General features: G+C 43.1%; 1 pseudogene; it reads left to right on the forward strand.

Moving 5' to 3' along the window:
• The first annotated feature begins 285,904 nt into the window (after positions 1-285,904).
• LOC126413633 (5S ribosomal RNA) lies at positions 285,905-286,022 on the forward strand (annotated as a pseudogene).
• Positions 286,023-288,358: the final 2,336 nt, after the last annotated feature.

A 288,358-nucleotide genomic window follows, 5' to 3' on the forward strand; every position in this document is an offset into this window, starting at 1 on the left:
GTCGGCGAAGTTTCATTCAAGAACGCATCCAAGTGAGAGTTTTGGATGCACCACATCGTTCGCTCATTAATGACAGGAACTCGTTTTACTATGTTCATCGACAGGTAAGCTATAACCGACCGGTTGAGTGTGGTGGCCATTGAAACCTGAGAAGGAATTTTGGCTCACGCTGCAATAGGCTGGAAAAGGCTACCAACTACGGTGCTATGTGACCAATACTTATTGGTGATTATTAACTAAGGCCAATAATTGTAAGAGACATGAAAACCATTTATTTGTTTACTATGACACACAGATACGTAAAGGCTACTATTTCATTATTAAGGATGGTGATGCTTGTGCTGTGAAAAGAGAAGATTGAGACATCTGTGGTGGTAGGACTAGTGGAACTCATTACACAGAAATGACCTTGTCAGCACATCCACATTAGTTAATGTCTAACAAATAAATTCGCCAAACAGCCGTACAAATTGAGAAGTTATTTTATTTTACCACCAGTTTCGGCAATTCATTATTCCATCTTCAGGCCCCATATGAACTGCGAAAACTGATAGCGAAAATAAAATAATATAACTTCTCAATTTGCACAGCTATTTGGCGAATTTCTGTGTTATATATTTGACCAGCCGCTGTCCCAAGCCCAAACCGGATGAACAGGTTATTAGTTGGTACTAGTTTTACAGTAATACATAGGGTAATTGGCGACATTAATTGCAAGTTAGTGCCAGGTATCGTCTTGTTTATGATCATTCTGTGACTGGGGAAGTTATATTTTCATATTCGGGAAGCTGCCTCCAATGTGTGGAATTTTCACAGACACCTGCTTAGGGCAGAGAAATTATATGACGTTATAGAATGGCTAATTCAGAATTCAAAATGAAACGATAATCTAGTTATCATGGATTCCCGAAAGGCAGCAGTACGGAAAGTAATGGAAGAGTTACGGGACAATATGGTCTTGGTACTGTGAATGAGACAGGGAAAAACTTGAAAGAGGAGGAGGTATACTTGGAAAAGGCCGGGAGACACGAGAAGTTTCCTGCTGGATTACATCATGGATAAAGCTTTCTAAATGAGATTCTGGATTATAACAAGTGCCCAGGAGCAGATATGGACTCCGGCCACAGTTTACTAACGATGAAGAGCAGGATGGCTTTTAAGAAACTCGTCCCAAAGAATCAACGTACAAAGAAGTGGGATACTGAAGTATGTGGTAAGATGAATGTGTTTCAAGTTCTTTGGGTCTGTAGATACTGCAATAGTAAATACCACTGTAGGCAGATCAGTTGGAGTGGATATCTGTGAAAAGAGCAGTCACAGATGTTGGACTGACAAAAATAGATACAAGAAAGGTAAAAGCGGAGAAACTTTGGGTAACGAAAGAACTAATCTGTCTGACAAAACAAATGAAGCACCTAAAATATGTGATCGGATGTGAATGTAGCTTCTTACATGTTCGTACCATTGGCAGGTATATATATTTGTGATTAGAAGTTGCAATAGTCAATTGCCATCAGAGAGCATTTGTGTCGTGTTATACGTGTTTAGTGTTGAACTGGGCCTGATGGGGCTTATAAATGGCATGAAGAACGTGAGATATTGAGTGATCGTTATGAAGGACACCGAGATGCATCGTACTCCTGTGAGATATCTTTATCAGTAGCTTATGCAGTTTGAAAGGGGCTTCATTGTGGGTCTCCATTTGGCCAGCTGGTCGAATTGCGCAGTCTCTAGATTTGTGAGGCATCCCGATGATGATGATGATGATGATGATGATGATGATGTTTGGTTCGTGGGGCGCTCGACTGCATGGTCATCAGCACCAGTACAAAGTACCCAATGTTACACAGTCCAATTTTTCCACAGTCCACTCTAGCCACTGTCACAGATGATGATTATGATGATGAAATGATGAGGACAACACGAACACCCAGCCCATGGGAAGAGAAAATCCCCAACCCAGCGAGGCATTCCGATATTATATTGATCAGATATTGGGCGGTAATGGGACGTGAGAGCAGACATACTCGCCTACAAGTTTCCGGTCGATTCTCTCGTGCACCACGCTCGTCGCTACCGATTCATATCTGCGCTTGCTATACTAGAACAACTAATCGAATTGTTCAACATTCTGTGCCATCCCACACCTCTGGTCGGAGACCAGCAGCAGCCGAACTAGGGTAGGACTATTCCATGAGTAGGCTGAAATTAATACCACAACGCAAACGGCTGTGTTTGGAGTGGTACCTTGACCATAAGGCATGGACTGGTGATGAATGGCGTCACATTATGTTCAGCGATGGATCGCAGTTCTCCAGTACCCCAGATGACTATCGTCAGTGGGTATGTCTGCGACCTGGGGAGAGATCGGATTCTTCCAGTGTTTTCGGGAGACACTCCTGGCGTCATGGGGTGAGGAGCCATCGGATATAACTTCAGGTCATGGGTGTTGGTGACTGAGGCAGCACTGACAGCACAACAGCGGATCACGATTATTCTTTATCCTCATGTGTTACACCTCATGCGACGGTATCGTGATGCCGTTTTACAACAGATGCTCGTCCACAAATTACACTTGTGACTATGAACTGTCTGCGTGATGATGCGTACTCCTATGGTGTGAGGCACAGAAATGTACAAGGAAACACAGGAATGAAATAAATAGTATGTGCACGCCAGCTGAGACAGACAGGCTGCAAGAAACTTGTAAACAAATCGAAAAAGAAGGACTGATTCAAAATATAGAAGAATTAAAACAAACTTCAGTTAAATTTAAGAAGGGGTATCAAAATGAAGAGTGCTATCGGGATTCCACTATTAAACGCAGACGAGACAGCGGATGGGTAGAAAGAGTACACTGAAGACTTCTGCGACCTGGAGGACGAGTTTAATGACGTGATAGGTGAGATACGTGTCGATAAGGAAAAATGTAGGAGATCTGCTATTAGATTCAAAAAGATCTCGACGGGGGGGGGAGAGGGGGCATGCGATCAAATCAAGTGGAAGGAACAGAGCACACTTCTTCAGAATTCCAAAAATCCCTGGGGGAAGTGACAAGACTGCAGACTTTCGGAAAACTAACATCACACTATTCCGAAGATAGCAGGGCCAGATAAGCATGAGAACTATGGACAGTCAACTCAACTGTTTACACGCTCAAGTTGCTAACAGGAATAATACATAGAAGAATGGAAAGGAAAACTGAAGACCTGTTAGATGATGATTTTGGACTTAGGATATGTAAAGGCACCAGAGAAGTAGTTGCACCTGATATTGGAACCAAGACTTAAGGAAAATCAAGATGTGTTTATAGGACTTGTCGACCTAGAGAAAGCGTTCCTGGTTGTTAAACGGTGCAAGACGTTCAAGGTTCTCAGTAAGCTATAGGAAGAGACAGGTTATATGCAATATGTTCAATAATTATAACGGATATATCTGAACAGCATTACCAGTTATTATTCTAATTCTTTTAGCATTACCCTCATTACGTGTACTATATTTACTTATTGATTTCCCCATCAGAAGAATGTATTATTTTTTTATTCTTTTGTTTAAGAGTTCATTACTTACTTTCGGTCATCTGATACTTCAAGATGCACTAATCATTTAGTTATTATGGACTGACACCCTAATACTATATTTTCACTACCACCTCAGAAGACGTTAGATAATCATTTGATGAATAAATTCACTGAAGTTCTTTCAATTACAATTGGTATAAATCTATGATTTGCTCCACAAGTTCTGAGCATTGACCAAATAATAATCCAGGTCGATTTATCGCAAATTTTCTTTGTCTCGGTCTCCAGGTGTGGCATCAGATTTCTGTTTGTTATAGATTTTATGGTGAGACACTGTTAATGAAGGCGGATTTGATAGTAATTAATTTAGTTAATTCAACTGATATTGTCTCCAAGGTTTGTACACATCGTCCACTCCTCTCGTTATTGATTTTTCAGATAGCTTCAATTTAGATGAGGTATGTCACAACATAATAGGGCCTTCTTTGGATTTAATGCCAATGAATTGTTATATTCCTGGAAAATAACATAAAAACTCTTATAACAATTTTTGTAGTGTAAACTACCATTACACTTTATTATTATACATGGATTACATTTTCAGCACTCATAACAAAATTAAATCCTAAAAATGAAAATTCTTTCTTCCTATAACAGTAGTAATTTCAACGGTAGGAGTCTTTTCAACGTCATCCTTAATTTCGCTATACTAAGAACTTAATTACACTAATAACCTGCAAAGTTATAGTTAAAAGAATAATCTTTTAGGTGATTTATGTCTTTTATGCCTTTTCTTTCAAATAACTTTGTTAGTCTTTTCCTTTACCTTTACAGTTAGGTTATTATTCATCAAAGTCTTTTGATTATAATTGGGGGCAGTAATTACATGATCAGAGTTTTTATACGTTATTTATTTATTTCTTTGATTATATTCATGACTGATATGATTCTAATTTTAAGATTTATATTTTAACGTTTACTTTTTGAATATTTACTGTAGTAGTATTATTTTCTTTACTCCTAAACAGCTTATTATTAGAGTGTAACACTGAAGATGTTAAGGAAAAATTTTTATTTTTAGTTAATAATGATAATAAATGTGGAAATATTATTTTTACAGTGAAAAATGTTAGAAATGCTAGTAGAATTTAACTGCTAATATAAATAGTTAGCAGATTTCAAATTGACTTTACATTTCCTTAATTGGAAATTAATATTCGTATATTATTAACAGTAATACGATAGTAATAGCAGCTGCAGCTGCTACAACAGGAAGCTTTCGTATGGCATCATATTCTGGGGTAATTCATCGTTGAGTAGAAAAGTATTCATTGCTCAAAAACGTGTAATCAGAATAATTGCTGAAGCCCACCCACGGTCATCCTGCAGACATCTATTTAAGGATCTAGGGATCCTCACGGTAACCTCACAGTATATATATATATTCACTTATGAAATTTGTTGTTAATAATCCAGCCAAGTTTAAAAGTAATAGCAGTGTGCATAGCTATAACACCAGGAGAAAGGATGATCTTCACTATGCAGGGTTAAATCTGACTTTGGCACAGAAAGGGGTAAATTATGCTGCCACAAAAGTCTTTGGTCACCTACCAAACAGCATCAAAAGCCTGACAGATAGCCAACTAACATTTAAAAATAAATTAAAAGAATTTCTAGATGACAACTCCTTCTACTCATTGGCTGAATTTTTAGATATAAATGAAGGGGGGGCAAAAAAAAAAAACTAAAACAACTTAAACATTAGTGTCATGCAATATTTTGTGTAATGTAATATCTTGTACAGACATCTTTTATTAACCTGACACGTTCCACATCATTACGAAGTGTCGTATTCATGATCTATGGAACAAGTATTAATCTAATCTAATCTAGAAGAAGAAGAACAGGAGGAGCTGTAACAGCAACAGATCAAACATGCAATGATGTCTATATAAAGTTGTGTGTGATTCAGCGCTCTGTTATTTTTTGATGTAACGTCTATGTCGCTGCAAGCATCCGCTGGATTTGAAAATCTGTGTAGTTGTCACTACATGTTTGTTATAAACTAGCGTCCCAGCCCGGCTTCGTACGGTAACATTATCTACGGTCAGGCGACTTGTGTGGCCTAAAGTATTTTGTTTGCAGGTTACAGCTTAGAGTTATGAATAAAGTCGAAAGAGAACAACGTTAATTATCATCAGTTTCGTATAAAATATTCGATATAAACAGCGAACTGCTGGAAAGTTGTCTGCAGGCATGAATGTTGCGTGTCCGATATAGGAGAGACATCTCATGACAGTGATGGGAGTCCATCATTATGTAATTCACACGTTTACAAGTAATGTAAATACTGTATGTGAATCATGAGCGTGTGAGTGAGCCAATTTGTATCAGAGGCTGGCCGAGGTAGCATTAATAAAAGCAAAAAAAAAAAGAAAAAAAATAAGAAAAAAGAAAACACTTGCTCTACATGTTTAACTCGTGAAACTCCGCAAGTACGGCACCGCGTTGTCGAGAATCATTGTCGCAGTTCTCTGTCGTGGACTCGTTATGACAGATTTCTTCACCGTTCGATGCAAAGAATCGCGTCCACATCTAGGTTTGATTCGGGGAAGGCAGAAAGCTGAAAGCTGAATCATCTGCCGTATGTAAACGAAGCAAGGTTACTGAAGTTGCTGCAGAAAATTTTCGGAAAACGTTTCACTTGTAGCGTAGAAAATGAATCACTACGTATTTTAAATTCGCATGTTTCTTCACTATCCGATTATTATTCAAACGATTGCAGGGAAGCTATTGGTTAAAAGTATTTGATAAGTTCAAATCGCGAGTCTCACATCACAGCCTGATGATGAGGTGGTTATCTTCCCGTTATTGGTCACATGTATTACATAAAAGTTCAGTAACTCACTGCCTGTTATTCGAAGAACTTGCAGTGAAATGATGATGCAAATTGTGATTGCTGATCTGAGGGAAGTAGAAATTGGCAGCCTGAAGTTGTCGACATATTTCGAACTCCGCATCATTTAGGGGCGAACTCTAGGTAAAAAGGTAGACGGAATAAAGTGGCGTAGCCAGAATTCGATGCCACAACCTTTGGATTTCCAGCCACACAGTCTACCACCAGCCCACGCCAGCAGAAGCTAATCAAATCCTGGTTGCTGCTTATCAGGACACTGCTGCTCTCTCGGGTTATGGCGGCTGTACACTTCGTGACAATGGCACAATGCTGCCGCAGCACCTCATGATAATAGTGGCATGCCCTATCGAAAACGTGATCGAAGTCCACTAACACAAAGGCTCTGTGTGCGCGACAGGTCTTCACCAGCGCGATGACATCTAGATAATCAGTGATCGCTATCTATATGCTGCTGTTACTGCCGTCTCCTCTGCAGAGACGCAGGATTTTCTGAATGCGGCCAGCGAGAAGTCTCGTAAACATCTTGAAATCGCTCTGCTGTCAGACGGCGTGGGGACCGATATATGGTTGCCGTCGACGAAGACAGGTACAATCTACACTGCAAGATACATCGGTTCTTGTTACACTGTAGCCCATCGAGGCATCATAACACCACGAAATGTGCAATAAAACTCTGTCAGGAGACCATCTGCGCCTGGCGATTTGTTGGGCTCCCCTTTGCTGAGGTCATCAGTACTTCCTCCATCGCTATGGGTTCGTGAGGGTCACCCACGCGTTTCCATAAAGGGTCCGAGGCAGCAAGCGGAGGATTTCATTCATTGGCGAATCATCCTGGTCGTCTGCAGCGTAAGACCACCGATAGTGATCCAAGACAGCGTCAGCGACATCCTCTTCGATCGAGAGGCGCCCACCATCCGGTATATCAGGCATAGGCATCAAGTCTCTTCAATATCTGCAACGTTAACGGATAATGTGATGCATGACTGGCGGTCCAACCCCAACTCGGTATTGTCTACGCGCTAGCACAATTGTGGTTTCGAGACGACGTCATGTAACTGTCGCGATCTTTGATTCCAATTTACGGACCTCAACCTGATGTCCTGGTGGCGGCAGTTGGGCAGATATCTCCCGCCGTTGCATGAAATAATATTCCATTATGCCTTTGCCAACACGTACTGTCCCGACCATTCATCAGACGCCGCAGAGCCGGTATTGAGCAATCGCGCCACATCTCGATCGTGGAAGGAAACGTCGGATGCAGCCTCTCACAGTTCCTCCATTTCTCTGCTAACCTCAGCCGATACTCTAGATCGTCGTGGAGCGCTACATTCATCATCCATGTGCCCCCGTACCGCCACGTCATCTGTCGTGGAAGGTTGATGGTGCAGAGGTAGGCATCATGATCCATAAAGGCAGCGGGCCATGTCCAAGCATCACGCGTCACTGCTGTAAGTCCCTGAGAGGAATAGTCTCATTCAAGACAAGTCGCCTAAAGCCCAGTAACGTATGTATATTTTTGTTGTCGTGGATAATCCACCAAGTGCCGCTCAGGCGAAGTTGCAGTTCCCCTGAAGTGTGGTATTTCATCCTCTAGTGACAGAACACAATTGAAATAGCCAATAGTATAATATGACTAACTGTAGCGTCCCCCTAATAAAGGTACGACATACTCCGCTTAAAATCTCGAGCAGTCTCTCCTTTTATTCCTGTCAGAGGGGGCACACACATTCACAATCCTGAAGCCCTGATGCGTTACAACAAGTCCTCGTGCTGATGATCGGTAGGTCACACCGTCGAGCAAGATGCCTTCCTTCACAAGAATGGCAGTACCATTGCCATTATCCGTGCAATGAGCCTTTTAACTTCCTATCCATAAGTAGATGGGAACTGGTTGAGGCACACTTTTTGGAGGAATGCGACATCGGGATCTGCCGCCAACTAGTCACGAAACATCTCAGCTTGACCTCAGAACTGATGGTATTGAGGTTGATGGTGCCGATCAGGAAGATCAGGCACGGGGCACTACGGGACCTAACTTCTGAAGTCATCAGTCCCCTAGGACTTAGAACTACTTAAACCTAACTAACCAAAGACATCAAACACATCCATGCCAGAGGCATATCGTCAGGGACAAGTTCTCACCACCCATCTGTGGTTGCCACTCTCCTTCGAACTACAAAATCGATGCCATGGGTTGCTCTGAGAATGCAGAATCTAGTCTGTAGTGCTCTGCCGCCGCATCACTAGCTGCTCAGTGTCGCCTTAAGGCACGCTTCTGGCCATATTCGATTATCAGGAGAAACAGTTTGAAGCGCCCCCATGTATGTCAGCGGGAGCACCGCTAGTTTGGGCGACATCTTCTCCTCCTCTGTCGGCAGATCTATGATCTGCCGTTGCATTCAGCTTGATTTGAGATGTCCGTCTTGCTCTCGTCCCGAAAAGGTCTTTACACTGTAAGTATCAAAAAAGCCTTCAGTCACCACTTTTCGTGTTTTATTTCTTCTCTTGAATGAGGTGTAATGCATATTGCACATAATCCAAGAAAAACGTTTTTAGCGTTTTAGCACCAGCAAAATTTCTTTTCTTCGTTGTTTTCGTACATGTGACTTCATTCAAGAGGCACATTTGCGCACACATGTTTGTAAACACTTGACTGATGTTTTTGTACATGCATCATGTATTTAATAAAACACGAAAAGCTATAACTGAAGGCCTTTCTTAATTCACACCTCTTGTATACTGAATAAATTCGCTTTTTAAGCTGCAAAATATCGATAAAATTGAAAAGGTCTTTGGATGAACGTCATAAATTACGATGGCACAGCATCCGCCAAAGTTCAAAAAGGCAGGACGTGTTTAGTAGGGTCTATATTCATCTAGAGCACACCATTCGGAACTGTTACGTGGTAAAGTGTGGCCCTTTTTCCGCCGTATGGCTTATCACAGCGCCATAGGGTATCAACGCTGCGATTACTATCTCTGCTGGACCTCAAACGGCAACTCGAACACTCGGACCCTCCTCTGACATAGATCTACATGTTCTACTTTCGCAGGAACATGGAGAGGTGAATCCCGACTAGTTTGTGATAATGGATGTGAACGACATCTCGTAAAAACTGTTCAATTTCCAATGTTTTCGGTCGCGCACACGCAGTCGTATAATGTAGACTTCCTTTGCGAATATGTTATGGTGTGTCGTAGCAAGTGAGCTGCAAGGAGACGGCTGTGAATCACAATACCGCGCGCGCGCTAATGCGGCAGGGACGGAAACAGAACGCTCGACCCTTTGGCCTGTCGAAGGGAGACTTACGTACGCCAGGTGTCAACGCCATTGTTTTCGGAACTGAACTTTAATTCATCATTATTCAGACAGTTTGAACGAAATATTTATAAATTATATACAAAAAACTTCTTTCTGAATCGTTGTATTTATTAGCCAAAACAGGATCAAAATTCCTAAAGCAGTTTCTGAGAATAGCTTGCATATACAGACGGATATGAGGAAGTGAGTTCAATTTACTTGTACAGAGAGAATGGAAAGGCTGTGTTCGTGAAGTGTGCCATCATCTATTTGTCTCCATTCGTCTGCTGTGTCTGCGTGCCATAGCGTCGAGCAGGCATTTGTATCTACTGTTACTATGAGCATGTTTATAGCCTACTGTGCAATATGTCTGTCTATAGTTCTGTGTTGTGTGAGTGTTCAGCAAAGCGGAGGCAATCTCCTACGTAACCCTACCACTTACAATCTCTGTTGTAACGATGTGTTCTGCGCACGACTGTGCACTGTGCCTGACTATAAATTTGCCATTTAAGTTGGTGATGGGGCTTTAGGGCTACGTCACAGACTGGTGTCTAAGGTAGGCTCAGCACAGTTAATTCGTCCATCACGTGCATAGGTCTTTTGAAGGCATACCACGTTCGTATTTACCTCCTTCACTAACCTAGTGAGCTCCCTATTCACCAAGGTTGTGTGAGTGTTGAGCAAAGACGGAGACAATCACCCACGTAACCCTACCATTTACAATCTCTATTGTAACGACGTGTTCTGTGCAGAACTGTACACTGCGCCTGACTATAAAAATGCCATTTAAGTTGGTGATGGGGCTTTAGGGCTACGTCACAGACTGGTGTCTGAAGTAGGCTCAGCACATTTTATTCGTCCATCACGAGCGTAGGTCTTTTGAAGGCATACCACGTGCGTATTTACCTCGTTCACTATCCCAGTGAGCTCCCTATTCACCAAGGTACACCGTTCACCTGCAGAGTCGTAATTACGGATACTTAATGTAAATATGGCTATGCACCGCAGATATTTAGAGGTGGAATTACAGCCTTCCGTGCGCCCTCACGTGTTCGCTGGATATTTTGTCGAGATTGAATACGTATAACAAATAACAGATCACGTAGAGAGCAAGAGATACTGTGAGATGAAGTTGACACAAGAGATGAATTCGTGGCGGGCCGTATGAAATCAATCAGAAGGCTGACGAGACAAAAAATAATAATAAAAGGGAAAAACAAGCTCATTACCCTCAGGTTGAGCAAAGGTCCCTTCCTCTGGCTACCGGAAATTGGCCACGTCGTCAGTAACGAAGAGGACGGGAACAGGGGAGCGGCAACGAAATGATACGCTACAATCCTTTAAGCAAATACTTCCTTTAGGATAGAGGTGAAATTAGCTGAGAATCTCGGGCTCTCTTAGTCGAGCAGAGAAGCAAACGAAACGGGGTAAGTGTCCTCCGCGCTGTTAATTAGAATCTGCTGTGACGTCGGGCAAAGGAAACAGGGAGCGGACGAGCGGGAGCCCATAGTTACAAATTGGAGCTGTCCGGACGGTCACAGGAAGTGCGCTCTGGAAAAGAGGCCCGGGACGGATATTCGGCCTGTCGTTGTCGCGTCACATCTGACGTTATCGGCTGCCGCCTCTTAGGCGCCGCAGTAAATTGTCCAGAGAGCAGCGCGGGTCTGCGCTCTGTGGCGCCGTTTAATTAGGCGCTGCTGAGCGCATCCTGTGTCCTGCGAGGACCGGGGTCCACCGCCTCGAGTGGGACGCGTCGAGAGGGCGCCCGCCGCCCGTGTGATCAATGGTCGACCGCCTGCAAACAGCTCGCTGATTGGCCCACCACACACACACACACACACACACACACACACACACACACACACTACTCGCGATCGACCGGGAAATCACCTCAGACACGTCGGCCACCGACCACGTTTGTTTGTGTGTCACCCGCTCCTTGGTAGAAAAACTTATTCCGGCAGACAAATTCACAGTGATGTAAACGTAGGCTTCCGCGACCGTTGTCACAGTCAATAAAATTCTTCTGGGCTTGAGGCCGCATCGTCAAGTATACAGGACGCCTTCTTCAGGGTGTACTGCCAGTACACCCATAGGACGGCGTCTTGGAACAGTCGCCGAAACATCGGAATTTTATACTGATAATGCGGCCTCAACCCCAGAAGAATTTCATTGACTGAAATTCACAGGGAAATAATGAAATGTTCCGTATCACATGTATCAACTTTTCATTGGTTTCCAAAGATTCAGCTTTTGGAATGCAATCCAAACAAGCTCACATAAGATGTTAGGCAAAGGCAAATGATTGGGGTCGAAGTCGATTTTCAAAATAACACATTCAGCCACAATGTAATTTCGAATTCCTTTACAGTACCACATGTAGCTCTCCTGCGGTAGTCTTGGCGTTTTCTATTCATCATCGGAACGATTAATTCGTTTCTTACGTTTACAAGAAGTGCAATAAATGTATTCGCAATTGCGAATATGATCAGGCACCAACTCCACAATCTTCTGGTGACAGCAAAAATGTGTGCCACAGAGGGACTCTAACCAGGATTTCACGCTTTGCGTCCCGCCGATCTACGTACACCTCCAGGACGGCTCCACACTACCATATGTCACCTAGTGTCGGATGGCGAATTGATTAACGCACCGCACCTGCCTAGTAAGGAGGAGATCCCTAGTTCGAATCCTGGTTCGGTACACATTTTCGCTCGTTGCCACTGATTCCACGTAATTTCCCGATCGAGCCGACGTCAGTTATCCATTTCCGCCTTTATCCATTGCAGCTTCAATTTACATGTAAATACTTTATTGCCCAGTCCATCGTAAAGGCACAGAAACTGCAGTACATTACTTTGTGTTTTCCTTTTTGGCTAAAAAACAAAAAGAAATATAAAAATAGAACTGCCTGTAAATTGAGCAGAGAGGTTTTATACGAATTTTCGTAGCACATTATAGCCAAATGAAGAGTTGGAAATGGTCAAAAGGACCACTGAGAGGTCTAGTTCTACAGAAAAAATATTTATTGACTTGAAATTAAAAGAAAATTCAGTGCTATGAGGGAAAATTCCATTATCAGTAGCAACTTGAGAACTACCTCTCTGATGCCCTTAAACGAGGCTGATTTTCAATACAGTCCTAAATTCACTATTCGTTTTAAAGGCCTAGCCATAAATGATTTTTCTGAAACTTTTCTAGAGACAGTGCGTTTTTTCGCTAGACTTTGAGGAAGATTTGTGGCATTTTCCGGAAAAAGGGTTCATAGGTCTATGTGCCACTTTTTCAGGGAAGAGTTCAGAATTACTCAGCGGGCTATATAGAATACTCTACCAAGGTTTTGTTTCGTTATCTCAATGCTAGATGTCAAGGCAGAGATTTCATGAAGCGTGTATATGCCACACTTCTCATTTTTTTAAAAAATTCAGAAGTATTTTGTTCTGAAATACAATGCTGATGGTTCAGTACTAGGCACACTAAAATACAAAGGCCCGTATACATCATTCCGACTTTGGAAACAGAAATACAGTAACGGAGCACTGAAAAACGTAAGGATATCAACAGGGGCCTTTAGTCCCTTGTGGCCAGAAAAGGAAATGATGGCAGGAATTTATTTAAGTACACAGATGATGAAAGCAGTCACCAGCGACGAGACGTTATCAGAAAATAGCCATCCATGCAGGACAGGAAGAAGAAGAAGAAGAAGAAGAGAAACAAAACGTTGTTCAATAACTAGACACTATTCCATAGGAACGGTCTTTGTACTGTATGGACCACAGGACATTACGGAGGTATATTATTTATATTGTTGTACTTTATCAATCTGCTTCCTGTTCTTCTATTTACGTAACGTTGTGAGGGTTACCTGATCGCAGGCATTATTAAGAATAATTTTACAGTTACGATTTAATGTGATCCGAATGTTAAAATATCATTTGATCCTTAAAAATGTACTTGTATATGTGAATCAGGTTTACGAACAGTCCTATCTCAAATAATCATTTTGTCATATGAGCGTTTCTTTCCGAACATGCCTCAATTACCAAATTCTTTAATTAAATTAACAGTCTAATGAGTAAAGAGTATGTACAGTGATGAGCCAAAACATTTCGATCACCTACTAAATATCCTGTTTGTCCGTCTCGGGAACGTAACAAAATGGCTCTGAGCACTATGGGACTCAACTGCTGTGGTCATTAGTCCCCTAGAACTTAGAACTACTTAAACCTAACCAACCTAAGGACATCACACACACCCATACCCGAGGCAGGACTCGAACCTGCGACCGCAGCAGCAGTGCGGCTCCGGACTGGAGCGCCCAGAACCGCACGGCCACCACGGCCGGCTGGGAACGTAACAGTTTACTGATTCTGCACATCAGGGATCCATCAGTTTGTTGATAGGTTTTTGGAGGTATGTGGCATTAGATGTGTCTACCCACGGGTCATGTAATTCCCATAAATAACACGCCGCTGATTTGCGCACATGTCGATGAAGCCCGATAGCGACCCAGGTGGGTTCAATAGCATTTACATCAGACGAATTTTTTCGACAAGACATCAAAGTGAGATCACTATAATGCTCTTCTAGCGACTGTAGCACGGTTCTGGCACTGAGATACAGATAATTAAACTGCTGAAAGATGACATTGCCGTCAGGGAAAAGATCAAGAGTGAAGGAATGCAGGTGGTTCGCAGCTGTTAACGTGTCTTCGATTACTACCATAGTTATGAAGCAAGCGCAGGAGAATGTCTCCCATAGCGTAATACTGCTCCCACCAGCCTGCAACCTTTCCCACCGGCCGTTCACCTCGATGACTGCGTTTGTGTAGACGAACAGCGACCTATGGTACTGCAATCGTAATTGACGATGTCGTTCAGTCAACATATGAATACGTGGGGGTGGTCTGCTGCGGAGCTCCATGTCCAGCAATGTACGATGAACAATGTGCTCCGAAACAGTTGTGCGTGCACCAGCTTTGTGCTCCTTCGGCAGAGATGGCGCCACCATCTACCCTATTTTATAGTGCAGAGAAGCCTTCGGACCCCAAGTTCTGTGAAGACTCGTGGACCTCCAACTATTTATCACCTAGTGGTAGCTTCACTGTCCTGCTACCTCTATATGTAAATGCTCACAACAGAAGCAGGTGAACATTCGACCAGCTTCTTCGTTTTCGATTTACTCGTTCACGGGCTGTTCACAATAATAAACTATGTTTTGTTCGATGAGGTTTCGGAATTGAAGCCGGATCATGTTGACTTCTTGCTACAATATTTCGGCTGGAAAGCGTCCAGCCACTTTCAGACACTCACCTGAAGTTGACTGAACGATTGCCAGCCGAAATATTGTGCAAAGAAGTCAACACGATCCGGGTGCGATCACGAAACCTCATCGAACGTTCAGTACGCCGCACTTCTAGATTCACAACCTATCCTTTGTTGATCTCAATGGCTTTCCCCATCTGCAGCCCATATTTCCACTAGGGTGATGCCCCATCCGAATCTTCTCCGTTTACATGCTTTTGTTATTGCTTCGTGTGCCCGTATCGCCACGAGACGGCATCCAGCGTCGCGGTGGGTAGTGGTCATAGTGTTTTGGCTTGTCAGCGTATTTAGAATCAACGAAAGAAAGACGAAAGTAATGATAAGTATCAAAAGACAATAGTGGCTAGACATAGGTTGTACAGAGCCCGCTGAGGTGACGGCAGCCCGTGCCGCGGCTGAGAGCTTCCCTAGAAGGGCGCGACGTGCCATGCCACGCCCTGACGTGCTGAGTGCCGACAGCGGCCGCTGCTGAGCCTGCGGCTTACGAGAGGCCCTCAGCGGTCGGCGCTGCTCCCGCATCCGCCCTTCCCCACCCGGCAAACTAAGCACCCACTGCTGCCTACATAATGCCGCTCAGCAGTTCCTGATCCCGTGGCAGCAATTACCCTGTCACCTCTTTGTCGAAGTGTCTGCGATATCTAATCTGTATGGCCCACCCCTGTCCCAATATCCTATTTTTTTAAAGAAAAAAAAGACGTTGATGTGTCATTACTATTCGCAACTTGTGCTTTATAGTTCGTACTCTGGGTATATTTCTCAACCAATCTGTTATCAACCTACCCGCAAAAAATTAAAAATTAAGAATGGGTATATAATTTTAATAAATACTGTGTTTATACTGGTTGCTGGTGAGGAGGAATGTTAGTTATTAGTATTTTATTAATGATCTCATTCATAAGCAGCCATATCACAGTCGCTCAGAGAAAGTTATAATTAAGCTTTACTTGTTTAATCAGAATCGGTCGATGACTCTCCTTGTCCGCAGTCTCGATGATTCGAAGCGACCTGCAATCCTGCGTAAATAAAATGTCTTGGTTTTCTTGCGTTGCATAGTCAGTCGAGTAACCTCAGATCAAGCGGAATGTTTGCTTTGATAGAGTTTAATTATCCGATGAAATAATGGAGCTCTATGATCTAATAATTGCAGGTTCGTTTCCAATTCATCGGAAGTTCCCTTCGGATTCCCAACGAAACGACACCTCCGTGCAAATTTCCAATTAGAGAATACATATATAATTAAATTCCCTACACACCTTTGATGTAAATGCTCAGTATATATTTTCTTGAGTAGCATACAATATAATAATCTCGACAGCAAAATTACAATTATTCAATGCGGCTATTCGGCACGGAGAAGATCCTAGAAGTCCCCTCAACACACCAGAGAGAATATTACAAAGAGTAATTATGCGCTCACGGAATAGTAACAGTACTGTACTACTTTGCGCATCGATTCTGCGAGCATATACATGATCAAGTAGGAAACGTAATTCACTCATAGAATTGTGAAGGGATAATTAGTAGAATATAAATAGATATTACAGGTAGTAAATTGACTGCCACAGTGTTCGTATCGCATATGGGAATACGTGAGGACTGAAGCGATGAATCAAAGTTTGTACCAAGGGCGGGATATCATACCTGGGTCTCCTGATCACTCGGCAGATGCACTAACCGCCTACGCTAACTTGTCACAGTATAACGTTCTTTAAAACATCTTCTTTATAATGTAATCCATTGAATAAATGCCTGAACTAAAAATGCATACAAAGCTGGAGTTATTATGTAGCGTGTTGTATGTGGTGTTCTTACGCTGTGTTATGTTAGCAAAAAAGTTTGTACGAACTTATTGGAGAATGCAACTCCCAATACCAATAAATAAATACAGTCACTGCAAAATACATTCAGCCCCTCTGGCCCTGTTCACATAACAAATAAATAAATTTGTCTTACCACTAAAGCAGCAACGGTGGATCGCAGTATATTCTGGCCCCTCATGAACAAGAATAAAATATTCTAGCTTCAGGCCAGCGATGTGCAGTCCTGGCCGCAATACTTTGAAGTATACATGAAATTATTTTGCTGATAAATGAAAACATTTAAGAAAAAAATCAATGCCTTTGTAAAACATTTGACCTGGAAAATAAGGCGGTAGTGATTTGGATGAATTAGTGACACTGAATTTTTCAACAGTGAAATTTATGCGAACTTAAGTTTAGCTTTCCAAAATATCTGACAATTGAAATTGCATTACTCACAAAAATTACATCCTTTTTACTAATTGAGTCACAAACAATGAGATTCATGCAGCAAGTATTATCTAACCTGACTAAAATAGCATAAAGACAAATCATCAAATCACGTATACCTGTGTTAGCAAATCTTCGAAACATCGCAAAAGGAAAATATGTAACCATCCTGTACAACAAATTTTCTTATGTACATTCTGGGGTTACTCAACAATTGCCAATTATCAGCAAACTCATCTACACTAATGCGCTGGGAAAACGAATGTCATAAATACTTAAAATCTTTACCTTGCTTGCAAGAAGACTTCTGCTGTGTGTACTCGTAAATTCCTACATTATAATCTGACACTTGGTGGCTTCACAGAGCACACCACAGAACTGCCTACTTCATCCTCTTTCGCTCACGGACAGCTACCCACCGCTGTGCGCCAAGGGCACTCTTACTCCAACACCACAATCTCAGACCAGGAGCAGTATCTGCGGTCGAGCGCAATCGGCAATCCGCTTTAAGAGGCTCATCAGAGACAAACACCGTTTACAAAATAATAGTTTCATTTTAGTTTACATCAGTATCATTACAATATTCGGGCGCCACGTGTACGTGTATCCCAGTAGACTCCTTTCAACAATGGTTTTGCCAGGGCGGCGCACTGGTCAGCGAATCTGCCTAGCGAGCAGAAGACCCAAACTCAAATCCTAGAATTCATACAAATTTTCATTCATCGCTTCACTCTGCATATATACGTCATAGATGTTTGAACTTGAAAAGGTCTATGGAACCATATAGTTTCATATGACTGAAGTACCTGTACCTTTGTTTCAGGCGGTAGCCCCCGTTTCGCTAGATGCTGAGGTTCCATTCCATTACAGTACAGTCGGAGAGCATCTGCAATGTTGTTCGAGGTTAGGGGGAATACCAAGTGGGCTGAAGCGTGAATAGGAATTTGGACTGAGGAAGGAGGCAAACTAGGATAGTCCGTGAACTTGTGAAAAGCCACTGTGCAAGCGTGGCGTAGTGATTAGCGCATCTGCACGGTGATCAGGAGACCTGTGATCGAATCCTAACCTTGATGCAAATTTTTATTAGTCGCTTCAGTCTGCATATATACATTTAGATAGTTGAAAAGGTTTTTGTAACCATAAAGCTTTATTTGATAAGCGAGAAGAGCTTGCCCCACCGATATGGCCGAGCAGTTCTAGGCGCTTCAGTCAGGAACCGCGAGACGGTTACGGTCGCAGGTTCGAATCCTGCCTCGGGCATGGTTGTGTGTGATGTCCTTAGGTTAGGTTTAAGTAGTTCTAAGTTCTAGGGGACTGATGACCACAGCAGTTAAGTCCCATAGTGCTCAGAGCCACAGACTGCAGCCTCCAATGACCTTAGAACGTATAGAAAGGGCACTGACCTATAAATGCACAAGTTTAACTCGAGAACAGTTCGGAGAGAGAATACTGAACTACGAAAAGTAGGTTTCGGCAACAAAAAGGAGGGTGGCGCTAATGCTCTCCCATAGTATCGCGAAACAATCACGATCGGCAAACAATCACGATCGGCAAACGACCAAAATGGCTCTTGAATTAAAGCGTATTTACTGAAGTGTACCCGAACTGTACCGCAGCACGGCGGAGTGTACTTACAGAAAAGACGAGATGGTCCTTCCAAGAAAATGCTGCAGAGTAGTGCTTTTGTTTGCGGCCTTGTGCGGCCGCCCATGCGCTCTTCGCAGCATGTGGCTTTCTTGGAGGGGGCCGTAACCCGATGTGTTCTAACAGTTTCAGTTAACAAACAAGTACAGTAATTAAAAATCAGCTTGACAGAGTCACTGCGATTGAAAGATGGGCTAGGGATATCTTCGCTTCGTGACCTTTCCGTGGGAAAATTAATCTGAGTCCTCACCGCATTAGGCAATCGAACTCGTTCCTATTTGCTGGGATTCTAAATTGATTAAGAAACTGAAGGTCGACAGGGGTTAAAACCCACATTAAAAGAGATTGTAGCTAAAATATTCATTTATTAAAAACAAAGTACTTTCACAGTTCTGAGAATAGCCTTCAAGGAAGAACGGATGCAGACCACTAACATTTAATAGGGTACAAGCATTGTTAATGAATCACTGAAGAAGTAGTGGTGGAAAACGTGCTGCTGCTCTACTACAACCACGATCAATATTTGGTGTCCCGTGGGCCTGGTTCACGTACTTCTTTAAGCTCGCTGGCCGCGTCGTCAAGTGACGCGACAGCAGTGCTCCTAGCGCATAAAGTCAAAACTATAGCGTCTGTGAAGTTAATATTTACCAGGTTAAGCTCCGATATGAATGGCCCCCCTTTCACAAACACACCATGCTAGCAAATTATGCCTCAAAACACGAGTTTTTGAGGGTACATTCATTTTATTTGCATCCCATCTCCAGACGTTTACGTTTACTTATGCGTTGTGAACACTGTTTCTTTACGTATTACGTTACGTAGTAGCTGTAACAAAAACTTCCACTGCAAAATTCTGCAACGCCGTTAGTAAAGAATCAATGTTCACGACGCGTAAATAAATACAAACATACGAAGACAGGATACCAGGCATCTTGAAATGTCATCACAGAAATATAAACACCTATAAAAGTAACTGGTTGCAGCTAATTCATACTAATATCATAAATGCGAAATTATCTCTGTCAAAGCTTTCACGACTAAATCGCTGAACCGCTTTTAATTTTAATTTAGTATATTGCGACATCTTAAACGCTAAGGAAGAACACAAGCTACTTTAGAAAGTGTGTAGTACGAGATATTTGTTGATACTAAGCTTATAACGCGAAATTGGACCAATAACTACTCTTTGGGAAAGCTCTTTACTCTTTGACACTTGAACTTCTTCATACTTGTGAAAATACTTTTGTTGTTTGATATGTTCTACGTAATACGAGTCAACGTAATGAATACAATGCTTACATAATCCTAAACGTGTTTAATCCATACCCCCAAACTTCCATCAGTCACAAGCAATTCGTATTTTAGCCACTGAATGCCAAGTGTCTCATACATATTCTGAGACGCTTGAACCTTCACAACAACGGCGTCATTGAAATGCTGTACGACCTATAGATATACATTGTGCCGTTACATGTAGAACTTGGAAGGCTTTACGTACACCTGTATTTGATTATGATATGCGAGAACAGCCGCGGGTAGCGGACAGGCACTTGAGGGCAGCTGATATTATTGCACGTATGGATATTATAAAATTTGCACTGCTCCGAATTACAAAACATTTTTTTGTTTAACGCAATTTAATTATTTTAGAGAGAATACATTTTATTTTTGTAAGGTCACCGTCACTCATCATCACAAAGATGCTTCTATGCGTCAGCAGCTTGTGGTTGGGTTTGCTGATCCTCAACACGAGTCCCGGGTTCGATTCCTCTGGTGTCAAATAAAATGACTTACAGCAAATGTCCAAACATGCCAAGTAGGGTTTTCCAAAGCCATACGCACATTTCGCTTTATGGGCAGGCAACTGCAGCTGCGTGTAACAGCAAGGACACATGGTCATACAATTCTCAAAGTGTTTCATCCATAATTTTGTACCGATAACATTAAATGCCGAAGTATCTCTGTCGATTAAGTTTTGACAACTAAACTGCTGAACCGATTACTATGAAATTTGGTATGGAGAGACTATGAACCCAGAAGAAGAACATAAGCTACTGAAGAAACTAAAAATTCGTCCCCTAAGAAGGCTGCTATGGTCTTGCCGCCACGTCACGCTTTGCGGCAGTTGGATGTGGTGGGGTGGGGTTTGAAGGGGGGGGAGGGGGTAAGGGCGGCGCACCACGAGCTGTGTTTATTCGGACAGACAGACGGGCGAGGGTACAACAGAGCTACAGATACGCGAGTGCAGCAGCAGGTAACAGCTAGTTCATTATAAATTACCTTCCATTTCAACATTTGTAATGTTCTAATAAGTCCACAATAGACAAGAATTATTTACTAATGTACTAATAAACATCCGAAAATATTTCAAGGACGGACCTCTCTCTCTCTCTCTCTCTCTCTCTCTCTCTCTCTCTCTCTCTCTCTCTCTCTCTCTTCGTCCCTCTCTCCCAAGGATTTCTTTCGTAGGCTGCCTGTAAACCAATGGCGGATATTCGATTCGGCCCGCGGAATGCCGGTTGTTCACGCGTACTCTAGAAGCTAAACCTATACACTGGAAATGGCACTATAAAAGTCACATATATCACGGTTCGGAGAGTCATAGCACTCATAAGACTCAGGACGAAGCTACAAGGGGAATTGTCGCGATGCCTCTTTACCAAACGATGTTGTAGAAAGCGGCTTCCAAAAGGCTGTTACAATGCTCCTACACGGAATAGTTGATCATAGCGCATGAAAGCGGTTGCGCTTCATCGCGGACATAACGCGGCTTTATCCGAAGTAATGAAATCCAAAACTGTAACGAAACTGTAGGCGTCACGTGCCTGGAGCCGAATTCGATAACCGTTGACGTTTTCCAAACATCTTAGTGCATCTGCTGATGTCCGAACAGAAGAAATGCTTATTTCTAACAAGTTGCAGCTGAAAGGTAATCAACACGTAATATTTCTGCTAAAGCCCTTAACTTTTCAAAAAAACGTATCAGCTGTAATATGTACTGACTGAAAGACGTACTTTCAAAGGAATATTCAGACTTGTTATGTCCAAACCCGTCTTGATTTCTTTCCAGAAATAGTTAATCTCGGTTAAAACAAAGATTCTAAATTTCAGCTGCCGAAGTGAATTGGCAGTTACCTAAACATCACGAAAACGCCTGGATGTTTGTATAGCATTGCTGTGGAGAGCGTTGTGCGCATGATCGAGGGAGTGTGGACGTCTAGTTGCAGTCGTAGCGTTCATTGAAGACGAAAATTTCTTCAAGATTTAGTTAAAACTGGAAGCTAATATACTTTTCTTGGGGGCTCTTTAATTTCCATTAGGTAGAAATACATTTTTCTGAATCTAGAGTTCATTATCACATTCAGTCTAGCGCCGCAGCCGATCGGAACCCTGCGAATGTTTGCCAACTGAAGCCATCAATAGAAAACACGCGTGAGAATGATACGACGTAGACAGATTAAATGCAGTGGTGAGATGGATGAACGAAAGTCGAAAGAAACCCTAAGTTTAAGTGATCTTCCAAAAAAATTTCGCCTTGACTGTTCTGAACGTGAATTGCCTAAGTGGAAAAACTAGGTTTCAAAACGACGTAACAGTTGACCGGGTATAGCAGCGATGTCGTCAGTTTGGTTTTTCATTTTTTTTTCCTGAACCGATACAAACAATTAGTGTCAGCAATACAATCTTGTACGACTCAGCTTTAGATATTTCTGCCTATATAGGAGCAATAGGATTTACATCATGTCATTGTTGAGTTAGTCGCATGAAAATACAGACATCAAAAAAGTTTTGCATCACCTCGGTTCCTAGAGTTACGGGACCTGTACAGAAAATTGGAACAGAGATCAACATAAACATCATTTCCGTCCTTTTCATTGCTCATGAAAACCACACATTCCATATTGTACCAAAGTACAGCGAGACCTTCAGAGGTGGTGCTCCAGATTGCTATACACAGCGGTACCTCTAATACCCAGTAGCACGTCATCTTGCATTGATGCATGCCTGTATTCGTCATGGCATACTATACCCAAGTTCATTAAGGAACTGTTGGTCCAGTTTGTCTCACTCCTCAACAGCACTTCGGCGTAGATCCCTCAGAGTGGTTGGTAGGTCATGTCGTCCATAAACAGCCCTTGTCTATCCCAGGCACGTTCGATACGGTTCTTATCTGGAGAACATGTTGTTTACTCTAGTCGAGAGACGTCGTTTTCCTGAAGGACGTCATTCACAAGATGTGCGCGATGGGGACGCGAATTGTCGTCAATGCAGATGAATGCCTCGCCAGTATGCTGCCGATATGTTTTACTGTCGGTCGGAGGATGGCATTCACGTATCGTACAGCCGTTACGGCGCCTTTCATGACCATCAGCGGCGTACGGCGGCCCCACACAATGCTACCCCGAAACAGCAGGGAACCTCTACCTTGCTACACTCGCTGGACAGTGTGTCTAAGGCGTTCAGCCTCACCGGGTTGTCATTCTACCATCTTGACAATATTTTGAAGTTGCTATCGCTAGTACACCAGCAGCTTTCCTTTCCTTGGGTTCAGAATTTGATTGAGTATGCATTCGCACACTTCAAAATATACCGATATCTGGCTGAATTCTTTCCTAATTCTGGCCCTATTGTGTGTCTGTCTGAGACTGTAGACAATGAGGCACATGTTGATGCCGTGTTTCTTGACTTCAGGGAGACGTTTGACACCATCCAGCAGTGCCGTTTAGTGAGAAAAAATATACGAGTTTATCGAGTATCGGACCAGATTTGCGACTGGATACGAGACTTCCTTACAGATAGAACTCCACACGTCGCTCTTAAAGGCAAACAGTCAACAGATGTAAACATAATTGCCGGAGTACCCTAAGTGAGTCTTGACTGTTTACACTGTATGTAAAAGATCTAGTAGAAAACACCGGAAGGTCTATAAGGCTGTGCGCAGTTGATACTGTTGTCTGTAAGAAAGTAGCAAGAACAGAGGCCGTATCAAATTGCAGAATGAGCTGCAGAGGATTGACAAATGGTGCAGGCTCTGGTAACTGATCCTATATATGTAATAGGGTGCGAATACTAGGAAAAGAAATCCATTACCATACAGTTACACTACTGATCACACATTGCTAGAACAGTATATCTAGGAGCAACTATCTAGAGCGACCTAATGTGAAAAAACTATGTAATACAAATAGTATGAAATGCAGATGTTAGACACATTCATAGGAACAAGCTTAAGAACATGTAACTCATCCTCGAAAAAAGTGGCTTATCAGGCGCTTGTTCGACAGATTCCTGAGTATTATTCATCAATGTGGGAAACTTACTGTGTAGGACTGATAGAAAGAGAGAGAAAATCCAACGAAAAGCATTCACAAGACCGTCACAAGATCGTTTAATCCGCGTAAGAGCGTTACCACAGAGATGCTCAACAAACTACACTGGCAGACGCTACAAGGGAGGCGTGTGCATCACGAGGAGGTTTACTATTGAAATTTCTAGTGACCGCTTTCCGGGAGGAGTTGGACTACATATTACTTCCTCCCAGCCGTCCACGGTGGCCGAGCGATTCTAGGCGCTTCAGTCCTTAACCGTGCACCTGCTACGGTCGCAGGTTTCAATCCTGCCTCGGGCATGGATGTGTGTGATGTCCATAAGTTAGCTAGGTTTAAGAAGTTTCTAAGTCTAGGGGACTGATGACCTCAGATGTTAAGTTCCATAGTGCTTAGAGCCATTTGAACCATTTGAACCCAAACGTTTATTCTCAGAAATTTCTTCCTCAAGTTAAGGTAATGTCTAATACTAGTAGACTTCTCTTGGCCGGGAACGCCCTTTCTGCTAAAGCTAAATCTGCTTTTTATGTCCTCCTTGCTCCACCCATGATGAGTCGTTTTGCTGTCAAGCTAGCAGAGTCCGCCGGCCGTCGGTGGCCGTGCGGTTCTAGGCGCTCCAGTTCGGAGCCGCGCTGCTGCTACGGCCGCAGGTTCGAATCCTGCCTCAGGCATGGATGTGTGTGATGTCCTTAGGTTAGTTAGGTTTAAGTAGTTCTAGGGGACTGATGACCACAGCAGTTGAGTCCCATAGTGCTCAGAGCCATTTGAACCATTGTTTTAGCAGAGTCCCTTGACTTCGCCTACTTCGCGATCTCCAGTTCTGATGTTAAGTTCGCTGCTGTTCTCATTTCAGCTACTTCTCCTTACTTTCGTTTTCCTTCGATTTACTCTCAAACTTTATTCTGCATTCATTATACCTTTCATTCCATTCAACAGCTCCTTTAATTCTTCTTCGTTTTACTTCCGGACAGCAATGTCATCAGCTAATCTTATCGATATCATTTCAGCCTGAATTTTAATCCAACTCTTGAATCCTTCTTTTACTTCCGTCAATATTTCTTCGATGTACAGATTGAACAGTAGGGACGATAGTCTAAATCCCTGTCTTACATCCTTTCTAATCGTAACACTTCGTTCTTCCTGTTCCTGTATTATTGTTCCGTCTTGGTACTTGTACATGCTGCGTACCACAAGCCTTCCCCTATAGCTTACTCCTATTTTTCTCAGAATTTCGTGCATCTTGCACTATTTCACACTGTCAAATGCCTTTACAAGATCGATCATTCAAATGAACGTGCCTTAAATTTGCTCCATTTTCTGCCCTCTGGTGTATTTAGCTTTTCGCCATCTAACACATCCTCAGTTTCCTTTTCCATTCTTCTTTATATTATTCATGCCAGCAACTTGGATGCATGAGCTATTAAGCTGATTGTGCGAAAATTCTTGCATTTGTTGGCTCTTGCTGTCTGAGTAATTCTGCGGATTATATTTTTCCGAAATTATGATGATATATCGTCAGTCTCATACGTGAACAGTCATTTTATTCCAACATCCCCAAATGATTTTAAAAATTCCGATAGAGTGTCCTCTACCCCCTGTGCCTAATTTGTTCTTAAATCTTCATAATCTCTTAAATTTTGATTCTCATACTGGATCTCTTTCCTACTGACCCCTGTTTCTTCATCTATCGCGTCGTCAGACAAGCGTTTGCCCTCTCAAAAGCATTCAATGTACTTTATCTATCTATCCGTCCTCTCCTCTTCATTTAGCAGTGGAATTCTCATATCTCTCTTAATGTGACAGTCTTTTCTTATAACATCACTGCAGATTGTTTTGGCTTCCTTATAGTCTTAGTCACTCCTTCCGACAATCATTTCTTTTTCGATTTCTTCACACCTTTTCTGCAGCCATTTTACCTTAGCTTCACTGCATATCGTATTTATTTCATGCCTAAGTGACTTTGTATTTCTGTCCTGAATTTCACGGACCTTTTTTTTACTTCCTTCTTTTGTCGATCAGCTGAATTATTTCTTCAGTTACCCATCGTTTCTTCTCAGTTACCTTCCTGGCACCTACATTTTTCTTTCAGTTTCCTATGATTGCCCTTTGTAGAAATGTCCATTCCTCATCAGCTAAATTGCTACTGAGCTATTCATTATCGCATTATCAATAGCATCAGATAACTTCAAGCTTATCTTTTCACTCCTTAGTAATACCGTATCCCACTTCTTTGTGCATTATTTCTTTCTAATTAGCCCATTAAACCTCAGCCTTCCTCTTCATCATTAGTAAATTGTCTTCAGAGTCTATATGTGTACCTGTGTACGTCTACAATCCAATATCTGGATTAGGAATCTCCGCCTGACCATGATGTAATGTAACTGGAATCTGCCTACAGAATGAATAAAGAAGATTTTTCTTTTTTTAATCTTGATCCATTTTATTGCTAATTGTAATGTTCTCAGTGTCCTCTTGGTCAACGTAGAAATGACGTATATGGTATTTGAGAAGACCCCATGCCCCTTTATTTCTGAGTACTTCGTATAATTTTAAGCATAGGCAGAGACACATGTCTCTCTGAAATTCTCTTCCCTATTGCATAATGCCTGGAATGATGGCAGTTTGATCTCTGATCCCTCTTCCTTTACAAATCCAGCTTCTTGTTCTGGCAGCTCTCGGTGTATATCCTACCGAAATTATTTTGTAAGATTTTAATCATAACTTTACTAGCATGCCAGACAACAACGATTGTTCGATGATTTGAATGCTGTTTATAAATTCCTCTCTTTGGAATCTGGATAAATTTTGAACTTTTGTAATCTTTTGACCACTGTTAGTTTCTCCAAATTCACTGAAATTTTGAATTCAACACGTTCACTGCATTGCTTCCAACAACTTTCAATACTTCTGCAGGAATTCCATCATGTCCATCAGCCCTGTTTTCAGCCATATTTTCTATGGTCCATTTGATTTCACTTACTAGAAATCTGGTTCTTATGCTAAGATCACACCAGCTGCATCATCGCCAGTACGCAATACTTCCTTACATGGATATTCTTCATATTACACATCTTCCCTTAATATCCTCTGCTTCTGTTAGATCTTTAACATTTTTATTTTTCACCTTTCAGATCTTCACTTGGAACTTCTCTTTGGTGTGCCTACATTTTCATGTAAAGATCCCTTGTCTTCCCCATTCCCTATTCTGTTATTCATTGTTGATTTAAGAAGATATCCTTGTCTCTTCTAGTTGATTTCCGACACTCTACATTTAATTCAAACGTCGCTGATCTATCAGATTTAACTTTTGCATTCTATCGTTCTTCTGCAATTTGTTATAATACTGTCTTGCTACCGTCTGAATTATTGCATCCCTTTCATGTCCTTTTGCTCTTGTAACTGCAATCTGGTTTCAGTGCAAGTTGTAAATAACCTTTCTATCCCTGTATCTTAAGCCTCTGAGGTTCAGAATTTCAAAGAGTGTAATCCGGTCAACATTGTCCAAAGATTTTTCTTAGTCTACAAATGCTAGAGGGAAGTGTCCAAACTAGACTCACCTTCACCGAAAGCAGACAACTGGTCTTTTGGCTGTACACTGCACTCTGGTAGGAGAAAGTGTAAATGGTATTTTAGGTAGAGTGCACGAGTTGCCCGCTTAACTCGTAAGTTATCAGCTCGTCAGTGTATGTCTTAACAGTGGACTGAATTTTTTTGTTATTTCTCTAGATATTGCCAGGTAAGCTTTTCAATCAGCATGTGTTCTTAAATAGTAGGGTTCAAGTTTAATGTCTGAGATTAAACGGTTTCATTTTAGAAACTTGGTTAAAGATTTATAGGGTTAAGAAAATGTAGGATACAGTCACATAAACTGGACGCCCTTCATCGCTTCATGATTAGTCTGCCTGCAGTAGCAGACACTCATTTTCCTCGAACGCTCTTACAGATTCCAATAAAATAACTGGAAAGGTTGGTTAAAGAAGGCGGAGCCACTGACGGAATTCACAAAAAGTAGATGGGTTGGAAAAAGGTCAAAAAAGAGTTTAATATTTCAAAGGCAACACTTGCGAGGTTGTAAATAGCCTTCACGGGTTTGCCGCCGGATTACGTTGTGCAAATTCCACAACATGTCCGTCATCTTCAGGTAGTTGAAACTCGCTGGTGGCTAGGTACGACTGACGGTATCCGCACCTCGACGCCCCGTCGTACCTAGTCGCAAGCAAGGTTGAACATGAGGATGTCGGACAATTGCTCAGAGGAAATATTGTGGAATTTCCACAACGTGATCCGGTGGTAAACCCGTGAAGACTATTTACAACATATCCGCCAGGAAAACTTGAAGAGTCACACGTATGAGGTTGTTCAACAGGAAGAATGGCACACCTCAGTAAACAACGAAAAAAGAGGCAGAACCGCAGTTCTGTAAATATATTGAAGAAGAGCTGCTGTAGTACTGTCTTGCTACGCTAGATTCTTTCTTTGGGTTTACTCGTAATGATAAGAATGGCAAAACTACTGGCAGAGATAAGTAACATTGAACTCTCCTTCAAAGACAAATTTACTCGGAGAAAAGTAGGCTGGTCTTTTTCTCAAACGCCACAAAACCAAATTGTCAGAAAGTAAGTCTACAGGACCATTCTGTAGCAATGCTCTTGGGTTCACAAAAGAAAGTACACAAATGCTACAACTTTCTGGAAGATGCCATCATATTACACGTACTTTGAAACTAAGTTATGTGTTGTCTGATTTAATACTAGTTTCTTCTTCTTCTTCTTCTCCTTCTTTCTCTTTCTTCTATGGAGTCTTAGGCCTTCGTGACCTGGTCCGGTTTCATACACTTTATTCCCACCATTTGTTTGGTCTTCCCGCACTTCTCCTACACACCTGTTTGCATACGCTTGTTGATTTTGGGATTCTTCTTTCACTCATACGTTGTAGATGTTCCTTACAGTTCTCTATATAGGGTGGTCCATTGATAGTGACCGGCCCAAATATCTCACGAAATAAGCATCAAACGAAAAATCTACAAAGAACGAAACTCGTCTAGCTTGAAGGGGGAAACCAGATGACGCTATGGTTGGCCCGCTAGATGGCGCTGACATAGGTCAAACGGATAACAACTGCGTTTTTTTAAAATAAGAACTCACAATTTTTATTACATATTCATGTAGTACGTAAAGAAATATGAATGTTTTAGTTGGACCACTTATTTCGCTTTGTGAGAGATGGCGCTGTAATAGTCACAAACGTCTAAGTAAGTGGTATCACGTAACACTCCACCATTGCGGACGGTATTTGCTTCGTGATACATTACCCGTGTTAAAATGGACCATTTACCAATTGCGGGAAAGGTCGACATCATGTTGATGTATGGCTATTGTGATCAAAATGCCCAACGGGAGTGTGCTATGTATGCTGCTCGGTATCCTGGACATCATCCAAGAGTCCGGACCGTTCGCCGGATAGTTACGTTGTTTGAGGAAACAGGAAGTGTTCAGCCACATGTGAAACGTCAACCACGAGCTGCAACAAATGATGATGCCCTAGTAGGTATTTTAGCTGCTGTCGCGGCTAATCCGCACATGAGTATCAGACAAACTGCGCGAGAATCGGGAATCTCAAAAACGTCGGTGTTTAGAATGCTACAGCTACATCGATTGCACCCGTACCATATGTCTATGCACCAGCAGTAGCATGATGACGACTTTGAACGTCGTGTACAGTGCTGCCACTGGGCACAAGAGAAATTACGGGACCATGACAGATCTTTTGCACGCGTTCTATTTAGCGACGAAGCGTGATTCACCAACAGCGGTATGCTTGTGACTATTACAGCGTCATCTATCACAAAGCGAAAAAAGTGGTCCAACTAAAACATTCATATTTCTTTACGTGCTACTCGAATATGTTATAAAAAAAATGGGGGTTCCTGTTTCAAAAAACGCAGTTGATATCCGTTTGACCTATGGCAGCGCCATCTAGCGGGCCAACCATAGCGCCATCTGCTTTCTCCCTTCAAGCTAGACAAGTTTCGTTCTTTGTAGTTTTTTCGTTTGACGCTTATTTCGTGAGATATTTGGCTCGGTCACGATCAGTGGACTACCCTGTATAATTGCACGGAAAGTAAGGTCCGATCGCTTACAAAATAGAAACCACAGTTAAAATCGAAAATGTTTTATTTGCAACAGCTACTTACACGTTCCAGATACTTCTCTACATAGTAGCCGCTCGACCATAGATATCTGTCGTATCGTTGTACCGACTTTCCAATACCCTCGTTATACACGGCAGCCGTATGTGTTTTCCGCCAATCCTCTACGCTGGTCTACAGCTCACTGTCGGTGCCAAACTGTTGCCTTCATTGTCAGCGGTTCATGTGAGCAGAGATGAACCTCAGGGGTAGCCGAATGGCATTGTGAGTGATCAAACACTTCCCATCGGAAACGGTGCAGGAGTATGTTCATTGCCTCTGCAGAATGCGGCTGAGAACTGTCATTAAGAACGAAACGCAGACAGTTGTGCTACGTGGGCTTCGTGACATCATGCGGAATATCTCTCCAGGCTCTCATACCTATCCGGAGACACTATTTATGTAGGCAACTTGACGGGCTCACTGTGCGCTCAGAAATGAAAGAGCGAGCTGACGCGAACGACGGACGTACTAGAGAAACTGCCCAACACATCTGTGCAAAGCTTCATCGGATCCTCACTGTGTTTTCCATTTCTAGCCAAATCGAAACTTACTTTTCAAACAGTCCTCATGAATTATCATTTATGTTATGCACTTGCCAACTTTCTCCAACCTCTTCATTCATCAACCTATCTCGTCTAGAATATCCTTTTACGGACATTAGAATACTGTTTTCTAATTTTATGTAGTGTTACTACGATTACTTTCACAAAGGGTCGGATTCTGGCAACCACTCGTTAAACTCTCTAATTGAACGTTTTTGGAAATATTCTTTTTCATTACAAATTTTTATTGTATTTGCCAAGAGTGAGGGCCAATGATGCATAACATTATAAAGTAAAAGTTACATGCTTTCAAAACAATTTTTTCGCTAAAAACATTCTTCTCTGGCCTGATTCTAAGTCATTTTGGCATAATATTTGCGCGGTCCATATGGTGCCATCTCCAGGTGAGTACGCTGTCGCACAAACTTGCCGCAACTAAATTCAGTTCCGGCAACTTCGTGTAACGGCGTACTCACTTGGAAATGGTAGACAGGCCGATCGTGGAAATTTTTTGTGAAGATCTACATCTACATCTACACGGCTACTCTGCAAGTCACACTTAAGTGCCTGGCAGAGGGTTCATCGAACCATTTTCATACTACTTCTCTGCCATTCCACTCTCAAATGGCTCGTGGGAGAAAGGAACACCTAAATCTTTCCGATGGAGCTCTGATTTCTCTTATTTTATTATGACGATCATTTCTCCCTACGTAGATGGGTGTCAACAAAATATTTTCGCATTCGGAAGAGATAGTTGGTGATTGAAATTTCGTAAATAGATCTCGCCGCAAAGAAAACCGCCTTTGTTTCAGTGACTGCCACCCCAACTCGCGTATCATATTAGTGACACTCTCACCCCTATTGCGCGATAACACGAAACGAGCTGCCCTTCTTTGCGCTTTTTCGATGCCCTCCGTCAATCCTACCTTGTAAGGATCCAATACCGAGCAGCAACATTCCAGCAGAGGACGGACAAGTGTAATGTAGGCTGTCTCTTTAGTGGGTTTGTCGCTTCTTCTAAGTGTCCTGCCGACAAAGCGCATTCTTTGTTTTGCCTTCCCCACAATATTATCTATGTTGTCCTTTCATTTTAAGATGCTCGCTAATGGTAATTCCTAGGTATTAAGTCGAATTGACAGCCCTTAGATCTGTGCGATTTATCGTATAGCCAAAATTTATGGGATTTCTTTCAGTACCAAAGTGCATGACCTCACACTTTCTTCGTTTAGTGCCGATTGCCACTTTTCCCACCATACAGAAATTCTCTATAGGTCATTTTGTAATTGGAATTGATCGCCTGATGGTTTTACTAGACGGTAAATTACAGCATCATCTGTAAACAATCGAAGAGGGTTGCTCAGATTATCGCCTAGATAATATATGTAAACGCCGGCCGGTGTGGCCGAGCGGTTCTAGGCGCTTCAGTCTGGAACCGCTTGACCACTACAGTCGCAGGTTCGAATCCTGTTTCGGGCATGGGTGTGTGTGATGTCCTTAGGTTACTTAGATTTAACTAGTTCTAAGTTCCGGGGGACTGATGACTTTAGAAGTTAAGTCCCATAGTGCTCAGAGCCATTTGAACCATTTATGTAAATTAGGAACGGCAGATGGCCTATGACACTACCTTGCGGAACGCCATATATCACTTCTGTTCTACTCGATGATTTACCGTCTATCATTATGAACTGTGACCTCTCTGAGAGGAAATCACGAATCCAGTCACACAACTGAGACGATACTCCATGTGCACGCCATTTGATTAATAGTCGCTTGTGAGGAACGGTACCAAAAGCCTTCTGGAAATCTAGGAATAAGGAATCGATCTGAGATCTCTTGTCGACAGCACTCATTACTTCATGGTAATAAAGAGCTAGCTGTGTTGCACAGGAACGACATTTTCTGAATCCGTGTTGGTTATGTATCAATAAGCCATTTCCTTCAAGGTGATTCATAATGTTTGAGTACAGTATATGCTCCAACATCCTATTGCAAATTGAGTCAGTGATGTGGTTCTGTAATTCTATGAGTTACTCTCTATAACAGACCTTACGTCAAGTGAGCGGTTGTATATGGTTCAAATGGCTCTCAGCACTATGGGACTTAACTTCTAAGGTCATCAGTCGCCTAGAACTTAGAACTAGTTAAATCTAAGTAACCTAGTGACATCACACACATCCATGTCCGAGGCAGGATTCGAACCTGCGACCGTAGCGGTCGCTCGGTTCCATACTGTAGCGCCTAGAACCGCTCGGCCACAGAATCTCTTTGGGTTTTCTACCGTATTTTGAGACAATGTTTCATTATGGAAACTATTAAAAGCATCTCGCATTGACGTCTGCACTACATTTCGAGCTTCCGTGAAACTTAGCCAGTCTTAGGGATTTTGCATTCTTCTGAATGTGGGATGCTTTTTTCCTTGTTTCTGCAGCAGTGTTCTGACGTGTTTTATGTACCATAGAACTTAGAACTACTTAAACCTAACAAAGCTAAGGACATCACACACATCCATTCCCGAGGCAGGATTTGAACCTGCGACCGTATCGCGTAAATAATAAATAAGTCAAGTTTCAGGAAGAAAGGAAGGAAGATGAGGGTTTAACGCCCCTTCGACATCAATGTCATTAGAGACGGCCCGTTGTAAGCGTTTTCCTCTAAAGGTAGGTATAGTTTTCTTCACTTTAACTTCTTAGATGAGACTTAGGGTCAGAACGGCGGCGTGTGTTCTTACATTACTCTGGAGCCTAAACTCATCCAACTGGAGGTCGGGTTGTACCAGTTTCTCTTCTGTAAATAATCTGTGTCAATATGCCGCAACAACGATCTATGAAACTGATATTTCGATAATATTCGTATCTGCCAGTATCTCCCATTTTTGCAATAAGAAATAATTACTCATAAACTATGTACGTTGGCGTACATTTCACGGAGAGCAGAAGGGATGGTGCCAAGTGCAGAACGAGGTCAGAGTAGCGCGTACGTTCACCGGCGGACGGTCGGCGATACGTTAATGGCGGAGTGTGGACGGGCGCAACAGCACCGCCGCGGTCACTCCGCCTGCCGGAGCACGCTTCCGCCCCCGCGCAGCATGGCATACCGCAGCCCAGCCGCAACCGAGAGCGTCGCCGACCGCAGGCGCAGCCGCCGCCATTAACCGAAGGTGCCGTCTGCCGAAACGGCTTAATTAATTGAGTGTCTGCGTGCCCGTAATGGAGTTTTGCGTGCCGGCCAGCGGATTCCGACGCCGACCGCCACACGGCGTAGCGCCGGTTGGCGAACTGCAGCGGCGACAAACATTACGCCGGCCTCCGAAATGCGAGGAAGGGTCTGCCAGTGTCGTAGGACGGCGCACGCGCAATAAAGCTCCCCGGCTCGTCTCCGCATAGCAGCCGGCCTGAGGCTCCGTAAACGTGCGAGTGCCCGCCTATTTTCGCAAGTTGCCGACTAACGGTGTGGTCGACGCAACACTGTGTGCGTAGCTGCGGACGCTCACAATTCCAGAGAGAGTATATATAGCGAGCCACACTAGGTTCCACTGCAGACCCAGATGGCCGGTCCCACAGGCGTTTCCTGGCTGAGGTATACTCCACCCCGGGGAGAGGCGAATGACGGACGTTATTCCGTCGCCTACAGCGATAACAGTAAGAGGGCAGCGTCGTTCCGGCAATAACTTGGCCGCCCGTGTTGGGTTTATAGCATGCCTGGGGAGAAGTCGTGCTGTATGTCTAGAGAGCCACTACGGCCGTCATCGTTTCCATTCAGAAATACCGCCACTTCCATACTGAAAGCTAAGGGAACAGTAGTTTCAATGTTGTGGCTGTCCGCCTTGTCGCTTTCTGATGTTAAAATATACAGGAGCGAAAAGAGAACAACCACAGTTTTCTATTTCTCGTTAAGTGCAGCCGGCCGGGGTGGCCGAGCGGCTCTAGGCGCTGCAGTCTGGAACTGCGCGACCGCTACGGTCGCAGGTTGGAATCCTGCCTCGGGCATGGATGTGTGTGATGTCCTTAGGTTAGTTAGGTTTGAGTAGTTCTAAGTTCTAGGGGACTTATGACCTCAGATGTTAAGTCCCATAGCGCTCAGAGCCGTTAAGTTCTTCCGGGGACCAGACCGTGGTATATAGTAGAGTTACGAACCAACGTTTCGGCCACAATTACAGATGATGTCCATCAGGACACGGTGGCACCAAAAAGTATTGCCACAGACACCTTTTCGCATTAATGCAGAATGTATAAATACGAGGATCAGTATATCTATACCATTACACATTCAATTAATTGAGGGTTTTCTCCTCCTCAAAAAAGTATTGGCACATTGTACGATGTTTGTTTTTGTGCTTGACACGACAGCGCCGCGCGTACCACACTTGTGCAATCTGAGTTGAAAAATACTTCAGTCACTTTCCTGTCGGCCTGTGTACGGGCATTCGCTTTTCACTATGAGTCAGAAGGGAAGGTGCATTCCGGGTCGTTCCTCAAGAAGGCAATTGGAACAGACATCATCATAAACATCATTTCCGCGCTTTTTATTGCTCATGAAACCACATACTGCATGTTGTACCACCATACACCGAGACCCTTACTGCTCTTTATCATCTGCGATCCACATCTGTACCTGCCTCCGTGTAGGCCTTAAAAACCAGTGTCAGATTGCTGAATGCCTGTCTGACCGTGATGTATGTAATCCATCTGAAATCTTTGCATGTCCACAGGAATTTTCCAAGTATACTCTAACATTCTGCGTGGTGTCTGTTGTTCTAAGTCGTGTCTCCCTACCACTTTCGCGCAACGACGCTCTGAGCGTGTTTTTTAGGGAATTGACTAGTTTGAACCTGGTACCTGTTGCTGGTAAGGAGACGCCAGACCACACATGACATGTAGAGTTCAGAAGAGTTCAGTGAGACTAGCGATGATACAACCAAATACTTAATGATTTCAGCGTCAGCTCCACTGCACTCCCTGTAAAAGAATCTTAATACTAACTAAATTTAGTTCAAGGGGTTCAAGACTTTCCTGTTTTTAGTTAGCTGGTAAAATAACGTGGAAAAAGCAGTTAAGTTTACCATTGGAAATTTTATTCTACTCACAAAACATTGTTTATAAATTGCACTATTGATAAAAGGAAATGTTTTAATACAGAATGATAAAAACCAACTGTGTTCAACAAAAATGTGAACGAATATTTCCTGAATGGGTTTCCAAGTTCTACAATGGATCGAAGGATGACCTATGCCATATCACATCTATAATCTAGGTTTAAATTAAGTTTCAAAAAAGAGAAAACTATCAAAATGGTCTAGTGATCCTCAATTATTTTTAATTACTTATCTAACTTGTCGTAATTTACAGTGGCTGATGTGGCTTCTCAATAATTATATATCAGAAAAATCATCGCGTTTCAGATTTTAACTTACGTAGCAAATGTGACGATCGACACTAGTATTACGCAAAAAGTGGATGTAACAGATGAGACTTCCGCAGTTCTGAGTGAAGCCTTATGCGCTCAAAAATGCGGCATCGCGTGCCTTCATTACCTTGTCGGTGTTTAGGCAGCGTCAGGGCGGCGCAGCTACTCACATCTCGCCGTCTCGGAAACAACTCTCTCTCTAACTTCTCCTTACTACAATTTACCGAAGTTGGTTTAAAAAAAAAACATCTGGCTGTGTTTTCTTCTGACCAATCAGGGTCTCAATGTTAAGCTCCACCTACAAAAATTCTGTCTGTCCAATGAGAAACGTCATACTTTTCGTGGTGGGGCAATGTTTTTAACGTTTGCAACGTAACGGAGACACGAAAGTGTCTCACGCTAAAACTTGCAGCTGGTGTGGCCCTTTTAGTGTTATTGTAAGATCTATACTGTTTTTCTGGAAGGCTCTAGCTTTTAACATGGGCTGGGGGGTGGTCCTGTCGGTTAGCTGGCGACGTGGGTGTCCGTCCCTTATCGTAGGGCCTTCTAGTTTAACACGGTTCTGCTCTCGGCTTCTTCTCGTTTCTCACCTCGGAACTGCGTCTGTCTCACGGTGGGAAGGTTTGACATGCATTTAGGTAGTCTTGTCTTATGTAAGCGTAGGCTTCCGCGGCCGTTGTCTTCTTCAATAAAATTCTTCAGGGTATCAGACCGCACCGTCACAATTTAAAGTGCGCCAACGTTTCGGCCAGCGTTGCAGCTAGCCTTCATCAGGGCCTTACGTTAACTGCTAAATGAATACACTTGGTTCCTTAAATAGCTGCACGAGAAAACCGTGTCGTTACTTGATTGGCTGTAAAAGGAGGAGGAGGAGGGGTGAAAGGAATGCTTTATTGGTGTTTCCTTTATTATCTGTCATTGGCTGAAATAGCTGTTTTCTATTGGTCTTTATATTAATCCACCCCATTGGAGGAGACGGACGAATAGCGAACAGGTGATGGCTGTGACGTCACACTGTTTCCATGCTGTCCAGAAGCCGGCTGCGGCGTGCCATTGCTTTGTGTACTCGCGACCACTACTGCGGCTCTCCGCGTGTCTGCTTGGGCCGCCACGGCTCTGCCGCCGCTCCGTAGCCCTGCTATTGCAGGCAGCCAAGACCTCGGAAGCTTGTACCCGTCCTCTCTATTCATGTTGGCGGGTCTTTTGGCTATTTCTATCGCCTCTCTAATCTTTCTTTTGAAAGTGAGAGGCTGTTTCGCCAGGACACGTGCTTCTTGAAAAAATATTGGTTTCCCGCACTCGTCTCGGTGTTCCCACACTGCTGACTTAGTGTGTTGTTTCAGGCGGATATATCTTTCATGTTCCGAAAGCCTTGTGCTAATCGGACGTCCCGTCTCACCTATGTAGACTAGTCCACACGCACAACCAATTTCATACACGCCAGCTGTGTGTAGTTTGTCAACTGCATCCTTGGTTGAACCGAGCATGTCTGATATTTTGTTTCTGCTTCGGAAAATTGGTTTGATGTCGGCTTTTCGTAGAATTTTGGTACACAAAACCGACTTCCCCTTAAGGCCCATAGTAAACAGTATAAATTCGCCGACCTACTACCTAGCGCAAGAACTGGCACCTAGGCTCCGACACCTAGTGCATCAAACCGAGTCCTACGTTAAGGATTCCACTCACTTCGTGTCTCTCCTAAAGAAAATGCGTGTTACGGACCAAGATCTGATGGTTAGTTTCGACGTCAAATCCCTATTCACGAATGTCCCAGTGTTGGTTCAAATGGCTCTGAGCACTATGGGACTCAACTGCTGAGGTCATTAATCCCCTAGAACTTAGAACTAGTTAAACCTAACTAACCTAAGGACATCACAAACATCCATGCCCGAGGCAGGATTCGAACCTGCGACCGTAGCGGTCTTACGGTTCCAGACTGCAGCGCCTTTAACCGCACGGCCACTTCGGCCGGCATGTCCCAGTGTCAGACACTGTGAACATCCTAGAAGAACGCGTGGCACCTGATATATGTGAGCTTGTGCGCCACTGTCTGACGAACACCTATTTCAAGTGGAGAGGTCAATTTTATGAACAAACTGACGGTGTAGCTATGCTCACCCCTATCGCCTATCGCAGCAGAAATTTTCATGGAGGCATTTGAGGAAACAGCCCTCCAGTCCGCACCATTACGTCCAAATTGTTGGCTTCGCTATGTCGATGATACTTTCGTCATCTGGCCCCACGGAGAAGAGGAGTTACAGAACTTCCACAAGCACCTTAACCAACAGCATAGGAAAATTCAGTTTACAATGGAAACAGAGAAGAATGGGGTGCTGCCTTTTCTCGACGTGGAAGTTTATCGAAAACCTGATGGTAAACTTGGCCACAAAGTGTACAGGAAACCAACCAATACGGACAGGTACCTTCACGCCTCCTCCCACCATCACCCCACGCAGAAGAAGTCCGCCCTGCAGACGCTAACGAAGAGAGCGTACAGGATAAGCGACGAAAAACATCTGAAGACAGAACTTGAACGCCTCAGGTCCATCTTCGGAACTAATGGCTATGGGAAGCAGATGATAGACAGCACCATGTCGACAAGGGAGAAGACTAATAGGGAAGAGGAGAAGGAGGCACAGAGCATTGCTGTGTTACCATATGTACAAGGGGTCACCGAACGTATTGGCGAAATTCTACGAAAAGCCGACATCAAACCAATTTTCCGAAGCAGAAACAAAATATCAGACATGCTCGGTTCTACCAAGGATGCAGTTGACAAACTACACACAGCTGGCGTGTATGAAATTGGTTGTGCGTGTGGACTAGTCTACATAGGTGAGACGGGACGTCCGATTAGCACGAGGCTTTCGGAACATGAAAGATATATCCGCCTGAAACAACACACTAAGTCAGCAGTGGCGGAACACCGAGACGAGTGCGGGAAACCAATATTTTTTCAAGAAGCCCGTGTCCTGGCGAAACAGCCTCTCACTTTCAAAAGAAAGATTAGAGAGGCGATAGAAATAGCCAAAAGTCCCGCCAACATGAATAGAGAGGACGGGTACAAGCTTCCGAGGTCTTGGCTGCCTGCAATAGCAGGGCTACGGAGCGGCGGCAGAGCCGTGGCGGCCCATGCAGACACGCGGAGAGCCGCAGTAGTGGTCGCGAGTACACAAAGCAATGGCACGCCGCAGCCGGCTTCTGGACAGCATGGAAACAGTGTGACGTCACAGCCATCACCTGTTCGCTATTCGTCCGTCTCCTCCAATGGGGTGGATTAATATAAAGACCAATAGAAAACAGCTATTTCAGCCAATGACAGATAATAAAGGAAACACCAATAAAGCATACCTTTCACCCCTCCTCTTCCTCCTTTTACAGCCAATCAAGTAACGACACGGTTTTCTCGTGCAGCTATTTAAGGAACCAAGTGTGTTCATTTAGCAGTTAACGTAAGGCCCTGATGAAGGCTAGCTACAACGCTGGCCGAAACGTTGGCGCATTTTAAATTATGACGATGCGGTCTGATACCCTGAAGAATTTTATTGAAGAATTCTTGTCTTAGTCTGTGGTATTCCATTTGCTCACTCGTTACTCGTATTACTTTGGTTAATTTAATGTCACGATTTATTCGGAGCTTATCATGTCAGGGTTTTCATGGAAGGTGTTGGATTTTCCTGACACCTTACAATACGTCCTCTTCTTGATATTTTTGAACAGTGTCTTCATTATTATCAGCGTAACTTTATTGCAGAACGCAGTTAGTCTTTCATATATTATTCTTACAGTGAAAATGTAATGTTTTATTTAAACTATATAAATTTTAGAAATGTTAACGAGGCCCAAATTCTCCTATAGCTTTGTCTTCTATTCTTGTACTATCACGGCATTCCAACCACTACTGAGTATTAAATTTTCATTTCTCTTTACATTGTGAATTTTTTTAGTATCTTCTTATAGACACTTTATTTCTTTACCTTCTTTATGTGACATCTGTGTAGGCGCTGGTTTACCTTTGATTCCGATGAGAATAATCTTATCATTGAACTACTAAAAGTAACTGACTCTCTGCCGTATCTTCCCTTTCATGAGGAATCCTACTGCCGTTACACCATTTCTGCTGCTGGAGATTTTATATTATAATCATCAAATAAAAAAAAAATCCGTATTCTCTTTCCATGTCATTTCACTGACTATTCATTTTTATCTAGACTGATTCTCTGCATTTCCCTTTCCAGATATACTAGCTTATACTTATCAGCATCTTAATTAAACACACGTGCCGTGCTGGAGAGAGAGAGAGAGAGAGAGAGAGAGAGAGAGAGAGCGTCCTTGCCAACGACGTTGTTCCGACTGCGATCTGAACGTGGGTGCCTGCCAAATGACAAACTCTTTTTCGCAGTTTGTGATAAGCTCTAATGTTCACGCATCAGTCTATCATTCCTAGGCGTGCCACGTTGTCCAACTCTTGGTCTATTGGGAAGCCACCCCGCGTAACGGACTTTGTCCAGCCACGAGTTGAACGCATAGGTTTTCCGTAGCGTGTCTAAAGCGATTTGTGGTCGGAGCCTGCTATGCTGACTTAAGGGATACTGAATGTGCCATGACAGCGTGTGTTTGGAAAAATCTCGCAGAACGCGATTTCCAGTAGAGCACTAAAAAAAGGCATTGCATGGAACAAGCAGGTGGTAATCAACCAAACACATACCAACACAATCCCTGTTGCACCTAGTAAAAAATGATAAATTAAAAAAGTACTATAAGTAACACACACACACACGGCCCGCCCGGTTATCCAAGCCGTCTAACGAACCAGTTTCCGAGGTGGGAAGCAGCGCCTGGTCGCCGGCACGAATCCGCCCGGCGGACTTGTGTCGAGGTCCGGTGAACAGGCCATTCTGTGGATGGTTTTTAGGCGGTTTTCCATCTGCCTCGGCGAATGCGGGCTGGTTCCCCTTATTCCACCATAGCTACACTATGTCAGCGATTGCTGCGCAAACAAGTTCTCCACGTACGCGTACATCACCATTACTCTACCAAGCAAACATAGGGGTTACACTCTTCTGGTGTGAGACGTTCCCTGGGGGAGTTACCCGGGGACCGAACCGCACAATAACCCCGCCCCTCCGTCGTTTCTAGGTCCCCAGTTAACATACAACATACAACAAAACTCTCTCTCTCTCTCTCTCTCTCTCTCTCTCTCTCTCTCTCTCTCTCTCTCACACACACACACACACACACACACACACACACACACACACACACACACACACACTCTACAGTAGGCAGTAAACTTCAACAATTGGCAACAATATCAAAAACATACAAGAAAGAAGTGAGTAGCGTTTTCCATTCCTGACTAAATGAAATTTCGTTTCGAAATGAGCAGAACAGTTAAAAAGCCGGAACAAGTTCTAGTGTCGAGCAGTATCTGCGAAATTAGTGAGCAGAAATTTTAAGTCGCAGAAAATTAGGAAGTGTCAAAACTGAAACTTCCTGGCAGATTAAAACTGTGTGCCGGGACGAGACTCGACTCGGGACCTTTACCTTTCGCGGGCAAGTGCAAAATCTCATTCTGGAAACATCCCCTAGGCTGTGGCTAAGCCATGTCTTCGCAATATCCTTTTCTTTAAGGCGTGCTAGTCCTGCAAGGTTCGCAGCAGAGCTTCTGTAAAGTTTGGAAGGTAAGAGACGAGCTACTGGCGGAAATAAAGCTGTGAGGACGGGGCGTGAGTCGTGCTCGGGTAGGTCAGTTGGTAGAGCACTTGTTCGCGAAAGGCAAAGTTCCCTAGTTCGAGTCTCAGTCCGGCACACAGTTTTAATCTGCCAGGAAGTTTCATATCAGTGCACACTCCGCTGCAGAGTGAAAATCTGATTCTGGAGTGTTAAAACTGTTTTAACAGCAACTCACAATGTCCATTATTTAAAATGAAGTATCGTAAACACAAATATCGATATACTTCAGGCCACTGAAGATGCCTCGAAAATAACAACAGCGAGATGCGTAAAGTACGAATAATTCGTTTCATTTAGTTGTAATTAGATAGATACAAAATTCGTAGGACCTCTTGGTGCCTGCGAATTGTTATAGTCTGTTGCTTGGGCACCTCGTAGGGGCCAATCAGATGGACCGGATATTTTAATGTTTGTATCATAACAGATAAGAAAAGTCCTAAGTGATAGAAAAGTCCTAAGTGATAGATAACGTTATTATGCCAATTGGGGGAAGCACGAAGTGATCGCAAGGGCTTTCTGATGCCCTCAGCACGGTGTACCGAAAAGTTATTTCTCGTATCATGAACGAGAATTTCGGCTCTGTTCGAAAGGACGAGATTCCAATATGGTTCCTACCAAATAGTGGAACATTTGGCTGGTTGGAGGTATTTGTTAACGAAAGTCACAAGTCTTGATGAGGACTAACTGAAGCCAATGAATTAAGTTTGCTTCTGCGGAAAGTTGGCATATTTGTGTGTTTTGACCTATTGACATTTTGTGTCTAGGTGGAGACTGTCAGCACAAGTTATTCGAAAATACACTCCTGGAAATTGAAATAAGAACACCGTGAATTCATTGTCCCAGGAAGAGGAAACTTTATTGACACATTCCTGGGGTCAGATACATCACATGATCACACTGACAGAACCACAGGCACATAGACACAGGCAACAGAGCATGCACAATGTCGGCACTAGTACAGTGTATATCCACCTTTCGCAGCAATGCAGGCTGCTATTCTCCCATGGAGACGATCGTAGAGATGCTGGATGTAGTCCTGTGGAACGGCTTGCCATGCCATTTCCACCTGGCGCCTCAGTTGGACCAGCGTTTGTGCTGGACGTGCAGACCGCGTGAGACGACGCTTCATCCAGTCCCAAACATGCTCAATGGGGGACAGATCCGGAGATCTTGCTGGCCAGGGTAGTTGATTTACACCTTCTAGAGCACGTTGGGTGGCACGGGATACATTCGGACGTGCATTGTCCTGTTGGAACAGCAAGTTCCCTTGCCGGTCTAGGAATGGTAGAACGATGGGTTTGATGACGGTTTGGATGTACCGTGCACTATTCAGTGTCTCCTCGACGATCACCAGTGGTGTACGGCCAGTGTAGGAGATCGCTCCCCACACCATGATGCCGGGTGTTGGCCCTGTGTGCCTCGGTCGTATGCAGTCCTGATTGTGGCGCTCACCTGCACGGTGCCAAACACGCATACGACCATCATTGGCACCAAGGCAGAAGCGACTCTCATCGCTGAAGACGACACGTCTCCATTCGTCCCTCCATTCACGCCTGTCGCGACACCACTGGAGGCGGGCTGCACGATGTTGGGGCGTGAGCGGAAGACGGCCTAACGGTGTTCGGGACCGTAGCCCAGCTTCATGGAGACGGTTGCGAATGGTCCTCGCCGATACCCCAGGAGCAACAGTGTCCCTAATTTGCTGGGAAGTGGCGGTGGGGTCCCCTACGGCACTGCATAGGATCCTACGGTCTTGGCGTGCATCCGTGCGTCGCTGCGGTCCGGTCCCAGGTCGACGGGCACGTGCACCTTCCGCCGACCACTGGCGACAACATCGATGTACTGTGGAGACCTCACGCCCCACGTGTTGAGCAATTCGGCGGTACGTCCAACCGGCCTCCCGCATGCCCACTATACGCCCTCGCTCAAAGTCCGTCAACTGCACATACGGTTCACGTCCACGCTGTCGCGGCATGCTACCAGTGTTAAAGACTGCGATGGAGCTCCGTATGCCACGGCAAACTGGCTGACACTGACGGCGGCGGTGTACAAATGCTGCGCAGCTAGCGCCATTCGACGGCCAACACCGCGGTTCCTGGTGTGTCCGCTGTGCCGTGCGTGTGATCATTGCTTGTACAGCCCTCTCGCAGTGTCCGGAGCAAGTATGGTGGGTCTGACACACCGGTGTCAATGTGTTCTTTTTTCCATTTCCAGGAGTGTATATGGAACCTGGATATTTAGCGATAGTTCCGTGGTCGAATCTCGGAATTTTTCTGATTGCACTTACATTTATATTAGGTATAATGCACTGAAAATTTTAACCGTGTCGCACTGGACGAAGTGAAACTGGAGACCCATAGGACAGCACTATTTAATCAAACGTATTCTGACACCTACCAGTGGAAATTATTAATACGGGGTGTGTCCACCCTTCGATTTTGTTACGGCTTGTGCTCTGCTGGGGGCACGTTGAATGAGATCTCTAAATGTCTCTGGATAATTGGTGGTGCATTCTTCCTCTAGAGCTGAAACTAGAGAAGAAAGCGATGTTAAGCCCTAGGTCTGGAGCGATGTCGACGTTGTAACTCGCCCAAAAAGGTTCTCCATCGAGAGTTTAGGTCCGTACTTTGGAAATGCCACTTCATTTCAGAAATGTTACTGCCCACAAACCATTGCTTCACAAATGCTGCTTTCCGACAGGGTACTTTTACAACATATTCCTCAGGCGGGCAGGAATGTGGGTACCTTTAATAAACTGCTGTCTCTCTGTAACTCCAACACACAGTGCAACGTCTTCAGTGGCACTACTACATTACTGGACATTAAAATTGCTACACCACGAAGATGACGTGCTAAGGACGCAAAATTTAACCGGCAGGAAGAAGATGCTGTGATACACAAATGATTAGCTTTTCAGAGCTTTCACACAAGGTTGGCGCCGATGGTGACACTATCAACGTGCTGACAAAAGGGAAGTTTCCAACCGATTCCTCATACACAAACAGCAGTTGACCATCGTTGCCTGGTGAAACGTTGTTGTGATGCCTCGGGTAAGGAGCAAAAATGCGTACTATCACGTTTCCGACATTGATAATGGTCGGATTTTAGCCTATTGCGACTGTGCTTTATCGCATCGCGACATTGCAGCTCACGTTGGTCGAGATCCAGTGACTGTTAGCAGAATATGGAATCAGTGGGTTCAGGAGGGTAATACGGAACACCGTGCTGGATCCCAACGGCCTCGTTTCACTAGCAGTCGAGATGACAGACATCTTATTCGCATGTCTGTAACGGATCGTGCAGCCACGTCTCGATCCCTGAGTCTACAAATGGGGATGTTTGCAAGACAACAACCATCTGCACCAACAGTTCGACGACGTTTGCAGCAGCATGGACTATCAGCTCGGAGACCATGGCTGCGTTTACCCTTGACGCTGCCTCACAGACAGGAGCGCCTGCGATGGTGTACTCAACGACGAACCTGGATGCACGAATGGCAAAACGTCATTTTTTCGGATGAATCCAGGTAGTGCTTACAGCATCTTGATGGTCGCATCCGTGTTTGGCGACATCGTTGTGAACGCACATTGCAAGCGTGTATTCGTCATCGGCATACTGGCATATCACCCGGCGTGATGGTACGGGGTGCCATTGGTTACACGTCTCCGTCACCCCTTGTTCACATTGAGCACACTTTGAACAGTGGACGTTACATTTAACATGTGTTACGACCCGTGGCTCTACCCTTCATTCGATCCCTGCGAAACCCTACATTTCAGCATGATAATGCACGACCGCATGTTGCAGGTCCTGTACGGGCCTTTCTGGATACAGAAAATGTTCGACTGCTGCCCTGGCCAGCACATTCTCCAGATCTCTCACCAATTGAAAACGTCTGGGCAATGGTGGCCGAGCAACTGGCTCTCGTCACAATACGCCAGTCACTACTCTTGATTGACTGTGGTATCGTGTTGAAGCTGCATGGGCAGCTGTACCTGTACACGCCATCCAAGCTCTGTTTGACTCAATGCCCAGGCGTATCAAGGCCGTTATCACTGCCAGAGGTGGTTGTTCTGGGTACTGATTCCTGAGGATCTATGCACCCAAATTGTTTGAAAATGTAGTCACATGTCAGTTCTAGTATAATATATTTGTCCAATGGATACCCGTTTATCATCTGCATTTCTTATTGGTGTAGCAATTTTAATGGCCAGTAGTGTATGCAAGACTGAACTCAACGGATTTTAAAGCAAGTGACGATAAAATGTGGCCCTCTGTTGTGAACTGAAGACGACACATTGTATTTCTTACTGCAGGACATATTATCTCCCACAGAAGTAAGTAAAATAATAAGAGATGATCTCGGGATGGTATGAACTTCAATAATACATAGAATTAAAAATCAGGACATATTTATTCATAAAAGCATGAGTTAAATGGAATATGGGTCAACATACTTAATCGATTATAATCTGCCACCTGTTCCTAAAGTAAGCTGTTTAGATTTAGCGGTATACAGTCTCTGTAACAGTGCTCAAAACCCGGGATCTTGGTGATTGCTGTTAGACAACTGTAGGGCATTTAGCACCCCATGTTGTAATTGGTGTCCCATAATACTATTTCTCAAGTGTAGCAGTTCAGGTAATTCTCTACAGCCGCGCAATTTCACTCGGTTTCCGGTCGAGGGGGTGGTGAGGGGGGGGGGGGGGGATTTCTCCAAAACAGGGTGTGAGACTTGGCGTGACACCACGACTTCTCGAAAGACAAGGAAACGCTTCACCACTTATCTCAATGGTGCACACTTAGCGGCGTTCCTGCTGCTAAACTATCTTTGACGGAATAAACTGTGAATGCAACAATGTGTAGCTGACTAGCGTTGCCACCAGCTGTTGCAGGATGTACCAGAAAACTGTGTGTTGTATAACAGCAAACAACTAGCGAGGGTACCATCCAGAACTACTGTTTCTCTGTGGAACGTACAAGCTGTCATCACCATGTGTAACTCCATTCGCACAACTCACACTGTGTGAGTTGTGCGTAATTTATTTTTTGACTGGTTCTCAAATACAGCGTGTTTCCGTAAGAGCGTGGAAAAATGTAATAGGACAAAGAGAATGATCCACTGAACAATTTGAGATAGTTAACCTGGGGTCGGAGGAGCGAAGGAGATATGGAAGTAAACTCGCGTACAGCTTTGTCGAGCATTACTGTTTTCCAGCTTATTTACAACTAACAAGTGTACACGTTTACGCGTATTGTGCTGTTTATTTACACGTCCATTCTTTATTTCCTGCAAGGAAAGAAGAACGACGAGCCTGATTGCTAGTAAGTCATATGCAGGTTCTGTTTACTTAACTTGTCCAGAAGGTGGCTCTGTTGTATCATATTCACATTGTCGCCTTGGCTACTCGTGAGAGGATATGGATACAACGTGACCGTGCACCGCTTCACTCCAGGTTGGATGTCCGCAAGCATCTCAATGCTCTGTTTCCTGGTCGCTGAATTGGAAACGGAGGTCCTATTCCATGGCCTGCGAGGTCACCTAACTTGAATCCAGTTGATTATTTCCTGTGGGGATATCTAAAGACACCAGTGGAACGGAGATGGAATTAGTTCCCATGTGCTTGTGATGTGATTTGAAACACACCAGGGTGCGTCAAAATCTTGTACGCCGATGTCACGCTTGCGTTAACGTTGATGGCCGTCAGTTTTAACAGAGCTTGTAAAATACAGTACAAATGGTACATTCATTGTGTTAGTAATAGTATTTGCCGTTAACTGTAGCTAATGTAAATAAAAAAGTACACAGTAGTGTAATTTTATTCCGATTATTTCCTTAAGCTGCCTTCTCTGACCACAGGTTCCGTAGCTCAAATTCGTCAATCTAACGTCCTCTACGTCCTGCTAAATTTTTTCACGCACTTACGGAAACACCTCGTATAAAGTTACGTAGTAAGATTCATCATTCTTGTATACTTTCAGTGAAGTGCACTAAAAAAAAGTAAATGCTATTGACATTATTTAACTACTGTAATAACTGAGTACGATGTAGCAAAGTTAACTACAAATTACATTGGAAACTGGTGTGCTTGAGTGTGAGATGGTTGAGAAGAAATTGAACTGGCCGTTGAGTTGTAGCAAACACCGCGTCTGGAGCAGTTCTGCAAAATTGTCGCTGCCGACTATCCTCTGCAGAAAATTACAGTATTCAATGGCGCTAGCATCGTAATTCGGCAAGATTGACACTAGAGTGGTCATTGATTTAAATTGTGAAGCCCTTTGTTCCTTGTGACAACATTAGGTAATTTTGCTATCAAACAGACCAGACTGGATTGCTGTACGTGTTAGACCGCCACTTCCGGGATTTGGGAGATGCGCCAGCCCTGGATCGAAACGAATACGCTCGGTGTACCACCCAGACTGGATGCGGTTTTTAGGCGGTTTCCCACATCCAACTAACTGAATACCAAGCTGGTATCATTGCACGTCTGACTCACAACATTCGCACAAACGTTTAGAAAACGCTATACTCGACATATTCGTCCCGAGAGAATCAGCAACTGCACTGACATTCAGACAACTCTCATATATTCTTCAGTCTCAGTTATACATTTTCAATAACATGTCGTGCTTCGATCTCTCTGCAACATCCTCAGATTAAAAAAAAATGTAATGTCTGTTATTATGATAAGCACTGTAGTGATCAAGATAATTTCAGAGCTACGGTTGCCACAGTAAGTTTGGTTGTATTAGGAGTGTTCGCTCAAAGCTAGTGAGCAATGATTCAGGCACTCTAAATTCGGTAATCGCAGTGAATATTTGCTTCAACCAGCACAATACAAACTTACGATCGACTTGTACACGCAGTATGTTACAGCATTTATGCCACTGCTGTTATCAACTGGTTTTCCAATTAAGTCTAACCAATTCAACGAGCGACTGTATTATTTCATAATACAGTTCACTTCAACCTACTAAATTACACAACAAATGTATTGTTTCCGTGAAGATCAGTAAAACTATTAACTCATTAATAAATCCATATCAAACCTGCTATAGTCAGTTTCAGGAATGAGTTGTGTTCGTTCCTTAATTTCGATTCGGCAGTATTCGGAAATGGCAACCTAACTTTTGAGAGCCTAAGATATGCAGTCACATGTTTAAGTGCATTAACGAATCGGTGTGTGGGGAAGTACAACGTGCCATACGGAGAGGCATGGGCCAATAGACCGTCGCATAGACACAGATCAGCTGTAGAGATGAGTCCGTGGTGCACGTTGAAACACGTCTGTGGCAGAGCACCAGTACGTCAATAATCACCTGAGCCAGTCGTTAACGTCTCGAACAGAAGGGTGTTGCATCTAACCTCTTGCGTAGGATTAAGTGAAATGAAATGTACCCGTGAAACGTATTGTCTCTCAGGTGCGAGACCCTGTAAGGGAATTGTACCTCCAACATGACAGTACACCAAACGTAGTTCTCGAAATTCCACAGTATGAACTTAGGAACAGATCCCTTCCCTTTCTTCACGCCATATCCCACAATATAATTACCTGGCTCGCTCATGAGAATACAGCCATGTTGTCAGGCCTCGAAGTGCCGCAGTTCATCCGACAGTGAGCCATGCACTCGGATTCGTACAGTACACGTCATTAAAATTGGAATACGATGACTGATAGCAAATGACATTTTACTTATTGTGTGTGTATTGCACAGTAGGAGAAATACATGATTAAATTTGTATGTGATTTGGGGGTATACAGTGTGCAAAATTCAATACAGAGAACTGCTAACTCGGACAAAAAATGGTTCAAATGTCTCTGAGCACTATGGGAGTTAACTTCTGATGTCATCAGTCCCCTATAACTTAGAACTACTTAAACCTAACTAACCTAAGGACATCAAGCACATCCATGCCCGAGGCAGGATTCGAACCTGCGACCGTAGTGGTCGCGCGATTCCAGACTGTAGCGCCTACAACCGCTTGGCCACTCTGGCCGGCTAACTCGGACAGCAGTAATGATTCTGACACAACTGGCTTTTGAGTCGAGCTGATTCTAAATGACACATGTGATTACGTCATGTATTCAGTGTTGCTTTGTTGTTTCCGATGGTGAGTGCTGAGTGGGGCTGTTGATAAAATATCGATATTTCCGTATTTCCCTAATAAAATATCGACTTACATCGGCAATATATTCTTCATGGTATACTGACAGGTCGATATCAAAATGGCAATATCGAGGGCCGATATTTTTAATTTATATTATTTTTTCATAATTTTCGGTAAATATTTGAAGTAGTTCTTTTGAAATTGCAGTAGAACGTAATTTTAAATCATCTGTGTTTCGGTAGTTACTTGATCTAGGTTTGTTTTCAGTTTGGAAATTGTTACTTCGTCGTGTTGTCGATGGCTGGAGTTTTAGTACTTGCTTCGCATATGTGATCAGTTTTGGATAAAACGAGGAACATCACTCATAGGTCGTTGCATAAACAGTGATGACAAAATGACGACAACGGTTACTCCAGCTGCTAGTCTGCTTCAAGAGTATGTCAAGTGCCTTTTTTGCGGGTAAGTATCTGTGTGTGTTTTGTTAGTAATTTTACGTTCTTGTGTGTTGTTGACAGTCTATATTTATGTGTCGACTGATTGATTGGTGAGTACACTTTTATGTTTCCTTTTTGTATTGTTAGAAGTATTGTGTGTGTGTGTGTGTGTGTGTGTGTGTGTGTGTGTGTGTGTGTGTGTGTGTGTGTGTGTGTGTGTTTAACTTACGTGCAAGAGTGTTCAAATGGTTCAAATGGCTCTGAGCACTATGGGACTTAACATCTATGGTCATCAGTCCCCTAGAACTTAGAACTACTTAAACCTAACTAACCTAAGGACACCACACACATCCATGCCCGAGGCAGGATTCGAACCTGCGACCGTAGCAGTCGCGCGGTTCCGGACTGAGCACCTAGAACCGCGAGATCACCGCGGCCGGCTGCAAGAGTGTGTTTTGTTGTATACTGAATCTGATGTTAGTAGAATCTTATGTGATGTGTATGTGTGAAGTCCTAAGGGACCAAACTGCTGAGGTCATCGGTCCCCAGACTTATACACAACTTAATCTAATTTACGCTAGGAACAACATACGCACTCATGTCCGGAAGAGGACTCGAACCTCCGGCGGGAGGGGCTGTGCAGTCCGTGCAAGGCGCTTAAGACCGTGCGGACTCCCGCGCTGCACATTTGTGAATTTGTGGGTTGTGTTATTAGTTACAGTTAGAAACGGTAGAGATTCATTGCTAATGGGGACTGAAGACCTCAGTAGTTAAGTCCCATAGTGCCAGAGCCATTTGAATCATTGCTATTGTGGAGCTCATTCTTGCTATTTCGTGTGGGGTTAGTGCTTTGACACCAGTTAGAATGGGAAATTTCGGTTTCTTGGCATTGGTGATTGATTCTAGCTGTCTTCATAAAGTGAAGTTTTCTATGATAGTGCAGTGAGTTTTTATTTGGGTCTCTAGTTCATATTAGAAATAGTGTTTATTTTCTTCGTCCCTGTCCGAAACCCCTAATTCGCATCTCTTTCCTGTTATTGATTGGCGACTCCATGGAGTGTTCTGTGCACCACGACCAAATAGTGGATACAATTGGAAGGAGAATCACCATTGGCCGTATTTAACCAAAAAAATAAAAAAATGGCCAATGCTGATTCTCCTTCCAATGCTTTCCTGTTGGTTTCATATTCTACTTCGAGGGACGGAAGGAAGATTAGTTTCGCATGACATCGAGAGCGATATAACACAGACAGAGCAAAAGCTCGCATTACGAAAGGTTGAGGACAGAAATCAGGGCCATTTTGAAAGGAGCCGTCCGGCATTTGTCCGGGGAAATTTAGGGAAATAATGGAAAGCCTAAACCTGGAAGAGCAGACAGGGAATTGAACCATCATCCTCCCGAATGCGAGCCCATGTGGTAACAGCTGCACCACCCCGCTCCAATTATCAAGATTGTATTTTTTATAATGGCATTGCCTTAGTCTGTTCATGTCTTGAGTGTGTAATGTCAAGATCGTCATATTGCGTAAGGACGAAATGGCGATGTCCGGGTCAAAGCTGACGGGCGGTATCTGATGTTTCGGAATTGTAGATATGATGCACGATAAGGTGCAATTACAAGCTACTAACTCAAGCCAGTAAACATTGTTCCTAATTAAATAGCTCATGAGTATGTTCTTTACACTGAAGTACGCTCAGTACTAGGAAGCTATTACGCCCAAAAGCGCAAACTTCTGTTTTTGTGTGTGTGTGTGTGTGTGTGTGTGTGTGTGTGTGTGTGTGTGTGTGTGTGAAAAGAGTGGGAGGGAGGGAGTGAGAGGGGCGGGGTGAGGGAGAGAAAGAGAGAGAGAGAGAGAGAGAGAGAGAGAGAGAGAGAGAGAGAGAGAGAGATGGGGTTAGGGGGCAAGGGGTAGGAGAGCACGGACTGGTTTCTGTTCCGGGCCAATTCCGAAGTGCAATTTTACAGCGGTGCGGCGCTGCTCTCTGGAGCACAAACTGGTGCTACTACTTGCCCGTACGACCGAGCGCCGAAACATTTGGCGTGCGGTGCTGCGGACGTCAAAGGCGTAACACTAAAGTTGATAGCTGCTTCCCGCAATAACAGCGCGCCGTATACGGAGCTTAGAAATTGCTGTGTGATGGGGTCTTGAAAAGGCTTCAGGATACCATTCCGGCTTTCCGTTTACCTAGTAACATACAATGTTGGTATAGTTTCACGAGCAATTGCGCGTTCTATTATTAGGGCGACCAGCTCCATCTTGGTTTGCAATAGAATTGTCAGACAGAGCAGCATGACCGAGTACATTAAGTACGAGATGAGTGGTGTGAACGGCAAGCTGTAATGAGCACTGAAAAACACTGAACATGCACTCACTGATAGAGAGAAATACTTCATAACGTGGAAGAAATGACGAACACCGACACTCCACAGCCAATCTACGATCATAAACACAATACACCGATGATAGGAAGGAGGAGATTAGTGTTTAACGCCTCGTCGACATGGAGGTCATTATAGACAGAGCACAAGCTCGGATTAGGGGAGGATGGAGAAGGAATGCGGTCGTGCCCTTTCGGAGGAACAATCCCGGCATTTGGCTTAAGCGATGTAGGGAAATCACCGAAAACCTAAATCAGGATGGCCGGACGCGGGGATTGAACCGTCGTCCTCACGAACGTGAGCTCAGTAGCTAGTCGCTTTGCTACCCCACCCGGTACCAACCAATGATTGGAGTTATTAATTTCGGGAAAGCTCCAACGTACAACTTGGCCAAATTCCTCCAAAAGATAATCATAAAAGACTGTAAAACAGAAAACAACAAAACAGTGAAAAACACAGGAGACCTAACGGAACACATGCGGAACATACAGATACCACACACAGAATAAATGATTTCATTTGACATAAAAAACATGTATATCTCCAACCCCATCACAGAAATAAAGGAAATCATAGAAAGAATGTTACATCCAACAGCAATAACACTAAGATGCATTAACAGAAATCTCAAGTACGCTGAGATTGATAACCGAACAAAGCTACCTCCAGTCAGGGGATAAACATTAATTACGAAGTTATGGACTGCCCATACCTCAGACAATATTTTATATCAATTATTTACAAAATCAGGTGTTTGAAAAGATGGCCACTGATGAAAGATTTGAAATCAAAAACTGGTACAGATGCGTGGATGACACGATTTGTATGGTACCGATATATGAACCAAATGAAAAACTAGATAAACTCCACAACAAAATCAACAAAGCACATCAGAACATAAAATTCACACTTGGAGAAGCAGATAAAATAAATTTTCTTGACATAACAATAATAAAAGAATATGGCAAACATTCAGCCGAGAATCGAACCCAGGCCCGCTGCATGGCAGTCAGATGTGCTGACCACTCAGCTAAGGAGCTGGACTATAGTAGGAGCAACAGGCATGACACACGCAGTACACGGATTCAAACAAAAAAGTAAGATCACGCGGCAAAACACCCACACATTTCCAGAATGTAGGAAAACTCATATGCCCCAAACCGAAAAACGCACATAGCAATCTTCCACAATGACAACAGCACGCAGAAAAGAAGCAGACAATACACTATGAGTTAACACACACAAATTACCACACATAGTGGCAAATATACTAGCGAAACTGGGCTTTCTAATAGCGTGTAAAACTGTGCAAACCCTACGATCAAATTTAAGTCAAATAAATACCAAAAGAGGCAAATTCCAGGAATCAGGAATATACATAATTGAATGTCAAAGGCGTTAAGCAGCATACACAGGAATGGCATGCAGGAATTATCAAATTTGGTACAAAGAACATATCAGTTGTTGGAAGCATGAAACATTCCACATTTGCAGAGCATTTAAAACGCAATAACCATCATCCTACAAACATGGAACAAGATATGAAAATAATCAGAATATTCAACCTTGACAAATAAATTATATAAATGGAGAAATACACCACGTCCAGAAAGCCACTGTTAAGAGCAAACACTGCTGAGCGTACACACACCAATATAGACTCCCTACTAAACTTAATGAAGGAAATGATAACATAGAAGTATTCCACTTATACATGCAGCCACATAAGAACAAACACACACACTTTATATATATATATATATATATATATATATCACAAAAGCACATTCAGCAGTTGGCGATAATATCCAACAATTAGCAACGTCAACCAAAACATGACATCAAAACAAGTGGTTAGATCCAAGTGCTGCAAAGTCTGAAAACAAAATTTCAAATGGGAATTATAAGAACAGTGTTAACAAAGATAGGACAAACAATCAACATGTAGAACAACTTCCAAGAAATCTGTAATTTGAATTTCAAATTATTACTGCATCATAAAAAAGCAAATTGAACTGTTTATAACCTTTATATAAACGACCTAAACGTAAACTAAATACACACATCAAACAAATTTGACATGACCCCGGTTCCCAGAAATCCTGAAGATAGACGTTGACTGTGGATATTGTATCACAGACACAGCTCCTTTTACTCTTCAGAGATGTCACTAAACCCGCCCAAAGATGTAAACAACCAAGCATGGGCAGCACCTATTACACGGAAGTGGTCCGGCAGCCGAACTGTTCCAGTCATTCCACCAGGAAGGAGGTACACGGCTCGTGTTGTCTGTAGTTCAGCCATGCCTAGACAGTCAATACATCGGTTCGATAGCGTCCGCATTGTTACTTTGCGCGGGGAAGGGATCTAAACAAGGGAAGTGTTCAGGCGTCTCTGAGTCAACCAAAGCGATGTTGTTCGGACATGGAAGAAATACACAAAGACAGGAACTGTCGATGACATGCCTCACTCCGGCCACCCAAGAGCTACGACTGCAGTGCATGAACGCTACCTACGGATTATGGTTCAGAGGAACCCTGACAGCAACGCCACGATGTTGAATAATGCTTTTCGTGCAGCCTCAGGACATCTTGTTACGTCTAACACTGTGCGCAATAGGCTGCATGATGCGCAACATCACTCCCGACGTCCATGGCGAGATCCATCTTTTCAACTACACCATGCAGCGTGGTACAGGTGGGCCCATCAACATGCCGAATGGACCGATTATGATTGGCATCACACTCTCTTCACTGATGAGTGTCGCATATGCCTTCAACCAGATAATCGTCAGAGACGTCTTTGGAGGCAGCCCGGTCAGACTGAACGCCTTAGACACGCTGTCCAGCGATGCAGCAATACGGAGGATCCCTGCTATTTTGGGATGGCATTATGTGGAGCCGACGCACGTAACTTCTGTAGCATACGTCAATGCCATCCTCCGAGCGATAGTGCAAACATATCGGCAGCATATTGGCGAGGCATTCGTCTTCATGGACGACAATCCGCGTCCCCATCGTGCACATCTTGTAAACGACTTCCTTCAGGATAGCGAAATCGCTCGACTAGAGTGGCCAGCATGTTCTCCAGACATGAACCTTATCAAACATGCCTGCAATAGATTGAAAAGGGCAGTTGATGGACGACGCAACCAACTAACTAACCACTCTGAGGGATCTACACCGAATCGCCGATGAGAAGTGAGGCAAACTGGACCTACAGTGCATTGATGAAATTGTGGATAGTATGCCACGACGAATACAGGCATGCATCAATGCAAGATGATGTGCTAATGGGTATTAGAAATACCGGTATATACAGCAATCTGGGCCACCACATCTGAAGGTCTCGCTGTATGGTGGTACAACATGCAATGATGTTTATGTTGACGTCTATTTCAATTTTCTGCCAGGTTCCAGAATTCTCGGAACCGAGGTGATTCAAAACATTTTTGGTGTGTGTAGTATAAACAAAAATATGTACACATTCCGTTAAAAGCGTATCTTCGAAAGATACGTTGGGAAATTGGGACAAGACATTGATGTTTTAATGAAAAGCAAAACAAGTACAATTCATTGACAACCAGTTCTATGATGTGTAACGTGTAAATAAAATAGTCACGAAGACATGAAATACAAATTTATGTCTCTTTAAACTGTGACCGAAAATGGCATTCACAATAAGGCTGCATCAGTTGTATGGAACATTACTTTTCGTAGTTAGCTGTACCATGTTCTTCGCTTCATGAATTAAAATAAATGTAAAATTCATTCCATTGTCATTTCTTGTCAGCGCAACAGGCTTAGGAAATTTACTTGTCATGAAAAGCATTAATTTGCCATAGCGAAGCGATACGTCACCATAGAACCAACATTAGCGGTCGTAGCATAGATTCATTGATAACTATTTTTCCTTTCCAAGGTTCCTTTTTTACGATTCATCTTCCCTTTTCCCTTGCCCCCTACCATTTCCAGCCAGCACTAACAGATCGGTGAACAGGCCTGTGCTAGGGTACTCTTTACACTCATATCTTTTGTGAACGTTAAAGCGTGATCATGTGATACAAGATTTGTCAAAGAACCTAGACAGAGTACTACAGGCCTTATAAATCCAAGCCAAGCGGTGTGTTACGCCAGAGCTATTCAAGAAGCAATTGGAGTCATGTTGTTTATTTCAAAATCATACCACTACACTGTCTTAAAACAACGTATGACCAAGTAAACTTTGGCTGTAACTCAAATGCGTCAGTTTGACGGGTTATAACATACACCTGAAAATTTCTACATAGCCGGAAGTATACGCTAGCGAAGAATGAAAGGAAAGAATATTTCAATCATATTTACTTCATTAAGATCGGTAAATCATTCTTATTTAGAAAATTAATTTTTGGTGTGGATCCTCTATGAAGTGAACTGTTATTTTCAGCCGGCCGGGGTGGCCGAGCGGTTCTAGGCGCTACAGCCTGGAACCGCGCGACCGCTGCGGTCGCAGGTTCGAATCCTGCCTCGGGCATGGATGTGTGTGATGTCCTTAGGTTATTTAGGTTTAAGTAGTTCTAAGTTCTAGAGGACTGATGACCACAGCAGTTAAGTATCATAGTGCTCAGAGCTATTTGAACCTTTTTTGTTATTTTCAAAGCCTTTATATTTTCCAGCATACGTATTATTCATGTATAGTGTGCAGCCTATTTCGTTCTATGTGTCTAACTACGGACGTAACTCTATGTGTGACCGACCAAAGAAGGCGATTACCTTACATTTTTTTTTTTTCCTACAGACCACATGTTTGTCTGGTGTGAAGAAAAGGCACCTCTTCCTGAATGAGCATTCTTGCTTCTGTATTAGTTAATTTTAGAGCTTACTAAGTCTCCGAAGCGAAAATGGGGCACTTCGTTGTTGTAAACACACGTCTACACACTAAACATACGAGGCAGTCGCCCACATCGAGTTGAGGTATATCAATGTATTGTTTCTGCTCTTTCGGACAGGGAGGGTAGTGGTACGTTCCTATGGGACCAAACTGCTGAGGTCATTGTTGCCTAGGGTTACACATTATTCAATCTAACTTAAACTAACTTATTGCTAAGGACAACACACGCAACCATGAACCATGCCCGCGGGAGGACTCTAACCTCCGACGGCGGTGAGTACGGGGGAGGGAAAGCCTCGCCATCCATGACAAGGCACATTAGACCACGCGGCTATGAAATTAGCTGCATCGCAATTTTACACACAACCGGCGGCGACGAGTGAAAACGTATGAAGGCTGGGATCTCCCTCTTACCAGGACATTGTATTAACCACGGCGCCAGCCGGGTAGGGGTTAGCACACTGGACTCGCATTCGGAAGGACGACGGTTCAATCCCGCGTCCGACGATCTGATTTAGGTTTGCTGTGATTTCCCTAAATCGCTCCCTTTGAAAGGGCACGGCCGACTTCCTTCCCCATCCTTCCATAGTCCTATGAGACCGATAACCTCGCTGTTTGGTCTCTTCCTCCGAACAACCAACCAACCAGCCAGGTACAGTGTTTATCGCAAATGCCCAGACTATCTCGGCGCGCTCCCCGCCGACCCACACTCCCACCCATTGCCACCTACCCACAGTCCGAACCTATGTCCTCCATGTTCGATAATTTTAGATTACCGAAGGTTATTGAACGATATTGTGCATCCACACTGAAGGTACAGCATTCATGTCCGAAAGAACAGAGACCACGCATTCATATAACTGATTCGCCTCGATGGGCAATAAATCCACCACCTTTAATTCGGACGCGTCATTCGACCTCCTGTGGGAGCCTAAAATTAGCGAATATGCAGAACATGTAGGGGATTGCGGATGGTGTCGCTGGGTGGGAACGCCGGTCGTCTGGGGAGCGTGCAAGGATAGTCCGTGCATTTGCGACGAACATTGCCTGCGAATGGCACTGCGGTTGACGCAGCTACCTAGTAAGCAGTAGATCCGGGGTTCAGTCCTCCTCTCCATTTCTTTCTTCCCCTCCACCTTCAATTTACGTAAGTTACAGGTGTGCCGGTTGTCGGCATATGCGATTAACATGGGACGATAACAATCCTCGGCGTACTCATTAAATTCGATTATTAACATAACTCTTCAGGTTGGTAATTATGCTGCATCCGTCTCCCTCGAGGCGCCGTGGTCTATACAGGACCAAATTCTACGTCCGTGGGTTGTCGGTTGTGGTCGAATTTCCCAGCGCTGTACGTTTGACTTCCATGTAACACTGTAGGTTATCTTAGTTAACGAGTTTGTTAATCAGACTCTCACTATGTCAACCCGCTCCACAATCAGACTCTCAGTGTGTTAACGGGCTTCTAAATCAGTCTCTCACAATGTTAACCAGCTTGTTGCTTAACCTAACCAATTCCAGAAACCTCAAAAATCTTCCCGATGAATAAATCACACATTAGCCTGTAATCTACAAAAAGCACAAGAAAATCTTCGTTTAGTCGTCAAACTTCCTGAATAAGCTATCTCATAAAACATAGCTGTTTATAGGGTATAAAGTGTCCCTTCCGAAAATCTCTCCGGCTTTCACCCAAAATTTCCTCGGTGAAGGGATGACTTATCAAGAACAAAGTAAGATTTTCCAGCAATCATTTAAAAGAGAATTTCCGTGATAGTTACTGAAGTCACTGTGTGGTTCGTTAGTGCCAAATTCTTATTTTCTTGGATCTACCGACTAACACATATCCACTCATTTAACCTATGGAATTACTTATGAGGCTTTTTCCTTCAACATATGAGATCTACTGGCGTATAATCTGGTTCTTCTGTATTACCTGAAATACAAAAGACTCATTACGTTTTCCAGAATTTAGCAACAATATTTAAACATTATTTCTATCTCGGATTTGTATTATTTTTCAATTATTACCCTTAAGTTTAGTAACCATTCCTGAAGAAATCCAATTTTAGTCAGATTTCTTGATTCTGGTATCACGAAAATTCTCGTTAACTTTCTTGGTTTAGTCTGCAATTACATTTCACTTCATACCTCTGAAGATCGTTCCCGTTATTTTGCTATGAATAAAAACCATTTTCTTATATTACTTTGCTTCTCTTCTTTGTATCTGAATGTCTAAACAGTCATTTCCTACTTCCTTCATTTCGCATCATGCTTTAACTGCACCCAGTATTTCAGTCGAGTTCCGTGTCAGAGTACTCTACATATTTTGTTTTCATTCCCGGCATCTACTACTTAGTTGCCTTCAAAGGTATTCTATCTTTAAAATATCTCTTAATTCTTCAGCGCAGTCTCATATTAACTTTTTCCGATTGTTTCTGGCTCTGCATTTCCAAATAATTTTTATTTCACGCAAATAATATTTTGTCTGTGTTCGATGGCGATGTTAATGCAGATAATTAGGAAAAACAATAAGGTGCTCTGCTTGACAAGGTTAAGTTGATTGAATATTTAGGCGTAACGATGCAAAAAGATGTGAAATGGAAGCGCTTTTAAGGAAGGTAGAAGAGAACGGTCGACTTCGGTTTAGGGGGAGAATTTTAGGAAAGTTTAGCTTTTCTACAAAGGACAACGGATAGAGAAACCTTGTACGACCCATTAAATATCACCGAGTGTTTGGTAACCCCGCCAGGTCGAATTGCAGCAAGACATCGAGCCAATTCTCGGGCGAAATGCTAGATTTGTTACCGACAGGTTCGATCAAGACGCGGGTGTTACGCAGAGGCTTCGTGAACTCGAAGGCAGAACGATTCTACTGTCACCAACGTACATTTCGCGCGAGGACCACGAAGATGAGAGAAATTAAAGCCCATACGGATGCATGCAGACAATCGTTCTTCCTTTGCTCCATTTTGAATTAGATTAAGAAAGAAGATGACTAGAACATGTGAATGACACCATCCGCCGTACACCATACGGCGGCTCGCGGTGTATGTATGTACGTAAATGTCGAGTCTGGAAGGAGGTGATTGTTCTCCGCAGTTTATTTTCTGTATGTTGAAATTCTGCGAGTTTCAGCCCATGATTCGGTTCCAGTTGCCTCTGAAGTCCTTTGATGGTGTTTCCTGACTTTCGCGTCAAATCCCTTACAACTATCGGCAGTCCTAGTAGTCTTAACACAGCTCCGACGAAAACCGGTCGGCAGCCTTTGAAGCTGGCGCGGTGCTCCGCCTGTAATTAGCAAACTTGAGGCTGCTGCCTGGGAGGAGAGACTGCTTTTGATGGTGGAGTCTGTGTTTTTAGTCCGCGTCACACAGCAGTCTGCCGCACCGCGTGCTTGGATACCTAGGTAGGCAATCATTACAGCGGCCCCAAGGGCACCCAAAACCACGTCTACGACTGATGTAAAGGCGCACTGCAAAGCCTCAGTTTCCAGCGCACGTGTTTCGTGCGGATACGAATGGATTGTTTCGGCTACTATTCGATTCGGCTTTACAGCTGGTGCTGCAGCTGTCAAATTTTATTAGTTGTTTGTCTATTCGTCGAACAAAGGTAGAAAAAGAACATCCTGCTCTTATCTCTATTCGTCAGCTGATATGCGTTCCTGAAAAGTGTTAAAATAATCTCGGCTTAGTATTCGACAGATCTGAGGTGTCACAGAGAGATACCTGTTATTCTCTGTAAGTAAGAACGAATCATGGAACAGCGATCGTCTCTGGTGACTAGAAACCAATATTGCAAAGTAATCGAAACAGTTTTCTATAATATAACCGTCTTTTAAAAGACACAAGCTAGCAGTAAGACTAAAGCCACTCTAGACGCCTCTCCCAGTAGGGTATACTTACGACATTAATTGTTAAATATTAAACAATACCGGTTTTGAAAGGTAGAATACGTCCTAGTACGGTTACAACCTCTCTGTTCCACTCACCTGTCCTAAGCCACTCTCTCTCATTCCTTACGACGTTAGAAAGTAGCCACCACACAGTTCATGAGAATGTCAAGCTGTCACGCCAGAGCTTATTGTGATACAGCAGACTGCTAAAGAGATGTGTCTCTCATCCTGAAACTTACCTATACATTTGCAGTTTCCAATGAATATGGTACACGCTCAGAAATGAAATCTTACGCCACACGGAATATGCTTCCTTAACCTGATTTACCACCGCAGTGTTCTCCAGTGGCATTTGTTAGCTATAGTAACTTTAAACATGTTATACATGTATACAGTGAATCGCCAAAGAAACTCGAAGGCATGCGTATGCAAATACAGAGGTATGTAAACAGGCAGAGAAACAACAAGTGTCTGGCACAGTTGTTAGATCGGTTATTGTTTCTAAAATGGTAGGTTATCAAGATTTAAGTAAGTTTCAACTGGCGTAAAGATGATGTCCTTCAAAAATTATTTAGCAAATCTGGGATGCCTTGCTACATTCTGTTCAGAAGAGACTTCCACCCAGTTCGTACTTTTACGGATTTATGGACAGCCATGCAGGATCCATGGTGTCACTTCCCTCCAGCACTACTTCAGACATTAGTCGAGTCTATGCCATGTCGTGTTGCGGCACTTCTGCGCGCTCACAGGACCCCTATACGCTGTTAGGCAGGTGTATCAGTTTCTTTGGCTTTTCAGTGTAAATATCTTCTTGAAGTTGTAAACAGTATTCTAACGGATTTTCCTTTCTTCATATACAAATAAATCTCCTCGGTTAGCATTGCTTATTGTGAAAATTCCTGCTTTCAATATTATGCGAACGCTGCCCGTCTTTCACTGTGTCTATTAAAAAGCGCATTTGCTCCATTATACACATGTTGACCATGTTCTTTCATCTGTACTACATTGAACTGCGATGGAGTAGCCAGTGACAGGCCGTAGCCTTATTTTTTATTGATCCGTGTTCACTCACATTTTCACGAAATCTAAAATTCACTCCTGAACGGAGGGCACCGGTATTTTTACACAACATCAAATATTCCAGAACATACTTGTATCAAATGAATGAGAAGCCCACCCAGGCCTCTAAAAAAAAAAAAGGGAGTGATAGAAAAATTTTCAGAAAGCGAACCACAGATCTTCCCTGTCACTGCCCCCATCACCATACTCTACACCTTGATAGAATACTACTGCAGTTTGTGTCTTCTATCTTTCCAAAGCTTTTAACCGCTGATAGATCATCTGATAGTTAATTATAACAATTCGCAGCAACAGCGACGTGTTTTTTGATAAATATTCAGTGCTACGATGCCCCCAAACGGCGTAAATTCATCGTGCAAAAATATAACATGAAAAGTACCATATACAATAAGCCTTTAACCACCGACATTTCGTGTCCTGTTATTTTATTAAAACAAATCATTTTAAAAGCCGTGTTTCTTGAAGACATTGTCAGTCTGCTGATGCTAAGTCCTTATTCAAAGCACGTTGGTTATAACATAGGAACCACCAGACACGTATAACGTAATCAAATATGGTGTCACCTTTGTTCCGACTGTGTTTTAGAAAACCTTCTAGAGTGTCATTGGTCACGCTACTCTCCACACTGCAAAAATCTGACCTGTCAGATTCTATATTTAAAGTGTGGAATGGCCGGAAACGTGAAAATCTATTCCTGACGTCACAGAATTCGTTGAGCAGCACTTCCCCTTTCCGTTCTCTTTGATGTCCCGTGCGAGAACGGCTGTAGTGGGACTTTAGAAAGATGATCCGAACTACACGGGAGCTGGGGTATTGCTTGTATCAGCAACCATAGGGGACAGAGGGCCTTTTCTTAAATGCGAGCATACTGTGGCACTGAAAATGCTTTTACTACGTAAACTATTCAGGGTGTTTCTAGAGAAGTACTAAGAAATTTTATGGTCAATATTCTGCCGTATTAGGTTATGAGGGAAGTTCCTCTATGAGGCAGGACAAATCAAGAGAGTTATCATTCCTAGAGGGACTCGCTACGGTCGCAGGTTCGAATCCTGCCTCGGGCATGGATGTGTGTGATGTCCTTAGGTTAGTTAGGTTTAATTAGTTCTAAGTTCTAGGCGACTGATGAACTCAGAAGTTAAGTCGCATAGTGCTCAGAGCCAGCCTAGAGGGACTGAACCAATTGCAACAAAATGCCAGTAACCACTGTGCCCGTTGCGAGCAGGGTTACTTAGAGAAGTAGAAGTAAAGTTTGACTATTGGAGAACAATTAAAACTTAACACCAAAGACGTGGTGATATTTTTTTTAAATTTTTATTTTAATTTATTAGTGCCTTAATATTTCCAGGTCGATTACAATATGTAAGTAGCCTGAAACAGGAGAAGGGTGTGTCAAAATATTTGTCTGGTATGGGGTGAGTTTGGGAGAAATTCCAGAAATGATGATGATTTCATTAGTCAGCACTGTTGGCGTCCCTGTCATCGTCCCTGTTGCTATCCTAGTCAGTCATATACCATCTACTGCTTCCAGACTTCTCCATCCTCTTTTAGATCGTCATTTATCGCTAATAAACCAACTCAGAATGACCATTGCAGCAGTCAAATGAAAACTGAACACCCCCCCCCCCCCCCCACACACACACACAACGGAACCATGGGATGGATCCATTCAAAAGGAATCAACACATACGCTAAGACGTTTATCCCAATGGCAGACGAAACTGTCATTCCCGTTTCGTATAAAACGGTCAGCCGCTGACGGATCCACAACCGCACCCACTCTTGCACTTCTACGTCTGACTGAAACCGACGTCCATGGGTGTCTTTCTTCAAGTCCTCAAACATGTGAAAATCGCATGGTGAAAGATCCGATCTGCACGAAGAATATTGCAGTGCTTCTCAAGAATCCCTACGCTAGTATGACAACTGGACGAACACACTAGACCATTCTGCCAACAACAACAGTCATAACCCAACAACTGCATGGACCTGCGATGTGGCACTTGTCATGTGTCTGGACTCTGGCCAAAACTTTTAGGCTGGAGGTTTTAGTGTATTGCAAAGTGGCTGGCTCCTCCCTTTTTTCCTTGCGGTCAGCCAGCCACTTCCATCTGCTATATTGTTTTAGCTCCCTCTACCACTTTCTTCCTGTGTTGTCCATGTTTTACTGCTGACGACATGCTTCGTCTCACGCTTCGGTGTGGGTAGGCACATATTTCTCCAAGCTTGTTACCTGTGTTCTACGTTCTGTTTTATCTTACGGTTCTGAGTCTTTTCTTGACACCCGTGTCAATCTGTTACTGAGCGGGCGCTGAAGACCTTGCCGTCGTGCGCCCATACAACCCTCTCCATCCATCCATCCATCCATCCATCCATCCATCCATCCATCCATCCATCCATCCATATGCCGTTTCCTACCACAGCGGTGAAAGTATCGAAACTTATCAATAGTGAGATTAGCTGTCTCGTGGACTGTGTCCGGTTTTCATTTGACTATCTCTTATAATTAACGGTATTAAGACTACTTTCACCCACTGCGTCGTTCATTCAGACATTCAGTAGAACTAACTATTTTCTTTGGCCTGGGTAATTTTCTCTACCTAATTAGATGTTTGAACGTCGCTACGTCTTTTGATAGCATTGATTGGTAACATCACTTAAAAATGGCGTGTTGGTAGAAGATAAGGGCAATACTGATTACACTTTTGGACTGCTGATAACATTCTGTGAATGGCACATACCATCATCTTGTGAAATGGTGATCCTGTCATTGAAATATGTGTGAAAAATGACAGTCCATAATCACGCATGGAAACATGGTAACAGCTTTGTAATTCCGTCTATGCTGGTTGTAACTAATTAATTAATTTGAATATCTCACTCAATGAACACGGTTATTTCATAAACCTTGTTTAATACAGAGCGATTGCAGCATTGTCAATAATCAGACTATTAAATACCATGCCACATGCATTCGTTTTATTCTCTCGTTAATTTCATCAACGATAACTGAATGCAAGTACAGTACAACAAGAGAACAAATATTCATCACAGTATTTATTTCTACTCGCGCTAAAGTCATTAATTATTCATCGCACGCGATTTATTGGAGCAAGGGGTTCTATGTCTCTTAAACGACAACCGGTCTGGAAGAACATTAGTGCACTATTTAGGATTAAAGGCAGATTTATAATTTCTAAATGACGCCTATAATTAGTTAGCAACAGGATATGCCTCGTTGGTACAAAATACCATTCAAACTATATTTCACGAGAGGCTTACTTTGTGGCTCATTATTAGACTGTGAAAGGTACTGGACGATTAGTCTGACAAGCGGTGCTTGTAATCCGCTGAAAATAATCATTCACGGGCAAACAGAAACAAAGTTAAAGTAATGAACGATGTTCAGCGTGGTTTCAAAACGGGAAAAGTGCAACAGAATCAATTCTGTCATTTTATATAGTAATAGAAGGCTGATTTAAGAAACATAAGAATATTATCCTGGCATTTGTTCATCTCCAGATACCCTTCTACAGTGCACGGTGGAATAAGATGTTCTCTGTCCTTAGAAGATTAGGGCTAGCGTACTGCGACAAACGAGTAACCTACATCATCTACGAAATCCAAGTGTGAGGAACAAATGTGGAAATTCAAGATAGACAAGTTCGTGTTAGGAAGGATGAAAGGCAAGATTGCAGTATTATCATTGTTATTCGACTTTTACACTGGGAAAGCGGTGAAGGATATCCAACAAAATGGCTCTGAGCACTATGGGACTTAACATCTGAGGTCATCAGTCCCCTAAACTTAGCACTACTTAAACCTAACTAACCTAAGGACATCACACACATCCATACCTCAGGCAGGATTCGATCCTACGACCGTAGCAGCAGCGCGGTTCCGCACTGAAGTGCATAGAACCGCTCGCCCACAACGGCCGGCTATATCCAACAAAATTTCAGAGGATGAATAAATGTAGAAGGTATAAGGAAACAGACAACTATGATAAGATTCGTAAGTGACACAGTCACGCTGTCAGGATGTAAGAATGAGTTAGGCATGGTGGATGGAATCCACACAGTACACAACATGAAATATGGCTTAATCAAGGCAGTGACGACGATGGAGAAAGAATAATGGTTTGTTTAATATCACACCGGTAAACGACACACTAGTGGAAGGAAGCATGACCACACAGAATGGCCGAAACAACGAAGATATCACAGCAGACTGCCAAAGCACAGCAGAGTTTTCTTCTGTAAAAGAACCCATAAGGTATCAGGTATCGCCTTGGGGAAAGAGAAGTTTCTGAAAGTATACTCTTGGAGCGCTGCAGTTGGGGAGGGGACCAAACAGCAATGTCATCGGTTTCATCGGATGGATAAGGAAATCGACCGTGCCCTTTCAAAGGAACCATCAAGGCATTTGCCTGAAGCGATTTTGGGAAATAACGGATAACCCAAATCAGGATGGCCGGACTAGGGTTAGAACCGTCGTCCATCCGAATGCGAGTCCAGTGTGCTAGGCACTGCACCACCTCGCTCAGTCTGGAGGAGACAGTGAAAGCATTTGAAAAGTGGTCCCATTGATGAATGATAAAAATGAAATAGAATCATAAATAACAAAATTAAGAAGAAAGAATAGTGAGGAAAGAAATACTTTATCCAAGAAAAGTCAAGTTTCTGAAACTAATGGTACGGCATCAACGTATAGGTAACATGATTCTGCAGAGAAAGGTAGAAGGGAAAAAACAGTGGCGGCAAGGGAAAAGTCTGAAGAAACAGAAATTCAAACGAGGTGTTGGATATAGCAATGGAGCTCTTCGTCCAGGTCCAAGATATGTCGACGGCCTCCGTGTGATCCTCCGCCGTGCGTCTTCGTGTGGGTACGGTATGAAGAAGTATGTGGTCTGTATACCACTCTCCCGACCGTTTTGCCAACGGTGAAGACCTTGGAGCCGCTACTTCGCAATCAAGTAGCTCCTCAATTGGCATCACGAGACCGAGTGCACCCCGTGCCAGTATGTTCACCGAGGAAAATTACTTAACAGTAATGGAAATCGAGCCCTGGTCTCCAGCGTGGCAGACATTTACCAGGATCACTCAGCTACTTAAGTCGACTGCAGTGATGACGGTTTGCTTTATTTCCCATTTATTTGGTCCAGAAAATTTTTTAACATGGTCGGAAATATACAAGTAGATTTTTGGTATTGTGTTAAGGGACACAATTTTGTTGTTGTACTTGCTGCTGTTGTGGTGTTCATTTCGAAGACTGATTTGATGCACCTCTTCACACTAATCTGTTCTATGCAATCTTTCTGACTCCAACCTCCACACATTTGAACCAGCTTACTGTATCAATCGTCGTCGTTGTTGTCGTGGTGCCGGCAGGGGTGGCCGAGCGGTTCTAGGCGCTACATCTTTCCACCAATAAATACCAAAGTGATGACTTCCTGGTGGTTCATAATGTGCCCTATCAGCCGATCCCTTCCGTTAGTGAAACTATGCTACATACTTTCATCCCCAATCCTGTTCATCGCCACCTCATTAGTTATGCGAACTACGCGCTATATCTTCAGCACTCTCCGTATCGCAACATTTCTAACGCTCGTATTCTCTTTTTGTGTCAAAAGCTTATCATATACGTTTCACTATACAATTTTTACCCCACAATCGTCCCTCATTTACAAAATTAACTATTCCTTGACCATTCAGAATGTATTCTAAAATCTAATCTGTATGGCTACACTGCAAATCACACTTAACTGTCTGGCAGAGTGTTCATCGAACAGCCTTCACAATACATCTCTATTATTCCACCCTCGAAAAAAGCTCGGAAAAAACTAACACCTGTATCTTCCCGTGCAAGGTCTGATTTCCCTTATTATGATGATCTTTTCTCCGTATGTAGGTCAGCGTCAAAAAAATATTTTCTCTTTCGGAGGAGAAAGCTGGTGATAGAAACTCCGTGAGAAGATACCGCCACAAGGATAAACACCTTTGTTTTTATGGTTTCTATCCCAAATCCTGTATCATTCCCGTGACAATCTCTCCCTATCTATAATATAAAACGTGCTGCCTTCTTTTTAAGTTCTCTATATACTCCGTTAATCCTATCTGTTAAAGGTCCCACACCGCGCAGCAGTACTCCAAAAGAAGATGGACAAGGCAGTCTCTTTAGTAGATCTTTTGTATCTTCTACGTGTTCTGCCAGTAAAAAGCAGTCCTTGGTTTGCATTCCCCACATCATCTTCTGTTAGTTATTTCCAATTTAAGTTGTTCGTAATTGTAATTTCTAGGGTTTTAGTTGAATTTAGAGCCTTTAGATTTGACTGATTTATCGCGTAACCCAATTTTATGCGACTTCTTTCAGCGTTCATACAGTTTTCATTATTTAGGGTCACTTGCTAATTTTCACATCATACAGATCACTTATCTGAATCGTTTTGCAATTGGGTTCATCTTCTGATGACTTTTCCGGACTATAGAAGAAAGAATCATCTGCAAACAACCTAAGACGATTGTTCGGATTGTCTCCTAAATCGTTTACACAGATAAAGAATAACAGAGGGCCTATAACCCTACCTGTGGGGTAAAAATCACTTCTGATTTATTCGATGGCTTTCTGCCAACCAGTACGAACTGTGAATTCTCTGACAATAAATGACTAATACAGTCGCATAACTATAACGGTATTCCCTACTCTCGCAGTATGAATACAAGCCCCTTGTGACGTACGGAGTTAAAAGTTTTCTGGGAATCTAGAAATATGAAATAAATCTGAAATCCATTGTCGATAGCACTCAACAGTTCAAAAAAATTGTTCAAGTGGCTTTGAGCACTATGCGACTTAACTTCTGAGGTCATCGGTCACCTAGAACTTAGAACTAATTAAACCTAACTAACCTAAGGACATCACACACGTCCATGCCCGAGGCAGGATTCGTACCTGCGACCGTAGCGGTCGCACGGTTCCAGACTGGAGCGCCTAGAGTTGCACGGCCACTCCGGCCGGCCACTCAACAGTTCGTGTGAATAAACAGCTAGTGATGTTTTCTAAATCCATGTTGACTATCAGTCAATAGAACGTCCTCTTCGAGATAATTCTGTCGATCAAACCCTCCTTTTAGTCAAGTTGTGCCACACATTTTCTCTCCCATTACATCGATTCAGTACTTCATTAGTTATTCAATCCACCAACTTAATCTTTAGATTTCAACTACTGTACCTAATTTCAGAAGCTCCTCTTCCTATTTAAACTACTTCTATCTTCTACGATTCACTTCCATAGAAGACTACATTGCAGACTAATATCTTCAGAGGATGCTTCCCACGACTTAAATTTTTCTCGCCATCAGATAGCAATTACTGCTCTTTGTAGTCTAGTAACTAGAACCAAGCAAAACTGTTTGCACCGTGCACCTATTAGTCGACAACAATATTACTGAACCTGGGAGAGAGGATGCTTCGGTCGGCTTATCGGGACTGAGCGCGTAATCGGGACCGATAGTATATGCACAAGTGACCTGAAAGCATTAACATTTTTCTTAGTCAACACTGTATTTTTTTAGTGTTTCCGATAACGACCTTGTGCAACAATATCGTGGTTGAGCAGTAGGACGTAAACGCGCGGCGCCATTACCGGCTCTGTAGAGGGAAGAGCCCTTGGGCGCGCCGGCTCCTCCTGCCTGCATCCCGCCCCACAGCCAGCCAGCGGCGCCTGCGCCTGATAAATGAGCCGCCCCGCTGTGTTTCCGCCGGTCTGCCACTTGTTTTCCACGACTCGCGCCGTTTATAGCCTGTCACCTTCCGCTATGTGTTTCCCTAAAAGCTCCCGCCCGAAATTCGCTACCATCCAGTTCCTCCCCATTCCACGTGATCAGATTAATTCGTCTTCGTTTCTACTACACTCAAGTGTATTAAGTTTCAAGTGACTTTAGCTTATTCACTTTAACTCCTGGCAGTTGAGTAAATTTATCTTCTTTTATCCTGTATCAACATGTTTCATCAGCAAATTAGTACCTGTAATTTTCTCTTTCGGTATAACTTACTGAGAAGGTGATATCTTATGCAGTAGTTAGACGGTTTGTAAAATTTTCGCTTCCTGTAACACAACAACAAGCAAAAAGATTTTCACGAAGCACAGTCACGTTTCGTATCGTCTCAGAGCTGTCGCCGTAACTTTTGTGCACAAAGGCATCATTTCTTACCGAACACGTTGAAATTACCACTTGAAGCATGTATGTATCCAGAATGAATTTTCAGTCTGCAGCGGAGTGTGTGCTAATATGAAACATCCTGGCACATTATCACGTGTATGATTAGTTCGCGTGAAAGACTCATTCTGACATTTTTTCTTCCAGTGGTTCGAGGATTATCCAGAAAGTAAATTCCGGCCTGTCACAAAATATGGCACAATTAAAATTAAACATGAAATTTCCTGGCAGATTAAAACTGTGCGCCGGACCGAGATTCGAACTCAGGACCTTTGCCTTTCGCAGGCAGGTGCTCTACCAACTGAGCTACCCAAGCATGACTCACGCCCTGCCCTCACAGCTTTAATTCCGCCAGTACCTCGTCTCCTATCTTCCAAACTTCACAGAAGCTCTCCTGCGACGTTGCAGAACTAGCACTCCTGAAAGAAAGGATATTGGGGAGACATGGCTTAGCCACAGCCTGGGGGATGTTTCTAGAATGAAGGACGGGGCGTGAGTCGTGCTTGGGTAGCTCAGTTGGTAGAGTACCTGCCCCCGAAAGGCAAAGGTCCCGAGTTCCAGTCTCGGTCCGGCACACAGTTTTAATCTGCCAAGAAGTTTCATATCAGCGCACACTCCGCTGTAGAGTGAAAGTTTAATTCTAAAATTAAAGATGTTTTATTTTGAAACATTCAGCTACACCATCCAGCTACTTCTTTACCTAGTCGCCGCTCCGACATAAACTAAGGTCGTAGTGTTGTACCAACTTTCCAACAGAGCCGCGTATGCTTTCCACAATTTCTCTATGCTAGTCTGCAGCTCGTTTTCTGGGCCAAAATGTTGTCTTCACGCCAGCGATTCATGTGAGCATATATGAAAATCAGAGAGAGCCACGCATGGGCTGTTCGGTGGGTGATCAAACACTTCACATCGTAAACGCTGCTGGGGCGTTTTCATTGTCTCTGCACTACGCAGCCGAGAATGTTTGGCATGAAGAAGGAAATACCTAGCGGCTACGTTATGTGGCGTTGCATGAAATCAGGCGAAGTCTCCTGACAGGAACACTTACTTGGCAGGAGACACTATTTAGCTACGCATCTTTACGTGTTCACTGTGTGCTAAGAGCTGAAATGAGCGACTTGGTGCGGACTACGGCCATACTAGAGACACTGCGCGACACACCTGCGAAAAGCTTCATCGGATTTTCAATGTGGTTTCCAATTCGCGACCGATCGTGTGTTACTCTCTAGGCACCCTTCGTATTATAAAAACATGATTTCTTCATCGTTTATTCCGAGTGTCAGACATATGACGAGATCTACTCAAAGTCACGTACTTAAAGATAGTCGTCGTAATCTATGTCGAGAAATAACGACAGAGGCAATTTTCATTCTGCCAGTCAATTCAGCAATATTTTTAAACCAGCAGTCTTTTCACTGGTTGGATGTGGCCTGCCACGAATTTCTCTCCTGTCCTAGCCTTTTCAGCTGAGAGTGGCGACTGCACCCTAGTCCCTCAGTTATTGGTGGATTTATTTAAATCTCTGTCTTCCTCTACAGTTTTTGCCCTCTAAAGTTCCTTCTAGTACCGTAGAACCCACTTCATGATATCTTACCACATGTGCTGTCATCCTGTTCCTTCTTCTTGTCGGTGTTTTCCATATCATTCTTTCGTCGTCGATTCTGTGGAGAACCACTTCCTTCCTTACCTTACTAGTCCCTCCAATTTTCAACATTCTTCGACAGTACTTCTCTGATGTTTCGTTTCCTTTCCGTCCCGGTTTCCCCACACTCCATGTTCCACTACCATAGAGTGCTGTATCCCATATGTACATTCTCAGAAATTTCTTCCTCAAATTAAGGCTTATGTAGACTTCTCTTGGCCAGGAATGCACATTTTGGCATTGCTAGTCCACTTTTTACGTCCTGCTTACTCCGTCCATCAAGAGTAATTTGGCTGCCTAGATAGGAGAATAATTTGACTTCACCTACTTCGTGAGCACCAATCCTGTTGTTAAGTTTTTCGCTATTCAAATTTCTGTTACTACTTACGACTTTTTTTTCGATTTACTCTGAATCCATATTCTGCACACACTAGACTGTTCACTCCTTTCAACAGCTCATGTCATTCTTCTTCACTTTCACTACGAATATCAAAGTTTATCATCGAATTTTATCATTGATAACATTTTAAAATGAATTATAATCAGACTTTTGAACCTTTCTTTTTATTACCATCATTCCTTATTTGATGTGTAGATAGAACACTATTGGCGAAAAACTACATCTTTGTCTTCCATCCTTTTAAAGCAGAACACTTCGTTCTTGGTCTTCCACTCTTGTTGTTCCCGCTTGTACATTTTGTATATTAACCGTTCCTCTTTATCCCTTTCCCTATTTTTCTCAGATTTTCGAATATTTTACATTGTGGAATGCTTTTCCAAAATCTTATGAACGTCTCTTGATTACGCTACGGTCTTGCTTCCATTATCAACCGCAACGTGAGAATTGACTATCTGGTGCCTCTACCTTTCCTACACCCAAATGATCGTCGTTTAAATCATTGTCAATAATCTTTTCCATAATTTTGTGTACTATTTTTGTCTGCAACTTGAATTCATGAGCTGTTGAGGTGATTGTAGGGTAATCCTAGCACTTGCCAGCTCTTACATTCTTCGGAATTTTGTAGATGGTATTTTTCTGAAAGTCAGACGGTATATCGACAGACGTATACAGTCTTCACACCAAAAAGAATAATCTTTTTGTTGCCACTTCCCCCAATGAATTTAAGAATTGTAATGGAATGTTAGTATCCCTTCCATCATGTGTGATCTTAAGTCTCCGAAAGCTCTTCTGAATTATGATTCTAATGCTGGATCCCGTATCTCTTCTATATCTACTCCTGTTTCTCTACTATCACGTCATCAGACAAGTCTTCCCCCTCACTGAGGCCTTCACTGTACTCTTTCCACCTATAAGATCTATCCTCTGAATCTAACAGTAGAATTCACATAGCGCTCTTCATATTTCCACCCTTGCCTTTACTTTCACCAAAGCATGTCTTGACATTTCCATATGCTTTCTATGTGGAAGGACAACGTTCTACGAGACGGCGCGTGGAACCTCAGAAGCTTGAACGTCGTAGGGAAGCTAGACAATTTGAAAAGAGAAATGCAAAGGCTCAATCTAGGTATGGAAAATGCAGAGGCTCAATCTGGATATAGTGGGAGTGAGTGAAGTGAAATGGAAAGAATACAAGGATTTCTGGTTAGATGAATATAGGGTAATACCAACAACAGCAGAAAATGGTAACAGGAGTAGGATTCGTTATGCATAGATAGGTAGGGCAATGAGTGCGTTATTGTGAACAGTTCAGTGATAGGGTTGTTCTTATCAGAATCGACATCAAACCATCACCGACAACGATAGTTAAGGAATACACGCCGACGTTCTAAATTGAAGATGAAAAGAGAGAAGAAGTGTATGAGGGTATTGAAAGGGTCATACAGTACATAAAGGGAGACGAAATCTAACAGCCATTGGAGAATAGAACGCAGTTGTAGAGGTAGGAGTAGAAGAAAAGGTTATAGGAGAATATGGACTTGGGACGACGAATGAGAGAGGAGAAAAATTAATTGAGAAGTGTAGCAAATTGCAGCTAGTGATAGCGAATGCTCTGTTGAAGAATCATAAGAGGACGAGGTATACTTGGAAAAGGCCGGGGGATACGGGAAGATTTCAGTTAGATAACGCCATGGTTAGACAGAGGTTCCGAAATCAGATACTGGATTGTAAAGCGTACCCAGGAGCAGATATGGATTCAGATCCTAATGTAGTAGTGATTAAGAGTAGGCTGAAGTTTAAGTGATTGGTCAAGAAGAATCAATAGGCTAGGAATTTGGTATGGAAAAACTAAGGGGTGACCAGATACGCTTGAAGTTCTCTAAGTCTGTAGATACAGAAATAAGGAATAGCACAGTAGGTAGTACAGTTGACTGAAAAGGGCAGCCACAGAAGTTGGAAAGAAAAACGTGGGTAACAGAAGAAATACTTCAGTTAATCGATGAAAGAAGGAAGTACAAAACTGTTCCGGGAAATTCAGGAATACAGAAATGTAAGTCGCTGAGGAATGGATTAAATATGAAGTGCAGGGAAGATGAAACGGCTGCATGAAAAATGTGAAGGAATCGAAAAATAAATGATTGTTGGAAGGACAGACTCAACATACATGACAGTCAAAACAACCTTCGCTGACATTAACAGGATTAATAGGATTAATAGGATTTGTCGACCTGGAAAAAGCGTATGACAGTGTAAAATGTTGCAAGATGTTCGAAATTCTTTGTAAAATAGCGGTAAGCAATAGGGAGAGACGGGTAACCCACAAAATGTACAAAAGTCAAGAGGGAATAATAGGAATGGATGGCTAAGAATGAAGTGCTCAGATTAAAAAGGGTATAAGATAAAGATGTAGTCTTTTGGCCCTAATGTTCAATTTGTGTATTGAAGAAGCAATGATGGAAATAAAAGAGAAGTTTGGGAGTAAAATTAAAATTCCATGTGAAAGGATTTCAATGATAAGAGTCGCTGATGAGATTGCTATCCCGCGTGAAAGTGAAGAAGAATTACATGATCTGCTGAATGAAATGAACAATCTAATGAACTGAGAGCAAATCGAAGAAAGGCGAGAGTAATGAGAAATAGCAGAAATGAGGGCAGTGAGAAACTTAACATCAGGATTAATGGTCACGAATTAGATGAAATTAAGGATTTCTGCTATCTAGGCAGCAAAATAACCAATGACGGACGGAGCAAGGATGACTTCAAAAGCATAGCACTGGAGAAAAGCGCTTTCCTGCTCAAGTGAAGTCTACAAGAATCAAACATACGCCTTATTTTGAGGAAGAAACTTCTGAGAATCAACGTCTCGAGTACAGCAATGTATGGTAGTTAAACATGGACTGTGGGAAAACCGCAACAGAAGAGAGTCGAAGCATTTGAAAATTGGTGTTACAGATGAATGTTAAAAATTAGGTGGATTGATGTAAGGAATGAGGAGGTTCTGCGAAGAATCGGAGAGGAAAAGAATATGTTAAAACACTGAGAAGGATAAGGGACAGGATGATAGGACATCTACTAAGATATCAGGGAATGACTTCTGTGGTACTAGAGGGACCTGTAGAGGGCAGAAACTGTAGAGAAAGACAGAGATTGGAATACATACAGCAAATAATTGAGGTCGTAGGTTGCAAATGCTACCCTGAGATTAAAAGTTGAACAGTATTGGAATTCATGGCGGGCCGCACCAAACAAGTCAGAAGACCGACGAGTAAAAAAATAAGACAAAAGGAAAAAAAATGCTAAGTCTGTCCTTCTGACATTCGTTTCTTTTTCGATTGCTTCACATTTTACATGCAGCTTCCCTGCATTTCGTATTTATTTCATTCCTAAGTGACTTGTATTTCTGTGTTCCTGAATTTCCCTGAACATTTTCGTACTTCCTACTTTCATTGATCTGCTGAACATTTTTTTCTGTTACCCATGGTCCCTTCGCAGTTACCTCATTTGTACCTACGTTTGTTTCGGACTTCTGTGACTGCTCGTTTTGGAGATGTCCATTCTTCTTCACGTGAAGTAAGGCGCCCTACTGGGCTATTCCTTATCGCAGTATCTATAGCCTCAGAGAAATTCAAGAGCATCTCTTCATTCCTTACTACAGCCGAATCCACTTCCGTGCGTATTGATTGTTCGTGACTATTCTCTTAAGTTTCACCCTACTCTTTATCAGTACTATATCGTGATCTGAGTCTATATCTTCTGCTAGTTACGCCTTACAATCCAGAATCTAATTTTGGAATCTCTGCCTGCCCATGATGAAATGTAACTGAAATACTCTTGTATCTGCCGGTTTCTTTCAACTATACCACCTTCTCTTGTGATTCTTGAACAGAATATTCGCTGTTACTGGCTGAACGTTTTTTCAGAATTCAATTACACTTCCTCCTCTCTCATTCCTAGTATCCAGCCACTAATGTCCCGTAACCCTTTATTCTGCTCCTTCCGCTACAACCGCATTCCAGTCCTCCATGTCCATTATATTTTCATCACTCTTTACGTACTGAAATACCCGTTCAGTGTCCTCATATACTTTCTCTACTCACTTCATCTTCGGCTTGTGACTTCGGGACGTATTCCTGAAATAACTTTATCGGTGTTGGTTTGCTGCCGATTCTGATGAGAACAACCCTGTTCATAGTAACTGACTCTCTACTCTACCTCCCTTTTCATAACGAATCCTTCTCCCATTTCACCAATTCTCTGCTGTTGTTGATATCATCCTATAATCATCTGAAAATCTTGTCTTCTTTCCACTTCACTTCGGTGACTCCACAATATCTAGGCTGAGCCCCGGAATTTTCGTTTTCATATTTTCTAGCTTCCCTACCACGTTCAAACATTCCAATTAATTAACTTTACATAACTGGAATTTACAGCCATTTAATTTTTTCGTTTTGTTTTTGACAGACATTCTGGCCCACGACTCGTAGAACTTTATCCTTTCGTTGGTTATTCATTCGTTTTCTCATGGTCAGATCCTCCTTGTCGGCCCCCTCCCGGAGATCCGAATGGGGGACTACCTCAGAATCTTTTGCCAATGGGGAGATAATCATGACACTTTTTAATTGCAGGCTACGTTTCCTGTGCACACACATTATCTGCCTTTAGTGCAGTTGTTTCCATTGATTTCTGCATTCTCATGCCGTTGATCATTGCTTATTCTCCCAGTTTTATGTGCAGTTTTCCACCCCAGTGGCAAGTTATGTCCTGAACCTCTGACCGTTCTTCCGCCGCTTTGATAAGGCCATTGCCTGAATGAGGGTGACTTCTTATGCCGAATGTTTTCCGCAGCAATTACTGATGACTTTTATTCAAAATTTAAGCAGTGGCGGGCTTCCAACCCGGAACCGAAGACGATTTGCTTACTAATCATTACGAACCTAAGACGCTACAATTTTGTATCGCCTTATAAAGCGCCTGCCCACTTTGTGGCTGACTCGTTTCATGTAGATCATTTACGGTCATCACTTAAATTTGATTTTGCCAGTAGTACGACGTAGGAATCAGAAATAGATTCGATCTATGATCTAGATGGTATTCTCAGGCCGCCCTCTTAATACGGCACTGTAAGAGCAATATTGATTTTATTAATCTAATAAAAATTACGCCATGTAGCTATGTCAGGTTTTTCATGTCATATCTTTATATCCTTCCTGGAGAATAGGAGCCCTGGAGTGCCAAGAACAGCACACAAGACAGGGTTATGGTGATGGTGCGGTGCCTTGCTTTTTTGTCTTCTACGTGTGAAAATTTCTGGACAAAATGGAAATGAACGTTTGGCGTCATTGGTCGGGAGGGCCCTTACGGGGCAGGTCCGGCCGCCTTGGTGCAGGTCTTATTGCATTCGACGCCACATTGGGCAACCTGCACCAAGGATGGGGATGAGTGATGATGAAGCCAACACAACGCCCAGTCCCTGAGCGGAGAAAATCTCCGACACAGCCGGGAATCGAACCCGGGCCCGTAGGACGACAATCCGTCACGCTGACCACTCGGCTATCGGGGCGGACTCTGGACAAAATGAACATCGGTCTCTCCGTACACGACTTTAAAGACGATTGTGCGGTGTCTTACGTTCGATTTTACTACACTGGCGGCTGAAAGCATTATTAGAAGAATTGCAAGTTATTGTCGGCTGAAGGCCATTAACAGTGTTCCAAACAATTAACGGCTGAGGGCCGGAATTACAAGTGAGGACGGTAATAACATGTTAAAACATTAGTGTAAATTTTAAACAATTATGATAACTTGTCGAAACAAGACGGAGTGATCCACAGACAGACCGGCTCGACCTGAGGAAGGTGGCTACAGCTGTGTAAGCGGTGAGACAGGCAGCCAAGAGCTGTACTCACGTAACAGGATGGCAACTCTCACTAGCGGTAGCTCAAGCGCCGACCGACCGACTAGTCAATCGGCATAACATCCGATCACCGGTATAACGATGGAATATTTATAGGCAACGGCGAAGAGACGGACAGCACCATGTCTTCAGAACCACACCCAAGGCCGAAGGAAACACTAGAACCAAGGTAGACCTCCCAAAAACATATGCACAGTATAATTCAAGATGCTGTCGAACTACACGCCGTGTCGGACAGCATCAACAAGACGCGGATCCGGGAAAACAATTCGACCAACAACTCATAATACTAAAACTAGTCACTGTGAAACAACAGGGACGCATTATAAGTCGGCACAAAAACAGAGAAGCCAGAAGCGGTCGGAAGAGAAATTGCAAGTCGTCCGCTGCGACGACCGACCGAACGACCAACCAACGGTCGTCTCCACTCAAGTCAGGCAAGGGAAAGATCCCATTATAAATCGTCGACTGACAACTTATTGCCATGAGGTCCCTTCGACGAGCGGACGAACACACATAGGTGACAGTTGCACTACTCGAATATCACGGTCCATTCAACTACAACTCGCTGAATCCGGTCCTTGACGTGGCCGTGCACTCTCGCAACCACATCCTTCCGTCGGGCAGTCCATGTGTGTCGCCAGCGGTCGGGCGAGTACTGGTAGTCCGGACCTCACTGCTGCTCCGTCCCAGTCCACTCGCTCGACACATGACGACCCGGAAATACTCGAGGCAGCTCCAAAGATGGTACCACAGTAAGCGCTATCGATAACCGCTGGTGGTGCTACTCGCGGATAGGCAAGGCAAGCAAACTTGGTGGCGCCAGTGAACACACTAAGAAAACGAGACACCACTCTCACTATAACAAGATGCCAAGCTATGAACGGCATCAACGCGAACCACAGACGGCTCAGGCACATTTTAAACATTTAAAGAGCGCTGTTCTATGGTTTTGTTGGCCTAACTAGCTAATTCAAATTTTCACTAGAGAGAAGAGATTCGAAAGGGTGGCCTCCGCTCGCTGATAGGATAAGTACCGGTCGCGAGCTATACTTGGCTGTTTTCTCAGGCGCGTCAGATGAGATTGCGGATTCGAAGCGGTAACTTTCTCTGATTTGATAGGATGCCAACAGCCACAGTTTTTGATTGGTTGATAGGGCAGACTCGTCTGCTGGACAGTGCATTGGTGTACTTGGGTAAATCCTGCTTCGCTCCCGTGTTATAATGTGGATTCGGGCCAGGCATCAGCTGAATTTTAAGTTCGCCGTGGTAACGTTTGATCTCGCCTTGCACCGATTCTCTTGATTTTCTTATTTATTTAATTTCCTTTCGTGGTTGGCGAGTGGGTTTTTACTACAAATGGTTCAAATGGCTCTGAGCACTATGGGACTCAACTGCTGAGGTCATTAGTCCCCTAGAACTTAGAACTAGTTAAACCTAACTAACCTAAGGACATCACACACAGCCATGCCCGAGGCAGGATTCGAACCTGCGACCGTAGCGGTCTTGCGGTTCCAGACTGCAGCGCCTTTAACCGCACGGCCACGTTTTTACTACAATGAATTCTTCACTTCCATATCTTGCTCATCACAATGCGTACGACCAGATCCTTGCATGTCTGGTTGGTACACGTCCTTGTACCAAGGGACCATCAAGAAGTTTCCATTTGGTGGATATGCTGCAGCGTATATGCAAAGTACACGACTTGTATGCGGGTATATAGCCGGCCGCGGTGGTCTCGCGGTTAAGGCGCTCAGTCCGGAACCGTGCGACTGCTACGGTCGCAGGTTCGAATCCTGCCTCGGGCATGGATGTGTGTGATGTCCTTAGGTTAGTTAGGTTTAAGTAGTTCTAAGTTCTAGGGGACTGATGACCACAGAAGTTAAGTCCCATAGTGCTCAGAGCCATTTGAACCATTTGCGGGTATATAAGCACCGAAAAGAGACGAAGGATTAGTGTGGCATCCGTGTCCTTCCGACGTGCTTACTGTAAATTCGTAAACGTGAAACAAGGCGACGCTACCACCAAATACATCCGAACAGGACCAGCTTGCAGTTATTCTTTTCTACACCGATCGACATCCATTGGAGAGTGAAGAATGTGTTGGTGGCAGCATTTCTGTCAAAAACCATCGCTGATTCATGGTAACTCACGTCCCCATAATGCCAACGTTGTAACGCAGGAGCTATACCAACTGAACTGGGAGACACTCGAGCGCTCGCCTTACAGTCCTGATCCCTCCCCATGAGATTATAACGCCTTCCGTCTCTTAAAAACTGCTTTAGACGTTCGTGGATTCTTGTCGGACGAGGATGTGCAGCAGGCAATTACGGGGCCTTTCACGCAGGAGGACATGGTGTTTTATCATACGGGTACCGTCAAACTGGTGCATCGGTGGGATGATTGCCTCAGTGCTCACGGCGATTATGCCTGATTAGTAAAGCGATTCTGGACTCTACGTGCGTCGAACGGAAATTTTTTCGTATTTGTCATATTGGCACAGGTAGATTCCACCATGACCCTAGGTGGTAATATTTTTTAGCTCCGCCTTCCTTTATTTAATTTAAACAACTGGTAATAAGATTAGAATATAATGATCCCATATGTAGACATCGGGCGAGTATCATAAGAGATGTTAGAGTACTTGAAAGAATGCAAGCTCTTTTCTTACTCTCATTCCTTGCGATAACACCTGCTTTCTGCAATGTAGCCATAAATTCTTATACAAGAGGCTGCCAGAGAGGTCAGTACGGCCCCCTGCAGTACCCGCTCATTGTCACTACTTTCTGGAGGCAAGGAGCGCATCAACAAAGGCTGCGATCATCATCATCATACAAATGGTTTTAGTGCTGCCTTACACCAGTGCACCAATCTTATGGGATGTTCAGTTGATGCCCAGCTCAAAGTCTGTGGTAGACCGGCTGTAGTGTTGCCTGAAACAGTAGCCTATTTTTGTTTCCATCAGAATATTAGCGAATTTTTATTGTGTTGCGCTTACTGACAGAGGGAAGCATATCTTCTACATGACTTTGTAAGTGCTCTGATCTCTATTATGTCTAGGTGATCTCTACCGGAAACATACAATGTTGACAGCAGAATGGTCGCACAGCCTTGCTCGAGTCGAACATTACCAGTATTTCCATACTTGTGGCAAATTTTGATTAACTTTTCATTCTGGTGCGAGTTCATTTTCCGTAACACTACTACAGACGAAGAATTACTTAAATAACATTACTACATTTTCACAGGTCGAAATCTCAACATAGCACAGTCATCTTTAGGGCTTAGAAAAAGATCGAATTTTGGTATGAGGAGCATGGGAGCATCGTAGCGACAGATCGTGCAGACAGGTGCTTGTAGTGGGATGGTTGCAGAATAAGCTGTGATGGGCTTAGAACAGCAGTACGGCAACGAAAGTAAGCGAAGTCCACGGCAGGACTATACAAGATAAGATTGTCGATTTTTTTCAATCACCTCAGGCGAACAGCGAGATGACAAACGCTGAAATACGGGCAGATGTTACAGGTAGATCGTCATCCTATTGAGATCTGGGTGGCGATCTCGAGCTGCCGTTCATCGATTGGCATTGATAAGACCAAAGACAACAGTGACTGTGCGGCGTACAGTAACAGTCAACTCATAGATTTCGAGGCAATTTGTGGCACTCAGGTCGACGTTAACGTGTCCATAACCGAAGTAACATAATACTTGGATCCTTTTACCGACATCCCAACTCAGATGATACAATTACTGAAAGGCTTAAAGAAAACTTGAATCTAACATCAAATACGTACCCGACTCATATAATTACAGTTGGTGGTGACTTCAATTTACCCTCAATATGTTGGCTAAAATACATGTTTAAATCTGGAGGAACGCTTGAAACATCCCAAATTTTGCTAAACTCATTCTCTGAACATTATTTCGAGCAGTTAGTTCATGTGCAGACTCTAATAGCAAACGGTTGTGAAAACGCACTTGATCTCTTAGCAACAAATAATTTTGGGATCAAAACGGATACAGGGAGTAGTCAACACAGGATTGTCGTAGCGAGATAAAATACCGTAACTCACAAATCTGCCAAAAATAAATGAAAAATATACTTATTCAAAAAAGGGGATAAAACTTCGCTTGACGCCTTCCTGAAAGACACTCCTTCCAAATTAACAATGTAAGTGAACAACAGATGTAGCTTGAAGTCAAAGAAATATTGTCGACAACAATTGAGACATTTATACCAAATAAAGTGACAAAGGACGGAGCTGATCCCGCATGGTAAACAAAATAGGTCAGAACACTACTGCAGAAACAACGAAAAGAACCTGCTAACTTTAAACCAAAGCAGAACACCACGACTGGCGATCTTTTACAGAAGCTCCAAATGTTGCGTGGGCTTCAATGCGAGTTACTTATAATAGTCTCCACAACAAAACTTTGTCTTGAAACCTGGCAGACAATTCAAAGAGATTCTTGTCGTATGTAAAGTACTCGTATGCTAGGTACAAGACACAAACAGTGCCTTTTCTGCGTGATAGCAATGGAAATGCTATCGATGACAGTGCTGCTAAAGCAGAGTTACTAGACACAGCGTTCTTAAACTGCTTCACCATAGAAGTCGAAGTAAATATTCCAGGTTTCGAACCAAGAAGAGCTGCCAACATGAGTAAATAGAAGTAGATATCCTCGGACTAGTGAAGCAACTTAAATCGCTTAACAAACGTAAATCTTATGGTCCAGACTGTTTACCAATTAGCTCCCTTTCAGAGAATGCTAATGCATTAGCTCCATACTTAACAATAACATACAACCGCTCTCTCGACGAAAGATCCCCAGCCAGAGACACTAATAAGATAACACTAGAGTCCCTTTAAAGCTCGAATTACAGATGTCTTGAGGAATGTGTGGGTCCGTGATTGGCCAGACCAATCCCCTGATCTGTCAGCCAGAGTGTGACAGAGATGCAGCCTCCCACAAGCAATCTTGATATACTGATGAAGAGCGTTTCAGCCACACCATAAAAATCCTCGCGATCACATTTAGAAGCTTTTTTCCATTCCACAACGTATATAAGAGCTGAAACACCCTGAAATAACAGACTTTGGAATTGAGTAGATTTTTAGAAGTCTTCCCTTGGGAGCACAAAAGGTGAGCGCAACAGGTCAGTACGCATCAGCCATCCTGAATGACAAGAATGCTGATGTTAAGTTCAGCACAGTCACAAGACGGCTTAATTGCTGCACCCCGTAAGAGCTGGATGTTCAAAGTACAATACAGCAGAGTAGCACCACAGAGAGAGTAGAACCCCGTCATTGTGTTGATCGAGCAATGAGAAGAAACAAGTTGTAAGTTTATGTAAGGGTGATTACTCAGGGCATTGACTCTGAGGAATACATCCACCACTGTTTCTGCAATGTGAAGTTAAGACACCATTCAACTACCTACAGCCAAACTGTCCAGAAAGCTGACCAGTCAGGTCAACTGATGTCATCGACACTTTGCACCGGTACCACACACAAGATAGTTAAAGTACGAGTAGCTTGATCTACCTATGCTGAGGTTATGTAGGTGGGACCTGTGTCGCTCTATCCTCTGCTCATCCAGTGCATTCAAGCCCTGGTGGAACAGCAGGTCCTGCCAGGAGGAGATTGCCACTGTAAGCCACAGTGCTACCGTCTCGGTGAAGCCTGATGAGGAGCTGTGGACATCCATGATCAGGCCTTCATCAAAATTTGTCGATGTGTTCACCACATAATGTGTACTAACGATAAATCTTTCCATTCGAAAGTGATGTTCATCCGCCGACTTAGGTGGCCGAGCGGTTCTAGGTGCTACAGTCTGGACCCGCGCGGCAGCTACGGTCGCAGGTTCGAATCCTGCCTCGGGCATGGATGTGTGTGATGTCCTTATGTTAGTTAGGTTTGAGTAGTTCTAAGTTCTAGGGGACTGATGACCTCAGTAGTTAAGTCCCATAGTGCTCAGAGCATTCATGCAGGAAACAACATAGTAAGCGAGGAAACCGGTAGTGCTGTTGAACCCTATCCGACAAATCGTTTGTGTAATTCATTTGTAGATAAGGCAGCGTGCGGAGACTTAAGATGTTGCAGCACTCTCAGCCGAAGAGCTCACTCCCTCGGACTAGGCCACCCCTCGGCGTCAGTCACCTGGAGAAAAGAGCAGCCGGTCGGCTGGAGTGGGCGCTAAATATTTCATATCGGCCGGAGAGGGACGGTGGTCTTCAGGAGGCGACGCATTGCCGCGGGGGCGATAAAATCTCATCAGCGCCAGAGCAGAGCAGGCCGCACCGGACGCCTCGCCGGCCCCTTGCATTTATATGCGCTGCTTAAGGCGTCCGCAACGTTGCTATCTAAATGCAAGGAGCGGCCGTCTTCTGCTGGCAGCGGCGCGTGGCCCGAAATTACCCACAATCCACCTCGAGCCCTGCCTATTGTGCGACCACCTCTCGCACGTCCGGCTGAACATTAATGGGACAAGTGCATGGGCCATAATAGCAACTACTTACTGAAGAGACTGACAACAATCGCCATCGTTAAAACGATTAAGCTATCACAGTTCCTCCTCCTTTGCAGAAAACCTTGTAGTCTGGGCATCTTCGTTATAACAATGTCAGATGTCACTCATTCACGTAATTGATACGCCTCGGTGGACTATGACTTGCGACCGAACCGCCGAATCTTTCCATCAGTAAATGGGGTATGTTCTCAACTGACTCGGTTGTTTTAACCCCCTCCACTGACGGAATGACCCGCTTCCTACTTCCGTATGTATAAAGCCAATACGAACTTGTAGCTGTCACGCCTTTGCGCTTACTGCTACGTATTTTAACCGTAAATAGCCCGGTCTTAATGGTAAGAGGTAGTAGTGAATTCACGTTATTAATCTTTGAATACAGCATAGCTGCCACAAGCACAGCTCACTTTTACTCCACTCCTACCCTCGCCATTGCACCACATTAACTAGGTGCTACATGGACCTTGCTAAATTCACTTGCGTATACATTTTTGACCGTTACTCGCCAGTACATCCGAAAGAGCTGTGATGATTGAACGGGTTCGATGATTGAACGGGTTCACACGGTAACACTGCCTACCTGACCCACTTAACTTGGTAGTGAGCTTATGTATCCAATCACCACTGCTAGCAGCAGTGGATAATCTATCAGCACGACGAGAGCAGCAGACTTACCGTCGAATCCTCCTGAAAATACTTATAACTACGGTCGCCAGCTCTGAAGGAGCAAAAGAATAAATCAATTTTTTGGCTCGTTTCAAAGTGAAACGGCTTGAGTTGAATTTAAACTTAATTCTGAATATTACTATTTCTGATCATTCTAGGTGATTCTACAAAGCAAATACTCTCTCAATTTCTGTGAGATGGCTAGGTAATTACTACCAAGACAATTTATGCAACTTAGGTTAACAAAATCCTATCCTTCAACTTATTTAATGATTTTTGATATTACTCTTTGGAAAATTGATATAGAATTAGTTAAGTGACTTTACTTGAAAAGTTACTCAGAAAAATTTAAGTAACTACAAATAGGCGACTCATTCTGGTGTGACCATTGCTCTTTTCAACATTCTTATACGCTAAAGTATTCTACAACCAAAAGAATTGTAAATGAAAGAGGCGATGTTGGCCTCAGTCTGATTTCACTATACTATGTTTGAGGTTACTGCACTTTACAATGAACAACATGCGTCGTAATTTTACTCATCACTATATTCTGTCCTCTGCACTTGCATAAAAGAAAACTGGTATTCTCCTTTTATATGTATATAAAGTTCGACTTAACAATTGCAAGCAGTCTTGCCTTGGGTAGACGTGTCGGTGCTGGTGTTGAGATGCATGTGGCTAACGCAGCTCTTCACGCCTCATGCCCTCAATGGCGGCTGGAACTACGAGCTGTAGCACTCGTATAAGCTACTGCACGTTCGCCATAAAATCTGGGCGCAGGAACTCTTACAATCAGCCCCAGTGGCATAGAGACGGCTTCGACAACCATTCATCGCGTTCTACTCCACAAACGGCGTCGATATTCGCCTCTTCGCTGTTGCACAATCACTTTTGCGTGAGCACAGTTACGCACGTCCGATCACGTCAACACTCCCCAGGCCATTTCATTGTTCAGTCCCCGTGTCTCCAGCTACCTCTAGCTACGCTCGTATCACCAAGAGTGGGGGCGTTCCCCTACCACCTTTTCACCGAAATCATTTAGTATTTAAGAATATTTATATTTATTACCCTGGAGTTCATACCAGTCATAATTTACTACTAGCGCTTTATAACATTAAATCATACAGTAATAACTTATAATTACCAAGAGAAAGAATACATTAGACTCCGAGAGCTTAGTGCATTGTCTGACAGGTAGCGCTAATTCCCAGTTTCGCCAATAGATGGCATCAGGGTGCACTCCATGGCAGTCTCACACCAGCTCGCCCGTTTCCGACGCGCGGGCTCCAAATTACTGTCAGCCCACCATCATTTCAGTTCCGTTACAGACTCCACAATCATTAGTGCAGATAGCATAGACTGATAACATCATCCAAATTTGCTAGTTGGTTTCAGATAAGAAGAATACTGATCACACCTTAGGACTGCTGATAACATTCCATTATCTTGTGAACTGATGATCCTATCACTGAAGCATGTATGAAGAATGACATTTCAGTAGCACACATGCAAACATGGTAACAACTTTGTAACTCGCCTATGCTAGTTATGACTAATTAATTTATTTATTTGAATATCTCAGTCCATGAACACTTATTTTATAGGCCTTGTTTAGGGCAGAACAATATCTGGAAAGCTCTGAGTTTGTGCCATGCTATGTTACTTGACACCTATGGAACGAAAGGGAAGGAACTGATGATATCAGTTGCATAGGGACTTTATACGGAGTCAGTGGCGACGGGTGAGGATGTACACCAGACAGGCACTCAAAACCGGATCTTATGCATACTACGTAAAAAAACAGAACCTGTCTTCAATAGTCATCCGTTGGCTTGTTTTTCGAGCCACTCTAGCTGGGGCCATCGTCTCGTGAATATCTTTGTTCTTCGGAACATGGTCCGTTGTAACTTCAGATTGCTAGAACGTGAATGGAGATGTTGTAATCAACGCTTTTACACTATGTTAGTAATTAATAATGTTTCTACCGGACACTGCGTTTTGTTTACGATTAAATACGCTTATAATGCTTGATCTTACGATTGTCACTTGTACTTAGTCAGAGTCAGACCACGTACCATTAGCTAGTCGTTTCGCTTAAGATTGTTTTTTCTCTCGCGCCTAACAAGCTGATACATTCAGGTTCACGGCGTGCTAATTTATCCCAGAATGTAGCATGAATGAGTTTGCTCGGGTATAACAGATTTTGTGAATCATCACTCTTAGGCGCCTTTGCTGCTTCCTAGTACCCTAACTTTCATATTTAAACACCCGCAGCGAACTTTCAGCATACATTCCCATCAGCTTATCGAGTTTTTTACTATTACATGTCCGTGAGGTCGAACTTTTCATTTGTGTAGTATCGACCATCACAATCAGTTGAATCTGTGAGACAAGATTAGGAATCCTTTCTATTAGCGAGATCTAAACAAATCAAGTAAGACGAACGCCTGTGTCGATGGTAATAATTTCATGTAATTAATTTTATAGAAATTACTGTATGTTTTGCGAGTTGGATGTAACCTCTTGGCATTTTGTTATTTTCTTCCTCTAGTCGTATGTTGCTGGATGTTCGTAGTACAGCGAACCCCTATCTGTAGGTTTGTCTCCATCCGTCACGTTTTATCAAAATAATTGTATTTTTAATAGATGTGAATGACTAGGTTTTCCATCCTTAGCGATGCCCCATAATCAAAGCAATCTTCTTGTAATGGGGTAGCAAACAGTAGTTTCCCGCTGTAATCCCGTTTGTGTGCAGTTCAGAATTATTCATACCCACACAATTCCCAAACGATATATCCTAAACCCTCCCGAGAGGTATTTGCTGTTGATTGGATTATTGAGCTGTGTTAATCTTTTCTCTACCATGTGGAATAAATACTTGGCTGAGATGTAACCACTGTTGTCTATGTTTTAATAGAGTTCCATTGTAATAAACGCCCATGCTTGTCAATGGGATCTCTGGTTGGTATAATTCCCCATCACGCTCCACTTTCCTTTGCAATATCTTTTGTTCAATAATCAGAGCAGACTCCCCGTCATATACATTTCCAAGGGATCGATCCACAAAGAATCGATCGCCAAGGTGTAGTCATAGAGAGACTACAGCGATTTTCAGCAGCACGTCAAAATGTATGGTAATGTATTTCACCTGGGCTTGATTTGTAAATTTTAACATGGTTTCTTAAATTTCATATACCGTGAGTGACTACAAGATTGATAATTCTGAGTGACCCATCAAAATCCGTTTCGTTTGATAAATGAGTGATACTGCGAAGAATGACAATCAATGTTACGAAAGCATAGGTGCTCCTGCTCATCTTAGCAACCCTGTATTTAAATAAATCGTTTGAATTAGGTAGGAATCTCTTATTTGGGGATACCTACCAAAATGACGAAGCTCTTTGACTAGGAGAGTGCATAGATGGAGGATTGGTTGTAGGAAGCGTGAGAGTGAAGTATATACGGTTTCCTGACGGCAAGGTGGCTTTTGGTGGCGGTGGTGGTGGTGGTAGTGGTAGTGGTAGTGGTGGTAGTGGTGTCGGCAGTGGAATCCGGAAAGTTGCTTAGTGAAATGGTGAAGGCTCTAAGCCGAAAAGTAAAGAAATCAGAATAATAATAACTAGGGAAAGGCCAAAAGATTGATACTGGAACAAAAATAGCCCGGAATAACAATAGATGGACAATAACCAGAACATGTTTGCAAAATTTGAGTACTTGGGAAATATAATAATAGAGGATCTACAATATGATACAGAAATAAGTGAACAGCGATAGCAAAGGAAGCAGTCAACTAAAAGAGGAAGTTTCTGCGCAGGCCACTGAACTAAAAACTGAGAAAAAGACTGTCCAAATGATACACACGGAGTGTACTTTTACATTGAGCAGAGACCATGACGTTGTGAAAAGGCGAGGAGAGAAGGCTGGAGAAAATGGAGACGTGGCGATGAAGGAAACTAGAAGGTATGAGTTTGGATGGCGGGGGGGGGGGGGGGGGGGGGCAATGAGGAGGTGTTGATTGTAGTTGGAGAGAGCAGATATCTTCTGGACACCGTAAGAAAAAGAAACAAAAATTGGCAAGGGACACCTTGAGATGTCAGTGCATACCCCACGAAGAAATTTAAGGGACGGTAAAGGTTAAGAGAGGAATAAGATGATACCAAGAAATGGTCAGTTGCAGAGGGGAAATGTCAACTACGACGGAACTATAGAGGAAAGCACAAGAGAAGGTGACGCAGGATCGTTCCTGGTCCTGCGGATGCCAGAACAGCAACTGATTATTCGAATATTCCTAAACCTAAGGTTGGTGGGTCGCACTATCGTCTCATATATGATACCTCTACAGTGACATCTTCCTGATTTGGTAGTACATCGCACTTCATTTATGGCATTCATAAATTAATCGGTCCATGACTTCAGTTTTGCTCCCAGACCGCACCACATTACAGAAGCTTCTAATAAAGTCGCTTTATCTTTTTATCATGGTCTGAAGTACCGAGCAGGATAGCGCAGCGGTGCAGTGTTTGGCACATTGGACTCGCATTCGGGGGAAATGACGGCTCGAACCTGCATCTGGTAACTGTCATTTAGGTTTTCCACGACTCCCAAAACACACTTAAGGCAAATGCCGGGACGGTTCCTTCGAAAGGGCACGGGCGCTTTCTATCTCAATCCTTTCCTAATCCGAGTTTGTGTTCCGTCTCTAACGACCTCGTTGTCAACGGGATGTTAAACACTAATCTCTTCCTCCTCCTACGATCAGTAGTTTGATGGGTGTTTACAAAGCTATTAGCATAATTCTACTGTTATCAAATATTTCTTTGGTGTTAGCAATTCCTGATGTTACTGCTCTCATGCATCTTTCCTCAAACCAGAAACTTCAGTGGAAGTATCGTAGTTCTAATCTTTTATATCCTACCCTTTATATCATTAAATCATCACACAAACAAACGTTTAGGGAAACCAGTTTCTTGCGTTCACTATAACCAAGAGAAACCTTCTGAAACTCTTGGTCGAACCACGCAACAGAACAGTTTTTAATTTATGTCTAGGGCGGTGTGTGTGTGTGTGTGTGTGTGTGTGTGTGTGTGTGTGTGTGTGTGTGTGTGTCGGCCATGTTTGGTAAATACCGGTTCTTGGAAATTAAGTCAGCCATAAGCATCAAAACGTGTGTTCATTGTTCAGTAATGGTTAAGGAGATATGCAGGTACATTGTCGTCTCAGGTGAATGTCCCAAACCTTCAGCCTGACTTTCCTATCTTTAATTAAGTGTCAGTTATTTGGAAATATACCTGAATTTTCTCTATTTCTGGAATAGAAATTATGTGAACTGTCAGTTTAATGTGAAGACGTTTTAATCGTAATCCAACAAGAGAAGAATGGGTCATTTGCTTAAAGGATATGAACCTACTCAGGAAGTTAAAAGAGCTCCTTCCTATTTGAGATACAGTAAAATGCATGTTGCATAAAATTTTATTATTATCTTCTTTTTAAATCCATCTCATGGGGTGGCCGAGCGGCTGTAGGCGCTACAGTCTGGAACCGCGCGACGCGGTTCAAATCCTGCCTCGGGCATGGATGTGTGTGATGTCCTTAGGTTAGTTAGGTTTAAGTAGTTCTAAGTCTAGGGGACTGATGACCTCAGATGTTAAGTCCCATAGCGCTTGGAGCCATTTGAACCATCTCATGGGAAAACCGAGGATAGAAAATCGTAAGCCAAATAGGAAGCAACAGGCGATTTGAAATTAGATAGGGGAGGTATCATAGAACGTTTGTCAAGACAGCAGGGAATAATTTCCATGTCACTAGAGGGTGCCATAGAGGGTAAAAACCGTAGGGCAAGACGTAGGATGCAAGTGCTAATCTGAGATGAAGATGTTCGCCTAACAAAGGGATTCATGGTGGGCTTCATCAAGCCAATCACAAGATTGCCGACTCTACAGAACAAGTGGACTGATGTAAAATCGATAAAGTATTTCGAATTCTTGTACTATATCGCATGAGTTTATTGTGAGGTTCTTATCCTAATTTTACTCAGAAAAATGTTTATTTTTGTGACAGAAAAAGTCTCGAACTTGAAAAAAAATCACTATTTTATAATGTCTATTCTAACGTTTTTAAACGTGCATGGTCCAACATGCATTTTCGAAAAGACAAAGGAGATCAATAAGGCTTTAATTATAGCTGCCTCTTTCCTGTATCAGAGGGTTATTACTGTGAGATGGGAGATACGATGATAAATAGAACGGACAATTAACGGGCCACAATAAACTTTGCGCCAGCCACGGGAGGAGAACAGAAGCAGAACGTAATTAAAGACAGGTTTACGAACGTAATTAAAATGTTTTAAAGGGCATAAACTGCCAGTGAAAACTTAAATAACACTGCGTGTTACTTTTATCTCTTCAGTTTTGCATATCAACGGAATAACCTCCCATCTAATTTCTGTGGAATAAAAGATGCGCTGCTAGAGATTTCCTGATTAACAGTAACATACGTAAAAACAGAATGCAAATGGAATTTTTTGTCCCACGAACGTTAGAATATCTTTTGTCTTCCAGGAATCAAGAAAAATCAAATACTAACATTTAGTGATTATCACGATGACACCTGCCGGTACAAGGGCATATTAAAAACTGAAACACGCATTATTAATATTAGACAATAATATTCATTTCAAATTTTGTTTCAAAACGGTTTGCGGCTTTCTAGGTCGCCATAAGACAACTTAAGACTAAATAGACCATTCACTCAACAACAGGAAGAGCTTCTAGCTGTAGAAAGGCTGTTATTTCCGAATATATGTGATAGTTGAAAATTCTCATGTTTGAATCAGAAACTGGTACAAAGCTAGGGATATTGTTCAATGACGTACTGTTTTAGACTGTAAAGATAAGAGTCTCAAAGCAGAAATCCAATATTTGGCAGGCCTAAACATATTGTGCTTTACACGTTATGCAGGTATAACTTAAGATCTGTACACGCGAAATATGTACAAACTGATAAACTGTCACAAGCATACTGAAATACATAGAAAGAAGATGACTACCAATAAACCTTACACTGTTTTCAAAGAATAAACGTATACGAATATAAAGGGCAAAATAGCACACAAATTGTGTGCGGGCCTAGACTGCTATGGTACACAGCAGAGTGGAGGAAGTCGAGGACGCAATACTGGGAATGGGATACAGTTACGTAATCTAAATCAAGTAAACTGCTTTTGTACACATGGAAAGACGACGTCGATTTTGATCCGACGATGGCGTAAGCCACCTGAGGGATAGCAGATGTACTGATAACGGCGTTGTAGTGGTATGGATACCAGAGCGCAATCTGTGTCCATCCTTTACTAGGGAATGCTCACAGTAGAAAACTCAAATGTGGTACGAACGTGTGAAGCGAGCAGGTAACCTTGCCAAGGAGACATACTCGTGCTTCCTACAGCCAACTGAGTGGAACTGAAAGGAGTCGTATTGTGTGGCCTTCCAAGTGGGGGGGATGGTCCTTTCAGAGGATTGCGACAGAAGTTGGACGTGATGCGTCAGTTGTGAATCAATGCTGGTACCAGTGGTCACTTGAACATTCTCGTACCCACTGACGAGGTTCTGGATGTCCACGCGGAACGCGCCTGCCTGGATCGTCGTATTGTGGATCGTCGAATTTTAAAGGCAGCAGTCACAGATTGTGCAGCTTCAACAGCATAGATAGGAGGACTTGTGAGCTCAGACGTGTCAAGACGAATTGTTGCTAACCGGCCATTAGCAGTGGAATCACCGGCACGCACACTTCTAGCCCGTCTTTCACTCAAGCCACCCATCGACGTGCCTGGCTCCACTGGATCCGTCAGAGGATCACTTGAAAGATCGAATGGCGCGCCATCGCCTTCAGCGCTGAAACTAGATTCCGCCTGCGTGCAAGTGATGTTAGTTTGCACGTACGAAGCTACAACTCTCGTTCACCTTTGGTGTTTCCAGATGGGTCGCTAACCTAACTCTGTATGTGCAGAACGTTGTTATACCTGTTCTTTCGCCGTTGTTGCAAAATGATAGTGTTGTTCTAGCAGGATAATGCTCTCCCACACACCGCCAGTGAAACTCAACTTGCTCTGCAAGAGGTGTAGCAACTTCCCTGGCCAGCACAATCTCCAGGCTTCTCTCCACTAGAGCACGTGTGTGATAGGCTACGACGAGAAGTGACGTACGATTCATCAACCAATGAGTCTTACAGAACTACGTGAGCAAGTCGAGCAGACGTGGCATAACAATTCCAGGAGAATATTCGCCATCTATAAGATCATCTGGACGTCAGAGTCAGCATCTGCATTGCCGTCTGTGGAGCCTGCACCACGTACTAATATTTATGTTTCAGCATGAATACATACCTCTTACCAAGGAACCGCGTGTGTTATTGATCTGAAAAGGTAAACATTTCATATACTCCATATGCACTGTTGCAACAATAAATCTTTAGTAAATTGGAAACATCTGAACGGGTGTACTATTTTTTTCCCCGCAGCGTGTATTGTATTACTGTGAGGACATTGTTATGTGGCTGCTGCTACTGTAGCAAGAGTGAATTATGAAAAAGTATTTTACTATTAAGGATTAAGTCAGGAGGTCATCAGTCCCCTAGAACTTAGAACTACTTAAACCTAACTAACATAAGGGCATCACACACATCCATGCCCGAGGCAGGATTCGAACCTGCGACCGTAGTGGTCACGCGGTTCCAGACTGAAGCGCCTAGAACCGCTCGGCCACTCCGGCCGGCGAATGCATTAGGACACAGCATACTCAGTATATATGGAATTTTTCATTTGTAGTCCCCATTCTCGTTCAGTCAGTCTAGTTGCTGTAGCCTTAACCGGCTGATCTACATATAATTTCTCTACCCTGTTCCTGTGTTACGGGATTCTAGTAATTATTAAGTTGAAGGCTTCGACTATGATCTTAACTGTTGTACGAGCGTTGTCTATCTCACTCGTTTCTATCTTTTTCATTCTCTGAGGATATTTGAAGATTGGTAACTGGTCTTTTATTGTTGGCTGTTTGTTGATAAAATGCAAAAAAATGAACAATTCTCATTTACCGTTTTCATCGATTTAATAATTTCTTTGGTATTTTTAAAAATTAAAAATTTCGTATAAAAGTTTATCATTGAATGGTGTGCTGGTTTTTCACATAGCCCACAATGCGCAGAATTTCTTTGAATTATTCGCTGGCACACTTTGCCAAATGAGGGTGGTAGTTTTCGACTTACGAGAAGACCTTTCTGTTATTCTTCATGTTTATGGGACGTCAACATCAGATCTCAAATATTGATCACGTAAAGCCATTCGACGCAATTCTCAAAAATTTTCGAGAAAATTGAACGTTTTCCGTGGAAGTTAAGTTCACGAAAACTAAAGAGATTTTTCACGACGGGCTGCGTTGCCTATTCGGTAGCGTTGTAGAATGGTAATCTGGTAATCTGGTGACCGACAGATCACTAATTCGATTCTCGGTACGGTGTGTATTTTCTTCGTTTTATTTTCTCATTAAATTCCTTTTTTAAATTTTTTTTAATCATCAGTTTTCTTACTGGTTTCATGCAGCCTGTCAAGAATTCATCCACTGTGCCAACTTTTTATCTCAGAGTAGCAATTTCAACCAACGTCCTCAATTATTTGCTGGATGTATTCCAACTCTGTCTTGCTCTACAGTTTTTACGCTCCACAGCGCCCTCTAGCGCCATGGAAGTTATTCGCCGTTGTCTTAACAGATGTCTTATCATCCTGTTCCTTCTTCTTGTCAGTGTTTTCTATACATTCCTTTCAACGCCCATTATGCGAAGAACCTCATCGTTCCCCACTTTACTGTTCCATCTAATTTTTAACATCCTTCTGCAGCACCACATCTCAAATGCATGTATTCTTTCCCGGTTTTCTCACAGTCCATAGAATGCTCTGCTCTAAACGTACATTCTCAGAAATTTCTTCTTCAAATTAAGACCTATGTTTGATACAAGAGACATCTCTTAGCCAGGAATGTCCTTTTCATCAGTGGTAATCTGTTTTTATGTCCTCCTTGCTCGATCCATCATTTGTTATTTTGCTGCCTATGTTTTTCGTCTATTTAGTGATCCCAATTCCGGTATTGTGTTCCTCTCTGTTCTCGTTTCTGCCACTTCTCATTGGTTTCGTCCTTCCCCGATTTACTCTCAATCCGTATTCTGCACTCATTAGAGTGTTGATTCCATTGAACACTACTGAACACCAAACACCGCGGTCATCAGTCCCACCGGTTTAGGGAACGATGGGGAAGGAATTTGGCCGTGCCCTTCCAAAGAAATCATCCTGGCATTTGACTGAAGCTATTTAGGGAAATTAAGCAAAACATAAATCAGGATGTCGGGACGCGGGTTTGCATCGTTATCCTCCCGAATGCGAGTTCAGTGTGATAACCAGTGCGCCGCCTCGCTCGGTTCCTTTTTAGACTTATTATACATCATTTAAACATAAAACTCTTTTAACATAAAACTCTTTTAACATAAAACTCTTTTAACATAAAACTCTTTTAACATAAAACTCTTTTAACATAAAACTCTTTTAACATAAAACTCTTTTAACATAAAACTCTTTTAACATAAAACTCTTTTAACATAAAACTCTTTTAACATAAAACTCTTTTAACATAAAACTCTTTTAACATAAAACTCTTTTAACATAAAACTCTTTTAACATAAAACTCTTTTAACATAAAACTCTTTTAACATAAAACTCTTTTAACATAAAACTCTTTTAACATAAAACTCTTTTAACATAAAACTCTTTTAACATAAAACTCTTTTAACATAAAACTCTTTTAACATAAAACTCTTTTAACATAAAACTCTTTTAACATAAAACTCTTTTAACATAAAACTCTTTTAACATAAAACTCTTTTAACATAAAACTCTTTTAACATAAAACTCTTTTAACATAAAACTCTTTTAACATAAAACTCTTTTAACATAAAACTCTTTTAACATAAAACTCTTTTAACATAAAACTCTTTTAACATAAAACTCTTTTAACATAAAACTCTTTTAACATAAAACTCTTTTAACATAAAACTCTTTTAACATAAAACTCTTTTAACATAAAACTCTTTTAACATAAAACTCTTTTAACATAAAACTCTTTTAACATAAAACTCTTTTAACATAAAACTCTTTTAACATAAAACTCTTTTAACATAAAACTCTTTTAACATAAAACTCTTTTAACATAAAACTCTTTTAACATAAAACTCTTTTAACATAAAACTCTTTTAACATAAAACTCTTTTAACATAAAACTCTTTTAACATAAAACTCTTTTAACATAAAACTCTTTTAACATAAAACTCTTTTAACATAAAACTCTTTTAACATAAAACTCTTAACATAAAACTCTTTTAACATAAAACTCATTTAAATATAAAACTCATTTAAACATAAAACTCATTTAAACATAAAACTCATTTAAGCATAAAACTCATTTAAGCATAAAACTCATTTAAGCATAAAACTCATTTAAACATAAAACTCATTTAAACATAAAACTCATTTAAACATAAAACTCATTTAAACATAAAACTCATTTAAACATAAAACTCATTTAAACATAAAACTCATTTAAACATAAAACTCATTTAAACATAAAACTCATTTAAACATAAAACTCATTTAAACATAAAACTCATTTAAACATAAAACTCATTTAATATATGGTAATCAAGGCATTTCTAACATCATTATAATTAAAAATGTACGTCTTCTATCTTCTAATTACGTAAAGCACGCAAAATTCCAGTTTTCTTCACAACTATAAATTATTAATTATTGCTGTTTCATAAAAGATTATTAATAACTTCTTAAATTTAAGTAGCATGATGACTAAGGTTTTATAGAATATCTGTAATTTAGAATTTATACTTTCATTGTGTGCAATATGTAATTAGAAACAAGAAGAAGCGCAGTTTTAAAAAAGATGATGATTAGACATAGGTTATTTAGCGTATATTTTTGATTAATTTAACATTTAAGTGATTTAGGTATTCGAACTGAACGAAAAAAGTAAAACTAAACATAATAACATATCAAGATTCGAACCATCGATCTACTACTTCTCAAACGCTATCAAGCGTGCCCCGCAACCTGTCGTGAAACTCGCATTAACTTTGGTGAATTATATCTCAAAATTCGATTTTCAAGAGAATTTTTGAGAGTTGCGCCGAACGGCTTCAAGAAATTGATACTGCAGTTCTGAACTTTGCGTACCATACACATAACAAATTACATTAAAGTTCTTTGTTGTTGCACAATTATTTTTGTCTTTTAAGCCCTTATCGAGTGTTTACTTGTATAAAAAACACATTACATGCTCGCCAAGAAAAGGTAATATTATGGCGTGAGTGGAACTTAACGGAAAACTAACCAATTAGAACGAGGTAGAGCAAGGAACCATACGAATGGAAAAGCAACATCTTCACTTGAAGTGCTTCGTTAGTTTCAGTTTAGATAGTGCTTTGTTCCTAGTGATATAGCGGTCTGTACACTGACGACGGGATAAATATGCTAAATTTAAGATATCTGCGGCCGTATATGTATTATTCGTATACCTAAACAGCAGGTAATAAACGTAATAAAATATATAGGTGTATATACAAACATTTGGAAGTCTGACTCAGGATATAAATGATTTTTTCCACAATTATTGAGTGTTTCTAAGCTAGAGTATAACAAATTTCATTGAGAGAGAATATCACCTATCCACAAAATGACACGGATTCATATCACAAACGCATCGCTTGTGAGAAACTCACCTTGCTTTTTTCTCGCCGGATATCCTGCGAACTGTGAATGGAAGGCAACAGGTTTGTACCGTAATGCTACCTGTCCGGAAAGCGTTTGACGCAGTGCCACATTGCAGACTGTTAGCGAAGATCAGAAAATAGGGAATCGATTCGCAGATATGTCACTTGCTGAATACGTTTTAAGTAGCAAAATTCAGTACGTTATAATAGAGGGCTAGGGTTGGTCGGACAAATAGGTTGGGTTAGAAGTGCCCCAACGAAGCGTTATATTACCAGTCTTGTTCTATAGAGACATAAAGATCTGGCGGACAGCCAGAACAGCAACCTGCGACAGTTTGCTGAATGTTGTAGTGAACGGGACAGCGTTTTGTTTAAGCGACTGTAGAAAGATACAGGATGACCCGCGCAGAACTCCTATTTAGCGTCGTGAGTGGTAGCTTGCACTAAATGTGCAAAACTAGGGGAGGTGACGTGCCAGCCTCGGTGTAGTGGGAAAATTTTCGGACAGTTTGCGTAGTATAAAGGAGTAAGATCACAGGGAAATAGTGGCACTCATTGTTGAGAATTGCTCGAGTGTCTGCAATCCCAAACAGATCGGATTAAAGGAAGACATCGAAGTAACTGAGAGGCATGCTGCTCGATTTGTTACCGGTGGGTTCGATAATGTTACGAGTATTGCAGAAATGCTCCTTGAACTCAAATAGGAAGGAATCCCTTGAGGATAGAAGACGTTCTTTTCGCGAATCACGATCGAGAAAGCTTAAAGATTCGGCATTTGCGACAGACCGCAGTACGAACCTACTGCCATCAGCAGACATCTCGCGTGAGGACTGGGAAGGCAAGGCAAGAAAAAACTAGGCTATCCCCCTTCACTTTTGAGTGGAGCAAGAAACGGAATGATTAAAAATCATACAGGGTATCTTCCGCCATAGACCGTACAGTGGCTTGTGGAGCTCGTGTGTATTTACGTGTGCTATTATAGGAGAGGAAATAAAAAGAAGGCGAACCTCTGTAAATACTGCAACTGAATAACAAGTCTGAAGTCATTAGTACAGTTTCCACGCTGATAATACGTCAGGATATATTTGTGCTACGCATGTTTGTATGTACTGTACCCGTTATTTAATAAATAAACCATCAGATGTGCCAGTGCGTGACATAAATATTTAATCAGTCCTGATATCGGCACGTGTGTGTGTGTGTGTGTGTGTGTGTGTGTGTGTGTGTGTGTGTGTACACGCTAATGTGTACCCCTCCGCCATCCCGTGCCGCCTCCTGTACGCTAATGGGGTGGTCGCCCTGCCAGCTGCCGGCTGCAAGCTTAATAGAACATTTATGAGATGCTAATAGAAGTTTGATTTGAATTGGTAACGATAAGTATCCGAGTCATCCGCACGCGGCCGTGCAAATCGAGTTTGTTAAACGGTGCGTTAATTGGCAGCGGAACGGTGCGTAATCGTCCCTACACGGACGTCAGCGGACAGCGCGCCGCGCCAACAACATGTCGCTATCGATGCGGCCCTAGTCGAAGCTTCGATTACGTTGTCACGCACAGGCGTTTCTGACGTGAAACCTACAAACTGCGTGGTTGCCTGCAGATTACACACACACACACACACACACACACACACACACACACACAGCCCTCACATACGAGTAATTAATCGGTTTCAAACCTAGCCCGAAATAGATGACCATTTACTATCTCTGAGATGCAGCTTACCTAACGAATTAGATGTCCGTATCGGGAATCCGGTTTGACTCCATCTGTTTTTCGACACATGAAAATTTTTGCCGAACCGGAACTCGAACCCGGTTCCCCTTTATTTTACACATATTTTCCGTTTAGAAAATGTTAAAAGGGAAATGCTAAGGCCAAATCTAGATGTAGTGGAGGTCAGTGCAGTGAAATGAAGACAAAGATTTCTGGCCAGATGAGTACAGAGTAGTGATGAACCTCTGCAGAAAATTATGAGAGTATAATTCATTATGAACAGGAAACTAGGGTAGAAAGTGAGTTACTGTGAACAGTTCAGTGAGAGGGTTGTTCTCATCAGAATCAAAGCGATCCAACAACGAACACAGTAGTTAAGGATTATGTGTCGACATTGCAAGCGGAGGATGAAGAGATAGAGAAAGTGTATGAAAATATTGAACGAGTAATTCAGTATGTACAAGGCGATGAAAATCTAACAGTCGTGGGGGATTGGAAAGCAGTTACACGGGAAATAATACAAGAAAGGATTGCGGGACTATATGGGCTTGGCAACAGGAAATGTGAGAGGAGAAAGAATAATTGAGTTCTGCAATAAAATTCAATTAGCAATAGTGAATACTCTGCTCAAGAATCACGATAGAGGGGGGGGGGGGGGGGTGATATACTTGGAAAAGGCTGAGAGACACGGGAATATTCCAGTTACTTTATTTCATGGTCAGGCAGATGCTACGAAACCAGATATTACATTGTAAGGTGTGCCCAGGAGCAGATACAGACACAGATCGCAATTTAGCAATGCAGAAGAGTAGGCAGATATTTAAGAGGCTAGTCAAGAAGAAAAAGTGCGCCAAGAAATACACTGGAAGTTTTCCCAGGCTATAGACACTACGGTAATGAATAGCTCTGTAAACGGTTAAAGAGAAGTAGAGATTCCCAAAAACGACAGTCACAGAAGTTTGAAAGAACGGGTAACAGAAGAAATATTTCATTTCATGGAAGAAGAAGGAATGTCTGTTGGAATTCAGGATTATAGAAATACAAGTCACGAATTAAATAGGAAGTGTAAGTAAGCTACGGCGCAATGGCTGCACAGAAAATTTGAAGAAACTGGAGTGGAAATGATTGTCGTCACGATGAATTCAGCATACAGGAAAGTCAAAACAACCATCCGTGAGATTAAAAGCAAGGGCGGTAACATTAAGGGCGAAATGGGAATTACACTAATAAAAGCAAAAAAGAGAGCGGATAGGTTGAAAGAATACATTGAAAACTCCACAAGAAGGAAGATTTGTCTTTATGATCGAGAGAGAAACAGGAATCGAAAAAAGAGGTAGGAGACCAAGTATCAAGCTCAGAATTTAAAAGAGCTTTGACGACTTAAGATCAAACAAAGCAGAAGTGATACATAACAATCCATCCGAATTATTAACGTCGTTGGGGAAAATGGCAACAAAACTATTCACGGTATTGTGTAGAATGTATGAGTTTGGAGGTGTACCAACAGACTTTCGGAAAAATATCATCCACACATTTCAAAAGACTGCAACAGCCGACGAATGTGAGCTTAACGGCTCACTTGTCCAGTTTTCTGACGATAATAATAGATAGAAGAACGGAAAAGAAAATTGAGAATCTGTTAGATGACGATCTGTTTGGCTTTCGGAAAGGTAAAGGCACCAGTTCTGACGTTGCGATTTTGCGATTAATGATGGAACCAAGACTGAAGAAAAATTGATAATGGAAACAAGACTGAAGAAAAATCAAAACAGGTTCATTTGCTTTTTCAGTCTCGAAAAAATCATTCGACAATTTAAAATGGTGCAATTCTGAGAAAAATAGGGGTGAGCTGCAGAGAAAGAGGGATAATATACAACACGTACAAGAATCAAGAGGAAGACTAATAACGAAATGCACGGATTAAAATGGCTGTTAAACACAGAAATAGACTTTCACCTCTGTTGTTCAACCTATAAATCTACGAAGCAATGATGGATTTAATGGAAAAGTTCAAGAATGGGATTAAAATGAAGTGTTAAAGGTTATCAAGGATAAGATTCGCTGTTAACATTGTGAAGAATTACAGGATCTGCTGAATGGAATGAAGACCAATGAACAGAATGTGGATTGAGAGTAAATCTAAGAAATACGGAAGTAATGAGAAGTAGCAGAAATAAGAACAGCGAAAACCTTTAACATCAGAACTGGTGATCACGAAGTAAATGAAATGCTACCTAGGCAGCAAAATAATCCATGATGGACGAAGCAAGGAGGACATAAAATGCAGACAAGCAGTAGAAAAAAGAGCATTCCTGGCCAAGGTCTTAATTGGACAAAGGAATTTATGAGCACTGCACTGCATGGTAGTGAGACGTGGATTGTGTGGAAAACCATTACAGAAGAAAATCTGAGCATTCGAGATGTGTTGCTACAGAAAAATGTAGAAAATTAGGTGGACTGATAAGCTAAGGAACGTGGAGGTTCTCCACAGAGTCGGCGATGGAAGAAATATTTGTAAAACACTAAGAAGAAGAAGAGGAAGAAGAAGAAGAAGAAGAAGAGAAATGGTAGAACATATATTAATACATCATCCGTGATGTATTAATAGAGGGAGCTGGAGAGGGTAGAAACTGTAGAGGAAGACGGAACTGGAATACATGCAGCAAATAGCTAAGGTCGCAGGTTTGAACTACTGCCCTGCGACGAACAGGTTGGCACAGGGGAGGAATTCATGACAGGCCACATCGAACCAGTCAGAAGACTCATGACTCAAAAAAAATAAAAGCCCACCTGACACGGATTGTTGAGTAGTATGCATGTGTCCACCAAGGTAGAAGCTGCCTTCTGAGATGACTTGAGGACTTCAGGATGACTAATTTGGTGGTTTGGTGGGTTGTATACGTGACATGCTCCACTAATTCCTGCACACTAGGCTGAACAATGTCCAGTTACCTCTGATGATGATCCACCTAGGCGGCGTCCTTTCGCGGACGCGAAGTGGGGCCGAGGCAGTTCCAGGTAAGTTTTATAGTCTGGCGATAATTTATGGATTTGTAGTTTTAGCTTGACGATGTCCCCTACGGACAAACGGTAGTTACTGTTATTCTGAAGAAGGTTGGGTTATCCCGAATGAAACGTAGGAAAATTCTAGGTAACGGTGCAACTGAGACTGTTGATTATTAAAATTAATATTTATACAATTGCAGACAGGGCCGCGAAATGTTGAAGATATTTAACCCCTCCATCTGATAGGTGGATCCAGAGTGGCAAGCGGTCACTGGAATAAATGTCATCAGGGACCTTCCAGTGATCAGAATCTGCAAGGGCTGCGATGTACAAAGAGAGTTCTACGGCTGAGGGTGGCCCAATTCCTTTGCTGAAATGAGTCAAGTGCTCTTGTTTAGGATGTAGAATTCCTGAGACAGCACGAGGCTCTCTAAAACTCGATACCGGGAAAAGTTAAGTGTGAACCTCATAACACATGACGTCTGAATACGATAAATGGTCAGTGAGGTTAGTTCATAAGATTTGTGAGAGCCTCAGCATTTATCGCTTCCTGTGGTGGTAAATACGAAGAGCAGTACAATGATGCTTCGACCCACTTGAAGTTCAATGTCAGCTGCTTGCAGGTTAGTAACCAAGGATAGAGCAGTGTTAGTGACAAACACAGCTACCATTCGCTTGGCCATTTCCCCAGTAATGTCCTTGCGGTGGAGGACATAGCCCTGCAGCTCATGAGAGTCTGTACGTTTGAACAAAGGGGATATTCCTGGGCTAGGAATTTCAGTTCTTCCAATGCTTGCTGACCACACTGATATTCCACTATAGTAGGGAGCTATTTAACGGTGAGGTATTTTTATTTACGGTGAAAATTTTAAGTAAGTGTAATTCATACAGAAAGGAGACCACATGCAGAAAAATTATGCGACCCCTTCTTGAATACTGAAGGTTCGATGTCTTGCATTAAACTTTTTCTGATGAGGTCGCTATTGCTGCTGAATTGTTACTGATAGGTTTTATCAACACGCGAGTGTTACGGCAATGCTCTGTGGAGGAAAGAACCTCGGAGGAACATCGGTGGAAAGAACACTACCGAGCAAATTTATAGAAGTAGCGTTCGTGACAGACTGCACTACAGTTCAACCATACCGACATTTGCGTGAATATCGAAGGTTAGAGAAATCAGGACTCATATGGAAGAAGATAGGCAGTCAATTTTCAAAGACTCCATTTGCAAGTGTAACAAGAATGACGATAAGCAGTGGTAAAAGGCATCCTTCGCAATGCAGTATATGGTAGTCTGCGGAGTACGTGTGTATATGTACTTGATATCAAATTCGTTTGACCCAGATACCTCTGACTTCGCCAACAGACGGCAACCAGCGGTGTACGTAAAACCGGTTACCTTGGAAACACAGAATTGCTGGGTGTCGGTTCCGCCCTAGCGGTGTAGCGATATAAAATGGTGAGCGCCGAGGCGAGAACAACGCAGGAGTGCCATGGCGGGATGCCAGATCCCGGCTCTGCCGTCATGCCCAATTCACTGCCGTTCCGCACGGCTGCGCGATCCGCTGATATCCGCACCAGCTTACAGGGCTTCCCGCTAGGGGCGCTGCAGGCAGGGCAGAGCCGCCTAGAGCCCGCCCTTCAACATTACTTCCATTTCTCGCTCAGTTCGACTCCACTAAGACAGTCGGTGTGCACCAACGCTGAGGAAGATGACATCAAATGTAAAGAGGTACGGTATCTCAAACAGAATGACCTCTTCCATTACAATCTACACTCCTGGAAATTGAAATAAGAACACCGTGAATTCATTGTCCCAGGAAGGGGAAACTTTATTGACACATTCCTGGGGTCAGATACATCACATGATCACACTGACAGAACCACAGGCACATAGACACAGGCAACAGAGCATGCACAATGTCGGCACTAGTACAGTGTATATCCACCTTTCGCAGCAATGCAGGCTGCTATTCTCCCATGGAGACGATCGTAGAGATGCTGGATGTAGTCCTGTGGAACGGCTTGCCATGCCATTTCCACCTGGCGCCTCAGTTGGACCAGCGTTCGTGCTGGACATGCAGACCGCGTGAGACGACGCTTCATCCAGTCACAAACATGCTCAATGGGGGACAGATCCGGAGATCTTGCTGGCCAGGGTAGTTGACGTACACCTTCTAGAGCACGTTGGGTGGCACGGGATACATGCGGACGTGCATTGTCCTGTTGGAACAGCAAGTTCCCTTGCCGGTCTAGGAATGGTAGAACGATGGGTTCGATGACGGTTTGGATGTAGCGTGCAGTATTCAGTGTCCCCTCGACGATCACCAGTGGTGTACGGCCAGTGTAGGAGATCGCTCCCCACACCATGTTGCCGGGTGTTGGCCCTGTGTGCCTCGGTCGTATGCAGTCCTGATTGTGGCGCTCACCTGCTCGGCGCCAAACACGCATACGACCATCATTGGCACCAAGGCAGAAGCGACTCTCATCGCTGAAGACGACACGTCTCCATTCGTCCCTCCATTCACGCCTGTCGCGACACCACTGGAGGCGGGCTGCACGATGTTGGGGCGTGAGCGGAAGACGGCCTAACGGTGTGCGGGACCGTAGCGCAGCTTCATGGAGACGGTTGCGAATGGTCCTCGCCGATACCCCAGGAGCAACAGTGTCCCAAATTTGCTGGGAAGTGGCGGTGCGGTCCCCTACGGCACTGCGTAGGATCCTACGGTCTTGGCGTGCATCCGTGCGTCGCTGCGGTCCGGTCCCAGGTCGACGGGCACGTGCACCTTCCGCCGACCACTGGCGACAACATCGATGTACTGTGGAGACCTCACGCCCCACGTGTTGAGCAATTCGGCGGTACGTCCACCCGGCCTCCAGCATGCCCACTATACGCCCTCGCTCAAAGTCCGTCAACTGCACATACGGTTCACGTCCACGCTGTCGCGGCATACTACCAGTGTTAAAGACTGAGATGGAGCTCCGTATGCCACGGCAAACTGGCTGACACTGACGGCGGCGGTGCACAAATGCTGCGCAGCCAGCGCCATTCGACGGCCAACACCGCGGTTCCTGGTGTGTCCGCTGTGCCGTGCGTGTGATCATTGCTTGTACAGCCCTCTCGCAGTGTCCGGAGCAAGTATGGTGGGTCTGACACACCGGTGTCAATGTGTTCTTTTTTCCATTTCCAGGAGTGTATATAAATTCCGAAAATATACATCATGTGTAGTCCAGCTCTCGTTTTTCCCCACATGATATCAAGCCATGGAACAAGGCCGTCACTTAGGTACAGTAACAATCTTGAACGCTTGGTGCCATGCTGCTTTAAGATAGTTATTAAAGCCCATCTTCTATACGCCACGAAATGCACTAGAAATCTTTATTTACCAAAACTGATTTTCGAGTCTATAACTCATCGTAGGTGGCATATTATTTACCTCTTTGGCAGTGATAAGCGTGTCAACTAATCGATAGAACTGTCACTGCCTAAGATTCGATAGCAGTAACACACATGACAACCTATGTATATCCTACCGTATTAACTGACACGAATCTCACTGTTATAGAGGTACATAATATACTACTGAAAGAAACCAAAAACGAGTTTCGTAAACATGTCTAGAGCAGCTTAAGATGTATAGAAAATCTCCTTAAATAGGTAGGTGTAACATTTCTCGATTTCCCAGAAGTATCTGTGATTGCACACGGGTATCAAGCCAAGTTTGTGGCAGTACTGAGTATATGAATTAGCGCGGATTGAGGATCATAGCTAGATGTAGAAGTAACGTTGGGTGTGTCCCAATGAAGTATTTTGGGACTCTTGCAGTTCATGTCGCATATTACTGTCATTCAGAAGACATCAGTAGTAACGTCAGACTTTTCGCAGATAATTTCGTTATGTTGTTGTTGTTGTTGTTGTTGTGGTCTTCAGTCCTGAGACTGGTTTGATGCAGCTCTCCATGCTACTCTATCCTGTGCAAGCCTCTTCATCTCCCAGTACCTACTGCAACCTACATCCTTCAGAATCTGCTTAGCGTATTCATTTCGTTTAATACAATATAATATCGTCGGAGAGAAGATGCACATACGTCCACTTAGTTCTTCATGAGATTTGAAAGTTGTGCAAACATTAGCAACTTGCTTTAAATGGTCAGAATTGCAAATTATCTTGTCCACAAGATGAATAAATCATCGGTCACAGAGATGGTCATCCCATGTAGCCTACCTGATTCTAACAATTTGTAGTGGTATCAAATGAAAAGATCAAACAGGCTCTAGCGTTCTCGCTTCCCGCGCCCGGGTTCCCGGGTTCGATTCCCGGCGGGGTCAGGGATTTTCTCTGCCTCGTGATGACTGGGTGTTGTGTGATGTACTTCGGTTAGATAGGTTTAAGTAGTTCTACGTTCTGGGGGACTGATGACCATAGATGTTAAGTCCCATAGTGCTCAAAGCCATTTGAGCCATTTCAAACAGGCTCTGCCAAAGGTAAAGAAGCTGACAGATCTCCAATGACGGGTAGAATATTCGGGAAATGCAGTAAGTCTATAGAGGAGAATGCCTGAAAGAAGAACGCTTTTGTGATCCATCTTAAAATATTGCTAAAATATGTGGGACCCCATCAAATAGGATTAACAGCGTACATTTAACGTATATGAAGAATGGCAGCACGAATTGTCACAGGTTTGTTTGCCTCGTCGTGGAGCTGCAGAAAGAACTAAACTGGCGGACACTTGAAGATGGGACGCAAGCTATTCCGTGAAAGCCTACACAGCATGTACCGCACACATAGGGATCGTGAAGGCGAGACTACACTAATTACAGCGCCCACGGAAGCAATCATTCTTCCACGCCCCATACGTGAATGGAATGAATGAAAACCGTAATAAAAGGTACAACGAAATGTATCCCATGCTATACACTTCACAATAGTTTACAGAATATGTAGACGTACTTCAATCACATCGTCTTGGGATAAGCAAAATGAGAGACGACTAGAGAATCGTGTTTTCAACAATTACATTGTCTGAAAGTAGGACAGTTTCCTTGTGTAATTCCAAAATGTTTTGTGGCTAAAACGCAGCATAAGTAGCTATGTTTTTAGTAGTTTCGACTTATACTTTTTTTTATACGTACAGTTATTTCTACTTCGGTAACGAACATGTGTGTCGCTTCTGTTCTTTTTCCCCTTTATTTTATTGCTTAAATTTACGGTTCCAAAATAACCATATTTGTCAAACTACCCCGTAAAATGTTACACAACTTGTCAAATACCTTTGTTTAGCATGTATTTCAATATTGATATTTAAGCCGCAAAACCACTGTTACTCGTTAATACTGTCATATTATTCCTCTTTTGTTTCATTCGTCAACCAAACCTTTTGATCAATATTTTACATGCATGATACTTGACAATCAAATGTAAGTTTAAAAAGCCATTTGTTAAACATCTATATGTGTTGTTAGATATTACGTCATCAGTTTATTTACCGTTTAAGTGGCTAAATGGCCGTTAGATACCGAAGGCCATATAAAACAATAACAATACCACAGTCTACGGCATATTTCTGGTAGGTTCCCATATACAGGACAAGCACACGTAGAAAACTGTTCCTTTACGATACAGTTGTTTGCAAGGAAATATCGTCATTTACCCGTACAGGCATCTTCCGATAGCTCATTGGGCGACAGCTGTTGCTATGCGGGGTAGCCAAATAAAAACCAGGCAGGTGGGAATAAAGTTTTTGTATGTCCCTCCTTCTGAATGAAGGTTTGTGTGACTTCAGCCGTTGACTTATGTAATAAACTGAAACATCTGTAGCCATCAAGGTTATTTATTATATAGCAACACGTTTCGGTGACTCAATACACCGTCTACAGGTCTTAGCTGACGCTGAGACGGTGAACTCTAATCCTATACATGACCCCATCAGTGACCAATATGTATCAACTGTCTTCCGTAGACTACTGCAGCAGCAATGTTGTGTCTGCAACAATCAACTACCAAATACGAACTAATTGATACTCAGTAACTCAAGACCATAAATACTCATGACCGCCACTGAACAACGTTTATTTTAATACATTACATTCAATTCACTTGCGAGTAGTAGCCCCACAGTTAAGGAAATAAGATAAAAACAGTTTTGACAATAGCAGTTCCTTCGCAAATCATATACGTATGGACTAAAACTTGCAATGCATCAGATATGAAGAAAACGAACTCGCATTCAAGCTTTCCTTATATATGTGAGCGCTCAACTTAATATTTCGAAAGTGAGTTAATTTCATGAAAATTTAAAATTACAGTTCATTATATAACACTGTAGTCATTGAAAAGCGGTATTGAAGCTCTCAAATCATATTTATTAAGTTTCTTTTTAGTATTATTAGTTCGCGGCAGTTTGTTTTAAACAGGCATTTCAGTTCACTTCAGGGCTTTGCAAAACGTAACGTTTCACCTGGCTTACTAACACTCATCTAAAGATAAAATTTCGCTATACTGAACAGTTATCACCTGCGAATGAGAAATTTCTTGTGTGCTTTTGCCGACTACAGACTACATTATACGTCCATTGGTTCCATTGTTAATCACAAAATACGCAATGAAATCTTGTTTCCATATTCGTTTGCACATAGTAAACACAGAAAATAGGAGATGTATAGTTCCTAATAGTCTTCCGACAATCTTTCATTTCGTGTTATCAGAATTTACAATGAAAACATCATTCTCTCGTGGCAGTAACCATTATTAATGACCGCTTTAAATAAATTTGAAAATATTGAATACTGTCTTATAACTAAGACAGGAAACATGTAATTGTGTGCCTACACTTTGCTTACTCCGCAACGCTTGTTACTGTGGAAAAGTGCATATTCTAGCTTAATTTGTTTAATTGCAAAATTGTTTGGTGCTTGTAAACAACGTTTATTTTAATCAGTTACATTGAATTCACTTACCAGTAGTAGCTCCACAATTAAGGGAATAAGATAAAAACAGTTTTGACAATAGCAGTTCATTAGCAAATCATATACGTATGGACTAAAACTTGCAGTGCATCAGATATGAAGAAAACGAACTCGCATTCAAGCTTTCTTTATATATGTGAGCGCTCAACTTAATATTTCAAAAGTGAGTTAACTTCATGAAAATTTAAAATTACAGTTCATTATATAACACTGTAGTCGTTGAAAAGCGGTATTGAAGCTCTCAGTTCATATTTATTTAGTTTCTTTTTAGTATTATTAGTTCGAGACAATTTGTTTTACACAGGCATTTCAGTATTTATTGCATCGTAGCATGACGCTCACGGGATGTAATACAAACATGTATAGTAGTTCATTTGCCACTTCGGTTGAGGAGCCTCGCGGTATAACCGCACGGTTTAGGGCGCCTTGCCACGGTTCGCGCGGCTCGCGCGGCTCCCCCCCGTCGGAGGTTCGAGTCGTCCCTCGGGCATGGGTATGTGTATGTTGTCCTTAGCGTAACTTAGTTTAAGTTAGATTAAGTAGTGTGTAAGCCCAGGGACTGATGACCTCATCAGTTTGGTCCCGTAGGAACTTACCACAAATTTTCAGTTTTGATTGAGGTGGTAGCAACTTACGTTCTCACGGCATATGGAGTGTGAATTCGCAGATCAGTAGCACAGGGCGTTGCATGGTACCAGGTTCGACTCGTGCAGAAACACCGATATTAGTACGTGGTGTAGCCGCCACAGGTGGCAATGCAGGCACTATCTCTGGTATCCACTTGATGGTACTGATGACAAATACTTTCCTGGTATACATTATGCCATGCCTGCTCGAATTGTTCGTGTAGTTATGTAAGAGTCGTTGGTTGGAGAGCCGCACCAGTCACTTCACGTCCTATCATATGATACACATGGTCGAGAGGAGACAAGCACGGAGATAGCGCTGGCCAGGAAAGTTGATGCAAGTCTTGCAGAGTACGCTGAGTTTCGCGGAGAGTGTGTGAGCGAGCATTATCCTGTTGGAACAACACATCCCCTTCCTGTTGTAAGAATGGCAAAACAACGGGGTTAAGAAGCTGCGTGTACTAAGCTGTTAGCTACCCATCCAGAAACACCAAAGGTGAGTGAGAGAATTGAAGCTTTTCGCACCCCAGACCACATGGCCTGGACGAATGCACTCTACAAGACAGTGCTCATCAGGCCTGCGCCGTACGCGCATAAGACCATCATTAGCGTGCGGGCAGAAATTGCTTCCATCGCCGAAGACCATGGTGCGCCATTCCCTCCTGCAGGTGATCCTCTGACGCACCGGTCGAGCCTTGCTTACCGGTGCTGTGGCGTGAGTGGAAGACGGTTAGAGGTGTGCCTGAAAGCCCCACTGCTAGTAACAAAAATGGTTCAAATGGCTCTGAGCACTATGGGACTCAACATCTGAGGTCTCAGTCCCCTAAAACTTAGAACTACTTAAACCTAACTAACCTAAGGACATCACACACATCCATACCCTAGGCAGGATTCGAACTTGCGACCGTAGCAGTCACGCGGTTCCGGAACGAAATGCTTAGAAGCGCGCGGCCACCGCGGCCGGCTGCTAATAACAGGTTCGCAACAGTCCGTGTTCACACATCTGGGCTCACAATCCCTATTATATCTGCTGCTGTAGCTGCACGAACTGCCTCGGCTGCCCATACAATGCAACGATCCTGGCGGGCGTCTGTGCTGCGTGGATATCCGGACCCGCGTCTACGGATGTAAGAGTGTTCACGTGACTACTGATACCAGCATCGATGCACTCATGACACGCACGTCCAACCTGTGCGGCAATTCTTCTGAAGGCACACTCCGCCACTCCGGACGCCATAATTTCACCCCTTTCAAACTCGCTCAGTTTCTAAGTGGCATGGTTGCCTGCCTGATTCACACTGAGTTCTCTGGCTCTGAGCGTTCTCTATTAAAGGGTAGACAAGATGGTGCTGAGGTTTCTAGGCCACTACGCTATTAGTTGGCAGACGACGCTGAAGCCAGTATCAAAACAACAAATACCCCCAGGTAGCATAACTTTTTGTCGGATCAAAATCGACGTCGTCTTTACTAGTGTACCAATTTTTTCCCAGCAGTGTATTACTGTTTATGTAGTTTGCTCCATTTTTGACGCAAAAAGATATTCTAAGCGGCGATGGACTCGGCTTATCGACATGTTTAGGTTGGTGTCTGAAAATAATGTAGAGTTAATGGGTCGTGTGACCTTAAACATCCAAGACTTCTACATAGACAGTGAATATTCTCGCCATGACGCCACTTCCATCGCATGGATGTGGATGTGATTTACTTTAGCAGCAGATAAATCCACAGAATGTTCAGTGTCCCTAATGCCTTGCTGCTTAATTGAAAGCCGTGCTTAAGCTCCTCCCCTCTGGCGGAACCGTCACTAGTGACGGGCGCACATGTTGAAGGAAAAGCACGTCCACAGCAGCCATTACCTTACTATCCGGAGAATTCCCTCAGAACTCATTATGGGTTTTCAGGAAAGTCAGTTTACGGTGGCAATACAAAACAGTGCAATCCACGATCGTACGATGTTTGCTTGTTCGGACAAAGTCTTTTAATAAGACTCAACAGGAACAAGTCTTCTCGAGGATTGATCACACAACATCCGCTTCGGGTAGTTACAGCCCGAACAGCAGACCCCTAGGTAGGCTCCATGTTGGTGAAGGTTTTCTGACAAGTGCTGAAGCACTAAGGAAAGTAGTAAGACTCTCTAACAGAGCTTAACGTTTACCGTCCTGGTAAAAAATTTTTACAGCCACATGTTTTGCCACGGTATAGATTGACTGAAGAGATGAGAACGTTTGGAAAGATATATTGGAAAGTGACTGGTAATAAACTAATTATATCCAATATTCTTCTAAGAATAGAGTTACTAGCGATACAGATGCGAATAAAACATAAATTGAGGAACAGGGATTAATGGAGAAATCTAAGACTGCCTTTAGTACTAAGTTTCACAGTTTTCATTACAAAGTTTTCAATCTACTGATATAAGGTGGAAATTATGTAATAGACATTTGAACTGATATTTAATAAACACTCTAAATTAAGGATTCCGGAGATGTTTAACTTTGTTGGCATTGCAAGTGTGATTACGAATATTGTCCTCATAGTGCTTCTAAGCTACTGGAAAGAGTTTTGGTATTGAGAGGCACCACACAATAATATTTCGCCTTCGTACCGTATTTGGCTGATGTACGAATGGCACAGGATTATCTGACGCATCGTCAGCAAAATCTGAAAGAAGAAAACAATGACGTAAATGATTCAGTACCGTGCCCTCCATCCCTGGAGATTAATTTTGTAATGCATCGGCCTAGGATGCAGATGGGGATGTGTCTGCAATAATTGTCAGAACGTCTATTTCATCCGCCGCTGTCACTTGGAAATACCGAACTGCAAGCCCCTTGCGATGTATGCAACCCTGCGATACATGCATGCTCCCTATAATTCGTTCGCCTTCCCGGGATTTCGCGAAGGATGGTCCTCAGGCCTGCAGCTAAAACCTCTAGATCTTACCAACTACAGCCTAGGTAAAACGCTTTTATGTTGCAAGTTTCATGGGATGAATCGTCAGAATATGAACTGTGCGTTAACCGAAAAAAAAAGACAAAGGTATGAGATGTAGCAGAAATGAGAATAGCGACAGCGTAACATCAAAAGTGGTGATAAGGAAGTAAACGAAATTAAAGAATTCTGCTACCTTGAAAGCAAAACAATCTATGACGGACGAATCCAGGAGGTCATCATAGGCAGACTAGCAGATGTAAATAGGGCGCTATTGGCCAAGAGAAGTCTATTAGTATCAAAAATAAGCATTAATTTCAGGAACAAATGTACGTTTGAAGCACGGCGTTGTATAGTAGCGAATTATGGACAGAGGGACAACCAAAACAGAAGAGAACCGAAGCTTTTGAGATGTGGTGCTAGAGAAGAATTATGGAAATTAGATGGACTGGTAAGGAAAGGAATAAGGAGATTATTCGGAGAATCGGCGAGGAAAGGAACATAATATGGAAAATTCCGACAAGAAGAAGGGTCAGAATGACAGGACATGTGTCATGGAAACGACATTCATAGTACTGGATGAAGCTATAGAGGACAAAAATTTTAATTTACCTCCTTGTTTTCAATGTCCAGATGGCAATGTGCATCACGTAGCGGCTTTATAATTCACGTATCCGATGTTCTGAAGATGTCAATATAAAGTTACAGAAACTAGTTATCAGGATATGTATCAACTGTGATCTTGGCAATGCAACTTCTATTTTAGAAGCTTTTTTTACATTGGCAGAAATTGGACTGCAACTGATTTTCACACAACTGGTTTAAACAAATGAGATAGATGACAAAAAAATAATTTTTTGTTTAATATACTGAAACCCAATGCTGTAACTGTTTGGAAAATAACTAAATTACCTATGTTCATAACTCCACAGGAAGAATAACGTTTGTAGCCATGAAAAATATCATAGTACCACCTTGAGCTCCTGGCCCAATTCTTTAATTACGCAACCAATGCGGGTTGACTGAAGGTTCATAAAAGTATTCACAACATGATGTTATGTTCAAATGGCTCTGAGCACTATGGGACTTAACAGCTGAGGTCATCAGTCCCCTAGAACTTAGAACTACTTAAACCTAACTAACCTAAGGACATCACACACATCCTTGCCCGAGGCAGGATTCGAACCTGCAACCGTAGCGGTCCCGCGGTTGCAGACTGAAGCGCCTAGAACCACTCGGCCACACCGGCCGGCTCATGTTAACTGAAATATAAAAATTTGGTCGTCAAAAGGTGAAACAAAGTAGTCACTGTTGTCATATTGTAATATAAATTACATCGTCAACTTATATTACGACCTGACAACAGTGACTAATCCACGGTTTCATAACTTGACGATAACGACTTTATGCGTCGCCTAACATGGAACTCTGAATACGTTTATGAACCTGATGATTGTCAGTTGACCGAAAGTGGTTATGTAAATAAAGAATTTTACCAGCAGCTCAAGGTGGTAATGTGACATTTTTCAAGTATATAGGAGGTGTGAGGCAGCCCCCCCCCTCCCCATGCCCCCCCTCCCCCAATACGTAAGACACGAAGTTTGTTAGGTTTACCATTCTAAATAAATGTTCGTTTCACTTATTATTTTTTTAAGTTTGACTGAGAAACACTTAATCTGAAACTGCCTATGTATGTTGAAATATTTACGCAGAGATGAAGAGGCTTCCACTGGATAGACTAACGTGGACACCTGTGTCGAACAAGCCATCAGGGGTTGCAGACCACAATAACACTGGCGTAATTGATGTGTCACTAGAAAAATATATCTCCACTATACTGTGGCGTTAATTACTGTATGCTCATGACGATGACATGTCACTAGAATAAACAATACAATATCTGCATTCGTCGTTCTTTGAGTTACATCATTCGTTCAGGCTTCTTTGTTACTAGAAGCGACTTTATTGAATACCCCGGGCTTTTTGATCAACACGGACAATGAAAGGGTAAAGCAGTGCCTACGCAAATGCAATGAACAAAGCCGAGAGTGGCAGTGAGGCGCGCCTCTCCGGTCGCTGGACGGTAATACACGGCCTGCATTACGCTGCACGCCGTTGCGCCGACGGGACGCAGTTATCTACATAACGGCAGCCATGTGAAGTGACACACTGATTAGAAAACTCGGCTCGCGTTTCAGAGAGCTGACCCATTGTGTGATCCCGGTGGTTTCTGGTGTCACTTAACAAGGACGGCTTTGAATCTTCATGACAGATTGAAGCTTTGTGACTGCGCGGAGCTCAAACCCTGATATCAGCCTTCGGCGGACTGTTTTCGTGTGCCTCATGCTTCGGTTTGCTGTATTTGCTGTTTTAACCCCAATTTATGACGAGCTTTAGTTCTGTGGAACAGGTACAAATCATTATCAATCATCTGTAGCATAAACAAACCCAAGTGAAAGTAACAAAAGTCAAAAACCGGGAAAGATGAGTTATTAACGCCAGAATATGACACAGGTACATTTTTCTGATCTCATAGCAAATCCTATTCTGTTACTGTGGACTTCAGCTTATCGATTTCTTTGATGCATACGTCCATTCTACTCTGTTCTGTGCTAGCTTCCTCCTCTGTGCGTAACCAGCATCTACTTGCTGTAGTTACACCTTGGTTTCCGTATGTAATTCCTCCTCCCCCCACCCCTCTATCCCTACTTCCCTCCATAACCAAATTAAATATGCCGTCAAGCCTGATAATGTTTCCTACTAACATTTAGGCGACTTGCCCGTGGAAAAAGACCAAAAATTTCAGAAAAATTATTTCTGATCTATAGCAAGTAAAGTATAGTTTATGGACATTTTCATTTTCCGTTTGCTCGAAAATTTAGTTTGAACGTAATGTTTCATAGTAGCCACGCCCCTCTGCCATTTTAAAGCACATTCTTTTCCTTACTTTTTTCAGCTATTAGAAATGCGTCGTAAACTCCCGTGTATTGTAGAAGGCTCTGGCTACCGGAACCTAAGTACAGGGCCTATCTAGAAGATTGTGGCTTAGCTGGAACCTGAGATCTTATGACACATTTGTTTATTTCTTGCTATTGGAATTTAAAACACATGTGCAGCGTAGTTACTTCTACGATATTCTATTTCTATGCGTGCGTCTTCTGTGTTAGCACTGCTGAGAATAAAGAAATTTTACACCAAACGCAGGTTTTTAGGCAACCAGCTAAAACCAACATCGGATAATACACATCATGTCGTTCAATAATAACCTACAAAAATTGGCTGCACAGACAATCAATACATTCACAATCATTCCCCTCTGTTATGGAAGCGATTAAGCCTAACGAAAGGGATCTTGCAAATACAAATCTTCTTAGGAGATACCTCGGTGGTCTCTCACACAATGCCAACGAAAGCTTCTCTACGGTTCATGTTCCGAAAAAATTAAATATACAGACTGGAAGGAATATGGTTTCAGCTCTAACTTTTATTGATTGGCAGCGAGCAACCAAAGTGGAGGGTGCTCCAGAATCTGCTACCAAGGAGGCGAAGATAAATAAAAGAATGAAGAGAAATGGTATGGAGGATAAAGAAACAGATGACCAACGGGAAGACATATCTGAATGTTTAAAACTGTATACTGGTCAGTTAATACGTATGTGAATCATCTTTTCCACTTTACTGGAAATCTGAATTTTTATAAATTCAGGTATACTTTTCTCCTAGATAACTCACCAAAATCGCGGATATAATTATGATATCCTTCTCTACTTCCGTTTTCTACCATTTTCAGAAAATTCTAAAATATGACGATGATGTGTGTGACTGCTTGTATAAATTTTTAAATATATTTCCTGTAGTAAAACAAATTTTGTATATTTTTCACAGATCAGAAACTGATGGCCTAACACACTTCCCTGGATGTTGTCTGTCGCTTGAGTGTTTTCCTAAGCTGTGCAGTCAGTGGTACTAAAGGAAATCGTACCTCAGTTGAACAGTATTCCACTTCTTAGCCTTTCTTAAATCTTTTTTTCAATGTCACAGTATAATAAATATCTAACAGATTTTCTCAGATATCCTTTGAATAATAACCTTAAATGTTTGAAGAAATTTTGAACTATCTCTGTTTTATGGATCAGTAATACTGTGCGGAGGAACCGAATGCCAAAAACGCGTCCTGTTCAGAGATGGGTCCTGTTTAGTCACGATTTGATATTAATTTCATACCTCACTAATCCGACTCAGTATATTTTCATTCGTTATCCAACTAACCCATCTACGTAAGATAGTTTTTTATGTTTATATAGTAGGAGTGAGGTACTGGTAAAAATGACTACGAGGATGATGAAGTTTGGTTTGTGGGGGCGCTCAACTGCGTGGTCCTCAGCGCCCGTACAAATTCCCATTCTGCACACGGTCCGATCTAGCCACTTTCACGAATGATAATTGAATGATGAGGACAGCGCAAGCATCCAATCTATGGGCACAGAAAATTTCCAACCCGACCGCGAATCGAACCCGGGACCCTGTGATCCAGAGGTAGCAACACTAGATACTAAACCACGAACTGCGGACGGCAAAAATAAAGCTGTAATGGCGGGTCGTGAGACAAATGGCTGGTTAACAATAGATAATAACACTGTCCAGTCCGGCACACAGTTTTAACCACCCAGTGCGTTTCGCGACAGTGTACGCTCCACGACAGAGACACCATTCACTAGGCCAGGCTGTTCCAGATTGCTCGCCCATGTAGTAGCAGCCAAGTGCACTTGGTCACGGGTATGCAGGGGTGGACAAGTCGCTGACGCACATCTTGCTGTAGTGCCTCATTGTATGGTTCAAATGGCTATAGGCGCTACGGGATTTAACATCTGAGGTCTTCATTCCCCGAAACTTAGAACTACGTAAGCTTTAGAAACCTAAGGACATCAGCCATAGTAGTATTAAAAAGTAACTGACGAAAATAGTCTGCGGGATATCTCACCCTCAAGAAGGAGCAGGTTAGGACATTAGCTAAGACAACCTGAAATAGTGTAGTACGATTGCGAAGTAAACTAGTGTGACCAAGCGGACACGGGGAAGGGGAGGGGGAGGGGGAGGGGGAGGGGGAGGGGGAGGGGGAGGGGGAGGGGGATGGGGGCGCAAAGCAGCTCGTGCATACTCAGAAATTATGCCATAACGCCATGTGGCGTATAGCCTACAGTGCCCTCTCCTACACTCTAGCTAGACCAATGAGTGGTGGGCAGGGGTTCACTTTGTCCATGGATCAGCTTCGCAACAGCTTGCTATAAGCTGTGCAGTATCCTTTCTCTCTGGATTGCTTGTCCGGCATAGTGTGTACGGAAACTGGAAAACTTAAAATATTTATGACAGATGTGTTACATGGACTGCCCGACATCAGGCCAAATGTCTCACCAGATCATCATACTTGGTCGGAGAAACTATTTTCTAGGTATCTTTAAGTGCTCATTGTGCGTTCAGAACTGAAAATGGCGACGTGACACGATCGACGGGCATACTGTACAACTGCCCAGCACAACTGTGCAAAGCCTCATTGGCTTTTACTGTGGCCCAATTGGACCTTATTTTCTGAATAGCCCTCGTCTCACGAGTATATGTCGTGAACTCAAATGCGAATCCCTGGATGGAAAACGACATTTTTTTCGGGAACGCTAGGAAAAAATTAGAGAACCGAATATGAAACTGACTGCAGACTCATTCTATTCCCTCCAAAATACATTTCGCCTAAAGACCACAAACTTAAGAGAAATAACGGCTCGTAAATTTAAATATAGACTGTTGTTTTTTGCCTCTCTCTATGTGCGAATGGGAGAAGAAGTGAACTTACTGGTAGTGGTAGAAGTCAATCTGCGCCGTGTTCCATAAGATGACTAGCGGAGTGTGTATGTAGATGTAGGTGTAAACATTTCATTTCATTCCCTGTAGACAATATAATGTTCTGCATTTTCTTACTAAGGTGCAGATTGCATCGTGATTAATACTATTTGCATTTTAAACATCACTATCAAATTGTTCTCGGTAGCCTTCACTAAGCTTCCAGTTTAACTGTTTTATTATAGAAGAGGCGTTCAGTAAACAGTACAGATTTCGAAACTGCAGCGTAATCTTCTTTGTGAAGTTAGCGCAATTGCGTCACTCTGTTTAGAACTATGCTACGTTTTCCTTGATATTTGCTTTGTTCCTCACTGTGACAGAAATCAATAACACTGGAATTATACAGTTACTGTATTTCAAAGCGCTGATTTATACACCATTTCGCACAAACCAGAGTATTTATTAAGTCAGTACTGCAACAACCTCTTGGACGGCTCAGTCTGCTCAGATTTTCCAGGCTTTGAGAATATTTATTGCAAGAATATTTCTTCGTTGTAGTTGTACACATTACGAAATGAAATTACTGGAGGAAGCAAGAACTACTTATGGTTCTTATCTAACTTTTCTGCGGTCTAGGCTAGTTACGCTGATTCGTCCCTCGTAGGTACTGGGTTAGAGTCCCAGTAACTACCTCTGGTACTCCAAGACGCCAGGAATAAATTCACAAAATCAGGAGAAGGAATAGTGAAGCTCATAGCGTTATAATAACACCGAACGGGGTGGCACAGTAAATTGGAAATTTGTGGTAAGGTCTTATGGGACCAAACTGCTGAGGTCATCGGTCCTTAAGCTTACGCACTATTTAATCTAACTTTCGCTAGGGACAACACACACACACACGCACACACACACACACACACACACACACACACACACACACACACACACACACACATGCCCGAGGTTGGACTCGATCCACCGACGGGGAGAGCCACGTGGACCACGATAAGACGCCTTAGACCGCGCGGCTACCCCTCGTGGGGTGGCACAGTAAACTAGGTTCCAAGAAAGGTCGTGTCTTTGAGATAAGATACTATTAAAAACAGGCAAACCACCTTCAATTGCTACTTATTTGACACTCCTGCCCATCGAGTGGTTTCTAGAGCATTGTTTTATTTTTCGGAAGGGAAGATTAAATCCAAAGAGAATTCGTTACAATGTCCTTCCTCCATCTTCACAAAATTATTAATTTTCGTACTCCGAATGAAATTTCAACAATTGTTAAGCCAGGAACTGGTCAGGCAGTCAATTGGTTCAAAGGCATTTCTCACGCTTCGTTTTCAACATACAGGAAATTAAACTCATATTTTAAAGCCAAATTAATATTAAATTAATTTCAGGTAGTTTCTGTCCAAATGGTACTGCTGCAATATGTCAAAAAAACTTTAATACAATCTCTTCCATTTCAAATGTTGTTGCAAAAAGCATATGTCTTCTAAAATTCAATTTGTACATTGAGCCAGCACTGAAGGAAACCAAGAAGAAATCTGGAATATAAGTTAAAGGTCAGAAAGAAGAAATTAAATCTTTGAGGTTTGGCGATGACATAATTCAGTAATGTATACCAAAGGGCTTGGAAGATCAGTTGAATGCCAGGACAGACAAATTGTCCGGACAATCCGTGTTATAACGGGACGAATCGCTAGTCTAATACACATTTAGGGTTAGGAAGTATTTTGTGGTGGAACTTGTCTAGATCTTCGCCTAGTACTAACGTGAAACGTAAACAGTCCAGACAAGAAGAGAATGTGAGCTTTTGAAATGCGATTCTGCAGCAGACTGTTAAAGATAAGGTGCATTGATCCGATTAATGAGGAGGTACTTAAGGTACTTACCGAAAATGGGGAGAAAAGACGATTGTTGCATACATTGACTGAAAGAAGAGGTAAAAGAGCGCGCGTGTGTGTGTGTGTGTGTGTGTGTGTGTGTGTGTGTGTGTGTGTGTGTGTGTGAGAGAGAGAGAGAGTGAGAGAGAGAGAGAGAGAGAGAGAGATGGGGAGAGAGAGAGGGGGGGGGGATGGGTTGGGGGGGGGGGGTCAATAAAGGGGACGAAGACTCAATTACAATGATGTTAAGTATAAGGAGTGATTAAAAAGTTTCCGTTTGAGGGCTTTGCTGTAGCGTATACGCAAGGTGCGACCCCGATGGGTGTACATAAGCACTGACGTGTAAGCAATGTGTCTTTCCGGAGTGTGTGCGATAAATGCGGAAATGTAAAGCTATGTCGACGTTATTATCAAATGTTTCCAAAGAGAACAAGTGTGCTGTTACAATTTTCTTGGCTAACGAAGGACAAACGCCGACAGACATTCACAGAAGAATGAAGAATGTGTATGGGGAAGCATATCAGACTAAAACAGCAGTTGTGGAATGCTGCGCAAAGTTCCGTGCTAGTCGCGATTCGTCACAGGACACCACTCGACCTGGGAGGCCAGCCAACTCAAGTGAGAAGCACTGGAGCACCCATCCTACCGTTCTAATCTCTCCCCATTCGATTACCAAGCCGTCAGTCTGGAGAAGTTCTTGAAGGGCTGAAGATTCCAATCGGACGAGAATGTGTGGTAAGCAGTTACGAATTTCTTCATGCAGTAGGAAACGATGTTTTACTAACGCGTTACTTCAACCAGTAATGTCGATAGGATGATTGTCTCAAAGCTCACGGCTAAGTGTTTTGGCTGGCATACCGATTCTGACCTGTACGACATTCGCTCCTTATTACGCGCCTGTACGTTATTTCTTTCCTTTTGTTGAGGTTGCTGATGATCTTGAGCGATATAAAAACGCTACGAAAAACAGATCGTGTGTGTCTCGAAGCAAACTTCACAGCAGCAAGATGTTAGGAAAATACGTCTGGAAGGATTCATAAATAGTGGGCGGTCCAATGGCGAGTGGTAGGAGCGACGATATTTCCTGGTCCCCGCGCGGCCTGCGGCATTAGGCAGCCGCGCGCGAGCTCGCCTCATCGGCTGGGCGGCCCGCAGATTCAATTTCTCGGCCAAGACAAACAGCCGGGCTAGCGGCTGCGGCCACATAAATCTGTCCGCCGCCAGGGGCAGCGTCGGCTCAGGCCACGGGGCGCCGCCTCTACTTGTTGGACTGCGTCGCCAGACCGGGGACAATAATACAGGGCCACACTGCTGTCAACACAATGGAGGGCTGCGTCCATGTCTACGGCACGATATTAGAAACTACTAATGTTGGCCCTTCTACATTCAAGGCCCTGAATTCATATGTTGTGTGATTTATCTTAAGCGTCCTGCAGTACTTTTACGAGAGGGTCTGAGCTGTCGCGTTGTCTGTCAATCAAATCGCCGTTGCTCCACTTACACACAGCCAGATGGGAGCCTTCGCTTCCCACCGCGCGCGTGTTGCGCCACATACCCAGCGAACTTTGCTAAGTTCTGGCACACAGTGGTACATGAGCAGCCCTGTTGGTTCTACGTATTTTCAGGAGAGATTTAACAGCATATACGTGGTTATTCAATAATTAAAGAGACAAATTGGTCTGGGGAAAATACTGTTAGTAGGGCAAGTTTGGTACTTTTATGGCTTTAAGTTGAAATCACTAAGATGAACCCTGATCAGCTGATGTAGCAACATTGTTTTGTTTATAACCTAAAAAATACATTTCAAGATGGCGAGTCCGCTTGAAACGTGCATCTTAGTTGAACAACGTTCTGTTATTCGTTTTTTACTTGCTGAAGGCGAGAAACCAGTGAATATGTACTTAGAATGTCTAAAGTTGACGGTGGAGGTTGTATGAATCGTGCAAATTTTTACAAGTGGCTAGAGCCCTTCAAAAATGGTCGTGACTCAGTGACTGAGGAACACCGTTCTGGCCGACCAGTTGCAGTTTCAACTCTCTCACTTGGAAGTCGAATTGATGACATTAATTGTGCCGATCGCCGTGTTCCTGTGGAAATGATAGTTGATAAGGTTCAAATTAGTACTGGTACAGTTCATAAAATTATCTATAACAAGCTGAAGTACGGCAAAACATGTGCAAGGCGGGTCCCAAAGGAGTTGACGCGGCTGCACAACGATACAAGTTTGAGAGTGTGCACAAAGCTCAGTTGGTAGGGCACTTGCCCGCGAAAGGCAAAGGTCCCGAGTTCGAGTCTCGGTCCGACACACAGTTTTAATCTGCCAGGAAGTTTCAGCTAAAGGAATGTTATGAAAGAGAAGGTGAGCACTTCCTCAACAAAATTTTAACGTGTGATGAAACTTGGGTTCACTATTATGAGCCAGAATAAAAAGACAAAGCACGAAAAGGAAGAACACAAACTCACCTGTCAAGAAAAAATTCAAAACCCAAACATCAGCAGCAAAAGTCATGTTGACAGTGGTTTGGGATGCTGAAGGTCCAGTTTTCTGTGATTATCTCTAAGGGCAACGTGTAATGAACAGCCAATACTGCTTGGATTTGCTTTTAAACAAGATGAGAGAGAGACGTTGTGGATCTCAGAGGAGAGGCGTGATTCTTCAGCGAGACCACGTACGTTCTCACATTGCTCAAATAACCGGTGAAACCATCGCCAAATGGACTGGGAAGTACTGCCTCGTCCCCCTTACAGTCCTGATTTAGAAACTAGCGATTTCTATTTGTTTTGTGCACTGGAGGAGGCATTACGTGGGAAGAGGTTCCAGGACAACGAGGTCGTGAAAAAGTTTGTGTGAAATTAGTTCAATCATTAAGATAAAGAGTTCTTTACTGCCGGAATAAAAAAGCTTGTAGCCCACTGGAACAAGCGCATAAATGTTCAAGAGGATTACGTTGAAAACTAGAAAAGGTATTGTTTTGTAAAAATAAACGCTTTTTTCTACAGACCAATTCGTCTCTTTAATTATTGAATGAGTCTCCCATATGGTCAGTCTGAAAAGCTTGTAAGGGCGTTGCAGGGTAGATTCTGCTGAGAAATAATTATAAATAAGGACATTCACTACGTACTGCCGTCTCAGAGTTAATTAGCGTTAAGGTTAGCCAACCAGACTTGTGCGCACACAAATTCAAGCGCCCGCCAGATACGAATAATGTCAGTTGTTCTCACAACGTGTATGATAGCGCACAAAACTGCTCAGCCTTTGGCTCTGGATCAATCCTTACTATTGAAGCATACCTAATTTTTGTATCGCTCTGTTGTTCGATTTTAAGAGATCAAACAAAGAACACGTTTGGCGAAACCACCCCTGGTGCGCCGCTTCAATTTGAGCGCCACCGGACCTGAATGGCTAACTATAATGCTCGAAAACGACCCAGCGTATCGAATTTTTTTTCTAATAATTATTTCTCATTGCAACCTAACCTTGCAGCACGTGTAAAAGCGTTTCAGACTCTGACCTCCCTTTATATACCGGGTGATCAAAAAGTCAGTATAAACTTGAAAACTTAATAAACCACGGAATAATGTAGACAGAGAGGTAAAATTTGACCCACATGCTTGGAATGACATGGGGTTTTATTAGCGAAAAAGAAAACACAAAGTATTGGTAGACGCATGAAAGATCTCTTGCGCGCGTCGTTTGGTGATGATCGTGTGCTCAGCCGCCACTTTCATCATGCTTGGCCTCCCAGGTCCCCAGACCTCAGTCCATACGATTATTGACTTTCGGGTTACCTGAAGTCGCAAGGGTATCGTGATCGACCGATATCTCTAGGGATGCTGAAAGAAAACATCCGACGCCAATGCCTCACCGTAACTCCAGACATGCTTTACAGTGCTGTTCACAACATTATTCCTCGACTACAGCTATTGTTGAGGAATGATAGTGGACATATTGAGCATTTCCTGTAAAGAACATCATCTTTGCTTTGTCTTACTTTGTTATGCTAATTATTGCTATTCTGATCAGATGAAGCGCCATCTGTCGGACATTTTTTGAACGTTTGTATTTTTTTGGTTCTAATAAAACCCCACGTCATTCCAAGCATGTGTGTCAATTTGTACCTCTCTATCTACATTATTCCGTGATTTATTCAGTTTTTCAAATTTATACTGACTTTTTGATCACCCGGTACTTAGAAAAATGCATGACACAGTCCCGTCTTACAAAATTATTTGTTTACCACAGGTTTTGGTCATTGGCTATCCTCACAATGACAACAGTGGTAACATCACTTGATATACATTCTTCAAGCAAGAAGGATAACATGGTCATAGTCAAAACATGATATAATTTGATTTAAGTCTCTAGTACCAAAGCAATGGCTCGATCAAAACAAGCAAAATAGTCCGAAATGTTTTTTCTCCCCACTGGACAACGTTATTACTAGCGTACAATATACAGCGGGTTTCAAGAGGAACAGTAAATGTTTTAGGAAGTGATGGTAAACACCAGTTAAAAAAAAATAAACTTCCAAATGGCATGTGTCCAATTTTTATTATTTACAGGGATATGGCTGTGCAATTGAAACAGCAACCACAACAGCAGCCTCAACTTGTGGCTGGTTGCTGTTTCAGTTGTAAGCCTTGTAATATTACTGTCGCGGTTCTCAACATGTCTGTTTTCGACAAAACAGCAATATAGTTGATGGAACGTAACACAAACGAGCACTCAAATGTGATAACGCAAAGCCAAATGGTTTAATTCAATGTTAATTTTCGTAAATTTCACTTTCGACTTCAGTACACTTTCGAGTTCTCTTGAGAACAACACATACAACTCTTCTGAGCTTGTCTTGACATTCTTTTACGATGGTGTCACTATTAATAATCCCTATGATCAATTTTTCTCTTGTGTTAAGTTTTTCACTGTAAACCCTCCTTTCAAATAACCTTTCATCTATGGCCGGCCGTTGTGGCAGAGCGGTTCTAGGCGCTTTAGTTCGGAACCGCGCTGCTGCTACGGTCGCAGGTTCGAATTCTGCCTCTAGCATGGACGTGTTTGAAGTCCTTAGGTTAGTTAGGTTTAAGTAGTTCTAAGTCTAGGGGACTGATGACCTCAGATGTTAAGTCCCAAAGTGCTCAGAGCCATTTGCAATCATCTGTAAAGTGTGGAGATCTTGTAGACAAGAAACGTGACCATTTTTTCCAACCCATTTTGCGAGGTTATATGTGTCACCTGACAATCATTTCTTGTACCCAAAGAGCCCTCTTTCAGTAACGCTACAAGCTAGTTTCAAGAAAGTGTACATAACACAGAAAGGGGCATTGTAAGGTGACAGGGTTATACAATAGTCTCTATAAACTGTTTCTCTATCACACAACATTATGCGTTTCAAGAGAAGGGTTCTCCAGAATGTGTTTCCACAAAGGCGTGGGGGCTTTCGTCGGACCACCGCTTTTCCTCTTTTTTTTTCAGTCATCCGTCTCTTGACTGGTTTGAAGCAGTCTGACACGAATTCCTCTCCTGCCATCCTTTCCATCTCAGAGTATCATTTGCAACCTACTTCCTCAATGATTTGCTAGATGAATTCCAACAGTAAATAGTTTTTATGGGATTACTCGCCAATTTTCAATTAGACAACGACGAACTTCCTGTCTTCTACCTTCACCTGCTTGATGTTAGATGCACTGTAAATGGTAAGGATGGAGGCAACACACACGTATTGTCTGCCATATTTCTGTATGTCGGACATCAATATGTTTCCACCAAATGAATAACGTCTTCTGCTTCTTGAACACTCTGTTCGTTTGCATGTTTACATGAAATATTATTGCTGGGTTCTGTATCAGTCTCGTGTAGTTCAGTGAAACGCTAGTAGATACTTCTGAGTCTGGCAAAATTCCGTTAAGGAAAACTTCTACAGTATTCCCTAAAACCAGCAACAGCTTTTCCATTACTAAACACGTACACAAATAGCATATCAGCATACTCAGCACTATTAATTCCGTGCGACGTTCTTGAACGATACAGTAGAATTGGCCAACAAATCGCCACAAATAGAGTAAAAAAATAAATTACGTTAACTTAAGCACAAGCTGAACTTCAAAACAAAAACGTCTATTTATAGACCGAAGGCAGCTGGAGTAAAATACACGAAGTCAAAACTACCTCTTTAACTAGTTTTATCTCTGTGATCAATAAAAAAAAGCAAATATTATATGGGGTGCATTATTGGAATATATACTAGCACCTGCTGAAATATTCACTATTCCTCCTGAAACAACTAGCAATGGAGATTCTTGGTATCCGGCTGTCCCTGGAGGAAACAGTGACCGCATTCAACGTAGTGTGTTTCATGGCGGAAGTGAAAAGAGGACAGTATTGTGGGACTGATCCACAACTGACTATGAAAACAAGTAAAATATACTGGAGCTAGGAATAAAATGGTAATTACATAACGTGGATGTTGACGGCTTTCTGCCACAAGAAAAGAAAATCGTAGGTACCTGCAAAAATTATTCGTCATTAGTAATCTATCTACCATCCAATCGAGTTTAACTAACACAGCCTATGACAATTCTTTCCGTGCTTAGTGATAACAACAAATAACATTTTTTCTTCCTTGATCTGTACTATGTTTCAGGTGTTTATTGGAGAATATCGCCATTCACACTCTGCAGTGCTGTTAACAAACTTGCATGCAAAATTACTGAGTATAGTCCTCGCCGGACTCTATCTGCAGTCTATAACCGAACCATATTCTGTTTCTTAAAGTCATCAAGAGTACACGAGTGGGCCTTCGGCTCCGAAAGCCCACATTGATGATGTTTCGTTGAATGGTTCGCACGCTGACACTTTTCGATAGCCCAACACTGAAGTCTGCAGTAGTGTGCGGAAGAGTTGCAATTCTGTCACGTTGAAGGATTCTCTTCAGTCGTCGTTGGTCCCGTTCTTGTCTGATCTTTTTCCGGCAGCAGCGATGTCGAAGATTTGATGTTTTACTGGATTCCTAATGTTCACGGTACCTCGGAGATGCTGTGTCCCATCGCTGTGAGCCGACTATAATGCCACGTTAAAACTCATTTAAGTCTTGTTAACCTTTCATTGTAGCAGCAGTAACCGATCTAACAGCTGCGCCAGACACTTGTTGTCTTCTATAGGCGTTGCGAACCGCAGCGCCGTGTTTTAATAAGCATGCATATACCAGTTTCTTTGGCGCTTCATTGTATATTGTTAAAAAAACATAACTAGCGTTTTATAAGTAATAGAAATTAGTTGATCACGCAACTTCTGCGCTTTAATATAATCGGAACACTAACTTTTGATGCAAGTGCAGTTTACCAACGTAAAAGAATCTATAGAATTTTTCTTGTTATTTTGTACTCAGCACAACATTCATCATGATCAAAGGCAAAAATTTCCTCTCATTACTGATAAGTGTGAAAAGTGTTTATAACGAACACAAGCCCAACGAAGTATTGAAGCGATATTTGTTTTTTGTTTTTTTTGCTTATTTTTATTTTACCTTTTTTAAGCAAATTGCGCTTTCTAGTACTATATAATAAATGTAACCTTTTATTTTCATGACAACATTCCTCTGTTTCACATTAGAAATCAACAATTTTCCAATGAAACCGGAATTGAACATTAATAGTTTCAATTTTGGTGTTTATTTTTAAGTAACAGATAGAAGGGCGACTATGTAGAGCAAAAATGTTCCGTAGGTTACGAGACCCTTTATACATCCTCACTCCGTTTCTGGACGGTTCACCCCTGTCGGTTTCTGGGTGAACCTAGTAAGAGACTGACCACATATGCAAACAAAGCGATCGCTATTAGTTAACACCCGATAAGTAAGCAACACATCCAACGTAAAGGTAACGCGGTTACGATCTTCACTGATCTTAGCTGCTAGGAAAACTACCGTAATCTACACAGACTTCCTGAAGTCTACTGTTGCTTACGGTAGTTTTGTAACTCTATTCGAAACTGAGCCTGCCTTTCATGTGGTGGTAATATCTGCACTCTAAAGACTACGGACAGAGAGATGACTGAACGGCTCGGTGAAATGAACGTTGCAATACCTGGAGAGTAAAGCTTACGCAACTATTTACTTTTAATTAACTTTACATCTTGCTGATCATTTTTTAATAGGGAGCTGTACGCGATTGGCCTTTTCCCGAAATCTGGCTTTGACTGGATGACACACACTAGAGTGAAAACAGTAATTACTGGAAAAACAACAACTTCGCTAACGGGTACCGCGTTCGCCCATTTATCTTCGTTTACATTACAGACTGTGCTTATTCGGAATCGCTTGTATTATGGGAAGCCGAAGCAACACAGAATGAAACATTTTAATGTGAGATTATTATTTTATGCACTTGCGAAGCGTACAAATAGAGTCGGAAAAAAAGAGAAAAGAAATGATCGTTTACAAATATGGAAACACAAAATTGAATGACTTTTGGGAGCTGGGGGATAGAGAAACTGGGAGAAAAAAGTGCTGCTGTTAGCACACGAGAGAGAGCAATGAGCATTTGCAGCGTGATGTCCGCACGCAGAGCAGCTGGGTTTTGCAGACGAGCTGCCTAGTTGCCGGTGGGGCCATTCCGGCTTCCGGCCGTACCGGGCCCCTCGCACATAGTTGCAGCGACCGCACGCGCGTAATACAATAATATTAACAGCTGGCGGCCTGCGACCGACACGGGGGGAAACGAGCTTCCACATTGTTTGGCCGCATATGGAGCGTATCATGCATTCTGTGCCCGCATGAAAGCCCGCCCCCGTTGTGAATATGGAACGACCTGCCAGACAGGAGCCGCGTTTCTAGTTTAGTTTTGTTAGTCCGCTTCGATAAAGCTCTTCCCCTCCGTGTTTTACCCTGTTTGTTCTGGCTGGTTATCATTCGGCGCTGCTCATGTACACACGAGCGGCATTACAACGTAGCGTGATCTGAGATGGTGGCTGCGTCGTAAAAGCTGGAAATGTTGCCGCTAAAAAACCGTAACGACCGAAACGAATTTCGCGGAAGTGGCGAAAAATATCGAGTACGTTAATTTGTGTAGCAACATGCTCAAGAGCTGGCGATAACACTTCAGAACTAATTAGAATAAAGACAATGAAGCACTTGCGGCTAATACTTGAGTAAACAACGAATGGGAAATTTTCCGTATCAACTTTATATATGATGCGAGGCTGGCCAAAATATGACAAACAGATGATGATGATGATGATAATTATAGAGGTTTTCCCAGATTTTTGTGGGTCCATACCCAACAGTAGTTAAAAAAGTCACAAATGATCATCAAGGTTGCTATTTTTGTAAAAAATTAGGTCTCTATTGTAACACGAACAACTTCACTCGCAGCGTACACTTGAAACTTAACGTCTGATAGGAATCCCCAAAATACTGCAAAAGACGTAGAGTGGCCATAACATTTTCGTACGTCGACTGTCTCTTACCTGAGACAATGTTTAAAATAGCACCCACAGCGAGCGTTGGCTCTCACTACTTGGACCTCCACGAGGAAGTTGCCACCCTTTTCCGCGACGGATACATCCAGTCCCCGTGCCACGGGGGACAACATTTCAGGAGCCGTGTTGCAGCAGTATACCGTAGTGCTCAACCCTGAGAATCTTTAGGACGATTATCGCTTTTCAACGAGTAAACCTTGTTGATCATTCATCGTCTACTTTGGTTAGTAAATATTATGATGATAGCTCCAAAGCACGACTGCAATTGAACCTTGGTGCCACCCTTGCCACTGTTCGGCCACCGCCAAAAGTTCTGCAGCTGCTTTACGTTTGACAGAACTCCTCTTTCGGTAGCCTTCATTTCTCGTATATTCCAGTTCTATGCGACTTTCTCGAGTTGGATGAGCCGTACTGTCGGTCAAATTACCTTGATCAGTTTAGAAACACTTTTTCGGTGCCAACTCACCGGTTGATTAATTTGCAATAGCAGTTGTATTCCTGGGAGAACAAGAGAGCGGATTTTGAAAGAGACGCTACACGAACTGTAATATTTACAGCAGTAAGGGATTTTAAAGAAACGACAAGTCAATTTAGAAACATATGTTGTTCTTATCGCATTCGAAAAAGCTTTTGACTCCGTCGTTAGAAACTAGACTACGACCAATAATGGAAAAATGAATCTTATACAGTCAACAACTTGTATGAAGAATCCAAAAGAATCATAAACAAAGGCAGTTCAAAAACAGAACGGTAATAATATATCAAGGCATCAGGCAGAAATAGCGTGTCAGCGACAATCTTTACATATATACTGAGGTCCGCATAAAAAAATGGAATATGAATTAAAAACATTGAAATACATGGAGGTACACAACTCCAAGGAAGCCAAAATCTGAACTCTATGCTATATGCAGAAGATGTAACCTTAATACAGGATAAGAAATCAAACTTCCAACATTCGGTATGTACATTACATGAAGTAGGAAGACAATTCTACAGAATGAAAAACCCACCGCAACTGAAATTTGGCCCACTATGAAGGACAACCACTCCGATCAAAATTTGTTATTGAAGAGAAGACACTGATCAGTCGTTAAGTCCGGTTAAACCTTAACATTTGTCAGTTAGGTATATTACTTTATTATTTCTTTCCGATACGTTAGTTATACATTAATTTTGTCTTATGTATATCGAAGCCTGCTTTCACACTTTATTAATGTCATTGTTGTACTTAATCCTTTTATGTGCTATGAATTGCAGAAAAATTTCTCCTCGACATATGAAGTGTCCTGTCTTTTACGAACCCTGGCAGGTGGCGCAGTGGTAACCGACTGGACTCGAGTAGAAGAGGACGGCGGTTCCCTGATTCGCTAAACTGATTCAAACAAATGAGGTGATGGTTCCTCTGTAAAACATATGGCCTGTTACCTTCCCCAACCTTCCACATCCCAGACTCTTATGACAACGTCGTCGACAGGGATGTTCCTTTAGCGCCTTTCAAAAGATTTGTGATCTGTGGACCGATAAACTCATTTGCTTTCTATTTTTCGAGGTGAGCATGGGTAAATTTTGATGTCAATAATAGAATGAAAACCATTTTCCTTTAATGCCTTTACAAACGTATTCAATGTGTTGCCGCGAGTGAGACGTTACATGGCTCTGTCGGCAGTTCTTCCAGAACCTGTTTCGTTTCATGGGTTAATAACTAACGTTTCGACCAACGTTTATCCGAGTAGCACCGCTGTCCCTCTCACTTAGCGATAAAACAGCACTTTTACATGAACTGCAGTCCTACAGGTGTGACAAAAACTCTAAAATTTCCACAAACTTCTCACTGGATGATTTTTAATCAAGCAGCCTGCAACATAAAATACGCTGTTTTTCAGTGCTGAGAAACCGAATAGACTGCCATTTTTGTTCTACTTATTTACTTCGGACTTGCTTTCGACTTACTGGGTCTTCGTCAGGCAAAAAAATGACTAGCGTTTGCAATCTATAATAGTGTGGATGAAATCGAAAATAAGAGACGAAGATAGTAACGCACACAGAATCTTGGTTTATGACATTAGGTGAGGAAATAAATGGGTTGCTCATTGCTCTTGTTCTGCCTAAAACATGTTAAATTGCATTGTTGTAGTTTACAAGATGGACAGTATCAAACACAGGTCACATCGAAAATAACAATATTAACATATATGAGTTCAATGAACGTAGTACTAAAGGCTGTAAGAAAAAATCAGAAGTATAATAAAAATTCCGTTGTGGTAACAGTCTGTAGAGATGAATGTAATAACCGAGAATGATGTCTGGAAATGTGGCTGGTTGAGTGGACCATGTGACTTTTCTGCTGTGTCGTTACTTAAAACCAAGTGCGGTTTTTAAGCTAAATGCGTATGTACTTGAAGTGGTTCTAACTCCTTAAGTTTTTTCACTCTGTCGGCTACAGGTAGCACCGGTGGTTTAACTTCGTCTCTGTAACCGTCTCTCAAAAAATGACAAGTCTGTCACATATGGTCTAGGTGCTATAGTCCATCCTGATTGACCAGTATACAATTGGTAACAGTCAATGGAAAGGGTTTTGCGAACACCACAATTGCTTAATAAATCTGTTTTATCCTCACTGACGATAGATTTGGTGCCTGTTCCACACGAGGGCATGCCGAAAAATAATGCTCCGATTGTTTTATTCTGTTCTCAATGTTGGTTGAGGTATTACATTTTGAGCCGTGGCGACATTGAATTAGTAGACTGTTCTGTCTGGCGCCACTGGCTCAGGTGTTGTATCGACTATACCTCTTGCGGCCCCAATGCCAATATCTATTAGGAAGAGTTGGTATATGTGGGTTGCGTCCTTACAAGGCCTTTGCTTGCCGATATATATGCGGGGTTCGCCAAAAGGGAGGCACGAGGTTTGGGGATTGGCAGTAGCGTCGCGACAGGAGGTGGTCAAGAGGTCCGATCGGTCGAAGCCACAAGTTGCGCACGGAGGGTCTGCGCAGAGCGAAGATACGAATACTTCACCGGGGTCAGCGTTGACTACAAACAGCAGGCCGACATCCCGTCGGTTGGTTGGCAACATTCGTGTCGGCCGACCGCTCGTGGCCTTGCTGCCCTCTTCTACCTGGCTTTCATCGCCACCACCCAGTATCCGCTGCGACGCACCGTGGATCCATGGAATTGTTTGCTGATAAAGGGGAGTAACATTCTGTAACCGTCGTAGTGATTCTTGTCATTGTCTATCTGCCCCCCTTATTATTTTCTGGTTTGTACCCGACCTTAAGAGTTTTTCTCGGTCGGCTCTTAGGTCGTAAATATAGGCCGTAGTATTGTACTAAGACACAACTTGTCGTTCGAAAATTTGTCCCGCTATTACATTGCCTTTCCTTTCTGGTTTGTATCCGATCATTAATGTTGCGACGAATCAACTCCTGGTCGTTAATACAGCCGGAACAATTGTACTAAGGCACAGGCTGACGTGAAACGAAAGAGGGATCTTGTGGTTAGATTTAGATGCTAACCGGTTCAATTGTTTGATTGATCTTTTCAGTCATTAGTTATAATCTGAACAACTTGTTGTACTAAGCTGTCCGTTACTGTGTTTGAAAGACCGGGTCATTATTGGTGTATTTTAGCTGGATCTTGTCGTTCCGTCGAGAGAGTTCTCTTATAATAAGTGTTCACAAGTAATGTTTCAAGACGTTCCTTCAGAGCGGTCTTGATAACTGACAATCAGTTTAACTTTGAAAATATTAACAGCCAAGTGTCACCAGAGCTTTAGTCAAAATAAGATTGTCAAAAGGGGCGGTCTGGGATCCAATCGCACCTTGGTTGCCGATGGAAATTAAGAAGTTGGTTGCTTTGAAGTAAGCCTTATCATTGTCATATTGTTTCCTGATCTGCTTATCTTTTAAGCACGGGTGCGCATCTTAACCCCTAATCTTTCGACATACACCTTTCAAATTAAAAGTTACGTCATCTGTTTTGAGTAACTGAATCACTCTTGTCATCAATGGTGCTTAAATAGTTTATATGTGTTGCAGAAGGGCATTTAATACGAGAGCTGTGTCCAGCGCGTTATTAAACACCGCTGTTTGACCCGATAACGGGAGGGCTGCAAATCCGGCCGTCTTGTAATTGTTGTCATATTGTTTGCTGTTTTGATTTCATTTGTAAAAGTTAATTCATCTTAAGGTTTAAGGTCAAAATTATTATTTTTTTTTTTTTTTTTGCATATTGTAGTGTTGGCAGAAGAGACAACACCGTGTTGCTAGAGGAGGCCGAAATGCACGCTTTTAAGTTCACGCAGATTGGCGTGAGGTCTGGAACAAGGTAAAGTAATTATCCTATAAAGAAAAGAACGTAGTTCTTGGAATACTTAACTTTAATCCATAATTGGAGAACATCGCTCTTGTTTGTACATGCTTCACACGATAAATATCAAATGCTATGGCGCCTTGATAGGTCGTAGCAAATGACGTAGCTGAAGGCTATGCTAACTATCGTCTCGCCAAATGAGAGCGTATTTGTCAGTGAACCATTGCTATTAACGTTGGCTGTAGAACTGGGGCGAGTGCTAGTCTCTCTAGACCTGCCGTGTGGTGGCGCTCGGTATGCAATCACTGACAGTGGCGACACGCGGGTCCGACGTATACTAACGGACCGCGGCCGATTTAAAGGCTACCACCTAGCAAGTGTGGTGTCTGGCGGTGACACCACACATATTATTCATTTTGCGAAAAGAACAAAAAAGTTATCGTTATATATTGTTAAATAAACAGGTTATGTGAAAAGAAAGTTACATTGGTGGGTCCTTCCTTCTACGTTTTCCTTAATTCCAGTAAGTACCACGTCTCACATGTCATGTGTATCACTCGGTAGGCTTTCCCCCTTCAAAGTCGTAAGTTGCAATCTTCTGCCGCTAGGAGACTCCGAACTGCAGCGCGTAACATGGCTGTGAGTTACGTAACTATGCCAGTGTTCGAGAAACAGAGTGCTATAACCGATTTTCTAATCGCAGAACAGTTCGTCCATACAGGAAACACTTGCTCCTTCAGCATGACAGTGCAAAACCACACACAAGCGTTGCGATATCTGCAACAATTCCACGTCTTGGGTAAATTGAGCGCCTGCCGGTGTGGCCGTGCGGTTCTAGGCGCTTCAGTCTGGAACCGCGTGACCGCTACGGTCGCAGGTTCGAATCCTGCCTCGGGTATGGATGTGTGTGATGTCCTTAGGTTAGTTAGGTTTAAGTAGTTCTAAGTTCTAGGGGACTGATGACCTCAGATGTTGAGTCCCATAGTGCTCAGAGCCATTTGAACCATTTTTTTGGTACAATTGTCATCGATCATTCTGTGCACTGTCCCGACATGGCCCCATCCGGTTTTCATCGCTTCGTGATGAAGCGGTGTGAACAGGCGTGAGGTTGTGGCTCTACCAACAAAGTTAAACATTCTATTGCAAGACCATCAACAAAATGGTCGCTCGTTGGGAGTAATGTGTTTGACGCAACTGAGACATAAAACGTTAATAAAGTTTGTTTTCTTTAAAAAAATTCCGCGGCATTACTTTTCAGCACGCCCTCGTGAAATGAAATCCCGGAGTTGCGAGATCTGAGAGCTTTGTCTAATTGATTGGTTGTCTTTCCAGTTTCCTGGCGAAGAGTTAGTAGGTCGAAAACCGGTTCTAAGTAAATTAGCAGAAAAATAACACAATTTGTATATTTCTCAAATACGGTAAATACGAGACTGTTTTACGGAGAAGTGACGGAAGAATACATAAATATGCTTATTTTATGGAATCCATAAAAATTCTCTATTTACGGACTTTTTCTTTGCTTCTTTCATTCACTTCTACGAACCAGAGCTTCCGATGTTCCGAATATCTTCGAAAGTCGCTCAAAACTTTTACAGGACAGGCGACCCCACTCAGAGTCGCAAGCTACCAGCGGCACAGGACCTGAAAGGCTGCTACATCCCGTCTCAGCACACGAGAAGTCGCTTTGTGTGAGCGTTCCTGACTCGTCCCCTAGGCGTATCCAAACACTCAATGAAGTGTAATTCCAATCTCGAGGTAAGACCGTTCCCCACATCAACGCAGGATACAGCGAGGCCCATTTCAGTGGATTGCTGGGGCGTAGGGGCGCCTACGACCCATGAATGAATCGCGTGCGGCCGTTCCCCGCTCTCGTATCGCCACTGAGCGAGCACTTGCGCCGTGTAATGGCCGCCCCGGCTGTATAACGGGCAGCCGGATCCCCGATTTTACTGTCACAGAGCAAAATTGAGGCCCTACCGGAACGAATTTTCATTTACTCTTTTCCTAGCGAAATCGATCGCCAAAACGACGCGATCGCTTCCTTATTAGTATTGCTTTCCGTGTTTTAGCTGCCGGCTCTAAAAATCACTTTGCAAGAGGAGCACTCGACGGACAATCAATCGCAAGCGCTTTTTGAAAAGTGCTGGATTTGTCACGAGGAAACGTAATGGCGTGTTGCTTGTGCTAATCCAGAACAGTAATGGTGTCTCTTCCTTTTCTGTACTTCCCGAATCAAACAGACGCTGCATCGGCAAGCTATAAGGTTTAACTGTCTTGTCTCCGTTTTCCTTGCTTAATACCAAGAGACGTGATTCGACGGTGAGACTTATGATCTATAGGAGTGATAACGTAGTATTTCTCCTATGATCTTGAATATCCGTTGCATTCAACAATGAGGAGATAAATTTAAATATGGGACTCAGTACATTGCGTCGTCGATACTTGATGGGAAAACCATCACCTTCTTCTTCTGTTGCCGGCCGCGGTGGCCGTGCGGTTCTAGGCGCTTCAGTCTGGAACCGCGTGACAGCTTCGGTCGCAGGGTCGAATCCCGCCTCGGGCATGGATATGTGTGATGTCCTTAGGTTAGTTAGGTTTAAGTAGTTCTACGTTCTAGGGGACTGATGACCACAGATGTTAAGTCCCATAGTGCTCAGAGCCATTTGAACCATTTTTTCTTCAGTTCTTCAGTTCTTCAAGTTCAGTTGGAGGCTATTTATTCCCAGTTCACTACCTCTTACCCACTTTCCTCTTCCATTTACAAATGGCGCTTAGAATGTGCGAGTGTGGGTAAAGTTCCTTATCACAGTTAACGTATCTGATTTTCTCGTCGTGGTGATTTCGCGAGCCGTATGTGGAAGGGATGGAAAAGAAAATTGAGGATATGTTAGATGACGATCAGTTTGACTTTAGGGAAGGTAAAGGCACCAGAAAGACAATGCTGACTTTGAAGAGGAGGAGGAGGATATCAATGTTTCATGTCCCGTCGATAACGAGTTTATGAGAAACTGAGCACAAGTTCGTGTTAGGGAAGGATGGAGAAGGAAAGCGGCCTTACCATTTCAAGGGAACCATACCGGCATTTGCCTTAAGCTCTTTAGGGAAATCACGGAAATCTAAACCAGGATGGCTGGACGCGCATTTCAACCATCGTCCTCCAGAACGTGAGTCCAGCGTGTTAATAATTGCGCTAAGCCGCTCTATAGTTCTGACTTTCAGCTCGATAATGAAACCGAGACTGAAGAAAAATCAAGGTATGCTCACATCGTTTGTAGATCTAGAAAAAGCGTCTAGCAATGTGAAATGGTGCAAGACGTTCCAAATTCTGAGATAAACAGGAGTAAGCCTTAGGGAAAGACGGGTGACATACAGCATGTACAAGAATTAAGAGAGAAAACTAAGACTGGACGCCAAAGAACTCGGATTTAAAAGGATGTAAGAACGGGTGCAGCTTTTCGCCCGTACTGTTCAAACTATACATCGAAAAGGCAATGACGGAAATAAAACAAAAGTTTAATAGTGGGATTAAAATTCAGGGTACGTAAATACTACTGATGAGATTCGCTGATGACACTGCTATTTTCAGTGGAAATGAACAGGATTAGATCGGCTGTAGGGAAATTAAAACTGCCAGAGAGGCAGTTCTGACTGACTTATGAACAATTAAGACGCTTACATAGAATTTTTTGACCTACATAAAGTGTTGGATAAAGTCAGCCAACGAGACATGTACGAAATTCTACAAAAGCACATGTACGCTTTAGGAAAAGACAAGTTATGTATAATATGTGCTAGAGTAAAGAAGAAACTGTGAGAACGGGAAACCAAGAGAAAATTATTTCGATTAAAATGGGCGTAAACGAGGTACGTAACCTTTCCCCTCTATTGCTCTACCTGTTCATCAAAGAAATTATAAAGAAAATAAAGGAAGGGTGGAGAAACAGTTTGAATTATAACTTTCAGTGACGACCTTGCTATCCGCTCAAGTGAGAAATAATTGAAAATTGCAGGGCGTGTTGAACGGAACGAACTGACTACTCAGCATGGACAAATTGCAACTACTCTACCTCCGGTGATAATGTGTTCCACTGCTACTAAGTTGAACTGTTTTCTTGTGTTCAGTAAAAACTGGGAATTATTCATTTCCACTTTCTTATGCGATTGTTATTCCCTTATAGTTATCATTCCTAATTTTTTTTAGTAAAATTGAAATGTACTACTCTTTCTTTTAAGTAAACATTACCTTAAAATATTTGTTCCCTTATGAAATCCGTGTATAAAGAACTTTTGAACTACTAGTGTTACTTTATTTTGCATAGATGTTAACCTGGATTATCGGCCACTGTACATAACCAAAAAATCTTCTTCTCGTGTCACACTTCGGTCTCATAGGAAGATTAATGTATGATTTAATATTCTATTTCTCGACAAATTATATCAGTGTAACTTATTTTCTATTATTTAGTAGAATAAACGACATGTCTCAATTGAACGAAATTTATAGTCATGGAAAGTAACTTATGAGAAATTGAATCGTTGACATCATAAAGAGGTAGCCTTCGTTACCCGATGAGGAACTGTTAGTACAGGAGAATTTGAGGAGACGGTAATGGATTGTCTCCAAGTTTGTAGAGTTCTGTAGTATCGCTGTCGGCCTCAAAATCGATTGTTTTTGAGAGCGCAAAAGTGACTGGGAAAGTGATCTCGAGCTTTAATTGTGAGTTGCACTAGTACTGTCAGATGCGTGGCCTAGAGGACACCAACAAAAACAGACAAAAATTTAACAAAAGTGATCGTGCATTCTTCTCGTGCATTGTCCATCTGTCAGTGATTCGTCAGTCTGTAAGTTGTTAGGAACAAGTGTAACTGCTGTATTCAAGAGTCGTGCCATTTAGGCAACTGTCAACCGTGCAACGATGGTTACGGAAAAAAGATTATAATTCGATTAGCACTCTGTTTGAGAGATGTATCACAAATTACGTGTACTAGTTAGAATCCGCGAGTGGAAGATGGTTTTGTTCGTGTATCATGTGGCGAGATTAGCAGTCAGCTAGTAGCGAAACTGTTACGTGTGGACTCAGGAACCAGATCGCAAGCATAATTAGTGTGGGGCAATTCAAAGAACTGTGCCAGACCCCAACAGTAGGTCTGAATCTGAGGGCAGCGCTACTTACTTGGTACTGTGACTGAACAGCACAACAATATGTTGCAAGGTATGTCAACAAGACTATTGTGGAAGAAGCGTTAGCCGTGCGGTTCTGGCGCTGCAGTCCGGAACCGCGGGAGTGCTACGGTCGCAGGTTCGCATCCTGCCTCGGGCATGGGTGCATGTGATGTCCTTAGGTTAGTTAGGTTTAAGTAGTTCTAAGTTATAGGGGACTTATGACCTAAGATGTTGAGTCCCATAGTGCTCAGAGCCATTTTTTGAAGAAGCATTAACTGCAGTTTGTGACTATTGCATTATTAAGAACAGAGATTCCAGGTCAGTCAGAGATTATGTGGAAGCTAACGCAATAGGTGCATGTCTACTGAATGATCTAGCAGTACTCACAGACTGTGATATATGCAACGATCATTTTCAATTGATGTCCAAAATACTTCTTAGAACTATATGAACAAAATTTAAGAAACAAACAAATGAAGGATATTAATAAAGAATGGCAGAGAATAAAGAAATGTATGAAAATAACAGTGGATGAGGCACTGGGCAAACCGTCTGGAGGTGAAGAAAAGGTTTCAGAATATGAGACGACAAAACAGAAAAGGCCCTCAGAGATAAGCAAATAACGTATGGAACGTACGTACAGCTAAAAACTCAGTAAGCTAGACAGCGATTGCAAAATCTCTAACAAGTTGGGCACACAGTGCTGGAAAAAATTCTTGAGTCATGTGGATCACTAAGTACACGGGAGACAAGACTTTTCCAATATCATATAAATACTTCAAACAAACCAGAAAGAGAGAAAATTCACAAATAGACTTGGTAACATATTAAGAATGGATTGAACATTATAAATGTATTTGGTGTAACCCTTAAGCGGACATTTCTTCCAATACTGAAGACAGGACCTGAGATTTAGTTAAAAATACTGGTTTTCTTCCCTTAGGAAAGTTGGCAGCGTTAATAAAAACGCAAAAGAACCAGGACCAGGTGGCATGACTTTTACTCAACTCCGCCTTCATCGCCTATTACACACGTGCTGAGTTACAATGAAGTTCCTGATACGTGGTTAATGGAAAATGTTCCTTCTGTATTTAAGAACTGGGAAAGAAATAAACCCACAAACAGCAGAAGTATAACTATATTTCATTCACCATGTAAACAGTACACTGTTATATTAAATAACCGATTAAAGCCAATAGCAGAATCATTCCTCCAAGAAGAGCAGAATGGTCTTCGAAAAGGGAGAGCTTATACTGATAATTTTCTTGTATTTACTATGAAACAGCTAAAAAAAATAATAAAAGAAAGCACTCCGTCTTCAGGCCACGACTGGCCTACCGGGACCATCCGACCGCCGTCTCATTCTCATGGAGGATGCCGATAGGAGGGGCGTGGAGTCTGCACACCGTCCTCCCGGTCGTTGTGATGGTATTCTTGACCGAAGCCGCTACTATTCGGTCGAGTGGCTCCTCAATTGGCATCACGAGGCTGAGTGCACCCCGAAAAATGGCAACAGCGCATGGCGGCCTAGATGGTCACCCATCCAAGTGCCGACCACGCCCGACAGCGCTTAACTTCGGTGATCTACGGGAACCGGTGTATCCACTGCGGCATGGCCGTTATGAAACAGCTAACAGAGAAAAAAAAGGAAATACAATTTGCCCATCTATATGGCGTCTGTAGATCTAGAGGTGGCCTTTTGTAATGTGGGCAGGCATGGATTGCGGAATATATTGACTAAACGGGGCTACCCTCAACGCATAATAATTTGTTTGCAAAGTGACATCTGCTTCAGCCACATCTTAACTATTTAAAATGGAGGAAGTATAGTTCTTAACCAGGAAGTTAGACAAGGGTGAGTGTTAACACCTACGTCTTTTAATATTTATATGAACGATATCTGACACGGATGGAAGAAACAGGTACCACTAGGAATTAAGTTCGGAAGGAGCTCTTTAAATGCGTTATCATACACCTATGACACAGTGGCTACGCAAAACACGGAAGATAATCTTCAAAAGAAAATGGTTCAAGCACTATGGGACTTAGCATCTGAGGTCATCAGTCCCCTAGAAATTAGAACTACTTCAGCCTAACTAACCTAAGGAGATCAGACACATCCATGCTGGAGTCAGGATTCGAATCTGCGACCGTAGCAGCCGCGTGGTTCCGGACTGATGTGCCTAGAACCACTCGACCACAGTGGTCGGCTAATCTTCAAAGATCTATTTGTTTGCTACATAAGTTATATGAAGAATATTACATTAAAAAAATTACCTCAAAAACAGTAGGTATGACATCCCAGGGAAAACATTCAATAAGAGCAAAGAATATTTTGGATGAGAGATTTATAGAAAAGGTTCAACATTTCACTTAGGTTGTAATATATTGCATGATTAAGACACTTTGGCTAACTCGTGATCACCAGTTTTGAGGTTTTCTGAGAAAAACAGGAGTAAGTTGTAGGAAAAGGCCAAGAGGGAAACAATATTGGAAGACCAAGAGCGATGGGCTCTGACTAAAAAGGGTGCAAGACCAATTCTGCTATTGGCTTTCCCATCTCTGCTGTCTCTGATTTCTTTCGTCTTTCTTCGGTGTACTCGCAGTCTGCACTCGTCCATTCCAGTCAACGGCTTCCGTAATTGTTCTTTATCTTCACTCAGCATAGCAATTCTATCAGCGAATCTCATCATTGATATCCTTTCACCCTGATTTTTAAACAAACTCTTGAAGCGTTCTTCTATTTCTATCATTGCCTCTTAGAAGTATAGACTGAACGGTAGAGGTGTTCAATCACAGCCCTTCGTTCTTGGTCTTCCAAACTTATCGTTCTCTCTTGGTCTTTCCCTATAGCTTACTGCTATTTTTATCAGAATTCCGAACATCTTGCACCATTTTACAATGCTGAACGCTTTTTGCACGCCAACAAATCCTACGAAAGTGTCTTCATTGTTCTTCAGCCTTGCTTCTCTTATCAAGCGCAACGTCAGGACTGGCCTTCTGGTGCCGTTGCCTAAGGGCAAACTGCTCATCAGATCCTAAATTTCCTTTTCATTATTCTGTGTACTATTCTTGGCAATAGTATTGCATATACACTGATCAGCTGAATATTATGTCCACTTTTGCGCCGGCCGGAGTGGCCGAGCGGTTCAAGGCGCTTCAGTCTGGAACCGCACGACCGCTACAATCGCAGGTTCGAATCCTGCCTCGGGCATGGATATGTGTGATCTCCTTAGGTTTGTTAGGTTTAAGCAGTTCTAAGTTCTAGGGAACTGATGACCTAAGCTGTTAAGTCCCGTGGTGCTCAGAGCCATTTGAACCAATCCACTTCTGCACGGGTAACAGCGGCGACGCGTCGAGGCGTGGAAGCATTGGGGCCTCTTTAAGTCGTCGGAGGGAGTTAACAGCACATCTTCACGCACAAGTCACCTAATTCCCGTAAATACCAGGGAGAGGGAGGATAAGGTCTGATTGCACATTCAGTCACATACCTGATGTGTTCGATCGGGTTCAGGTCTGGTGAAATGGGGGGAGGGGGGCACCACATCGATTGGAACTCACCACTGTGTTCCTAGAACCAATCCATCATATTCCGGCCTTGTGTCATGGCATATTATCTTGTTGAAAAATGTCACAGCCGTCGGGAAACGTGGTCTCCAATCAGTGAACAATACGCCTTGGCCTTCATGGTGCGTTGCACGAGATCCACTGGACACATGCATGCCCACATGAATGTTCCCCAGAGCAGAATTAAGCCGCCGCCAATTTGGCTCCGCCCCTCAGTACAGGTGTCAAGGAGCTGTTCAACTGGAAGACGACGGATTCCCGTTAGCGCATCGGTATGATGAAGAAGGTATCGGGATTTATCAGACCATCAAAGCTCTGCGACTGTGCCAAAGACCAGTCGCGGTGGTCACACTCATTTCAGTCTTAGTTGCCGATGTCGACCTGTTAACACTGGCTCATGCGTGGATCCTCGTCTTTGGAGGCCCGTCGTTGGGAATGTTCCGTGCACTATGTGTTCAGATAAACTTGTACTCTGCCCAGCATTAAATTATGATATTAGTTCTGCCACAGTTCGCCACACGTCCTGTTTTACCACTCAGCCCAGCCTACGACGTTCAGCATCTAATAGGGGTGGCTGCCCTACCCCATGACGCCTGGACATGGATTCATCACTGTTTCACCATGTGTAGAAGGCACTAAGCATAGTACTCCTCGGACACCCAACAAGTCGTACAGTTTCCGAAATGGTCGTCCAGAGCCTCCAGGATATTACAATCTGTCCTCGGACAACCTCTGACAAATCATACACCTTTCCCATTCTACACATGGACATCACCCTCACTGATACTACATGCACATTGCATGTGTCTGACTAGCAGACATCCCTCAACATGTGACACTGTTATTGCCTGCACGGGTTTACATGAATAGTAGTTCGGTGAAAAAAAAAAAAAAAAGAGAGAGAGAGAGAGAAAGAAAGGCAGCGTCTTCGATTAAAAATCAAAATTTCCTCTGCCGCAGATTCGAAACCCGCCACCACTTAAATTTTTGTTAATAATCTGAACTGGCGATCTAAGACTTCTGGCATAACAAGTCGCTCTCATACTGTCAACGACGTTGTCAAAAAGGGATGAGCAATGGCCAGACGTTCACGGCACTCTTTTGTCCTTGGAATGGGTAACTGCCTCTAAAAACGGAAGAATCAGCAATGATCAACCGAACGAGGATGAAGAAGGCAACAGAAACCAAAGCATTAAAGACACATAATGTGTATCCATGGAACATGTGGCCTGTAACTGAAGAAGAGTCATGATGATCTCTCTATTCTCAAAAGATTCCGAAATAGTCCCCCATTCGGATCTCTAGGAGGTAACTGCTAAGGGGAGGTGGAGGGGGGGGGGGGGGAGGAAGGGGCGGGGAGTGACCATGAATAACCAACCAAAGGATAACGTTCTACGAGTCATGGCGAAGAAAGTCTGAAGCTTGAATGTGGAAGGGAAGAGATAAAATCTGAGAAGGGATATACAAAGGCTCACTCTAGGTATACTAGCGGTGAGTGAAGTGAAATGTTGAAAGAAGGTAAGGATTTATTATCACATGAGTGTAGGGTAATATCAAAAATAGCAGAAAATGGTATAGGAGGAGTAGGATTCGTTACGAATAGGAATGCAGGACAGAGACTTCGTTACTGCGAACAGTCCAGTGATAGGGTTGTTCTTATTAGAATCCACAGCAAACCAACATCGATAATGGTAGTGCAAGTATACAGGGCGATGTCACAAGCTGAAGATGAAGAGATAGAGAAAGTGTATGAGTATATTGAAAGAGTAATACAGTATGTAAAGGGGGATGAAAATCTAATAGTAGTGGGGGACTGGAATGCAGTTGTAGGGGAAGGAGTAAAAGGAATGGTTATAGGAGAATATGGGCTTGGGACAAGGAATGAGGGAGAAGAAAGACTAATTGAGTTCTGTAATAAATTTCAGCTAGTAATAGTGAAAACCCTGTTCAAGAAACACAAGAAAAGACGGTATACCTGTAAAATGCCCGGTTGTACGGGAATATTTAAGTTACGTTACATAATGGTCAGACAGAGATTCCGAAATCAGATACTAGATTGTAAGATGTACCCAGGAGCAGATATAGACTCAGATCACAATATAGTACTGATGAAGAGTAGGCTGAAGTTTAAGACATTAGTCAGGAAGAATCAATACTCAGAGAAGTGGGATACGGAAGTACTAAGGAATGAAGAGATACGCTTGAAGTTCTCTAAGTCCACAGATTCAGCAGTAAGGAATACCTCAGTAGGCAGTACAGTTGAAGAGGAATGGACATCTCTAAAAAGGGCCATTACAGAAGTTGGGAAAGAAAACTTAAATACAGAGAAGGTAACTGCTAAGAAAACATGGGTAAAAAAAAATATTTCAGTTGATTGATGAAAGGAGGAAGTACAAAAACATTCCGGGAAACTCAGGAATACAGAAATAAAAGTCGCTGAGAAATGAAATAAATAAGAAATCAGGGAAGCTAGGATGAAATTGCTGCAGGAAAAATGCGAAGACATCGAAAACGAAATAATTGTCAGAAGGACAGACTCAGCATAAAGAAAAGTCAAAACAACCTTCGCTGACATTAAAAGCAAGGATGGTAACATTAAGAGTGCAACGGGAATCACACAGATAAATGGAGAGGGGAGAGCGGATAGGTGAAAGAGTACATTGAAGGCCTCTAAGAGGGGGAAGATTTGTCTGATGTGATAGAAGAAGAAACAGGTTTCGATTTAGAAGAGTATAAGGGATAACGGATCCAGTATTACAACCAGAATTTAATAGAGCTTTGGACGACTTAAAATCAAATAAAAGAGAAATGATAGGTAACATTCCAACAGAATTTCTAAAATTATTGGGGAAGTGGCAACAAAACGACTGTTCCAGCTGGTGTGTACAATGTATGAGTCTTCCGGCCGGTGTGGCCGAGCGGTTCTAGGCACTGCAGTCCGGAACCGCGGGACTGCTACGGTCGCAGGTTCGAATCCTGCCTCAGGCATGGATGTGTGTGATGTCCTTAGGTTAGTTAGGTTTACGTAGTTCTAAGTTCTAGGGGACTGATGACCTAAGATGTTACGTCCCATAGTGCTCAGAGCCATTTGAACCATTTTTTTTTTTATTGTTGTTGCAAAAGACATGCCCACAACATTGCAGGTGGGGGCGAGTGTTGGTGTGCAAATAAGTAGAACACAGAGAATCGCCCGATCGTTGGACATGCCTGAGAGCACAGTGCATAAAATATCCTACATTGTCACCCACACAAAATCTCCCAAGTTCAGAAGTTGCTCCTTGCTGATCTGCCTTTAAGACAGACGTTCGCTCAGAAATTTCTTGGTTGCATGGAAGTTGACAATGAGTGGCCATGGAATATTCTGTGGATACATGAGGAACATTTCCAAGGAAATGTCAATACGCAGAATATGGACATCGGAAAATCCGCACACACATGCAACAGTACCACTTCGTTCTGCAAAGGCGACTATGTGGTGCGGGTTGACAGTACCGTATTTTTTGGAGGAGATGAGTCCAGCGGGTCCTGGTACCTATAAAGTCACTGGTAAACGCTACGAGCGTCTTCTGCTCACCGACGTCTTTCAATCCCTACAACAGCACGAATGTGTCGGTAGGACCATTTTTATGCAATATGGTGCTCCTCTGCGAACTGCAAAGCCAGTGAAGCGGCCGCTGCGGAGGCATTTCGGAAATTCCAGAGTTACCAACCGTTATTTCCCGGTAGCCTTGCAGTCCAGATAACCTTATGTAATCCGTCAGACTTCTGGCAGTGTGGTTATCCGAAATATGTTTTATTTTGTACTGGAACAATGAACGTAGCTGAACGCACACACTGAGCAACGCATTTTAAACGTGATCCCCGAGACCCTTTTATCTGTTGTGGAAAACACTGTTTCTTGATTTGATCTCGTGGCAGGAAACGGTGGGCAGCATATTGAACATGTCTTGTGCCAGTCTCACGACAGTTAGAAAGCGATGTCATTTCGTTTTTTATGAGGATTTTGGCCTCACGAGAGTAAAAAACCGATTTTTCCTATGCGATTTGGTACAACCTTGTCGTAGTGGATGGGCTTGTCTAAGTGTGCCACAACAGTTGACAGCCGAACTTGTGTAGTCATGCACTTTGAACAGTACAGACATTCTAAGGAGCATCTCGAACCATAGCCGTCGTATTGCAGTTCACGTGTCATTTATAGCCGACACCATTTACGTTAAGACGCTTATAGCGGTACATATTGCTAAAATCTTCGTTAACTTCTTTTTTGTTCCATGATGTTTCCCCCTGCGTCAATAATATCCTGTTCACATTTGACGACACTCTGAGCTGTGGTTCGGATCCCTTGTACGTCTATAAGCAAGGTCTCCATTAAGTTATTCATCATTGCGAAAAATCTCTAGTACTGAATATGCAGAGGACTAACACGATGTTTCATTGTTACAGTCTGATCTCTCTGGAGGTGACACTGAGAACTTTGTGAATACTCGTCACATGAGCTATAAGCACTCCGTCTTCAGGCCACAAGTGGCCCATCGGGACCATGTGACCGCCGCGTCATCCTCAGTTGAGGATGCGGATAGGAGGGGCGTGTGGTCAGCACACGCTCTCCCGGTCGTTATGGTGGTTTTATTTGACCGCAGCCGCTAGTATTCGGTCGAGTAGCTCCTCAATTGGCATCATGAGGCTGAGTGCACCCCAAAAAATGGCAACAGCGCATAGCGGCTGGATGGTCACCCATCCAAGTGCCGGCCACACCCGACAGCGCTTAACTTCGGTGATCTCGCGGGAACCGGTGTATCCACTGCGGTAAGAACGTTGCCCACATGAGCTATGGTGATAAGATATTTGGTTATAGCCAGGCTTACCCATGTTTTCCGTCGCTTCACTAGGCAGTAGAGCAGGAAAGGGAATGACCGATGTGGCAGAAGGTACTCTTCGTCATGCACTGCTCTGTGACTTCGAAACTATGTTTGTAGAAGCGGAAGTTACAAGTACGCTAATAACCAGAATCTAACAGTCAAATTACTTTTCAAATCTCCAACAGTCTTTTCCAAAAAAAGAGTTTACACAGAATGGTACTGGGAGATTTCTTTGCACGCAAAACGTCGAGGGCAGTCGTTCCCCTCGTCCCTGGGCACCACGAGGCTGCGGAGATTTTAATCCACTGAGTGAGAAAATCACCACCCGCCGCTCCTCGGCAGGTCCCTTTCTCTCACTCCCTGCGCCGCCTAGTCCTCGCAGGTCACCGCTGACGAGGCGCGAAGCCCGATAACGAGCTAATCCGGCGCATAATTCCCCTTCTATTATTTCAACAGGCCGGCGAACATTCTTCTACATCTTTCTTGCGCCTCTCCGGCTGTCGCCTGGAAGCCCGGGGTGAGGCCAGGCGGGGATAAAAATGGGTCGCCGGGATGAGGGGGGGCCCAGATTTGCCGCCCCATCGATCGACAGCGGCACCAGCTCCGGCCCCAGCACCGGCACCGGCCAGCTCAGCCAATTTCGCGCCCATCGGTGCGTCGGTGGGCGGCGGGGGCGGTGACAGCGGGGTGGTGGTGGAGGCGGCGCCCTGTCCCCACCTCGGCCGGGCCGCTCGCTGACTCTCAAAGGCGCCACAATCCATATTCAGCAGGGCGCGGACTCGGCCAGTGGCCCCAACGCCAGCGCCAGCGCCAGCCATACGCCGCCTTTTGGGGAGGGCGGCCGGCGCTGCTTCTGACTGCGCAGACCGTGGGGCGCCGCCCAGCTGGCGCCCACACTGGGAGGCCCGACTGCGGCGACCGCGCTACGACACGCAGAGCAACGCCACGAGCCATCTGACGCGCAGAGAGCGCCTGGCACGCCTGGATTTGTACAGAAAGCGCCTCTGTCGACGGGACTAGCTGATGCGGCGACTGGGACGGAATGTGTTTGGATGATTGTTCAAATAACTTCCGGGAATTCAGCCAGGTAACACTCTCAGCAACCGCCGATATTTCGGCGGGAGAACACCCCGCCATTTTCAAGGCGAACTGCAATGGACAGGCGGCGTACATGTAAATTTAATACCTCGGTTCTCGGACAGAAGCAGGAAAGATAACACACACACACACACACACACACACACACACACACACACACACACACACACTGAACACTAGTGCCACCAAAGATGACCAAAGTCAAAGCTATCCATAGTGAGACTATGAATTCGCAGGTGAGGTAGCATTGACTCTGTCCCTCTGTTTTTTGACAAGGGAGAGAGTCGCCGGATTCCAAACAGAGTTTAAACAGAAACCTCCATCCCTGTTTACGAGGTTGCTCGCTAATTTAATCTCAACTGCCTCCCTAATAACACTGTCCCAATAGCTGGACGTGCATGCCAATATCTCGGTGTTATTATATAACATGGGGTGACCAGTATCCAAGCAATTTTCGGCAATAGCAGATCTATTTGGCTGCTGTAATCGTGTGTGCCGTTTGTGCTCAGTACATCGGTCCTCCACGGTCCTGATAGTTTGACCAATATATGCCATGCCGCAGCTACAAGGAATACGATATACACCCGCCTTACGCAGTCCAAGATCATCCGTAACGGAACTCAAAACTGCTCTAATTTTAGATGGAGGTCGGAAAACACATTTCACTTCGTATTTCCGTAAAATACGACCGATCTTGTTGGACGTGTTTCCTACGTAAGGCAAAAAGGCAGTAGACTTAGGTGTTGACTCAGAATTATCAATCACCCGATGTACAGTTGATCGATAGCGCAACGCACGTTCAATCGGTCTATCACTATAACCATTTTGACGAAATGTAACTTCAAGATGGGACAGCTCAGCTGGCAAAGTCTCAGCGTCAGAAACGACATGTGCCCTGTGTACCAAGGTACGAAGTACCCCTTCAAGCTGAGCCGGATTGTGACAACTATTATCCTGTAAGTACAAGACGGTGCGAGTACGTTTCCTGTAGACTGCATGTCCCAATGATTCATCATCCTTCCTCCTAACCAACACGTCAAGAAAGGGAAGGCAACCATCATCTTCCACCTCCATTGTAAAACGATTGTTCGGGTGGATCGAGTTCAGATGTTCTAGAAAGACATTCAAATTCTCCCTATCATGAGGCCGAACAACGAAGGTATCGTCAACGTATATAAAGAAACAGGCGGGTTTCAAAGGCGCCGACTCCAATGCACGTTCCTCGAAGTCTTCCATAAACAAATTTGCGATCACAGGAGACAACGGACTACCCATCGCAACTCCATCTGTCTGCTCGTAATATTGGTCATTAAATAAAAAGTAAGTGGATGTCAACACATGCCTAAAGAGATTAGTTAATTCAGCACCAAACCTGGCCTCAATTAACCGCAACGAATCAGACAGAGGAACACGAGTGAAGAGAGAGACCACATCGAAACTCACTAAAAAAAATGGCTGTGAGCACTATGGGACTTAACATCTGAGGTCATCAGTCCCCTAGAACTTAGAACTACTTACACCTAACTAACCTAAGGACAACACACACATCCAGGACCGAGGGTCGCGCGGTTCCAGACTGAAGCGCCTAGAACCGCTTGGCTACACCGGCCGGCGAAACTCACTAAAATATCAGTCATTCAACCTCAGTCCCTCCAAACGACGTAAAACAGGGATGGAGGTTTCTGTTTAAACTCAGTTTGGAATCCGACTCTCCCTTGTCAAAAAAGAGAGAGACAGAGTCAATGCTACCTCACCTGCGAATTCATAGTCTCACTATCGATAGCTCTGACTTTGATCATCTTTGGTGGCACTAGTGTTCAGCGTGTGTGTGTTATCTTTCCTGCTTCTGTCCGAGAACCGAGGTATTAAATTTGCATGTACGCCGCCTGTCCGTTGCAGTTTGCCATGAAAATGGCGGGGTGTTCTCCCGCCGAAATATCGGCGGTCGCTGAAAGTGTTACCTGCCTGAATTCCCGGAAGTTATTTGGAAGTTGTATACGCCAGGAGAAACTCAGGTGAATGATTGTTGTTTTTCTCTTTCTTTTCCTTTATTCAACCTACTTTACATAACATGTATCTAACTACACAAAAGGAACACGATGACTCACTGAAAAGTAGTACCTCCGAATTTTTTATCCTGCTCTCAGTATTGGTTGAGATATTACATCTAATACACATTGTGTGTGTGTGTGTGTGTGTGTGTGTGTGTGTGTGTGTGTGTGTGTGTACAGGTTGAAAAATATTTAAACCGACAAACTCTGGGAGGTTGTAGGGGACATAAAAACAAATATTTTTCCCTAAAGTCATTTTTTCCTATGAGGATTATTTACACCGGTGGAGGCCGTATTACGCTTTTCAGTTGTTAGAGGTCGTATTATGATCTTCAGTTGTAGGCAACTGCTGTCCACCAGTGTAGTAGTGCATTGGCTCTGTTTACTAGTGGAACGATACACCTAGAGTGAGTACACTGATATGGTTGGTCCGTACTACGTAGCGCACCACGACGGACGAGCTGCACAGCGGGTTTATCAACAACAGTATCCTAATCGCATCATACGACCTTTGCTGCTGTGTACCAACGTCTGCGTGACACCGGGTCATTTAGCAGATTACCTGGACAGAGACGGCGTCGCACGGTAAGAACGCTGCAATTTGAGGAAGCTGCCTTGCAACATGTGGAGCGGGAGCCTTCAATCAGCATTCGTAAAATTGCACGTAACATGGGGACGAATCAGACGAATTTAAGAACAGTCCTTCGAGAGGAATTATTACGTCCATTTCACTTACAGCGTGCCCACAACCTGGAACTCGTTGATTATCCACCCAGAGCACAGTTTTCGCAGTGGTACCTGGAACAGCGTGAAATGCATCCTACATTTCCATCCTCTGTGTTGTTTACCGATTAAGCAACGTTCGGGCGTGATGGAGTCTTCAACATTCACAATTCGCATGTTTGGAGTGGGAGGTCACAGTTACTAGCGCTCATCAAGTGCGGTTCTTCGTTAATGTGTGGGTCGGTGTTGCTGGGGACTGTTTAATTGGGCCGTATCTGCTACCTAGGCCATTAAATGGCAGGTTCAAAAATGGTTCAAGTGGCTCTGAGCACTATGGGACTCAACATCTGAGGTCATCAGTCCCCTAGAACTTAGAACTACTTAAACCTAACTAACCTAAGGACATCACACACATCCATGCCCGAGGCAGGATTCGAACCTGCGACCGTAGCGGTCGCGCGGGTTCAGACTGTAGCGCCTAGAACCGCTCGGTCACTCCGGCCGGCCTAAATGGCAGGCACTATTACAATTTTCTCGCCAGAGCATTGCCAGAATTTCTGGAAGACTTCCCGCTCCCTGCAAGACAACGCAGGTGGTTCCAACATGACGAGGCGCGGCAAATTTCAGACGTCGTGTGCTTCGATTGCTGGACCGGCGGTTCCCAGAAACGTGGATTGGACGAGGTGGTCCTGTACCATGGCCTGCTCGATCCCGAGATATGTCCTCTTTGGACATTTTTGTGTAGGTAGAGATGCGCAACCTTGTTTCTGCAACTCCTGTTGTATCAGAAGAGAATCTGGTTGCCCGGATAGTAGCTGCAGCAGGAACAATTCAGAATACTTCTGCGGTTTTTGCCCGTGTCAGACAGAACATGATCCGACGGTGTAACTTTTGTTTACGTTTCAATGGAGGCATTTTTGAAAATCTACTGTAACTCAAACTGGGTTGTGTTAATCTGTTGTCTCTTGGTAATAGAAAAATGTAAAAGTGTTTATTGGTTTAATTGATTTGCCGCCAGAGAAATCTTCCTCTACTGGTTTAAATACTCCTCATAGGAAAAAAGGACATTAGGGAAAAATATTTGTTTTGATGTGCCCTACAACCTCCCAGAGTTTGTCGGTTTAAATACTTTTCACCCTGTGTTGTGTGTTTGGAGGCTAAGGGCGGTCACCGACGGGTTTATCAGTCTCCTTATACAAATTAAAAGAAACGAATGTGGGATAGTATTGAATGTAGGTGCCACCTTTTATGCAAAAACACAGTTTCTTCTTCTTACACGAAAATGCTGAAATCGAGCAATAGTCTGTACCACAAACTAGCATACAGAAGACAATAGCTGAAGGCAAACAAGCTTTAGATGAAAACACATTATTTAAGCACATTAAAGGAGGTTTACAGAAAAGACAAAACAGACAGCTAAAGGACCTTACACACACACACACACACACACACACACACACACACACACACACAGACGCGCGCACCATGTGCGCGCGCGCGCGCGTGTGTGTGTGTGTGTGTGTGTGTGTGTGTGTGTGTGTGTGTGTGTGTGTGTGTGAGAGAGAGAGAGAGAGAGAGAGAGAGAGAGAGAGAGAGAGAGAGAGAGAGAGAGGGAGAGGGAGACGGGAGGGAGACAAAATTCAAGTTCAGCTCTAGACTCACTCAGAAAAAGATGCTGATGGGTGGGGGGGGGGGGGGGGGGGGCACACAACAACATATTGCTCAGCGTGTTTTTGACAAGTGAAAAGGCGTTTGTAAATCCGAAATTACACGAAGTACATCAATACGTGTGTGCAGTGCCCTCAGAACGCAAAAGAAGAAGGGTCAGTCACAGCAAAACGTGAGTAATTACAATTACACTCCCAAACATTTTGCCACACCAAGATCACATTTTTTTAAAAAATAATGAAGAGATCTGCTAACTCGGCGATGAAATTTACATTTACACAGTTTGGTTTGCAGGTGGCAGGCCATCAGTGAAGGACACCATATAGATCATCGTGCAAAACCATGTAATCTAAAATCACGGTAGGAACGAAAACTGTCTTTAGGCCTCGCTGTGTTACATCAATTACAACATAAAATATGTTCACATTTTAAGTTTTCAAGAAACAAAACCCACTGATGATGGCACAGAGGTACGAAACATGTTTGCGTTAGAAGAAAAAAAAATGCGTGGAACCTATATCCAATAATTTTAACTGTAAACTCGGAAAAAACTGAGCTGCAGATCCAAAAGGTTAATGTAAACAAAATTACTAAAATTGTCGTGACACATTCACTCACTCCCACATCGCTCGCATTGACCCACACAGTCATTATCTCACACGCTTTAAGACAGAGGAGAAGGGGGAAGGGTGTTATACGAGGGATTAAAACAGAAGTAAGACGACAGAGGAGCTAAAACAAAGGCACTGGGAACGTTACTGGCAGACTACTTACGGAAAAAAAACCTGGATGAGGCAGACACCCAGTTAACACGTTAACAGTGTCTCCCTAAAATTTTAGGAAACAGGTTGGACAAATTACAAAACGTTAAAACTTATACCTCATTCGTTTGAACGTTGCTTCAAATAGAGGGCAGGTCTGCTGGCAAATCAGCCACTCTGTCTGGTTTGATAGTAACACACGTCTAATAAAAGGTGGCCCACAGTAGTATGTACAACACAAGCACAGCACATTGCAGTGTCCTCTCACCGGAGCAAGAAGCCATTCGTCAAAGGAAAATTTTGAAAATTTGTGGAAGTCCTATAGGGCCAAACTGCTGTCATCGGTCCCTAAGCTTACACACTACATAATCTAACTTAAACTAACTTACGCTAAGGACAACACACACACACACACACACACACACACACACACACACACACACACACACACTCTGGGAGGACTCGAACCTCCGATGGGGGGAGCCGCGTGAACCGTGAGAAGGCGCCTCAGACCGAACGGCTACCCCGCGTGGCGTTCGTCATAGGGCTGTTGCTTATGCGAAGACTAGTAACGAGAATCTCGTCCCGTCTGCGAGGCTCGGAAGAGGTACACCATGACCGCTTTGTAGGCTGTATTAGACGGAGCTTATTGTCTGTCACTTCTAGCGACTCAGTTTCCCATCGACACCTGACTCTGTACCTCAACAGCGACAGGATAGCATACATGGGTATGATACACTGAATTAACTGAGAATAGCGCTATGCCTCCTTGGCTGCTACATCCGCCCTTTCGCTGCCCGCAACAAACATGCTGGTATACAGCAGAAAGTTACCTCCTCCCTCAGTATTTAGAAGTTAAGAGTGTCCTGGATATTCTAGACTAGACTGGGCTGGATACAAGCAGTGCCTGAAGGACACGCAGGGAGTCGGAACAGACGAGGAATTTAGTAGGTATCGTACATGTCCTCCCCACCAGCGCCCTCTAGATCTCGGATAATTCGGCGTCGAATACACGAACTCTGGAGGCACCCAGTCTTTAGGAAGCCGTCCGGGAAAACAGCAGAGGAACTAATGGAATCTCCCTGTTAAGACCCATCCATGAATGCAACTCCATCACGCATACTACCACATCGAATTTCCCACTCTGCTGACGCAGTTTGCAAAGATCTGCCGCCAGAGGGCTCCAAACTGTACCGTTTAACATGGCGGAGTGTAATGTAAATATGTCGATGTGTGAGAAACAGCGTACAGCAATCGAGTTTCTAACCGCGGAGAATCAGTAATGTACCAAGTTGGCTTACTCGTCATCGGAGCAAAGGTACACTATGTGATCAAAAGTATCCGGACACCCCCAAAAACTTACGTTTTACATGCTAGGTGCATTGTGCTGCCAGGTACTCCGCATCAGCGATTTCAGTAGTCATTAGACATAGTGAGAGAGCAAAATGGGGCGCTCCGTGGAACTCGTGGGCTTCGAACGTGGTCAGGTTATTGCGTGCCACTTGTGTCAAACGTCTATACGCGAGATTTCCACACTCCTAAACATCCCTAGGTCCACTGTTTCCGATGTGATAGTGAAGTGGAAACGTGAAGGGATACGTGCAGCACAAAAGCGTACAGGCCGACCTCGTCTGTTGATTGACATAGACCGCCGACAGTTGAAGAGATCGTAATGTGTAATAGGCAGACATCTATCCAGAGCATCGCACAGGAATTCAAAATAGCATCAGGATCCACTGAAAGTACTATGACAGGTAGGAGGTGAGAAAACTTTGATTTCATGGTCGAGCGGCTGCTTATTAGCCACACATCACGCCGGTAAATGCCAAACGAAACCTCACTTGGTATTAAGGAGCGTAAACATTGGTCGATTGAACAGTGGAAAAACGTTGTGTGGAGTGACGAATCACGGTACAAAATGTGGCGATCCGATGGCAGGGTGTGGGTATGGTGAATGCCCGGTGAACGTCATCTGCCAGCGTGTGTAGTGCCAACAGTAAAATTCGAAGGCGGTGATGTTATGGTGTGGTCGTGTTTTTCATGGAAAGTGCTTGCAACCCTTGTTCTTTAGCGTGGCACTATCACAGCACAGGCCTACACTGATGTTTAAAGCACCTTCTTGCCTTCGCCGGCCGGGGTGTCCGTGCTGTTCTAGTCGCTACAGTCTGGAACCGTGAGACGGCTACGTTCGCAGGTTCGAATCCTGCCTCGGGAATGGATGTGTGTGATGTCCTTAGGTTAGTTAGGTTTAAGTAGTTCTAAGTTCTAGGGGATTGATGACCTCAGAAGTTATGTCCCATAGTGCTCAGAGCCATTTTAGAACCTTCACGCTTCCCACTGTTTAAGAGCAATTCGGGGATGGCGACTGTATCTTTCAACACGATCGATCACATGTTCATAAAGCACAGCCTGTAATGGAGTGGTTACACGATGATAACATCCCTGTAATGGGCTGGTCTGCATAGAGTCCTGACCTGAATCCTACAGAACACCTTTAGGATGTTTTGGAACGCATACTTCCTGCCAGGCCTCACCGACCGACATCGATACCTCTCCTCAGTGCAGCACTCCGTGAAGAATGGGCTGCCATTCCCCAAGAAACCTTCCAGCACCTGATTGAACGTATGCCTGCGAGAGTGGAAGCTGTCATCAGGGCTAAGAGTGGGCGTGCATCATATTGAATTCCAGCATTATCGATGGAGAGCACCACGAACTTGTAAGTAATTTTCAGCCAGATGTCCGGATACTTTTGGTCACTTACTGTAACGAGCGGACTACCGCGCAAGGCAACCGACGAGACTCATCGGAATCAAGTTGATGAACTAATTAGAGAAAGTTGTTGGATAACATAGACACAGCTCTCAGCTCTCAGGTATGTGTACCGTATCACGTAAGTGTGTACAAGTTATCACTGCAGAACTGTGATACAGAAAACTGTGTGCGTGACGGTTGCATCGAATGCTTATTCCTAACATGAACAGAGGAGACTGTACAACTGCCAAGAATTTCTTTTTCATTTTGAGCCTGAAGGTGATGGGTTCCTTCACAGTGTTGTAACAGGTGTGAAAGCTAGGTACACTAAAAGGACAATGGCAAAATCATGCTCACCGTGATCAGGGATGTACAAGGTGTAGTGCATTTGGAATTCATTCCTAAAGGCACCACCATAAAATCTGAAAGGTATTGGCGAAAATCTCAGAAAACTAAAAGCCCAAATTTGAAGAGTTCGTCGATACATGGATCACCTCCTCCTTCAGCATGACAATACCAGATCACACACAAGCGCTGTAACATCTGCAACAATCCGAAGCCTTGGTTACACTGTTACCGATCATTCTCCATACAGCCCCGACTTGGTCCATTCGAGTTTCATCTGTATCCAGAACTTAAAGAGCACCTCTTCGAGGACTTCAGTGACGAAGCTGTGCAAGTAGAGGTTAGGTTGTGGCTCCTTCAACAAACATTCTACAGTTATTGTCTCTAGTCGGTAGAAAAGTGTTCCTCACCAGGGTGACTACATTGACAAATAAATATTCAGACATGAAGAATAAAGCTGTAGAATTTTAATAAAATTTGAAAGTTAATAAGGTTTCTTTTATTTAGAAAGCGTTAATAGTTTTCACATAAAATATTCGGAGTCATTACTTTTCAGCATACCATCGTACAGCATATTCTATATAAGTATCCATGTGTTTCTCTCGTATAAGTACTGTACCCAAATAAATTAAAATTAATTTAAAGTTAGAGGGACAAGGAGATGTAGACAGTTACAAATAGAGAAGTTTGTTGATGTGATGATTTCTGGCGCTGCCCGGACGACATCCCGTGGAGCGGGCCAGTGTTACCGGTTGCATGTTCAGCAGGTGTAGGCGTTGGACAAGGTTGATAGCGACGGCACATTCAGAGGACACCACAGATGATGGAACTACGAGGCCTGTTCAGAAAGTAAGCTCCGATTGATTGCCAAATTGAAACCACAGTGAACATCAGAAATGTTTTACTTCTAACAATTAGCTACACCTTTCAGCTACTTCTCTACGTAGTCGCCGTTCTGACTTAGACGTTTGTCATAGCGTTGTACCAACTTTTCAATAGCCTCATCATAGAAGGCAGCCGCCAGTGCTTTCCACCAATTCTCCACGCTGGCCTACACCTCGTTGTCTGTGTCAAAATGTTGTCTTCAAAGACAGCAGTTCATGTGACCAGAGATGAAACTCAGGGGGAGACAATTGCGGACTGTATTGTGGGTAACCTAACATTTCCATTTGAAAACGATGCAGGAGCATCTTCATTGCCCCTGCAGAATGCGGCTGAGAATTGTCTTGAAGAAACAGCACGACAGTTATGTAATGTTAGCTGCATAGCTTCAGGCGAAATTTCTCACCAGGCCCTCGTACTTGGCGGCAGACACTATTTTCTAGACATCTTTACGCACTCACTGCGAGCTCAGAAATGAGAAGAGCGACGTGATGCTAACTGGGGTTATACTAGAGACACTACCCAACACATCTGTGCAAAGCTTTATCGGATTTTCATAGTCGTTTCCATTTCGCCCCTCGTACATTGCCACGCCTTCCAGAGACGCCCATCAACAACGGAGGATATCACGATAAGCGGAGAGTCAATGAGTATTCAACACGTCATCACGGCCTACCATTCAGCGTGTCGAGTGTACTGCGTGAAAACTGTCTGGTCTTTTGCCGGCCGCTGTGGCCAAGCGTTTCTAGGCACTGCGCTGCTGCTACGGTTGCAGGTTCGAATCCTACCTCGGGCATGGATGTGTGCTGTCCTTAGGTTTGTTAGGTTTAAACAGTTCTAAGTCTAGGGGACTGATGACCTCAGATGTTAAGTTCCATAGTGCTCAGAGCCTTTTTTTTTTTTTTTTTTTTTTTTTTTGGTCTGGTCTTTACAGTCAGTCTATGGGCAGCCCACAACGAGTACAGCAAGTTACGGAAGTCTACAATTACAGTTCACGCCAAAAAAAGCCTGCGAACCACTTCCTGTGGCAGTCATCAGTGTAATTTTAGACTTGTAAGAGGAACTATCTGACTTGACTGCACTGCATTGCATTGCCAAGTTGCGGACTTGGTTATTAATAGCTATCGGTCCCACAAAGTTATTTGTGTTCAGTTATAATACAGTCCTCTGTTCCGTTTGAGTTTTCAAATGAGTAACGTTATGTTGCTTGGAAAATTTATTTGTGTAGTTGTCTCCGACACTAAACTGCTGCAGTCGTTTTGACGTGACGTGCTACTGACTGGACAGATAGCCATGTCACAACTGTTGGAGAAGCTGATACGATGTGCGTGAAGTACAGACAGTTGCATTAGTAGATACTGAAGGTGTGTGTTCACTTGAGACAGCTCAGAGTATTGACTCTCAATAGTCACTCTCAGTACAGTGCCCATTTGAAGGTTATCCTCAGCGAGATTTACTTTCGAGAGAGTATCGTGCGACCTCGCTAGAGGAAGAATTCATTCTAATGCCTTCCAGACTGTATCCACTTGAGAGTTTTTGGAGTCACCAGCGGAGATTTCTCCTGATGAGCTCGGCCAAGAGACACGTTGCCTCTGCTTTGATAATATCTTACTGTTTGTAGAAAAACAAGAAACTACCCCTTAGAAAAATTATAAATGACTGCGCTGGTAAAGCCGGCCGCGGTGGCCGAGCGGTTGTAGGCGCTTCAGTCTAGGGGACTGATGATCTCAAAAGTTAAGTCCCATAGTGCTCAGAGCCATTTGAACCATTTCTCTTTTTTTTTGTGCTGGTAAACTTCTTCGTTATTGATTTTCCCAGCAGAGTCATTCATAATTTTTCTAAGAGGACGTTTCAGAGTAAAACAATACTGTAGCTTAAACCGTGAACAAACTGGAGAAGTGAATTAGGAGCTACCCTTATGTTCATTCGGTAACAAGAGATTGAGATTGCAGAGCAGTTCCGTCCACTTTACACTTCAACATTGTCTTCACACTCCCATGTTCTCGGGAGTCCCTTCTGAAGCGCCGGTACTTGTGACTTCTCGTAGTCTTCCAGGCTGTGAACTTTTTTCATTCTCAAATTGATGATCACTGTAATGGATAAGTACAGACGAATTAAGTGGATCTTGTATTTTTAAAGCGGTTTTATAGATTGCGAACAACGAATGATGTGTCATACCTGACCATGGTGGGGACACAGTAATTTTTCTGATTCACAAATAAGAAACGTGAGAGATAAAACTCAGGCATTTAATCTACCACGCGCGAAGTTTCTTGGCAGTACTGACACATCGCTTTCGACGGCGAACTCAGAAGAAAGTACAACATCCTGAAGAACTGTGTTTAGTGGCACTAGTGTATAATACGGGCATACTGAGTGGTTGTAGCGTTAGTGATTCATTTGACACAGTCATAGGCGATCAGGGGGACTCAGGACGGCTGTCTTTTTTATTTTTTTAAAAATGAGTACAACCATGCCCGACCGTTGAGTATGTACTACTGTTGAACGACTTCAGCCTTTGGACGGGACCGCACTGTGGGACTGCGGGAAGCTGGATGGACGTAACGATGGACTGCATGTGTCCGGTACAATGTATCGGTGAAGTTTTCAGCTCTTGTCTGTGTAACATTCCCACATCCGTAGACCAGGTTCTGGATGTCCGCTTGGCACAGGCGCACGTCAAAATCTAAGCACTGTGCGAGCAGCGATGCGCGACACAAATCATCCTGGGACTAAATCCAGGGACTTCTTGTCTCTTCTATGTCATTAGGGGCCACTGGGAGTTTGCTGTGTTGTGCGTCGTAGCATGCCTAGATTTACTTCAAGAGAACGTCTAGCGGGTGCTAAAACACACACAAAATATTATTTAACCTTACCGAATGGATGCAGCTCATGTCCTCTTGAATAACAAGATATTTATGTTACTGTCGCAGAGCACAAAACAATATGTCTCGTTGCAAGTTTTAGAGACAGAATACGTGTGCCCTAGGTAGAAGCTAATATATAGAGCCAGACGTAGAAATATGTCTCGTCATGTTACTCGATAATGAGAGAAAGGATACGAGATATAATGTTGTAAATGTTACACAGTTACAATATTATAAAGACTTACTATCTACTAAGATAGGAGGAAAAGGTAACATTCCACTGGAATTTCTGAGATCAGTGGGGGAAGTGGCAACAGAACAACTATTCACGTAGATGTGCGAATGTATGAGATTGGCGATATACCACCACATTTTTGGAAAACCATCATCCACATAATTCCTAAGATTACAAGAGCTGACAAGTGCGAAAATCATGGCATAAATAGCCTAATAGCTCTTGCATCAAAATTACCGACAAGAGTAATAAACAGAAGAATTGAAAATTGCGGATATGTTAGATGACGATTAGTACGGATTTAGGACAGCACCAGAGAGGCAGTTTTGAGGCTGCGGTTGACGACGGAAGCAAGAGTGAAGAAAAATCAACACACGTTTGTAGGATTTGTCGACCTGGAAGAAGGGGTCCGACAATGTAAAATGGTGAAAAATGTTTTAAATTCTGTGAAGAAATAGGGGTGAACTATAGGGAAAGAATATGTACAAGAATCAAGAGGGAACAATAAGACTGGAAGACGAATAACGATGTGGTCTGATTAAGAATGGTGTAAGGCAGAGATTTAGACTTTTGCCACTACTTTTGAATGTATGCATAGAAAAGGAATTACAGTAACGGTCAAGAGAGGGATTAAAATTCAAGGTGAAAGATGGCATTTCTATTGCGAGTGAAAGTGAAAAAGAATTATAGGATCTTTTGAACGGAACATATTACTGTAGTCGCACCTGTAGTTGTCATAAAACAATTATATTGTGAGGAAACAATACATGTTTTATGGCAACTACAGGTGAGACTACAGTAACTTGCTGCGTACACCTGCCGGCCGCTGTGGCCGAGCGGTTCTAGGCGCTTCAGTTCGGAATCGCGCTGCTGCTACGGACGCTGGTTCGAATCCTGCCTCGGGCATGGATGTGTGTGATGCCCTTAGGTTAGTAGTTTTAAGTCTAGGGGCTAATGACCTCAAAAATATAATGATTAGAGCGATTTGAACCATTTCTGCGTACACCTGTTTATTTTTGAAGCTCGCTAACAATACTATAATTCTCATGTTATGAAAATGGGCACTAGGTGCTTGAAACGGGTCAAGAAATAAAATTTCTTCTGTGCAACTGACTGCTGAATATTTTCAGCAACTACTCTCACAGTTTGCTCAGTATGAATAAAGTAATTTATGAAATGGCCAACACATTGCATCACGCGACTGAAAAGAGAAGGAAAGGAGGAGAATGAGGGTACAGAAAATATTGTATTAAGAATTTCGACGCAGCGAGTGAACTGTCGATAGTGGTGTATGTGTGACAGTAGCGCCTCCTCGACACAGACGCCGATGTCGCGCCAGTGTCCCTTCAGTGAAACAGAAGTCTGAGGCAGAGCCAACACCGGAGTGCGGCTCGACAGCTGAAAAATTCCGCAGCGAGCGGCCGCATTTGTCAGCGCGCTGCCGGAAGACAAACGAGCCGTGCGAGGGGGTGGCCGCCCCCAACCAGGGAGCAAAAGACCCAGGCGGAAGCGGGAGCGGCTTCTCCAACACTGCCCCTGGCCCAGCAGGCAGCGCGCGAACTGCCTGCGTCTCACACTGTCCAGCGTTCACATGGCTGTTCCGCCGTACATCTACATACATACTCTGCAAGCCACTGCACAGTTCTACACCTACATCCGCACCCTGCAACCATTGTGGCGTGAATGGCAGAGGTCACATTTTTCCAGTTATTAGTTCTTCTTGGTCTGCAAACAAACAAGTAACAGGTGTAGCTCTGGTAAACTTACGTTCTGCATATGACACTGTCAGCCATAGAATGTTCAAGAAAAAAGCTTAAACAAGGGGATGATCTGGCACTCAGGTCACCGATTTTTATCAAGTTTTGCACGGACTTCCTTGGTTGAAAATAAAGTGACACGTGTTTCGCATTTTTGATAGACACTCCCAAGCTTTTGAAAAAATGGATAGGGTTAAAAGTGATGACGGAAAATTAGATTTTCAGTGCTATAGATGGAAATGTAGCCTAAAAACAATTTTTTATTACTATAATATGGCGTCCAAAGTTAACAATAATTGAGTTATTAAGGTTTTTGTGTTTTCATGCTGTAGCTTGGGAACACGTCATTCAACGTGTCTAACAGAGTGGAGTCAGCGGTTTGGTCTATGTGCGAATCTTGGTTGTGACTTTTTTCATTCGATATTCTTTTCAGTTTATCTGATAATCGGAAACTTTTTCTTGCCTTTCTTTCAAGTAAAATCCCGGAGACGTGATTAATAGTCAAATTAGTATATCTTTTAATGTACTGATCGCTATTTTCATCTTCCAGAATGAGATTTTCACATTGCAGTGGAGTGTGCGCTGATAATAAATAAACTGGCCCGCGAAAGGCAAAGGTCGCGAGTTCGAGTCTCGGTCCGGCACACAGTTTCAATCTGCCAAGAAGTTTCATATTTTCATCTTGATACGTATGACAAAAATACACCTAAAGTATGTCATTAAGTAACCCTAACAGATCGTCTATTCGTCAGCGTTCTCGCAAACAGCGGGGTGAGACGTATCATAGAAACAGGAAAAACATAATTATTTCTCGCACCATGCGCAACACACGAACGAAATGTCGCTGCATTGACATATTTCTCGATAGATTGTTTGTGGATAACATATCTCATTCACATTACTAAAAGCAGGTCTGTCAGATATCAATTTGGATGCGTACCAGGAGTATAAAAGCATATCTTGAAGCACAGTCGTGGACAGCTGGTTATAGACCAACGCATTAATTTTGATAGCATCCGCCCTATCTTGTCATTCTCTGCTCTTCTGTGAAGTCGTGCGATGGAATTCTGTAGCTATCGGAAAAGTAAACGTCACACGGTTGACAAAGAGTGGTACGTTTCGATGGTATCACTTTCACGTTGCATGTCGGCTGAGCATCATCATCTACGAAAGTCCTATCTCGTATCCCTCCCGAGGTTTTGTGTCAAAGATGGTAAAAGAAAGATATTCCCAGTATCATAATATTATCGGAGACATTGAAAAAATGTCGAATGGAAAAAAAAGCCACGACCAAGAATCGAACATGGACCAGCAGTTTGGAAGCCTAATGCCCTGACCGCATTTTTTTTCCTTCAATGGGAATGCCCTCCCTAAGAAAAGAAAAACCCGTGGCACATTCGGGAGCCACATTAAACTCAGTGCAAAAACGAGAGAGAGATAAGCGAGTAAATTGTACTTCATGCAGAAATGCGTCATCCGCAAAAGAATCTTAGGTAACCCGACGCAGCAAAGCGAGCAGCAGGTCGGATTCCACCCCATTAACATTCAAAAAAAGGAAGCCTGCATACTTTAACAACGAAGAACGAAATTCGAGCTGCTGACCAACTGAATTACGTCATTGGTGTGTGTCAGGATCTATTGGTGCCTCTAGAACCTGAACTGGCGGTGGCCTGTAAAAAGAAAAATTTTTTTACAGGACACCACCAGATCAGGTTGGACACGTCGTTTACAGCGACTGCGAGGAAATACGGCATCGGCAGTAGGGGACGTAGGTGGTTCTAGAACATTAACCAGAGTACGTGACAAACAAGGACCTTATAGAGGCCCACTCCGAAGGATGGGATCCTTTCAGTTCAGATCGACACACAAGAGAGGGGCTAGGCAACACAACATCTGTCTCGACAGGTGTGATTTCGTGGCCACCAATCGCCTCTACTGCAATAACAGCAATTGGTCGCACCGACGTCACCTGAATGGGTGACTTTAAGATATCAGGTAATTTTAGGGGCGTCTCAATTTTCTGCTGTTGAGTCACTGGGAAAACAGAAGGCTCAATGACGTCTCCACCATTGGGAGGTTCCGGAGTAGTTACCCCAACGAAGGGAGGAATACTAGGAGAAACACAAGAGGGCTCAGCAGCTGCTTCCGCACCATAGACACCATCACAAATGCAGGACTCAGCTATATAAGGTACACCAACCGGCAAATTTCCTTCAGAGACGGGTAGGTGAGGAGTAGATGTATACGAAGACTTATCACCCTGCGTGCGACGTCTCTACGCTGCACGACGGACACTGACGGCTGGGCAACAATAGTTTCAGGACCCATGATGCGAAGGTAGAGGTGGAAAGTCGGGAGCACCAAGTAGCGGATCCCTCTGTGGTTCCAGTGCACCCGAGGAAGACGTGGCACCAACCTCGTGAGCTGGGAAAACGATATCAGCTAACATATTTCTTGGACGTTGTTGAAATGATAACTTCAATACAAGGTGGTTACCTTCATTGCAGACAAGCATGTTGCCACTTGCTCACTATGGGTTATGTGAACGGAGTAGCCACAGACCTGTAGCTGGGAAGGAATGTTACGTTTGACTACCATCTGCACTGAACGGATTGCGCTATAACATAACAACCAGTGTTGAATGCACCAGAGTTAGTGTAGTACACCCCTCGTATCACCATACGGGATCAACACTTCCTGAAGTGAAATGTCGTTAGCTTCCGGCGGGACACTGCACACTCGGACATTAATATAATACAGTGGATCGGGGATTGAAAAAAGCGGGAACATAAGTGTATGGTATCCAGTGCGGACTATTTTCAAGAGGGTAACATTTATGTAGTCGTAAAAAATAGAAAAACGCGCTACAGCGTTATTTTCTGAAGACACTTAGAATATTTCTTTGCTGTGTTTTCTAGAAATCTTTCTCATTTCTTACCTTATCGGCCCATTCAACTATCAGAATCCTTCTGTAACATTACATTTTTGGGTTTCCCAACGGTCCTTTACTTACTTCAATGTTTTGATCAAAATGCGCAATCTCCGAAGTTTCTACCTCAAATGAAGATTTATTCGTGTAGTCGATTTTTATATTAGAGAGGAATGTCCACTTTGTATGTGCTACTCTGCTTCTTATAGCGCCCTTGCTTCGTCCGCCATGCGTTTATCATACCAGTATTTGATAAATTTCATTTATTTGCAGCTTACGAGATGCGACGGAAATCAGAATGCGGGGTACACTTGAAGAGCTCCAAATCTACCGTGAAACACTGATGGGTTTATAGATGTTGTATGAACGCGTGATGTCTGTTCCTTCCGGACACAATCATATAACTGATCCACATTATGGGCAATGCATCCACCTTCTTCAGTGTGGATGTACAAGAACTTCTCATACTACGGTTCTAGGCGCTACAGTTTGGAACCGCACGGCCGCTACGGTGGCAGGTTCGAATCCTGCGCCTCGGGCATGGATGTGTGTGGTGTCCTTAGGTTAGTTAGGTTTAAGTAGTTCTAGGATCTAGGGGACTGATGACCTCAGAAGTTAAGTCCCATAGTGCTGAGGGCCATTTTTTTCTCAAACTAGAGAGCAAGGAGGAAATGGACAGGCACTCAGTGGCAATGAGGGTCGGCCGTGAGGCGTGTCGAGATAGTCCGAGCAATAGCGCCGACACCGTGTATCCCGGATGGCACAGAGGTCGCCGCGTCTGTCTACTAACAAGGGAACCTCCGCATAGCAACCCCCTCAGATTTAGTTATAAGTTGGCACAATGGATAGACCTTGAAAACTGAACACAGATCAATAGAGAAAACAAGAAGAAGTTGTGTGGAACTATGAAAAAAAAAGCAAAATATACCAACTGAGTAGTCCATGCGCAACATCTACATCTACATCTACATTTATACTCCGCAAGCCACCCAACGGTGTGTGGCGGAGGGCACTTTATGTGCCACTGTCATTACCTCCCTTTCCTGTTCCAGTCGCGTATGGTTCGCGGGAAGAACGACTGTCTGAAAGCCTCCGTGCGCGCTCTAATCTCTCTAATTTTACATTCGTGATCTCCTCGGGAGGTATAAGCAGGGGGAAGCAATATATTCGATATCTCATCCAGAAACGCACCCTCTCGAAATCTGGCGAGCAAGCTACACCGCGATGCAGAGCGCCTCTCTTGCAGAGTCTGCCACTTGAGTTTGTTAAACATCTCCGTAACGCTATCACGGTTACCAAATAACCCTGTGACGAAACGCGCCGCTCTTCTTTGGATCTTCTCTATCTCCTCCGTCAACCCGATCTGGTACGGATCCCACACTGATGAGCAATACTCAAGTATAGGTCGAACGAGTGTTTTGTAAGCCACTTCCTTTGTTGATGGACTACAATTTGTAAGCACTCTCCCAATGAATCTCAACCTGGTACCCGCCTTACCAACAATTAATTTTATATGATCATTCCACTTCAAATCGTTCCGCACGCATACTCCCAGATATTTTACAGAAGTAACTGCTACCAGTGTTTGTTCCGCTATCACATAATCATACAATAAAGGATGCTTCTTTCTATGTATTTGCAATACATTACATTTGTCTATGTTAAGGGTCAGTTGCCACTCCCTGCACCAAGTGCCTATCCGCTGCAGATCTTCCTGCATTTCGCTACAATTTTCTAATGCTGCAACTTCTCTGTATACTGCAGCATCATCCGCGAAAAGCCGCATGGGACTTCCGACAATATCTACTAGGTCATTTATATATATTGTGAAAAGCAATGGTCCCCTGTGGCACGCCAGAGGTAACTTTAACGTCTGTAGACATCTCTCCATTGAGAACAACATGCTGTGTTCTGTTTGCTAAAAACTCTTCAATCCAGCCACACAGCTCGTCTGATATTCCATAGGCTCTTACTTTGTTTATCAGGCAACAGTGCGGAACTGTATCGAACGCCTTCCGGAAGTCAAGAAAAATAGCATCTACCTGGGAGCCTGTATCTAATATTTTCTGGGTTTCATGAACAAATAAAGCGAGTTGGGTCTCACACGATCGCTGTTTCCGGAATCCATGTTGATTCCTACATAGTAGATTCTGGATTTCCAAAAACGACATGATACTCGAGCAGAAAACATGTTCTGAAATTCTACAACAGATCTACGTCAGAGATATAGGTCTATAGTTTTGCGCATCTGCTCGACGACCCTTCTTGAAGACTGGGACTATCTGTGCTCTTTTCCAATCATTTGGAACCCTCCGTTCCTCTAGAGACTTGCGGTACACGGCTGTTAGAAGGGGGGCAAGTTCTTTCGCGTACTCTGTGTAGAATCGAATTGGTATCCCGTCAGGTCCAGTGGACTTTCCTCTGTTGAGCGATTCCAGTTGCTTTTCTGTTCCTTGGACACTTATTTCGATGTCAGCCATTTTTTCGTTTGTGCGAGGATTTAGAGAAGGAACTGCAGTGCGGTCTTCCTCTGTGAAACAGCTTTGGAAAAAGGTGTTTAGTATTTCAGCTTTACGCGTGTCATCCTCTGTTTCAATGCCATCATCATCCCGGAGTGTCTGGATATGTTGTTTCGAGCCACTTACTGATTTAACGTAAGACCAGAACTTCCTAGGATTTTCTGTCAAGTCGGTACATAGAATTTTACTTTCGAATTCACTGAACGCTTCACGCATAGCCCTCCTTACGCTAACTTTGACATCGTTTAGCTTCTGTTTGTCTGAGAGGTTTCGGCTGCGTTTAAACTTAGAGTGAAGCTCTCTTTGCTTTCGCAGTAGTTTCCTAACTTTGTTGTTGTACCACGGTGGGTTTTCCCCGTCCCTCACAGTTTTACTCGGCACGTACCTGTCTAAAACGCATTTTACGATTGCCTTGAACTTTTTCCATAAACACTCAACATTGTCAGTGTCGGAACAGAAATTTTCGTTTTGATCTGTTAGGTAGTCTGAAATCTGCCTTCTATTACTCTTGCTAAACAGATAAACCTTCCTCCCTTTTTTTATATTCCTACTAACTTCCATATTCAGGGATGCTGCAACGGCCTTATGATCACTGATTCCCTGTTCTGCACTTACAGAGTCGAAAAGTTCGGGTCTGTTTGTTATCAGTAGGTCTAAGATGTTAGCTCCACGAGTCGGTTCTCTGTTTAATTGCTCGAGGTAATTTTCGGATAGTGCACTCAGTATAATGTCACTCGATGCTCTGTCCCTACCACCCGTCCTAAACATCTGAGTGTCCCAGTCTATATCTGGTAAATTGAAATCTCCACCTAAGACTATAACATGCTGAGAAAATTTATGTGAAATGTATTCCAAATTTTCTCTCAGTTGTTCTGTCACTAATGCTGCTGAGTCGGGAGGTCGGTAAAAGGAGCCAATTATTAACCTAGCTCGGTTGTTGAGTGTAACCTCCACCCATAATAATTCACAGGAACTATCCACTTCTATTTCACTACAGGATAAACTACTACTAACAGCGACGAACACTCCACTACCGGTTGCATGCAATCTATCCTTTCTAAACACCGTCTGTACCTTTGTAAAAATTTCGGCAGAATTTATCTCTGGCTTCAACCAGCTTTCTGTACCTATAACGATTTCGGCTTCGGTGCTTTCTATCAGCGCTTGAAGTTCCGGTACTTTACCAACGCAGCTTCGACAGTTTACAATTACAATGCCGATTGCTGCTTGGTCCCCACATGTCCTGACTTTTCCCTGCACCCGTTAAGGCTGTTGCCATTTCTGTACTTGCCCAAGGCCATCTAACCCAAAAAACAGCCCAGCCCACGCCACACAACCCCTGCTACCCGTGTAGCCGCTTGTTGCGTGTAGTGGACTCCTGACCTATCCAGCGGAACCCGAAACCCCACCACCCTACGGCGCAAGTCGAGGAATCTGCAGCCCACACGGTCGCAGAACTGTCTCAGGCTCTGATTGAGACCCTCCACTCGGCTCTGTACCAAAGGTCCGCAGTCAGTCCTTTCGACGATGCTGCAGATGGTGAGCTCTGCTTTCATCCCGCTAGCGAGACTGGCAGTCTTCACCAAATCAGATAGCCGCCGGAAGCCAGAGAGGATTTCCTCGGATCCATAGCGACACACATCATAGGCAACATTAAGGAAAATATTAGAACAGGAGCGTCGTGATTCCGTGGTTAGCGTGCGTAGCTGCATAACGAGAGGTCCTTGGTTCAAGTCTTCCCTCGAGTAAGGATTTTACTTTCTTTATTTTCGGAAAGTTACGATCTGTCCGTTCGTTCATTGACGTCTCTGTTCACTGTAAGAAGTTAAGTGTCTGTGTTTTGCGACCGCACCGCTAAACCGTGCGTTTAGTAGACGAAAGGACGTGCCTCTCCAATGGGAGTCGAAAACATTTGATCGCGAGGTCATAGGTCAACCAATTCCTCCACAGGAAAGCACGTCTGATATATTCTATACGACAATGGTGACGGCATGTGCGTCACATGACAGGAATATGTTGTCGACCCACCTAACTTGTACAGTTGGCGAATGGGTAAAAAGATTCTTCTACCTTGCCCGATTTAGGTTTTCTTGTTTAGGTGTAGCGTCCCCATACTACGGCGCAGTTACCTCACATCGGACGGACGGATAATAATTGCCTGAAAATAAAAAATTAAAACTTTTCACTCGAGGAAAGGATTGAACCAAGGACCTCTCGCTCCGCAGCTACGCACGCTAACCACGGGACCACGGCGTTTCTGAGCTCAGATTTTCCTTAATGTAGCATATCTGGCTCATGGACTACTCAGTTTGTATATTTTGCTTTTTTTTTCATAGTTGCACATAACTTCTTCCTGTTTTCTCGATTGATCTGTGTTCAGTTTTTCAAGGCCTATCCACTGTGCCAACTTATAACTAAATCTGAGGGGGTGCGATGGGGAGGTTCCCTTGTAAGCAGGAGATCCAGGACCCAAATCGTGTTCCGATACAAGTTTTCACTCGTCGCCACTGATTTTGCATAGTGTCTCGATGCATCTGACATCACTAATCCCTTCCCTTTCTTTCTCCACCTCCCCCCTTCTGCCCCCTCTTTGCTGACTCTTTTTACGTTAGGATACCATGGTGTCCCACGGTCCTCGCAGAGCAGTTCGTTTGGTCTGTACCCGAAATTACTTTCGTTACCTTATTGAACTGCGAGTTCCTAAAGCAAGTACAAAATGGTTCAAAGTGCTCTGAGCACAATGAGACTTAACATCTGAGGTCATCGTTCCCCTACAACTTAGAACTACTTAAACCTAACTAACATAAGGACATCACACACGTCCACGCCCGAGGCAGGATACGAACCCGCGACCGGAGCGGTCACGTGGTTCCAAACTGAAGCGCCTAGAACCGCTCGGTCACTACGGCCCGCGAAAGCAAGTACAAATGCATATAACACTGCATGTCCGCTGTATTTGTAACAAAAACATTTGCATTACATTCTCGATGTGTATCCACGTGGACTTTTACTATAAGATTTGAACTCTAGCACACTTCCGCGGGCGCAGGAGGACATTATGAAACGGCGAGATTACCGAATAAAATCCTACAGGTTTTTAACTCGACAAAACGAATGATATTCTGCAAGTTTCGACAGCTGTCAGCGACATTGTCGTCAGTGGGCGAATGGCTGACAGCGTGGATTTCTTTATATTAGTCTATAAAAGAACGAAATGCCAATCCTGGCAACAATAGTTTAACACCTGAAAAAATTACAGTGGCAGGCGTCTTGAGTTCGTTAATGTAATTTCATTTGGAACAACTTGAAAACAGAAATAGACCAGCAGATACCGAAAACATATAACGTGAAAACGGAACATCTGTGTTTTATCGTATAATATGATACTTAAAAAATCACAATTATTTCTGTAGAGTAACTTTTCTAACTTTCGGCTGTTAAGGCTGGGAGAACGGTTGTTAAGAAGGACGATGCAATCTTCCATCGTACTCTCACTCACAAATTTTCATTGTCGTCATTCCCTTGTACACATTTTGGTGGGTCTTATTCGCAACTGTAAATACATTTGGAATATATGCTCGTCAGGTTTGGCAGTCATACTTTCATCTGTAAGTATATCGAAAGACTGTTGCAGCTGTAAAACGTGGGAGCAAAAGGGTGGCGTAGATGTTTCACAGCGCCTATTGTTGAAGTAATAAATGTTGGAATGCATGCTCGTCACGTCTGGCACAGTGATATTTCCATCATTAAGTGTAGAGGAAAGGTGCCTATTATGCGATAGTTCCCTAATATGAGACACCCCAACTGTGCTCATGTTAGGGATTGCACTCTGGTGGAGAGTTTCTCAAACACGTCTATTGCGTGCCAGACGACGACACAGCGAGTGGGACGCCGTAGGTGAGCCGGACACAGTACGTAGAGGTTGATACAAAATTTCATGTGTTTGGAGTTTTTGCGACATCGGTGTTGAGACAATATTTCAGCTTAAAGGTGAGTGGATATTAATGTACTCTTTTATTGTTGTTATTTGTAATGGTATTACCTGTAATTATTGACAATTAGGTTCATTTTCCAATGAACGTTGCTAGCAAGTGCGTGATTCTTTGTTTAAGATGGCGAAATTCCTAATATGCGATAGTATGGGGATCCAAATACGCGACAGTGTCGGATATTACGATACCTATCGCATATTGGGGGAACTCATCCTCTCACGATTTTTTATATGTAAATTACGCAATACTATCGTGAGATAACAATATTTCATCATTTTTGTAGTAAAATTTTGGCAACTGCATTTGTTTAATTCGATTAAATTATCATCAACAGTGTGGTGTCACCGCCAGACAACACACTTGCTAGGTGGTAGCCTTTAAATCGGCCGCGGTCCGGTAGTATACGTCGGACCCGCGTGTCGCCACTGTCAGTGATTGCAGACCGAGCGCCACCACACGGCAGGTCTAGAGAGACTCACTAGCACTCGCCCCAGTTGTACAGACGACTTTGCTAGCGATGCTACACTGACAAATACGCTCTCATTTGCTGAGACGATAGTTAGCATAGCCTTCAGCTACGTCATTTGCTACGACCTAGCAAAGCGCCATTACCAGTTTATATAGAGATTATTATTGATGTATCAACAAGAGCAATGTTCTCCAACTATGGATTAAAGTTAAGTATTACATCAACTACGTACTTTATTTGCTACTATTAATTCCCTTAACTGTTAGAGACCTCACGCCAGTCTGCGTGAGCTAAACGCGTGCCTTTCGGCTACCTCCGAGTGGCTTGGCTGTCTTGCCAAGTCACTACAAACAGGAATTACTTTGACTAGTCTTATGATCAGAAATTGGAATGTTTTCTGGAACTTGATGGACGGCAGCTTGTCATCCAAGTGGGCCGGCCGGTGTGGCCGTGCGGGTCTAGGCGCTTCAGCCTGGAACCACGTGACCGCTACGGTCGCAGGTTCGAATCCTGCCTCGGGCATGGATGTGTGTGGTGTCCTTAGGTTAGTTAGGTTTAATTAGTTCTAAGTTCTAGACGACTGATGACCTCAAAAGTTAAGTCGCATAGTGCTCAGAACCATTTGAAGCATCATCCAAGTGGCTGGATACAAACTCACAATTTTACTCAGTGGTTTGGTCATTTTCGAACCGCGGTATTGACCGTCTAGGCATGTTTGAACTACAAACAACATGAGCTGTGTTCCTCCTTCCTGGTGGGATGACTGTAAGTGATCGGCTGTCGGACCCCCTGCGTGTTCAAATGGTTCAAATGGCGCTGAGCACTATGGGACTTGACTGCTGAGGTCATCAGTCCCCTAGAACGTAGAACTACTTAAAGCTAACTAACCTAAGGACATCACACACATCCATGCCCGAGGCAGGATTCGAACCTGCGACCGTAGCGGTCGCGCGGTTGCAGACTGTAGCGCCTAGAACCGCTCGGCCACTCCGGCTGCCCCCCCCCCCCCCCCTGCGTGTAAGAGGCGCTGCTCTTGCATGGGTGTTTACATCTTTGAGCGGATTTAGTGAGATTTCTGAACAGGCAAAGGGACTGTGTCTGTGATAAAATATCCACAGTCAACGTCTATCTTCAGGAATTATGGGAACCGGGGTGACGCAAAACTTTTTTTATGTGTGTAATAAAACCGGTTTGTGCTAGAATCGACGTAAGCTTCAGTCCAGCACATAGCCTTTTTATGGTCTCAAAATGTTGGGAAAGTAAAATAGCTCTTCAGGTTCATCTGATTCGGCGTGTTCCTCAGTATAGCATACAGCAATGTTACGATTTTTAGTATGTTGTTAAAGGAAGATTTTAAGGTCAGTAAGGATACCTTATTCAATCTAGAATCATACCCTAATTTCCTTTTATTTTGCTATCTTCAATCATAATCTGAAGATGTTTCACGAAAGAGAAACATGTTGTTAATAAAGAAATAAGTTGCAACAAAGCTTGTTTTTAATCCAAGAAACTACCAAAACTTTGCGGCACTATTGATAGGAAGGATAAAAAATTTCATTAAACTATTGATAGCTAAAGTCTTGAAATAGCTTAATCGAGAATACGATATTGCAGGGACTGTGTTATTTTGATTACGATGAAAAGTTCGTTTGGACATGCATGCATGTCCAAAGGAACAGGCACTGCAGTGACTACAGCCGTTGTGAAATACATTAAATTTGTTCGCAGAAGCGAATAAGGATAACCGTCAGCTCTAGAATAGAATGACGACAGTGGAAATGTGTGTCGGACGGGACTCGAAAACGTATTTCCCGCCTTTCGCGGGCGGCCGCCTTACAATTGGGCTATGCGTGTACGACTCACGTCCATACCAAACTTCCATATGTCGTCAACCATACGCTTACAACCTGTGTTCGTTCATCCATTATGTATATTCGCGTACAGGTTACAAGTTGTACTTTAAATTCGCTTGCCCGGTATCTGCAGATAAGTACACTGCTGCAGTGCATCCATGAATTTCCAAGGAGCTTTGCATCGTAGTCAGAATAAGACAAGCATGGATAGCCAAATGATTTGGCAATGTTAGTGTTAAGGATGGCCGGCTGCCCTTCCTGCCACCACCCTGTAACCTCCAGGACGGAAGAAGTGTACCCCAACTGTCTGCGTCTAGTGTAAATCGTGAAATAGTGCGGATGTTTTTCAAATGTCTGCGACGTGTGTAACTGAGGCGAAACGTGGGGACCAGGCCGGTATTCACCTAGCGGGATGTGGAAAACCGCCTAAAAACCACATCCAGGCTGGCTGGCACACCGGCCCTCGTCATTAATCCGCCGGGCGTATTCGAGCCGGGGCAGGCGCGCCTACCCGAGTCCAGGAGGCAGCGCGTTAGCGCGCTCGGCTACCCTGGCGGGTCACATTAACCCTAGTCTAATATCCCTGAAGGTTCGTAACATCTTCACGGTTTCGCTCTCTACAATCTGCTTTAAACACTCAACAGAGTGGGCTCTTTAGAATACAGTAATTAAATAAATAATTTTGCTACATTGTTTCTGAAGAGGTCGTGAAAACAGATAACTAACTACACCGCAGTCTTTCTTGACGCGCTCCACATGCGAATGGAACGGGAGTAGACTGTAATAGGTTCTAGGTTGAGTTATAAGATAAGGAATGTGGTTGTTCTCATCAGAATTGGCGAAGAAAGGAATATATGGAAAAACACTGACAATAAGAAGGGACAGGATGATAGCACATCTGTTAGGACAACAAGCACTGACTTCCATGGTACTAGAGAGAGCTGTAAAGAGTAAAATCTGTAGGGGGAGAGAGTGATTTTAACACAACAAACAACTGAGGGTGTAGGGTGGAAGTGCTATTCTGAAATGAAAAAGTTAGCACAAGAGAGCAATTCTTGGTGGGCCACATCAGATCAGTCAAACATACAAAATAAAAAAAATTCTGCAGTATGTACAATAAACCCGTTCTTAATCTTTTCATGGATTTTACAAAAGCATATGATTCAGTATTGCAATCAGAATTGTACAGAATTCTTTTGGAACTTTGAATACCAAAGAAGTATGTTGGACTTATAGAAGCGAGTTTGAAAAACACAAAAGGTAGAGTACGCGTGGGGACTTTGGAGTCAGAAGAATACGTGTCTCCACAACGAACTTGCGACATCAGACTAGTCTGTTTGCCCGTTAGCCCGCATCTCGTGGTCGTGCGGTAGCGTTCTCGCTTCCCACGCCCGGGTTCCCGGGTTCGATTCCCGGCGGGGTCAGGGATTTTCTCTGCCTCGTGATGGCTGGGTGTTGTGTGCTGTCCTTACGTTAGTTAGGATTAAGTAGTTCTAAGTTCTAGGGGACTGATGACCATAGATGTTAAGTCCCATAGTGCTCAGAGACATTTGAACCATTTTTTTTGTTTGCCCGTTACACTTTGCGAACGCTCGGCAATTTTGTAATTGGAAAGGTACCCACTAAAGGTCCTAACTTTGTCATGTGCTGTCGAGTGCTCGCATGCTTTTAAACGCACAGTCTAGAGCTGTACTGGTCTGAAATAGCTAGGCCTACTCACTCCCCACTGGACACGACTGCTGGCACTCGTAAGTTCTGTAGTGTCACGTACTGTGACGTACGTGTCACAGCCTGTCTTTCTCGTGGGCCTCGGCACGTTGGCTATCACGGAACCTTCGATGCAAGGCTTCAGTTCTTCACGGGCTGCGGTCGTGCTGTTCAGTCACGCCTTTGCGCGCTTCAGTACGCCATCAAGTGATATGTGGTGCTTAAATCAAAAAGTGACGATATTCAGTTACCTAACGTTGTTCTGTGACTTTTAATGGTAACTCTACGCAGTGCCTCTTAAAAAAAATTACAGTAACGCCGCACAAGTGTTCTGGACGTAGTGCTATCCATGCTATGTCCGGACGGGTCGCTAGTAGACATCTAGAAAAATATACGTCATTTTCATTAACAGGCAAAAAGTTTTCGCCTTGCCCCCGTTATCTTCTAAATGAAAGATTAATTGGACTTTGCTCTGGTCTCGCTGTTGCACGGATGAGGGAACTAAGCCTGTGACCTATAATGCGCGCACGGCCTGATGTACGCCACGCACAGCTAGCTAGCGCCGCTAAAAAGCTGGCGCCAGCCCCGGTGGCCGCGTGGCAGCCCGCCAGCGGCGCAGCGTGTTGCGGGCCCCGGCCGCTCTGAGGGACGGCGCCAAAGTGTCGCAGTACTTCGCGCAGAAACTCATTAGTGGCCCACGGAAAAGACCCGTTATGTTGTCACGACGGCGTTATTTAACAGCTTCGCTCGCTCCCCCTTCTTTCTAAATTGGCTTTTGCACCCATATGGGAGGCTGGATACACACTGCAGAGTTGTTTGCTTTCGATGACAGCGACAAGGCCACAGCCAGTAACTGGGAAGTATGCAGTACTGCACACTTCACAGAATTCCTAGGGGGTACGCAGATATCTTCACTGGGTCACCACGTCGACGCTTGTCTGGGAAGAAAGACTTTATTCTTCGATCTAAAATAGCAATTATCGGAATCCTAATCGATATCTTGCAAGATATCTTAAGCATTATGGGTACATTTAACCAGATTGCGTGCTTCTAGATTTGGAAAAACGTTTCTACGAACTACCTCATAAATGACAAGCTGATGACAATGAATTACTTTCCAAGATACATGATAAAGGCGTCTCTCCTAACAGTCGTAACAAGCATTTTCTCTGGTATTCCGCCAGATATATGCAAAGTTATTTTTGCAGAGTCTAGCTGGCGTTATCCCAAACAAATGTTGCTCATCACGTTTTTCATGCGACGCCCAGCGTCGGTTTATTTGCCGTTACAAAGAAATTGATTTTTAAAGTAGCATTTTACGTGCCCCTTCGGCAGAGCTGTCCAAAGTTAGTCTAATCCGATGTTCATTTCACCTACGTGTATTAAAACAGCAGCGACAGCACCACCCTGGCCCACGCTGACTGCCATCGTAATGCAGAAGGGCGCTGCTCAGCCGTTACTGGAGCACTGAATATTCTTCGTATTTTACTGTTCCTGTCAATACATATCGTTAATATGATACCGTCGAATGGTGTTAACATGTCAATGGCACGTTAGATGGATACGCCGTATTCGCGGATATTTACAGTTTGCACGATATACGAGAGAGAATTGTCAGAGAATGTGCTTCGATAGGTGTCGAAGTAATAAGGAACACCACTCAATCCATGATAAAAAGGTTGCAGCACTGCATTGATACCAATGGTCATCACTTCGAACACCTTCTCTAAATGGACGTTAGTGTTACCTTCGTGACCTTCGTCGACCATCAAATACCTTACTGTTACACATCATTGGATTCGTCTAGACAGTGCTATCAGAAAAAAAGTACCAAACTATAGTATCCCATTTAAAAACACAAAGTCTCTGAAGCGACCCCACCTAGCAGCAAAAAAACCAACATCATATTATGTCGTTGTCCTGTGCAACTTTTGTCCCACAAACTTTTCAGCTCTTATCATACTTTCGGAGTTATTCTAGGTGGCAATAGTTAGTAACTCACACTATATACATAGTAGCGGAAATTAGTAGTTGAAATCTCACCGTTAACAAGAATCTCGTGATATCTATGAAGAAGTTAACAGTGTCACAGCATTACCCACTCAGATCTGAGCAAAATATCAACCGGATGCAAGCACTGGAAACTACCTTTTAATGTTGCGCGCTTCACGAAATGTAGCAACTAAACAGCCTTTGACTACAGAACTTAAGTTAAATCCAGATAGTCATGTCAAACAAACCGCTAAAAATAACTGTCTGTAGGGGGAACTCATATTCTAATTCAGGTAAGGCCTTCCGCTTACGACAGAGGAAAGCATTTTCGCCTTGGTCCCTGTCCGCGGGAAAGTTAATTATAATTTACGTACTCAGATTCTACCACATTAAGTCACTGAATCGTTCCCAACTGCCTCGATTCTGATTTGGTTAATTAAGAAACGAGAAGATGGACATGGGTTGCAACATACAATGAACAAAGGCTGTCAGTAAAACATCCAAACATTTAGACCTGGAACTACCACACTGACGAGAACAGCCTCCACAAAACACTAAGCAAAATACTGACACATTAAAAGGAAACATGCAGTGTTAATCTCCATATTCTTTAAAAACGGATGTGTGTATATATGTTGCAGAGTGGTGGAAATTAGTGTAAAGGCTCGTGCTTGTTTGTGGAAAACATATTTATTTATGCATTTGCAATTTCACGCATTTTTCCCGTACAATTTACAACAAAACAAAATAAAATAAATTTTCATTTCACCATTAGAATTAGGTCGGGTACATTAAAACTGAAAAAATGCGGTCCTTCGGGTAGGAAGAGGCGAAGTTGGTATAAAGGCAGGTCCGCTTGATGATGTGCATACTGGTGAATACCAACGGTTACTGAAAACTACCTTGAGCAGTTAAACTGAGAACCGACTCGTGGCGATAACATATTAGACCTTCTGCTGACAAACAGACCCGAACTATTTGAAAATGTTAACGCAGAACAGGGAATCAGCGATCATAAAGCGGTTACTGCATCGATGATTTCAGCCGTAAATAGAAATATTAAACAAGGTAGGAAGATTTTTCTGTTTAGCAAAAGTGACAAAAAGCTGATTTCAGAGTACCTGACGGCTAAACACAAAAGCTTTGTCTCAAGTACAGATAGTGTTGAGGATCAGTGGACAAAGTTCAAAACCATCGTACAATATGCGTTAGATGAGTATGTGCCAAGCAAGATCGTAAGAGATGGAAAAGAGCCACCGTGTACAACAACCGAGTTAGAAAACTGCTGCGGAAGCAAAGGGAACTTCACAGCAAACATAAACATAGCCAAAACCTTGCAGACAAACAAAAATTACGCGAAGCGAAATGTAGTGTGAGGAGGGCTATGCGAGAGGTGTTCAATGAATTCGAAAGTGAAGTTCTATGTACTGACTTGGCAGAAAATCCTAAGAAATTTTGGTCTTATGTCAAAGCGGTAGGAGGATCAAAACAAAATGTCCAGACACTCTGTGACCAAAATAGTACTGAAACAGAGGGTGACAGACTAAAGGTCGAAATACTAAAAGTCTTTTTCCAAAGCTGTTTCACAGAGGAAGACTGCACTGTAGTTCCTTGGGTTGTTTGGGGAAGGAGACGAGACAGCGAGGTCATCGGTCTCATCAGATTAGGGAAGGACGGGAAGGAAACCGGCCGTGCCCTTTGAAAGGAACCATCCCGGCATTTGCCTGGAGCGATTTAGGGAAATCACGGAAAACCTAAATCAGGATGACCGGACGCGGGATTGAACCGTCGTCCTCCCGAATGAGGGTCCAGTGTCTAACCACTGCGCCACCCCGCTAGGTAGTGTAGTTCCTTCTCTAGATTGTCGCACAGATGACGAAATGGTAGGTATCGAAATAGACGACAGAGGGATAGAGAAACAATTAAAATCGCTCAAAAGAGGAAAGGCCGCTGGAGATGATGGGATACCAGTTCGATTTTACACATACTCGAAGGAACTTGCCCCCCTATTTGCAGCGGTGTACCGTAGGCCTCTAGAAGAGCGTAGCGTTCCAAAGGATTGGAAAAGGGCACAGGTCATCCCCGTTTTCAAGAAGGGACGTCGAACAGATGTGCAGAACTATAGACCTATATCTCTAACGTCGATCAGTTGTAGAATTTTGGAACGCGTATTATGTTCGAGTGTAATGTCTTTTCTGGTGACTAGAAATCTACTCTGTAGGAATCAGCATGGGATTCGAAAAAGACGATCGTGTGAAAACCAGCTCGCGATATTCGTCCACGAGACTCAGAGGGCCACAGCAACGGGTTCCCAGGTAGATGCCATGTTGCTTGACTTCCGCAAGGCGTTCGATACAGTTCCCCATAGTCGTTTAATGAACAAAGTAAGAGCATATGGATTATCAGACCAATTGTGTGATTGGATTGAAGAGTTCCTAGATAACAGAACGCAGCATGTCACTCTCAATAGAGAGATGTCTTCTGAAATTATAGTGATTTCAGGTGTGCCGCAGGGGAGTGTCGTAGGACCGTTGCTATTCACAATATACATAAATGACCTTGTGGATGACATCGGAAATTCACTGAGGCTTTTTTCGGACGGTGCTGTGGAATATCGAGAGGTTCTAACAATGGAAAATTGTACTGCAATGCAGGAGGATATGCAGCGAATTGACGCATGGTGCAGGAAATGGCAATTGAATCTCAATGTAGACAGGTGTAATGTGCTGCGAATACATAGAAAAAAAGGTCCCTTATCATTTAGCTACAATATAGCAGATCAGCAACTGGAAGCAGTTAATTCCATAAATTATCTGGGAGTACGCATTAGAAGTGATTTGAAATGGAATGATCATATAAAGTTGATCGTCGGTAAAGCAGATGCCAGACTGAGATTCATTGGAAGAATCCTAAGGAAATGCAACCCGAAAACAAAGGAAGTAGGTTACAGTACGCTTGTTCGCCCACTGCTCGAATACTGCTCTGCAGTGTGGGATCCGAACCAGATAGGGTTGATAGAACAGATAGAGAAGATCGAACGGAGAGCAGCGCGTTTCGTTACAGGATCATTTAGTAATCGCGAAAGCGTTACGGAGATGATAAACTCCAGTGGAAGACTGCAGGAGAGACGCTCTGTAGCTCGGTACGGGCTTTTGTTGAAGTTTCGAGAACATACCTTCACCGAGGAGTCAAGCAGAATATTGCTCCCTCCTACGTATATCTCGCGAAGAGACCATGAGGATAAAGTCAGAGAGACTAGAGCCCACACAGAGGCATAGCGACAATCCTCCTTTCCACGAACAATACGAGACTGGAATAGAAGGGAGAACCGATAGAGGTACTCAATGTAACCTCCGCCACACACCGTCAGATGGCTTGCGGAGTATGGATGTAGATACAGTTCAGAGGTGCGTCTGTTATCGTCGTACGGCAGTTATTGTGGTAATGCTGCCTGGAAACCCTTTGTCGGGCAACGGGCAGGCAAATGCTCAGTCGTACAAAAAAATGGGCCTGTCTAATCACCAGATTGCTGAGACATTAGGGCGTTCTAGTTGTGTTGTTGACAATTTTGTCAGTTATCCTGCACAGTATGGCAAAAGTGGCAAATATGGCTGGGTCTGAAGCAGCACTGATTCGGAGCCCGACGCTTTATCGGTATAGATGGGCTTCCAACAATGATGCTATGATGACTGGCAAGTTTTAATGGACCTCTTCCTTCCTAAAATGCCACAGTCTATAAGTTACATCGTATTCACGTCCTACTCCTTTGCCCACATGGTAAATTTGGGATCTACAGGAGTTTCATTTTTAGACAAAGGTCGTTAACAAGTACGAACAGTGTTGTACGAAGATGGCTTCATTATTGTCTTCACGGTACATATTGGTTAATACTAGGAGTGATTCCGCTGACAGATTCCCGTGGTTTTCTTTATGTTAAGATGAGACACTATGGTATTCTGTGGTAACATGCGGCATTTTGTCTTTTAGAGAAAATGAGTTACTTTAGTTTATGCACATCACTATGAAATGAGTCTTCTCACATTTAACAACACTTCTACAGAAATATAAAATGAAAATTATTGTATTTCACCAAATTTACAATAAAGCGTCTTCCGCCATATATATATATATATATATATATATATATATATATATATATATATATATATCACAACCTTACCCAACCGACGCTAGTGATAAAAGACCCCGAACCTCCTGTTCCAAAGACCCATTCCTAACGACCAGACCAAGGATAAGTGTCTTCGAGGTTTTAAACTCGAAGCCAAGGACAATATTTACACAAAATATTACATGTAAAGAAATTATAGAAATAAATAATTTTACGTTTCTCACAATTACCAATTTGTTTCGGGCCGTTAATTTAAACACGGAGGAATGCACAGAAAAGGCTAGCTAATGTTTTCTGCATACTTCAAGGTTACGCTAAATGTTATATTCAATGTGCTTTGGAAACTATTATATGCGACTCAAAGTCAAAAGCTGTAGACACCATTTCCACGTAAACAAGGTTAAAGTGTATAAAGATAAATATACGGAATCTGACAGTGTTCAAATCGGAAGTTGGAGTATCGGTTACTTCCAAACTATTTACAGTATCGAGTGTCACTATACTAGTTTAGGGTTCAAGGTGACGTTCTGTTATAAAGTGTTCTTTCTTTGGTGTCTAAATTTAACTGAGACTGACATCATGTAAATTATTGGAACATCATTATATCGTTCGGATTTGCTTAATTCCATAGTTGTGATCCTTATTTTAGTTATTTCAATGCTTTTGGGATTTGGGACTGATTGCTTATTAGAGTGAATTCTGGGTTACCATGTTTAGCTCGTTACCTTGCCAAGTGCAAGCGTTAGCTCCTGTGCATGTGTGAACAGCATCTCACCTTGTGCTGTGGGTGAAGCAATTACTTCTGCCATATAATTTAAACTTCATTTGGACATGATCTCTGGAGGCAGCACCTCTTTTATACTATATGTCCCAGTACCTAGATGGCTAGTCATGTGTGTACTATGTGTAACTGAAGCAGTTAATGCTTCATGAAGCTTTTTCTTTTTTCTACATTGTTGTTCACTATGATTATGATTAGTTTTTCCCATGTGTATAGGTGCTTGTGAAATAGATGTACAGTAACCGAATTTCATCTGCTATTTTTTGGTAGATAGATATCGTCCGTCACTCTTTGATTATGGATTAACAAGGACCATCTTCTATACTGTATGTGAAGGACGTCATCTTTTGACAATTTCATTTTACTGTGCAAATCTTTTCACAGATAACAGGAAGCGTTTCAGTTGCCTTACCCTACCCAAACAGTTCTCTCTTATGCAGTCCCCCCTCCCCATTAACAGGTACGTGTCAGTATCGCTCCCCCCCCCCCCCCTCTCTCTCTCTCTCTCTCTCTCTCTCTCTCTCTCTCTCTCTCTCTCTCTCTCTCTCTCTCTCTCTCTCTCTATCTATCTATCTCTCTCTCTCTCTCTCTCTCTTTCCGGTTAGAACGCCATGAATGAAACAAACAGCCACTCACTTTGCTTCTGGTGCGATGAACTGCTCTGCTGAGCTTCCCCGTGACTCTGGATTCAGGTATTAGAATGGCTTATCCCACTCCGCACTGTGCTTAACCTAATCTTTGCAGCAGTGTTATATGACAGAAAGTTATTTATCGCCTTCTATTTAATTTTCCATACAGACAATAGCTTATCATGAAGGGCTTTGTTCGTTCCAAAGGACAAGCACGCGTATCTGTAACTCATTGTGCTGAAAATTTCATGAGTTATTTAGCCAGTAATTCACAATCCTATCTACTTGCAATTTTTAAGACAGTTAGTCTGAAGAAATTATCGTTATTTTCACCCCACTAACAGATATGCTGGAAATTGCAGCTTTTAACCATTGGACGTGATGACGAAGTTTGAACTAAATTCACTCTGAACTAACGAAACGTGAAAAGTAAGCGCTTTCCGTGACCTATCGTTTTCAGTTACGATATTTTCTCTATGATGTTTCACTTTGAGCTCCATCTTAATTTGTGGACCACCTCACATCCTCCTCGGTTAATACACATCTGCTAGTACAGTAATTCTTCTTGTAGTAGGCGAAATTATCTGTTGAACGGCTATGTAATGTATAAAGAATGTCTGTGTTTCCCATTTATAGATTTTAACGTGCTTTTTCTATCACGAAACTGGATCTGAGAATTACCTGTTTCCTCTCTGTTTATGCCTTGATAGTTTGATTATGAATACAAATACCATCTGTAGCGCCCCAATGTGCTTGTTTACCCGAAAATTTGCGCGTAGTCCACATTATCATTATACAATTCTAGTAATCCCACTGTCTTGAATACGAGGGTAGCCCAATGACAGTAGTATCAGTGAGTCTACTGTGAATTGTGCAGTGCATTACAGAGCCTTCCCTAAAATAAGCTGACACTATTTGAGGAAATTCTGCTGGCATAAGCTGTCACTAGCACAACAGTCGGCAAAGATGAAGCGGAGATCGATTAGCAGGCGCTGGATCAAGTGCGCCCATCACGAGAGAGGCCAGAGACACACGCACAAGCAACAAGACGCCAACGACCTCTCGACAGCTGCCGCTGACTGGAGGGCTCACTCAATCACTGACTCACTCATAGTCCAGTTTGGCGTCTGTCAGTTAGTTGCAGTGCGGGCTCAGTTCATGCCACACGCTACGACAGTACATAGCGGTGAGATTAGTGCCTATAGCGGGCCTAGCAGTGAGGCTAAAGTTTGTAAGAGTACTATTACTGATAAGCTTCTACCACAACACATGGAATATTTCAGTTAAGTAAAAACTTACAGTTTGAGTGGTGGCATGCTTTTAAGACGCACACAGTGACTTGGCCACTCTCATATTTATATCTTACTCTGAGTAATTCAGTTTGGGGAAGTATGGCCGAATATTGTCATTACAAGGCTAGTATTGAGAACTCAGAAGATTTGAATATTTTCCTCTCTAACTGCAGGTGCTGAAAAATTGCTATTGCTTCACACGCGGACTTCCCATGCAGCGTCTCTCATCACCCGGGTGGTCTGGTGACAGACGGGTTCTGCTGATCTTCAAACGGTTATGCCGATAGGTGTGAGGGAGTGGAGTGGATGATGTCCAGACGCCGACATTGTCACAAGAGCGGGGGGCGACACGCGACACACCCACAGGGGCCTGAATGAGCGTCTGGGGCTAGATTCCTTTACCTCGCAGAAACTTAGTAAAAACACTTTCTGACGAGCTACCAGCGAGGCGTCTGAATGACTTGTGTTCCCAGGCAATCTTGGCGGGCAAATTTCGGCGTTTTGTGCAAAATCATAACTGTGATTGGCTTGCTCAGGGGATAGCTCCGTGACGTAGCAAACTTGGTGCAGAAATTGGCGCCAAATATCTCCATTGGTGGAATAGTAGTGCTTCGGCAACAGAGTGGAATTTTCCGCCGGTTTTCGGTTTGCTGATTGGCACGTTTAACCACGGCCATTGTCGTGGGGGCGGGAATGTTCTGTACAGGTGCTCCTGACTCGAGTCGGCTCTCGCCTTTCGGTCGGAACCGAGCGAGGTGGCGCAGTGGTTAGCACACTGGACTCGCATTCGGGAGGACGACGGTTCAATCCCGTCTCCGGCCATCCTGATTTAGGTTTTCCGTGATTTCCCTAAATCGCTTCAGGCAAATGCCGGGATGGTTCCTTTGAAAGGGCACGGCCGATTTCCTTCCCCATCATTCCCTCGCCCGAGCTTGCGCCCCATCTCTAATGACCTCGTTGTCGACGGGACGTTAAACACTAATCTCCTCCTCCTCCTTTCGGTCGGAGTAAGTTTCAAGACTGAGCTCTCGCAGCTCTGGACAGTCTGCCTCCCGTTGGCTGTCTAATATACTTTCATTTCATTGTAACTGTTTGACGAAGTTTCTGAAGTTTCGACTTCAACGTAACTTTCCGAGTACAGTGGCAATTGAGCGTTCTGCGTACAAGCGGCCTATGTTGTCCGTCTTGAGCAGTTTTGACTAAAGTTGACTGTATCGGAGTTACTGTGTGACTTCGCTTGTTAAAATCAATCACTGTAGCGTCAGTGATTGTGTAGCGAGCCGTCTTCGTCTCCCTCAGAGGCGCATTTGTGTTGCTAGGAAGTCTTTAGTCTGGAACAACCAGACCAGGATAATTTGTTTCGGGCTATAGTCGCGACATTATCACCACCACGACGGGACGTCGAAGCAACCAGCCATCGCCTCCAGTATGCCAGATCGTGTCCTTGCAGTTAAGAAGACAGCTTGGTAATGTATGTTCGCAGCACTGGCAGATTAGGGAATTTAGCTATGTGAATTTCAGAGCTCAACATAAAGCGCCTGTTCCCGTCTTTTCTAAAGTGGTTTAGTATTGGGTGTTCATTGTCTGAGTTCTCACTACTGTAGCAGCAATTAATGTTGGGTTGGATGGGTGTTTCTCTTAAGATTTGAGGTGCAAGGAATTGGCTCCACATACCGCTTGGTGATAAATATCACAATCTAGTTTACGGACAACTTCACCTTCACAGCATTTATTTGAGTATCCAATTTGACGTATTTAAATGTTTCATGTGTTTTGTTTATTAATTTGAGTTTAGTCATAATAAATCAAATTGTTATTTTGGACAGAACTTTCATTCCGTTGATCGGTAGAGCAACCCTTTCATTTCTTACTATCTTAATGAAACTTTCCTTTATCAAATTAATTTCTATCAAATTAAATTATTGCAGGTGCCAAACTCTTTTCTACTCCACTGGCAGGATCGATTACAGTCAGCTCGTGTTTCTTCTTACTCCATGTGCAACAGCAAAAGTCGGAGGTCGGAGTTAGAAAAGGCGGCGGGGGGGGGGGGGGGGGGGGGGGGGGGCTTAGACATCATTTCCATATGAAGATTCTAGAAGAATTTAGTGATAAATACACTGCTAGCCCCGGAACCTGGCAATTTCATGTAAATAAAGTACCGTGTTAATCCACGTGTGCATATGTGTGGATACTAGCCACCCATAATAACGTCCTCTACCTTGCGGTACAAAACTGTACAATGGTGACGAGGATTCTACGGAATGATTTACTTCTTTTCTTGATTTCACTGCAGATTTCCAGTCCACATCCATTCCCACATATTAACCCCATATCATCGACCAGACTTGAACTTGTGTGTCCTGAAAAAGGGGATGAAGTAATCTTATTAAAATGAACCCCAGGCCGGTCTGTGCGACGTCACCTTCCACTACGCTGATGTTTTATTACGTTCAAGTTATCCGCTGGGCTAAGAATAATTGAGAATACCTTTATCAGGCTTTTCAGTCTTGTAATGTCAGATGATCAAAACAAGTTAAGTAGTTAGTGAACATGATGTAAGTAGAGGAAGAACTAATGAATTTAGTCCCACCAAAAATTAAGAGGATTATAATGAATAAGAGGTTTTTATAACACATCTCCCTCTTATCTGAAATTCCTACCTATTGTTTTCTTTATCACTAGAAAAAAGACGCTAAATGCTGTCTCCTTTTACTCTTACAGTATGGTAATGTGCCACACGTGTATATATAGCTCATTATGTTTAGTATTTCAATAGCCGCTAAGCAAAAAAGTCATCTGTCGCGTTTGTCGTCATTTTCAACCCAGTTACTTGCTGCTATGACGTGCGTGCCCGAAATAGTTGCTCGCACCAGATTAAAGACGTGACACTTTACCGTAGGCATCTTTACGCCTCTCGGTCCGGCAAAATTGTGATGAGAGTCTAGGTGGTAGAAGCCTGAAGCCGAATGCGATAACGGTCGGTGTCTTCCGAGAGTACAGCCTCAGGCTTCCGAACAAGGAGAACGAGTCTGGAACCATCACGTAGGAGAGTTCTGTGACCTCGGTGTGACCAGCACTCAGTAAACCGCTGTCCTCAGGAAACAGATCTCCTGCCAACGCCTGCAACCGCCAATCTCTACTTGCTAGAACATAAAGCAGATACTACGTTCGTTCCTCAGAGATTTTCCGTCCTGCGTAGGCGCTAGCCGACGCAGAGTCTTTTCTTTATCAAGCCGACTCTTGTAAGAAGAATGTGCTGTCAAAATTTTCAGTGGATAGTAACGGTTGTAGTCATTTTGGACAAAATCGTGTCATAGATTTCGAAGTTCTCTTTTACAGCACGTCAGATAATGACTATGTTACTCCCTTATGGTGATCCTCCACTGTTAAGAACGTTACTGTATACTGTAGCAGCTACTGAGTATGACCCTAGTCAGTCATCAAAGAGAGTGTGTTTCCCGGCCGGTGTGGCGCTTCAGTCTGGAACCGTGCGACCACTACGATCGCAGGTTCGAATCCTGCCTCGGGCATGGATGTGTGTGATGTCCTTAGGTTAGTTAGGTTTAAGTAGTTATAAGTTCTAGAGGACTGATGACTACAGATGTTAAGTCCCATAGTGCTCAGAGCCATTTGAACTATTTGAGAGAGTATGTTTGCCAATCAATTTCCACGTACTGTATCCATTTGCACTCGAATTGCAGTACGCGTAGGGGACTAGTTGTGTCTTGCCGTATTAAAGCAAAACACTGGAAATATCAGGAAACTTGGAGTCTTGAGGTGATTCTCTCATCCCAGCACGGAGGTACCACGTAGACTGTGAGCCCGCTGCTCTTGTTGTGGGACTGTAATGGTGCTACTAATAAAATGGCTAAGGCTCAGTGCCACTTCAATTAGAAATTCAGGAGTTTGTTGGGATACCATCGAATATTTATCCACCAGTTAATGGCGAAAACTGATCGCAGAAACTGTATGGTACAAACGTATGCTTGCAAGAATCATACGGGTAGTCATTAACTGCTTTTATTATTCGCGGACATGATACTTCTACACACATAAGAATGATAGTATTTTTTATAGAATATCCGTCGATACGGAACAAAGACACATTAAAAACTTAAGTAAACGGTAGTGATGTGTCACAATAATGTGGAACATCCGTGCGGTGAATTTACTTTTTTAAATATGGTAGTAAATTTTATCACTATTTCAAAAATCAAATTAGATTTGCTAAATGCAATTTCGCTCTACCTTCCTTACAGAATCGCGATTTTAACGGATATACTGTTCGGCCCCTCTATTAATTTTACTGTTTGACCTCTGATTAATGTCTTAAGTGGCCTGAATGAACCGCTTCGCTGGAAGGTTATTTGACGCAAACCCAATTACACGCGAAACGATTCCGTTCTCGTTACTCAACTGTTCTCCAAAACTGATGCTAAAATGAAGTTTTGTATGTGTGGTCATAGGTTAGTAATGAGAGGTTCACCCCTATTATTGTAAACTAATGTGTGAAAATGTGAGTTTTGTTGCGCTGGCCCAAGGGTAATTCGTGTTTATAAAACCATTTATAATGGATCAAATCAGGTAATTCGTGTATCTTGTATCACAGTATCCAATCAAAGATTATTCAACTGAGACAATTTCTGGCGAATGCTGTACTTGCAGTGCCACCTTTTTTGTACCTCACTTTAAAACGTCACGAGTCAGCTGATGCATCTTCGAACAAGTGAGGTGTGAAGCGTGGGAAAGAACTTATGGCTCTCGAAGCCATAAATGTTACATCCTTTACATTCCGATGACACTTTGGGTGGGAAGTTGGCATGTAGAGTTACACAGACGTAGAAATAAAATGTGATAAAAATAAATTACACTAGAAGGTTAATTGTTACGAGGGGATCAGTATTCCGTACGAATATAAATTTGAATTTAATTAACTGTGGTCTCGTTATTTGATCTCAAGCGAGTGATCATGTGCGCGTCTTGGCACATAGGCTGACTTGTGTTGTAGTGTCCCAAATAGATTTTCACATTGTAGCAGAGTAGCATCAGATCAGTCAATCTTCAGAATAAAGTTCACAACTAAACAAGAAGACCACAGCAACAAAGCATTTTTTGGAGGTATTGGCCGTTCTCGTCCCCAGAGAGGCGTTAGCGCTTGGTAGCTAAAACCCGTGCGGCTTGTGGAGTATGTGTGCGTAACGCAGCAGATAAGCCGCTCCCGACGTGACACGGTGCTCCACCGCCGGCTGTTCGGCGCACAGTGGGGGCCATTATGACGACACGCCGATGAGGGGCGCGCTGCCGCCCCAGTCCCTGCCGGCAATCACTTAGGGAGGGGCAACGGGTGGGGGGGGGGGGGGGGCGGGGGCGCGGGGGCGGCGGCAAGGGACGCCGAATCCGGTGGCGTGGCGGGCCCCAGGGAGCGCTTCGATCGCAATTTACTTCTAATTCCGTAAATGTGGGCCGGTCATCGCGGCCGACCACCCTCCGGCTCGTAACCCTGCGTTCTCTAAACGAACCCGCGAGGGAATACCGAATGACTTATTGACTTATGCATACACGTACTAGGCGTTTCAGTTAACCCGGACACAGTCGGTCCTGCAGTAACACTTGGAGAAATCGAGATGATACGATTAAATCAGATTATATGGATAATCGGTCAGTGTATCTGACTGCCTCACGGAGTAGCGCAATTCGATTCCCGCCGCCGTTTGCAGACGAACGCACTGTTAGTGAAGCGCTTTGGCAAACACCATTTCACATACCCTTCAATGCAGAAGGGCCAAACGTTACTTGTGTTTCGTAAAGTTTATGAAACAGTCTGTCCACTTGACATCTTTCTCCCTCCATACTGACTGCGTGTACTGACGGATTCAAAACACATACGAGAGTCGGTTGCAACTTTCACTGCCCTGTATAAATAGTGATGCAAAACGTTTTATTACGAAACCCACGTCATGTTTATTCGTCAGGAGTAACCACGGTTAAGAAAGCAAGCAATACCAAACGAAACACTCATTCTCACCGACCATAGATATATTTTAAAGCAATTAGAGCATAGTAAGTGAAAATCCCATATCATTAGCTATATTTACAACGTACTGGATTTAATAATAAAAACCGTGAAAGAAAATAATCATTTAATCATCGAATGTGCTCAAAGGGAGGTACAGATGTTTCACGCAATAAAGTTTTAGATGCCATTGCAAAACACTGCAACAAAGAGAGGAACCGCTATGTACACAGCTTCCGTATTCCGACTTTTTCCACGTTCCACGGAAAGAGGCATACCAGCAGTGAGTACAGCACTGGCAAACATCTCAGCTGGGAAAGTGGTTTAAATACTCTGATTCAATGCACCGTACCAACAAAACCGTGATATAGCTAGACACATATGTAGATGAGACGTGTTACACCACTTGAGGCAAGGAAGCTTCAACGCGCACACCTATGGGATCACAGTGATAACGTTTCTCACACGCAATGATTACGCAGAAGACAGATATGAATCAAATTAGAATTATATATTAATACCTTAAGCTGCTAACTGGCGTTGATATATCTCAACGGGGACAGGTGACAATATATGCCCCGATCAGGACGCGAACTCGGGATCTCCTGCTTAAATTTCAGACGCTCTACCCATCTGACATGTCCGAAAGAACAGACATCATATCCATATAAGTATATAGATCTGAATCATGTCACACATACCTAACCAAACTTAAAAATCACTTGCAAATGTAAATATGTTCAGCAAAAGCTAATGAAATATTAAAACAATCACTAGAAATGGATCGGTATTCACTGAGGAATTACTTCAATGCAAGATACTGACACGGACGCTAGCCTGGAGAGGAGTGTCACTTGACCCTCCAGTATATGCAGTGAATTACGCTTTGAACGGATGATGAAGCAATGGCCGACAGGAAACCCATTGTTTTCCACAAGCTCTGAAATGACAGATAGGTGAATACAGTCAAGAGCTCACCTAGAGTCTACTTACGTGACTTGTATGACAACATAATTCATTTTCATCATTTTAGCTATAGAATAATGAAACACCTTTGAACAGTGTAATCGTGCGCTGCGGTGTTACTCCTCCAATGAAATGTAAGGGACTGAAATCTAACGCATGCAACTTTTTAAACGGTGTAATTCCGCCGTTGTGGATGCCATTCTGTCAAAGCATTATCACTATGACTGTTTGTGCTAGCTGAGCACCTAGATGCAACACAAACGTGGAGTGTTAATCGATCAGCGATACAGATTATTGCACTAAACGCCCCAGTCTTTAAGGTTTATTAAGATACGGTACACTTATGCGATTCAACACATCATAGAGTTACGTGTCTCGCCAATCAAGTGATCGTAACACAAAAAAAAGGATACCCTGTGTGCACCACCACAATTAAGGCTGCTATTCCATCTACAACAAAAGTTCGTTTCACTCCCTGTGGACTTAAACTTACGAGTTTCAGACAGCTAAACAAGCTTAAGAATCTCAAATACTTGCTCTGTACGTCGTAAAATAATATACACAGACGGAAAAAACAGCAACACCAAAAAATTAATTAATGTAGAGTAATGTAATTTCGGAAACACATTTGTCAAGGTAAGATATTTAAGTGATGAACGTTGCAAGATCACAAGTTAATTAAAGCGCGAGATAAGCCACGCAGTTGGTACAGTTATATTCGGTGTAACCGCCAGAATGTTGTCTGCAAAGATGCAGACGTGCGTGCATTGTTTACACAGGTGATCGATGTTAGTTTGTGAGATGGAGGTCCATGTCTATCGCACTTGGTCGGTCAATACAGGGGTGGCTACTGCTGACGGTGGACGCCACTGGAGCTTTCGTCCGTTGATGTCCCATAAGAACTTGTCTGGTGATCGAGAAGGCCAAGACTAGATGCCTGCACTCTATAGAGCACGTGGGCGAGAGTCATACTGTTGGAAAACACCCCGTGCAAGGCTGTTCACGAATGACAGCACAACAGGGCGAACCACCCGATTGACGTACAAATTTGCAGTCAGGGTGTGCGGGATAACCACTAAAGTGTGGGATAACCACGACAGTGTTTCCTACTATCATATGGAATGGCACCCCCTGACCATACATACCTCTAGTGTTTCTGTTATACTGACCGGTTGGTCGCAGACACTCAACTCTTCTCCTTTCAACCACCACACGCTGATCACTGACACCGAGACAGAACCAGCTTTATCAGAAAAAAAACAGACCTCCACCTTCCCTCCAATGAGCTGTCGCTCGACACCACTGAAGTCACAAGTGCCGGTAGTTTGCCATTGTTTGGAATGCTCTGTTTGAAGTAACCGATTTGTAGCCGTTGTGTCACTGCTGCTCAATTTCTGCTGCAGATTCTGTACGATGCGCTGGAGCCATCCGTCGAACACGAAGGTCTTCCTCTCGACAATGCCACGTGGCCGCCCAGAGACCGGTCTTCTTGCGACCTACATTCTCGTGACCACCGCTACCAGCATTCATGTAGGGTGGCTGCATTCCTGCCACGTTTTTCTGCAGTAATGGAGAAGGAATGTCCAGGTACTCGTAGGCCTACTACACGACCTCGTTCAAACTCAGTGAGGTGGTGCTAATGGCTTCTTCGTCACCTTGAAGGCATTTCTAACTAACATCAGTGCACCACATCGAATCTCAAAGGCAACTAACGTTCACGAGCGCTACAGCGTGTATTTACACCAAACCTGATTTGCATCCTCATAGCAAGAGCCATTCTTATTTTGAATAGGTTGGTTGGTTGATTGATTCGGGGGAGTGGACCAAACAGTGAGGTCTCCCATCAGATTAGGGAAGGATGGGGCTGCACTCTTTGAAAGTAACCTTCCACGCATTTACCTGAAGCAATTCAGGGAAGTCACGGAAAACCTAAACCAGGATGGCTGGAGGAGGGTTCGAATCGTCGTCCACCCGAATATTTGAATAGGTATCATCTTCATATATAGGAAGTCGCCCACCAATTTTCATTTATGTCGTACAATTGTTTCTTGGTATTGATATTTCTTTCGGTCAGTACAAAATTACACTACTGGCCATTAAAACTGCTGCACCATGAAGATGACGTACTACAGGCGCGAAATTTAACCAAGAGGAAGAAGATGCTGTGATACGCATATTATTAGCTTTTCAGAGCGTTCACGCAAGGTTGGCGCCGGTGGCGACACCCACAACGTGCTGACATGAGGAAAGTTTCCAACCGATTTCTCATACGCAAACAACAGTTGACCGGCGTTGCCTGGTGAAACGTTGTTGTGATGCCTCGTGTAAGGAGGAGAAATGCGTACCATCACGTTTCCGACTTTGATAAAGGTCTGATTTGAGCCAATCGCGATTGCGGTTTATCATTTCGCGACATTGCTGTTCGCAGTGGAGCCGATGGGTTCAGGAGGCTAATACGGAACGCCGTGCTGGATCCCAACGGCCTCGTATCACTAGCAGTCGAAATGACAGGCATCTTATCCGCATGGCTGTAACGGATCGTGCAGCCACATCTCGATCACTGAGTCAACAGATGGGGACGTTTTCAAGACAACAACCATCTGCACGAACAGTGCGACGACGTTTGCAGCAGCTTGGACTATCAGCTCGGAGACCATGGATGCGGTTACCGTTGACGCTGCATCACAGACAGGAACGCCTGCGATGGTGTACTCAACGACGAACCTGGGTGCACGAATGGCAAAACGTCATTTTTTCGGATGAATCCAGCATCACGATGGTCGCAACCGTGTTTGGGGACATCGCGGTGAACGCACATTGGAAGCGTGTATTCATCATCGCCATACTGGCGTATAAACCGGCGTGATGGTATGGGGTGCCACTGGTTACACGTCTCGGTCACCTCTTGTTCACATTGACGGCACTCTGAACAGTGGACGTTACATTTCAGATGTGTTATGACCCGTGGCTCTACCCTTCTTTCGATCTCTGCGAAACCCTACATTTCAGCAGGATAATGCACGCCTGCATGTTGCAGGTCCTGTATGGACCTTTCTGGATACAGGAAATGTTCGACTGCTGCCCTGGCCAGCACATTCTCCAGATCTCTTAAAAAATTGAAAACGTCTGGTCAATGGTAGCCGAGCAACTGGCTCGTCAGAATACGCCAATCACTACACTTGATGAACTGTGGTGTTAAAACTGCATGGGCAGCTGTACCTGTACACGCCACCCAAGCTCTGTTTGACTCAATGCCCAGGCGTATCAAAGCCGTAATTACGGCCAGAGGTGGTTGTTCTGGGTACTGATTTCTCAGGATCTATGCACCCAAACTGAATGAAAATGTAATCACATGTCAGTTCTAGTATAATATATTTGTCCAATGAATACCCGTTTACATCTGCATTTCTTCTTGATGTAGCAATTTTAATGGCCAGTAGTGTATTTATAAGTGGGAAAAATTTATAACACATGGCCTACAGTTCGATCGCATACATTCTCTTTCAATACATTCCAACCAATTAAATTCTCTGTTCATAAACATGGGTTGGGGATGACTCTGGTAGAATGCCTTCATTTGACAAGAGCGTCGCTATCTCTTCGGGTGAGGTGTTTCCGCAAAGATACTGCACTCACGCTACCGGCCGCATTATGACCGAGAATAGACTGTGCAGGCTGGCCATCACTGACTATTACAATCTGTACGTCACTTTTCTCCGATAAGATTGTTCGGTTAGGTTAGGGACACGCAAGTTACTGAAGTGGCGTCCAGATGTGCTCTTGACCCACACGTTGTTGCTGTTCTACTCTAGCGCTGTATTGCAAAACATACTATTCTCCTAGTCGAAACAATTCCCCCGGAGTAGACAACATTCCATTAGAACTACTGACAGCCTTGGGGGAGCCAGTCCTGAAAAAACTCTACCATCTGGTGAGCAAGATGTATGAGACAGGCGAAATTCCCTCAGACTTCAAGAAGAATATAATAATTCCAATCCCAAAGAAAGCAGGTGTTGACAGATGTGAAAATTACCAAACTATCAGTTTAATAAGCCACAGCTGCAAAACAGAATTAATTCGACTACATTCCATTATCCTCGTTTTGCTTTTGTTGATGTTCATCTTATATCCTCCTTTCAAGACACTGTCCATTCCGTTCAACTGCTCTTCCAAGTCCTTTGCTGTCTCTGACAGAATTACAATGCCATCGGCGAACCTTAAAGTTTTTATTTCTTCTCCATGGATTTTAATACCTACTCCGAATTTTTCTTTTGTTTCCTTTACTGCTTGCTCAATATACAGATTGAACAACATCGGGGAGAGGCTACAACCCTGTCTTACTCCCTTCCCAACCACTGCTTCCCTTTCATGACCCTCGACTCTTATAACTGCCATCTGGTTTCTGTACAAATTGTAAATAGCCTTTCGCTCCCTGTATTTTACCCCTGCCACCTTTAGAATTTGAAAGAGAGTATTCCGGTCAACATTGTCAAAAGCTTTCTCTAAGTCTACAAATGCTAGAAACGTAGGTTTGCCTTTCCTTCATCTTTCTTCTAAGATAAGTCGTAAGGTTAGTATTGCCTCACGTGTTCCAGTGTTTCTACGGAATCCAAACTGATCTTCCCCGAGGTTGGCTTCTACTAGTTTTTCCATTCGTCTGTAAAGAATTCGTGTTAGTATTTTGCAGCTGTGACTTATTAAACTGATACTTCGGTAATTTTCACATATGTCAACACTTGCTTTCTTTGGGATTGGGTTTATTATATTATTCTTGAAGTCTAAGGGAATTTCGCCTGTCTCATACATCTTGCTCATCAGATGGTAGAGTTTTGTCAGGACTGGCTCTCCCAAGGCTGTCAGTAGTGCTAATGGAATGTTGTCTACTCCAGAGGGGTTGTTTCGACTTAGGTCTTTCTGTGCTCTGTCAAACTCTTCACGCGGTATCAATATCTCCCATTCCATCTTCATCTACATCTTCTTCCATTTCCATAATATTGTCCTCAAGAACACTGCCCCTGTATAGACCCTCTATATATTCCTTCCACCTTTCTGCTTTCCCTTCTTTGCTTAAAGTTGCGTTTCCATCTGAGCTCTTGATATTCATGCAAGTGGTTCTCTTTTCTCCAAAGGTATCTTTAATTTTCCTGTAGGCAGTATCTATCTACATCCTTACATTTGTCCTCTACCCATCCCTGCTTAGGCATTTTGCACTTCCTGTCGAGCTCATTTTTGAGACGTTTGTATTCCTTTTTGCCTGCTTCATTTACTGCATTTTTGTATTTTCTCCTTTCATCAATTAAACTCAGTATCTCTTCTGTTACCCAAGGATTCCTACTAGCCCTCGTCTTTTTACCTGCTTGATCCTCTGCTGCCTTCACTACGTCACCCCTCAAAGCTACCCATTCTTCTACTACTGTATTTCTTTCCCCCATTCCCGTCAATTGTTTCCTTATGCTCTCCCTGAAACACTCTACAACCTCTGGTTTAGTCAGTTTATCCAGGTCCCATCTCCTTAAATTCCCACATTTTTGCAGTTTCTTCAGTTTTAATCTACAGTTCATAACCAATAGATTGTGGTCAGAGTCCACATCTGCCCCTGGAAATTTCTTACAATTTAAAACCTGGTTCCTAAATCTCTGTCTTACCATTATATAATCTATCTGAAACCTTCTAGTATCTCCAGGTTTCTTCCATGTATACAACCTTCTTTCATGATTCTTGAACCATGTGTTAGCTATGATTAAGTTACGCTCTGTGCAAAATTCTACGAGGCGGCTTCCTCTTTCATTTCTTAGCCCTAACCCATGTACACCTACTACGTTTCCTTCTCTTCCTTTTCCTACTGTTAAATTTGCGTCTCCCTTCATTACCTGACTAATTTCTTTTATCTCATCATACATTTCTTCAATTTCTTCATCATCTGCAGAGCTAGTTGCCATATAAACTTATACTACTGTAGCAGCCGTGGGTTTTGTGTCTATCTTGGCCACAATAATGAGTTCACTATGCTGTTTGTAGTAGCTTACCTGCTCTCCAATCTTTTTATTCATTATTGAACCTACTCCTGCATTACCCCTATTTGATTTTGTATTTACAACCCTGTATTCACCTGACCAAAACTCTTGTTCCTCCTGCCACCGAACGTCAATAATTCCCACTATATCTAACTGTAACCTTTCCATTTCCCTTTTTAAATTTTCTAACCTGCCTGCCCGATTAATGGATCTGACATTCCACACTCCAATCCATAGAACACCAGTTTTCTTTCTCCTGATAATGATGTCCTCTTGAGTAGTCCCTGCCCGGAGATCCAAATGGTGGACTATTTTACCTCCGGAATATTTTACCCAAGAAGATGCCATCATCATTTAATCATACAGTAAAGCTGCATGCCCTTGGGAAAAATTACGGCTGTAGTTTCCACCTGCTTTCAGCAGTTCGCAGTACCACAACAGCAAGGCCGTTTTGGTTAGTGTTACAAGGCCAGATCAGTCAATCATCCAGACTGTTGCCCCTGCAACTACTGAAAAGGCTGCTGCCCCTCTTCAGGAAACACAATTTTGTCTGGCCTCTCAACAGATACCCCTCCGTTGTGGTTCCACATATGGTACGGCTATCTGTATCATTGATGCATGCAAGCCTCCCCACCAATGGCAAGGTCCATTGTTCATGGGGTGGACCTAAGAAAATGGTGGGGAAAATAGGTCGCTAGGGCTACCTCCACTAACCTAAGTTATCCAACCGCCATCTCTTTCTAGGAATTGGTGGGGAAAGGGCACAACCTGTGCTGGGCTGCTGCAGAGGAAGAAGTATACTATATTTATTTTGGAATATTTTATTTATGGATAAACTTCATGTAGTTTATTTCTTACACTCATACAAAACACACACTCTGACATGCTTGGGGTCGAAAAAAACAGGCTATAGACCTGCAAATTACTTTTAAGTCATCTAAATAATGCAGTACACTGATGTGCAGAGATGCAAAAAACTCGTAAATTGTCAAAATAATGCACGTAAAAGACTGCAAACACTCTTCCTAATCGTAAACTGTCGAAATCATGCATTGCACAGAACACACACCTGTTCACAAAATAATGCAACAGACACAAAAACAACTCTTAAATTGTCACAAGATAATGCAATTGTAATGCTATGGAAACTAACTCACGTTGCTTTAACAGCTGAAAATAATGCAGTGCACAAAAACTCACTGCAATTAAGAAAATGCTTTCAAACAATTGTCAACTGCAACGTATCAGCAAACTGCCCCCCTACAGATCTCCAAGGCATGCACACCAGATGGTGCACTCAAACCAGTGCCATAGGCAAGACACGTCTGGACCATGCACATGTGTTTACCATTGCTAGTGCAATACCTCTCAACCTGAAGATACTGATGTCACAAGTCGCACTATAAAAATCTGTTCAAATGCTTCCCAGAATAGCATAGGGTGCATTGTTCCTAGTGATCCTAATGGGACATTCGAGCAGCATCTAGTTGTGCACATGTTCATCTGCCCAACGTGGCTCATGTACCACCCCAAAACGTTCATGTAGTGACTCACAATCACAGGTGCATCTAAAAGGCTTCAATGTTATACTTATGTCACATGGATATGTAAATAAGAGCCAAGTCTACCTCTCGGAGATTGTAAAGTGTTGCAGAAAAGTAATGGTCACTTTGTAGGAGCTTGTCTGCATGGAAATTCTTGTCTTAACGGATGCTGTTTACGAAAATAGCCCAGAATGATACTGACTGCATTCTTCCTCGAGGTCCTAACGTGGCACCCCATCCATCACATTTTAGTCTTCTTGCTTTCAACAAACATCTCCGAAACTCTAACGCTCTGACCACTATGTAGAGGCTCCTATGTCCCAGCACAAAGGATGTCTTGTGAGTGAATGGAGAATTATGATCAGGTCTTACTGAATTTAAGAGCCAAATTACTGATGCTGCCAGTATGGAAGCACTGTCCGTCTTTTTCTTTCTGCAGACGAGACTTTCAGTGGCAAAACTATGTTGTACAGATCGCCATATTCCACTGACAGTTAAACCTTGCAAAGCGGCGTACAGATCGTCAAATATGGAAAGACCCTTACTCAATTACACTGCTCTACCAATGAGAACAGGAGCATGAATATTAGAGTGTGAAACCGATTTCCAACCCAGCAATATATAGCTGCATACGGATTCTATGTAGTAAACATACAATTCGTATCCTGCGCCATACAAAATCGACCCTTTTGTTTCATTCATATAGCTGTCGACCACCTCACACTCGCACATATACCACAAAGACAGACAGCACCATATATACTCCTTGCAGCACTAGATATTTTCTTGCAACCGATGGTCACAAGTCATAAGCTTCCAACATGTGACCATAGTGCCCTTGTGGACCAAAGGCTGGGTCGGTTCCCCTAGGCACAAAGCCATCACAGTTTCTGGTCCCCGACCTGCTTGCTCGCATATTTTCTACACCAATCTCCAGACTCTGGCATTACAAGAACACATGTATTTTCACATGGTTTGTCAGAATATCATACCATTTTCGCGATACTTTTCGACACATAGCAGTATGCTACCGATCAGTTGCACAGTAGAATTCCGAAGATACAGACTCGAAATTATTTCTTTAAAAACCCGAAACTTTAGCGAGATGGAGCATGCTGTAAACCACTTAGTAACTAGAAACTTATCAAGCCTGCAAAGACCTTTACATGAAAAATTGAAAAAATAGATAAAACTGGTATTTCCACTCATGAGAACTGATGTCGGTGATATAGCGGATGCCAAATCATCCTTATAATTTACAAAGTAAACTAAGATGTATCTCATGTCTAGAGAACCAGCAAACTTGTCCTTCATCCGTCCTTAACCTGCTAGATGCACAGAATGCAACCTATGTTCTCACAACCACATAAAGGCGCTAAATGTCCTGAAGTCGTCAGTCAGACAATTTACATAGGAGTAAATAATCATCCAGCGAAAACACACATCCATATTGAATCTTCTCAAATTTTCAAGCGACTGTGAAGGTTATCCAACACATATAAAGTGTTAGTTCGCTATTTGGCCGTTTAGAGAGTGACTTGGTTAAGTCAGTTACATTCCCACATCCCAACAGCCCTCTTCATTCGGACAGCTCCTACCATTTTCCAGAAACGTGAATCATTCCCACTGTAGGTCACTGTTGCAGACAGAATCATCCTAATAAATCAGTCACATATATTTTATTAGTGTACTTATATTAAATGTTACGATCGCAATCTCAATTGGACAACATTCAACAATGAGGGAAGTATTGGAAATACACCCTGCTGACAGCTGTGGCTCTGCAGATGGAAATACCTGTATCATTTTTATTACTTGATATACTTTCCACTTTTTTATCACAGTTTTCCACGTCAAATCTATACCTGCCTTACGACTGGACAGTCATTTCCTTTGCACACGTCCGAACACACACAATCTTTATAAGCCAGATGATCTAGGCGATCCTACCACTTATTCCCAAATACTAAGCATAATACTTAACCAATAACTGATTGCTGGCCGTTGTGGCCAAGCAGTTCTAGCCGCTTCAGTCCGGAACTGCACTGCTGCTATGGTCGCAGGTTAGAATCCTCCTCAGGCATGGATGTGTCTGATGTCCTTAGGATAGTTAGGTTTAAGTGGTTCTAAGTCTAGGGGACTGATGACCTCAGATGTTAAGTCCCATAGTACTCAGTGCCATTCACACACATCCATGCCCGAGTCAGGATTCGAACCTGCAACCATAGCGGTTGCGCTGTTCCAGACTGAAGCGCCTAGAACCGCTCGGCCAAACAGGCCAGCCTGGTATTTGCAACTCCTTGTGCCGCCACTAGATATTTCATAAATCTCCTTTACTTTATGGTTACAAAAATTTTCGTCAACAGATTACCGGTTTCAGTCCATAAAGACCATCTTCAGATCTGTTTTATAAAAACAATGTCCTAATGTACTCCAGCCATAAAGGCATTGTCAAATGTTAAACGCAAAATCAGCACCAGCTACGTCAAAAATATATAAATAACAGCATATGCACGAGTCCTGTTGTCAGCAGCACTACTGTTTTTTTTTAATAAAAAAAACATGGTCATTATAGATTGAAACCAGCAATCTGTTGACAGATCATCAGAAAAAAGCGGTCAAATGACCTGCCACAACTTCTCCCTCTCTCTCTCTCTAGAATACATCTTCAGTCTACCATTAAATTGTACCTTGGTACAACTCCAACTCAACTGACCACTCCATCTGTTCTATGTCATCCTTTAATGCAGAAGCAAGTATGTTTAGAGGCAGATGGTTCTCTGTCTTCCTGTAAAGCGTCAAATGCAGTAGTCAACTCGCTTGTATCACTGTTACCTCAATAAACATTCAGTAGAATGCTGCCGTGTCACGGTATTTGTGCAGACAAACCACTACATTCGGGGGTAATGCCAAACCTCGATTTATAAACCTGGTATAGCTTTTAACATGGCTAATTCTCAGTACCTGCATAACCAAGACCGCTTGTGATAGAAATATGGTCGTTGTGATCGTGTTTTTAACGTATGCCTCTACTTTTAACAAGGGAACATCCTCATCGCACCCCCCTCAGATTTAGTTATAAGTTGGCACAGTGGATAGACCTTGAAAAACTGAACACAGATCAATCGAGAAAACAGGAAGAAGTTGTGTGGAACTATGAAATGTTGAGAAAGGCCAACCAATGAAATTATGTCTCGCAATCGCTTCCATGCTATTCTCAGGGAGTCGCGCTTTCACAGTGCAGCAGCTCGACGTGAACATATGTCAAATGAACGATTGGAACTAATCACAGCAGCTTTTTAGGTGTAGCAAAATTACGCTTAGTGGTGCCTACATTTTAGAATGGTACGAGACCGTGAATGAACAGTTACTCACATTTAGAGGTCGCGGTCCATTTCGACAATACATCCCATCAAAACGTGGTAGATGCGGAATAAAGTTCTGGGGAGTTTGTGGCAGTGCAACAATTTACCACTGGAAGATGAAAGCATATCTGGGAAAGGAGGAAGAAGCCAGAGCAGCGCGACTTGAAAAGTATGTTGTGAAAACCCTGCCTATTGGACGTGAAACGTCTGGACGTAATCCCGCCGGAGTTCGAGTCCTCGCTCGGGCAGGGTATGTATGTTGTTCTTAGCGTATAGGGACCGATGACGTCAGCAGTTTGTTCCCTTAGGAATTCACACACATCTGAACATAATATCATCTGTGATAATTTTTTACACCTCTCTCTATTTAGTTCATTATTTGTTGTCAAAAGATCTGACACTAGTCGGTATTATCCGAAAAACAAAGTTGAATTAGCTACCGATTGTATCACACTTAAACCAGATATGATGATAGCCTCTTATGTTCCTAAGGAAAACAAGATTGTTACCGTTCTTAGTTTTCTTCATGACTGACCAGCTGTGTCGTCGTCACAAGTAAAGAAGTCTGCAGTTATGATGTATAATGCCACAAAGGGCGGCAGAGACACCATGGACCAGAAAGACACGGTGCTACAGTGTGAAGAGAAAAGCATTTGTGGTTTTCTTCAACATGATGGACGTAAGTGTAATGAATGCATACATAATATGGATAATGCTGGTTACGAATGAGAAATGAGCTGTTCTATTTTCAGCATCAATTTTGGAAAACTAGCAGGGGTAAAGAAGTCAATGAATTCAGTAGCAGCAGCGGATCCAAGAAGGGCAGTGAAACCACCCGCTAAGAAAAGCGGAAGATGTGCATATTGTGTAGAGACGAAAGACAGAAGAAGTCAGATTACATGTTATAAGTGCACCAAACCTGTTTGCTTGAAACATTCTGCTATTGTCTGTCGACCCTGTGCAAACTTACAATAAGAATAGAAACCACTAGTTAAAGCACAAAAATTGTTTTTTTTTAATGTATACTTTAAGAAAAATAAAATTATTTATACATTATAAGTCGTTCACGTCATAAGTAGTCAAAATAGTGTCAATTTACGTAAGTTTAAACAGCACGGGCTTTAGAGATCCGACATGTCGGCAACGATAGACAGATTTTTTGATAGCAGAGGACTAAGAAAAAGAGAAAAAAAGGTGTATACTGCGGAAATTTCTGAACAAGTTCACGGACGATTTGCACTCCCTTGACTTGTCAGAGGTAGTACAGCTCCACATGTAATGACTTCTACAAGAGAAAAATTAACGCACTTTTTTTCAGCGTTACATCCATGGGGTCTAGCGAAAGTACCAGGGGCTGCCGTAGCGCCAGCAGCGTACAGTGGGAACAAGAATATAATGAGACACTCTTGCTGACGACACAAAACGCGGGCCAGCGACGGCAGGGTAGGGGGAGGGAGGGCAGAGCCACCGAAAGAAAAGCGCCCAGAGCGGCAGGGCTCGGCGCTAGACGGCAGGCGTCGCGACGCCGGCGCGTCGCCTTTTGAAGGCGCACAGCAGCTCGCGCAGGAATGCCTCTTCTGGAGGTAAAAGCCGCCGCCGTCGCCGCCGACGCGACTTCAATGCCGGCAGACTTCCAGGGAATCACTCAGGGCGCATGGCACCGCGGCAAAATAATAAAGTCCCCGCAGTCGTGTGACTTCCCATATTCCATTCCACGAAGAATTTTTTTCGGAATCGGCGCTTAACATTCTGCTCGTTGGTAGTGCACCAGCCTTATCACGCGTACGTGTAACACTTTGCTTACTGAAACTCAGCCTTTCAAAAAAAGCTATTATTTCAAACTAACGTCTACTCAACAGCTGGTAGCCCTTACAAGCTCCAAAATACACTACCAGAAAAAATAGTACATAATTTTAGATGTTTATTGTTGCAGCAGTGCGTATGGAGGACGTGAACTGATTACATTTACAGATCAATAACACAATCGGTTTGGAGCTACCATGTTGAAACATTCATATTAGTAAAAGGTGTAGGCTCCGCGAGTGGTAATGCAGACGCTGACTCTGGTATCCAGACGATCATACAGATGGCTAATACTGTCCTGGGATGCGTTTTGCCACACCTGTGCGACCTGTTCATGCAGTTGTGTAAGAGTTGTTGGCTAGCGCGTCGCTCGAGTCACTTCTCGCCCCATCATATCCAACACTTGCTCGATTGAGAACTAGTCCGGAGATCGTGCTGGCCAGGGAAGCTGTTTTACGTCTTGCAGAGCAAGTTGAGTTTCAGGTGCGAGCATTATCCTGTTGGAACAAGACATCACTTTCCTGTCGCAAGAATGGCAAAAGAACGGTTCTAATAACATTCAGCATATACAGAGGACTGGTTAGTCCATTCCCTCCCCCCCTACTCCCCCCAGAAACACCAAAGGTAAACGAGAGTTGTAGCTCACCACACCCCAGACCAGAAGGCTGGGGGTGGAGCCAGTGTGTCTTGTACGGATGCACTATACGAGACGCGGCTCACCAGGTAAAAGTCACGCGAACGAGGCGTGTCTTTTAAGTAAGTACCGTTTGGAAATTAAAAAAAAAGACGTGAAAAGATCTGAATAATTTTAGTTTTACATGAAAGCCTGTACCTTAATCTACTTTTCTAGATAATTTCCGTGAATATTGAGGCACTTGTAATAAAGTTGTACCAGTTTTTGAATACCCTCCTCACAGAAATCTGCCGCCTGACTTGTTCAACACTGCACAGTATTTTGGGACAGGAAAGCAGTATTGCTTGTGGAATTTCTGCCTCGTAATGAGACAATCAATGCAGCAGCTTACTGTAAGACATTGCACAATCTGCGCCGTTCAATTCAGCACTAAAGACGTGGCAATTTGAGAAAGGGCATCGTTTTGCTGCAAGACAACGCCCGTCCGCATGTGGTGAATCAGACCAAAGATCTCATCACATCTTTTCTATGGTAAACTCTAGATCATCCTCCGTGCAGCCCCGATCTTGCGCCCAGTGACTACCATCTGTTCCTGCACTTGAAGAAACACCTGGGCGGTCAGCGTCTCCAGGACGAAGTCAAAACAGTGGTGATGCAGAGGTTAACAAGTCAGGCGGCAGACTTCTATGAGGAGGGTATTCAAAATCTGGTACAACGCTATGACAAGTGCCTCAGTATTGACGGAAATTATGTAGAAATGTAGATTAAGGTACAGGCTTCCATGTAAAAATAAAATTATTGAGATATCTTTGCATGTCTTTTTTAAATTTCAAAACGGTGCTTACTTAAAATACACGCCTCTTACAAACGAACATCACTTGCCTGCAGGTGGAATCTGCTATCATCGCTGAAGACCACGGGGTGTCATTCCATCTCCGAAGCAAACCACTGATGGTACTGGTCGAGCCGTGTACGTCGATGCTACGAGTTGAGTGGAAGACGGGCTACAGGTGCGTGTGTGCACCTAGTCCCACTGCTAATAACCGGTTCGTGATAGTATGTGTCGACACGTCTGAGCTCACAAACCCTCTCACCTGTGCAGTGTGTACGATCGGCCACCGCTGCTGTTACAATGCGACGATCCTGGAGGGCGTCTGTGCTGTGGAGCGTCCTGAATCTCGTCTAAGGTTGAGAGAGTGTTCACGTCACCACTGATGCTAGCACAGTTGCACAATTGACGCAGCACGTCCAAATTACGTGGCACTTCTCCGAAAGGACCACTCCGCCACACAGAAGGCCACCATTCGACCCCTTCCTAACTCGCTCATTCGGCTGTAAGAAGCACGAGTGCGTCTTGTGGCATGGTAGTACGCTTGCTTCACACGACTGAACGACATTGAGTCTTCTGCCTGTGAGCATTCCTTATTAAAGGGTAGACATAAATGGCACTCTGGTAGCTATGCCACTACGCTATCTGTTGGCGGATGACGTTGAAATCACTATCAGTACAGTTAGTATCCCCCCCCAGGTGGCATAACGCCGGCATCGGTTAAAAAATCGAAGTCGTCTTTTCAGGTATACCATTTTCTTTCTTTCCGGCAGTGCATATGTTCTCTAATATCAGGTGGAAGGTAAGAGCTCGCTCTCCCTCTCCCTTTCCCCCCCCCCCCCCCTCCTCTCTCTCTCTCTCTCTCTCTCTCTCTCTCTCTCTCTCTCTCTCTCAGCAATGAGTCTGCTCCATTGCGAGAGGTTGCCAGGGAACGTAGACGAACGAAATGCAAAATTATTTCCAACATCACTTGATCGCAATTCACTATTTATTTACTTATTCGTGTAGAACACGAAAAATATTAATGCTATATATGTTAGCTTCCATGCATGCTTAAAGATCCTGCCAAAACGCGTCTTTTAGAAGGTCCTTTTGTGATAACATCTCCGCAGCTGTCGTTTGCCCCTGTCATCCATGCACCGTGGTGTACCACAGTTGCCTCGGCGTCGGTTTTGGATAGCGCCATTTTGCCATGCTCGGTACTCTCTATCCGCGGCGGCATGTGAACAGTTTACATCCTTAACCGTTTCGGAAATGCGTCCACCCTTGGCAATGATCATGCCCTTTTGGACGTCAGTTATACCACTACGTTCGCGCGTTGTGACAACGACTGCACTGTTTTCCGCGTCTCCGCGACACGTTTTATATATTCTCTGCTGCTAGTGCTGCCATCTGTCGTCTGTGAGTGGTTACTACACGTTGGCGTCGAACACAGGCGGTCATCACATTAATAGGACTGACTGTGCATAGTATTTTTCATTGCAATTGGTACGTTTTCCTGCATTATCCTTGTTTTGGAGCTATTTCCATAATCTACAGGGACTAGCGGAGAAGTTTCGGAAATTACAATCAAGTTTTCGGTGCGCATCGCTCAGTGTTGGCGTAGACTGTAACAAAGTGTCTGAAACTCTGGTACAACACAACTGCAAACATAATACGGAATAGGTCTGGAGGCAGCCACGCGTGTCGGAAACCCCGACCCCGTTCACCGCCTCTGAATAGCGAACAGACCGACAAACGGCGCATCCACAGCAGAGCGTACCGCGCCGCTAAGTCTCTACAAGCGACACACAATTACAACTATCCGTCTGCACAACCCTCATTATGTTCGCGGTGCGCAACTTCGGCGTCCCTGCCAAATGCGACACACTGCACTATCTTTTGTGAAAATGTAATATTAAATTATCACTCTTCCAGTTTCCGTCTAATTCAGTACCGCTGGGATGAGTACACTATTATTCCCTGAACTACGATGCGGAACCACACGGAACCAGACAAAGACCTGTCTGTCTCTTATAGCGCTGTGAAAGCTCTGGAACTGCAAGCGAACTGCAATAATAATTTAACTTCATTACGTGACTAAAACCACAATTTCCGCCAACACGAACATGCAAAGGAAGCCTGAACGATAACTCTCTCTCCTCTAAAACGCAAACTACTTCATGGACAACATTACAGTTTCAGTCACGTTTAAAACATTTTGTAATATGTGAGCATTGCCCGCAAAAAACAAGGTTCTGATTTCTTGCGCCTGTCCAGTACACAGTTTTAATCTGCCAGAAAGCTAGAAAACAGCGCATACTCCATTGCAGAGTGAAATACTGATTCTGAAAACAATGGTTCCTTTGGTAGGACCGCTGCCCACAAGGTGAGCTTACTATCCAAGAATACAATATGAAACTCTATACGGATAACACGAAAATGAGATCAAAACCCTCATATATGACAAGAGCATGGAAAAAGTAAACGGTTTATGGATGAGAAATCTTACAGCATTCCAATATATTTGAGGCAGTTTAAACGAAACTGCGAGGTAAGAAGGTGAAATTGGTTGGTTTTAAACCATGGCGGTTTCTGCACTTCTCCTCGGCTGTGAGACCTCGACCTATACCTGACAAATGAGAAGCGCCACAAATGAGATTCCTAAGATAAATGTGATACTCGTAGATAAAATACAAAATGAAGAAATTAGAATAGGAACTGAATTTGAGTTACTAAGCGATGTAATAGATGAATTTGGAGATTGATGGAAGGACCATAAGGAGAGAGTGTCAGAGTGGTGATTACCTTTGTGTCACGTACCAACTGGAAAAATGTTGGACGACAGGACACTGATATACTTTTTCAAGAAAATCATGTGGCTAGATTTATGGTGGATGATAGTAATGTCTTGTCATTTTCCTGAATTTGACATCTCACTCATGATAAGTGGTTGATAGCTCAATTTTCCAAGTAGACTGAAGGAAGAACACGGAGATGGTTGAGGCACGGTAGCATGTTTGTGACCTTGGGATTACCAAAGTATTTCCAGAGTGTGTGTGAGATGACAGTGTAGAGAGATGCAAGAAACTAAGAGGAGCTTTTTTTATATTAGTTTTTCACATTTTTCTTATCACAACTTAGCTTGAGATAACAGTGTATGAAAAAAAGGGAAGGAGTATTTTCTCTGTCGGACCATCTTTATGAGGGTTTTCGATGGTTTTCCTGATTCAGGCAAATGCTGAGATCGTTTCTTCATTAGGGTCACGGATGGGCGCCTGTGTTTTCTTCATAAGCCATTTTTATGTCTTATATACGTGTATGTAAATTTTTTGAGCAAATTGTTTTTATTGTATTATCATGACAAATGCAATATCATTGTAAGACAATCGCTGGATGAATACATGAACGAATGAATGCGTGAATGAATGAAGTAGCATGAATAAGACTAACCAACAAAGACGAAACTGGAGTCACATCAAATCCCTGAGAGTAACGATGACGACAAGCACGCCTTTCGGCAACATTCTGCCAACATCAGGTACTTGTAAGTTAATTATACGTTATTTTGTTTACTACAATTAACATACACGCAATGCTTTATGTTTTTATTGTTGTTGTGCGTGCCAGTGATTGTACGGCGACAAAATGAAATGTGTCAATTTCTGGCACACACAGTGACAGTAGTCAAACACAATAATTTTAATGAGCAGGTGGCCAGCATGCACCTCAAATGCCTCTCACCAAACTGAACACTCTTATTAAGCGTAACTGAAGCAGTAAAGCTCTTCGCTTTAAAATTCTGGAGACAGTTACAGAATTCATCCAGATCTGTATAACAAGGTCCACCTTCAGACGGCTAGTTCACATTTAGATACATTTTACAGTAGCTTTTACTTTTTGTTGCATTCCTGTATCTTAACGTGAGTCATGGAATGTGCGGCTGGTCCCGGCGGAGGTTCGAGTCCTCCCTCGGGTATGGGTGAGTGTGTTTGTCCTTATGATAATTTAGGTTAAGTAGTGTGTAAGCTTAGGGACTGATGACCTTAGCAGTTAAGTCCCATAAGGTATCACACACGTTTGAACATTTTTTTCTTAACGTGAACTAGCCGTCTGAAGGTGAACCTATCGGTTCAAAACCTGTAACGACGCTATTTAGATAAATAAACAGCAGTGTAAAATGTGGCTGGTTGCTGTTATCTTCTCTGTAAGAGTCAACCTACATTTCGTTCACAGCCATGGCCTCAGAGTGGCAATTTTCGAGAAAATAACATTTTATTGTTTGTCAGTAATTGAACATCTCTCGGTGTTTGTGAGGTTACATTTCTGTTTATTCCGAAACCATCACATATACCGAAAGCTCTACGCAGCTGTTAAACAAAGTAAGAGAATAGGTAGATCATCAATTATTGGTGCGAAGACCATCAACTGAGAATATAAACAAATTTATAGTCATGAATGTAAAAAACAGAAACGACCCGCTTTTGTAGCCGAGTAATCACTGTAGCCATTCACTACGCTGAAATAATTCATACTGGAAATATGACATCGGTATCTATGTTGACTGCACATAGCGTGCCGCGCGTAGCCCACTTCCCCACAGAAGATGTTATTTAAAAAGGCTGTCATTAGGAGCCATCGAGAGGAACACTATCTACAGAGCTCGATGTATTCCGATCGGCTATGGACACTAACAGAGGACGTTCCCTTCGCCTTTACCCACTGCATGCAGAAGTATTCGTCAGTACGTTTTCTTCAAACATCTCACACCGCGATTCGACCCGAGATATCGAAAGCCAGTCGGAGTGGCCGAGCGGTTCTAGGCGCTACAGTCAGGAACCGCGCGACCGCAACGGTCGCAAGTTCGAATCCTGCTTCGGGCATGGATATGTGTGATGTCTTTAGGTTAGTTAGGTTTAAGGAGTTCTAAGTTCTAGGGGACTGATGGCCTCAGAAGTTAAGTCCCATAGTGCTCAGAGCCATTTGAATTTTGAGATATCGAAAGACCGGGTCTCAGACAATTACGAATATTGAGCGACGTTACTAAGTCCTCACAGTGTGTAATGTTACAGACAATGCAACATTAGAAAATATACAATGGTTCCAAAGTTATGTACACCTTTTACTATTCTGAAGATATTGTGATTAAATAAGTCGCTGCTTCATGCATTAATTAAATGTTTAGAGTGTTTATAGTAAGGTATGCCACCCCCTAGCAACTAAAAACACAATATCTGTAGGCATATATAGTATAACTAGAATTGTATATGAAGTACAACAACTAGAATTAGAAGTAGTTAATATGTTGGATGACGGAGGTAGAGTGCTGGGAGGAGAGAGAGAGAGATAGAGAGAGAGATAGAGAGAGAGAGATAGAGAGAGAGAGAGAGAGAGAGAGAGAGAGAGAGAGAGATATGGAGGAACGGAAGTAGAGTATGTTATTAATTTATTACTGTATTTATTAAAGACATTGCTTTATTAACTGTAACGGGTTGCAACACATATAACGTTATTGAAAAATTAACAATATATAACTTACTTTAGTTTCTTAGTTCACTTTGCAGCTAAAAGTATTTCAGACAAAATGAAAATATGAAATATTACAAAAAAGAAGCTAACCTATGAATCCCTGCCAAGAACCTGTTGTTTATGTGCATCTCCCAGAAAAATATATCTAGCATGCTTCAACTACAGAAGAGACCTAGCCCTAGTGCTAGTTACAGTACCTGTATCTATTGTTGGTACCTCTACGTCTACCACTACCAGTACATCCCACCAAATCTATTAAGTTCGTGAAGGCTTCTTAAGGCGTACTACGATTCTCAACAACACATAACCTGCACTGCTTATATTTTCTAAATAAACACAACAGGTATAATACATTAACAGTCCTACTACATTTAAAAGAAAATGCTGTTTCCTATCCACTGACAAGGAAAATGTTCAGGTACCATCCTCTACACTGCCTGTCACTGTTCAAATTAATTGTGACCATAGTACGTGATCACGACGATGTTGTTGATGTAGGCGAAGGTAACATTTCATTGTATTGTATTGTATTGTATTGTATTGAGATTGATTCTCGAAGCACATCACAAGATGATACGTTATTCTGATCTTTTACTTCCTCACTTTCATTTTTACTGATACTTAGACTGCGAGTGTTCTGAATTGTAAGCTTGTATTCTGTACTTCCACGAAGCACTTTTTTTCCTTTTGTACTCCATCTCCGTGGTTAGCGTATGGCAACCCTGACAGAAGAGCTCCTAATCCTCCAGGTATGGGGTTGTGCGAAGGGCTGGTATCCCCTTCCCATAAAACTCGACATTATTCGTAAATCTCTGAAATGGAAATGAGGGTATGGCATTGTGGGCCGGGAGTCCCCCATTCGGGAAAGTTCGGCTACCGAGGGCAAGTACTTAATGCATTCGACGCTACATTGGGCGACTTGCGCATCGTAGATGCGGATGAAATGATAATGAGAACACCACAACACCCAGTCCCTGAGCGGAGAAAATCTTCCGCCCCAGCTGGGAATCGAACCCGGGCCCCTTGGCGTGGCATTCTGCCGGGCTGACCACTCAGCTAACGGGGATGGACGTAAATATCTGAATAGAAGGCAGACGGATTTGTTGGTGAAGGCAATTGGCAAGGACAAAAGACAATAACTCGAAATTAAATGCCGGTACTGAAAACAGGAAAATGAAAAATGAAAGGTATAATAAATGAAGAATAACAACTTGATATATAGATCTCTAAACACGAAGTTAATATCAATGTAATTGCAGAGAAAGAAGGAAAGCGCAGAAAACAAAGAAAATTGATAAATATACAATGATTTACAGTGGAGTTTCATGAGAAGCAAGACCTGCGGCAGAACTGGCAGTATAAGCAGATATAAAACGGAAAAATAAAATAGTGAACGACACCATTAAAATAGAAACCATTTTAAACCTTAGATCAAAAGTACAGAGGTATTATAGCTTTCGCCCCAGAAGAAAACAGATGGTAAGAATCTGAACAAATCTATGATAATATTCGTTTGTTTCACTCAGTGATTGATAATACAGGTAAGAGTGATTTCGTCGTTGTAGCTGGATATATCAGTGATCGAGTAGGAAACAAACAAGTGCCAGGAGTATTAGAAAATAAATGTTAACGCACATGAGTGAAAATAACGAATTATTGAGAGAATTCATATCCTACTACCAATTAAAAAACACTAATACATTATTTGCAACAAGGTGTATTCATCAGTTTACGTGATGAGGAAGAAGTTCAATGACTGATGATGTGATAGTAAATTAAAATTATTTCCAGATGTAGCAGATACAAGAGTACATAGTGGCAGTGACGTATACACAGATCAATTTATAGCAATTTTCAGAATAAAAATTTTTGCTAAGTAAAGAAAAAGGTTAAATAAACGTGTGCAAAAAGATCCAGAAGTGGCACATCCACTACGAGAAAATGGAATAAAATATTTGTATCAACTGTACTTTTGCTTGAAAATCCGACAAATGGTTATACTAACAAAGAATTACAACTAACAGTCTCTCAACAATGTTGAAAGCAACTGATAAATCAATCGGAAATCCTGGCCTGAAAATATGTAGAATGAATAAATTTCGGAATAATCGAACAAAAATAAAAATCAAATTATCTCAAAATCACGATATGTAAGCGAACCCCAAAAACTGAACAGAACTGTAAAAGAGGAAGAAATGTGTTTAAGTCAATAACGTGTAAAGTGAAGACTAAGTCATGAAACTGATCGATAAGCTCAATGAAGTACGGTGTATATGGTTGACAGCAGATAGATTTAACTTTTAATAAAAATCTTTGGGTCGTGCTGCGAGGTGTGTGTGTGTGTGTGTGTGTGTGTGTGTGTGTGTGTGTGTGTGATGCTATCATGTAAGGCTCTCATTGCTTTGCTTAGACAGAGCAGGCTGCGGGAGCGGACAGAGAGAGATTTCTGGTGGTTCCTATTGGAAAACGTCGCTGGCGGTCTGTTTTGGCTACGAGGCGCTCGGCACGAAAAGACTCCTTTTGGAGCTCGCTGAGCTAGCAAGCAAAAACACCTTAAACGTGCCAAGGATTACGTTTCACCGGGAATGCACCACGACCAGAAGACAAGCGGCCTATGGCAATTTCTGTTTTCCAGATCTCGCCATTGTTGCTGGTTTATACGGAGGATGAGGTCTTGCTGCTGCTGGGCTTATTCAGGTTGGGTGACCGCCGTAATTACCCTTGTGGGTTGGTGGTTTTCCTCAGATCCGAGCCGTGGTGTGTCTAGCACAGTTCTTGGAATATTATTCGCCAGCTTGCCCGTTTGACCTATTGTGGGGCATAACTTTCTTCTGTATTTCGACACACCTCCGGCGTGTTCATGTCGATTTGTCATCACTATGCTCCGCCTCCTTCTTGGATGTAATTTGTTTTCAATTGTCGCTTCTATTGCCAAGTGTTTCTGTTTTTTGTCTTCATCTGTTGATAGGGCTTTATATATTACGTTCCGGCTAGTGTACCTGCTGTAATTTTTTTGAAGCAAGTTTGGCTGTTTGAGACGCCTTTCGGTATTTGATGTCTGAATTTGTTAAAAGCTGCAACCTCTCTCGAGGCATCACTCTTTTTTTTTTTTAACTTCGTGAAACAGGTTCATTGTAATATGCCTTTCCTTACTTTTCGTAAAGAGTTTTGGTGATTTATAGAATGTGGATATAATCTGCTCCCTCACGCAAGCTTTGGCGTGTGCCTGCACTGTCTGAGAGCACCTTGCATGTTCCTGTTTTCGTTGACGTGGCGGCTGGGGACCCTGACCGTTATTGGGATATGCTCTGCCCGTTATGTTTGGTATTTTTATCTTATACTGCTTTCAAAGTTCATTTTCTGCATGTGTGCGTTTCTTAACTAAAGAATCTTAAACCTTTTTATTAGGCCATTTGGATAAAACTTAAACGAATCTTGAAAGAGTATCCAAATCTGTTACCTATCTTGAAAGTTTTAATGGCTCTGTTTTATGTTCTTCTAATGAAACAGTGATTCCATTGCTAAACTCACTTTAATTCATAATAATTATCTCCCACTCGATTTGCATTTGTAATAACAATATTTTGTGGCCCAATAAATTAACCAAATCACTTTAGGCAAATGTCGGGATAGTTCCTTTGAAAGAGCGTAGCCGACCCTTCCGCAGCCTTCTCTAATCCGACGGGACCGATGACCTCGCTGTTTGGTCTCCTGCCCCCAAATCAAACAACTAACAATAAATTTAAAATTTTTTTAAACAAACAGTGTTCAATTACACACTCCATCCCGCCCCCCAGGCCTCAAGGTCTCAACATTTCTTATGTGTTAATCACATGCAGGGATACGGTGGTGCCACATACACACACCATTCTCAATATGAACCTGAAACTGCCAACATTAATGTAACAGCAGGATATCGTGAATATAACTCTGTAAAGAATTACGGGACCACGATACTGACAGAAAGAATGGAATATATCCAGATACAGACATCAATGAGGTTGAATAAATAAATGCAACAAAATTAGAGGAGTTGGAGACAGTTCTGATATCATCTTTCCAAAATAGAAGTTCTCCAAAATTAAACAAAATAAACCTGGAAACGATAGAATATGGCAAAGTGATTTTAAAATGTAGGTACAAGTTGGGTATTGAGTGTCATGACAGAACAGAGGTGGGAAGCAAAAAGAACCTCAGTTTCCAAGAAGGGACATACAAGTGCAATAACTACTGATGATTCATTTCGGTAATCGAGGAATATGACATATACGCGAAAATAGTAAATTATGTTCTCAAGACGCTCTCACGTGTTCTTTAAACGGAGGAACAATGTGTATTTGCCGGCCGCTGTGTCCGAGGGGTTCTAGGCGCTTCAGTCTGGAACGGCGCGACCGCTACGGCCGCAGGTTCGAATCCTGCCTCGGGCATGGATGTGTGTGATGTCCTTAGGTTAGTTAGGTTTAAGTAGTCCTAAGTTCTAGGGGACTGATGACCTCAGATGTTAAGTCCCATAGTGCTCAGAGCCATTTGAACAATGTGTATTTATAAAAGGCAGCTTCCGCATAGCTTATATAACTAGCCTCAAACAAATATTGGAGAAAAAAAGAGACTACACCATAAGAACGTTGACTATGATATGACTTTTCATCAAGTAAATCAGGAACAGCCGTGGAGCATACTACAAAAGAATGGCTACCCGAAACATCCGGTTCATGTAATGTGACAGAAGTGCATCCCTTCCGCAAATTGCTGCAGACTTCGATGCTGAGCCACCAACAAGTGTCAACATGCGAACCATTCAACGAAACATCATCGATATCGGCTTTCGGAGCCGAATGCCCGTTCGTATACCCTTGATAACTGCACGACACAAGGCTTTACGCATCGCCTGGGGCCGTCATCAGCGACATGGGACTGTTGATTATTGGAAACATGTTGTCTGGTCGGAAGAGTTTCTTTTCAAATTGTATCGAGTGGATGCACGTGTAAGGGTATGGAGACAACCTAATGAATCCATGGACCCTTCATGTCAGCAGGGGACCGCTCAAGCTGCGGCAGGCTCTGAAATGGTGTGCGGTGTGTGCAGTTGGAGTGATATGGGATCCCCCTGATACGTCTAGATACGACTCTGATAGGTGACAAGTATGTAAGCATCCTGTCTGATTATCTGCATCCATTCATGTCCATTGTGCACTCAGACGGACTTGGGCAGTTCCAGCAGGACAATGAGATGCCCCACAGGTCCAGAATTGCTACAGAGTGGCCCCAGAACACACTTCTGAATTTAAACACTCCGTGGTCACCAGACACCCCACACATTAATGTTATTGAGCATATCTGGGATGCCTTGCAACGTGCTGTTCAGAAAAGATTTCCACCCCATCGTACTCTTACGGATTTATTGACAGGCCTGCAGGATTCATGGTGTCCATTCCCTCCAGCATTACCTCAGATATTAGTCGAGTCCATGCCACGTCATGTTGCAACACTTTTGCTTGCTCACGTGGGCCCTACAGGATATTAGGCAGGTGTACCAGTTTGTTTGGCTCTTCAGTGTATACAGGGTGGTCCATTGATCGTGAGCGGGCCAAATATCTCACGAAATAAGTGTCAAACGAAAAAACTACTCAGCACGAAACTCGTCTGGCTTGAAGGAGGAAACCAGATGGCGCTATGGTTGGCCCGCTACATGGCGCTGCCATAGGTCAAACAGATATCAACTGCGTTTCTTAAAAATAGGAACCCCCATTTTTAATTACATATTCGTGTAGTACGTAAAGAAATATGAATGTTTTAGTAGGACCACTTTTTTCGCTTTGTGATAGATGGCGCTGTAATAGTCACAAACATATGGCTCACAATTTTAGACTAACAATTGGTAACAGGTAAGTTTTTTAAATTAAAATACAGAACGTAGGTACGTTTGAACATTTTATTTCGGTTGTTCCAATGTGATACATGTACCTTTGTGAACTTATCATTTCTGAGAACACATGCTGTTAAGCGTGATTACCTGTAAATATCACATTAACGCAATAAATGCTCAAAATGATGTCCGTCAACCTCAATGCATTTGGCAATACGTGTAACGACATTCCTCTCAGCAGCGAGTAGTTCACCTTCCGTAATGCACATGCATTGACAATGCGCTGACGCATGTTGTCAAGCGTTGTCGGTGGATCACGATAGCAAGTATCCTTCAACTTTCCCCACAGAAAGAAATCCGGGACGTCAGATCCGGTGAACGTGCGGGCCATGGTATGGTGCTTCGACGACCAATCCACCTGTCATGCAATATGCTATTTAATATCGCTTCAACCGCACGCAAGCTATGTACCGGACATCCATCATGTTGGAAGTACATCGCCATTCTGTTATGCAATGAAACATCTTGTAGTAACATCGGTAAAACATTACGTAGAAAATCAGCAGACATTGCACCATTTAGATTGCCATTGATAAAATTGAGGCCAATTATCCTTCCTCCCATAATGCCGCATCATACATTAACCCGCCAAGGTCGCTGATGTTCCACTTGTCGCAGCCATAGTGGATTTCCCTTGCCCAATAGTGAATATTATGCCGAATTACGTTACCGCTGTTGGTGAATGACGCTTCGTCGCTAAATAGAACGCGTGCAGAAAATCCATTATCGTCCCGTAATTTCTCTTGCGTCAAGTGGCAGAACTGTACACGACTTTCAAAGTCGTCGCCATGACATTCCAGGTGCACAGAAATATGGTACGGGTGCAATCGATGTTGATGTAGCATCCTCAACACCGACGTTTTTGAGATTCCCGATTCTCTCGCAATTTCTCTGCTACTGATGTGCGGATTAGCCGGACAGCAGCTAAGACACCTACTTGGACATCATCATTTGTTGCAGGTTGTGGTTGACGTTTCTCATGTGGCTGAACACTTCCTGTTTCCTTAAATAACGTAACTATCCGGCGAACGGTCCGGACACTTGGATGATGTCGTCCAGGATACCGAGCAGCATACATAGAACACGCCCGTTGGGCATTTTGATCACAATAGCCATACGATATCGACCTTTTCCGCAATTGGTAAACGGTCCATTTTAACACCGGTAATGTATCACCAACCAAATACCGTCCGCACTGGCGGAATGTTACGTGATACCACATGCGTATACGTTTGTGACTATTACAGCGCCATCTATCACAAAGCGAAAAAAGTGGTCCAACTGAAACATTCATATTTCTTTACGCACTACACGAATATGTAATAAAAAAATGGGGGTTCCTATTTTAAAAAAACGCAGTTGATATCCGTTTGACTTATGGCAGCGCCATCTAGCGGGCCAACCATAGCGTTATCTGGCTTCCCCCTTCAAGCCAGACGAGTTTCGTTCTTTGTAGTTTTTTCGTTTGATGCTTATTTCGTGAGATATTTGGCCCGGTCACTATCAATGGACCACCCTGTATACTGATCGTTAAGCATCTTATGTCATCCGCTCAAACAGCGATAATGCTTGGTACAGCAAACAAGCAACATTAAATCATGCAATCTCTGCGCTCCTTCCACAGATATTGTCAATGGAACAAGAAATAATGTAGAGGATACTTACTTACCTTGTTGGTATAATTATCGTTACCACCCTCCTCAAAATTTTAAAATTGTATTAGAAATTGTAAATCATGTCAATGAGCGGTGGACACTAGATTATGCAAATTTAATGAATAGATATTTGTCCCTTATTTCCGTTCTATATTCCACTTAAATCTCAGGGGCAGAGGCTTCCTCGTAACTGCCTGCTTTACACTCCCTAACGTTCTGTTACCGCAGCAGTCAACATATATAACAGTCGTGATGTTCTACTACCTACTGTAATGGTTTTGTTTCAAAGAAAAATACATAATCCTTACACCAGTTTTTTTTAAACGTGTTCTGTCATTACGAGTGGTTCCGTTTTTTCTACATAGTACTTTGTCTGGTGATGTTCATCCGAAACCAGTCACGAAATAACAATTCACGGCAGTCCGTGCTTCAATAATAGAATTTCAGTGGCTTTGCTACTTTATACGTGTCTACAGTTGTCTTGAATAACTAATGATGAACCACCTCTCAGAGACCAACTAATCAAACTTCGCTTCTTACATTCAAACATCAGTATGACGGATCAGACAGCTTTATCCCTAAATAAGAACAAATAGATTGATTTATTGTTACAGTTCCAAATTTTCTTAACATAATCACAGCATGATTTGTCGTAATAAAGATTGTGTGTCTCCATATACGAACAACAAACACCATGTGTTTGTGTAGACTGCCCTGGGATGATTTAGCTCAAATATTTCATTGTTACATGCATAGCCACGTATCATTATTTACATATTCTGATGATATGCTTCGATGCTTCGAAATATGTAATAAACGTCTGCTCAGAATACGTATTTCCTATTCTGGATAATAGTAACATTTTATGAATACTGAGTCTAGAAAGCACATTTTACGATCACACTTAAGTTGCAGCTCGTCCTTTAGCATGAAAGGGACAAACGAAATATAATATTTGGTTTGTGGAGCGCTCAAATGCGCGATCATCAGCGCCCGCACGAAGTTCAAATTTTTTCACAGTCCAATTTTTTTCGACTTCCAATCTAGCCACTGTCACGAATGATGATGATGAAATAATGAGGACAACACAAACAACCAGTCCCCGCGGAGAGAAAATCCCCAATCGAGCCGGGAATCGAACCCGGAACCCCGTGATGCAGAGGTAGCAACGCTAGCCACTAGAACACGAGCTGCGGACAGCGAAATATGAGTAGACTGTGTAAAGCTGAAAGGGTAGAAGCGTAATTCGGGATACTTCCCGAACAAGAGTTCAGTAGGACGAAAAAGACGACGTGCATAAGAATTTATTCTCCGCATTTCGTTTCAAAATGAAGAGGAGCCAAGGGAAGTGAATGGATGCAGGAAAAAAGCTGAAAACTTGCCAGTTCGCTGGCGCTGTAAATAAAGAGACTGTTTGTGCGTAATGGACACTGGATATTAAATACTGCAAAAAGGCTAGCAGACCAGTCACAAACAAACATAGAGGCGAACCAAGATCGGATACAGTAGATGTGTGACCGCCTGAAGGTCTTAGAATCGTAAAACCGCAACACTTTAAAGCTAACAATTAGCAGTCTCTTATGTCCATATTGAAAGATAAGCGAACGGGTGAATGACTAGGCCGAATCTTGTTACCGAACTTTGATAACAATCCAGGGAGGACTTCGAAAGAGCTAGACGCGGTTTTGGCTATCTTGCTAATGCGGCAGAAAGAATGAAACAAAACAGAAATCATGTAATCAAAGGAATTATACTTTAAAATCCATCCGGCGTATCTACACCGGAATACTAGAGGCCAAACACCAATGGAGCAGTTGTTGGAGAGAGGGAATATCTGGGCCACTCGTGTCCGAGTGTCCCAATTATGTTTAAGCTGCCTCCGTGGAGAGGTACCTGCTAAATGCCAGAAATGTCAAAGAAATTTTTCAAGGAAATAAGAACTCGAACTCTTAATAACAACATCATTTGTCGAGGAGATGATGATTCACTGGTTGGGTTACTTCTGAAAAGTAACGATTTTTTGCAACAGGCGTATGTCACTTTAGTACCCGTAAAACTGCTAATTACTTTCAAAGCTCAGACGATTCTCAAGTACATTAAATACAGTCACTGTCGTCTGTATCTACAAGCGTTGGACAAAATAATGGAATCACCGCTAAAAATACATGCTTGAATACAAACGCAGATACAATCCCAGCCTACAGGTTGCACTGTTGCATTTACCACCAGCGGCACATGTGCGAAGTCCTCAGTTGGTTTCAAGTATCAGTCGTGGTCAGAAGAGTTTTCTGTGTAATTTCGAGTGCATTATATCGGAGCTACGTTAACTAGAACGTGGGTAAATAGTTCGGGCTCGTATTGTGAGCGCTTCCATAACCACTGTAGCCAAGTAATTGCTGTTTGAAGCGGCACCGCGTCCAAGATTTATACCTCACACATGGAAAGCGGAAAAACAACATCCGCAATGTCACAAAGCGGATGGAAGTGCATCTTGGGAGATCGTGACAGACCATCATTTGAGTGGAACGTGACGAAAAATGAGAGGACGACAACTGCAAAAGTCACTGCAGACCTGAATGTCGTACTCGCAAACACTGGGAGCACCAAAACAACACGAATGGAGCTTCAGAAGCAGGTAATTTCAGGGCGAGCTGGAATTCCAAAACTACTCATCAGTGATGCAAATGCCCGTAACAGGAAAACGTGGTGCCGAAGCCATAAACACCTGGACTATGGATAAATTGAAGAAAGCCACTCAGTCGGATGAGGTTTCACACTAACTTCTGACGAGTTTACGATCCATGAGAGAAACATTGCGGGGGTTTGGTGATAATTTGGGCGGCCACATCGTGGTTTTCCACGGGCACCATGGTTACTCTGCGTTTTGGCCGACAAGATCATCCCATGACAATATTTGATCCGTAGTCGTACACGACAGTCACCAGGTCTCAACATTGTAGGAAAGAAGGCTGCGTGACCCCACCATCATCGTTACCAAAAGTAGCCACTGTTTCGTGTGAGGAATGGTATAAGACTCCCTTGAAAACAATTCAGGTCTTATATTTACCCATTCCGAGGAGACTGGAAGCTGTTTTGAACGCCAACTGTCTTCATACAGTGTATTAAGCATGGAAATGTGTTGCGTTTTTGGTTTTTCCCTATTTTTGTCCACCCGCTACATCACCCTCATGATGCTGTGTCCGCGAGCAGCCAATACCGCTGCACAAGTCAGAAAAACAGAAGAGGAACGGTGACGACCCAAGGCGGGAAGGCAGCCTGCGGACGGCACCCAAACCCATGCTGCAGTCGAGCAACAGGGCTGACCGAACGGCGCACCAGACACAACAAGAGCATGTCAATAGCGACGTGACCAAAGAGGAAAACCAATACCAAAGAGAAGTCGTCACAAGTAGTCAGTAGTACGGTGAACATAGTGAAGTACGCCACCAGACGAAGTAGAGACTAACTGAGCAGTCGAGGTGCGGCTGTATTTATGACGGCCGCGTCGACCATCGATGTCCATTTGCTCCAGCGGTCATTCAACTTCCGCGCAGTCCGATTCCTGGTATTAAATGTAGGAAAGTACCCATTTCATATATCAAGGAAAGGCGTTGTGGTATACATGAAAGCTGTTATTCTCTCATTGGAGCCATTCTGAATGGGATGGAGAAATTTCCGCCAAATTAGAGTATAAAAATGGTTCAAATGGCTCTGAGCACTATGGGACTTAACATCTGAGGTCATCAATTCCCTAGACTTAGAACTACTTAAACCCAACTAACCTAAAGACATCACAGACATCCATAACCGAGGCAGGATTCGAACCTGCGATCGTAGGAGCAGCGCGGTTCCGGACTGAAGCGCCTAGAACCGCTCGGCCACAGTGGCCCACGAAACTCGAGTATAGGTTTGTCCTCCGGAATCATTTTACTGTACGGAATATCCAGAGGTTTTCCCGTGTCGTAATAGCAACTTAACGGTCCTTAGTTTATCAGATTTATCACTGGTCCAACATTTGACCAAGCAACACAAAGATGGGTTTGGATTCAACGAAGAACTAATTAACTAGCTGACGAAGCCTCGGTAGCGAGCATTGTCAAAGCGTGACGTTTGCAATCGGCAGGCCATGTTGTCAGAAAGGACCATAGCAGAGTAGTCCGTCAGATTCGTGAAATGAGGACAGAAGGCTCGAGACCCCGTGGAATACCAAGAAGGAGATGGCGGGAGGAGGTGACCTCAGACTGCAGAATGGTGAGTGTCACCGAATGAAAGGAAGCGACAAGGGACAGGCAGAACTGGAGGCAGATAGTGACAGCGGCACGAGATCGTCATGTCCCATAGAAGCTAAAGGAATGAGCGAGTGTGAGTTTACCAGAGGCGTCTAAGAGTGGTTCTTCCACGTGACAACACCAAGTAGAGTGTGATTATTACCTGCAGAAAGAGTTGAACGAATGAAAATTCCCGTGTCCCAGAATACAGCCAACCGTTCTTCAGCCACAACACTGATTAACTTCCTACTAATTTGTAAATTTCTTCGAAATTCATGTAAATCAGTTATAGTCTGTAGTAGGCCCTTGAGGAGGGAAGAAAGCATATTCAGTGTAGTGTCATATTGTGGTATTGGCAGTTCAGTATAGCCTTAGAAGACAGTTATATTTACTAGTCAAGATTCTTGTGGCTTTAAAATTTCTATAGTGAAAGCTGTATAGTTCATTAGTGGGCTCGTGTCAGATAGGGAGGTAAAATCTGGACGACATACTCGCCATTTAAACGGACTTAGAGAGAATTATCAAAAGTGAACAAAATGCGCTGTTTCTACATAACTTTAAGTGTTAAACTTCGAAGTGACTTCTAGCTGTAACATCCTTCGACTATCACATGGCGACATTTTTTTAACTTTTTATTTTACGGAGAACTTAGCAAGGAGTTCGTTGGAGGGCAGACATTTTCATTCGCGAGGTTGGTTCAAAAATGGCTCTGACCACTAAGGGACTTAACTTCTGAGGTCATCAGTCCCCTAGAACTTGGAACTACTTAAACCTAAGTAACCTAAGGACATCACACACTTCCATGCCCAAGGCAGGATTTGAACCTGCGACAGTAGCGGTCGCGCGGTTCCAGACTGTAGCGCCTGGAACCGCTCGGAAACACTGGCCGGCGCGAGGTTGGATGTTTGAAATTTATCTGAATGCAATCTGATTACTATAGTGCAGCTATCGGTGGCGTCAGAACTATCAAATACACGCCAGTGTCTGTTAAAGTATTTTATTAATAAAGCAGTGTAAAAGTTGATGCTGCTCCACCGATGAACAGTTCCATCACTGACAAAGGCGAAAATTAAAGCGCGTCACAAAACGCTAGAGGGTTTGGACAGCGTTACGGACCTGTTTCCAAGATTTTTGCTCCGCGAGGGGAAAGAGTTGCGGAATGTTACAGTTCATATGTCGTTCAATACAGGCGTATATTCATCAGCGCCATTACCATGAATTCTTGTTCAAAAATGGTTCAAATGGCTCTGAGCACTATGGGACTTAACATCTGAAGTCATCAGTCCCATAGAACTTCGAACTACTTAAACCTAACTAACCTAAGGACATCACACACATCCATGCCCGAGGCAGGATTCGAACCTCCGACCGAAGCGGTGGCGCGGTTCCAGACTGAAGCGCCTAGTACCGCTCGGCCACTTCGGCCGGCTATTTGGTAACAAAAACGTGGTATTTGTAAATATTGTATTTGTGACATTCTGATTACATTCTTGTGGCTGAAACTTCCAATCCCATTATATAGTAATCAGATTCTACACTCACTCAGGTGTAAACAAAACGCATCCTTCTGACATCTGCAAGAGATATCTTTCATCGTATCTCAACCAGTTAGCACGGAATATATGTAACTTATATACACAGATCTTCCTCGTCTATCAGTCGACCTATGACCAGATCAAAACTTCTGCACCAATTCCTAAGATTGTAAGTTTGTAATTGTAAAAAAATAATGGGATGTAATTATAAATTTACGATTTTCGGATTTTTTTTCCTTACCTTTCCTTCTATGGAACCTTGCTTCTTGCCAGATTTCATGATTGGATGTCAACGGGAAGTATCCTATAGGTGTGGATGAGTAAGTTTATATCAAAAAGCAGCCGTATCTTTTGTTTCCATTGACTTAGAAGCTAAAATGTTTTCCAACGTTTTATAGCGCCTAGGGACCATAGCCTTTAATATTTGACTTAACTTTAAACTTGATATCTCTACCCCGTCTGTGATAAGGGTTCTCAACAGTCGAAAAGAAAGATTGACAGACACATGAACCGACAACGGAGTGATCCTAAATGGGTTCCGTTTTTATTGATTGAAATACGGAATCCGAAAAATCTATCTTTACCTTTTTACTCCTCGGAACTATAAATTTTGCAGCAAGACATTCATCTTTTCCACATATCTTCTGAGTAGATCTGCATTCAGCCGCTACCAAAGCATGGACTTGCCTCTCGAATTCTCTGCCAGAACTGTATACAGAGGAAGCCTGCACGCGTTCCTTGGTGTTGCGATCAGTTAACTCGTTTACTCAAGTTTCAGCATCACTGCGGTTGCCGTTAGCTGTGAATCTAGTTACTACGGAATTCGCAACGTACTAATTGAAAGCAAGTGCCTTGACTCGGTTCTAATGCAGTTCCAGCACCTATCCTTTCCGATTAATGGTAGGGACGTCGGACTCCAGCAACTATTTCAAACTTGAGCGCGAAAACAGGCAACGGCTGAGAGAACACGATGGCAGATTAGGGTGTAAGATCCCGTTCGAATCGCGAATGATACGGCTAAGCTGAGGCCGCGCGAACAATTCCGGTGAAGTAAGACACCTTCCTCCCGCACGGAATAGCATCCCGTAGGAATTAAACGAAACTCCGTGCAGAATGGAGTAATCCGCCGTCCCCGTTGTATGGCTTTAATTCTGCATTACTAGGTTCTCTCAGCAGTCAATTCCGTGGTAATGGACGTCCAATCTTAGAGCGCAGATGTAAATACCCTACAGTATCGAGCAAACGGAGGAAGTTTGGAAGGTAACACTGAAAATACGTACAGTAAAAGGATTACGGTGTTACACAAGGCCTGGAGTGATTTACAATGCATCTGAATTACGTTCTCAAAGTCACCGTACGGTGTGTGGCGGAGTTTACTTCTGGTAACACTATTTTTAACCCTTTCTTATTCCATTCACGATGGACTTAGTAAGAATGTATATCGGTTTATCTCTGTGTGAACTCTTATTTCTGTGAGTCTCTCCACGCAATCGTTTCAGTGAATAGTGCAAAGAAGTTGAAGAGAGGAACAGAATGGGGAAGACTAGGGATCCTCACAGCAAAGGAAAATTCCAGGCGAGAATTGGAACGATAAACGACAGAAGCGGTAAAGATCAAACAGAAGCAGAGGACATTAAGGGAAGATGGGCAGAATATGTAGAAGATCCATATAAGAAAAAATTCGACTGAAAAAAATCAGCCAGCCGTTTGCAAACCAAAGGTTTATCCAGCCCTTGACTTAGTTTTTGACATTTATAAAAATATCTTCTTCAGAAGGAGTGGACCTTATTACATCATATGGTGGTAAATTACATTAACTGAAGCCGAGCATCTCTTTTCATGTATAAAATTGATATAAAAACCAGAAATATCACATGACATGTCTAAAGACAAAAAATGATTCAAATGGCTCTGAGCACAATGGGACTTAACCTCTTAGGTCATCAGTCCCCTTGAACTTAGAACTACTTAAGCCTAACTAACCTAAGGACGTCACATGCATCAATGCCCGGGGCAGGATTCAAACCTGCGACCGTAGCGGTCGCGCGGGTCCAGACTGTAGCGCCTAGGTTCGAATCCTGCCTCGGGCATGGATGTTTGTGATGTCCTTAGGTTAGTTAGGTTTAACTAGTTCTAAGTTCTAGGGGACTAATGACCTCAGCAGTTGAGTCCCATAGTGCTCAGAGCCATTTGAACCATTTTTTGTAGCGCCTAGAACCGCTCGGCCACCCCCGTCGGCGGCTAAAGACAGCAGGGAGATTATACTCAGCGTACGTCATAATAAATGTACAAATGCATTCGCCCACTGATAAAGGCTCTTCTCTACATGAAATTACAACAGGTGTCCAAAGAATAAAATATTTTTATAAGATATGTTTTCGCTATGCGAGAGACAAAGGCCACGTTTAAGATTTTGAAATATAAGAAAAACCTGAATACTGATGAACATAAGGATAATGTGATTTTAGAACCAAAGCCAGGTATTTGGGACAGTGAAGTCAAACATGGGAAATATTGCTAAAACCAAGGCTAGTGGGCATAATGGAATTCCAGCAGAATTGTTCAAAGGTACTGAAAATAATGCAGAGAAAATTTTGCACTCAGTAGGTCAGAAAATATGGAGAACCCATCAGAGGTAAAAAGCCTGCAAAAGCTCAGTATTCATCCCGATTCCAAAAAAGGCAAGCTTTACAACTTATTCAAATCACAGAACAATCTCAAATATCTCAATATGATAGCCAATTCACGCTTAAAATCTTACAAATCTTAGAAATAGTGTGCAGACCGAGAAATATCTAAAGCAGCTAGAGTTCGTAAAGGGAGGAGGACCACAGATCAAATTGACAACATGCAATGGATTATGGATAAGGCAAGAGAATTTCCGAAAGATGTGTACCTCCGATTTATTGATTATGTTACATCTTTTGACTGCATCCATCACAATAAATTATGGGAAATATTCAAAACCATGGGAGTATCTGATCACCTCAATTACTTGTGGAGTTTATACTCTGGCCAAGATGCAACATTAAGAACAATATATAGATATATGAAGCAACTAAATGGTTCAAGATCCTGAAAGGAGTACGGCAAGGCTGCATAATATAAACTTATTTATTCATTATGTACTTGGAGCACACTATGAGGAATGTGGGGTTAGAATAAGAAGAAACTGGAATTAAAATAGCTTGGATGAATAATATTAGGTATGCAAATGATACCATACTGATAGCATAAAGAGAAGAACGGCTAAAGAACCTCTTACTGAGGGCGAAAGAAGAAAGTGCAAAGGCTGGTCTAATGCCGAAATCAAGAAAACAAAATAATATGGCTGCTACACCTGTCACTTCATGGCATACAAGAATAGAAACAATGCAGATTTTTTTTCTACGTTAGACGCTTATTACCCGTCAGAAAGGCAATGTCCACCCTTGAAAATGTTTTAAGGGGTAGATGAGAAATCTGGACTATAATAAATGCTGAACGGCGTAGAATACACACCTTTGAATTGTAGTGTTGCAATAAACTCCTTAGAGTTCCACAGACCAGAAGGAGAACGAATAAGTCAATATTACAGCAAACAAAACCAGATTGCTCCAGTCAAGATCTGACACTGAAACAAGGCCTGACCTACTTTGGGCTGACAAAGAGAAGAAATGATTTGCTGCAAAAGACGTTAATGCTGGGGAAGATCTAAAGCACAAGGAGAACTGGGCAGCAAAGGATGAGATGGGTCGATGGCAACACGGAAGTAACGAATTCCAACCTGGAAAGTCTCCTAGAGGAAGTGCAGAACAGAAGAACTTGGTGTGCTTTAATTCATAGGATCATGGGATCACAGAATTGGAATCGATTCAACGAAGAGAGAGAGAGAGAGAGAGAGAGAGAGAGAGAGAGAGAGATGTGGGAGAAAGTAGTATGTTCCCCGACTCTTCTGGGAAAATACACTCTAGTAATTTCAGCAGTATGCATCCTCTCTCGCAGCGTCTGTCACTGGAGTTCATTGAGCATCATCCCAACGACCTCGCGCCAACTAAACAATCCCATAACGAAACTAGACGGTCTTCATTGAACTCTCTCTCTCTCTCTCTCTCTCTCCCTCTCTCTCTCTCTTCTTGTAAGGTCTCTGTCTCATGTGGTAATGGTTCTGTGGTGTCACCGCCAGACACCACACTTGCTAGGTGGTAGCCTTTAAATCGGCCGCGGTCCGTTAGTATACGTCGGACCCGCGTGTCGCCACTGTCAGTGATTGCATACCGAGCGCCACCACACGGCAGGTCTAGAGAGACTTACTAGCACTCGCCCCAGTTCTACAGCCAACGTTAATAGCAATGGTTCACTGACAAATACGCTCTCATTTGGCGAGACGATAGTTAGCATAGCCTTCAGCTACGTCATTTGCTACGACCTATCAAGGCGCCATAGCATTTGATATTTATCGTGTGAAGCATGTACAAACAAGAGCGATGTTCTCCAATTATGGATTAAAGTTAAGTATTCCAGCAGCTACGTACGTTTTTTGTTAGTCTCATTTCCTTGACCTGTTCCAGACCTCACGCCAGCCTGCGTGAGCTAAAACGCGTGCCTTTCGGCTTCCTCTCATAGTGGGTTGGCTGTCTTGCCAATCCACAACAGGTTCCACATACAAGGATCTGCTGTACACATTTGAAAACACTTCATTTGTGGATTAAGTAGATTTCCTTAAGACTCTCCTAATGCATCTAGACTATAATCAGCTTATTCCCTGATGTTTTATTTTATCATTCCACTTTAGGTCGCTCGAGGCAGTTAGTTCTAAATGTCTTACGGTAGTTACAGTTTCGAGTGATTTTTCACCAGTAATGTAACCATATTGACCAATGATCTGTCAGCTATTCGTGAACATTTCCACAAATGGAAGTGCCGCTAAGACAGTCTCAATATTGCAACTAGACAACAATACCGCCAACAAAGAGCTCACGGTACACGCTGAATGACGATTACTCAGAAATAACAGGAAAACCAAATGTCTAGGGGTCACGCTTGATAGAATGCTCAGCTACAAACAACGTCTTTTAAGAACAGATGACAAAGTAAAATCTGAAAATAACATCCTCCACAAAACCCTGTGGCATCTTGGGATCAACTACACCGACACTCCGTACTTCAGTTCTGGGATTGGTTTACCCTGTTGCTGGAATATTCTGGCTGAATAGTGGTCACACAAAACTTGTTGATACACAGCCCAATCACACCACACATCTTATAACTGGTACCATGAGAACCTAAGCTGCTTTATGGCTACCCATACTTAACCGCACAGCATGTCAATCTCTGCCACAGGAAAGTGGGACTGTACAGGAGCGCAAAAACTACAGAAACGCAGACTTTCCAGTAATCAGGAAAGGTAGATTTCACTCTCGTCACCCACCCCTGAGAACCGCATGAATGTGAGCTGACGATGACATTAATATTGAAGACTGCTGGCGACACATGTGGCAGATTAATGCTACGATGGATCAACTTAAGAGTCCATGCATATCGAACAAGTAACATTACTCTGATCTGTCAAGCAAGATCTGGTCAATTCTTAACTGAATGAGAGCTAGCAGTGGAAGGGGTCCAGACTCTGCACTAATGGAAGAAAATAACTTTCCCATTTTGTCATTGTGGTGCTGTAAAGCAGACAGTTCGCCATGTAATTTCAGAATGTCCTCTGAGACCTTTTGCAGGAAATCCAACAGATTTCCTAGTGATGATGGTGGGATCAATGAAATCTGTTCGTGACCTGGATATTAGATTGCTGTTGGAGATAATTGTAATACTATTTTTTGCTGTGTACCCATACGCTAAATAAAAATAAAATAAACAACAGTGCAATTATTTGCCTACTTAGTGTACTACATTTGTTTGCAATTAAGATTGTCAGCCCTTTCATCCATCATCTGCAGGTGTTCATTCATTTCGATACAAGCTTCTGGAATTTCAATCTACCTATAGTCAATAGCACCGTCTACTGTCTGTGAACTTTCAACGTTTCCCATAAAATCATTAACAGAAATAGTTTGATAGCAACCGCCCTTTAGCGTTCCGTTGACGTAGTCGTGAAATTACATTAACATCTGTCGATTTTGTTCCGTTAAGAACATCCCATCGGAAATTCTAAAATCAGTGGGGGAAATGACAACAAAACGACCATTCAAACTGGAGTGTAGAACCTATGAGACTGGCGACCTGCTATCAGACCTTCGGAAAAGTATCATCCACACTAATCTGAAGATATGAAGGGCCAGATAGATGCGAAGACTATCGAGTAAGCAGTTTAACATCTGATGTGCCCAAGATGCTAAAAGAATAATACATAGAAAAATGGGAAAGAAATGTGAGGATCTCTTAGATGACGATCAGTTTCACCTTACGAAAGGTAAAGGCAGCAGAGCGGCACTTCCGATTTTGCTCATAGAATCTGTCGATCTAGAAACAATGTGAAATAGCTAAGATGTTTGAAATTATGAGAAACGTAGGAGTGAGCAACAGGGATAAAAGAGTACAAGAAACAAAAGGGAACAATAAGAGTGAAAGATCAAGAACGAAGTGCACGGAAAAATGGATGTAAGACAGGAATGTAATCTTTCGCCCCTATCGAAGAAGCAGTGACAGATTTAAAACAAAGGCTGAAAAATTGGATTAAAATTCAGGATGAAACGATATAAGTCGTAACATTCCTTGATGTCATTTCCATCCTCAGCGAAAGTGAAGAGGGCTAACAGGATCTTCTGAATGTAATGCACAGTCTAATGAGTAGAGAGTATAGATTGAGAGTACGCGGTAAAAATACCAAAGAAATGAGAAGCTGCAGAAATGAGAACATCGACAAACTATATATCAGAATTTTTGACCACGAAGTAGACAAAATTAAGGAAGTCTGCTACCTACACAGCAAAATAGCCCCTGAGGGACGGAGCAACGACGCATAAAAAGCAGACTAGCACAGGCAAAGAGGTCATTCCTGGGAAATGTTATCAAAAATTGGCCTCAATGTGATGAAAAGATTTCTGAGAATGACCGTTTGGAGCACAAAATTCTGTGATAGCGGGTCATACACAGTGAGAAAACAGAAATAGAAGAGAATCGAAGCGTTTAAGATGTGATGCTGCAGGAGAATGTTGGAAATCAGGTGGGCTGGCGAGATGAGGTATGGTGTAGTTCTCTGTAGAATCGGACAAGGAAGCAACATCTGGAAAATGACAAGAAGGGACACGGTGGTATGACAAATGTTAAGACACTAGGCATTAACTTCTACGGAACTCGAGGGAGCCGGCACGCGGTGGCCGTGCGGTTCTGGCGCTGCAGTCCGGAACCGCGGGACTGCTGCGGTCGCAGGTTCGAATCCTGCCTCGGGCATGGATGTGTGTGATGTCCTTAGGTTAGCTAGGTTTAAGTAGTTCTAAGTTCTAGGGGACTGATGACCTAAGATGTTAAGTCACATAGTGCTCAGAGCCATTTGAACCATTTTGAACTCGAGGGAATTGTAGAGGGTAATGACCGCAGGGAAAAACGGAGACTGGAATACATCCATCAAATAACTGAAGACGTGGGGAGTCTTATGTGCAACGCAGTCCTAAATTCAACCACAAATCAGATCCGATACACGGTAATCCCGCATTTTATGCGATCAAAGACAGAGCGGAAATGTATATATTACATCAACCTGTGCGTTTTGTCTACTGCGTTCTCAGTCTCACTAACGAAAAGAGCGGTGATTTTCGTTATAAAAAAATGTCATTATGTGAAAGCATAAATTAAGTTCCGACACCACGAGGAGTGACATAATGCATACGATCGTTTTTCTTAAGTTTTAGGTGTTAATTTACTCTAAAATGTCCATGATTTTACTCTATAGCGCCAGAGATTCCGACTTCATGTGGCCCTGGAAACGAGTGCGCTGTTACGTCCACGCTGTCCTTGAAGACACTTCGGGCACACTTTGACACTTGGCTGGGATCATAGCGAACAGAAAATCGTTAGCTGTCGTTTAATGCAGCTTCCATGGACGTTTATGAGACGTCATGCTTTATAGTTATCATAGCATATCACATGTAGTATGCAGATAAAAAGTTCCTACCTTAGTGAAAATACACTCCTGGGAATGGAAAAAAGAACACATTGACACCGGTGTGTCAGACCCACCATACTTGCTCCGGACACTGCGAGAGGGCTGTACAAGCAATGATCACACGCACGGCACAGCGGACACACCAGGAACCGCGGTGTTGGCCGTCGAATGGCGCTAGCTGCGCAGCATTTGTGCACCGCCGCCGTCAGTGTCAGCCAGTTTGCCGTGGCATACGGAGCTCCATCGCAGTCTTTAACACTGGTAGCATGCCGCGACAGCGTGGACGTGAACCGTATGTGCAGTTGACGGACTTTGAGCGAGGGCGTATAGTGGGCATGCGGGAGGCCGGGTGGACGTACCGCCGAATTGCTCAACACGTGGGGCGTGAGGTCTCCACAGTACATCGATGTTGTCGCCAGTGGTCGGCGGAAGGTGCACGTGCCCGTCGACCTGAGACCGGACCGCAGCGACGCACGGATGCACGCCAAGACCGTAGGATCCTACGCAGTGCCGTAGGGGACCGCACCGCCACTTCCCAGAAAATTAGGGACACTGTTGCTCCTGGGGTATCGGCGAGGACCATTCGCAACCGTCTCCATGAAGCTGGGCTTCGGTCCCGCACACCGTTAGGCCGTCTTCCGCTCACGCCCCAACATCGTGCAGCCCGCCTCCAGTGGTGTCGCGACAGGCGTGAATGGAGGGACGAATGGAGACGTGTCGTCTTCAGCGATGAGAGTCGCTTCTGCCTTGGTGCCAATGATGGTCGTATGCGTGTTTGGCGCCGTGCAGGTGAGCGCCACAATCAGGACTGCATACGACCGAGGCACACAGGGCCAACACCCGGCATCATGGTGTGGGGAGCGATCTCCTACACTGGCCGTACACCACTGGTGATCGTCGAGGGGACACTGAATAGTGCACGGTACATCCAAACCGTCATCGAACCCATCGTTCTACCATTCTTACACCGGCAAGGGAACTTGCTGTTCCAACAGGACAATGCACGTCCGCATGTATCCCGTGCCACCCAACGTGCTCTAGAAGGTGTAAGTCAACTACCATGGCCAGCAAGATCTCCGGATCTGTCCCCCATTGAGCATGTTTGGGACTGGATGAAGCGTCGTCTCACGCGGTCTGCACGTCCAGCACGAACGCTGGTCCAACTGAGGCGCCAGGTGGAAATGGCATGGCAAGCCGTTCCACAGGACTACATCCAGCATCTCTACGATCGTCTCCATGGGAGAATAGCAGCCTGCATTGCTGCGAAAGGTGGATATACACTGTACTAGTGCCGACGTTGTGCATGCTCTGTTGTCTGTGTCTATGTGCCTGTGGTTCTGTCAGTGTGATCATGTGATGTATCTGACCCCAGGAATGTGTCAATAAAGTTTCCCCTTCCTGGAACAATGAATTCACGGTGTTCTTATTTCAATTTCCAGGAGTGTAACATTGTTGTCTGAAGCTGACTGAGTACAGCAAACCTAAAGTCAGAATTTGGGGCACGAAGTAAAAGTAGTCTGCTGCCTAGGCAGCAAAATAACCCTTGAGGTACGAAGCAAGGAGGACATAAATAGTAGACAAACGCAAACAAAGAGGATATTCCTGGCCAAAACCGTCAGAATTCTGCATATCATCACGGTAGTCGTCATAGCTGCATATCTAAAAGATCTCCCGAGAGATAGTTATTCCCGAAAACGTAACTATATCTGAAGCTGTGATATCATTTTATTTCATCAGGTTACCTTCGATTCAGAAGACAGTTTCACTCAGCGACTGTTATATTGACTTGTAAATAATAGATTTCAGGTATAGGTCGTCCTTTTTAAATTTTATTAGTAGATCTAGATGCATGTAATGCCTGTTTGTCGGGCTTCACCCACGACCAACAGGCATTACATGCACTGATCAAAAATGATACTTCATTGAGAATGTCTATTTTCTAGCTGAAATCTAGATCTTCGAATAAAATTTAAAAAGGACGACCGATAGCTGAAATCTATTATTTACAAATCATTTTATTTGTTTGTTTGATTATTTAACCTAATCAGATTAGGGGCTTAAGGCTCCTTCATACATCGACCCTTAATTTTACACGTACAACACTTTTTACATCACAGTTACTTAAAGGATGAAGATAATTTTAAAATGATACGCAGTAATGAAGTAATATGATCAGAACTGAAATTTATTGGAAACAATATAGGGATTTAGAACTAATAGCAATAGCACTAGCGATGCTACTTACTGCTGCTGTTAATATACGGTCCAGTCACACAAATGTGAACACCGCCCATGTTCGAAGTCAATGTGCAATAACCACTCACAGGCACAGGTGACCACTGGTACGGGAAAGTATATGAGGCGTGTTGGTGGGACGTGGATAACAGTGCAGTCATTGTCGTAATGCGGAAACGGAGCGATTTACCTGACGTCCAAAAGAGCATGGTCATTGGGTTCTGGGCCAAGGGTAAAGGCACTTCCGAAACAGCCAAGTCTGTGAAATGTTCGCATAACACAGTGGTACAAGTAAACCGTGGATGGCGAAATGGCGTTATCCCATACCGTCGCGGAGGTAACTGGTGTACCGTGACCCGTAGATATCAATAGTGAATTAGAGCTGTGGAGATGTGTATAGGCGAATAGGCGTGCAACTGTTGAGCAACTGACCGCTGAGGTGAACCTAGGGACTACCAAATGTCTCCACTCAACGACCGTCGAGCGAACCTTGGAAAGTGTCGGCCTCTCCAGCAGGCGCTGATTCTAACACCCATGCTGACTACACTTCATCGGCGACAATGGCTAGAATTTGCACTCCAATACCGCAACTCGATGTTCACGGTGCGACCTCTCCTGATGAATCACATTTTATGCTCCTTCGACGAGATGGCCGCTGGCGTGTACGACGTGAAACGTCTGAAATGAAACACGCTACAACGATCGTCAAAAGGGTCCAGGCCGGAGGGCATTCCCTAGGTGATCTCATTCCGGAAGCTACAATGCCTCAACAACAGTATGCATCGATTCTTGGGGACCGTGTCCATCCCAACATGCAGTTTGTATTTCCTCGGAACGATGTCATCTACCACCAGCAGTGTATGTGAGTGGTTTGAAGAGCACCAGAATGAGTTTACCGTACTCCCCTGGCCACCAAAATACCCGGAATCTGTGGAATAAAGTCAATGGGGCTTTACGCTCTTTGGATCCTCAGAAGAGAAACCTAGTGCAGCTGGCCATAGCATATAGTCAGCATGGATCCACAACCCTCCTGGTGTATTCCAAAACATAATTGACTCTCCACATCTAGCATCGGCCCGCGCTGCAAAATATTGTAGTTCAGGCTTTTAGCAGGTGATTACATTAATTAGACTGAACAGCGTAATACACTGAAGAGCCAAATAAACGGGTACACCCGCCTAATATCATGCATAGCCCCCGCGACCACGCAGAAGTGCCGGTACACGACTTGGCATGGACTGGACTAATGACTGAAGTAGTGCTGGAGGGAATTGACACCATGCATCCTGCAGGGCTTTCTATAAATAAGTAAGAGTAAGAGGGGGTGGAGATCTCTTCTGAATAGCACGTTGCAGGATATGCTCAATAATGTTCATGTCTGGAGGGTTTGGTGGCCAGCGGAACTGTTTAAACTCAGAAGAGTGTTCCTGGAGCATCTCTGTAGCAATTCTTGACGCATTGTCCTGCTGGAATTGCCCAAATCCGTCGGAACGTACAATGGACATGAATGGATGCAGGTTATCAAACAGGATGCTTACGTACGTGTCAGCTGTGAGAGTCGTATATAGACACGACGAAGGTCCCATGTGACTCCAAGTGCAAACATCCCACACCATTACAGACCGTCCTCCAGCTTGAACAGTCACTGCTGACATGCAGGGCCATGGATTCAAGATGTTGTCTCCATACCCGTACACGTCCGTCCACTCCATAGAATTTGAAACGAGACTCCTCCGACCAGGCAACATGTTTCCCGTCATCAATGGTCCAATATCGTTGTCGACGGGCCCAGGTGAGGGGCAAAGCTTTGTGTCGTGCATTAAGGGTCTACGAGTGGGCCTGCGGCTCCGAAAGCCCATATCGATGATTTTACGTTGAATGGTTCGCACGCTGAGGCTTGCTGATGGTCCAGCATTGAAATCTGCAGCAATTTGCGGATGGGCTGCACTTCTATCACGTTGAACAATTCTCTTCGGTCGTCGTTGGTCCTGTTTTTGCAGGATCTTTTTCCGGCTGCAGCGATGTCGGAGATTTGGTGTTTCACCGGATTCCTGATATACACGGTATGCCCGTGAAATTGTCGTGCGGGAAATTCCCCACTTCATCGCTACCCCGGAGATGGTGTATCCCATCGCTCGTGCGCCAACTACAACACCACTAACTTAAATGTCAATAACTTGCCATTGTGGCAGCAGTAACCGATCTAACAACTGCGCCAGATACTTGTCTTATATAGGCGTTGCCGACCGCAGGGCAGTATTCTGCCTGTATTTGAATACGCATGCCTATAGCAGTTTCTTTGGCACTTCAGTGTATGATGACGATAGTGACATTAGAACATTTCAGATGTATTTATGGATGTAGAAAATGAAATTTAGTAGTTAGCTCTGAGGAAGATACTCGTCAATTTATGTATAGTGTCCCTTATAGCCGCTCTGGGAAATGTGGGTCTAAGGGAAGGACTTGTATTCGTCTTAAATATGGTACGGACTACTAGCGGAACAAAGACAGATAATATTATTGTTTTAGTTGGTGAGTGTTTTGAAGTTGCAGATGTGACTCTGGTCTCTCTTCCAGTAATGCATATCATTCTCGAATCGGTTTCCCGTTTCTAAAAAGGACTTCGAGAAGGCTACTGAATTAGAGAGTAAGGCAGAGAGGATTTCACTCTAATGAAAATTATTGTTTCTCCTGTGTTGTTTAAAGCGTTAAGCTCGAGGAGAGATAAGACAAAAGACATGGATATGGCGGTGCTATACGATCAAAAAGTCGGACGTCACAGATTTATCGTATGCAGACAGTGCTCACCAGTTTCAAATGCCGTGGACTTTCTAGAGAAATACCTTGCAGCATAACATCTACGTAATTAGTAAATTGAAGTACAAGCATTTATGCAAGTTTATTTTCCAGGTCAAAAGGCAAAAAACGATTTCGTAAAACTTGGATACATGATGATGCGCTCTTGCAAATTGTGGGTCGCGCGGGATTAGCCGAGCGGTCTTAGGCGCGTCATGGACTGTGCGGCTGGTCCCAGCGGAGGCTCAAGTCCTCCCTCGGGCGTGTGTGTGTGTGTGTGTGTGTGTGTGTGTGTGTGTGTGTGTGTGTGTGTGTGTGTGTGTGTGTGTGTGTGGTTTTGTCCTTAGGATAATTTAGGTTAAGTAATGTGTAAGCTTAGGGACTGATGACCTTAGCAGTTAAGTCCCATAGGATTTCACACACTTGCTTTTTTTTTCTAAATTGTGGCATGTGCCCAGCACAGTTTCGGTATGTATTCACTTAATATCCGTAGGCTTTTCGAGGAGAGAAATTTATAGCTGTTCCGTTTAGTGTGATAAGAATTTCCGAAATTTAGAGCTAAGTACCCTTAAGTAACTAACCAGGATCGCTAGGGATATGGGTAAAATGAGCTTTACATTTACATTCTGTGGTCATAATGATAATGCACAACAGGTCTCCACTGACATTCTGGATACCCCAGGTTGACTAGATTTGCACTTACGTTGAACTTGAGATCGTCAGCGTACATGTGATGTCTACAATGAAGCAGAACAATTGACGCACAATTACCGCATTCCTAAAAAAAAAACCTTATTCGTCTAGATCGCAATTTATTATTTCTATTGATTACTAGCTTCAGCGAAAGTTGTTAGCGATCTTCAGATCACAGGATAAAAAAAAGGTCCATGTACAGTCACCAACCGCAAAGACCAATCATTAATTTTATGGAAGCTGCATAGCTCAATTTCATCATATAGCTCGATGAAACAATGAACTAATAACATGATAATCAAATACCCTCCATATGTTCAGAGTAAGATCACAATTAACACAACAAAAAGAATAATATTAAACCCGAAGAAACAACTGATAGCGGCATGTTCGGGGAAAAATCATGGAATATGGAAGGCTTCTACGACAGATGAGTGTAAAAGCTGTTATGAAGTGGACAGAAGACGGGAAGAAAAATTACAACAAACAGGTAAACAGTACTGCTCCTTAGTTGGTCCATGCCAGAGAGAGAGAGAGAGAGAGAGAGATGAAAAAGGTGCTAGTGTAATACTATGCCAAAGGAGCATTTACAATAGCATTTAGAAAGGTCTTCATTATGTCGTTTCAGTCTCCATGTGTCGCCCTCGTGCCTGTTTGGTTCTCATGCGGCTGAGGTGTTTCCATGTTTTTCCTCGCAGCTGCAAGTCAGTAGACGATACGGTTGGATCACTCTGACACGCTGGTACTTGTCCTGAAAAAATGTACAAACTGAGATCTCGCCGGCCGCTGTGGCTGAGCGGTTCTGGGCGTTTCAATCCGGAACCGCGCTGCTGCTACAGTCGGAGGTTCGAATCCTGCCTCGGGCATGGATGTGCGTGATGTCCTTAGGTTAGTTGGGTTTAAGTCGTTCTAAGTTCTAGGGGATTGATGACCTCAAATGTTAAGTCCCATAGTGCTTAGAGCCATTTGAAGCATTTGAACTGAGATCTCTATCATGCATCTAAATGGAAAGAAGCAGGTTGATGCATACTGCTGCGATCAAACAAAGGCTATACAGATCTGTACCTGGCATGTACAAGATGAGAGCTCTGTTCGTTGGACATTATCTAGGAACTGCTCAGTTGTATACCTTACTGCACCGTTACCGTACGATATCTGGTAGTGCTAAATTGGACAAGACACGAAGCAGAGACCTGCTGTTGATTTTATTCTGCCTGTGACAATTCTCTGTGTGTGTCTTTAAGTTCGGCATCAGTATCTCTGAGAAAAATGGTTCAAATGGCTCTGAGCACTATAGGACTCAACTTCTGAGGTCATTAGTCCCCTAGAACTGAGAACTAGTTAAACCTAACTAACCTAAGGACATCACATACATCCATGCCCGAGGCCGGATTCGAACCTGCGACCGTAGCGGTCCCGCGGTTCCAGACTGCAGCGCCTTGAACCGCACGGCCACTTCGGCCGGCTTTCTGACATACACTATGTGATCAAAAGTATCCGGACACCCCTAAAACATACGTTTTTCATATTAGGTGCATTGTACTGCCACCTACTGCCAGGTACTCCACATCAGCGACTTCAATAGTCATTAGACATCGTGAGAGAGCAGAATGGGGCTCTCTGCGGAACTCACGGACTTCGAACATGGTCAGGTGATTGGGTGTTACTTGTATCATACGTATGTACGCGAGATTTACACACTCCTAAATATCCATTAAGTCCACTGTTTCCGATGTGATAGTGAAGTGCAAACGTGAAGGTACAAGTACAGCACAAAAACGTACAGGCCGACCTCGTCTGTTGACAGAGACACAGCCGACAGTTGAAGAGAGTCTTAATGTGTAACAGGCAGACATCTATTCACACCATCATACAGGAATTCCAAACTGCATCAGGATCCACTGCAAGTACTATGCCATTTAGGCGGGATGTGAGAAAACTTGGATTTCATGGTAGAGCGGCTGCTCATAAGCCATACATCACGCCGGTAAACGCCAAACGACGCCTCCCTTGGTGTAAGGAGCGTAAACATGGGACGATTGATCAGTGGAAAAACGTTTCGTGGAGTGATGAACCACGGAACACAATGTGGCGATCAGATGGCAGGCTGTGGGTATGCCGAATCCTCTTTGAATGTCATCTGCCGACAGTAAAATTCGGAGGCGGTGGTTTTATAGTTTTATCGTGTTTTTCATGGAGGGGGCTTGGACCCCTTGTTGTTCTGCGACGCACTATCACAGCACAGGCCTACATTGATGTTTTAAGCACCTTCTTGCTTCCCACTGTTGAAGAGCAATTCGGAGATGGCGACTGCATCTTGCAATACGGTCGAGCAACTTGACGTATTGCACGGTCTGTGGCGGAGTGGTTACATGACAATAACATCTCTGTAAGAGTCTGGCCTGCATAGAGTCCTGACCTGAATCCTTTAGTACACTTTTGGGATGTCTTGGAACGCCGAATTCGTGTCAGGCGTCACTGACCGACATAGATACCTCCTCCGTGCAGCACTCCGTGAAGAATGGGCTGCCATTCCCCAAGAACGCTTCCAGCAACTGACTGAACGTATACGTGCAAGAGAGGAAGCTGTCATCAAGGCTGAGGGTGGGCCAACACCATACTGAATTCCTGCATTACCGATGGAGGGCGCCACGAACTTTTAAGTCATTTTCAGCCAGGTGTCCGGATACTTTTGATCACATAGAGTAGCTGCTACTAGCACATGAGCTGCGGGATACCTAATCGAATTGTTGCTGTACGTCCAGCGTCTGCCGATTACTCGCAGCTTGATCCAGCCGCATTTCTGGTAATATTTTCTTAAAGTGGGCTAGCACAGCCGTACATTTGTTAAAGGACATTTTGAAGTTTTTCACCTCGTTTGTTTTTCACCGGTATTCAGTTTATTATATCTTGCACAAGTGGTCGTTTTCAAGAGCAGTAGGTATCCGTGTGTTGTGCAGCTATCCTGATAATAAAAGACGATATACCGAGCGTATAAAATGCAAGCATCAGATTTAAAGCCAGGAAGTTTACTGCGTGCAGTAATAGTCACGTTATAGGGCATAACATGAGCACGAGCTCACTTCTGTTCTTCAACAAAATGGCCTGCAAGGCTGAAATTGGCCAATCGTGCAAGATATAATAACTGAATACTTGTGAAAAACAGCTGAGGTGAGAAACTTCAAAATGCCTTTCATCTGGTAATATTGAAGGTAATTTTTTACCATCATTTCAAGATGATTCCTAAATGTCAGATCGATCAAGTGTTACACCTAGATATTTATAATGTGGGTTGTAGTTTAGCTGCGTTCTGCAGTTTTATCTCGCCGAGCTTGTTACTTAGGTAAAATACGCACAATTCATCTAGGAGGGTTTCCCCTCCTCCTTCAAATGATTTTGTGTTGCTAGAGCAGTATCACACATGTATGCAAAATCTAAGACAATGTTACTGGCAGATCAACTACATTCTCACAAAAAAAGGGGGGGGGGGGGAGCCAACACTGATACTTGAGGTAGTACATTGTTTACCTTACGTAATTTACTTGAACATTTCTCTATGGCGATTTTGAACGAGCGATTTTAAGCATAATTTCTAGTAGTTTAGTACAGAAAATTATAACTGCAGCACAGCAGGCCAAACAACAGAACAAGTCACCATAGGAATGTTGAATTTTGAATACTACAGGAAAAGAAGCAGGGTAGCGAGTACACGGCGTGAAGTGCATAATCATCGGGCCAGTGAATTCCGCCCCCGCTGCCTCGTAAAACATGTCTGCGGGAATGCGGAGAAACAAGAGAAGAGAGCGGAAGCCGGCGCCAGGTTTCATGAGGCGCTCTGCAGTTTCGCGGCGCCTCCAGCGCCGGCAATAATCCGGCCAGACCAGGGGAAGTGCGAACGCTGTAACACGGCCAGCAGCGTCTACGCTTAATGAAAGCTCTCCCCTGCCTGCTAATGCAGTTTAACTCATATGCTAACTAGCTGGAACAGACGAGAAGCATTCTCTTCCCCAACGACTAGACTTTCAGCTGTGGCGGTCCCAAAAGACGCACTTACCGAACTTAGAAAGGACTAATTTTAACGAGAACTCCGTGTTTGCCATTTCACATTCCCTCGTGCAACTATTTGCGGGATTTGTAATGCACACAAGGCGACACAATTTGATCATGCTTCAGTGGCACGGATGTTGTCATTTGACGTTACACAATTGTTCAGAAAAATATCACGGGGTGTCTGGTGTACGGAACCATAGTCCCCGTTGGTTGACTACAAAGTAGTAACGTAATTTTTATTTACACGCTTAGTACCCAGGTTTGCATGGTACGTAATTTCTTTCAGTTTTTTACTAGCCCATCTCCTCCTCCTTCCTTCTCTCCGTTTACCTCCTCCCTCCCCACGCCCTCTCTGTCCATCCTTTCTGATAACATCCTCCATTTCCCGCTCTCTGTCTACCATCTCCAGCCCCTCACTGCGTCCATCTGCTCCTACCCATGCTTTGACCATCTGGTCCTCCCCCTCTCTCCATCCATCGGATTCTTCCCCCTGTCCACCTTCTCCTCTTTTTTCTCCCCCCTTCATCAGCTCCGCGCGACCGCTACGGTCGCATTTTCGAATCCTGCCTCGTGCATGGATGTGTGTGATGTCCTTAGGTTAGTTAGGTTTAAGTAGTTCTAAGTTCTAGGGGACTGATGACCTCAGAAGTTAAGTCCCATAGTGCTCAGAGCCATTTGAATCTTCATCAGCTCCTAACTCATTCTCTGTCCATCTCCTCCTCAACCCTGCCTCTGTCTGTCTCCTTCTACCCCCTATCGCCATTCGTCTCCTCTCCCGTCTTCCTACCTACCTCTCCTCCTCACTTTCTTTGTCCATTTCCTCTTCCCCTCTCTTTCTATCCATTCACTCGTCCCACGTCTCTCTATCCATCTCCTCATCTTTCCTTTCTACATACATCTCCTCCTCTCCCCAATCACTCTCCATTTCCTCCTCCTCTTCCTCTCCTTCCTACCTGTGTCCATCTCCTCCCTCTCTCTCTCTCTCTCTCTCTCTCTCTCTCTCTCTCTCTCTCTCTCTCTCTCTCTCTCTCTCCCCGTCATGATCCCCACCGCTATCGGAGTGTAAATAATGTGTGTACCAAATTCCATCGAAATCGTTCCAGAAGTTTAGTATGCGCTTTATTTCCGTGGTTTTGCCCGCCTACGTACATCTCAGATAATTTCACTTATTACATTTAACTATTTTATACGTATTTATGCACATGTACTACCTGAATATGAAATATTAGGATCAGGAGACCAAATAAGGCAGAAGGGATAGATAACATTCCATAAGACTTTCTAACATAATTGACGGGAGTGACAATGAAATGACTATTCACGCTACTGTTTCGAATGTATGAGACGGGTAATACATCTTCAGATTTCCGGAAAAACACATAATTCCGAAAATAGCAAGTACCGACAAGTGCCAGAAATACTGCAAAAAATCCGTTTATTATTTACTAGTAAGACAGTCTTGCGGTCGAGTTAACTCAAGGGAATCAAAATGGTTCAAATGGCTCTGAGCACTATGGGACTTAACATCTGAGGTCATCAGTCCCCTAGAACTTAGAACTACTTAAACCTAACTAACCTAGGACATCACACACATCCATGCCCGAGGCAGGATTCGAACCTGCGACCGTAGCGGTCGCGCAGTTCCAGACTGAAGCGTCTAGAACCGCTCGGCCTCACCGGCCGGCAGAATTACTGCACAATCATCTTATACATCCAAGTTGATAACAATAATAATGTACGCAGCATGGAAAAGAATATTCAGGGTCTGTTAGATGGCCATCAGTTTGGCTTTCGGAAAGATAATGGCACCAGAGAGGCAGTTCTGACGTTGTGATTGTTCCTGGAAGCAATTCTGAAGAAAAATCTTCACACGTTTATAGTATTTGCTGAAACGGAAAAAGCATTAGACAGTGTAAAAAATCCCAAGGTTTTCGACATTCTGAGAAAAGTAGGGTAGACTATAGGGAAAGACGGGCAATACGCAACATGTACAAGCACCGAGAGGGAACAGTAACAGCTGAAAGAACAAGATAGAAGCGCACGGATTAAAAAGGATATAAAAGATGGATGTAGAGTTTGGCCCCTGTTGTTTAATCTATACATCGAAGACGAAAATAAAAAAAAAGGTTCAAAGGGAGGGGGGACTAAAATTGAAGCTGAAAGGATATCAGTGTTAAACTTCGCTTGTGACATTGCTGTCCTCTGTGAAAGTGAAGAAGACTTACCGGATCTGTTGAATCGAATGAAGTCTAAACAGCACATAATATGGATTGAGACTAAACCAAAAAAATCCAGTTTTGGCGCTTCAGTGCACCATCTTCCGGCATTAGTTGATGCTTAATGGGTTATCACGATTCATATGTACGATGCATCAGTGGCCAACTAGTGGTTTACTATGATGTCGTCTCCTCAACCATCAATTGTTGACAGTTGATGGTTGGAGCGACGACATCACAGTTACAAGTAGTCTGCGTGAACGAACTGCTGGCTTCTGATGTATCGCATGTGTGGATAATGATAATCCCTTCAGCATCAACTAAGGCCTGAAGATGGTGCACTGAAGCGCCGAAACTGGTAGCTGCACAATAAATGACAACGTAAGGACGGCTGTAGGTATTTCATTTTCTTGTAATTAAGTTTAGCGTCTCGCTTCCTACTCTAAATCTGTCGGTAAGGCTTGATTGACTTGATTACGTTCCATAACAGTTCTTTTATTTTTGCTGATATTCGTATCATCCCGTTAAACAGTTCTTGCAAGTCCTTCACAATCTCTGACAGTATTTCAATGTCACCAGTAAACTCATTGACCTTTATTTGTCCTTCCAAATGTATCCGAGGTTTTCTTCATTCCTTGCTCAACATACAGTCTAAATAACGTCGAGAATAGGCTACAGCCCTGTCTCACTCTCTTCTCAATTATTCTTTGCCTTCCTTACTTTCGATTCTTATTGCAGCCTGGTTTCTGAACAAGTTGTGAGCAACTTTCCGCTCCATATATTTTATCCCAATCAAAACTGAGCAGTCACCTCGTTATGTTGGTACCACATGCTGCGTCTCACGTTTGCTGGAACATCTTCAAGCAAGCCGGTAGGCACCTGTTCCAGAAAGTTTTAATAATTCCTGGCGGTCGTGCAGGATCGTAAATGATACCACCGTCCAAGCAGTCGCTTAGCAATTCCACCCACACATTAACTGTGCAGCGCTGTTGTGCTGTGTCGTACCACACACCGTTAAGGTTTTCTGGTGCACACAAATGCTTATTGTGGTGATTAAATAACCATCTCTAGTGCATGTGGTCTCATTAGCAAAAATACTTAAGCTGAAAATGCGCATCTGGGCCACTTTGTTGCAGAAACCACTGTGCAAAACCCAATAACTGGACCCTTTAGAGATGAAAGGCACGTAATGACTCAGGTTTCAAAACACGCTGGACACTGCTACGAGACACACTAACCCCGAGACAGCGGCGCTCGGGTTAGTCTCCAAGGCATCCAACAAACTTTCCTATGTAAAGGCCGAACCTGTCGATCGTGGCCTGCTTTAACTAGACCTGCCACCTCTTAATCACCCGTACTCGCCAAAGGCTCTGAGCGCAATGGGACTTAACATCTGAGGTCATCAGTCCCCTAGAACTTAGAACTACTTAAATCTAACTAATCTAAGGACATCACACACATCCATACTCGAGGCAGGATTCGAACCTGCGACCGTAGCGGTCGCGTGGTTCCCGACTGAAGCGCCTAGAACCGCGCGGCTACTGAGGTCGGCCAACACGATATGAATTCAGTGTTTAATTCATCAGGCAAAATTTTGGTACATGTAGTTAGGATGAAACAGAAAGAATTTGGTGCGTCCAGAGCCGACGTAAACGTGAATCAAGAACAAAAACACTGTAAATCCAGGCAAGAATATACAAGCCATTTTAACAGAGCAGTGTACAATTCAGCTGAGTGATTGTGTGCCTTATATCACTTACAGTGCACATTTTTATAATACATAAGTACAGATACGACAAATACTGTGTGCAAATTTCCTTGGCAGTTGCTCAGGTTGCTCATGTCAGCCAATCACAGCACAAAGTCCGTAACGTCTTGGAAACAACACTGTTTTCTCACGCGGACTTGTAAACAGCGTGTGTTAAAAACATTAAACGTCTGAAGTTTATAAATCAAAGTACCAAAAACGTTCAGCATGCATTGAAACTAATGTACACCGCATTAATTATCTCTCCAAAGTGCCTCTTTTAGTACGATTTGTTGTGGTAAACTGTCAGGAGATGTGACGTTAGGGTTAACTTTTGGTGTTATTTAGTAGTTGATGGTGAAACGGAAAGAAGATATAGTATGTAAATGTTTGGGTAATGTGCGACATTGCCCCACTCCCCCTCCTGAAATCTTGGTTGCGGTGACAGAGTAGAGTAACACGAGGTGTAAGTTAGTTCCGATCTATAAATGTCACACCTTCCACAGTATGGAAACCGGGAGCCACGTATGCGCATGTCTATAAGCTCACCATTCGTATACCGTTCCATGCTCCCCATATGCTGGACAGCGCTCGAAATCCTCACGTTTCCCTCCAGTACTCTCATGTAGAGCACCACCTAGCAGCTCATGACGACGCCAGCGTCCATGGGTTGCTATGCAATTCTCAATCCTTACGATGTGTCTCAGCCCCCCTAGAAGTTTGTCGCAACATTTCTGGGACACCTTACATATTGGCAGGGGTTCCCACAATTCCTGCCGCATCTCGCACCTCATCGTCCACAATAACCTATTTCGTGTGTCTTCAACGGTCAAGTTTTTACTGAACATACTCTTTTCTATCGCCTGAACCCACTCAAGTCGCTGTCTTTCTTTACGCCTTCTGTTTGTCAGTTGATATGCAAAAAATGCTAATACTATTGATTTTTAGTAGAAAATCTAACCCACTATGCTCTCCCGTAACGCACGATTTCCCGCCTACACATGACCGCCCATTTAACTTAGCATCTTCTAAAATTGAATCCCTTATAATCATTTTCTCCAGAATTTATATCCTCACGTTAAAATCAATTTATGTCCAAGTGAAGCTATATCTTTCTTTGTTTTCACCCTATAATCATTAATATTGGAAATAGTATTGATTTTAAGAAGTGATGACCGTATTCTTGTACGTTAAATATTTTAAAAAAATTATTTGGACAGCGCTGTTGATTACAGAAAAGCAACAAATTAACTGAAAATGTGAAAAAGAAGATTGAATCAGCTGATGGACAGAGAGGAAAAATGCAAAATTAAAGAAAAAAGATTACCACCATTATTCAGTAACGCCTGTAAAAGTGTAAAGGGTAATAGGACAAAATTCCAAAGATTGGAAACAAAGATACGTAAGAAGAGCGGAGGTTATTGTGAGTGCCTTTACAGTTTTTGCTTCTATCTGATCTCCAAAAAAGATTAAACTGTATGTTTCTAACACCAAAAGTGGTTCCTCTACTCTTGACCAGAAATTTACTGTGAGGATAATAAGTTCTGTTCAGTAAGTTACTTTCTATGGTAACCAGTCTTCCCCTAAACTAGGCTCTACTACAAGTATATATTTTTACTTAATCCAATGTGTCCTATATCTTGAGATGAAGGGGGGAAAAGCATATTTAGAAAAATAAGAAAAAATGATTACATGAAATGTTTCAATTTTTCAGTAACTACTATTGGTGATTAAAGTTCACACAGTGAACTTTTATTGATTATAATTCTGTAACAGTCTGATTTCTCGCACAGGACTTAATAGTAGCTGTTACCAGAAGTTTTCATGTTCTGCCCAAGTGCAGCTCTCGTAGGCGAATTCAGTTTCAACATCAATTCCCTACTTCGTTGAGGTACCACAAAGATGGAAATATTTTGCTAATTTTGTGAGAGCATACGAGAATTTACTCTGGATGCCTAACAGACAAAATATCGTCAGAATACCTTCACTGGTGTTAGCTTTCTTTGACGAAGGACTATCTAGAGCAGAAAGGATGTACATTTAACATTCCTTGTGACTATTTCCTGGTTAGGACAGGGGCAACTAAAATTGCTATTAAGGATGAGTACTGAGGACAGTAGAGCTATATACATTGCCGGCAACTTATTATATCTACAACTAAAAAATTCTGCGTGTCTCATTGTCAGAAAATGTATTCCATTAACGCAAAAATGAAGCTTCGGGCGTTCACCTAATTGGACACTGTCATTAGGAAAGTGCTGTAGCTAGCTGTCAGATAATCTTAGCCAACGTGGCAGCAGATACCAATTAAAAACGGCGAAGGAAATATTCAACTCAACAGTAAGAACTTAACTATGATTGCGGCCGTAGCCGTGTTCTCCTACGTAGTTAGGCTCCTCTGCGCAGCAGCTTGCAGTATTCGTTGGATACCAGAACTATGTGCGTAAAAGCCAACCATTCAGTTAGAATTAGAATTTAACGCTTTTGCTCTATCTCAACATAGTGAGGGAAATTTTCTTATGGAGTATTATTCTAGATTGTAATCAACTAACATTATGAGAAACTACTAAAGTTAACCACCCTACTAAATGCAGAGCAGCAAGAAAGGTGGAGACTAAAAGTCTCTCTTTAGTGAGAAATTTCGATGAAATGCCTTAATGAGACCTTGCGAAAGAGAGTGAAAGCCGAAAGTAATAAATATCTTTCTTTCTTTTTAACAATAAGAGAAATCCGTACAGACTGATGCCAGAAATCAAGCACCAAGTTGTCTTGTCGGCCCACACATTAATGCCAGACTATGCAATCCTACGTTCTTAGCGGAACATCGAAGCTATAATTGCATATAGCGATGCTTTCCACACATTAGCGGTGTGTTCTGAGCTTGATTAGATCATACCGCCTCGTAGTTTGAGAGAAATTCTCTTTTTACTTCAGAAAGCTTTGCAAAGTATCACTATGGTTATTAGGACATAGCTATTGCCAAGCTGATGACAGATTAGGTAATACCAAAAATGACAAAAGTTAAAGATCTGAGTTCGATTTTTAGTCTGGCACACACTTTCACTGGCAGAAATTTTCACTACAGCGGAAATTCCGCTACAATCATAGAGTCAATACTAAGTGGTAAAATCAGTAAAACAAGTTAATCAGGGCTTATAGAACCATAGTTCCTCCTTCATCAACATAACGGCAAAATTAATACGAGTCACACATATATGTGGAAAAAACTTAACGTGAAACGACCGATAGTTTGGACACGTCTTACTACGTAAGAATCCCTTAATTAGGCAAGGGTTGTACCATATGTGGCAGAGGACAAAAAAAGAAAAATTAGAACAAAACTATTACTGAAAATATGTGACGTAGGCTATGTCATTTACACGAATCCTATTTTCCAAGCAACAAAAAGCGGCAAAAATTAAGAGAATTAGCCATCCTGTAGCTCAACTTAGGGAAAACAATGACATGCAAGGTACTTAAACGTCTTGTGAACGAAATTAACGAACAATGAAGACCTTATAAATTTCGGTTCCAAAAAAAGCAAACTTTTTCACAAAATTGTGCCCCTTTAAGAAGGAGGAAACGTAAGTGGTAGTAAGATTCAAACGAAGAACAGGTGAATTACAGTTTCTCTTTATATTCGTTTACTTCTCACACCAGATTATCAACATTGCGAGAAGACACTAGAAGAGGTTTGACTGGAAGCTTCCGCTCCGTTAAAGATGAAATTCCCATGAAAAAGGAATCCACCATCGTTGATAACAAAGAATGCATCGCAATAGCGTTATTTTCAGCGTGCGAAACATACAGTGTCGACTAACACTACGGACGGATATACACGAAAATGATTTTAAAAATAAGAACAGAGCTAAAGAGCTTAACAAAAGGGGGGTACATAACTAAATGGAATCACATGCCGGAAGATATGTAGCCGTCTTAGGTTGTTTTGCAGGTGACGCTGTCGTTTATTGACTAATAAAGTCATCAGAAGATCAAAAACTCCAAAACAATTTATAAAAAATATCTGAATGGTGGGAAAAGTGGCAATTGACTCTGAATAACGAAATGTGTGAAGTCATCCACATGACTGCTAAAAGAAACTCATTAAACTTCGGTTACACGATAAATCAGTCTAATCCAAAAGCCGTAAATTCAACTAAATACCTAGGTCCTACAATTACAAACAACTTAAATTGGAAGTAACACATAAAAAATGTTGTGGGGGAAGGCTAACCAAAGACTGCGTTTTATTGGCAGGACACTTAGAAAATGTATCAGACCTACTAAGAAGACTGCCTACACTACGCTTGTCCGTTCTCTTTTAGAATACAGAAGCGCTGTGTGGGATCCTTACCAGACGGTACTGACGGAGTACATCGAAAAAGTTCAAAGAAAGGCAGCACGTTTTGTATTATCGCGAAATATGGGAGAGAGCGTCGCAGAAATGATACAGGATTTGGGCTGGTAATCGTTAAAAGAAAGGTGTTTTTCGTTGCGACGGAATCTTCCCACGAAATTCCGATCACCAACTTTCTCCTCCAAATGTTGACTTCGGCCTACATAGGAAGGAACGATCACCACGATAAAATAAGAGAAATAAGAGCTCGTACGGAAAGATATAGGTGTCCATTCTTTCCGCGTGCTATACGAGATTTGAACAATAGAGAATTGTGAAGGTGGTTCTATGAATCCTTTGCCTGGCACTTAAATGTCATTTGAAGAGTATCGATGTAGATGTAAATGAAACTGCATTACGTCGAAGCACTTCGTACGTTTAGACAGCCATGCAGAAAACATGTTGTGAAGGGATATGTACTGAACATCGAAAAACATTTACAGCAGCATTACATTTACAGCATTTATAAGTTTAGAGAAAGCGTCTGACAATGTTGACTTATCTACAAGCTGAAATCTTGGAGATGGCAGGAGTGAAATACAGAGAGTGAAATGTTACTTACAATTTGCATCGAAACCACTCTGCAAGGCTAAAGAACATAAAAGGGGAAGCAGTTTTTGAGGAGAAAGTGAAAAGGGTTGTAGCTTATCTCTGATGTTATTCAATCTGTAAATTGAGCAACTAATAAAAGAAACCATGGGGAATTGGAATTAAAGTCGCTTAAGAAGAACTAAAAAGTTTGAGGATGAGATTTTAATTCTGTTGAAGACGGTAAAGGTCTTGGAGGAGCAGTTACATGTTTGATCTTTCCTACCCAAGCCCTCTTTCTAATTCGTTACCAATGGAAACGTTTTGATACGTTCTTCTTGCAAGATTTACATCTGATGGCAAAAAATTTTTACAGCGTAAATCGGTTCCGCATTAACACCGAACTTTCAATTTGTATTCCGACATTCATTCACACAGGATATCTAACAGAAAAAATACCAAAGTGAAACTAGGCAAAGTTTTAGGGTAATAACCTCATATTTTGGATTACAGATGGAGAATTTTCCAGTCAGACGTTTTCTATGAAGTGTTCGATTACTCGTCTGAAGTGATCGAGAGAAAGGAAGTGGATGTGGAGTTTAGCGTCTCTCTAATAAGTATGCAATCAGTACACTTTATCATTAGGACGTTCTCCCAACCCCAAGGACATCACACAACACCCAGTCATCACGAGGCAGAGAAACTCAGCGGTCTGTTTCGTTGGGAAGGAGACTAAACACTATAAAGCAATACTCTTTCTAGAGTACGTCACACTAAAAGTTGTTCATGAGCATTGCTTCCTGCCTGACCATCAGCCAAAATTCATTCACTGCTGTGCAGATGCCGATATCTATAACACACCGATGACAGAATCCGCTATCCGCGTTCTCGTGAATGCCCTGTGGCCTGACATGGCTAGCATCCCCACAAGTTTTTATCGCTCAGTACTCCAGTGCCGTGTAGTCTGGAGAATGTACACGGAGATTTTTCTATTCAAAACCGTATATCACAGTCGCCTGCAGAGCGATATCCGAAACCGATTTTCGGATGGAGAAACTACTTTCTTCTTCCTTCAGATCTAGGAAAAATGTACAATAGAATGGGTAGACGTAAGAATTTCTTTATAATCATTATCCTGGTCTACAGAACTTCATAATATCCCTTACTCAGCGTAAATTTCACTGAACAAACTGAAAATCATCGAACAGATTTCTTTTTCTAGCATAAGTGAGGAACGGGTGAACAGGACGGAATGTTTCGTTAGAATGCAAAGCTGAATTAAAGGATCTATGTGCTGAATTTAAATTAGTACTGTCCAGCGAACAACGCTGCTCTGGAACAAAATATTGGCTAAATAAAGACGCAGAGGATCCTGATAAAAGCGGCATCTGATACGAATAATTGCTTCTCTGTATTCTGTCGATAAATAAAGCGTCTCTATACGCTGTTTCGATGGCGATAAACGCTCTGTTTGAAACTGTAGACCATTTAATCTAATCAGAAAATGTCCGATAATTTACTTAATGAATCAAGATTAATTAAAACTGCAGCATATCCGTTGTTAGAATCTGTCTCTTTATGAATATATTAGTGAGAACTAATTTAATTAACTCCAAAACAACGTTCATCAAACAACTGCACCGTTTCGGCTCTGTTGACACGTTATTTTCTACGTGCAGTCCATCTTTCCCACAACTCTATATCCAGTTGCCGAGGAAATAATTGCAGGCAAAAATCAATTGACAGAAGTATGATTGTCGAGATTTATCTCAAAAGTTCAATTCGTTCTACGAGCAACAACTGGAATACAAGTAGATATATTTTTGCCATACTTTCTAATGCAAATCCCACTGAACAAAGTCTACGCATTTTGTATTGGAACCAAAAATTAACTTCTTAGAACTCGACGCAGTTACCGTAACGTGTGACACTCTTACAGGCTACTACAGCAGGACATTGTTAGTGAGTTTCCATAGGTATTTCACAGTATGAGCATTCAAATCATTTTAATACGTCGCGCAGCTTAATTAAAAGTAAAAAGAAAAATAAGTCTCATTTTAAAATGAATTACAGGTTTGTCCACAATCCTAATAAAGATCTTACGTACAGCAAAATTCTAAAGAGCTGTTAGGGGTATGAGGTAAAACATATGAGTTGTTAACGTACCACAATGGATGAAAGTAAGGAGATTATGAAGAAATAATTTTTAAAGAAATCATGCGGAGTAACAAAGTTCAGTGGTGATTTTAAGCAAGTACAAGGAAGAGTTTATTGTCTCTGATAGTATGGGAAGATCACAAAGGAGAACTAAACACACAAAACTACGTCTTGAAACTGGAAAATATGCTAGAGTGAATTCTTTCTGCGTTTAGTTTTACCATTGTCGTCATTATGCGCGAGGTATGTAATAAGATGTAACGTGTTTTTTGATGCGCTTTTGCACATACAGCTGTCAGAACTATAACGGAAAGCATCCAACAAGCTTCTAACGACACATTAATTGAAGTGATTTATGGCTTCGAAGAAGTAAGAAAACGCAAGAGGCATCAAAGCAAGCAATATCCCGGAAGTAAAATGGCACAGGTGGTAAAAGCGTTTTTCTACGAAAGAACTCTGCTGGTACCAGAGATTGGAATAGAATTGAGGATGAAGTTTGTACAAGTGTGTGTGTGTGTGTGTGTGTGTGTGTGTGTGTGTGTGTGTGTGTGTGTGTGGTGAAAAGCACTGCCTGGTGGGCAGACGAAGTACGAAAAGTACAGAGGAGGTGAGGAAAAGAATCTATGGAAGTTTAGATGATGGAAAAAGTAGTGAGACATACACTATCGCATCCACGAAACTATACTAAACATAATTTAGCCTATTTTAAAAGATTTACTGATGGACAAATTATGGTTTAAAAACACACACAAATCTCACAGTCAGCTTCAGTGGACGACAATGGAGAAATTAGTTGAAGGGGAAGGAACACACTACAGCAATCGCCAGAAATGTATAAGTAGTCATTTAGGTGATTTAGGAGGCCGCACAAGGATCTGAACTTACACTCATTCTGTATACGATGCCTGGGAACTCAGCTATCCACATCTACATCTATTAAGCGAGTATGGACCGGCAGTGGTTCTTTTCACGTAGAGGGACATTGATACAACATGACACATACCCCTCCCCCCCTCCCAAAAAAAAGAAACACACACACATACAAAAAATGGAGCTAAACTGGTTTGGGGAGTGAGCTTTTAGATCACACTTCCATTTTCTCCGCAATATATACAGCATTACCCTGTTTTCTCTGTATTAGAAACTTAAATCACGAAATACCATCATCATCCATAATGAGATGTGTTTTTTAATACAATGAAGCTACATATCAGAATCCAAAAGAGGTAGAGCTGAAAGAATGCAAACCGTTTCTTATTGTCAACGATGTCTAAAAATAAAGTATAAGCGCACTGGTTAAGACACCAGACCAGCGTGGGTGTCGATCAGGGACCAAATCTATGTCCAGCAATTCATATTTAGATTTTCTTTTTTTTTTGTTTCCTAAATATTCATAAGTAAAATGATGTCTAAATGTTTCCTTTATAACGAAACAACCGATTTCTTTCCCTTTGTCTCTAATGACCGTTGTCGCTAGATGTTCAAAACGCCCTCCTTTTTCTTGTTTATTGAGCTTTTACGCGCCTTCAATTAACTAGTTTTCGTATTGTGATTGAGTGCCATGCAATATACAAGTTAGGAGCCAAATATTTAATAGACTCATCATACACTGTGGAAGCTATGTCTACACAAAAATGAATCGCAAGACGTATTACATAGTGTAAACTACCAATTACTCGTATCATTATGTTATTTCAAACGCTTTTATGGCACTGAGACATACTTTTGCTTCTGCATGGCCAACTTTCCCTTCAGGAACGTATTGTGAATGAGGAAATCGTTCCGTGTAACGTACATGATTCATAATTAAGATCATCTTACTTGGAAGTCCCTGTTTTCGTTCGCTGGTGCTACATTAGTTAACGCACTGGACGTTTACCTGGAAGGCGTAGGTTCAAATCCCCTAACAACCAACCAATTTTTAAGCCTTCGTGGTTTTCCCAAAAGAGATTAAGGCGAATTCCAGGGTAATTCCTTTCATAAAGCTTCACCTGGGATTTCATCAACATAATCTTGTGCTCTGCCTTCAAAGATTTCGTCACCTGCAGGGTGGTAAACCGAATTTAATGTATCAGTGTTCTGTATCTAGAGGTATTACTGGCGATGAAATACTAAACTCTAACCGTCTTTTTGGCGGGGTCTAAAAGAGTTACTCTGGTAATACCGTTCCATCCACCACGATTTGGGTTTTCAATACTTTTGCCCTTACATCTGTACCGCTGTTTCAACAAGGACCGAGCGTGGTTGCATAATGGTTAGCACAATGGCTCACATTCGGCATGACGCCGGTTCAAATCAACTTCTGGCTATCCAAATTTAGGTTTTCCATGATGTCCTTAAAATATTCCTTTGAAAGAACACGGCCGATTTCCTTCCCATCCTTGATACGTTCCGAGGTTGTACACCGTTTCTTACGACCTAGATGTCGACGCGCCGTTAAACCCTAATCACCTTTCTTTCAACAAGGCTAGGGCTGATTTATTCAGGTCGTCCTAAAGTGAATCAGTGCGACGTCTCTTTAACTGCAGTATAAGAACGTCGAATATAATGCACACGATGGTCAGATCATAGAGCACAGATGAAACTAAACACAGCAAACTAGTTGATTCTTCGACTGCGGCTTGTTGGAAGAATAATCTCGCGTGAAAATCAAAGACGTAAATCAGGGTAGCTGGTGATGGATTTGAACCATAGTCCTCTTGAAGAAAGGTGTAGTATTTTGGCCTGCCCATTGCTCCAAGTTATTAAGTCAGTATAACAGCATAATCCCAGTTTTGGTATCATTAATTTCCATATACCTTCAGTATCAAAATGTAAAAGTCGACTGTCAAATAGCTCAAAACACCTAGAAAAAAGCACGTTGTGACGAAGAGCAGGATTGGAAATGTGTTTTCCGAAACACTACGTAAATTGTTTTTTGTTTACTGTCAGTTCGAGCATGCATTAGTTAATGCATTTTATGATTAGCCAGCATTCTGCTAACTAGAGATCCTTCAAACAGAAAGGAAATAAACTGTAATGCAACTTCAGCCTTCATTTCTAGGTGCTCTGGAGAAGCTACTCAGATAATCATGTTCTATCCAAGACGATATAATGTCGGTTGACATTGTCAATGTTGAAACGTGCGACGTTTCGTAATTATTTATATATTAAGGATTGAATATCTTCAAAGTCATGATCGCAAACAAATTTTATTACGATTACTAGTTTCAACTATAACCGAGCCATCTCCAGACAATAAAAAAACGGTCTTGATTAGTATAATTGCCATAACTGCTTAACACGTCACCATTTTTTGTGACAACAATCATACGGAACGTATAGGTGGAATAATTTGACATATTGTTCACATACAATCAATTAGAACGAAGGTGGTAAAAATTATATTATCAGTTATTAAGTTTTGAGATATGAGACTTTAGTTTTATGACCTTAGTTCTAACTGACTGAACGATATGTCAACTTATCCCACCTACACATACTCTATGAATGTTACTCTATGAATGAGACGTGTTAAGCCGCAATGGCAATTACACTAATAAAGACTATTTTTTATGATCTGAAGATGGCTCTTGCGTAGCTCTAATAATGACAATAAAATTGGTTTGTGATCTTGTCTTCAAGGATTTTTAATCCTTAGTGTATAAACAACACGATATGGGTTCGCATTAGTTCTGCACCGGGATCGCTTCTACAACAAGACTACACCTGTTTTCTTTCGGCAAGTCCGCGCCCAGGTGACCAATGCGATATTTCTGGCATAACTGGGGAACACTAAGATTCTAGTAGAAAGGACGGGACACAGTGATCGCGACAGAAAGCACACTAGTTGATTTGCGTACTCGGCTGCGGTTTGCAGGAAGAGACATCTAGCCTGGAACGTACCAAGGATGAATCGGGAGTCGTCCCGAAGACGGTGTTTTGGATTGTCCATTTTGCGACTTTCCTAAGTAGTGGACGAATTACATTTCACAAACCTTGTGTAGCAGAATTTAATAGTCTAATGTGCAATATCTTACAACAGGAAAATGGGTATGTTGTAAGAAAAGCGTTGAGAATGTGTTCTAGGAATCAACACATAAAATGAAAGTAATCAGCAATAATTATATTATTTACGGTTATTTCACGAAGAGTATGTCTTTATCATACATATACTGTGACTGCCTTCGTTCAGATGGCCAAAATATGGACGCGGAATATTTTTTTTTTTTTTTAGGACCATGGTGTAATATTTACAGTAATCTATTTTTTATAACAATAGTAATGAACTCGGCGTCACCGAGCGTGAAGCCTGACCTGTGTTGTCGACGGTGGCTGCAACTCAGACGTCTGGGTGGGACGTATCTACTGTTGGCGGCAGCCGCAGCGACGACTCGCAGGAAGCAGCCCGAATGCCTGGAGCCTAGCGACGCCAAATGCCACGCACACCACCACCACCATCACTCGCACAGCGCACTCCCTAACTCCTCACCAGACTTACTTATCAAAATCAAAAATTAAATTACTATTTTTTTTCAACTGTCAGTTGCGTCGTACAAAAAGGTCACGGTATTGTAGGAGCAGATGGCAAGAAAAACAAAACTTGCATGTCACAAAAATTTGGTCACTGTTTCTGACGACTCGTTTCGCATCGTATTCGCACGCGTGGCCTCCCACCAACGGAGGCACAGTGCTTATTCGACCACCAAAAATTTATTTATTTATTTATTTACTGCCGCACAAAAAAGAAAAACGGGAAAAACCCAACAACCCTGAACGAGTCGCGGAGCACTGTCGGCTTGCCGCGAGTCAAATTGCGCCCCGCCTGGGCTCGAGTCGGCTCGACTCGCCTGCACTCGGCTCGCTTCGGCTCGACTCGTGGCGCGGCCGGCTACTGCCGTATCCTGTCAGCCCGGCGGACCGCCACCTACTGCCGCAGCGCGCGCCGGGCCCCGCAGAGTCCGCTACCCGCCGCTGCGCGGCGCCACCGGTCGGCATCCCCGCAGCCCTCGGCGTTACGTTCCTGTATCATTTGACATTTTCGCCTGTCTGAGTATATAACTGGCGTTCGCATTTTGATATTTGTGTACCACACGACCAAATTTGTAGCTGTTATTTTTCTATTTTGAGTGTCATGGTCAATAATATAGACATTTTTGTCTGCTCTTCAAACTGTCATGCGATCTCTCTTTTACCTTTTATCTTTCGAATATATTTTTAAGAGGAAAATGGTCCATCTGGGTAGCTGTGCAGCCAGCGTAGCAGTCTGCCAACCGAAGGGGCCTGGTTCGATTCCCGGCCGGGCCAGAAACTTTCTGCGCTCAGGGTGTAAAGTATACGCGCGTCCCGAAAGCCAATAGATTAGAGAAAAAGACAGAAATATGACTGAGACCGCGACAGGAGACATGCTACATCACAAATTCCAGTACCATCACTGTCCATCTTGTTCTGGGAGTACAGCACCATGAATGTCGAGTTAATCGGTAGTCGACTGGCAACAACAGATGCTTGCCTGTGGTATATGATTAGCCATGTACTCACGCTGAGCTCATACCAATACGCCTGTAAAGAGCCCTACGCAAATTTCGGCATTATTTACCTATACATGTTTAGCTGCGCACACAAAGCACACGCACACGCTTTGTTGTACATGAGAAATTTTCTGCCTGAGTTGTAACTGTGCCTTCGACTGAGGAAAATGCAATGAAAAGAAAAAAGGAAAATGGGTGTGACAGGGACAGGAGACATGATGCATTACAAATTGCAGTACTGTAAAATGTCATCTTGTTCCGGCAGTACAGTACCATGCATGCCGAATTAGACAGTAGTCGACTGGTAGCAGGAGTTGCGTGATTGGGGTCCACGGTAAATCAGATACTCATGCTGAACTCATGCCAACACACCCGCAAAGGCCTTCAGCAAGTTTCGGCTCACCCCTCATGCGAACCGTTCCATATTTACCTACATATGTTTAGTATACGCACACGTTTCGCTGTACCTGACAGATTTGGTGCCTGAACTGGAAGTGTGCCTGCGAATGAGGAAAATTCACTCAATGTCGCGAAGCTGTCATTTACCTTCCCATATTTTCCGTAAGTATCTCTCGAGTTCCTCAGTCATGGTATGCCTTGCTGTTTACTTTTCTTAAACTGGGATACACGTCAGGTTTTCAACTTACTTCAGGTGTGATAAGGGCTTCGACTGAAGAATGCATGATAGATGCCTGAAGATTATTATCTCTTTCCTCCATCAATTTTGTGCAAGCTCCATGGACGTACAGGGAAATTTCGCTAAAAGAGGACAAAAGTCTAAAATTTCCAGTTTTGATAAGTGATTCAGTAAGGCTGAAAACCAGTGTTGCCCCAGTAACGAAATTTGGTAAGTACTGTACTAAATTAATGCCAAGTGGAAGGCCTTCACACAACCAACCGATTTGGAACATATTTGGCTGGTCGTTTGTATACTATTAAAATGAAAGTGCCTCAGATATTTTAACACAGTACCTCCCGCTCCTCGTTTTTGAGAGGCCAATCCAAAATTTCTCAATGCGAATAGGTCCAAAATGGACTTAACTCTGAGCATACAGGGTGGTCACAAACAGTCTGAAAAACTTGTAAATGTGTTACAGGGTAGGTTGGCTGAGAAATAATAACTTAGAAAAAACTCGATGTGTTGTGCCCGTTTCCTATTTAATTATCATTGAAGTTAGCCAGGCAGGTCGTTGCAGGGGCAAATTCAAGTTGATTGCTAGTGACAGTGTCGCCAAACATGTTCTTCATTGGCTTCCTAACTTGCATTTATCACTTCCAAAACAAACAGATTTTAACTGGTAATGAGTATTTGACAGATTTTAGCTGGTAATGAGCATTTGAACAAAACGTAACTCATGCACCCACAGACGACTGCGTATTTCCATAAGTTAGAGCGTACAAGTGCTTGGATTTGCACTCGGAACGACCTGATTGGCTAACGTCAGTGCTAACTAAATATGGAATGGCGCAACACATCGGTCCTTTCCTCAACAGCTGTTTCTCAGCACAACCTACTCTGCAACATCCTTACATGTTTTTCAGGCTGTTACTGACCACCCTGTACAAATAGCGATCAAAGAGCACCTGCTTGAGGGCGTAGCTGTAACGTATACGCTATGCAGCGCGACTCCGATGCGAGTACATAAGCACCGACATGCAGGCAAGGGATTAGTGTGACGCCCGGGTCCTTTTGTCTTTCCGACGTACGTGCGGTAAATGCGGAAACACGAACTATGGCGATATTACTACCAAATGCCTCTAAACAGGAATAACGTCCTGTTTTTCTTTTTAAAAAAATGGTTCAAATGGCTCTGAGCACTATGGGACTTAACATCTGTGGTCATCAGTCCCCTAGAACTTAGAACTACTTAAACCTAACTAACCTAAGGACATCACACACATCCATGCCCGAGGCAGGATTCGAACCTGCGACCGTAGCAGTCGCGCGGTTCCGGACTGAGCGCCTAGAACCGCTAGACCACCGCGGCCGTCGTTTTTCTTTTCTTGGCTGCCTAAGGACAAACACCAATAGACATCCTTCAGAGAATGATGCATGTCTTTTGAAAACTGTTGTTGTAAAATAGTGCGTCAATATCTGTGTTACTTGTGATTCGACACAAGACACGGGGGGATCTGGCAGGCCAGCCCAACTCAAGTTGGGAACCCTCTAGCACCCACCCTATAGTCTTGATCTCTTCCCATGCGATTATCACGCCTTCAGTGCAGTGCAGTGCAGTGCAAGCAGCAGGCAGTTACAGGCTTCTTCGCACACCACGACAAGGTGTTTCAACATATAGTGTTTCAACATATACATATCTTCAGCCTGGTTCGTTGATGGAATGATTGCCTCAATGCTCACGGCGATTTTACCTGATTGGCGTCCTGGTTCTGTCCTTTACAGTCTTTGAATGGATACTTTTTGATCGTCCCTTACTTTTTGATCGCCCCTTAAAAAGGGTGTAAATTTTAAGTTGACAAAACAGATTAACTCGAAGAATAAGCTTCACACGAAAAAATGTATAGAATCCAAAGCTGATTATTTTCGGTCGGGACTTCCGCTGGTGCTAAAAGTAACCAACCACCCGAGCCCCCTGGAGGTGGGGCGGGAGGCAACTTTAAAATTTCAAATGGGAACCCCCATTTTTTATTGCAGATCAGATTCTACATAAAATACTACTTACATTTTGTCTTAAAGATTTGTTTTGATTCTTGGTAGTTGGCGCTGTAATTCAACAAAATCCATGCTCTCATTTTTGCGTGGAAAATGGTTACGGATAAATAAAACATACTTATTTACTTCGTAAATTTTGATTCGCTAAAGGTAAAACTCTCGCTCTCTCCCCATAGGGTGGGGTTTAACAGAGAGCAATTAGAGTTTGACATATATTAATTTTTTTCGCATATTCGGATAAGTTTCGATTGTTTCGTGCCCATAAGGCCACACAACTTTTAATAATCAAACAAATCATCTGACTAGCTAACCAACTAACCAATCATCCTACTTACTAACGAGTGAACTCATTTTTTATTTACCCGTAACCATTTTTCACGCAAAAATGAGAACATGGGTTTTCTTGAATTACAGGGCCAAATGCCAAGAATCAAAACACGTTTATGACAAAATGTACATAGTTTTTTATCTATAATCTGATTCTGCAATAAAAAATGCTGGGGTGGTGGGCTAGCACCAGCAGATATTCCCCTCGAGAATAAACAACTTTGGATCCTACATATTTTTTTGTGTGAAGCATATTTTTCGAGTTATTCTGGTTTGTCGGCTTAAAATTTATACCCTGTATACAGGTTGTAACAGGTATAAGTGCAGATACTTTTATATGTGGTACCATAATATGTACTCATATCAGTGTGTTAGTTGATTTTTCTCCACATCGATTAATCTTCCTACAAGCACATTCTAAACTTTACAGCCTGATGTTTCCCACATGGCCATAACTGCACTACTAAGTGGACAACGCCTATCAGTACAGACCTCACTATTCGTGTCCACTGGCCTGCACGTCAACACCTTGCCTTCTGCCCCGTGGTAAAACGTGCATTACATCCTTGTTACACTTCAGCATGTGACCTGCTGCCCTGGGGAAAATAAACATTGATGGCTTGCTCTTGCCACATGTACTTGGAGATATTACCAAACCTAAAAACATATGACCTACAATAGCTATAATTATTAGTCTGCAAATGATGTAAATACTTATGTAATGTTGTTCAGTACACCATTCTCAGTTACCAATAGAAATACCTTTTGTTGAGTTGGCTACTGGGAGTCGGCACCAACACAAACAAGGAAGGAGAGAAATAGTGATGGCTGGTGGCAAGAATCCAAAATGATCAGTACACAACACTTGCAGATTAATAGAGCACTTTATTACTAAAAAGGAAGGAAACATATCTTCCCGCTATAAGGTGGCTTGATGTGCTCTCTGTGCCTCCTACACGCAGATACTTTTTCTATTACTCCTCGCACAACGCAGAATAAGTATCGTCTTCCTATTACTCAGCACTGATGCTCTAGAAGTATGCGACCGAATTGGGCCCGAAAAGCGAAGGGCGGCTGGTCAAGTCAGCGTTGATAGGGGGCGCTGAATTCCGTCCTCCTGGAGATGGGGTGCTGCCCACTCTTTCCTTTGGTGCGCGAGTCTGCGACCTCTTGATGCCATTTCGCAGCGCTGCACTGGACGGTGTGCAATCTACGTTTTAGGACTGCACAACTGTACTTATACCCATTATAACAGAATCTGCACTTATATCCATTACACGCTCTATAAGGGATCCACAATCACTATGGGAAAAGAAATTTTCACGACTTCCACTTATGCACTCACAAGGTTGACGTCCTTCTATAAAAGTGGCACTGACTATGCGACCAAGCCGACATTTTTCACCTTTTTTTATGTGTGACCCTGTCTGTATCGAAATCGGTGGTACATTTCGGAAATGTACGAACAATTTCGACCTCACCATTTTCGACATCTTCCAGTTTTTCATCATCTGTTTTGTCTTCGTAATACAGATTTTTCAACACTTAAACAAGTCATTCCGTCCTTCAACTCAAAAAATACCCCACGATGACCGCTTCTGTCAATTTGGAAAGACGAGAAACAGAACTGCTTGTTTCCAGTAATTCATTGCAAATACATCTATCCCGAAACTGTTCCACAAGACAGTTTAACTTCTTCTGTCACAGACTTGTATATATTTCAACGTTGCTCAGAGTCTGTACTTCCTTCATTATTTCAATTATGCAACGTGTAAGTTATGGTGATCAACTCGATAAAACTACATAAGCAGAAATGTTATTTACTACAAATTACTACTGTACAAGGTATATGTTATTATGTAACGTCACTGTATTATTTCACAAAAGATACACACACCAAAAAAATTTTGCACTATCACTGTTCCGACACTTCCGGAACCTGTACAGAAAACTGGAATAGAGATCAATATAGACATCATTTCAACCCTTTTTATTGCTCACGAAAACCACCACTGCATCATGTACTACCATATAGCGAGATCTTCAGAGGTGGTGGTCCAGACTGTTGTGCACACTGGTACCTGTAATACCCAGTTGGACGGTCTCTTGCATTGATGCATGCCTGTATTCGTCGTCGCATACTATCCACCAGTTCACCAAGGCACTGTTGGTCCAGATTGTCCCACTCCTCAACGTCGATTCGGCCTAGATCCCTCAGAGTGGTTGATGGGTCACGTCGTCCATAAACAGCCCTTTTCAATCCATCGCAGGCATATTCGATAGAGTTCATGTCTGGAAAACATGCTGGCCATTGTAGTCGAGTGATGTCGTTATCCTGAAGAAAGTCATTAACAAGATGTGCACTATGGGGGCGCGAATTGTCGTCCATGAAGACGAATGCCTCGCAATATACTGCCGATATGATTGCACTATCGGTCGGACAATGGCATTCACAGCCGTTACGGCGCCCTCCGTGACCACCAGCGGCGTACGTCGGCCCCACATAATGTCACCCCAAAACAGCAGGTGACCTCTACCTTGCTGCACTCGTCGGACAGTGTGACTAAGGCGTTCAGCCTGACTGGGTTGCCGCAGATAGGTCTCCTACGATTATCTGGTTGAAGACATATCCGACACTCACCGGTGAAGAGAACGTGATGCCAATTCCGAGCGGTCCATTCGGCATGTTGTTGGCCCATCTGTACCGCGCCGCATGGTATCGTGGTTGGAAAGATGGACCTGGACACGGACGTCGGGAGTGAAGTTGGGCATCATGCAGCCAGCTGCGTACAGTTTGAGTCGTTACATGACGTCCTGTTGCTGCACGAAAGGCATCACTGAACATGGTGGCGTTGCTGTCATGTTTCCTCCGAGTCATAATCCGTAGGTAGCTGTCATCCACTGCAGTAGTAGCCTTTGGGGTGGCCTGAGCGAGGCATGTCTTCGACAGTTCCTGTCTCTCTGAATCTCCTCCATGTCCGAACAACATCGCTTTGGTTCACTCCGAGACGCTTGGGCAATTCCCTTGTTGAAAGCCCTTCCTGTCACAAAGTAATAACGTGCACGCGATCTAACCGTGGTATTGACCGTCTAGACATGGTTGAACTACAGACAACACAAGCCGTGTACGTCCTTCTTGTTGGAATGACTGGAATTGCTCGTCTATCGGACCCCCTCCGTCTAATTGGAGCTGGTCATGCATATTTGTTTACATCTTTGGGCGGGCTTAGTGACATCTCTGAACAGTCAAAGGGATACAATATCCACAGTCAACGTCTGTCTTCAGGAGTCCTGGAAACCGGGGTGATGCAAAACGTTTTTTGGTTTGTGTATTTTTTTCTATGGACGTACAACAAAGAAACACTGCAAGTTTCGTCGATGTAGCAACAGACTGATGAACCACGGACACCCGAAAACGAAATAAGACAGTGTGTAGGGAAGACCAGCAACAGAATATGGCCTTTGAAGAGGACCTCTGCAAATATGACCGAAATGTTATGTTGTATAGTTGGTTAGTTGACTTAGTATTTTATTACGACGCGGATTAAATCCCAAAATCATTTCATTCAGAGAGCTGTAAAAATTTTAACAGACACCCTTCTACTGCACCACAATATAAAAGCTTCTGTTCTCTTCTTTTCCAGTTTTTCGTAATCAGTGATTCACTTTTACACAAAGCCTGGGCTTCAAACATACATTCTCAGAAATTCCTTGCCAAAATTAAGGCCGAATAGACTTGTTTTGGTTACCAATTATGTCTTTGCTTTCGCTATCCTGCTTTCTTATGTCTTCTTGCTGCGTCCATCATCTGTTATTTGCCTCCAAGGTTTCAGAATTCCTTAACTTTGCCTACTTTGTGGTCACCTATTTTTATTTTAAGCTTATCGCAGATCTCATTCTGCTTCTCCACAGTTTTTTCGTATTTTTTCAGTGTACTCTCAATCCCAGCAATTTTATCTTGGTCTCCGATTCTTATTTCTCCGTCTTTTGCTTGTATGTGGAACCTGTCTTTACGTACAGCCTCCGCGTATTTATGTCACATGTATTTCTTACTTTCTGATGATGTCTTCTTGGTATAACCACGAATTACTATTTATTTTTAATGCGTAACCATCACACGCTGTCTTGTTAAAACTTCTACCAAGATCTATTAGCTCCCACACATTAGGTCTTTCTTAGCTTCTAGATAAGCTAGAGGCACGGTTCCACAAACCAAATCAACTTGTTAGTACGAGTTGGGGGCCCTCAAACGCCTTCCGGTTGGCGATGTCCACTCCCTGCTATCGATGCCGGACTACAGTTCACTTACGTATGTTTCCTGCTACCGCACGTCCAGCGGCCGGCTTCGTCTCCAGAATGCTGAACAGTTCAGCATACCTCGCTGTTCCGGCGCCACAATAAAATGATAATAAAATCTGAACAGTTTATCTGCCTCTTTTTAACTCCCTTTATACAGAAATGTTTTATTTTTTCTATATGTCTGTTTACTTGACGCTTGGTCTGTGTTATCCTGTCATTTGTTTATCATTTTAAGTGATTGATAATATTTAACGTATATTTACGCTTCAACAGCGCAGAATTTATTACAGTTAATATATACATTAGCGTTCCCACTTTGTATATAGGCGTGTTCAATGCCTTTCATGTCACCAGTATGTTTTTTGACTTTCGTCGCACATTCTATGTATGATATGAGATTTCGCAGTTAACTGTTTGCTACTCATTAGCGATGTCGCTCTATTTTATTGATTCTGTAGCAAAGGTAAGTTGTGGCTTCTATGCTTAACTATTTTACATTTGTTTCAACAAACCTGTTTTACTTCTGTTACGCAATCTTTATGCCTCTATTTTTAACAAACCTACTTTATACATGCATTTCTTGCCAAATTTCTTTATAGGACACTACAGTCCGATTGTTATTTTGACGTTGGCTTATCAATGATTCTAGTATATTTCACTTCGGAAGATGATAGTTTAAAACTGTCAAAACGCGAAAAGTGCTCTAAATAAATGTTTTCTTATGCAGCTGAGGACAGACTTTTTCTCTCTATTGTAATGTTCTGCATCTGCTCAGCAACATCTAGGAACAGAAAAGCAATTTTGTATTTACGAATATTAGACCGAAGCATAAGAGAATCCTACGGAGGAATCTCTGTGGGAGGAGGTGGATATTAAAGTACCGAGGAATAATGAGACGCGTTTGAAATACGCTAAAGATGTGGATTATGCGATAAGGTGTACCACTGTAGACAGTTCAGCTAAAGAGGAGCAGACGTCTCCAATAGGGTAATCAAAAATGGTTCAAATGGCTCTGAGCACTATGGGACTTAACATCTGAAGTCATCAGTTCCCTAGAACTTAGAGCTACTTAAACATAACTAACCTAAGGATATCCAGGCCCGAGGCAGGATTCGAGCCTGCGACCGTAGCGGTCTCGCGGTTCCAGACTGAAGCGCCTAGAACCGCTCGGCCACACCGGTCGGCAGGGTAATCAAAGAAGTTGGACAGTCAGATATAGGTCAAGGTAGGTAACTCCTAAGGAACCTTGCGTAACAAAAGAAATACCTCAACTAACCGACAAAAGAAGGAAGCACAAAAAATGTTCAGGGAAATACAAGAATACAGAAATCACTCAGGAATAAAATACGAAGAGCAGGAAAGCCAAGGTGGAATTACTGCAGAAAAATGTGAAGACGTCGAAACAGAAATGATCGTCGGAAGGACTGATTCAGTATGTTTGCAAAGCCAAAACAATCTTCGGTGAACTTAAGGCAAGGGCGACAACTTTAATAGCGGAATGGGAATTCCACTGTTAAACATAGATCGGAATGTACACAGGTGTAAAAAGTACGCTGAAGGCCTCTGAGAAGGAGAAATTGTCTGATGACATGACAGAAGAACTTGTTATGTCGCCAATCTCATAGATTCCACACAGCAGCTTCAATAGTGCATGGTTGTAAGTTCGCACTTCTTACGGAAAAATATCATCCATTCCACTCCGGAGATAGTCAGCAGGTAATTGCGAGAACTATCATACGATCAGCTTAACATTTCATGCATCCAAGTTTCTGGCAAGATCAATGTTCAGAAGAAGGAAGAAGAAAATTGAGGAACATTTGACGGTTAGCTTGGCTTCAGGAATGTTAAAGGCACCGGAATGGCATTCCTGACGTTGCACCTGATAATACAAGCAAGAGTGAACAAATATGAAGACACGTTCACAGGATTTGTCTATATCAAAAAAGCGTTCAGCAATATAAAATGCTGTAAGCAGTTGGAAATTCTGCGAAAAATGGATGTAAGCAATGTGATAGGATGAGCAATACGCAATATGTACCAGAAGCAACATAGAGGAAAATGTATGTACAAGAAACATGAACAATAACACTGGAATATCAAGAGTGTGGTGCTCAGATGAAAAAGGAGGTAAGAGAGGGATGAAGCCTTTCGTCCCTACTGTTCGATCTATACGTCAAAGAAGCAATGACGGAAATAAAATAAAGGTTCAAGTGGAGGGATTAAAATTCGGGCTGGAAGTGTATCAATGATAAGACTCGGTGATTACATTGTTACTCCCAGTGGAAATTAAGAATAATTACAGGATCTATTGCACTGCATGAAGTACAGAATGTGGATTGAGATTAAGTTGAAGAAAGACGAATGTCGGGGGAAGTAGCAGAAATGGGAACAACGAGGAAGTTCAAAGTTAGTAATCACAAAGTAGGCGAAATTAACGAATTATACTACCTTGGAAGCAGTCCGCCCCAGTAGCTGAGTGGTCAGCGTGACGGATTGCCGTCCTCTGGGCCCGGGTTCGATTCCCGGCTGGGTCGGAGATTTTCTCCGCTCAGGGACTGGGTGTTGTGTTGTGTTCATCATCATTTCATCCCCATCCGGCGTGCAGGTCGCCCAATGTGGCGCCGAATGTAATAAGACCTGCGATATGGCGGCCGGACCTGCCCCGCGAGGGGCCTCCCGGCCAATGACGCCAAACGCTCATCATCATCACCTTGGAAGCAAAATAGCCCATGAAGGACAAAGGAAGGAGGACCGAAAAAACAAACTACCGCAGTCAAATAGGGCTTCCTAGCAACGAGAAGTCTGCTAGTATCAAACATGGGCATTAATCTGAGGAAAAAATTTCTGAGACTGTACGTCTGGAACACGGCTCTGCATGGTAGTGAATCATGAGCGATAGGAAAACCGGTACAGAAGACAACCGAATCGTTTGAGATATGGCACTATTGAAAGAATCGGTAACCGAAATCACGAGATCAAGCCTTGAAGACCACGTGATAGCCAATCGACCGCGGTTTCAGTCATTCATTACCGCTCGCGTTGTGAAGGGGCATGGAGGCAACACACCGCACTCCCGGCCGTTGTCGACGTTTCGACCTTTGGTGCTCTCAGTCAGGTAGCTCCTCAATTAGGTTCACGAGGTTGAGAAATCCCCGGTCCAGTCCTTCCACCACGTAAAACTCCGTGGCAATACTCGGAATCGAACCCAAGTCTCCCAAATGAGGACCTGTTGCTTTGATCACTCGACTATGGAGGCGAATCGTGGTGCTACTAAAGAGTGAAGAAAATTATGTGGAATAACAACGTAAAGGAGTGAGGAGACTTTCCTCAGAATCGACGAAGGAAAGAACATTGGAAAACACTGACAAGAAGAATGGACATGATGCTAGGACATGTACCAAGACATCAAGGAATGACTCCCACTGTGCTTTAGGAAGCTATAGAAGGCAAAAACATACATCAAATAATTGAGGACGTACGGTACAAGTGCTTCTTTGAGAATAAGCGGTTGGGACAGGAGAGGAATTCGTGGTGGGGCACATCAAATCAGTCAGAATACTGATATCGGGCGTGACGACAGAACTTCCTCTCTGGTGCCTTTATCTTTCCTAAGGCCAAACTGATCGTTGTGTCACAGATCGTAAGTTACTGTCGTACGTGAGTGGGCAGCAAGCGGTTTTTCAGATGCAACGAAAATGTAAATATTTTGTCATTGTTTTCTTCACATACAGTACTTCCTCGTTCATAGCAGTACATTTTTATTTGTCAGTGACTATAAATTATTGTTCGTCCTCAACTGTCGATAATAAAACTGTAGTATTCACCAAAAACTCTGCACATAAAATGTAAACGTGGCAGGAAGGAAAGCCGCTACCACCAAAAGTAGTTCCTATTACTGAGGTAGCTTGCTCGCACTCATCAACTGTGCAGTTTCGTCAACGGGACAAACAGTTTTATGTAAGAATTATGACAACACATATTAATGACAATTTACAACAATCTATTAATATAAATTATACACTATCTAGCTTGACTGAGCAGATGATGTGCTACAATGTATTTAAATGTCCACTTTCACTGATCAATCATCAAATACGGGTCCAGTCTTGAATCCAGTATATGACAATTACGATCATTATAAAATAGTTTTTGTATGTCCATTCTTCTGACTAAAGGTTTGTACGACTTCGGACGTTCACTTTTGTAGTAGAATGAAACACCTGCTGCCGTCCTTTCGTTATTTTTCATCATATAGCAACCAGTTTCGGTAACTCAGTGAACCATTTTTAGGCCTTAAACGATGCTGAGGGTGTGATGTCCACTCATATACACGACCCCATCAGGGACAACATCTGTGAACAGGCTTGCGTACACTGATTCAGTTGGTGGTTGATGGTGAAGACACAACATCATTGTTACAGTCTTCACCGGAGGTAAGGTCTGAAGATGGTGTATCAAGTCACCGAAACTGATTGCTATATAATAAATAACAGCGAAAGGACGCCTACAGGTGTTTCATCTTATAGAATACCCGGTTTGGCTCTTCTTGACAGCAACAATAGATACAGTCCTGAAGCAGTCCTGAGATGCTGTTGACGCCAGAGATGCTGATTGAGTGCAACCGTTTGTTGCCTCATATCAGCTTTTGGCGGATGATTGTCCAATTGGGGACTATTTGAGTGGCGTATGGTGGAAGTGTATGTGTTACGTGCGCCCTTTATGGCATCTGCCCATAATCATGTTGTGCCTCTCAGGAGGCTGGTGTTCGAATGTGGCGCTCTTCGTTTATGGCTACGTCTCATATCTTCTGGGAAACGTAGCATTCCTTCTCTCTGAGGGGGTAGGGGCTTCCTTCACTAGCCTCATGCTTCCCAGTTCTCACCGACTTGTGAGTAATGGTAGGTGCACTCATGTTGCTGCCCCTGGCACTTCCCCACGGCACTCAGGGAAAGCTTAACAATCATATACAACCGCTCGCTCGACGAAAGATCCGTACCCAAAGACTGGAAAGTTGCACAGGTAACACCAATGATCAAGAAAGGTAGTAGGAGTAATCCACTAAATTACAGGCCCAAATCGTTAACGTCGATATGCAGCAGGATTTTAGAATATATATTGTGTTCGAACATTATGAATTACCTCGAAGAAAACGATCTATTGAGATACAGTCAACATGGGTTTAGAAAACATCGTTCCTGTGAAAATCAATTAGCTCTTTATTCACACGAAGTGTTGAGTGCTATTGACAAGGGATTTCAGATCGATTCCGTAGTTCTGGAAATCCGAAAGGCTTTTGACACTGTAGCACACAAGCGGCTGGTAGTGAAATTGCGTGCTTGTGGAATATCGTCTCAGTTATGTGACTGGATTTGTGATTTCCTGTCAGAGAGGTCATAGTTCATAGTAATTCATGGAGAGTCATCGAGTACAACAGAAGCGATTTCTAACGTTCCCCAAGGTAGCGTTATAGGCCCTTTTCTGTTCCTTATCTATATATAAACGATTTTGGAGACAATCTGAGCAGCCGTCTTTGGTTGTTTGCAGACGACGCTGTCGTTTATCGACTAATAAAGTCATCAGAAGATCAGATCAACTGTAAAAAGATTTAGAATAGATATCTGAATGGTGCGAAACGTGGCAGTTGACCCTAAGTATCGTAAAGTGTGAGGTCATTAACATGAGTGCTAAAAGAAACTCACTAAACTTCGGTTGCAGGATAAATCAGTCTAATCTAAAAGCCGTAAATTCAACTAAATACCTAGGTATTACAATTACGAACAACTTAAATTGGAAGTAACACATAGAAAATCTTGTGGGGAAGGCTAAGCAAAGACTGCGTTTTATTGGCAGGACACTTAGAAAATGTAACAGACCTACTAAGGAGACTGCCTACACTACGCTTGTCCGTCCTCTTTCAGAACACTGACGCGCGGTGTGGGATCCTTACCACATAGGACTGACGGAGTACATCGAAAAAGTTCAAAGAAAGGCAGCACGTTTTTTACTATCGCGAAATATGGGAGAGAGTGTCACAGAAATGATACAGGATTTGGGCTGGAAATGATTAAAAGAAAGGCGTTTTTCGTTGCGACGGGATCTTCTCACGAAATTCCAATCACCAGCTTTCTCCTCCGAATGCGAAAATATTTTGTTGACACCGACCTACATGGGGAAGAACGATCACCACGATAAAATAAGGGAAATCAGAGCTTGTACGGAAAGACATAGGTGTTCATTCTTTCCGTGCGCTGTACGAGATTGGAATAATAGAGAACTGTGAAGGTGGTTCGATGAACCCTCTGCCAGGCACTTGAATGTTATTTGCAGAGTATCCATGTAGATGTAGGTGCAGAAAATCTGACTGAGGGAGCGGTCAGTCAAGTTAAGCTGATTGTCAACATCCATATCTTCGAGGCGCTATGTCAGCCACCATCAACGCGTCCACATTTTGCTGCAATTGGGGCCCGAAGTAGGATGTGAAGTTTTGGGTAACTACAGGCTGCAACTGCAAATCCCAGTTGTGGCTGGGTACATTTTAGCCATGCGAACCTGATAAAGAAAACAGCCTAGAAGCTCCTTGTGTGTATGCATGTGTGCTGTGGAGACTTGTTTGGTTTCTACGTCATGTGACAGCATTACAGCGCCCCCAGGGCATAGAGCGGCGGGTATGATCCAGGATGATCCGATCAGGTGATGGAGGCAAGTTGGCAGTCCAGGAGACTCCAGAGGAGAGCAGTTGCAAATGTAACAAATTCTTTATGGACGCATCTGTGCTGCGTAGCACACTGGCCGGCTCTCTGCTGAATTCTGCTGGACTGGCTGCCTGCATGCCCCGTACTGCTGACAGGGGTCCTCCACCGAGCACCGGTGGCGGAGTGGACAGAGCGCCAGTGACGTGTGTGTTCGAAGATGACGTATCTGCTGCAGACCCGGTCGGCGCCTCGCCTGCGTCAGAGCATGGGAAGCCACCTCGAGGAGGCACCCGTCCTGCGATGATCAACAATAATTGTTGTGCACTGGCAGCGACCCGCTGCCCCTGAACAGGAGTCAGCCATGCTACTGGAGCTGACGTGGGAGGGCCAGTCGTGCCGTGGCATTAAGTCTGGGGACGACTTAGTGCACAAATCTGTAGCTCTGCCGTAGTCTCGAACCGGCGCCTGTCAGGTCCACGTGGCGTCGTCGTCCGGCAGATCTCCGGTCTCTTTTTAGGGCTGCGAGACTCAGAATAATTTCGTTACAGGATTTCCACTACTTATAGTAGGCAGTGGCTCGCTTGTTGTGAACTTGTGCCACTACCAGTCACTTATCCTAAAACACCACAGCCTCTGTCAGTGTAGAAATCTGCCTTTCCCCATTCTGTAAGTTTGTGTAGACTTTTGGGTTCGTTATTGCAGGAAACTAACCTGCCTCGCAACACTGCGTCGGCTTTGTTGAATTTCTACAGTGACTCTCGCCTGCTGTCAGCAGTGCTGCAATACAAAAATCTTGGGATAGCGATATGCATATATACAGTTGGCGGTATTATCGTGTACACAAGGTATAAAAGTGCAGTGCATTGGCGGAGCTGTCGTTTGTACTCATATGACTCGTAAAAAAGCTCTCCGACGTGATTATGTACGCACGATGGAAATTAACAGACTTCGAACTCGGAATGGTAGTTGGAGCCAGACGCATAGGACATTCCATTTCGGAAATCATTGGGGGAATTCAATATTCCGAGATCCACAGTGCCAAGAGTGTGCCGAGAATACCAACGCAATGGCCGACGGCCTTCACTCAACGACCGAGAGCAGCGGCGTTTGAGTAGAGTTGTTAGTGCTAACAACAAGCAACACTGCCTGAAATAACCGCGGGAATCAATCTGGGATGTACGACGAACATATTTGTTAGGTCAGTGCGGCCAAATTTGGAGTTGATAGGCTATGGCACGAGACGACCGAAGTGAGCGCCTTTGCTCACAGCACGACATCGTCTGCAGCGCCTCTTCTGTGCTCTGGACCATATCGGTTGGACCGTAGACGACTGGAAAACCTTTACCTGGTCAGACGAGTCCCGATTCCCGTTGGTAAGTCCTGAAGGTAGGGATCCAGAGTCGCTTAGATCCCACGAAGCCATGAATCCAAATTGTCAACAAGGCACTGTACAAGCTGTTGATGGTTCTATAATGGTGCGGGCTGTGTTTACGTGGACTGTACTAGATCCTCTAGTCCAGCTGAACCGATCGTTGACTGGAAATAATTATTTTTGGCTACCTGGAGACCATTTGTAGTCAAACAACAATGGATTTTTTATGGATGGCAATGCGCCATTTCAACGGACCACAACCGTTTGCGATTGATTTGACGAACATTCTGAACAGTTCAAGCCAATGATTTGGCCACCTCGATCGCCCAACATGAAACCCGTTGAACATTTATGAGATATAATCGAAAGGTCAGTTCGTGCACGGTAACCTGCACTGATAACACTTTCGTAGTTATGGGCAGATATATAGGGAGCATGGCTTAATATTTCTGCAGCGGACTTCAACGACTTGCTGAGTGAAATCCACGTCGAGTTGCTCCACTACGCCGGGTAACCGAGATCAGACGCGATATTGGGAGGAGGTATCCCATTATTTCTGTCACCTTACTGTAGATCATTCAGATTCGCACTAATATGGCCTTACAAGGTCGGTACACTCCACCATTATTAGTTTAGACTCTGTATATTGTGTTTCCGAGATGCTGTAGAGCCTTGGCTGGTAAATATGATTTCTGTCTTTTTTTTTTCATGGTAATCCGTATTTGATCTTTTGAAAAACTTTGTTCTCGGCTGCAGTAAAGCTCAGTTGGTTGATGAACTTGGGCCTTAAGAATTAACAGGACTGTATGGTGCGGTCACCCATGAAACTTTTACGCGGTGATTTTGCAACTTGTGGAGTGGTACTGACCTGTCAAACAAAAATTAAAAGTACCTTGTCATTATTGTAGAGCTGTGTTACATTTTAATGTTCTTACAAATAATCCTGTGAGTAGTGTGAAATCTGGTGTACCATTCCTTCAGGGAAAGGTGTGAACTCCTGCGATAGAAACTGAGTGACATTGTCCACCCTTAGGTCCAAAATATTCTTAACAAAGCTTGGACTGTTCTCATAGAACTTAAGACGCCATTTGTATCACTCACGGAAATTTAGAAAACGTATCAATAACAATTAGCCAGTAGCTCCCAAAAATGGTCCACCATTGCCTGTGTGTAAATGGGACGAGACGTCTGTTGCGGAAAATATTTCCGCAGAAGAGGAGCCGACTGGTATTTCTGGTATAAGTAGCATTTAGCCAGCATTACTTTATCCATTTTCTTCCAATAGTAACGCTCTCTGGCTATGCATTTCGAAGGCGTGACGCCCCCGAAGCATTAATGCACTTCCCATGTTTGCGCTTCTGGAATCACCACTTGTGCCTTTCCTGACTATGAATGCCCAAAAATGACACATTCGTTGGTAGGGAGAGCAAGTCTCGTGTACCAGTATGATTTAACTTCTTGCTTAACTTTTTATCTGAAGACCAATCTGATTTAATTTATTGTTTTATTTTGGATATCTCTGAATCCCTTTGCGCTAGTATGGCTATCAAGATTTCATTCAATGTAAATTTTGCGATAGTGTCTTGCATGATTATATTCTAACAGGAGAAGAACCGAAATTATTATCTTACGCTCCTGGCAGTCGTAATAGTAAGAATGTATTAATGTAGTCAGATATGCACTGGTAAACTATTTCACAATTTAAGTTTGATAAAAGAAGCTCTATCGCTCAGATCATTGTGCTGTTCTAAAAGGAGCAGTATTATTGAGTCCAAACATTGCCACCTCTGGCGCGTGATCCATAAGTAGAATTAATATTCGAACTGAAATGCACTCATAGAACCTTCTGACAGCCAAAATAGTAGCTAGAGCTTTCTAGCTTTCTTTCAAAATGACTGTAATTCTCTGACCAGTCATGATTGTTTAAGACGCGGACGCAGTCGGCCCTACTACACTATGTCGTCTGCGTAACGAAACTCCACTGATTCTTTTGTAGAAAGTATCAGCTGCAATACTTATTATTTTACGTGGATTGTGTATGGTAGCGAGAGATTTGGCGCGTAGTAAGCTTCATTTCAACTTGTCAAGTGCACGTTGACATTCAGTGTTCCAGATCCATTTCGTTCCTTTTCGTAAGAGATTGCGAAGCGGTTACATTAATTTACTGTACTAATCGATGTGACCTAGAACAGCATGTAATACTTGAGATGTTAAGGTGCCTGAAGGTTTTGAATTATTTCAATGCGTTGCGTTGCTAGATTCATGCCTTTATATGACAGTATGAGTGCTAAGCATTAAACAGCTTGCTGTAATAATATGCATTTTTCTTTTACTTTTTGAAGAGCTGCTTGTAAAATCTTAAACACACATTCAAAATTACGAAAAAACACTTTAGGAGTGTTCCCTGAGAAAATTATATCATCCAAATCGTTCATTGGGGTTGCAGCTTTCCTAATTATCCTTCTGTGTGGTGCCACAGCCTCTAGAGATTTTTTGGAGGAGAAAATGGTCCTTACTAGATTTTACTTTAACACAATAAATAAATAATAATACAGCCTACTAGGGATCATATTTTTCTAACTAACTGATTTAAGCATCGCTGGAATAACTTGTTGCAATGTCAATTCCTCTTATTGATAAAGTCCAAAAAGAGTATGACCAATAATTTCTGTGTTCTCTCATAAAGAGATATTTATTGGTAGACTTCCTTCAAATTTGGCTTTGCAAAACATTTACCAACAACTAATTTAGACATTAATTCTTCCGCTTTCAGACCTGGGCATCAAAATATTATTGATTTCGCGATGATATCTTAAAATCGCTGAAATTGTTAAAGTGCTATTGAATTTTTCTACCACGACAATGGATTTTGCACTTTGGCAATTAGTGCTCTGTTATACGAATCCATTCTATTCGAGACGATCTAGCCCTGTTTATTGAATAAATCGAGGGGTGGTAGCTTGGTTGCTTTGTTTGAAGTTGCTAATACACTTCTGATCTGTTTTGTAAATTTTTTGTGTGCAACTTCTGTCATGAACTGGCTTTTAATCGGTTTTTGTTAGTCACTGTAGCTGAACAATGTTCTTTGAAACTATGTTAATTTTGGTGAGCCCAGTTTCTTGTACTCCTGTAGATTAACTAAAGAAATGGAAGAGCTCATCTTTATTTAAAACTTTAATGGTACTTCATTACCTCAGAAACAAATAAAACCTTATCACTGGCTGAGAAGACAGCATGAACTTCACTTTTTTGCCCTTAAAATATTATTTATATGCTCAAGTTCATTTTGAGATTCCTTTTTTTTCTTACGAAATACTTTATAATGCTTCGACGTTTGATAACATTATCTAATTTGCTTTTCGTTGGGTGCTTCAGATTTATGTCCTTTCTGTTTTCAGTGCGTGCATTGTGCGCTTCTTTGCACTTGTGAGTAATACCACACGGTGTACATGAACATAGTTTCTCCATATGTGATCTGTTAGCTGTTCATGCTATGGGCACTCGTAGCCTGTCCGTGCGAGTTGTTGTTGACACAATCGCGAACACACTAACGTCTTTAAACTGGGGCTTGTCAGCGTAGGCAAGCGTCCAGATAAAACGGCAGTCATTCTTACAATGATGGGACGGTAAAACGAACATTGTTTTTCTTTAATTTGTAATCGGGTGAGCGAGCTATGAGCATATCACAAGGAAGAGTGTCAGAATAATATAATTGTGCCACTCACTATTTGTAAACATGACTGGATTTGTTGAAACACCGAAAAAATTAATCCCTGGCTGCTGCTACATGCAGTTGAGCCTCAAAATAAGATTCTAGCTTATCTTTAATTTCTGTATATGAAAGTTTCACCGGATCTACTTGATGACACAGCTTTTGAAATAACTGAAAAATTTCTATGACCTATTACAGCATTAGGAAGAAGAAAAATCTTAGACCTCAACAAGATTGACAATGGAATGCTGTTCCATTCTGAATACATAATTTTCTGTCTGGTGCCGACGTGAACTCGTAATCCATAAACACAACCATGTTTGTTGAGAGCCGGATACTGAATGAATGCCAATTACGAGAAGAAGGAAGTCCAGGTACAATATCCAGGTACAATATAGGGTCGAAGTCCAATAAGCAGAATGGTACCCCGGATCAGGAAGAGTCTGGATACATCCGTAATAGACACGCTCTTTCGGACATTCCCACGACGGGAAGTCACACGGATTTAGCTCAGGGGTTATGGAAGACCAAACATTTTGTAACTGCGTGGAGATGATGTTGTCCTTACCAAAGGTTTCTCGAAGCAAATGTTCCACCTGACAAGCGACTTGCGGCATCGCCCCATCTTGTAGGAGAACAGTCGTGTGGACACAGCCACGTTTTTAAGTTGGATTCATGTGTCCTTACGTTGGCCAGAAGTCAATGTACTTCTAACAGGCCTGAAAGGTGTCAACTCCTCGAAGGAAAATGGACCGACAATGAAGGAGCTTGTGAAACCACACGACACAGTGACATAAGCTGAGTGCAGTGGATGTTCCTGCACAACATGTTGCGGAGTAGAACCCCATATCCGACAGTCTATGCTTTCACGGCACCGTGCAGAGTAGAATGTGCCTAGTTCGTCCAAAGAATTTCCCTCGGCCATATGTCACCAATTTTTATGAGTGCCAAAAAACGGAAGGCAAACTCACAGTGTTGAAGCCCATCTTGGGACTCTATTTGGTGCTCTTACTGAATCTTGTAGGGATATCAGTGTAAAATGCGACATAAAGGCTTTTGAGCTGTTCACCAGGGAAGAGAGAATTCAAGTGATCCAGCTCGAAACTGGCTGCAGAATCTCAGGTATATGCTGCACTCTCGGCTGCGGCTACAGTAACATCATCAACAACTGCCTTGAGAATGGGTCGCCTCCCTCTCTTCTCTGCTGCGTCACCTAATCCACCTGTTTCTTCAAATTTCTTAATTTCATTCTTTAGCCCGTTTATCGACATTGGGTCTCTTCTGCGATATACTCGCTATGCAGCACTGGTATTGCTGTCGTTCTGATAAAACAACTTTACCAGCAGTCAACGGTCTTTATTCTCAATAGCCATTGAGCTCCGTACGGAAATCGTCAACCTTCCTATCCTTTTACACTGTCGCTTCACAAAATAAATCAAAACTCGTCGCCAAGGGACAAATAACAGGAAATACTTCACATTGTGGCTACTTACAGCGCCGTAGTTTCGCCTGGTGGCAGAAAGTGGTACTATTATTTTTTTCTGAACGCTCCACGAGCGCACCGATTTTACGATGTATACAGCCCACGCGGCACCAGCCGGAGTACCGTAAGTTTAACTGTAATCACCTCGTACTATCTGGAGATGTCCGCTGTGCGCCAATGTTGCTAATACTGATCGGCAGCAACTGAACTGGTACGGAAGACGTGGTGTCAAGGAGATAATGTGTTGCGTGACAGAATGGCAGATCCTGGACAGTACTGCCAACGCTATCACACTAAAAGCATGGGTTGCTCGTCAACCAACCCCCGTCTGCTGCACTACGGGAGGCTGCTTCAGAATATCGGGAATCAAAGCTGCGAAGGGAGCTGACATCAACAGTTGTGCCAGTAAAGACAAAACTGCATGCACGGCCATCGCGTAACAACGTCAGAGAGAAACGCAGCCGTGGGCTGTGTCTCGACAACTAAGGAACTAGAAGCGGGATGACGTGCGCCGGGGTGTGCCTGCATTCCTTGCCGACAGCAGCGATGCTACCTCTGAGCAGGGGAATAGTCCTCTGCAACCATGGAGCAGACAAACAGCGTTAGATGATGATGATGATGATGTTTGGTTTGTGGGGCGCTCAACTGCGCCGTTATCAGCGCCTGTACAAATGCCCAACCTTTGCTCAGTCCATCTCGCCATTTTCATGAATAATGATGAAATGATGAGGACAACACATACACCCCGTCGTCTCGAGGCAGGTGAAAATCCCTGACCCCGCCGGGAATCGAAGCCGAGACCCCGTGCTCGGGAAGCGAGAACGCGACCGCGAGACCACGAGCTGCGGACAAACAGCGGTAGAGGCAGATGCCACCACGACCTTCTACTTTGCGCTGAGGGAACCAGCACGGCATGCTTTTGAGAGGGAGTATGGGGTGCATTGTGGAATGTGACAAAGAAGAGCTGAGGCTATTATAATGATAGTAGAAGTAGCTAGATTTGGTTGTGGGTTTAGCATTTATTACCAATATAAATAGTTTTTTTCTAATTATTGCCATTACTAATAGTAGAAATTGGTATAGTGATAGCGAGCTAGTATTGTGTAAGAGGTATTAATGTACTGTATAATTTTTGTAAGGATAAGTATAAGAATGAATACGTTCTGTATTTAAATTATAGTTAACAGGCTGCAATAATGGAGGTATGTATGTGTATATGTACTGCATCTCCTCCTAACCCAGCTGACCGATTTCACGATTTCAACAAAACATCATACATACATCGCTTACTATCAAGCAACACTCGGTGGGGGGGGGGGGGGGGGGGGGTTGAAAATCTGCCGCAATGCCACATCATGCATAACGTTTAAATTTATTACTTGTGTACTACTAACTCTATTCGCAATAAATTTCGTAGACAGTGTCACCATACCCCGCTAAGTACACCAACAAAATTGTATCACAGTACCACATGCAGTTCAGCAGATATCATTCCATAAACATTGAGATGCGGGAAAAATGTCGTATTGTGCATGACATTTATATTTATTACTTCTTTGCTACTGACTCTGTTCGCAACACATTTTGCAAACAGTATCCACAATCCACGTATACCGCTGAATGTACCTAAACATATTATTGTACGACAATTATCTTAAGAGATATTACATCATAAACACTGAGATACGTGAAAAATTACCGCATCATGCAAGAAGTTTTAATCCGTTTATTATTTACTAGTAAGACACTCTTGCGGTCGAGTTAACTCAAGGGAATCAAAATGGTTCAAATGGCTCTGAGCACTATGGGACTCAACTGCTGTGGTCGTAAGTCCCCTAGAACTTAGAACTACTTAAACCTAACTAACCTAAGGACATCACACACATCCATGCCCGAGGCAGGATTCGAACCTGCGACCGTAGCGGTCGTGCGATTCCAGACTGTAGCGCCTTTAACCGCTCGGCCACTCCGGCCGGCTCAAGGGAATCCTCGACACCTGGTAGCACTGATAGTTTTCGACTGCGAAGCTCAAACGGCTATAGGTGAAAACAGTAGCCGTCTGTAGACCCATGAAGAGGCGTATAAACGTTTACAAAATCGCACTGGAGGCACGTGAAACAACTGCGCCCAGCGTACAGGAACAGACGTTAAAGAGAATTAGTATCTTGCATACTGTGTTTTGTAATTTATACATTTGTACATTATGCATATTTCTTTGGACGACTGTGTCACAATTACAATGGAAATGAATTTTTTTTCTATACTACAGAACGAACATAGTTCATTTTTTGTTCTAGTTTCTAACAGAAAATTGGCAAAATAAATGTACTGGCACTGCTGGGTTTGTTCAGTAAATAGATAAATGTGTCTTAGAACTTAATAGCGTAAGAAATTAGTCGCCACTTATTTAGCTTCCCTAAGTGGGCCCATCTCACTCATCAGAACCCAGTCTTCCTATCAACCTGTAGACGATTTGCAACTGACTCTCTTTGCTATCAGCAGTGAATGTATTTTGTCCTGCATGTAATATTTGGTATTGGAAATTCCAACTCGTGAGTCACTTAATTTGCGCGTCCGCTCACATTGTTCACTACCTCTAATTTTGGGCGGTCCATTAATCTGTCTGCTTACTTGAACGTGTGGTGAGCTAAGTTATGGCGCGGCGTTAATAGAGCGAGGCACGCTTTCCAGGTCTCGCAGGCCAACCGGCTTGTTTTCGTGGCGGTCACCGTTCTCCCTCCGCACACACCGCCCTGCTCCCCCAGGCGGCAGACTTCTTCTCGGAACCGGCTACACGGCTGATAAATCGGCGGGCCGTCGGCTCCCGAGATAAAAGCCGCGAGGAATTAACTATCAGGCGGCAGAGCGATTACCGGAATAAATCCAGGGCGGGCGCCACGCAAATGGAGCGGGCGGGTCGCACCTCTCCGTCAGTGACACGGCGCCCGCTGCGAGGGTGGTATCGCGGCGCGCCCGTCAGCGCCTCTGATGAGCTCCACAGTCCACCAGTCTGCTGTCCGAAGCTCTCTCTGATTCAGCAGCTAAGCCCACGCCGTCTGTAGGTCACCGGATATGCTTACGATACTCTACATCTCCATATATTACGAAACTAACTCGCATTTTGCGAATCCGGATTGGCATCAGTTCTTTGTGACTCACGAAAATTTGTGCAGGATCGGCATTCGAAACCGGATTTCCCGCTTATTGTGAGCGGTCGCCTTAAACACTTCAGGTATCCGAGCGTACCTCCAGGACAAGAAACACTTACATACGCCACTACAATTGTCATAATCATCTTGAGGGTTTCTGCAACTGCATAGATATTGAAGAGAAATCATTAATTGTTCAGTCTCAGTTGCCAATTTTTGTTAGGTTACATGTTTCGATTACTCCGGATCACCTTCAGAGCTAAAACAAAGTAAAACTAAATATGTACCACCTAATATTTTACAACGAACAGAAAAAGAACAATTGCACATAAATGTAGAATCTACCTAAGTGGTTGCATCAGCAACCCGTCTTTTTTACTCAGACCCATACCAGAGTACTGTGTTTTCAGTTGCTGTCACTGATTCGAATAGGTGTATATTGAAGGCAGGACGGAGGGGTAAGTGGAAATGGAGTGAGACTGATTCAGGACGGGAAAGGAACCCGCGATAGGGTGGTGGGGTTCAAATGGTTCAAATGGCTCTGAGCACTATGGGACGTAACTTCTAAGGTCATCAGTCCCCTAGAACTTAGAACTACTTAAACCTAGCTAACCTAAGGACATCACAAACATCCATGCCCGAGGCGGGATTCGAACCTGCGACCGTAGCGGTCGCGCGGTTCCAGACTGTAGCGCCTAGAACCGCTCGGCCACCCCGGCCGGCGAGGTGGTGGGGATCGTTCTAAAATTATAGAAAGTGTAATTATGTAAAACTTCTCGTTGAAATGCGAGGGTCACTCCAAAACAAATGCACACTATTTTTTTTAAATCCTATCTTTTATTCTACATGGGCAGCGGCCTTGCCGCAATGGATACACCGGTTCCCGTGAGATCATCGAAGTTAAGCGCTGTCGGGCGTGGCTGGCAATAGGATGGGTGACCACCTTGGTCGCCATGTGCTGTTGCCATTTTTCGGGGTGCACTCAGCCTGGTGATGCCAATTGAGAAGCTAATCGACCGAATAGTAGCGGCCCCGGTCAAAGAAAACCATCGTAACGACCGGGAGAGCGGTGTGCAGACCACACGCCCCTCCTATCCGTATCCTCAGCTGAGGATGACACGGCAGTCGGGTGGTCCCGATGGGCCACTTGTGGCCTGATGACGGAGTGCGTTTATATTCTACATGTTTGAAAGTTTTACAGTGTATAGATATATCCTTTAGGAACAATATTTTCATTTTTCCACATAATTTCCATCCCTCTCAACTGCCTTACGCCGTCTTGGAACCAGTGCCTGTATACTCGCACGGTAAAATTCTGGACCAACCTGTTGGAGCCACTGTTTGGCAGCATGCACAAGGGAGTCACCATTTTCAAACCTTGTTCCACGAAGAGAGTCTTTCAGTTTCCCAAAGAGATGAGCCGGCCGGAGTGGCCGAGCGGTTCTAGGCGTTACAGTTTGGAACCGCGCGACCTCAACGGTCGCAGGTTCGAATCCTGCCTCGGGCATGGATGTGTGTGATGTCCTTAGGTTAGTTAGGTTTAAGTAGTTCTAAGTTCTAGGGGACTGATGACCTCAGCAGTTAAGTCCCATAGTGCTCAGAGCCATTTGAACCATTTGAACCAAAGAGATGATAGTCACATGGAGTCAGGTCAGTGTTGTCCATCCGAGTTTTGTGATCGCTTCCATGGTTCTTTGACTGACATGTGGCCGTGCATTGTCGTGCAACAGCGAAACATCCTGCTTATGCCGATGTGGTAGAACACGACTCAATCGAGCTTGAAGTTTCTTCAGTGTCGTCATATATGCATGAAAATTTATGGTGGTTCCACTTGGCATGATGTCCACAAGCAAGAGTCCGTCGGAATTGAAAAACACCGTAGCCATAACTTTTCCAGCAGGCGGTGTGGTTTTGAATTTTTCTTTTTTTTTTTTTTTGTCCTTGGGTGAATTTGCATGATGGCACTTCATCTCTGGTGAAAAATGATGGAGCCATGTTTCATCCCCTGTCACAATTCTTCCAAGAAATTTCTCTTCACCGTTCTCGTACTGTTCCAAAAGTTCGCTGCATACCGTTTTTTTTTTGTTTCTTTGTGAGCCACTGTCAACATCCTGGGAACCCACCTGCCACAAACCTTTTTTAACTCCAACACTTTCAGTATTCTGCAAACACTTCCTTCCCCTATCCCAAAGTAGCGTGCCAATTTGTTCACTTTGATGCGTCTGTCAGCAGTCACCAATTCGTTAGCCCTCTGCACATTGTCTGAAGTGTGTGCAGTACGAGGCCTGCCGCTACGAGGACAATCCTCATTATTGCCGTGCCCGATTTCATCACGTAACCTGCTTGCCCACCGACTAACCGTACTCCGATCGACAGCAGCATCTCCATACACCTTTTTCAACCTCTTGTGGATATTTCCCACTGTCTCGTTTTTACAGCACAGGAATTCTATGACAGCACATTGCTTCTGACGAACGTCAAGTGTAGCAGCCATCTTGAAGACATGCTGTGACGGTACCACTCACGGGAACAGGTTGAACTAAGTTTGAAAACAAGCGGGAAGGATGCATCTACACACTGTAAGACTTTCACACATGCAGAATGAAAACTGAATTTTTACAAAAATAGTGTGTATTTCTTATGGAGTGACCCTCGTACTAATAGTGTAGAACGGCAAAAATAGTGAATTTATGGGACGGTGGGGGGTGGGGGTTGCGCAATTGACAGCGCGCAAAGAAGGCTTGGGACGGAAAATAAAGTAACAAAAACTGAAGTAACATCTGAAGATATTCAAAGTGTGAAACTTTGAAAGATGGCATCCCTGTCACTATCCCTTTCAACCCCCTCTCCCCACCACCCTCCATTCCTTCTTTGCTCATTCTCAAACCCCCTCCCTATCACTCCACTGAATAATTTCACTATTTTATATCCTACATATATTACACATACCCGTCGTTCTACACTATTAGTGTTTCAAAGAGAAGTTTTACGTAGTTACACGTTCTATAATTTTAGCACGAACTGTCCTGTTAATTTCAGGCCTTTCCCACCACCTCTTACCTGCTTCCTTTCCCCTTCCCCAGTTTTCCTCACTCCATTTCTACTTCCTCCCTCTCCCCCACTGCCACCAACACATACTGATTTAAAACTCTGACTGTCGTTGCAAAAAAACAGTACTCTGATGTATGGTTCTGAGAAGAGAAGACGGGTTGCTGACGCAACTACTTAGGTAAATTCTACATTTACGTACAATTCTTTTCTTTTCTACTTGTGGTTAAATGCTAGGTGGTAAATATTTAGTTT

The sequence above is a fragment of the Schistocerca serialis genome, chromosome 7 (genome assembly GCF_023864345.2).
Source record: "Schistocerca serialis cubense isolate TAMUIC-IGC-003099 chromosome 7, iqSchSeri2.2, whole genome shotgun sequence".
Classification (NCBI taxonomy): domain Eukaryota; kingdom Metazoa; phylum Arthropoda; class Insecta; order Orthoptera; family Acrididae; genus Schistocerca; species Schistocerca serialis.